The sequence below is a fragment of the Mirounga leonina genome, unplaced genomic scaffold (genome assembly GCF_011800145.1).
Source record: "Mirounga leonina isolate KUSES-001 unplaced genomic scaffold, KU_Mleo_1.0 Mir_170, whole genome shotgun sequence".
In the NCBI taxonomy this organism is placed as follows: Eukaryota; Metazoa; Chordata; class Mammalia; order Carnivora; family Phocidae; genus Mirounga; species Mirounga leonina.
In genome coordinates this window covers 31,610,577-31,853,967 of record NW_023270433.1, presented here as the reverse complement: position 1 = coordinate 31,853,967, position 243,391 = coordinate 31,610,577, and the positions used below count along the sequence as shown (strand labels likewise).

Genomic DNA, 243,391 nt, shown 5'->3' with positions numbered 1-243,391 from the left:
CACACCCATATACTCACCCCACACATACCAGAAACACACACAAACCACAAACACACACACACACTCACCCCACACATACCAGAAACACACACAAACCACAAACACACACACACTCACCCCACACATACCACAAACACACACACACACCACACAGACACATCACACACACCAGAAACACACAGTCACACACACAATTTTGATGGGGGGGCCAGGTCCAGGGATCCATAAAACAGCAGCTGAATTATTGTAAGACTTAAATCATCCAGTGTAAGTGAAGCAACCAGTATGCACTTGACCATCACTGGCACTGAACAAGTTACTTCCCCTTCCTTCCTCTTTGTTCATAAAAATCATTGCCAATTTTTTTAAGGTTTTAAGAGAGAGAGCACGAGAACGAGCGGGGTGAGGGGCAGAGGGAGAAGCAGACTCCCCGCTGAGCAGGGAGCCTTGACACCCCCCCTTCCTGAGCCGAAGGCAGACGCTTAACGGACTGAGCCACGCGGGCACCCATTCACTGCCAAATTTTAATAGAGCAGAGACCCCACTGTGCTTTCATTTTGGCTGGAGCCACTTTGATATGTTTCTGTGTGTTTCTGTGTCTGCTTCCTCCAACAAGCCCGTGAGCCTCTCAGGGGCAGGCACCAGATTAGCGTCGGCAGCCTCCAGTGGGCCCAAGCCAGGTAGGTTTTTGTGAATGAAAGGCCAGAAGGCAGCCCTCCTCAGCCCCTGAGCCTGGCGGTGTTAACTGTGTAGCAAGTAGGCCGATGGGCTGGGGGGTCCCGACGGCCTCACGTGAGAGAAGAGTGGCTCTGGGAGGAGTGGTCAGAGTGGAATCCATCAGGAAGCAAGCCTCCTCCGGCACGGCAGCTTCCCACGACAGCAGCCCTGGGGGCGTAAGGACAAGTTGGGTGACCGCTCAACAAGTTCTTTAGGACACTGCCTGACTCTCACACCGGAATAATATTAGTGAAAGTTTCATGCCCTAATAAATAGTTCATCAGCAGGCACGGAAGGTGATGGCCCACCCTCTGTCCGGGGAGCCAGCCTGGGGTCCCACTGCCTCTTTGTCTCCTTTCTCCGTCTTCACATCCAATTAGCTGCCAAGGCCCACTGCCTCCACCATCTGCTCCTGCCTCTCCATCCCCTGCCCCAGCCCTAATGGAGACCCTGCAGCTTCTCAGCTGGACCGTGGCAATGGGCTCCTCACCGCTCTCTGTGTCCCTTCCGGCCCATCCCCACACCGTCACAATAATCTTCCAGAAGCCCAGCTAGGAACTGATCACGCCCCTACTCAGAAGCCTGCAACGGCTCCTCGCAGCTCCAGAACCGAGGGCAAATGTTTAGGCCTGACATTCAGGCTCCTCTGAGGTCTGGTCTGACCTAACTCTCCCTGATCACCCACTACTCTGATTCCTGTGCCTCTCTAGCCCAGTGAACTACAGATCCCACCCTGTTTGTAAGACATGAAATTAATTTAGCGGGTCCCAACCAGGAATTTTTAATAAAATAGAATAGAATATGAAATACCAGAGTGCATTGCACATAGGAAGTTTCTATTTCATGAAAATTCTGATTTAGGTGCGTGTGTGTGTGTAGGTGTGAATGTCTCACACTCTAAGCCGCACATCTCACCATGGGTCGAAGTCAAAAAGGTTTGAAAAGTGCTGTTCAGGCCCACACTGAATTCACGGAGTCTCTTCTCTGTTCTGTGCTCACTGGCTCCTCTCCACTTCCTCCTGTGCAGTCTCCTCCTCCCCTCCACCCTAGCCACCTCCATCCACCCGATCCTACTCACCCATCCACACTGTCTTAGCTGGCTTCCCCCAGAAGAGCCTGAGACAAGGATGTTTCTCTGGGAGGTGACCCCAAAAAGCACCAGTAAGGAAATGGAGAAGGGAAATCGAAAAGGAACTGGAACAATCCAGGATGTTCTGTGGCAGGTTCCTGCTGTGTGCACCTGGACTCAGGCCGCTGGGGCCTCTAGGGGTGAGGGAGCTGGGGTGTTCATCCACCCCCTCCTGCCGGTCATCCCTGCAAGATCCTGCAGATGGGGGCTGTCAGGGCAGCATGGGGCGCGCAGTATCCAAAGGCTATGAATGGAGCAGTGACAAAGATGGACACAAGTCATTTTAGACACGAAATCTGGCCTTACGCTCTGCCCATCCTACACACACACACACACACACACACACAGAGGCATCATGGTTCCACTTCTGTAGTAGACATTCCCTTTTCTACCTTTGTTCTTGAACTTCACTGATATAAAAATTTTAATAGAGCAAAGACTCCATTCTGCCATTATTTTATTCAGAGCCCCTTCTGATATTTCTATATGTTCCCCGCAATGAGACGGTGAGCTTCTTGGAGGGATCGAATTAGCTCAGCACTCGTGTGTTCTTCTCCCTGGTAACAAAGCCCATATTTTCCTTGGGGAACACCCTTCCTCTGCTCTCAGTCCCTGGGAGCCACCGTATCCCTGTGGCCATAGTGACAGGGGCAGAGATGGGCACCGACCCCAAGAGGTCCACGGAGGCGCAATCCGGGGATGTGCGTTTGCTCTGTTGGCTAAAAGAATCCCTGTTGCTGAGCTGTCCGCTGCCATCCTCCCACCAAGAGGAAGAAAAGCTACAAGAGAATGTAGCCAACAAAAGGGAAGGGAAGAGGGGAACCGGGTCCTCGTGCTGGCACTCAGTAGGGAAAAGAAGCGGTCTAGAGAGAGGAGAGGAGGAGGGCCACCCAAACACCTGTCCCAGGCCACTGCGGTTCCCGGCCGCCAGCACACGCCACCACTGACCCAGTCACGACCCCGACCTCCAAAACAGAGGCAGTGGACTGTTACAGACAGAGTGTGGGCAGCAAAGAGCAGAAAGGACGAGGCTGTGGGAAAGGAGGCCGGGAACAGAAGCGTGTCTGGGGCACCTGGGGCGGTCTAAGAGGACCCCTGGTTGTTAGCACGGGGATCTCGGAACTTGCCAGCATATTAACCCAGATTCAGCTCCAGTGAGGCCCCTAGCAACACAGTTTGTCAGAGCTGGGGGACTTAGGAACATTCTGCCCAGCCCTGAGGAGGGGCAGGGACTGGCCCAAGGTCCCTCAGCAAGCTGGTGGCGTTGCTGGAACGAAAAGCCGGGCTGGTGCTCTTCCCACCGCCTGGGGCTGAAGCGACAAGAAGGTGGCCCGGTTCCTTCCATTACTGCTGTGGGGTTGCCAGAGAGCTACTCTGAACCTTTGGCCCCGCCCACTGCCATCAGTGTCCCCCGGGAGGATTTTGTCCACTGTGAATTCTCCAGTGCTCAGGAGACGAGCAGCGACTGAGTCTCCACCCCACCCTGGGCTCTAAATGTCCCCCTTGTATGTAAGAGCCACGATCCCTGGCCCTGCCAAGGACCAGGCGCGGTGTGGCCAAGACATTTCTAGTAAAATGAGTACAGTTTCTTTGGGAAGCGAAGTTACTGCAACCAAGCATACCTATTTAGCATCACAGAACCTTAAATCACAATGAAAAGAGTAATAATAATACGGCGAAGCTAGTGTTACTTAGCACTTTCTACAGGCCAGGCGCCTTTCAAGCGCTCCGCATGGACGAACTCATTCAATCCCCAACCCTACTGAGGTGGGTACAGTCATCCCCTTTCTACAGGGGAGGACACAGAGGCACAGAAAGGTCAAAGGGCAGGCCAGGATGGGAGCCCAGGCAGTCAGGCTCCAGCGCCCCACGGAGGACCACCGTTCAACACCTCCTCTGTGCAGAAAAGGGTCAGCGGAGCAGGCCTGAGACCACAGCCCGAGAGAGGACTGTTTGTGAGGCTGGCCACTGGCCAGAGTCTGGAAAAAATGGATTTCAGGAGGGTTCCCACCACCTTCAGAACAGATGAGGGTGGCTCAGGGTGCCTAAACCATACAAACACCGGGGTTTATGCTGCACGCCTGCTTTCCTTCTGGGACCTGGAAGTTGGCTATGTGCTAGGCATGGGGGCCCAGGTGCCTGGCGCCCAAGAGAAACCGTGGGCATGGAGTCTGGAATGAGCTTCCCTGGTAGATGGCATTTCACGTGTCGTCACTAATCATGTGTGAGCCACCTACTGAGAGAGGCTCTTGGCATCTCGCGCCTGGTTTCCTCTGGATTTCGCCCCATGTGCCTTGCTGACTTTGCTTTGTCTCCTTTCACTGTAAAATCATAGCTGTGAGCACCACAATACTGAGTCCTGTGAGTCCTCCCAGCAAATCATGGAACCTGGAGGTGGTCTTGGGGACCCAACACATCCTCAAAAACCCTAAAGCTAATCATTTGAAAGAACATCATAGAAAGCTGTGACTCAGCTGGTCTTGGGTGACATTTTTCTCTGCCCCTATTTATATGGTACATAAGACTATCTCTCTAGTATCGCAATGTGGACTGAAGTATATTGCCAGGCACTGGGCTAGCATACGGTCCCAAGGCCGGTAGGGTTCTCTGAGGACTGTTCCCACACCCATTCTGGCCTCCTGGGGCATCCAAAACTGGCCCTCAGCCACCAGTAATACCAGCAATATTGTTTTACTTATACGGAAACTGAGGCTCAGAATGGTTGTGTGATGTCCTCAAGGACTAAAATCTAGATCTCTTGCTTTTTTTAAAAAAAGGACTTATTTATTTATTTATTTATTTATTTATTTATTTATTTATTTATTTGAGAAAGAGAATGTGAGCCGGTGGGGGTGGGGGACGGCAAAGGGAGAGAGAGAGATTCCTCAAGCAGACTCCCCACTGAGCATGAATCAGGGTTCCATCCCACAACCCTGAGGATCATGACCTGAGCCGAAACCAAGAGTCGGACGCTTAACTGACTACGCCATCCAGGCGCCCCAAGGTCTCTTGACTTCCTATCCAAGATCTGTCCCAGGCACAATGAAGAGAAGAGTCAGAACATTTTGTGCAATATAAGGAGTAATACCCCTCCTGGAATAGGGTACGCTCCCAAACACACTAAACAAACACAGGTAATGTGCTGGGGATGCTAGAAGAATCAGACACAGCCCCTGTCCTATGAAGCTCACATCTGGGAAAAGGCTTTATTTCAAGGACTGAGGTCCCCACCACTAGGAATGTCAAGTAGAGGCTGGGTGGCTGTCTGTTGGGAACCCCTGCCTTCTAGCACCTGACACAGGAATTCAGTAAGTTAATGTTGAGCTGCTAATGCCAGATAAGCCTCTCTCAGGCCTGCCATACTCTTTCTCCAACGCCTCCTCTCAACTCAACCGTTCTGCTCCAGAGAAAGCCCAGCCCAGGAAACATGCGGGCAGCCGGCAGAGAACACATAGTGGGCTTTGGAAACAGATGGCCCCAAGTTGGATCTCAGCTCCACCCCACACTAGCTCTGGGATTCTGGCAAGGGCCATAAGCCCTCTGACCCTGAGCTTCCTCATGGGGGCGGGGGGGGGGGGGGCGGCGCCTCGGAGATGGCGTGAAATCTGCACCTGGCCACGTGCCTGTCACCCAGCAGGAGTGTCATAAAACTTGTGCCCTACCCCCCTCGATGCCCAGAGTGCTGGATGTGCCAGTTTTATGAATAGGCCACCTACTTTCCTTTCTTCACTCCACCAACAGGAGGGAGAATTAGGTTAATTACACTGAGAAGAAAGACGAGAGGGTAACAAGGTCTCTAATCCCATCTTTTGTTCACAAGTTAAATAAATGTAAAAAGTTCTTACCTAAGTGATGTTAAAATGTGTGACCTCATTACCCTGTGTGCTGGCCATGGTGTGGGGCTTAGTCACTGAGAAGGAGATCTCAGCTATTCAAGAACCACTTCACTACCATAAGAATGAATGTCATTCTGACATCATCAGGTGAAATGTCAATTATTTTTTAAATGTTTCTTTTTTTTCTCCAAGCAAGTTCCCAGGAACATCAGGAAAGAAAGCAACTGACGGGGATGGCACGCAAATATACCACTATTTCCCTAAGTCCCCTTCTCTACACTATCTTTATTGAGATGTTTATAATCATGCAGGATGTGCTTCTCCCACTTGAGAGCATTCTAATAGCACATCTCCGTGTTTTGACATCACCTTCATGCCTGCCACGTTCAGTGGGGTACGCTCTGTACTTGCGAGCACTTCTCCAGGCCTCATTCTGAACCAGGTAACTCCTTCCCTGCCCCCTCTGAGTCCCTTTCCTCCTCTGCCCATGGGTGGTCAGGGACTAGATCAGGGATTCTCAAACCCAGCTTACTTAGCATCATAATCAGGCCTCACCCAGACCCACCTCTAGAGAGGAGGGGGTTGGAAATCTGAATTTTTTTAAGACTCCCTGTTCTCAGGCGCCCGGATGCAGCCAGTCTGGCATCCAGCCCGACTAGACTCTCTTTACATTCCTCCAGGATTGATAGCCCACCTTTCGGATGACCCCAAAGAACTGCTACCTGGTAATAATATTAATCATTTCCCAATTTCTAGGCATCTGAGTTATTTTCCATTTTCCTAAACATGACTCTTTTTAAATAGGTCGTGCCAGACATCATTTTTCCTCACTCATGAGCATCCACAGAAAACACAGAGCCCAAAGGAAAATCCACATCCTAAAGGTCCATTAAAAAAAAAAAAAAGATGGATGTCTCGCAATCCAGGTCAGTTTCAAAGGTAGATTTCTCCTGATTCATCTCTCAGTGACGACAGGACAGGGCTGGTAGATTTGATTTAAATCTAACTGATTTAACTCTCCAGTCAAGAGGACTCAATTTGACCAATTTTTCTCCAACAAAAGATGTGTTCTTTTTTCAGAAATATAACCTTAAAACTTCCTTTAGAGCCCAGAGACAAATGTAACTTTCTTCTTTGTTTAAAAAAAAAAAATCATGATTTTATTAGCATCCAAGCATCCTTGAATGTCAAGGCTGAAAAGGCCTAGTGGTCACCCAGTATGACCCTGTAAGATCTCAAACAGGCAGTGATCTTCCGAAGTCCTGCTGAGAGTTTGTGGCTCGTCAGGAGGAGGATGGTGCTCTGGACCTGTGAGCAGCCCCTTTCCCACCACACCCCTCTGCTGCTGGCTGGATTCATGGTCCTTCCCAGGAATCTCAAGGCTACAAAAGAACCCTCCACAATGCCAAGGTTTTCCTTTTACCCAAAACTAACCAAAGCTTTCTTCTCAGTTCACAAGTTCAGACACTCAGGTTTCAGACACTTAGAAATAAGACTCTCCGTTTCATAACATCACCACAACTAAAACATATACCTATTTTATGCCTACAGGAAAAACAGGACAGTGTGGTGGGATTAATGATGTTCTTCTCCGTTTTCCAAAATAGTGCCGCATTGTTTAAAAAATAAGGGTAAACCTTACAACCATAAAAACACATGAAGCTCTTGGAAAGGGAACACCCAGGGGCTATCAAAAAACAAAAGGAAAAAAAAAAAGGCAGCCATTTACCTTGCTTCATTTCTTCTAAATTCTATGACCGTCTATTTTGGATATTTTCTCTAACAACAAGCATTCACATTTATGCTAACAAAGGCCCTGGGCTGATTCATATGTCTGGATCTACACTGACTTCAGTGAGGGCTGGTGGTGTGTGTGTGTGTGGGGGGTCTCTCCCCTGGGATATTCCCAGAATACCGTACTCATTTGGAAGATAATCAGGTGTGGTCTTGCAATAATCCCTCTGTTGACTTGAATTTTCATTTGTACTTTCTATTGCATTTTTTTAAAATTTTTCAAATGTTTAGGCCTTGTTTCCCCAAGAATCAAAATAACGATCTCCTTTTAGCTAACTCACCCCCTCACTTGAGTACCCTTGTAGCATAATCCCACTAGATGACCCAGGACAGTACCCTGTTGCACACATACTAACTGGGTGATCCTAGAGTGAATGACTCAACCCCTACTTAACCTGTTCTCCCATCTTCAAAATAGGGGTTAAAAGAACACTACTTACCTCATAGGGTTAACTCAGCACTTTTTATAAGTTTTATAGACTTGTGCCTGGCACAGAAAAAGTACAATATAATTGATATATTTTAAAATACTTTCACCAGCCCATAAGTTAATGAGGTCATCAGCAAAATCCCAGATAGTGGGGAACACTACAGGACAAATGACCCAGTTTCATTAACAAATAAATTGCAAGGAGAAAAAAAAAAGAATGGAAGGAGGGAGACAAAGGGGGAACCTACAGATTAAAAGATACTTTCAGAGTTATTCATACATTCATGTTCAGAGCAGCATTATTCACAATAGCTGAAAGCAAGCCAAGCGTCCACTAATGGATGGATAAACAAGATGTGGTATATAAATACAATGGAACATTATTCAGTCTTAAAAAGAAATGAAATTCTGATATAATACAATGGGGATGAACCCTGAAGACATTACCCTAAGTGAAATAAGCCAGTCACAAAAGAGAAATTCTGTAGCATTCCACTTTTACGAGGTACCTAGAGTATTCGAATTCATAGAGACAGAAAGTAGAATGGTGACTGAGATTTGTTCTCTTTTTTTTTTCTTCCAGAAATACAATGTAAAGCCTCCTTTATAGCTCAAAGACAAATAGAGGCTTCTTCTTTGTTTAAAAAAAAAAAAATTCGTAATTTTATTAGCATCCAAGCATCCTTGAATGTCAAAGATGGAAAGGCCTAGTGGTCACCCAGTTTGACCCCAAAAGATCCCAAAGAGGTAGTGACCTTCTGAAGTCCCACTGAGAGGGTACAGAACAGAGTTTTGGTTTAGGATAACGAAAAAGTTCTGCAGATGGATGACGGTGATGATAGCACAGCAATGAAAATATACTTAATGCCTCTGGACTGCACACTTAAAAATGGCCAGGGGCGCCTGGGTGGCTCAGTCGTTAAGCGTCTGCCTTCGGCTCAGGTCATGATCCCAGGGTCCTGGGATCCAGCCCCGCATCAGGCTCCCTGCTCCGCAGGAAGCCTGCTTCTCCCTCTCTCACTTCCCCTGCTTGTGTTCCCTCTCTCACTGTGTCTCTCTCTGTCAAATAAATAAATAAAATTTAAAAAAAAAATGGCCAAAACAGTAAACATAATGTTATGTATTTTTTACTGCAATTTTTTCAAAAAAGATTATATCATCCAATCACAACATGTGGACCTGATTCAAAATAAAAATGTGTGATGTTTATGAGACATCTGGAAATGTGAATCCTGACTGGATATTTTATAATATTAAGGAATTAGTGTTGATTCTTTAAGATGTAATCATGGTCTTTAAGAGCCCTTGTCTTTGAGAGCTACACAAAAACATGTACAAATGAAACGGGTTCAGTTGTGAGATTAGCTTCAAGATAATAAGGGAGGCGAAGAAGCGGATGGGGACACTCATGAAACAAGACTGGCCACCAGGTGCTAATTATCAATGCTATGTGACAGGTACACGGGGCTCCTTATACCATTCCGTCCACTGTATGTTTGTAAGTTTCCATCACAAAATAAGGTCAAATCGTTTCTTATCATTAGAGAGAGGGCTCTTCCATTATGTGCATTATCTTTGTTCTCAATGGTCTCAAACGGTTCCTGGCACACCACAGCCGTGGGGTAACTGCTGTTATCCAAGACCTCAGGAATATGGAAAAGCACAGATCTTCCCCTGAACCTTCCCTCTGCCCTCTCTGGTCCAAGGCGGACCTTACCTTCCTACTGCTCATCCGTTTAAGGTGCGACAGGAGTCAACAACCTCACGGCTGGAGAGCACTTTTCAGCAGAATTAACCTCGGTTTGGAGATGAGGACCCGAGTCCCTGAGAGTTTAGGGAGTCTCTCTTGCCAACGAGCCTCAGAATCACGACGAAAACCCGAAGCTGTGGCTACAGAGCCGTCCTGCTTCCCCTGCTCCAAGCAGCCGCCTTCCTCCCGCTCCCAAACAGAAAGCCTTGCTTTTTCTGCCCTGCTCTCCTTCAAAGTGACCCCAGAACCCACTTCCTACCAATTTTCTTCAATGAGGCTAAAGCCTTTCCCCTAGTATTTCCCAGGTGAGCAGGAATTCTCCCTCTCCTCTTCTAGGTTTACATTTGGAGGTTGTGGGTCCTCTCCTGGGCACTGCAGGTGAGAAGAGCCGCCACCAGGTGGCCTTAGTAGGTGGCTCTGAGGTCTGAATAGCTAGGCTCTCCAGTCCTGGTCCCCAGGAGGGGGGGGGGGGTACGGCTCAGCCCTGGCCGCACATTCATGCCACCAGGGAGATCTGACAAGCACCAGCGCCAGGGCCCCACCTCCAGAGATACTGACCCAATTGGTCTGGGCTGGCCCCAGGCATGCTGGTTTTTTTTAACTCCTCAGCTGTTCTAAAGGGCAGCCAAGGTTTCTGATACAGCCGCAGAGAGGACAGGATCCTTTTCTCTAATCTGCTAGCTTCTCCACCTACAAAATGGGACTCTTCAGCTTTTTTCAATAAATGGCTGGAAATAAAATAACCATTGGCATAAACATGACACATAAATGGAATGCACAGTAAATACTGGTTGGAAAAAAATGATGAGATTAGACCAAGATTTAAAGAATGCAACTTTTGAGGTCCTTAGGTAGAATGAAGTGTTTCCACTGCCTCCCCCCTTTCCTGTCCCAGCTCTAAAAGAAGAAACTTCGAACTTTTCTTTCTGGACGTTAATTCAAAAGCCACCAGGATAGGAAATCATCAGCTGTTAGCACAGCTTCTCTCCTCCATGCCTAAAGGAAACCACACCCCCCAGAGCATTCCAGTGCAGACACACGCATATGCACACCCTCACCTATCTACCTGTCTCAATAGCTAGGGTGAGGCCACAGAAAATACTAATCTGCAGCATCATAAATAGCTAAAACTTTCTTTCTTTCTAGTCAGAAGGGAGGGGGTCCACACACAGTGCCTCCCTTTAGCTCACGGAGAAACAGAGCTCCAACACGACTGGGTGCGTGCATGTGGGTGCCAGGTCCGAAGCCCTTTACCTGTGTTCCATATTCCCATTTCATCTTTGGGGAAACGAAGGCTCGGAAGGATTATGTAGCTTGCTCAAGGTCACACAGCTCATCCACGACTGCCCTAGGTCCTACATTCTGGTTTGCAGACTCTAAACTCAGTGGGCTCTCCTTCATACAGCCATAGCCTCTCGCACCCCCCGCAGACTGCACACACACCCAGCTGCAGTCGCTGGGGCAGGCAGACCCAGGGAGCCCTGGGAGGTGCTCGTGGATAGCACACGCAACTACTGGTGCCCGTTCTCTGCCAGGCCCCGTGGACACAGAGCTGAGTGCCAGTCGGGCCCCCCTGCCACAGAGGCACAGGTCTGTCCCCGCCCTTCTCGCCTCCAGCGCAGTGGGTCTATTTCAATATGCGAGCTCCTCTGAGGGCCATGATAGGGAGGAAGAAGAACATTCCTTTCACCATTCACTCACTCAACCAATATTTACTGAGTGCTCTCTATGTGCCAGACGGTGCGGACTCAACAGTGTGCAAATATGGAGCTTACATACCAGTGGTGCAAATGGGTATTAGTCCAAGAGTTACATGAATGCACAGATAGTTACAGGCTGATGAGAGCTATGGAGAAGCACCGGTCATTAGAGAACACAGAGCAAAATGAGAAGTACCTGATCAGAAGGGGCAAGGAAGATGCCCTGAGGAAGTGGGGTCAGAGCTGAACTCTGAAAGATGTGTTGGGGTTCGCTAGAAAGGGGGGTGGTGCGTGAAGAGGACCTACATAGCATGTACAAAGACATGAAAGACGGGGCAGAGGCTCGAGTGCTGAGAGCAAGGGGACCGAGTTAGGAGATAAGAACGGTGATGTACACGTGGGCTGGTCCATGCAGGACCTTAAAAGTAAGGTGAAGGGTGTTGGTCTTTACCTGAGTGGGCCATGTGAGCCACTGGTGGAGGGGGGGAGTCCTAAGCAAGGGGGTGATATATAGATTTCAATTCTGAAAATCAGTATCTGGCTGCGGTGTAGGGAATGAAGTGAGAGTGGGTCAAAGTGGATGGAGGGAGAGGGGAGCTCAGTGCAGCTGCCGAAGAGCTACACGATGCCCTGGAGCAGGGCAGTGGCAGAGATGAGGGAAGTGAATGAATCCGAGAGATATTTAGGATGGATACAGTGGAGAGGACGAAGGGCTGTGAAGGATGACCCTCTAGCCTCCAGCCTGCAGAAACAGATGGACGGTGGGGCCAGACACCAGGAAGGGGGACCCTGAAAGGAAACCATAGGCGGGGAGCAGAGACCGAGGTGCTGCGATCACATCCGACAGGCTCCATCACTGGGCTCAGCCCAGCCGTCTGCTGCCGTCTTATTATGAAGAGAAGAAAAAAACAGTTGAGCTGATATTTTGAGTAATAAGTGGGCAAGTACTTCAACATTTAATTTATATGTCACCAGTTTCAAAACTCATTTTAAAACCTTCCTATAATCTTACCAGGTTTACGTACACTGACATTATAACACCCAAATTATTTCTGATCTAAAAATAATTACCCCGTATGTTGCTTTGCCTGAAAAGGCGTTGAGAGAAATTATTGGCAAGGAATATTTTCCCATTGCCAAAGAACAGTGAGCCAATTACAAGTTATGCCTTAACTCATTTCATCCATTCTTAAGAAAACCTATCAGAAGAGACACACGTTGCCCGATTGCATTTTGGAATAAGGGTGTCCCAGCAGGAGGGCAGAGCATCGTGAAGTGATTACAGAAACGTGAAATATGTGGAGAGCCAGACAAGAATCAGTCAACAGTTGGGAGGTCTGCTAACAGGTAGGTGGTAGGGGGTACTGGCAAGAGCAAGCAGTTCTTTGATTCTGGATCACAGGTTGCAAACCCATAGCTCTTGGGCCATATTCAACCTTAAAATATCTTCCGTTCGTCCCGTACGGTACTATTTTTAAAAACTGAGCCAACATTTAAAAAATCCAAACTTCTGGGGTGCCTGGGTGGCGCAGTTGGTTAAGCGACCAACTCTTGGTTCTGGCTCAGGGCGTGATCTCAAGGTCGTGTGATTGAGCCCTGTGTTAGGCTCCGCGCTCAGCATGGAGTCTGCATGGGATTCTCCCCTCTCCTTCTGCCCCTCCTCCCTGTGCGCACGTGGGTGCTCTCGCTCTCTCAAATAAATAAATATTTTTTTAAAAATTCCAAATTTCTGACTTTTCTTGAAACATCAGTAGTAGATCTGGCCAAACTGGGCCACCTTCCCAGTAACGACTACCTGAAGCTGAGTAGCCACTACCCTTCAGATGGGCAGGGCTCTCCCACCCACCATGTCCCCATGACTACTCATGTTTACGCAACAGTTAAGTGTCAGCGGATAGTGATCACTGTACTTGCAATGCTGCTGCTTTTCTACGGTGAAGAAATATTTCTCTTTACCCATGTCTTTATTAGAAGTGGGAAAACAAAACATAAACCAAGAAGACAGTATGTTTCCAAGAAAAATAGAGACAGCATATTTCTTAGCAGAATTAAAAACTCTTCCAACAGGTGCAATTCACAAAGTGTGTCTGTGTGGATTTCGCTTATCCCTGCTCTCGACATTCATTTTTTATTATCTGCCCGGTGCGTGCCTGTTGGCCCTTGTATGCTCTTGAGTTTGCAACCTCTGAAGGCACTGAGGCCCCGGGTCAGGCATTCAGATACAAGGAAGGGACCCAGTTCTAGGGGAAGGGGACATGAAAAAGACATGACCACGAAAAAGACCAGTGTCGAGTAATTAGAACCAGGATCCAGGGTAAGGGCCAACTTAGCCAACTCAATGATAATGATGATTCTGACCATGATAGTCACAACAACCATTACTAATCACTGACTGACTGTGTACTAAGCACCATGCTAGGTGCTTTATATATATTCATTTTAATCCATTTTACAGATGAGAAACCTGAGGCTCAGAGAGGTTAGTCATTCGCCCACAGTCAAGTGACTAATAAGTTGGGAAATCAGGATTCAAACGCTGAACCCAGGGTCCACCACCCGTGGTTTTTCCACTGGAGATGCACATCAGAATCACCAAGGGAGATATTTAGAAATACACAGGCCTGGGGCCCCACCCCCAGAAGATTCTGACTCACCAAGGCTGAGTGGAGCCTGGACTACACTATTTATTTACAAAGCTCCCCAGGTGCTCTGTAGGCACAGCCTTGGTGGAGAACCTTAGGCCTCCTTGTTCAGTGAATGATTGCTGGAGTGACTTGGCTGACACAAGTAAAACAGGCTAACTTTCCCCATTAGCTGGTGTCACCAAGACCTGCCTCACAGCAGCCTCTTCACATGCAGACAAGTGCTTGTTCCAGTCCCTCACTCTGTCATCCGACAAAGGCAGAACCAGCACCTGTCACACAAAAAGCCACTCTCTCTTCCATGAGGCACCCTAAAAGTGGCTTTCCCAAACAACCAGCAACAGCGTCCTTCGGGGCTATGTGTGCAGAGTGCTTTGTTCCAGTAATACGGAAGGGAGAACCCTGGCTTAGGGACAGGGGGCAACATCTGACCTTCTGGATGCCACGTGGTAACAGCTGTGGCTCAGAGTGACCACAAGCCACACACGTTCAAGTTGAGAGACCCCCAAAGGCAATCTATTCTCCTTCTGGGCAGAAGACTGCAAATCTGGTCACACCAAAAATTCACTTTATTACAGCTTCAGAGGTGGTGTTATCTCAGCCAGGAAAAACTAGGACACTTCTCTGGGGCAGTAGGTGTTTTAGGTATTAGAGATGGTGTCTGTGTTCTTGCTTTGGCCACTAGGAAGCATGGGACCAGATTTCTGATTCTCGTCTAGCAATTGTGCGAGACCCTCTGCACACATTTCTCTGTACTCGCTTTATTCCTCTCTTCATCTTATGATCTTTCCTTTAGTATCTCCACTGACTCTCCAATTGATCTATTTACTTTAAACCATTACGCTATGGAAATTTTCATAAATCTTTTTTGTTTGTCTTACATTTTTAACATTGTTTTATTCATTGCAGAAAATTATAAGATATAGATCAGGGGTCAGCAAGCTTTTTCTGTAAAGGACCAGATAGTAAATATTTTAGTATTTGCAGACCATATGGTCTCTGTCATATTTTTTTTTAACAACCATTTTAAAAATGTAAAACCATTCTTACCTCGCAGGCTTTAAAAAAAAGGTGCTGTAGTTTATTGACTTCTGATAGAGATTAAAAACCAGATCATACCTTACCAGAAATAACCACTATTCAAATTATGGTGCATATTCTTTAAGACATTTTTTATGCGTATTTTAATGAGATCTAGATTATATTATAAATACTATTTTGTGACCCGCCTTTTTCATTCAACAGTAAGTCATTAATATTTTCCTATGCCAAAACTGGATACAGAAAGTATTGTATAGATACAGCAATATTTATTCAACCAACCCTCTCTCCTTGAATATTTAGGAGGTTCCCATTTTTCATTATTATAGATCAGACTCCAATCATTACTTTAGGATAAAGCCCTGGAAATGGTATTTCTAGATCAAAGAAGATGCACAGTTTAAAGTCCTTTGATAAATATTCTCAGATTACTCACCAGAAAAGTTATACCAATTTACACAAAATTCCCACCAGCAGTATGAGAATACATGTTTCCTTAATCCTTACCGACAACGGGAATCACTGTTTTTTTATCTTTACCAACATGATAGGTAACAGTGGCATCTTACTGCTTTAATCTTCTTTGATAGCGAGCATATACACTTGTAATGAGGGTATACATGTTGAACTGTATTTGTACTGTATTTATTCTTTAGTGAATTTCTTGTTCAGGCCCGAACTAGTTTCCTGTTGCTATTGTAACAAATCACCACCAACCTCGTGGTTTAGAACAACACATATTTATTCTCTTATCGTTCTGGAGACAGAAGTCCAAAATTGCCCAGGATTAAAGACAAGATGTGGCTAGGGTTGGGTCCTTCTAGAGCCTCCAGAGGAGAATGTTCCCTTGTCTTTTCCAGCTCCTAGAAGGACCTGTGTGCCTTGTTCATGGACCCTTCCTTACACCACTCAAATTTCTTGATTCTGTCGTCACCTGTCCTACGACTCACTCTGGTCTCCTGCCTCCTCCTTACAAGCACTTTTGTGATTACATCAGGCCCACCTGCATAATCCAAGAGGACCTCCCCCTGTCAGCATGGTTAACTGATTGCATCTTCAAAGTTCCTCCTGCCATATACATGTAGTAACATTCACAGGTTCCAGAATTAGGAGGTGGGCATCTCTGGGCAGGGGCATTATTAAGCCTTTACAGTGGGTCTTTTGTCCACTGCTCCGTGGAGTAGTCACCTCTTTCTTATTTTTTCTTTTGTACATTCAGATATTTTGACTATCACAGTGGATGCTATGGTAGGCTGCCCAGATCTCCCCTTCAGGACCACGTTCACGATGATAAAGTGGAATGGGATATTGGAAGGGACAATGCTACAGGAGTCTGAGAGGTTTAAGCGGAGGAGGAACTGTAAGGAGCTCAGGATGGGATGGCCGCCAGTGGGTATAATCAGGATGCTGGAGGAAGATGAAGAGAGGCTGACAATGATTCATCACCAACTTAAGCAGGAAGATCAGAGGCCTTCCTCGGGAGCGTACAAAGATACTTGCATCTCCTGCGGGTGAAGACAGAAAAAGCAGAGCCCCAGCCCAAGGACTCATATAAAAGTGTAATGGAGCTCCAGGAAAGCTGCATTCTCAACCCTGATAATCTGCCATGCCTAAATCAGGGCTCTGATTGGGAAAAGAGGCCATCGGACTTGGAGGGGAGACATCAGGACCATGCACTTGAAAACTCGAATCCTCAGATTCTCCTGAGCCCTCTGAGCCAACAGTCGTGACCCACTGCCCCCTACGGTAGGCTTAAACATGATCCAGAAACTATAGTGCATATGCTCCCCCTCAGGATTCCTCCCCATCTCCCTTCCTGACCACCAGACCAAAAACGAGAGTCGAGTCACAACACAGCCCGGACAGAGGCCCTGGGCCTGCTGAGGCATGATAAGTAACATTCACCAAAGGGCTGCAGGACCCAGTCAACATGTACACAGGAATAAGGAGATTATGTATGAGCCTGGATTCTAAGGGAGGTGGATCAAGGTGGGGGTGGGGGGGAACACTAAGCTGGTTAAGGGAGACTTTATCAATATGGGAGGACCTTCCCATGACATAGGCTATAAGACCCTGGCAAGTATCCTAAGAGGTGTTAACCCAGTGAGTGGCTCTTAGAAGCCTGGCTCCCACTAAGTAAAGCAGAACCGTCAGGAGTCTCATGAAGACAGTGGGAGAAGGGATCAAAAAGCTCAGGGAAGCGAGCATATGAGAGCCAAGGCCAGAAAACCTACATGGGGCCATGTTCTTCAGGGGCAGGTGGGGAGGTACCTTTAGAGGGGCCCAGCATCAGCAAGATGCTCAGTGGTGGCCCTCCTCTGCAGGCCAGAGCTGATGGCAAAAGATGCTGATATAGATTGGGCTCTCTGACAGCAATAGGGATGACAGGGTCCCAAATAATAAGACGCCAGACAGCAGCACTTAACTGCTAAAAGCAAGGTGGGCGCAATTATCCTAATGAGTGGCAAGGTCAGGGTGGCAGTCGGAGGGGCCACTCCAAAGAGATCTAGGAAGATGGTTAAGAGAACACAGGGTTCCTAGGAGGGAGACACATGGGCAGCCAATAAAAGCATCGCTTAATCTATACAACCAAAAAATAAAAGAGCAAGAATGGGTGATTGGGACACTGAAGGCAGCTATCCCACAGACCTGAAAACCTCTGTCTGAGAGGCTAGGGATTCCCGTGAGGAAGGACCCTATCAGAACAGCAAGTATATATAACAATGATTCTCTCAGTCTCTCGCCAGAGGGGCTCACAGAATTTATTCCCGTAATCATAAACTTGGGCAAGAGAAAGACCCAGACGCTTTGAAGATGGTTAAACACAGGGTCTGAGCTGATGTCAATATCTGAGGACCCAAAGGATCAACATGGCCCCCCTGTTAGAATGGAATTATATGGGGATAGCCAATAAAAGGAGTTTTGGCCCAGGTCCTTGTCATAATGATTCTACTAAGTTCACAGACTATCCAGTGGTATGCCTCCAGGTGATCCACTGACGTATTTCTCGGTGGTCCTTTTCCCAGTTGTGACAGTAAATGGTCAGGGCAGCGCTCATGGCCTGAGAAGAACATGGTGGTCAGAAGCCCAGGGCCCTCGGAGTCACCCCACCTAGTAGGCCACCTAGACTACGGAGATGCCGGAGTATGCACAGTGCATAGCAAAGGGGAGAGGTGATGAGTAACAGGCATCCCCCAAAACCAGCTGTAGTGGGGGGGGGCAGTACTCTCTCCCACTCTTCCTCTTGGAGTTTCCTAGGAAGAGATTGCAACAATTTGGAGAAGACGCTCCAGACAGGGTGAACTTACTGATCAAAGAAAATGAATGCACCCCGATGGGCCGGGGTGCACTGCTCAGATACTCCCCTTCAGGACCCAGACCCCCTTCCCCGAGTTACAGGGAGTGCCAGCTGCCCGCCTCTCAGCTAAGCTCTCTCCAGGACCTGCCCTTAGCCAAACTGAGCCATCTCACCCAAGTTTCCGTCCCCTCACCAGGGACAGCCCATATCCATCTGTTCTACCTACGCTGGCTTCGCAGCTCCCCGTGGGGTCAGCTGAAGCCTCCGCTACAACTGAGTTCAACTTCTCTACCGGCCCCATCCTGCCTCCCTCCCTCCCTCCCTTCGGGTGCTGTTCCAGATGAGAACCCGGCAACGGAAACCTCCTGCAGGCAGACCTCCCTCGGCTCAGGTTCAGGGTGCTGGCGCATCGGCCCTAAGATAGCCAGGCTGTGATATCCGCCCTTGCTGCTGGCGGCTGCAGTGGATCCCGGGGGCGGGAAGGGGGGGCACGCCCATCCCTGGGCTGCTGGGAATATCTGCTGCTGCTGGCTCAGCACGGGGGAGTCCCTTACAGCCTCAGGGAGCCTCATCCCCACCCCAGGGCCAGTCACTGGCTGCTATAGGGAAACAAAGACCAGAGCCTATTGCCTCAATTGGGGACAGCCCTGAAGGGGCAAGGCCAGCTCCGGGGTTCCCCTGGGACCAGCTGAGGCTTCCAGTGAAACCATCTTGCTGGTAGGCTCCTCCACCTGCCCGCTCCCACCTTCCTGGGCTCACACTGACCCTCCCCAGAGCACCGCCCCCAGTAAACCCCTGCACACATTTCTCTGCCTCTCAGTCTTTTTTCCTGGGAGCCCAGCTTAAACTTAACATAATGGTGGCTCTGATTTTCAGACATTTCTAAATTTTGTATTCAAGTGTATATGTCTTTTCCTTTGTGGTTACCCATTCGTGAATTGGCTTGTTCTGACATTTTAACTTTTTGAATGTGATTGACCAGTCATCCTCAATACCCTCTGCTGCATAACTCAGCTTTTCTCAATTATTTTACATACTACAATTGTTACATATGACATTATTGTATTTACTTGGTCAGGCTTCTAGAGTTTCTATTCTGTTCCACAGACCAGTCTATCTCTTTTGAGTTTTAGAACACACTGTTTTAATTAATGTAGCTTTGTAAGTCACTTTATTAGCTGCCATTTTGCTTTATTTTGTTTTAAGCTCCCTTGAATCACTTTAGGAACAAGGCAGAACATTAATACCATAGATCTTAATATCTAAGATGTTACTGATTCATCATGCCACAAAAGCCTATGGAGTGTTACTGCTAGGACCGGAGCATACAGGACAGACAGAAGACCGGGGCAGGGGACTCACACACAGTCAATTAAGCATAGATGTGCAGGAAAGTGCCTATCATGGGGAACCTCCTACAAGGGGTCAGGAAAGGCCTCCTTGAGGAGGTGATGTTGGAGCTAGGCTCTCGAGCAGGTGTAAGTAGAACCTCTCTGGGAGTGCTGAGCAGGGGACTGGGTGGAGGTAGAAACGCTGCACTCCAGGCAAAAGGCAGCAAGTCCTGTGTGCAGTCTCCAGCTAGAATGGGACTAGGGAAGAAGGTCCAGACCAGGCAGGCAAGACCCCAAGAGCCAACTAAAGGAGTCTGGACTTTTTCCTAAGAGCAGCAGGGGGGCCACTGAAGACATTAAAAAAAAAAAAAAAGCTTTATTGAGATATAATTCACATACCATATAATTCACCCCAAGTGTACAATTCAATGATTTTTAGTATATTCACACATAGGTGCAATCACCGTGGTCAATTTCAGAACATTTTCATCACCTCAAAAAGAAGCCCTGTGCCCTTTGGAAACCACCCCCTACTTCCCCAGCTCTAAGCACCACTCATCTACTTTCTGGATGTTTCATGTGAATGGAATCATATAATATGTGGTCTTTTGTGACTGGCTTCCTGTTTAACTTACCATAATATTTTCAAGGTTCATCCATGTTGTATATCATTCCTTTTAATGGCCAAAGGATATTCTATTTTATGGATATGCTGCATTTCGTTTATCCATTCATCAGCCGATGGACATTTGAGTTCTTTCTACCTGATTGACTATTATAAATAAGGTCGCTATAAACATTCATGCACAAGTTTTTGTGCAGATATATGTTTTCGTTTATCTTGGGTATATATCTAGGAGTGGAATTGCTGGGTCATATGGTAACTCTATGTTTAATAATTTAAGGAAATGCTAGGCTGTTTTCCAAAGTGGCTGCACCATTTTTCCATTCCCATCAACAGTATATGAGTGCTCCTCTTTCCACGTCCTCGCTAACACCTGTTATCATCTGACTTTTTGATTCTAGCCATCCTCGTGGGTCTGAAGTAGCCTCTCACGGTGGTTTTGATTTACATTGCCCTAATCACTAAAGGCTTTTAACTGAGGGCCTGATACAATCAGACTTTTGAACAGTTCATTCTGGTAAAAGGATCTGAGGACAGAAAGGAGGGTGTGAGACTATGGTGGGAGACGTCCCTGCAGCCGCCTGGGGAAGCTGATGTCCAAGGACACGGCAAGAAGGGAACAGTAGAGAAAAAGGGTTAAGATCCACAAGGGCTGGAGATCACTGGATGAGGCACAAGGGAGGTTTCAAGTGTCTGGTCGACGGGGTGGATGGTGGAATCTTCACCAAGGGAACACAGGAGTATGTGTTTTAGTTGCGATAAAATACATCCAGCATAAAATTTATCATCATCACCATTGGCAAGTGTATAGTGTTAGTATATTCACATTGTTGTACAACCAATCTCCAGAACTCTTTCACCCTGCAAAACGGAAACCCTATACCCATTAAATAACTCCCCATTCTTCCCTCCCCCCAGCCCCTGGCAGCCACCTTCTACTTTCTGTCTCTATGAATTTGACTATTCTAGAAACCTGATATGGTATTTGTCTTTTTGTGACTGGCTTATCTCACTTAACATAATGTCCTCAATTTTTATCCATGTTACAGCACATGACAAGTTTTCTTCCTTTTTAAGGGAATACACAGAAATATTTTTTGCTGATCAACAGAGAGCACAGGTTTATCCGAACCACTTTCTTCTTCAATATCATGACTCTAAATTTTCACCTAAGCCTTCTTCAGATTCAGATTCTCAAGACTCTTCCAACTCAGTGCTTGCTTTGGTCAGTCGTGCACAACATTATGCTGACACCCTGCTGTTCATGACCCAAACTTCATAACCCTGACCCCTTCAGCACCTTCCAAATTACAGTATAATTCTCAGACAACCTGAAGGGCTTTCATCCGAATTTCCTATTTGGATATTTGCAGTCATTTTTACTTACCTAAATTATCTACTGATGGAAACTAAACACTTTCTCCTGAAAATCAGTCCTAAGCCTTTAATAATTTGGGGCACTTGATATTCCTCCATTACAACAAAAGTTGCTCACATCTACCTCCCTTTACTCTGAAAACCCTATGATCTATTCTGAGAGGTTTGGCAATTTTGGCTGCCTTTAATCATCTTGCCTGGCATGTGACAGGCAGTCTTCTGCATTCACAATAATTTTATTACTTCATTATAGTGTAATCTTTTAGAACACATAATAAGCAATAATTTAGGAATCCAAATGCAAGTTAAAATTCAAGTGTGTCTCCAACGAAATAAGTGACCATAGCAACTGAGGTAGAAAATAGACAAAAGCCCATCCACACACAGACGATGATCATCTTCATCAGCTCTTAGTCTTCTGCCTGCTGGCAGGACACATCCCGGTTTCAGAAACATTAAAATGCCGAGGGAAGATGTGCATCTTAGAATCAAGAAGATACAGTGCATGGAGAGAGGCAAAAGGAACACAAAGAAGGTTTACGTACAGCAGCAGAAAGTACTAGCCGGAGCCAAGAGAATGAAAAAACACAGGACAGACAACAAGCACACACAGCACTTTTTATACTCAAAAGTCATCGTGCAGGAGCAAGAAATCCTCCTTGCCTCACGAAACTCCCCGGAGTAAAGTAGAAGACAAGTAATGAGGACTGAGATGAAGATCTGGAATCCTCAATAAAAGATTAAATGAAAAGAACCCCATCTGAGAAGTGGGAGGTGAACAGTGCTTGCCTCTGAGAAGAGCAGCGTAAGGGAGAACGTTGCTACTGCTTATAACAATTTTCTTGTTTTTTGCTACAGCAAACATACATATGAAAAAAAAGTTTTTAAAAAAAGGAATAAAAATATTTTAGAAAAAAAATACAAAATGGCCAACATGTAAAAAGAAAATACAGTTCTTGCTGGTGTGGAACCGTAGTTCCCTGAAAATAAGCGCCTTTTAGGGCAATTCGTGTCCTGAAGATTGTGACTGCAGCATCACTGACTGTGAAAGCCTCGTGTGATCTCCAGGGTCACCCGGTTTTGCTATAAAGCGGTGCTCAGCAAACAAGCCCCTGTCTGGCCGATACTCGGTGCTAATTCTTCAGCTGCTCTCTTTGAAGGTCACAAGGAGCCTGGCTGAGGAGGAGATAAATGGTAATGGTTTTTGGAAGGAGGACGCCTCGTCTGGAGCCCACGAACACTACTCACACACCCCGCATCGATCCTCAAGGAAAGAAGGAGAGATTTATAAACTTGGCTTCACAGTTAGGCACTCCCTCCTCCGGGGCTGTGGGCCTTGCAGAGCTCACACTAGTTGGTCATCTGGGTCCCTATCATCTTCTGGGGGGGGGGGGGGGGACCAGAAGGCTTTATCAATCTGCTTGGCGGTTCACTCTCGTGCCCAGATCGGTGCCCAGAACACAAAAGGAGCCTCACAACTTGCTTTGGGTGGAAACAGAGCCAACCTTCTATGGGATTCCCATGTCCAGATTCAGTGAAGTTACCTGTTCTTACAAATGGGTTAAATCCACCAACCCAGCCAGAAATCACAGGGACTTCGTCAACAGCATTCTGAGGGGAAAGCACAGGCCCATTCGTGGGAGCCACGAGAGCCACGTTCACGTCCAGGGGTACCACAGGATCCTCCACCCTCCAGCTCGCTCCTGCCTTACAGGCCCCAAGGGCTGGGGTCTGGGTGGATGGGCCAGGCTTGGGGGCCTGACAAGAAGCAGATATGAGCAAGAGAAGATTCTGCACCGGGAAGTCCAGTGTAGCTCTAGAAACAGCCCCTGGCAAAACACTGGCCCGAGAACAGGCTCATTGCTCCTGATGGATGGAAGAGAGGAGTCGCCTCCACTGGAGTGGATGACAGGCGAGACCAGAAGAGAGGCGACAGGCAGCGCGGTGCAGGCCACAGAAGAGCCAAACAGCCAAACTGTCACGGGTGACAGGGCCTGAGCTGGCGCAGCTCCTGAGCCCGAGGGCCGGCAGCACAGCCCTGCCCTCCAGAGCCCATGGAGGCCTCCCAGGCCGGGGCACGATCATGAGTCGTGCACAGGGGTATTGCGCAGGGGCCAGGAGGGAAGCCGGCCTCGCTGCCCTCCAGCCCCTCTTCTCTTGTGACCTGGCCAGGCTTCGGCTGCAGGAGCCCTGGGCACCGGTCAGAAAGAAACCACCAGATCTTAAGAAGGTGTGCTCAGAACTGGCCGGGCTGTCCAGCTTGTGAAGGAGGAAGCCAAGGTTCAGAGAACAGACTGGTGTTCTATTCTCCCGGGGGTCCATAGCTAAGGATGAGGCCCTGACCCCGGAGCCCCGACTCCGAGGACCTTTCCCTGTTCCCACCCTGGTCAAGCACATGAAGACTGAGAGCTCAGGGGTTTTCTGGTGCAAGGAACCAGGAACCCGGAGCAGATTTCTGAGCAGAGAAATTTCTAGAAGATGTTGAAGGAGGAGGGGCTGGAGGCACCAGGGCCCGTTAAAAGTGTGCTGAGTGTGCTAACCGGCAGGGAGGGGGCGCCCTGGCCAGTTTCACGAGCAGCCAGGCTACAAAGAAAGGCCAGGAGTGAACACCGTGAGATCTGAAAATGTGGAGGCTGACATGGCGGGAGAGTCAAGGAAAGGGACTGGTCGGCCATGAAGCCAGGGCCCTCGGTCTGTGTGCCCAGAAGGAGGACCGTACAGGAAAACCAGGAGAAGGAGCCACACTGGTGGCTCGGTAATGGGCTCAGTTTTAGCTCTAGAGAGCTCAGTGTCTGTGGAAGGAGACATCTGATCCAAATGTCTGTCATTCTGAAGGTGGGGTAGGTGATGGGAGTCGAGTCCAGTGCAGAACTTAATAGTAACAGGTGCGGACAACTGATCTCTCCTCAATTCTCTTGCCTGAACTTAAAGTCTATACACTTAAGGATCCACACAGGATACCTGACTCCCTTTGCTTTCCTATAGAGAAGGTGGTGGAACCAATGCAACTTCCGGGCGGTAGGAAAGCATGGCACGCAATACCCCACCAAATGGTCCTTCGTTCAACATTAACTGAGCATCTACTGTGTGCAAGGCATTAAGCACATTGTCCCCGATAGCCTTTCTCCCTTTCCTTCTTTTAGTAATAAAACCACTTCCCACCTGTGGTAGACAGATTAATGGTCCCCAAAGGATATCCATGTCCTGACCCCAGATACGGGTGAATATGTCTCCTCATGTGGCAAAAGGGACTTTCCAGGTGTGATTAAGTAAAAACTGAGATGGGGAGATTGTCCCAGATCATCCAGGTGGGCCTGATGTAATCACAAGTGTCCTTAACAAGAGGCAGGCAGGATACTGCAGTGATAAGAGGCAGGAGATGTGACGACAGAATCGAGAAGTTTGAGTGATAAAAGGAAGGAAGGGCATGCAGGTGCTTCTAGAAGCTGAAAAAGGCAAGGACACAGACTGTGCCCTCAGAGCCTCCAGAAGGAACCAGGCCTGCCAACACCCTGGCTTTACCACGACTCATTTTGTACCCCTAACCTCCAGAACTGCCTGAGAATACTTTTGTGTTGTTTAAAGTCAAGAAGTTTGTGTTAATTTGTTATAGCAGTAATAAGAAACTAATATACCACAACAGTAAATCCAAGCTGGGCACCTGCCATCTAGCTAGAAATCAAACGTAACCATCCTCCTTTGCAGCTGGTGTGATTATGTGACTAATTTCTAAACAACAGGATTGAACAGAAACAATGGGTACTAATCTTGGACCATCTTCAGCTTTAAGACAAGCTGCGTGCTCTGGACTTGTATGCTTTCTCTTCTCCCTGTCCCCTTCCGGTAGACTGCAATGTCGATATGACAGTGACCCTGTTCCAACCACACCAATGTGGACAACTTCTATAAATGGTAGGACAACAAGAGTTAAGGAGCTTGGATCCCTGAAAGACCTTGTGGAGCAGAGATGCTCCACCAGCCTGGAATAGCCAGATTGTTGGCTGAGGGGGAAATAAATTTTTAACTTATTTAAGGCACTGTATTTTGGAGTCTCTTTATTGCAGCAGCTTACCTATAACTCAAACACACTGCCTAAAGAAAGTCCTAATTTATGTGGCCAAACACAGAAACAGATGTTTACACTCTTACAGGATGATGCTAAGGTACAGAGGTAGGCAAGGTGCCCAGCGGTCCAAGAGGCCCCCAAGGTGCAAAGGAAAAAATTCCGGATTGGGATCCAGGACCTCAGATGGTTATTCACTCAACATAAGCCCTCGGTCTAACCTCTGTTGCCTTACAGGCCTCTAGAATAGGGATAGACCTGAAGATGAAACAGTCATTTCACATGGCCAAGAAGACAACCATACTATCTGAAGCCCAACTAACTATACAACCATTGCCCAGGTCCCACCATCAACAGTGGTTGTTTTCAGCTCAAGAAGATGGGGCTGAGCCACATCTACGCCTCCAGACACAGGCTCTGGACCAAAGGGAGGTATCTAGCAAACTCCACAGTGACCACCCCCAGGACAGATGAACGCTTGATCCAGACAACAATCCGGTCAAAAATGAAGAGTGCTATTCATTGGCTTTTCCCATATTAATAACCCGAGGCCGTTTACAACATCTTCTAGGCATTCAGGCATTGTCACCAATGTTTCAGAATTTGTTTCGGTTTTTGTGATGGTTGTTGGCTACTTTTTCTATCTTTTTTTTTTTTTTAGATTTTTATTTATTTATTTGAGAGACAGAATGAGACAGAGAGAGAGAGCATGAGAGTGGGGAGGATCAGAGGGAGAAGCAGACTCCCCGCCGAGCAGGGAGCCCGATGCGGGACTTGATCCCAGGACTCCAGGATCATGACCCGAGCCGAAGGCAGTCGCCTAAGCAACTGAGCCACCCAGGCATCCTACTTTTTCTATCTTTTTATATCTCTTTCATTTTCAGTCAAGTATGCCAGATCTGCCAATATATATGGGGGGATGTCGGGGGGGATGAAAGGAACCCAAAATGCTTAAAGACAAGGTCTGGAAAATGGCCCTAAAACACAAGTCAAATCATATCATTTCTCTGCTCAAAATGCTCAAGTGTTACCTGGCCATAAAGCACTCTGGGATCTTCTTCCCTCCAGCTTGGTCCTATAACACTCCAGCACTCTGTGCTGGCCCCAAGGGCCTCCTCACGGGTCTCAGATTCCACACGCAAACCGCCACAGGGCCCCCCACCTGCTCTTCCTCTGGCCTGGACATCACAGAATCACAGGCTCCCTTTCTCTCTCTCATCTCAATCTCCCCTCAAATGTTACCTGACAGGTCTTCTCTGGACACCAGCTGCAAATAGAACTCACTCAGCCCCTAAGTCACGATCACTCATGCCCCTCCTCTGTTTTATTTTTCTTTCCTAGTACTATCACCAACTGACACCGTCTCTGGCCCACTAGTTAAGATGGAAGGTTTGTTTATTCATTGTTCACCCATCTCCTTCACTAGCGTGCAAGCTCTCTGTGGGCAGGGTATTGTTTTGTTCACTGATGTACCCCCACTGCCTACATTAGGACCTGGCACATAGTAAGTAGATGCTTAATATTTGTTGAATACATGAGCAGTGCACCAAAATCACCAATAGGTGAAAAGCCAGTAATAGGGACGATTTGCTTTTTGCCAGCTCATCATTTTGAACCTAATTTTCACCTTGGTCCTACCGTTTCCAACCAAACTGTTTTAGAACAGCTCGTTTTCAGCCAAATCATCTAATCCTCCCTGGCGGCACTTCCAACTCTGGTCCAGCTTGTCACCTGGCACCCTAACCACGTATTTATTCAGAAAGCACATCTAATTCCCCAAACTCACCCCATCGCAACTGCACCTTTACTGTGAGGTGCTTTGCTGGAAAGCCTGCCTGCCATGCTGGCAACTGGCATGATCGGGAGGCCGGTGATACCGGAGCTCAGGAAGGCTGCAATTCGTACTCAGGACAAGCACTTTAGGGTCTGCAATTTAAATGTCTATGGCATTGTAATTCAGTTCCTCAGTGAGGCAAACATGTTACTAACCTCATGTGGGAGGCTGGATGAAATGCCTCCTTGCATTGATGGCCTCCTAATGAGTGCACGTGGGGAGGTGGGGCTCCCCAACCATCCCACCTCCAGCTTTTGAGGGTGCTTTCTCTTGAGTGTCCTCCTGAAAATGTGCGCCTCTGGCCGATGATGGCTCCCACACGCGCTGATGGAGCACCTGCTGGGGGAAGCCTGAGGATGGGTTTTGTGTGTTGTTTGTCCGCAGGGTCGCACTTTGGCTGAGAGGAATGACTGTGGGTGATCTTGAGGACAGTCCCCACCCACCCTCGAGGAGTTGATGGTCAAGGGCTGCAGATATGAATTCATCCACCTGCCCCTGCTGAACACTTCGAAATGCAAACAGTTCAGATGGGAGATGCTGAAAAAGCACTTAATGAAACTCAGCACTCATTTCTCACTTACAAGAACAAAACCAAACCCTCTTAGTAAATGAGAAAGAGGGTACTCCCAGGACACCAAAGTGTCAGTCACAATGGCCAGCATGCCCAGCAGTCGCTCCAGCAAACAAGATGCCTAATGCATAACTTCTACACAGTTCTGTTCTCAGAGCTGACGACAATTCAATCCATGGACAAGAAAGCCAAGTAAAAACACTGGCACGGAAGAGGCTTGCGTAAGTATTGTTGCTCACAAATAATACGACCGGCTACCTGGAAAACCAAGGAAACCCATGGGAAACTATTAGGACCACTGAGAATGCTCAGTTAGGTGGCTGGTTACAAAAATAACAGTCACACATCAAAGTTTCTACATAACCAGCAACAATTAGAAAGTACAATGACAAAGAACCACTATAAAGTAAAAGGATGTCATTCACAATAGTAACAAAGACATAAAACACGGAGCTGACCTTAGTGAAACAAGAAAGATTCATACGAAAAGGACCCCAATGTCTAGAGCTGCTCAAGAAATGTTTGTTGGATAAATAATTACCAATTGTTCCAGAGGGATATAAAAGAGGTAAGAGTGAAAAAAAAGATGTCCCCTCAGGGTTCCTGAGTGGGATGAGTCAACACTGCAAAAATTTTGATTCTCCCCAAATCAGTCTCTAAGTTCACCAAATTCCAATCAGAATATCATCTATATCAATATTATATTTAGAATTCAACAAAATGATTTGAAGTTTCTAACATAAGGATAAACAGGTGAGGATAGATAAGAAAATCCTTGAAAAGCAGAAGTATTGTTATTAGTGTTTATTTGGGTTTTTTGAGAGAGAGAGAAAGAGGGCCAGAGGGAGAGACAGAATCCCGACCAGGCCTCCATCTCACGACCCTGAGATCACGACCTGAGCCGAAATCAAGAGTCGGATGCTTAATCAACTGAGTCACCCAGGCACCCTGAGAAGTACTTTTATTGTTAAGGAGAGGACTTGACTTATCGGATACTGAAGTGTAATAGAAGGTTAAGGTGATTTAAACAGTGGGGCACTAACCCAGAAAGTATTAGACATACCTATGAAACAAAGCAAAAAATTCAGAAACAGACCAACCACATATAAGGCGTCATTTCCAGTAAGTGGAGAAATACATTATCAACAAATAGCAACTTGCCCATTTGGAAATATCACTGCAGGTTCACTTTATAAAAAATAAATTCTAAATGTATTAAATGGTTAAATATTAAAAAATTAAACCATTATTGTAAACAAAAGAAAAATACATTTATTATTAATACACATTAGCATATATTTAAATTTATATTATATTATATTTAACAGACAAAAATGTAAAAATCAATTTCACGAATCAGTAGGGATGAGTTATGCATATTAATGAAAACAGGCAACAGATATGACAAATCAATTCACTAAAACAGAGAGCTCATTAAACATTGAAATACGTTCAACCTTTCTGATAAAGAAGTGACAAAATAAAAGCTTATCCATTGCCCAATTGGCAGAGCTTTTGTTTTTGCGTTTTAGTTAATATCTCCCAGTTATGTGCTCCAGGAAAGGGCCCCCGCCCCCATCCATCGTTGTCTGAGGTCAGCCTAGCAATAAGTAGTGCACGATTCCACCGAGGTCCTGCAGGCAGCTGAGTGGGCGCTGATGTCCTCCATGTTCTACCTCTGAGGTCCTGGACAAGTCTCTATGGCCTCAGATATTGTCTCTTGAAAGAAGGATAATAATAGTTCCTACCTATGTTACAAAGACTAAATAAGATGATGCATATAGAAGCACCTGACTCTGGTCCAGAGTAAGTTTTCCAGAAATGGCAGAGACAGTTTTATATCCCCTTTGACTCGGCCAATGCTAGAGTCTAAGGAACTAGAATCATGGAGAAGCACACATATTTTGTCTCAAGGCTATATGCTGCAGCTTTGTCTGGAATCAGGAAAAAACTGGACACAACTCACATGTTCCATAACAGAAGATTATCCAGATAGCCTGTGTCCTAGTGGAATACTGGGAAGTCACTTAAAAATATGGAGTAGAGGCTCGGACATGGTCCAGGTTCTGAAATGCCCTTCATGATATACAGTTAAAGAAAAAAAGAGCAGGTAACAAGCCGCAGATAATCTGAATTTTATTCTTCAAAAGTGTGATGATGCACACCATATCAATGGTGATTACATTAGAGAGTAGGGTGATAGTGATTTTAATTTTCTTCTTTTTATTTTCATTTTACAAATTTTCTTCAATACACATAAATTACTTCTATAATAAGATAAAAACACTACAAGTTATCTTGGTTTTTTTTATGCAAACTCTCCGAATATGAAAGTTGGTTGTTAGGATGGCTTTTCAAAAGATGCAAATGAGCTTGTCAGTATGCATTTCCCTTCCCAGCTGGGAAGGGTCCAACCATGGAGATGGACTCCATTAGCGTGATATTGACTGAAGTCCCAAACAGAAATTGCTCGTGGTACTCAATGGTATCTATTTATTCCTCGGTACATTTGTCCTCATTCTGGAAAAGGGGGCTTGTGATTCCAAGATAGCGTACCTATCCCAAAAGATCAAAACCAAATATATTTTTCAATACTCTACAATAACATTTTTCAAAAACACAGAGTGAAAACAGTGTCTGTGGTAGAGAGAAACCTCACCCCAGTCCAAAGCTTCTCTCCTTAGCGATCTGTACTGTGCAGTGGCCTTGACCTGAATTCCCTGCCCTCAGGAGGAAATTCTGTGCTTTCCTCAAGGCTAGCTGCCACCTCACCACCCCCCTCCCCAACCTGCCCGGTCCGAGGCGGAATGAACTATTCTGCAGAACAGGATGGCCGTTCCACTCCTGGCTCCTCCATGTGGTCTCATCTGGGTGTTGGCCAGTCAGCTCCTGCCTGCCTCAGGCCGCCGGCCTCAGGATGACTGGATTTTCCCCATGACCAGTCTGAGGGCACCATCCCACAGACCCCCTGGCGTCAACTACCACGGGCTGCAGAGAGGCACTGGTCAGTCCCTGAAAGAGGCACCATCCTCAGAGGACCCAGGGACTCCAGCCTACCTGGGTGGCCAAATTTACACACACTCGCTGAGCAGCAGACCCCACGTGCTCCCTCGATCCATAATGAATCATGGTCAACCAGGGCCTTAGTCTCCACATACCTACTGCCTTTAAGCCTCATCAACTTTGTCCTGTCCGTAAACAGTTGGTTTCTGAACCCAAGTGCCAGCTGACCCAGTGAATCCTGGAAAAGAAATCTTGGAATCCTGGAGGGTGGATGTATTAAGCGAAAATTTATTTTTTGGCTAATCTTCCTGGGCTAGCTTGACATCCTCAGCAAGATTTGAACAGTATGACTTCTATGACCTTATTCAAATCATTGATTAGAGAATTAACATATATCTTTCTTTTAAAGAAATAATATACATCTTCTTTTAAGTTGTATATAAATATAATATATATTATATAGTGTACATTTATAAGCAGTATGACTTCTACGACCTTATTCAAATCACTGATGAAAGAATTAATATGTGTCTTTCTTTTAAAGAAAGAATACATATCTGATATTGAAGGCAAAGAACAGAGTCCTGTGGACAACCACCAACAGACTACTTGCAGTTTAATACCTTTTGTGTTTGAGATCCAAACAACTAACAGATGCACCCAAATGGACCATCTTCTCTACCTAGTGGAAAAGTTACAAGAGATTTTGTCAAACACCTTCATGGAGTTCGCATTTGCCAGGCTCCCAGCTCTCCGTACCTCAGTATTCTCATCTGAAAAGTGGGAGCAATGAGAATGCTTATCTCATCGGGCCTTGATGAGAAGTAGATGATTTACTACATAAAGTGCTTAGAACCGAGGCTAAGCCCATGGAATGTGCTCCCCGTCGATGTCACTGATGCTTCACTAAGGGATGGCTTAGCCAAGCTCATGCCTGCTCCCAGGGCACCTAGGCAATAAGCCAGGATTTCCACATCCCAGGTTCCGGAGGGATCTTGGACAGCTCCAAACAAGAAGAGCTGGGCTGGAGAAAGCAAACCGCTGCAGCCAGGGGAGGGGCCAGTGTTGTCTTCTGAAATAGTCTCTATTCCAGATGTCTCCTACCCTCACTTTTCCCCAAGTCACAATGGTGGGGGCCTGTGGCTCTGTTGTGTTCTTCCTAACACTATTACGACAATTGTGATTATTTATACCGGACAAAGATCTGAAAGCTCTTAAACTAGCTTCTTATGCACATCCAAGCCACATAAGAGAATGTTTTCAGGATATATTTATTGGTTTGCTCCGGTGAGCTCTAAATCTCCTGACATCCTGACTTCTAGCTTACACAGGATGAAAGAATCCAACTGTCTACTTTCTGCCCTGAAAAGCAAATTCTGACTCAAAAACAAGAATAGATAGTTCAATCTTTATATCCACTGCCCTATTTCTTCCCCCAAACCTAAATGAGACCTACTTTAGTTCCATTATTTTCACAATGCTGCTTTTTTGGTAACTTTCATGATTTCCTTCCTCACGAGCTCAGACAACTGACACTGTAGAGCTCTCTCACGGAAACACTTAACAATCCTAGATATTCCTCTCTTGGCTTTTCTCAAGGGCTTTCCAGTGCTATTATCTGATTGAAGCATAAAATCACCCTGGGAGGGTAGCCAGAGAAGGTGCCCTCTCCATTTTACAGATAAAGAAACCGAGGCTCAGACGCCCCGATTCCCTTAGAAAGACCCCAGGGGTCGAGCCTTCCAACATCCTGAATTCTGAACACACTCTTCTCCTTTCAGTTCCCCTAAGCCACTCCAGCTCCCTTTCTCCAAACACCCAGAATGGAGTCATTTTGGTAAAAATCCAATTGAGTCTTCCGACATCAACTCCTTTATCAGCGGCTGTGAGAAAACACCTTAACATTGCTCTGTTCCAAATCTCTTCCCCTCCAAATGGGTTTTAGGAACGGCCCTTCCCCAGTCAGAGGAGAAGTGACCTGTGGCAGGCTGAAAAGGGGCTGGAACCCGGCAGGTCTCCAAAGGAAAGCCCCCGGGAGCTTTTCCATCTCCAAACCCAGAGCCTGTCCTGTTGGGGGGTGGAGGAAGCACCTAATCCTTGCCGGGCATCCCGACACAGCTGAACAGAGACAGGGCCCCCAGCACCAGCACGGTGTGCCGCACAACCCATGTCCAAAGGATACACCTCTGGGGCCACGCCGGCTGCCCGCCATCCTGACAGACAGCCCGCGGGGCTCTCAGCGCCCGTCCTCTGCCCTCCGACGGCGTGGCCAGGCCGGCCGACCCGGCTTCTGGCCGCTGGCCTTCTATGACAGTGATTCCAGCACGGATCACCGCTCCTCTCTGCTTCCCTTCATCAAGAAAGCCATTAAGGGAAACGTAAAGCTGAGTGCATCTACGAGGTCCACCTACAGACCCAACCTGGAGTAAGCTTTGAAATCACTCCTGGGCCCTCTTCAGGCCCTGAGTCATTTTTTGATTGTTAAAATTAGAATGGTCTTACGGCAGACTTCTGAATCTAAGTGGTGTCAAACAAAGCTGGGTCCTGTTCCCATTCAGCGTTCTCAGGCATCTGCGGTGTGCGCAGCCCCAGCTGGGGCTTTTGGGGACACTTCCTCTCGTCTTGCCCTCTGGTCACCCACAGAGCAGAGTTGCACACCCCAAATGGGCAGGTGGAAAAAGAGCCTCAGTGGGTCAGGGGTCTGCCCAAGGCCACACGGCAGGAAGTGATGAGGCCAGATTTAACTCCAAATCTGCCTGATCCACCTTCTTTCCCCTGCACCCTCGTCTTCGTGATGCCCCTGGACACGAGCTTGCCCAGCTCCCAAGTGACAGGGGAGTGTGTCCTTCAGCTTTAGCTAACAGGAAGCCTCTCCGCTGACAGTAAATATCAGAAGCCAAGGAGCCTGCAGGAGGCTCTCGGCAAGCACGGATTGATTTTAAAAACATGCCTTCAGACACGGCAGGCCCACAGGGGCTTTGCATTTCCAGATCTTCCAGCTTCCTTCCCCCAGCGTCTCTCATGATCAGCCACCTGGGTGCCTGCCACCTCTGAACGGCTGCACATCATCCCACCTCCGTCCCCCCACGGGGTTCTCCCGTATCTTCCACCTATGTCCTTCAAGGCCAGCTCCAAGGTCAGCTGCTCTGCCAAGCCCTCACAGGTTGTAGGCTGTACTGTGAGAGTCCCTCTCCTCCACTTCACGCGCCCATAGCCCTTACTTGTGCCTCCCCGAAGAGTATGTACAAATCAGTCTTGTATCAGTTATTTCATTTGACAAACACGTTATGGCGCTTCCTATGTATCGGCCAGTGGCTGAAGTCTTTGGCAAACTTTAACTGAGTTAGTTTTTCTCACTGTCTTGTGAAGTAGGTACTACCGTCACTCCTTTGTACAGACAAGAGCACTGGAGCCTGGGAAATGAAGTGGCTCGCCCCAAATTAACACGACGAGCAAGTGGAGGCCAGGTGGTCCTGCTCCAGAGCCCGTGCTTGCTTGTAAGCACTCCACAGGGTCACCTGCTTGCGTGTGAGTTGTCTACACTGTCCTGTGAACCCTCTAAGGGCAGGCAGGGGTCACGCCCGAGTCCTGCCCGGATGCCCACAGCCTGGCACGAGGCAGGGCCTCTGTGCTCCTTGCTGAATGGAGCTTCCACGTCCAGCAGGAGGTCACTTCTCCCGTGTGGCCAGCTGACAGGAGCGAGAAGTACAGATCCTGCTCTGAACTTCCAGCCGCTCTGAGCGCCTGCCTTCCTCCCGCGGGCAGCCACCTCTGGCAGTCCTTCCTGAGATGCTCGGGAGGATGAAAGAGGAAGCACTTCGTCGTCCGTGAAGCCCATAGGATCTATACACACGTCTCACCATCTAGAACTGTTCCCCACTCTCCAGGGCTTGACCAAAAGGCCTCTGGGAGCAGCCAGGATGGAGGACTCCCCTGGCTTCTGGCTGGATCCCAGTAAACCCAGTCAAGAATGCAGGACGACAGACCCTTCCATCTGGCTAGACTGGAGTGAGAGGGGAAGCTAGGGGTGGTGTCATGAGTCTAGCAGACTCAGACTCATTAAGTGTCCACTTAGTGCCTCACATGGGCTCATCATTCTGAGCCTCAGTTTCCCCATCTATAAGAGGAGCTAACAGAATTCCTCTCTTACCAGGTTGTTACCAGATGATGCATTTGGAAGAAATAGTAAACTCTACCACTGCACTAACTTTGCAATTCTTATTTAATTGTTGAAAGAATATCTACTAAATAAGGCTACTGTAAGAACTACATTAGAAACCAACTGCAATTCTCCCTTTACCAGACTGGGGTACAAACAAGATCACATGCCTTTGAATGTTCAAAGATGACAGGGATAGGCATCCTCCCAGCGACACCTGGCCCAGTGAGCCCTGGACCCTGGGGTAGCCTATGCTGTACCCCTCAAGGTGCCCCTGAGCCCAACCCCTGAGACAGGCCCCTCCGGCTCCGCCCTGCTGCCGTGGTGGCCACAGAAGCCAGGGGTCTCCACTGAAACCAGGGCAGAACCCTGCCCCCTGAGGGGGGTCAACCCTGGGACAGGGGAGTGCCAGAGGCTGTACCAGAGCTAAGATGGAAACTGAGGACTACCGTTCTCAACGCTGAGCACCTTCAGTTTGCATTTATACATGCAGCCACAGTCCCACAGTCAGGGGGAGGAGGGATTCCAGCATCAGCTCCGACCTCCAGACCAGACCGCCCTTGGCGCCCCACACCCCCACTCCAAGCAAACTTCCTCTGGGAGCTCTTTTTGCCCTTTTCGTGCAGCAGACCCTGCTCAGGGCTCCAGCACTCCTCAGACGAGGCTCTGTCAGTGTCAAGCTCCGGACAGAGGGAGTCAGTCTCATTCCTCTTCCTTCCAGAGGCCCCTGTGCTCTTCAAACAGTGGGGCTACTGACCCCAGCAACCTTGAAGCTTCCTAACAGTAAGGGAGGGGCTTCTAGAATGTCATCTGAATACAGAGCCAGGCCTTCTTCCAGGGATATCCACGTCCCTGCCTCCCCCAGCTGTAAGCACCTGGCTTTCTAAGTGTGCAGTGACAGGGCCGTCCAGGTGACTCAAACTAAAGCACAAGAGAGGGCGCCTGGGTGGCTCAGTCGGTGAAGCGTCTGCCTTCAGCTCGGGTCATGATCCTCCTGGGATCGAGCCCTGTGTTGGGCTCCCTGCTCAGCGGGGAGTCTGCTTCTCCCTCTCCCTCTGCCCCTCCCTCTTGCTCGTTCTCACTCTCTCTCTCTCTCTCTCTCAAAAATAAATAAATAAAACGCAACAGAGGGCCTCACCCTCGGAAACCAGTACACAGGTGCTCTCAGAGGCTAGTCTCGTGACTTTCTGCTCTGACCGTGCACCAGGACAGAAGCGCGTCACATCCCCCCAGGCACCCCACACTGTGGCATCTGTGGAACACCCACTGGGCAGCAGCTCTGCATAGTTTTATTTAGTCCCCCAAACAACACTGGTTATCTGCTATCAAACCTCCATGTTACACATGTCAGAGAAGGGAGGCCCGAGGGAAGCGGCCAGCCCAGGTCACCCAGCAGGGCTGAGGGGTGGACCTGGCCTCTCTGGCTGCAAGACCAAGCTCTTCCTACGACACCTTGCCTTCGTGGGTGCACGTGTGAAAGCACCCAGCACGGTGCCCGCGTGTGGTGGGGCCTCAATAAGGATGTGTCCCTTGGTTTTCGCCACCCTGGAGCACAAGGCTAGAATGAGGGCCAGCTGAGGCCACAGCTTCCAGAGGACAGTGAGCAGCCAGAGCAAAGCCAATCAATGATCTGAAGGCCCAGGTCCACAACAGCCTGTAGGATGTGGTAGCTGGGGGCTTGGGGGCCCCCAAACTTCTCAAATCACACCCATCTCCACACTGCCTGGCCCAGATCTCTTGAGGTATGAACCGAATACCTGCACACTTGCTGGGGAGAGCCACACAGTGCCCTGCTGGAGAAAATAAGTACTATTAGCTCAGCACATTGGGCATCCCAGCCAGCCACTCCTGCAGGGCCATTTCAGATTTCCAGCCGGTGTGCCAGGCTTTGCCCCAGCCTCCAAACCTGCAACCCCCTCCCTGACTGGAAGGCTGGGCCCCCACTGCTGGCCTGACCCCCAAATCACTTCTCATAGCAGACAGCCCTCACTCTCTCTCACGTCCCCAAATTTCTGCCCTGGGACCCTTGTTAGATAGTTTGGCTGTGGATGGTCTTGGATCTGACATGTGCCGAAGACGGATGGCTGGACTTCTGATGACTGAAGACATCTGACAGTTGAGAGGAAAACATGTTCACTACATCTTGTTCTAGACGCTTCTGTAAGAGTGCCAGCTAGGGTCAGAAAACCTCAGCCCCCTGCCTATCCGCTCTCACACTGTTATAATCTAATACTATGCCTTCTTTCTTTATTAGGAAGTTGAATGAATCACCTGTGTGAACAACATCTCAGTGTCTTTTATTAAGATGTTACTGGAAACAGCCAAAGGCCCTGAGAGAACAACCCAGAATTAATTACTCTTTGTGCTTAGTTTCAGGCATATCTTATATCTGTAACTCTTTACAACTTTTGTAAACACTTTCACATTAATCTATTTCTCTTCCCCTCTCTCTGCTCCTTCTCTCCCCCTCCCCGCATCAATGATCTCTACAATAACTCCATGGAGAAACAGGGCAGGCATCATTATCATTCTCATTTTATAGATGATAAAACTAAGGTGTAGAAAAGTTGAATGACTAGTTCAAGGTCCTCCACCACTGAATATCAGAGACGGGTCATCGTGTGGAGCGCAGAGCTCTTCCCACCGAACTGCCCCGCCCTCTAAGCTAACAGATTTGTCCTGAGCCTAAAGGGAACTATGTCTCATCACACAGGAACACCAGGACGTTTCTCTCCAGCCTTCAAATGCGGTCTTCAGTTGAAACAGTCTTCAACTGAAGATGCCTGATAACGTCTTCTCCCTCTGCTCCATTTAGAGGCGCAGTTGTGATTTTATCCAAAATTGTTATTTTACATTGTGTTTAGCACCACTCATGTGAGAAACATTTGCTAAGCACTTACAATGTGCCAGGGGCCATGTGAGGTGCTTGGACAGAGGCCTTCATTCACTCACAGATATTACCAAGTGCCTGCAGGCTCTGTGCTGGGCACTGGGACATGGCAGGTACCAGAAAAATGGCATGCCTGTCCTCGTGGGCTGGCCCAGCACACAGCCAGGTGAGGCGATGGACAATAGCCAGCAGTGACAACACAGAGCTATGAGGGCATCACCAGGGACAACAGGCCAAGGAAGTTCACCACTGAGCTCCCAGTGTGGGCCAAATCATCCCAGGAATGAATGGGGTCAGAAACAGCCACATAGAAAACCCATCCAGTGAGGCTCCCACCCAGTCGCATGCGTTTTCGTTGGCCTCAGACACATGCTCTCCCACTGCACGTGACTACATAGCATTTTACACGTTCACCTACATGATAATAAAATGACGGTAAAATTTAGTGGGCGCCTACTCAATGTTCCCTGTGTGCTCAGTGCTTCACATGAATATTCTATGCCAACCTTCAAAAGATCCCCCTGACAGTGGCATCTCCATTCCACAGAGGATAGCCCAAGGTGCTGGGTGAGGGGGGGACACATGTACACGCATTGTCTGATTCCAAATGTTAACAGTCTTCCCACAGTGCCCAGCTGACTCCCTGACGAGGCACGGAAAACACACAGCAAGACATTATAAACGAGCAGATCGGCCTCAGGAGCCCTTCAGCTCTCCCCCATTCATCCCACAGATATCTCCCAACCACCAACTGTGGGCCAGGCACTGGGCTGGGCACTACGGGGAGCCAAAACAGAGCTTCTCCTGCACTTATGGAGTTCACGGTCCCCCGCAGGAACACGGAAGACCAAGAGGGATCAAAGAGTCCAACAAACGTAGAACTGCGATTGTGCTAAGTCCTAGAAAGGAAGGGTTCATGGTGCTCAGAGAAAACGGGGCAAGGGATTTTTCCCAATCAGGGAGGATAGACAAAGCCCACTTGAGCTGGTATCTAAGAGATGAACAGAGGTGGCGAAAGTGTTCCAGACAGTGGAACAGCTTGTGCAAAGGCCCTGTGCGGGGGGGCGGGGAGGAGCACTCACTCCAGAAACTGAAAGGACCATGGGTCTAGGCCCAGAGTAGGAAGGGAGAGCATGCAGCACCGAGGCTGGGGAGTGGGCAGGGCAGACTCTCAGGGCCTCCAGGGCCACCAGGAGAAGTTCTGTTCCTGCCCCCAGAACAAGGCTGAGTCCCTGCAGGGTGTCAGGCAGGGAGGCCACCTGATCAGAGTGCTGGCTCAGTGGTCCTAACTGTCCTCTGCAGCCAGGAGACAGCCCCTGGCCTGTCCCCTCACCCTTCTCACACTGCTAGGTGACGATGCCACATGGCCTCGCACAGCCTTTGGGAGCACGGCTGCTGTGGGTTCACGTCCACAGGCCCCGTACCCAGCCCCAGGCCTGGCACTGCACTGCAAGTACAAAGGGAGCAGCCCCGCTGCCTTCGAGGTAATCCAGGAGAGACACAGAGACACAAACACTGACACCCCAAGTAAACACCGCGGGAGGCGACAAGCTCCCCGGGTGCAAGGGGAGCAGAGAGAGGAGCTGTGGGATCCAGGTGTGTAGATAGACGTGCTCAAAGTGAGGGGACAGAACAGCCTGGCTGTGTGTGACTGAGTGGGTGGGCAGGGAAGCGGGAGAGGCCGGGGCTGAGTTAGAGGGAGAGACGAGGGGTTGGGCGAAGTTCACAAAGTAAAATAAGAAAAGCATCAGCCACTGCAACACTTGCCGCTTGCCCCTCTGGGAGGAAGGGAGGAAACTACCTGAGGATGCCGCTCCCTTGGTGCACGGGCGTCACGTCAGACCGTCCGCACTGAAATGGCAGCTCACTGCCCGGTTGGCTGTCATGTCACATGATGCCGCCAAGCCTCAATGGCAACCCGAGGGCGCTGATGGCACCCAGCGCACCAGGCTGTGGAGAGGATCACGTCAGCGAACCTGCAAAGCACCCGACGCGGGGACTAACGCGTGCTGAGCCTGGGATACGGGCTGGTTCTTGCTGCCGCTGTACCCTCTTCTTCACCTGCACGCTTGCAACTAAATGCTTCCATTCCCTTTCCTTCTTTTGTAACAAGATTAGAAGCTCTCCAAGGGCTTTCCAGTGTTTCTGCCTGCCAGTTAAATCCCTGAAACAATTCTGGGCATTCTCAGAAAAGCTTCAGTGAACAGGCAGTTCTAGAAACAAAGTGATTTGGATAATATAGTGATTATTATAAGGAAGGCTGTTGCTTTCAAGATCAGTTCCCTCTGAACAAAGTCAAGTGGATCATAAGCAGAGTGTGAAAATATCATTTTCTTTCTGCCACCTCCTGACCCCGCGCCATGAGAGGGCAACAACGCATCACTCCACAAAGTCTTTCTTTGGCTAGATTTTATCTGAATGGTGACTGATGATGTCCTGGCCAAGTGGCAGGAGAGGGGTCTGCTTTAGCCAGCAGCTGTGGAACGCGGACACTGATGAAGACAGATGAATCTATTTACTCAGTACTTTGGATCTACCACTAATTTTCCAGATGACAATGACACTTCATCCTTCCAGCAATGTAGACTGTTCAAAAAGACCAGAAAAGTAGAAAACTGCAAAAGGATTCCCCAATCGGCCCCAAAAGGTGTCACAAGGTTCATGCCCTTTACTTGAGCAAGAATTCTCAGACCCTCAAGCTCAGTGCATAACTGATTTACTCTCATTTTGCACATATTTCTAATAAACTTGTTATCCGATTTGGGGTCCGGACCAAAACCAGATCAGGGAGATGGCCACCTCTAGGCTGAGTTTACCCAGTTCCTGAGTCAGTCTTGACCACGGAAGGATAAAGAGCAGAAGCTTCCAGCCCAGGAGCAGACAGCGTGGAATAAGTCTTGCTATTCAGAGGATCCCAGGGGGCCTCTTCATTCACTATCCCCAGACCTGTCACCAGACCACCTGGCTCGCCAAGGCTGATGACTTGGCTCCATTCCTGCGGTTTCTACTAGGACCAGAGTCCAGTCCAGCCACCATTGGCTCTCACTTTCCCTGGAGGTGGGAATGGGATATCACAACCTGATTCCTATACCCACCAACTGCTGGTTTAGAGGACTGTTCCAATAAACCCATCTAAAACCATAACAGTTCTCAGATGCTGGAAAGTATTTATTTCCTAGGTTTTCACATATCTTGGATGATGCCGGGTATGTTTGTCAGGGGGAGAGGAGAATGACATCAGCTTTGTACATAATCTTCCTTCCTTTTTTTTTTTAAGATTTTGTTTATTTATTTGACAGAGACATAGCAAGAGAGGGAACACAAGCAGGGGGAGTGGGAGAGGGAGAAGCAGGCTTCCTGCCGAGCAGGGAGCCCGATGTGAGGCTCAATCCCAGGACCCTGGGACCATGACCTGAGCCGAAGGCAGACACTTAACGACTGAGCCACCCAGGGGCCCCTGCACTTAAGCTTCTATTGGAACATCCAACAAGTAATCTTTTCCCTTTGTACTCCACAACTAAAGGGACCCTGAAAGTACCAAATAACAAGAACCCAAATGAACAAATAAAGAGCAAGCAGGAAGCTCACCCCACATGGCTTGGCATACAGAGTATCTCCTCAATTTGTTAAAACTATGCCCATTAATCCTCTTAGAGCCAGAGAGCTGGGTTCCAAGCTTTTAGATGTATTTGTTTGTTCAATAAACACTTATTGAGCTCCTGCTCTGTGCCTGGCCCTGAGATAGCGCCTAGAGGGGACCACAAGGGAGCCAGACACACTCAGCACCTGCTCTCACAGTGGTTACAATGGAGCAGAGATCCTCAAGCCATGCTGTAATTCACAGAGAGAAGCAAGAACTTCCCCATGGTCTTAACAACTAACCTAGCACCAGAACCCAGACTGCCAACCCCATATTGGGCTCACACCCCCACGGTTCCAGCCTAGTATACCTGCTTGTTCCTAGAAAGATACAGAGAGAAAGGCGTCTCACCAGCCTCACTGTACATCGTTACATAAGATTAGAGAATAAGAATAAAATAAAGGAGCAGATGAAAACAGATGCTCATTGGGTGAACTACACCATTTAATTTTCTGACCTTCCTACAATCAAAATAACCAAAAAAGTTAGCGACAAGGAGCCACTTACATTCACAGTCGAACATAGGGAATGGCCAAATGGGTGCCTCCAGAAGGAGGTCGCCTTCCCCAGCATCCTCCTCTGACCCTTACCATGGCTCGCTCACACTACGTGCAACAGTTTCTGTCTGTTTTGACCACCTGTTTAGACCGTGAGCTCCTCGAGGGCAGGTTTCATGTCCCATCCACTTCTGTGTCACAGAGCCTAGAACGGGGCCTGGCAGAAAGTTCTATCAGTGAGAGTGTGTCGCACTAGGGCACTGAGGCAGAAGCAGGTAGTGACTGCAGCAGCCGTGTAAGTGGGCCAGTCGATCTCCTCTGCAGGCAGAACCTACAGGAGGAGGGCGGTCAGCTGATGGCCTTCACCGCAGCTTCAACTCTGTCGCCATATTTAATTCCGCTAAGGACACAATCTCCCAGGCAGCCTGCGGTCGGTGACTGAGTTGGGCAGGGATTCTAGAGCCTGGCTCTTTCGGTCCGATGCGGGACCTCTCTATGGGCAGATTTTACCCCAGAGCAGGCCACTGACGGGCCCAGACTTGCTGAGCCGCTCCCGACCCATCTCTCTTGCCCCCTCCATTCACAGCTATCAGCCCAGCGTAATGGGCTGAGCGTCTCCCCACCTCCTCTTGTATCTTTCACGGGCATCCCCCCCAAGAGCTCCTGTACTTCTAAATCCATCCTGGCATCTAGTTCCTGAAAGACCCAGAATGACAAGACTTCATGGCATCCACCTGCTTCTCAACATTTCCCACCCTCCTCTGAAGCTGGCGTGACCCGTGATTATTTCCAGTCAATGGAATACGAGTAGAAATCATGCATGTGTCACTTCCAAGGAAAGATGGTTAAAAATCCAGTGTGCCTTCCCTACCCCCATCTTCTTGAAGTCACAAAATGGGAGAGTCCCACCCCAAACCTGCCTGGATCCTTGCGTTCCCACTTGGAGGAGAGCCCCTCGGGAGCACTTCTGACACACTCTGGACTTTGGGTAAGCGACAGAGAAATTTTACTATGTAGGCAATAGAGATTTCAGGATTTGTTTGTTCAAGCAGCAGGACCTAGTTCACCCTGACTGACAAAAGACATGTATCCTACACATGGATCCGTTCAGCACCTCTGTTTTCACAGCTCTCTTACCCCTCCAGCTTGCTCATGTCCCTGCTGAGACCGCAGATCTCCACGTGAAGAAGCCAACGTTACTCTGTGCCCATGGGAGGGTAGGCCAAACACAGGAAGAAGCCCCCATTAAAAATAAAGTTAACAAGTTGAACTTTTGGCCCAGTACCAAGTGCTAAACAGGCCCTAGCGTGTTAGTTCCATCCACAGCCCCCGTGGGTGGCTGGCTAGGTCTGGGGAATTGGTTGGGGGCTGGCATGGCCAAGGGCACTGCCCTCACACGGGGGAAACCCTGGGTTGGTGTTGGGGGGAATAGGCAGGAGGCAGCTACAGCCTGACAGACAACTTTATCCTGATAGATGGGGTCACCTGAGTCCCGCGGTGATGGGAGTGGGGTGAAGCCCCTGGAGAGGTGATCTGGACAAACTTCATTCAGTGGGATGCTAATTCAGAAAGGAGACTGGAATTTATGCTCTCGTGGTGCAGTTGAGCAGACGCTCACTGATGGCCTGCCCTCACAGAGCTCAAGTCCAGTGTATGCTAGGACACACGGCAGAGGGGAAGACGGGCTGCTCACATCCCCCTCCTCCGGCACCCCTCCTGGCAGCGCACCGTTGGCACACGAGATTACAGATAACTCTGCCTTACATTTACACCACGTTGTGAGGTTCCACGTGCAACATATTTATTCCTTCTTACAGCCCTGTGAGGTCAGCATAATTGTCCCCATATGGTACAGGAATAATGACAACGGTGACAATACAGCAGCGAATATTCACTGGGGCACTCAAAGTGATTACTTTACCAGGGTGGTCTCATTTGTCAGCCCCATTTTATAGATGATGAAAGGGAGGCAAAGTGCCTTGCCCTGGGTCACCAAGCAGGTAAGTGGTACCCAACAGGGATACAAACCCAGGGTTCCTGACATATTGAGGAGCTCATCCTACAGGTACTAGGGACTCGGGGAGCTGAAGGATCTGGAGAGGGAGTCTGCCATACTGTGCCTAGCCTCACCCCACTGGGCCACTCTCTCCTCGTGCCCCTACAATGCAGCGCCTGGACTCAGGGACTCTTGCCTGCCAGATCCGCCCCCCTCCCCGGCACCCCAAGGGTTCCTCTCTGTTGTCCTTCCCACCCCGGCAGGTCTCAGCGCTGCCCTCCTCCACATCCTCCCACACCGCCTCTCCACCTCTGTTCAAGCTTCGGCATCTCACCCTTCCACTGCTGGAGTAGCCTCCTGGCTTCTCAGTGTCCAGGCTCATTTGTCTACCATCTAGGCTCTGCACTCCCACTGGCCCTGATCACAGCATGACCACGTTCAAAACCGCCACTATACATGGCTCCTCGTAGTTCCAGAAGAAAGTCCAACCTTCTCGACACGTGATTCGAGGCCTTCCACACCCACCCCCAGGCTACCTGTCCCTCCATAAGCCCTGCACTCAGGGGAAAATGTAATAATTCAATGCTCCCCAAACACACCTCACACTTTGTCTCCCTCCATCCTTTGATCCTGGAGCTCCTGCCTGGGATCCAACCTCCATTTCCCTGAGTTCCTGCTTTTCTGTCAAAATTACATTGGCCCTTTCAGGCCCATCTTGATTTCCTCTCCTCCAGGAAGCCTCTCTTGACCTAGATATGATCTTCCCTTTCTCTCAATGCCCTTGGCATCCCTGGTCTCTTTCTTGAATGTAGCATTTCCCAAGTGCCTGTCTTTGTGGATATCTGTGATCAGACACCCCTGCCATCCACACCTTTAACAGCCTCTGATGTCCTTCGAGGAATCACCTCTTCTTCACTCCCTACTCATGTGGTTGGGCAGGGCTGACCTCCCTGCCCTCTCCCTCCATGAAAGACAGGCTTATGTCCCAGACCATCAGTGCCATGTGGTTGGCTCAGGGATGGACACATGACCAGATTCGAGCCAACGAGAGCTGAGTTTGGGACTTTTGCTGAAACATTTGGGAAAGGAACACTCTTCTTACTGGAGTTTCTAAACTGGGAGTGTGTAAATTTGCAGCTGGTAAGGGCCATCTGTGCCACCACATGGGTAGAGCCAGCTTGAGAGTAAAGCCAAACAGAGGAAATCAGAGCCGAGAGAGAGAGACATTTTTTAAGACAGCATTTCAGTCCCTGGATTCAGCCATGCCTGAGGACAGCCCACTCCAGGATTTTTCAATCACATGAACCAGTTAAAGTGGGATTTCTATCACTTGCAAGGAATCCGAAGCAATACAACTCCTAAGGGCCAGGTACCACGCTGGGCAGTGGGGCTAGAACCACAAGAAGAGGTAGTCTGATCCAAAAAGGGCTCATTTTCTACCTTTTTATTTCTAAGAATAGCTGTATTGAAATATATTCATATATCATAACATTCATTCTTTTGAAGTATATGATTCTACAGTTTTTGAATATTCATAGAACCGTGAAGTCATCACCACGATCCCTTTCTATCTTACCTTGAAAATGGCCAATATGTGCTGGCCCTGTTCTCCCCTATGCACCAGTTCCGCCCTCGAACCCTGGGTTTTATTCCCTTCTGCAGCACCAGTGACTGCAGTAGGTGCTCAATTACTGCCTGCCAAGTTGTACTCAGACACCCTTGAAAAGCTCAGCCTCCATCCACCAGCTGCCTGGGCCCTTTCTAAAGCACAGTGAATGAGAGAACAGATATTTGGCAAAGCTGCTTAAGGAAAGGACATACCTATCACGAGGCTTCCCCTGGATTTTTCTAAGCTGGATCCCTGCATCAAGGTAGATTTCCTGAGAGGTGCACACCTAGAATGTGCTCCTTTGGCTCCCTGAACTTTCCCTAAGTTTATCACATAATAATTTAAACTAGTAACAAGTGGGAAAACATATAAATCCAACAATAGGGGAATGACTTAATATTTATGGTGCACCCATAGGATAGAATAGTGTACAGCCACTCAAAATCATCTTTGCAACTGAGGACATGGAGAAGTACCCATAATATAATGTTAAATTAATGAAACAAAATATAAAAGGGCACATAGAGTGAGATCTCAAGTACATAAAATAGTAAAACTTGGCAACTAGAAGGGAATAATGCTAATTATTAGGTGTAATTGTCTTTGTATAGGGGGATTATGAGCAATTATTATTTTTCTTCATGCTTCTTTCTAATTTTCCATTTTTCTAAATGAACATTACTTTAGGGACACCTGGGTGGCTCAGTCAGTTAAGCGTCTGCCTTCAGCTCAGGTCATGATCCCAGGGTCCTGGGATCGAGCCCTGCTTCAGGCTCCCTGTTCAGCGAGGAGCCTGCTTCTCCCTCTGCCTGCCGTTCCCCCTGCTTGTGCTCTCTCCCTCTCTCTCCCTCTGGCAAATAAATAAATAAAATATTTAAAAAATAAAAAATTTTAAAATAAACATTAATCAAAGTAGAAAAGCCAACACTGTTTCTTATCTCATCCCTTGGTTATTATTTAATTTTATTCATGTGGCTACTGAAGGATGAGAAACAACATGTGAAGAACATTCTGAATCTCCCATGAAACTTTTTTAAAAAGACGTCGTCCTTCAGAATCTTTTAATCAAACATGTAAGTAATGTAATCCACCATTTTTACCTTTTTACCTTGACTGTCAGGAAGCTCAGAGCTAAAATGTAATACACAAAACTGTAATAACCCAGGTTCTTGGTATAATAACCTCCATGCTTCTATATGTCTTCTGATGCTTCTTTTATTTGTATATTCAGTCGTCTCACTTGTGTTTTTATATACTCAACTCTACTTTGGGATAAGATTTTATCTAGAGCAGAGAAAAGAGGTCCTAACCAGCAGATGCTCTGTTGGGATATTTCATTTTTAGGAACACAAGGCACTGAGTGGGGCTTTGAACATTCTAGTGTTATTCTAATTATAGTGAGAGGGTCAACCTAAAGAAATTCAGGCAGGAGGCTCCTTTATTGAGAGAGGTTCTCCCAGTGGTCAGATTAACCCATTACTTGGTAAATCTCCATCTCTTTGAAGACTGCATGGACCAAGGTCCCTCCTGGCTGCCCACAGCCTCTGGCCATTGACTGACAGCAAATGTCAGCAAAGCCAGCCAAAATCCATTCACCACATCCGTCTTGTGTTCAAGTCTACAGACAACAAGTGACACAGCCAGGAAGTGATCAGGGAGTACACACAATCCGCAAAGACGGCCCATGTGAATAAAACAGGCCCCAGATGCTCTAACACAGGCCCCAACCACCCTTCGGATCACTATGGATCTTGCTGCAATTACCCACACGGAGCATTCCTTTACTGCAGCTCAGCAAGAAAGTACCTCTTCTATGGAGATGGGCCACGTGAAAAAATTAAGTATTATATCACCTGCATGTTCTCCCAAACATGACACCTCATGGCAGGAGATAACATACGTATTTGATTGTAAGCCAGGATTCTTCTTTTTTGGTGATAACTTCACTGATCCTTCACAAGATTTCAAAAGTGAGAAAAACAAAATAAGCAGTCTTGATGTTTAGTTGTGACCATTTTATCACACCTAAAGCTGCAACGTCTTACTTGTGACCACGCCAGAGGAAAACGCAGGAAGGGAGGCAGGAAACATTGCGTTGGTGCTTCCAGCATGTCAGACGGAGGCCTGGCTGCCGGGCCCGCCAGCTCACGGCACTCCCCACCTGGGCCCGTTATCCCCCTGGAGTGTCACACCACCACCCTACCTAGTACGTGCAACAGCCCCGCTTTTCCAGATGCGAGAATCTAAGGTGAAGACAGATCCAATGACCCCACTCAAGGTCACCCAAGGGGAAGATAACTGGCATCTGACTAGAACCCAGGTCCCACCCACTGCAAAGCCCTTGCTCTGTGCCCCTTCACACGGCCAGAGACGCTTCTCTGTTTGCACGAGGCTGAGAGTACCCTGCGCCCTCCGTCCCACACTGCTTCCTGCAGATTCCCACCAACTGAAGAACCTCATCTTCTCGCCTTTGGGCCCTCTCACTCAGAAAGTCATCAAGACACACTTGAAAAATAAATGTAAAAGCTTCAACCCACACCCTGAAACCAAGCACCCATGCCTTCGCTGCCACAAACAAGCTAATGTGAAATCTCTTTCAGGGAGGCTTTCTGAAGGGAATCAATTGATGATGAAAACATTCTGCAGATGACAACATTCCGTGATGATGCAAGCAGGGCTGCCCTAGCTACAACTGTTTCTGTCTCCAAAGAACCGGCTCTCTCCTGTCCCTTCTGAAAGAGTATGTACGGAGGCAACAGGGAAACAGCGCCGAGGGGACATGCCTAGGTCAGAACTGAGGTGCGCTGTGCATTTCTGCGTGCCAGACAAGTCCCCCGGAAAACTTGAAATGTTCGGGCAAAGATGAGGGCGACGAGAATTCCATTCAGAAACAATTCCACACTCGGGTTAGCTCTGCTCAGCCTCCCAGCTTGCATCCTCCCGGGGCAGAAGGAGGCTCTCTGCTTGCAGCAGGCGGCGCGCACCGCCACCAACTGCCACCCGTTCCTTCACCTTTTATTTACAGCGCAGAGCAGGCTGGTTCATCAGTGAAGGGGGGAGGCGGGGAATAAAGATGCCATCCAGATTTCTGTTCTTTCTCAGGGGACAAAAAAAAGGGGGGATATCAGGCGAGAAGGAAGCGGAGCCCAGGCCGCACGGGCAGCGCGGAAGCGCAAAGCTCCTCTCCGAAGGGGGGGAGGAGAGGCACCTGGGCTGGGAGCAGAGGCTCCCGGGGAGCTCCGGGAAGCCGGGGTCAAGCCCAGCACCCGGCCCGGCTTGGCGCGGTGCTCAAGGCGCCAACAGACCGCACTGCACAGGAAATCACTGCCCCCTTCAGGCCGCGTCTGAGACGCGGCGGCCGGAGCGGAGGGGTCTCCCTCAGTCCGGAAAAACTCGCAAACCCGACCTCGCGCGGCCGGCGATCGCTCCTCCAGACCCCCTCCAGCTGCCGTGCAGGCGGTGTAGGTCCGCGCTGGAGCTTCAGCCAGAACCCGCGCTGCGGGCGTGAGGCGGGGGGCTTGGGATGCGAAGCCCTGGGCTCTGCCGCTCCCCTCGGAGAAGGAGGCCGAGAGGGCCAGCCCGCTGCTGCGCTCCAAGTCCGTGCTTCAAGTCTGCGCCCGGAGAAACTGCGCCTGCAGCCTCAGGGCCGACAGCAGCGGCGCTGCCGGACACCCCTGCGCGTCCGCAGCGAGACCTGCTCAGGGCACTCTCTGAGCAACTAAACCGAGGGGGAGTCTCCCCATAAAATCGCTCCGGCTGCAGGCAGCGCCGGGCACATTCAGGCAGCAGCCGTTTAGAGCCGGCGGCCCCACACCTGCCCGCGCGGTGCGGGCTCTGAGCCGCCTGCGCGCACCACGCGCCCAGCCCTCCTGCGCGCTCTGGCCCCTCGGGTCCCGGAGCCCTCCGGACCTCAAAGCGCGGCCGGGCTCTCCTGGGGGCCCGCGAGCAGGCCATGGCCTCTCTAGCCCCGAGTGGCCCAGTTTCCAGTCAATGCGCCTGCCTGTTCCTCCCACCCGGCAGTCCACAGCCCCACCAGCGGGACCCGGGCAACCACTGCAGGCCTTTTAGAGGGTCCAGTCCCCACCTTCTACACTCCTTCTCCGGTCAAAGGAAACCCGTCTTCTGTCCCCCACCCCCCAACACACATACACACACACAATCCCAGAGGAGGGAGATGCTCAGCAAATCTTGGTACCAGCTGTGCCAGCCAAGCCCGGAGGGACCCCGGGGTGAACACTGAGCACCAGCCCGCGGAGCCCTCGGCAGGCACAGGCGGCTCAATCTCAAGGGCTCTGCCCAAGGGTCGAAGCTTCCCTCGGTTCGGCACTCCCTCACCCGCCGCCCCCCCCCCCCCCCCCAGCCCCGACGGCGCGGGCGGCCGGACACTCACCTCGGTGTCGTAGAGCCGCAGGTCGAGGAAGTAGGGGCGCAGGAGCGACTCGTTGCGGATCTGCTCGATGGCCAGTTCCACGGCGGGGAGCACGCCGCGCCCGATGCTGCCCTTGGCCACCTCCTTGGTGAGCGGCATGAGGCCCATGATGGAGAGCGGCGGGCTGCTGGGCGGCGGCCGGGGGGCACCTCGCGCCCAGCCCCAGGCCCCGGGCGCCAGCGGCAGCAGCAGCGGCAGCAGCAGGAGCAGCAGCAGGCGCGCGGGCGGCGGCGGCGGCGGCGGCGGCGGCGGCGGCCCGGGCTGCCCGGAGCTCCGCGGGGAAGCCATGCCGCGCCGCGGGCTGCGGGCGCCGGCTCACTCGGCCCGCATGGCCTGGCCCGGCCCGCCGCCCCGCGCCAAGCTCTCCCCGCGGCGCCCGCGCAATGGCGCCGGCACCGGCGCCGGCTCCGGCTCGGGCTCCTGCTCGGCTCTGAACGGCCGCGGCGGCGGCGGCAGCGGCGGCGCCCGTGACGGATCAATCACGCCGGGAAGGGGTGGGAGCGAGCGGAGTGCGGGAGGCGGGGAGCGAGAGAGCAAACGCGGAGAGGGGGGGCCGGCGTCTTCGCGCGCGCCTCTCTCCGGCGCGGCCACCCCGAACCAGGCCGCCTCCGCCCGCCCCCGTGCGCGCTCTGAGCCGCTCTCCCGCCGGGAGCTGCTCGGCGGCAGCCCCTGGAAGCCCGGCCGGGGGAGGGCGGGCGTCAGGAAACGCGGGAGGCGAAGGCGAGGCTGCTCGGCGGCGGCTCGGGCCGCCTCCGGGGACGAGGACGGGCCGTGCGCGCCGGGGGAGGGGGAGGCGCTGGCGCAGGGGCGGCCGCGGGGAAGGCCGCCTTCCCAGCACACGCACACACGCGCCCCGCGGCCCTCCGCCGAGCGGGCTGTCGCTGTCCGCGGACCTTCGGGGACCTGAGCGCCCGGGGACAGGGGTTGGGGGACCGAGCCGTGCGTGCTGGCACACGCAGTGGCCGCCGCCGCTCCGCCGAGCTTTTCCTGCACGGTGGTTTGGGACTGCTGCTCGGAGGTCTGTCTGGGAAGGTCTGCGCTGCGAGCGCGCCACGGAGGCGTCCTAGAGGCACCTGCAGCCTTATGCTCTTCTGTTCTGCGCGGGTGTCCGCGGAGGCCCTAACCGAGCCCGAAGGGGCGGCCAAAGATGCCGCCGGCACTCTAACATCCTTTGGTGCTAGGGTGTCCAGAGCTCAGGGCCTTGACTGAGAGCCCTCCGAATTCCCCACCAGACTGAGAAGCCGTCCTCTGCCAACCTCAGAAGAGATTAGGGTCCTCACCTTGCGCCCCCTCCAGGCATTTGACCTCCCCGCGTCCCCACTCCCAGAGGGCTCCGCCCTAGAATTTTCCCTCTGGGTGGGAGCACTACTCAGAGCAGATCCCTGCTTCCCTTGACTTGGTCCTCTCTTGGCCGGGTCGCGCAGGCTGCACTGGCTAACCTTAGGCAAAGCAGTCCTGTGATCTGACCGAGCCCCTCCACGCTTGAAGAAGAGAAATTGTGGGTCATTAAAATATAAAATCCCAAGGGGTGATTAATGAGAGGAGACAGTAGGACATCAAATGAGAAAACATCCTTGTGCTTGAGCCAACCATTCTGGGCCATATCCACGACCTTGCAACAAGGTTGGAAGTTTAACCTTCACTGAGCATTTACTACCTGCCTTATAATGTAATCCTCACAACAGCCCAGTGAACGAAGTCCTGTGTTTATGATCCTCGATTTACAGGTGAATACACTGAGGCTCAGGGAGGTTCCACAGCTTGTCCAAGTACACAGAGCTACCAGGGTAGGACTGGAACCCAGAGCCAGCAGGAGCTCTGTACATAGTGCAGTGGGAGCCAGGATGGGGGACAACCTCCACTATGGGAGGGGCACTGCCCTGACTTTCAATTGTTCAGAACCTCGGTTCCCTCAGGTATGTGGTGAAGGAGTTGGACCAGATGAAGTCCACAGACTTGCTCTTCTGGAGTGAGGTAGGGGCAGCCCTGAATCACAGGCTAGTTAATCAGGAAGCATGAGGACAGAGAGGGGAGGTTGTGCCCAATCCTGGAGAGTACCTTGGACAGCTCTGGGGAGCCCAGGCCAAGTACTCCTGTTCCCAACTCCTCTTTCTAGGCTTCTGCACACATCACTCCTGAGCTTCACTTAGCCAAAGGACAGAGCTTTGCATGGACAGAGCTCACCTGAGCATCTCCACGAACAAGACCAAAAACGGTCCAGAGGACAAGGTAATCTCTCTTAGCTGGTGTTCACTTGACATCACAGCTGTCCTCTAGCCATCGGCTTCTGGCATCGGCCCTTCCTCAACTTCTCAGTTCAGGTTTCTCAATGAGCATTTTCACTTTTTTTCCTTTTTTTCCCTTAGTCATTTGTGCTTTCCTTGTAAGCTGTGCCAATATGGAGTATCCACAGACACCTACATCTGGGAATAAGTTGAAAGCTAGGATAACTTTGATTGACATTTTCTAAGTGGTTGAAGGCCTTGCCTGACCCCTGCCTTTCAGCCCCTCTGTCTCCACTTATGGGGTGACCTGGCCCCAAGATATGTGGCCTGGGACCAGCCCTGACCCGAAGAGTGCCAGCCTCACTCTCCGTCAGCCTGGATCCAGGCCAGGCTCTCTCATCTCATGCCCACTTCTGATGCCTGGGCATCCCTCTGGTTCCCAGATCCTACCCTGGCTTGTGTTCCAGTTTGGATAACTGGACTCCTGGCATGCTTCCTAGGTCTGAGTTCCTGCCTTGGTCACCAGCCTCAAGTCCATATTCCCCTACAGCTGGAGTCCAGCCTCTTGCTTTAAAATAATCATTCATTCCTTCAACAAATGTTTTGCAGCTTCTACTGTGTGCTGGGCAGTGTCCTAGGAGCTGAGGAGGCAGGAATAAACAAGCCAAACTAAAATCCCTGCTCTCATAAAATTTACATTCTAGTGGAGAGAAAGAAACAATAAACAGAAATAGTAATAAGAAGATATCTTAGTATGACAGCTTATGAAAAGTGCTATGGAAAACAAAGCAGGAAAGAGGGTTGACTCTGATAGGGTGGGGCTGCAATTTGAAATGGGGGGGTCAGAGAAGGACTCATGGAGGTGATTTTTCAGCAAAGACCTAAAGGAGACGAGCAAGCAAGACATGCAGATAGTGTCCCAGGTGGAGGAACAGCAAGGGCAGAGGCTCCGAGACAGGAGTGTGCCTGACATGTTCAAGGAACAGTCAGGAAGCTGGTGTGGCTGGAGCAAAGTGAGCAAGGGGAAAAGTGGTAGTATCCAAGGTCAAAGGCAGGCAGGATCAAGTAGGACTGACTGCACCTGACAAAGTGGAGAACAACTGGAGGGTACTGAGTGGAGCAGTGACATGATCTGACATATTTGAACAGGATCAAAAGGGGGAAGCAGAGAAACCAGCTAGGAGACTGTTATGATAAGCTGCGCTTGGTGGCAGGAACCAGGGCGCAGAGGAGGTGATGAGAAGTGGCTAGATTAATAACTGTTCTTCTCATTATTAATGGGAATAATATGCATCAGCAGATGCCAAGTCCCAGGACCATAGTAAACACTGATTTATAGGCTCATCTACCTTACAAGGGACATAGTAGAGACTTAAGAAAGCATCATGCTCAGGGTCACGCACCTAGAAAATAATAAAACATGCATGTCAGTCCAGGTCTGTATGGCTTAAATTCTCATCTTCCCCAAATCCTGCCTCCTTAGCAATTCTTTCTCCCATGCCCTTTCCCTGCACACAAGAACCAGAAGCCAGTCTCCAAACCCTGGCTTAGAGGTTGGGGCTGCTTTGAAAGATGATGCCAAGTCCCTATCTGAGGATTTTGGGGGCTCCATGATCCATCTGGCTTGCCTTTGAGCAGGATCCCAAAACCAGGCACCCCCCCTCTTGCTATCTATCCTTTTTTCAGGCTGGGCTGGACACCCCTCGCTGCCCTGGTGCCAGAGGCAGGGATCTGCCCTCCTGCAGCTGCCTCCTCCCAGGAACTGGCTCCAGTTTCCAATACCCTGTTCCCAGTCTGACCTGCCATCCCTGTCTGCCTCTGTTCTTACTCCAGCAACAGGGAGGTCTTCTTTTACTTTTTTCTTAAAAAAAAAAAAAAAAAAGCACAAAACCCCCAAAATTTAAAAAACCCATAAGCCATCTTACAAGTATCTCCCATGTATTTCTTCTCTTTCCCCCATGTATTTCTTATTCCTGTTTACATTGAAATGTTTCTTTCAACCAAGTAGCTCAGCTGTTTTTTTAAGTACCTTGTTTGTTTTCAATTCTTTTTTTTAAATAGGTAAGTTATGAATGTTGGCTCCAAAAAAGATGAGCTGAATGAATCTAAGTTGCTCTTCCCTTTTCACAAGGCATGTTTTTAAACCATAAAATTGGGTTTCAGGCATCAATGTGGTCTGGTGACACAGTTCGGGTAATAATAATAGCTACCATTTATTAAACACCTACCTACTCTGTGCTAGACACCTTGGTATGCATCATCTTAATCTTCATAACTGCCAGAAAAATAGGTGTTAGGATCCCAGTTTTGCAAATTACAAGACTGAAGTCCAGACGGATTAACTAACATGCCTAATGATACTTGGCAGAGACAGTGACGGGGCCCAAATCCAGTCTGTTTGACCCCAAACGCCTGCATATTTCTCTATTCCACATGTCTCTCCTGGAAGATACCTTTATATGACTGAGGAGTTAATAGTCTTAAAGAACTAAAGAATGCTCCTGAGGATCGACACCAGAAAAATGTAAAATGGGGTCGCCTGGGTGGCTCAGTCGGTTAAGCAGCTGCCTTCAGCCTGGGTCATGATCCCAGGGTCCTGGGATCGAGCCCCGCATTGGGCAGGGAGCCTGCTTCTCCCTCTCTCTCCCTCTGCTTGTGCTCTCTCTGTCAAATAAATAAAATCTTTAAAAAAAAAAAAGGAAAATGTAAAATGACTTGGCCAGAGTCCCTCACCAAATGAGAGATGAAGCTGGCCTTCCTCCTGAGTTATTGGAGGAGAGCATCTGGCCTGGAGAGAGTCTATGACTGAACCCTTCAGGAGTCAATGCCGAGCCCGGGGTAGACCAGAAGAGCCTGGAGCGTCTCCTTCCACCCGTGCTCTTTGTCGGTTTGAGAACAGTGGAAGGATGGGGGAGTCACCTTGCTCGGTGTCGGCTGGACAAGCCCTGGGCAGACACAGGCAGGAAATTTAGCTTAAACCCGAGTGGTGTCCAAAAGGACACATACTGGCAAGGATGCCAAAACCCCCTCTCATCTACAGGTTTCACAAACAAGAAGATGCTTTAGGAAGGGGCACAGTTTAGGAACAGAACCTTGGACAAACGGCAAAATCTCTGGTCCAACCCCTCACCAAACCGTAGGAAGCAGGCGGTCCTGGACTCAAAGTCTGGCTCACCAGTTATTAGTGACTCAATTCTGGGGGAGTCACTTACTCTGCTGACCTTCAGTTTCCTCACCTGTAAAGTGGGAATAAACAATTCCTCTTTCATATCAAGTTTATCGTGAGGATTAAATAATTACAACAGCTAGTGTATTTTGAGTACTCACATGTGCCAGGCACTGTTCCAAGCAATTTTCACATCTTTAACCCCCTTGGTAAGTAAAATAATGCATATATGCATATAAAGCACTTACCGCAGTACTAAACTCTTATTAGGCATGCGACTAATAATAATAGTAGTAATAATACCACCAGAAATGTTAAGATCAGTGCCTCCTGAGGCTCCCACTCCATTATTTGGTCGATGGGGGTTTTGTGCATGATTTCTGAGGCTCCACCAAAGTCAGCCTTCCTGTCGCATCCACTCTGGATCCCAATCTGCCACCGGGGTCCGTGGTGCTCTCCCTCACCCGTGGTGCCCTTCACCAAGGACAGCTCACAAACAACGCCACATTCCACCCCCAACTAAGTCACCTCTTCCTCAGGAGAAATGCGCCCAGGTTCCTCAACTTTCCCTGGCCAGTCGTCTGCTCCTGGCTTTCTTCAAGGGTGATGTCCAGAACTGACCACAAGCCCTCCATACAGACGAAGAGGCACGTGGAATAGCAGGCCCACCCCTCTGTGCTCAGGCCGCCGGGATGCTGTGCTGGCAGTCCCAGGTACCTGCATTTGGTGGCAGCCACATCACCCTGTGGCTCATAGAAAGCCTGTGGCTCTCCGAGAGCCCTAGGTTTGCTTTCTGTGGACTTGTTGCTGTCTGTTTCAAGGGAGCAGCGAGCCAGGTCTCTCTGATCCTATTTACCAGCAGTGTAATTCAGGCATCTTGGAACAGGGCTGAAACATTTCACCCGTGATTACGTCCCCATGTTCTAGCCTACTGAGGGCATCTTGCATCATGGGTCTCTTTTCTAGCAATATTCGCCATCTCCTCAGTTGGTGCCATTGCTATTGGACAATCTCATTTGCTTTCCTAAGCTAAAGCATCGGTCCAAGTGTGAAATAGGAGAGTGTCAAAGAGCTTTGGGACTGCCCACGCTAGCGGCCATCGGCCCCCTCTGGTCATGTGACCAGACCCACTGAAGCTTCCCCCAACCTCTGCTTTCCGCAGCCCATGTTTGTCCAGCTTGCATGCCAAAATGTCAAGAGAATTCTTGCTACAGCTCTTACTGAAGCCCCCATGCACTCTGTCTCCTTAATTTCTCTGACCTGCCAGAGTAGTAACCACACATACAGGTGAGTGTGGCTGGCTGGTTCTTGGTGAACCCACATCCACGCCTAGGCACCATCCCTCTCTTCTCTGTGCAATCACACAGTATTTGTAAAATCAGTACTTCTCGAATGCCGCTGAGGGTCAACACCCAAATCCCATATGGCTGACCTCGCCCTTTTAGCCTCTCGGGACACCCAAACACTGCTGTGTCCCCCACCTCCTGGCCCTTCCATTCACTCATCTCCCAAAGATCCTTAGAGGCTCTGGTTGGATATCATCTGCAGTTTCCTGCCCTGCCCTCACAGGTACCTCATGGACCTGGAGACGTGGGCTGATTGAATGCATCCTCATCTCTCCTTCCCTTGTAATTATGCTCACCTCTCTATTTCTGTTTGCTGGTCATTCTCCACCAAAATGTCCAGTGTGCCTCTGTCACAGGCCTGGAGGTGAAAAAGCTGCATTCTTTATCCACCTATGCTTGCTCCAAGTGCACTGTATGAAGCCTCTGGAGTGGTCTGTGACTTATTCTGGCATTGAGTGCTTGTGTGTTCCAGCAGGTGCCTCCATTTTAGACCCCTGCTCCCAGTGTCTCTCTGTGTCCCTAATTTGGGGGGGCAAGGAAGCCAATTGTATTGAACCATAACATACATACAGAAAAGTGTGCAAATGTTAATGCACAGCTCAACTAATTTTCATAAAGTGAATACACCCACGTAAACAGCACCAAGAGGCAGAACATGACCAGCATCCGAAAGCCCCCATTGGGTCCCTGCCAGTCATTACCTTCCCTCAGGGTAACCAGCATCCTTACTGTTAACACTATAGATCAGTTTTTGCCTTTTCTTGATCCTGATGTAAATAGAATCACCTGTCTGTCCTCTTTTGTGTCTGGCTTCTCTCACTCTACGTAGTTAGTGAGATTCATCCATATTGTTATATGTGACTGTAGATCTTTTATTCTCATAGTCTTGTGCTTGCCTTAGCCTTTTACAATCCAACTTCATCCCATGGGATCCATGTGCAGCCCCTTGGTTTTCTCTCTACCTGCCCCCAAGAGGGCTGGTTGTGAGTCTCACCTGCATCCCCACCTCTGGTCTCACCCTCTGATCTACCCTTCATTTACCCTGCCAGATGAGCCTCTCCAGAGTTTGGCTCCAATCATGTCCTCCCAGCTCAAAACATTCTATGGCTCCCTGTTGTCTTATGGGGCACTAACTCCCAAGACTGGGGTTCCAGGCTCCTGACAATGTGGTTTCAGTGGTTCCAGCTTCGCAACCAGCTGTACCTCCCCCACTCCCACATTCTATAGTTGAACTACTCAGCATGTATTAGTGGGTCCATCACCATGTCTGCCCTTTTCGGCCTCCAGACCTTTGTTCATACTATTCCTTCAACCTGGAATGTTTTTCCCAATCTTCCTCCCATTGGTGAAATCCTGCACAACCCAGATCAAATGTCATGTCCCTGTGAGGACTCCCCTAGTCACCCCAGAGAAGTAATGGATTCCTTCTCTCAGCTCCCATGGTGAGGCTTGGCTCCTGCTGAGACATACCGCTTATCACTTCTTTAAAAGTTAATTACCACATTTCACCCATTCTGAGACACATATTTGTATTCATCTCCAGGATCGGGATGCACCTTGCCCTTGATGGCATCTTATAATTCACAGTATTTTTTTACCTTTCTTGGTGATACATAAAATAATGGTGTCTTCAATTCGATGAAATACAGTTTTTCTTTTCTTTTTTTTTTTTTTTTGGTCTCAGCATATTCTAGAAAGACTCTCTGACACCACACTGCATTGTATAGTTAGTCCACATCTCTGGGTCCTTTTCCACGTGTGAGACCATAGTCACCCACAAAGCACGCAATATGGGTTTGTTGAATGAATAGGTGTGCATTATTCATCGTGTTTCTACCATGGGGAGAGGGGGTAGCATGGGGAAGGCCTCTCAGTGTGGCTCTTCATGAGGTTCCTCCCAAAGGGCAGAGGATCACTCTTTCCTTCCAGGGTGCTGAGGGCCAGGTGACAGTGGGGGCATCTCACTTCCCTGGGTCTGGCACAGCTTCGGGGGAGGAGGGAAAGCTACACTGGATTAATAGAATGCCAAATCCTTGATCAGCAAACCAAGCTTCAATTATAATATACTTCCTATCGGGTAAATATGATTTGCTTTTCAAGGATCTTATTTATGGCCTGGTTTTCAGGAGCACACTGAGGCAGGAAGCTGTACATCCTATCCTGCCAATCTTATTCCAAGCTTTAAATAACAACAGTGAGTCTTTTCATTAGCTTTTTCCTAATGAAATCAGTTATTCCCTCTGCCCCACCCCCTAACCCAGCTCCATATTCTATTACATAACAAAGGACACAGATAGGCCGGCGTCTGACTTTGGTGATATTTTAGCTACTCTTTGCCCTTTTCTTAATATTCCAGCCGTTCAAATTCCATAGGTGATTTTAATAAAATCCAGCATGTTCTATTGTTTTCCAGGTGCTTCTAAAATTTGGAAATACAGCGTACGTTGTCAGATGCTTTGGGATGATCCACTTTGTGGATTAATGATACTCTATCCTCCCAATAGTCTGCCATACACAAGTAGGTGTAAGATCTTCTGACTTCAGATGGATCTGTGTCTATGTTTAAAGGATTGGTTTAGAAGGAACTCTGCTCCTGTGTTCACCAGGGACCCTGAACAGGATAACAACTTCGTATGATTTGCTCCAGTTTTTGGTCAGTTTGATGAAGAATTCATTCTATGTATCAGGTGTTGCTTTCTGTTTGTTTTCCTGGGTATTTCAAGGGCATGGAGATTGCTAGGCTGATGAGCATGATAAAGTTCAACTGCATGGCCATCTGGACTTCCTTTGGGGAGTTTTTTTGATTGATATTTTTATTTTGTCAGGATCTTGGAAAGCACTTAATTCTTTTATACAATGTTCATTATCTTTTAGCAAATTAGATGCCTCTGGGGCTTTTCTAAATTCCATCTTCTCCTTTAAAAGATAGATACAATCACTTGCAATGTGAAAACAACAAATAAAAAGTTTCTTGCTGTCAAGAACAGTGACCTCTGGCTAATAGGACCAGGAGTGAGAGGTAATGGAAGGGTAAAAACAGATTTATTTTTCACCTTCTATCCTCCTGTACTGTTTGATTTTTTTTTTTTTTTACTATGAGCATGTATCTCTTTTATTAAAGAAAAAAAAAAAGCTTCCTGTATCATTTTGCTGTTTTATTATTGCTTTTGGTTCTATTTTTCTTCCTCTTATATTTTCATTTTGAGACATTCAGCCAGAGGATGACTCAGTTCATTTAAAAAAAATCCAACAACAACAAAAAGATTGGGAAAAAAAAAAACCCACTACATTCGGCTTCTATTGTTTACTATTGCTTTTCCTTTTCAATTTTCTGTTTATCTATGCTTCCATTTTTTTCAATATTAGATTTAATCTTATAATAGAAACAAAATAAAACCCTTAAGTCTCTAAAAAATAAACTTGTTGGGGGGAGTTAGGGACCCTTTAGAAAATCTGGGGGAGAATCTGGAGAGGCCCTCTGCAGAGGAGGAAGGTATAGACACACAGCCTCAGGGGTTCCCCCCGAATATCTATCTATTCAATATAGTCTAGTGTTCAATGTCCTTTGTTTATATTATCTCATTAAATGATCTCATTAATAATTCTGTAAGGCATTCTCATGCCCATTTTACAGAAGATAAAATGGAGTCTTAGCCTGAACGTCAAGACAGGACAGGAGAAGGGACAAACTTTGGGCTGTAATTCTGGACTTAAGAGTCCAACCGGTCTTTTCCATCACACCACAGTTTCAAGGTTAAGTGAACAGTTGATTTACTAGCTTCTCCTGTTGGTTTTGTTCCCTTTGTTAAAAGTGGGCCTGACTGGGGCACCTGGGGGGGGCTTAGTTGGTTAAGTGTCAGACTCCTGCATTTGGCTCAGGTCATGATCTCAGGGTTGTCAGGCTCACGCTTAGCACAGCCGAGTCCGCTTGAGATTCTTTCCCTCCTCCCTCTGCCCTCCTCCTCTGCTCCTCCCCCGGCTCGTGAATAATATAAAAATAAATAAAATAAAATATTTTATTTCTCTCTCTAAAATAGAAATAAATAAAATCTAAAAAAAAAAAGTGGGTACCTGATGCCTCATTGTTTTCTTTGCCATTTCTTTTAGCAAGATTCCCTGTGGCTTGCATGTTCTTCTCTGGACATTATCTTATGCTGGTATGAGTCTCCAAGGCGGTCATTTGATTTGTTGTCTCTTTGGAGGTCCTCAAAAGACATCCCAGAAGGGTCATAAGACCTGGAGTTCAAGCTTTCTCACTTCAACATCCCTGGCATGTAACAACACAAGCCCTAAGAGCAAGGAAGGGAGGGGACGGTGCAGGGAGGAGAGACGGAGGGAACCTAAGGAGACATGGAGACTGCATTTTGTTCCCAGGATGCTGGCATGTGGGAAGCTCCTTAGCCTCAGCTTCCTTTTTTAAAAATAGGATGAATGAGGATTCATGGGCAATTTTAACTACTGCACGTTGGGCTTCTACCATGTGCCTCACTCTGTGTTTGGCACTTTATAACTAGAAAAGGGTGGAGCTGGGATTCTAATCTGGGTCTGGAGGCCTCCAGGGCCTTCTGCCCTATTACCCTATGCTCTACTACTCCCACTATGATATCCTAATAGGCCCACTCTCCCCAAGTGACTGGCAGAAAGATCAAGGGGATGTGAAAGGAGATGCCACACCCTTCCAAATATCTCTTTTCTCTCTTTCTCTGAAATTTATTTCTTGCCAAAGTCTACATTTTTAATGTTCATGAAAGTGATATTATGATCAATGAAAAATTAATGTTCTGTGTCTATTCTTAGGCATTTATTTGTCTCCCAATCCACAATGATAACATGAACTGACTTTGGGAGAAATATTCATTTGGGGTTCATCTCCTCCCTACCCCACATAACCAGAGTGTTACTAGGGCTTGCTGTTATGTTACAGTATCTCTGCATATGTGTATTTGGGGGAGATTTAGCCAAGACAGAGAGCAGGACTAGCGTCCCTCATTGTGGTGATCTGATCTGCTTCAGTACTAGCTACTTCCAGTCCCCGACAAGCCAACTATCCCATCTCTGTGCCTCTGTGCACATGAAACCCTCCACTGGGAAAGCTTTTCTCTCCAGCTCTAAACTGCACCTGGTTTTCAGGCCCCACATTAAATTCCACCTCCTCCATAAAGTCTTCCCTGGTTGTCCCTGCAAGGGGATGACCCCTCTGCCTTCTGCACGCTCAGCCCTCGTCCCTCACCTCCTGCTGGGCACCGAGCAGGTCCAACCTCGCACTCTCCCTGCCGGTGCTCAAGACTGCCTCTCCCACCAGGCTGCGGCCATCTTTCTCTGCCTCCTCCTTAGCCCTGCCCAGGGCCTGGGAGGTCCTTGGAGAGCATCTGTTGAAACGCACTCGTGACGCCCAAGACTCGTCTTCACTTTCTATCATTTCTCCTGTTGCCCTGCTCAGCTCTCCCAATCCTCCCGGTCAGATTCATTGTCACTCCTTCTGGCCCTCCATGTACCCTGTCCTCATTCTTTTTCTCACTGTGCACTTGACAGAGTGCCTGTTGTGTTACTGACAGAACAAACCACTCCAAGACTCTGTGGCTCAGAATAGCAAGCATGTTGCTTATGACTAGCATCTGAGCTGGGCTCAGCTGGGCAGTTCTGCCGGTCCTGCTGGTGGTCACTCATGGGGCTGCATTCAGTTGGCAGGCTGGCCGGAGGTTGGGCTCAGCTGAGGAGGCTGGCACATTTGGGATTCTCTGTCTCTCCAGTTCATCTTGGAGCCTCTCCCTGTCCACATGGCCTCTGTACACGCTCTCTCTGCATGAGGTCTCTCCAGCAGGGCAGCCAGCTTCTGTGTGTCCGTGAAGGGCGCTGGGAGCACAGAAGCAGAAACCCCCAGCTTTCTTAAGGTTTAGGCCCAGAACAGGGGCAATGTCACCTCCATCACGTTCCATAGGAAAACAAGTCACAGACCTAGCCTAGATTCAAGGGGAGAGGACTTCAGCATACCGTGGCCCCTGCACTCCACACAGCAGAGCTGTTTGACTCTGGGTCCGTCCCGCTCCCACGAGTGCACCCCCTGAGGGCAGTGCCTGACACAGAGTGGAGAACTCAGTAGGAAACAAGAGCAAATTCCCCAGAAGGGGTCGGGAAACCTGGCCTCCAGATGAGCTTTGCCGCAGCGTGACCTTGGGCATCCCTGGCCCCCTCTGGCCCTGTTTGCCGAGCCATAAGCATGAGAGGCTGAACCGATCAAGATCTCTCGGGCAGAGCTGACATTCCGTGACTCCGGAGGGCATAGCACTGACCACGGGCCCGTGCCCCAGCCACGGGCCCTCCGGCTGCCCCCCAGATAGGCCATGTTTAGGCCTCTGCTCGTTTTTACACGTTATTCTGTCTGTATGATCCTATTCTTGTGGCGCTCACCTTTTCAAGGCATACTGTACATGTTTCACCCTCATTTGCAGAGGTCACATTAACCACCTCCCTGGCTTAAGGCACACTCATCATTCATTCCATGCAGCGTCCTTCTCCTGCTTGGTTTTTCCCTTCATCCCTGACCCCCACTCTTCCCCCAGCCCCCAACATGGTCACTCCTCCAATGTGCTTACATGTCACATGTTACTCATCCTCATACAATATCCGTTCCTCTGGCTATGGGTGGTCATGCCCCCCCCTTTCCATTTTCCCACACACTGTAGATGTTCTTGGACATCTGTCCTTGTGCACCTGCAGGAGAGTCGCTCTAAGCTGCACACCTAGGATTTGGGCCTGCCTGAATTCTAGGGATGGGAATCAGACTAACGAGGAAACAGAAACTGCTTGAGTGTGTATGACACGGGGACTTGCATGCGGGGAACTGGTTACTCGGGGAATGAAAGGGCTGAGAAGCTATGGGGGGGGGGGGTGGCACTCAGAAGTTAGCAACAGCAGGGAAGTGCTACCGGCGCGTCAGAGAGAGGTGGGCTTACCTGGCAAAGCTGGAGTCATCACTCACCTGTCCTGGCCCCTTGGAGGAGGCACAGCTGCCCCTTGCAGATGCCACCTGAGGTCAAGAGAAGGAAGAGAGATGCCCTGGCTTCTCCCTTCTTTCCATCCTCCAACTTCCTGTCAGTGCCTCCCACTGCAAGTCAGCTGACGGGAACCTGGGAAACGCACCCTAAAGGGACCAGGCCCCCACAATACAGAGCCTAGCAGGAGAGGACAAGAGACACGCACCTCAGGGACACACAGCCCGGGGCTGGCTCCGCAGCAGGGACAGACCCAATGTCACGAAAATCTGCCAGACTGCTCTCCAGATGTTTCCATGGCCCGCATCCTTCACAGCACTTAGCGTTATCCAACCTTTGAATTTTTTAAATGATGGGTATGAAATGGAATCTTGCTGTTGCAATTTGCATTTTTCTCAATGACTGGTGAGGTTGAGCATCTCTGCATATACTTAAACTAGTTTCTACTTATGTGAAATGGCCTGTTCCCGGTTTGCAAATAGTTCTTGTATAATCTAGCTATTAACCCCTTAGGAATCCCTTATCAGATTTAGGCACTGAAAACATCTCCTCCCTATCTGTTAACTTTGTGACCTTCATCTAAAAAGAAATCTTGAGGGGCACCTGGGTGGTTCAGCCGGTTAAGCATCTGCCTTCTGCTCAGGTCATGATCCCAGGGTCCTGGGATCGAGTCCCGCATCGGGCTCCTTGCTCAGCAGGGAGCCTGCTTCTCCTTCTGCCTGCCATTCCCCCTGCTTGTACTCTCTCTCTCTCTGACAAATAAATAATTAAAATCTGTAAAAAATAAAATAAAATAAATAATAATAAATAAATCTTTAATTTTGATGTAGTCAAATCCACAATTTACCAGCGCTATCACCTTGGGCAGGTCGTGCCCCCCCACCCCAGTTTGCTGTGCTGTAATTCTCTAAATGTACAAATGCAGAGAGAGGGGAAGAAACTTGGTCTTTTCTCCAGGTTCTCTCTCTGTGGCCCAGTTTTGAGCTGTTGCATCAGATGTTCTCTGCTCTGTACCCAGGCTGAGTATTCATTGCTAAAGAAGGCTTTGTTTTCCGGGTGTCAACTTCCCAGAAAACATACTAGACATTGTCTTCACAAACAACACCACAGTTGCAAATAGCAAGGCAGAATATGAAGGAAAGATGGTGCAACAAAATCGGTTTCCAAACTGGGCCCCTCTCAGGAAACTGTAAGGAAAGGAAGTAAAATACAAAGTTGAAAATTGGCATTTTTCAGTTCTCACTTTTCTCAGGTGTCATATCTCAAGGAAATAGACATATCTCAAGTTCATTTTCATTTCCCTGATTTCTTTAAAGTGTTCAGAAAGTCATACATTCATAGTTGTGGCGAGACAGGAGGAGATTTGGACACACGTCAGACAGACCCCACTCCAACATGTGGCTGATCTGGGATTTCCCACAAGTTACCCCACTGCTTTGAGCTCAGTTTCTGGAAAGTGAGATTTACCATGGAAACCTTTCCAAAGAAGCTTCAGAGAGTGGAAATGAAGTGTTTGCAATTTTTATAGATTTTTTTTGAGATTTTATTTATTTATTTGTGAGAGAGAGAGAGCATGAGTGGGGAGAGGGCAGAGGGGCAGAGGGAGAGGGAGAAGCAGATTCCCACTGAGCAGGGAGTCCGACGTGGGGCTTTGATTCAAGGACCCTGAGATCATGACCTGAGCCGAAGGCAGACGCTTAACCGACTGAGCCACCCAGGCGCCCCGCAATTTTTACAGATGTTTAAAGCACCTACTGTGTGCTAAGCACTAAGGTTTCTTTTTCTCATTTAATTTTCATAGCCATCATAAGAGGAGAAATTTATTATCCCCATCTTACAGATGAGAAGGCTGAGAGATTCCGAGGTTTAGAGAGTTCCCAGGCTCAAAACATCTAGGATTGCTATGCCCCTGCCCTTAGAATAGAAACTGTTGGAGGGGGTCACCAAGGGGACGTGACTTCTGGTTGACCTGGGAGCTGCACCCCGGCACTAGAGGCTCCACATCCCTCCCCTGTCCTCAGAATGCGGTTCTGCTTGCCTTCCCCACTCCCAGAGATCTGCTCCAAAGACATAGCCTTGGGATAGTAAGGCAGCGTTAAGACCATCTGGATGTATACATGACTAAACCCAGCTAAGGCCTCTGTATACCGAGATCCACCCCTCTTGCAGCTGTCCGAGACAAGCCTTGTATGCAAGTTCCCCTATCAAACATTTGGGGTGGGGGCTTTAGCTCTTCTATTAGGTATTTCTCAAGTTCTTTTCAGAGCAAAAAGTAACTCCTGGGAAATATGAAAGCACCACAGTCCTCATTTTCCTGCCTGGGAACCAAATTACAGAGGCTGCTGCCCAGGGCTCCCCTCCCTTCCCCCAGCTCAGGCTCTCTTATAGCCTTGGCAGCCCCAGGGCTCCCCAAACCCAGCTGCTGAGGCTCAGGGGCTCCCCTGAGATGACAATGAGGTGGTTCCTATAGCTCTGAACAAGTGGAAAAGGGGTGGGAGGACCTCGGCTACCCCAAGGGACAGAAGGTGAGTGACAGCCCCAAGGAGGGCACATTCATACAACGGGATCCAGAAATAACCAGGGCCATCCCCAGGAGTGAAGCTTCCCCTTAGGCCTATGGGGCCAGGAGATGTCCCCACTCCCCAGCTCCAACTCCACCGCCAGGAAATGGTGTTGTCCCGAACCTGGAGGGTGGACACAGGATAGAGGAGCTTGAGGGCAGGACTTGGGAGTCTGAGGGTGGGCTGGGGTGACTTGGGGTAAACACAGCCATGGACATGCGCTGTCATTGCTACCCCTGGGTGCCAGCTTCGGCTAAGGGTCCTGGGGGCCACGACGGGACAGTGGCCTCAGATGCGTGCTCTCCCTGAGGCTGGAGAGAGAGTATTTCCAGCCAAGCCCCGTTCTTAGGAAATTCCTAGGACCCAGCCAGCCAGGAGCTGTAGGGCCAGTGCTGATGTCTCTCCACTCAGGTACATGTCAGCTGTGGAACAAAGTATCGGGGTGACTCTAGGAGCAATAGGTCTTCTTTCCTTTCTTAAAAAACGATTAGCAAGTCACGGAATGTCAGAACGGGGAGGAACATCAGAGGCGGTCACGTGGAACCTGCCTCCCGGTGCACCTAGGAAAACAGGCTCAGAGAAGGCAAGACCCCAGCGCCGTCTGCACAGCAGCCACCCGGGGCCTACATTCCCAGCAGAGCTCTCACCTCAAATGATTCCTAGTGGCCCCCGTGAGAAAAGTGTTCATCCCTGGAAAACCTCTGCTGAATCTGGAGCTGCCATGAAAGTGGGATTTTCCTCTAGAGTTTGAAAACTCAAAGGCATCACCCTCTCGTTTTTAAAATTGCATCCTGATTCATTTGGGCTCATGTGGTTTGCAGAAACCTTGTTGCTCCTAAGAAAACAACAAAGAAATGATGGCTTCCTGAGTCAAATCCCTGGGAGGTGCAGGACTCAAGAAACATTCTGCTTTTCATCTTGCAGAGCCCGTGGGGAACCAGAGAAATCCCAAGTCTCATGTTTCCCGGAGAGCAACGTGACAATGCTGGAGCCGATACCAAAGGAGCAGAGATCCCCAGAGAGGAAAGAAGGGGACTTGAGAGTTGGGAGGCTTAGATTCAAATGCCAGTTTTATCACCGATTTGCTGTGTGACCTTGGGCAGGCGCCATCCCATTCTGGGCCTGTTTTCTCTCTCATAATTTGGAGGAAAGGTGAGATGCTCTCTAAGCACTCTTCCAGTGTCACCTCTGCCTTCCGAGCCCTCCCATCTCTGTCCCTGGACACCAACTCCAGCCTTCCCTCCGGGCTTGCAAAGCCTAGGAGGGATGGGAAAGGGTCTCCCAGCATGTTTTCTTTCCACTTAAGCTCAGATTTACTAAGTGACTTGTCCGCATTTTTGGGGGGCGGGAAGTGACAGCTAATGGATAAGGAGTACCTCAGGTGCTTTGTCTGGATCTGACCAGGGAAATCAGCAGGAAGATAATCTCTAGATTGCTCTGGGCTGACGTTACTGCTACAGGATGATGTTAATTCTGCTGTTTACAGAAATAAGTCCAGTGTGAGTCGAGGCTTTTTGGTGTTTAAAACCAGATGGTATTTCCTGCCTTGATCAGCCTCAGAGCTTTGGTTCCCATGACAACCCTGAAGTTCCACCTACTGCAACTTCCCTGGTCTCCAAGCTTCTTCCTCTTCCACCATTGTGCCAGGGCCCCTGGAGAATAAAGCCACTAAGTAGCATGTGCACAGCACTTTACAGTTTACAACACACTCCAGTATTTATTATCTCACTTACTCCCCACCGCAGCCTCACCGGACAGAGTTTGCTGTTCTCTCCATTTCACAGACGGGAAAACCAAGGCCTCAGAGATGAGCTGATCTGCCCTCTCAGCCCGAAGTAGTGTCAGCCGGACTCAAACCCAGGTTTTATGACTTTGAACCTCATGTGGGGTCAGCTACAGAAGGATAAATATGAATGCCCTGCCCTGCAGACCATTTACTTGCTCTGGCTTCTAAGTAGTCAATTCCATACCTATATTGGGGATCAAGGTGTGGCATCCCTCAACAAGTTACTTGACTTCTCTGTGCCTCGTTTTCTTCATCTATGAGATGGGTAATTATAATGGTACCTGTGGATGGCGAGAGGATTAAATTAGCATGTGTGTCAAAGAACGAGTGCTTACTGGATTTCAGTGGGCCCGAGAAGCCCACTGAAAGCCCACTTAGTTCTACTCTAACCAGCATGTGACCTTGGGTGGGTCACTTTGCTTGTTGTCCCTGGCATCACGGTGTTCAGAGGGATGTTACGCATGATGAGGTTAATGCACGGAAGGGTACGGGAGAGCACCCTCTCTCACACCACTTTGACTAGCAAGGCTGTAGCTTCTAAGACAATAACATGCAAGTGTTACTACCAATCCATCACGCAAAGAGCCGTGCCCATAGTTCTCCAGTTATAAGCTGTCAAAAACTCAGGAAGCTTGGAGAGCTCACCGAGAGTATCAGCAGGAGCCCATTTGGAGGGTTTTCTCAGTTGGGAGATGTCCATCAAGGAGAAGGGCTCCCTGGGCCCCCAGTCCTGGGCTCTGTATCCTGGAACCCCCATGGGGCTCTGGTGAAAGCTACACCTGATCTCGGGGCTCTCAAGAGAGGGTGGAAAAATGTAAATGTGTTACATCTTACACATCAAAATATTCTCATTGATAATGACCTGTGCATTTCTTTAAAAATAAACTTTTTAAATAAAAAAAGTCGACGTGACCCAGGAAGGCTGGGTGATCCACGTACAAGTGGGTGACAGAATGTGGATCAAATAGAGCTATTACACAGGTCTAAAGAACACAGGCTGCACCTTGGGCTTTCTGGCCCAATGCTTTGTTCTGTGTTCTTCCTAAACAATTGCAGATTGTAAACTGAACTATGTGTGTTAAGTTCATTGCTTTGCAATAAACAAATATTTTCCATTCATTCTTGCAATTCGTCTGGCTGGGTGCATCCCAGGCCCTTGCTGCAGGTCCATAACCCAGCTTCTCTGATAGCTCGCAGCTCTGGGGGTCATTAATGTGGCAGAGCGCAATGTTCCCTGTACCGTGGCTGGTGCAGAGCTCCTTTGGCCCTGACCCCCAAGGAACAGGGAGAGAAATGAATGATTAAAAGTGGCAGATGCCCATGAGCACTCGCCCTGTGCCAGGCGCTGTGCTGAGCTCTTGACTTGGATTCTCTCAGTTAATCCTCACCCTGCCCTGTGAGCCAGGATTTTCACCACCCCCCGGGGATCATAAGCTCCATGAAGGCAGGGACTTTGCTTTGTTCCCTTGGTGCATCACCGGGGCCTGAGACGTGGTGAAGGAGTGTGTCAGTCCTCATTCCAACAACGAGGAAACAGAGCTTTGCTTACCTGAGGAAGGCTGCCAGCACCCACAGGCCTCTTGGCCAGCCTGGGGCTCCAGGTGGCTTGGTGGGCATTCTCTCGGAGGGTCCTGACACAGACTCTTGACCACGGTCCCTGGTGAGGAGTTAGTAAAATCAATTTGCCCTGAGGTCACCTCACTGATGAAGCCAACCTACAGAAGCCGCAGCGACATGGGTATATGGCCTCCAGTTCTAGATTCTTCTTTATGGCTGAGGTTCCCTCTATATACACACACAGCCTCCCCATTTATAAACCCTGCTCACAGGCTGGGTGACCCAGGAGCAGACTCCGAGTGGACATTAGCCCGTAGCATGTGGTTTGGAGCTGTCTTGGGAGGGACCCTCGTGGCAGGATGGGGGCAAGTGGGACTGGGCAGAGGGAGGCGGGGGTGCAGGGCTGGTGGCCGCCGCGGTGGGCTAAGTGGGAGTTGATGGGGCTGGGCCCCTCGGAGGCATCGACTCAACAGCTGAAGAAGTCCTTCATCCAACGGGTGTCCATGCCAACACAGAAGGGCTTCTGAAAACACTCATCTGTGACTCAAACGGAGTGTTTCTGATTGTGATGAAAGTGGAGACAATTATTCAACTGAAAGAGCTGTGAGCAAGTGAAGCGGAGAAGCTCCGAGGCCCTTGAGGAAAAGCAATGAGAGCCAGAGAAAGGGCAAGTGGCCTGGGGCGAGTGAGGTTACCTGGCACCTAGAGAAAGTTCCCGCCTTCCAAGGGGACTTGCCTTCCCAGAGCCAGGACAAGACAGCCCCACTCACACATGAGGGTTTTCTGTGCCAGGCCCCAGAGACGCTGGCTTGAGACCCTCCATCCTTCTCGACCCTCTGACGAAGGGGACAGAGAGGTGTGTGTACATGAGTGTGGGGTGGGAGAGAGAAGAGAGGAAGACCCTAGGGTGCTTATGACCTTTCACCTTGATGAAAAGGTCCAGATGAGCAGACTGACAGGAGGAGGAGGGAGGGACAGCCAGCTGATGAGCTCTCCTCTTCTTCCTTTTTTTTGAAAACTCATGATAAAATGTGTATCACCTAAAACTTACTCCTTTAACCATTTTAAAGTGCACAATTTCTTGGCATTAAGTACATCCATGATTTACAACCATATCATTATTTAGTTCTAGAACTTTTTCATCACCCCAAAAAGAAACCCCCTCCGCAGTAAGGAGTCACTCCCCATTTCCTCAGCCCCCCAAACTCTGGCTCTCTCTACCTCTCTGCCTATTCTGGACGTTTCACATGAATGGAATCGCATAATATGGAGTCTGTTGCCTGGCTTCTCTCACTCAGCATAGTGTTCTCAAGGCTAGTCTATGCAGCGGCACTTGGCAGCATTCCGTTCCTTTTTATGGCCGAATAATATTCCATTGAGTGGCTATAGCACATTTTGTTTATCCCTTTATCTGCTGAGGGCCGTCTGGATGTTTCCACCTTTTGGCTACTGTGAAAGGTGCTCTGAATATTTGCATACAAGTTTTGTTTTGTTTTGTTTTTTGAATACCTACTTTCAATTCTTTGGGGTATATACGTAGGAGTGGAATTGCTGTGTTACATGGTCATTCTATATTTAACTTATTGATGAGCCACTCCGCCCTCTTTTCATAGATTTTCATAGAATCACAGGGCAGGAAGGGACCTCAAAAGTGACCTAACACAGTTTTTCTCAGACTTTTAGATTGACACATCAGTAAAACTAAAACTACCATCACCACCACCCCCTCTCGCTGAGTAGGAGGGATTTGCATCAAGGCCGATCCTACAAAATGCATATATTGCCAGGTAAACTCATTGCCTTCTTATTTTTCTCACGTCATCTGCACCTGTGGGTCATTGGGGAACCAACTGCTGGGTAAGATCCTCAAAGTGTGAATCCCCCTCTGCAGCTGCCCTGCTATGGGCTCGCCCAGCCTCTGGGGGCCCTTCTGGGGAATGCTCCCCCTCCCAGGTAGCTCTGCTTCCTGGAATGTTCTTCCTCACGGAAAGCTGGCTCTACTCCCATGGTCTCCCCAGCATCTTTGCTCCACCCTCTGGGGCCCCACAGACCTTGGCCTCCTTCCAGCTGCTTCAGGACTGGAACCCACGCCACCTTCCCCTTCCTGTATGTATGATCTGTAGCTCCAAGCGCGCCCCCATGAGGCACTGATAGCAGAACAGGTGGAGATGAGGCAGTCCCCTGACTTGTAAGAATTCTTAGAACAAAGAGAATCTCCCAGCTATTTATAGTGTTTCATGAGCACACACATCCCCCCAACTAGCCTGCCAAAAAAAAAAAAATTGTGAACAAGCCATACAGACTAACAGGTTTTATTTTTGTTGTTGGCTGGGCTTATACCAATTTAATGTTTCTGTGTCGGAAGGCAGCAAGACGTCCTGGAGAAAATGTGGCTCCTCCTAAGAGTGAGAGAGGTGAGACCTGCATTCAAACCCACTGTCCCTTGTTAACTGGGAGACCTTGGTGAGGTTAATATCTGTGTGCCACAAAACAAAGGAACAAAGACAAAGAGAAAGAGACCAGGAAACAGACTCTAACTATAGAGAACTGGTGGTTACTGGAGGGGCGGGGGGTGGGGGGACTGGATGAAATAGGTGATGGGGGTTGAAGAGGACACTTAGGATGGAAAAAACAAAATCTGTGTGCCACAGTGACTGAACTGGTAGGAAGGGAATTAGAAAGCTGCTTGAGGGGGCACATGTGAAGGAGGCAAGGCAGCTTACAGCCACGCCAGCACGCCGTGGGCACCTGCTCTGTAATGGTTATCACTGGAAGAAATCTGAGCAGCATTTATGCCTTCGATGAGCAAAATCAAAGTGGGAAGACAAATTCACTGGTATTTGATATACATTTGGCAAACAAAAGTCCTTTAAAGAATCAAGTCCCTGCACGGAAATAACACTAAAATAATAATAAAAGTAATGTTTGATGGGTGAAGAACATGGGAACCCACTCTGGAGGGCTGAAACAAAATGGCAGCCTGGTCTCTTATCAAAGCCTACAGTGGCGTTGCTGAGGACTTAAAGTAAGGCTAAACTCCACCCCAGCCACCTGGAGGGTGGAGACAGGGTCTCCCTGAAGAGACAGCCATGCCCTTTGTCCCTTAGCCCTAGGGAGCTGGCTCCAACAGGAACTGGGAACCTGGTGGGGTTGGCTCACGCCACTGGGCAGGGCCCTGAGGAGGGAGTCCTGGATGGTCTCTGCCTTAGAAGGAACTGGAGACAGATGAACTGGGCTTTCTGCTCTATCCCACTACCAGTGATTCTGTTTGATTCCTCTTCTGTCACCCTAAGCTTTGGTGACTCACTGTCTATAGAGACTGGCTTCTTAGACGAGGGGCTGAAATTTCAGGCAGGGTCTAATCCCCTCTTAGACAGCATGTTACAGAGGAACAGGGGCCCCCTGAGGCCAGCGGGGAATCTGGCAAGCCCTCCAGAAATATTTAAGGGGAACCCACCCAGAGGAGGTGATTCACCTCCCACCTCCTGGGGAGGAGATTCATTCTCCAGCCTGTCCTACAGAATTTGGTATTGACTTTATCAGGGAAAAACATCAGGTGTCCTTACATGTTGAACAGGATCTATTAGTTAAGAAGACATGATTATCTTGCTTGACATAGACAAGGGCAGATGGGCACGGATGATGCTTCACAACCCCTTCAGGCTGTGCTGCAAAATCTTCCCAAAAGGGTCCCGAGCTTTGGGAGGTGTTCTTGGTGGACGGGTCAGTGTAGGTGCCCACAGCTGCCTAGACCGATCCTGGCCCGCATGGCTCTGTCCTTGGGCAGCTCCGAGTAGGAGAAAACTGGAAGGGTTTCCTGCTCCTCTTTGTTTGCTGGATCAGCTCCTGCAGTTTGGCTGGAAAGCCTTCCTGCTTCTTTCTGTCCACCTTGCTGGGAATCCCAAAGACACAAACACCCAGAGTCAGGACTGCTGGAGCGTGGGGATCCTCTGTCAATCCTTGCATCCTTGGGCTCTGATGCCAGCAGAGCCATCGAAGCTGCTGCTCCCTCTGGCAGGAGGCCCCTTCTTCTGGCCTTACTCCCTGCTCCCCACCCCAGCTATGGCTATGTCTGGGCAAGTGGGAGGTGGGGGTGGAGGGGAGGATGGGGAGATAGGAAAGAACATTGAGATTGATTTCAAATATGCAACCATAGTGGAGATTTCTCAAGTCTGCACGGCTCCACATGGTGTGGAAAGGGCTTTCTCACTTGCATCTGATCTTCAGCACCGTGGGGAGCACTGGCCCCTTCTAACCAAAAGGGAAAACTGAGATTCAAGAAGAAATAAGCCTGCTGTTACCCAGTAAGTGGCTGAGCCAAAACCCAGTGCTAGGGTTGACTCTAGATTCAGTGCTCTTTCCAGGGAGACAGACTGCTTCTATGCATTTTAAAGAAAAGAACTCAAATCAAAAAAACAACAAAAACCCAACCCAAATCAGAAAAACAGGTATCTAACTTAACCACAGCCATATGTAGTCCACAAATGTTATATGTGGACTAACTTCACACAGGCTGTCCCCTTCTGGGGGCCCTTTGGCTTATCTGCCAGCCCTCTCCTACAGGGCCAAACCTTAGCCATCACAGATGACGTGCTCGGAGCCAGGGACCCAGCACACACCTTCATTACAAGCCTCCTCACACGGCACCGCAATGCTTTATTTACATGCTTGTCTCTTTAAGACACTGTGGGCTCCTTGAGGGCAGAGACGGGTATATTTTCATCTCTGGATCCAAAACACAAGCAGGGGCATGCACAGGCTGGATGCTCAGTGCATGTCTGTCTGGTGAATGCAAGGATGAAAGAGTAAGCATTCTCCTTGCAAAACTAGCTGGCTTCCATGTGACCATGTGGCACCGAAGGAAGGTGGGAGCATCCCTGGCCCGTGGGGGGCGTGGCACGAACACGAAGCACCCGCGGGTTGGGGGGGGTGTGGAATCTGGCACTAAGGCTGGGAAACAGTGCCCTCTCCCCTGCTGGAGACCCCTGCAGAAGATGGAGAGTCCTCTGAGCCGAGTCCCAATCACCCAAAAGTCAGGGGACTCCCCTACCCTGATATCCTACTGCCAAGCAGGGCACCTCTGCCAAGAGATGCTAGGGACAGAGGAGGACCAAGGACCCCTGAGCCAGCTGAAGCCCCTGAGTGCCCCCTCACCCTACTCCCAGTGGCTGTGAGTCCTCGTGGCTGCCACTGTCCCAGTCAACGCAGGTTTCCCTGACAGTGTCCCAGGAACCTGTCTTGCAAGAGCACCGTGAAGAAGCACTCTGGGGGCAAACATAAGGGGCCTGCTACATGGCCCCCTCCAGGAGGCCCAACACGCGCAGGCACGCTGAAGGTCCTGAGATGTCCTGCAGCAAGACAACCATATTAACTGGGCTTTAACCCAGTGCCTGCCAAACCTATTTGATCACAAAGCCTCACCCCACTTTCACATACACACTCCCTTGATTTTTCCTTATGAAAAACCCATTAACATCCCATGGAAGTAGTGTTCCAAGGCACACACTTTGGGGAATGCTGGTTCAGGACACTGAGCAAGGGAAACACTGTGGCGGAGAACAGCCCCTTACAGGCAGGCGGGGGATACATGTGCAGGGCGGGGGTGTCACCAGGAAGGGGGAGATCATGGCCCAGAAAGGGTGCCAGGAATCTCTCATCCAGCAGCACACAAACTGCCTGGGAGAAAAAGCCTTAGAACCACTTGAGTCCAGTGGAAAAGATAAGAGAGGCATCTCTCCTGAGCTTCAGCTTTCCCATCTGCAGAATGGGAATCAGCCCTGCTCTGTGTGGGGTCATCAGATGAGATCACGGGAGCTTGCACTGCGGAAAGGTGCCCCCTCCAGCACAGCTCTTGTATGTGGCGGATGCTCAATCAAACGTACCTGACAGGACGCTGCACAAATAGAGGGCTTATGAAAAAAACAGGAAAGCAGCAAGAAGCACACACAAAACCTCAAAGCATGTAACTCAGGGGCCAATGTATTTCAGGGGTAAACAACCCTCAACCTATTGAGAACTAACCCCTGAAGACACCAGTCCATTACAACAGTGAGAATACCCGGCGCTTCCAGCTCCAGGAGCCTACCTGGATCAGTGGAAAAGGCGTGGGCCTGGAAGCCCGCCTGATCCAGTTCTAGGCCAGCTCTGCCCATCACCACCACCCCCCACCCCGGCCTGGGTAACTGGCATGCAGCTTCACTCCATGTCTGTCTCCCAGATGTGCAGGGTTCTCCAGGGTGACGGGGAGGATGGATGACACAGGTCAAGCTGCTGCACGCAGTAGGTGCTCAATGACCACGTGTCCTTAAAGGCCTGACTTTGAGGGATATTCATAAAGATGCCTGTCGGTGATGGCTAAAGTGAAACCTCTCTCCAGTCATGCTGCAAGTCGGCTGCTGCTGGTGGGAGGATGAGAGGATGGAGGGGCTGGCACAACAGGCAAGAAGCCAGGGGAGGGGGAGCAGGCTTTCGTGGCTGGGGAAGGACACGAGAGGCCACGCCTCCCAGGGAGATCAGCACGCAGCCTGGTGGAGCTCGTGGCAAAGACGAGAACTCTGTGAAGCCTGCTGTCTACTGGGCACTTTGTGCAGACCAAAAGCTTTCTGCACAGTGGCTCTCGGCTCTGAGCAGGAGGCCAAGTGACCTGTCCCAGGCCACGCAGCTGGCCAGCCCCGGGGCTGGAGGTGAACTTTGAGCCAGAGTCCAGAGCACAAACCACTCTGCCATGCTGCTTCTCGAGGTTGGGACTGACCATTCATGTCTTCTCCTGCCTATCAAGGTCCCCAAGGGTGGGACTGGCTCTAGCTTGTCTCTGTATCCCCGGCACATTACAGAAATGCAGCAAGCGTTGGTCAAACAAATTACTTACTTGAAAACACTTCCAAAAGCTACTGGATTTTAGAAGTCAGAGCTCTGCTGATATAATAGGACATGGCAGAAAACGTTAAGAACCGATTCCCTTCTGAGGAACATAGCATTAACAGGGTGTACAAGAAATTCCAAACACTTGGCTTCTTTGTCTAGAAAATCTAAGCACCAAAGTCCTTCCACAATGTAATATATTAGGGTCTTTGGCTCTCCCTTGAAGTGCAGGAAGGCATGGGGTGAGCAGCGTAGACTATCAGAGCATCATCCTGCCTGACCCCCAATCTTACAGGTGAGGACACTGACAGCCAGAAAGGAGAAGGGATCCAAGATCACACAGCAGGCCTACTCTTTTTTCTCCTACAGAAAAGGCTGCCGTTGCAATAAAGAAAAGCATGTTCAACATACACATCCTGAACACCTGTTGTATGTTGTATGCTGTCGGTGCAGCCAAGTGTTAGAACAGTTATAAACAAGCAGTAAGGGACCCTCGGGGCTGAAGTTAGTTCTGTGTAAGGGAGTCAGGAAAGGCTTCACTGGATCAGTGACTTGGATCACAAAGAACAAGTTAGAAGTTTTACAGGAAGATGTGTCAGGGAAGGCTAAGCTTCCTCTAAAACATGTGCTGCCCTGGCTAAGTGTAGACTTGCTGCTGGGCAGCCACCGCCTGAACAAAGACTACATTTCCCAGCCTCCTTTGCAGGCAGGTGGGGCCATGTGACTCCTGGTGGCCAATGGAACGTGAGCAGGAGTGGCTAGAGCAGGAGCAGTCAAGAGAAAGGTGGTTAAGAATGGCTGTGCCTTCTCCACCGTCCCTTTCCCCTTTCTGCCAACCAGAGGCAAAGATGCTGAGGACCCTGGGGATGCCAGGGCCACAAGGTGAAAGGAACTGGGTCCCCAAATCACAGTGGGAAGCCACCTACCAAGCAGAAGCAGCCATACGGGACTTCATGTGAGGAGAAGTCTACTGTGTTTGAGTTCCTTACGGCAACAGCATCACCAACTAGGACAGCAGGGAAGAGAAGGGGAGACGGGCGTTCGGGGCAGAGGGAACGTGACAAAGGCACAGCAGTGTGACCAAGCGAGGCGTGTTTGAGGGAATGGGGAAGAGCTGATGCTGGCTGGAGCAGCGGCTATGTGAGGGCAGCACCGGGATTCAGAAAGCTCACGCTGGTGACCACAGGAGGGAGGATCATGTACAGGGATTGTTTCCAGGGGCCCTGGTGTTGCTGGCGCTGCTCTCAAAGGAAGAGTGGAAGTTGTGAATGGTTTCCTGTAAAATTTGTCTCTCGCGTCCCTGTGGAGGAAATTGAAAACAGACACAAAGTCTCATTAAATCTTTTGACTATTACTTCAATTGACATAGTGTTGATAATGTTCAACTCAAACTTGAGAAACCCATGGGTGTCTTGGAGAAAATAAATTATCTAATTAAAAGAGTACTGAGTTTAATAAAAACATGCTGACTCAGAATGTCCCCTAGCACCCATAATCACAGCATGTCAAGGGTGAAAAGGGCGATGCAGGGATCCAATCCCCCAGACAAGGACAGGACACAGAGCCCAGGCAGCAGGACTGACTTGGCCCAGGTCACATGGCCTGCGAGGGAGGTTTTCTCCCCATTCACTGTGTGTGCCTTTCTAGCTCTCAGATTTCCAGGGAATTGAGTGGGAGCTGAATCCTTTCTGCTACACAGGGAGAGTTTGAACTGTCTAACTCCCCCTTGCCCAAAAGATGTCAGATTGCTCTTGGCAGTGATTCACGCACGTCTCACTCTACCCCTGCAGCACTCCCCCCACATCCCTACCCCTTACCACACTTGGTTTGAGATGGGAAAAGACGGCGGATGTGGATGTTTCTTTCCGCCCAGAGAACATCTTCACTGAATACCTGGCTGAGAGGCAGTGATACACAGAGCTTAAGAGCAGAGACTGGAAGCAAACAGCCTGAGTTCGAATCCCATTCTTACCATTTACTAGCTGGGTGGCCCCGAGCAAGACACTTAATCTCTCTGGGCCTTAGTTCCCTTATTTATAAAATGGGGATAATAATAGTACTCAAATGGTTGCTGGTGACATCAGACCCTGTGTGGGCAGCAGGAGGCTGACAGGTCCTGTCCTCAGAGGACAGCAGTGTGGGCTAAACACATATTTTTTTAAAACCAACAAACGTGGTCAACATGTAAAGCAGATTAAAAATGAATAATCTCTGGCAGACTGTTCTCTGCTAAGAGTAAAAAGAGAAAAAAAGTCCACCTGAGTGAGCTCAGACTTCAAATTTCCTCTTCTTTCATTTTGTGGACGCTCCAGACCCCCGGGGGCCCCTCCATGAGCCCTGAGCAGGGACCTCTACTGCCATCAAGGCCCCCTAGACACCTGAGCGGACGGTAGGACTGCCCGGTATGCCAAGCCTTCCAAGTAAGTTAAATAAGCTAGAAAAATGCCCTCCCCCTCCTCCCCTCCCCCCCGGAGTCCAGCAACACAAACCTAAAGGCTGCAGGGCAGAGGGCAAGGCAGGGATGTGGGGTCAGAAGACGGTGAGTCCCTAACTCTACCGCTCCCTGGCGATGGTGTCCCGGGCAGGACCCTATTTGCTGCTGGGTGGATAGGAGGACATGCTGGGACTGTGAGGAGGCTCGACCCGATATAATGAATGGGGTGACACTGTGCAAACTGCAGAGGGCTAAAAAACTAACCAGGAGGGATGATGGCCATGTCGCTATTAAATGCTACCTTAGCCTGAACTGCCTCAGAGACGAGGTCAGGGCAAGCCAGGGTTCCAGCACTCTGCCTCCTACTTAGGAAAGAGCCGCAGACGATGAAAACCGTAATTGTTCCCCGTGTCCACAGCCAACTGAAGAGGACGACAATAAATGCCCCTTAGGAACCCCTGAGTTTCAAAGGACCTGCCTGAGGATTCTTAAAAGGGAAAAAGCGAACGGCCGTGAAACATAAAAAAAGTGTTCAGTCTATCCAGTAGTTAAAGAAATACAAATTAGGGCGCCTGGGTGGCTCAGTTGGTTAAGCGACTGCCTTCGGCTCAGGTCATGATCCTGGAGTTCCGGGATCGAGTCCCGCATTGGGCTCCCTGCTCGGCAGGGAGTCTGCTTTGCCCTCCGACCCTATCCCCTCTCATGTGTTCTCTCTCATTCTCTCTCTCTCAAATAAATAAATAAAAATCTTTAAAAAAAAAAAAAAAGAGAAAGAAATACAAATTAAAATGAGGCACACTTTTTGGCCTCCCAAATTCATAAAAATCTAAAAGCAAACTGAGAGTACTCAGTCCTGGAGGGGATTTGCGGATACTGGAGCCACACGCCCACAGCTGGTGGGGATGTTCACTGGCATTTTCTGGAAAGTAATTCAGGAAGAAGTGCCATATACCTTGATTTAGACTCTTTTGACTCCACGATTCCACTTTTAGACATCTATTCTGAGGAGATAATTAGAAAGCCTTATACACAAAGTTGCCCACTGCAGTGCTATTAATAGAAAGTTTGGATATCCACATATCCAACAAGTAGGGATTTAAAATAAGGTAATTTTAGTACATCCATGCAAATGTATTATATTAAAAAGAGTTTTTAATGACATGGGTAACTGCATATATTTAATGTTAAATGAAGAAAGTAGGATGTAAAATTATAGATCCAAATTTATCTCAGCAGAGAAAAACATTTGGAACAAAACACTGCAGTGATCTTCCCAAATGTGAAAAGCACTGGCCTCTGGGTGGTTGGATCGTGATTCCCTTAAAAACTCTTTTCACCTTTCCGGCTGTGCAATTTTAGTAAAATGAATGTGTGCTGCTTTGATAATCACACACAAAAATGGCAATATTACAGAAGCAATGGCTTAGGAACCAACCGAAGGTGAAATTTCTGGTTGACCTTCTCCAACATATAAACTGTTTGAAACTAATCAACTAATAAGCGAACTCGAGTACACATCACAGCTTGAATCCTGGAAGGGGGAGGCTCAGACAGAGGCCCCTGGCTTGTAAGGCTGAGGATCTATACTGCTTTGCTGGTATTTGCATGGCAGAGCCAGGTTTCTGATTATTATTCATCAACAAAACAAAACAAACATAAAACCTTTTAAGCTAAAATGTTCAAACTATTTTTGATTGTGCAAGAAATACACTTTAGATCACAACCTTATTACGTGTAAATTTATACAGCCGAAACAAATTTACCCTCCTACCTGCAAAGAATGTTGACATTTTCTATGCTATTCTGTTTTTTTCTTTTTTAAAGATTTTTATTTATTTATTTGAGAGACAGAGAGAGCTAGAGAGCACAAGTGGGGGAGAAGGAGAAGCAGGCCCCCCCACAGAGCAGGGAGCCTGATGTGGGGCTCGATCCCAGGATCCTGGGATCATGACCTGAGCTGAAGGCAGATGCTTAACCGACTGAGCCACCCAGGTGCCCCAACTATTCTGTTTTTTAAAATGCTGCTTTAGTGAACCACTAAATTGGGTCCACAACCCCCAGCATGCTGTGGACCACAGCCATGAAGACACTGGTGGAGAAGGGAAGCTGGGCCTCCCCTCTCTCATGGGTCCTGGTCTGGGTTCTTGAATGTATCCAGAGCATTTGAGCCACCAATGGGTACTCTTGGCTGAGGCTGGGTTGCAAAAGAAAAAGTATGAATGCTCACGGGGGAGTGGGTGCCCTGTAGCAATCAAGGAGGAGGTAGAACACCCTGAAGTCAGGGTGAGAGGGGTCCAGCCCAGAAGAGCTGAGGCCCAGGGCATCCAAAGGCCACCCAAAGGGCTCCTGGCAGCCACGTTCGGCCTGAGAACTTCTTCGCTCTAAGCAGCAGCACCTAGCTTCAATGGCAACTCCAGAGTAGTGCAGCAGATTATTAACCTGTTTTTGTAATATTCAGCTTCTCCCAATCATGCTTTTGCTCTAGGACACGCTGTGATGCATGGTCCTCACTTCCACTGGACCTTCCCTCTGCCCCTATTTCCATGTGGAACTGCCTGACTTTGAGGGTGGATGCTGCCTGTGGGAGGGACATGGGTGGGACAGAGCAGTCCCTTCGGTCTGGCAGGTTGGAAGCACCCAGGTCTCCTGGTTGGGAGCTGGTCAGCTGGTGCCCCCAAGGAAGACCACTGTTACAGAAGGACTGTGTCTCCACCATCCAAATTCGTATGTTGAAACCCCACCCCCAGTGGGATGGTGTGAGATGGTGGGGCCTTTGGGAAGTGACGGGGCTTGGGTGAGGTGACGAGGGTGGGACTCCCATGATGGCAGCAGTGCCCCTATAAGAAGACAGGAAAGACCTGGCTTCTCTGCTCTCCGCCGAGTGAGGACACGATGAGAAGGTGGCAGTCTGCACCTTGGAGGAAGACCCTCACAGATCTCAACCATGCCGGAGGCCTGATCTGGGACTCGCAGCTTCCATGCTGTGAGACAAAACTCCTCTTGTCCACAAGCCACCCGGTAGATGGTCCTTCGTGATGCAGTCTGAACTAAGAACCACCAACAGCTGTCAACGCTTCTGCTTCTCTAGACTGGGCCTTGTTTGGCACAGCATGCAGACTCTTACAGGAATAGAGTACGGGGGCAATGAATTTGAGAGAAAATGAAAAAAGGTCCCGGTTTGTGCAAACATTAAGAAAAATGTTTTCCTTTGGAGTGGGCTTGAGATGTCACATCATCCACTCTGATCATGACAGTTAAGCTTCCTAAGATTAGCAAGCCAGTCCAGTCTGCCTTCTTTCTGTGATCCTGGGCCACAAGGGCCATGGTCACTGAGGGCAGAGGGGAGGGTCAGGAAGCATTAGCAGCTACCATCTACCAAGCCCTGGGCCAGGCTTTTAGTGGCACCCAGCTCCTGGCCTGTCCTCCCACATCCTCCATGGTCCTCCCTGGCCCTACATCTAGAATCTTTCCTGTCCTTCTTCAGCTGGCTTGGCTTCCCCCACCTCTATCCTCTCCTTGGCTCACACATCTGGCCTCTGGAGGCCAGGAGCAGGAAGGGTCCTGCAAACCTTGAGTCAAATCCCCCTACCATCGCTCACCTCCCCTCTCCCAAGAGCCCTTGCCCTTACTTGACTGGGTCCCCTCAACCACCTGGGGGCTCATCTGTCCCCTCTGGCCTCCCCTCACACCACACCTCTTGCTCCCAGGTCTAGCACTTCCTGAGTTCTTGAAATGCACTGTACCTCCTCTTACCACAGGGCCTTTGCACATGTGCTTCCCTCTGCCTGGTCTGCACTCTTCTACCCCTCTATCCAAAGGTTCCCATCTTTCTTCAGATCCCAACTCTCCTGCCACTTCCTTGGGGATGTCTTCCAGGACCTTGCCTTTCCAGCCCCCACTTGAGGTCAGGAGCTCTGCTTTATACGCACTTGTGGTTCACGCCGAGGCAGGGCAGCATAGTGGTCAGCACTCCAACTCTGGCTTTGTCACTTACCAACAGCATGACCTCAGTCAAGCTCCTTACCCTCCCTGTGCCTCACTTCCTCCACCTATAGACTGGAGGACCTGGCCTCAGTGGCTTTTGTGAAGTTAAAGGAATGACTAGATGTGACACGCTGAGAACAGTGCTGGGTACAAAGTAGCCTCAGAGCTCAGCGCCCACATAGTGCTTGGGACACGGCAGAGAATCCAAGGGCTATTTTTCATGACCAAATCAATGCTCTAAAGACTTCAGTGCTTGCTCTGGTTGATCGATGCCCCAGGGGCTTCACTTCCCTGGGTAAGCCCTTACTACCAGCCAGGACTGGCCCACTTGCAGCAACTTCCAGCAACCTCCCCTGCCCCTCACATCTCAAAGCAGAGCCGAAACAGTGCTGGTCTGGGAGTCAGGGCTCACTATCCATCTCTGAGCCTCAGCTTCCCCGTCTGTAAAGTGAGGTAGCCCAGGCCCATGGAACAGGTGAGGGAACAGGTGAGCAGTGTTTAGCAACGGGTCACTTACAGAAGAAAAAGAACAGACAGTAAAAACTCAAGATAAAACACAGGCACCGGAAGCACTGCCAACTAAATCACTCAGAAGGACCACCTTGCACCCTACAAACAGGTAAAATAATAATAATGATGACAGCAAGAGACCCAACCCCCACCCCCACCCACCCCAGTGGGGCTGGCAGGAGCCACCTGCACACAGCACGGTGCTGTGGGAACATACGATGAAGACCTGGGTGAGGTCCTGCCTCACTTGCCTGCCCAGCTCTCCACCTGGGGAGCTGGACAAGGGAAGTGTGAGGATCTGGCCTCCTCGGATTAACTGGGGAAATGTATGGGAAGTGTCTTGTGAATGATAAAGTGCTACATGAATATTTATTTGCTGTTGGCACTCTAAGTCTGTTCAATATTTCTGTGCGTACCCGGCAATACACAGAAAGAACCGTAAGACCGGTCACGCTCTCTGACATAACCTCGCATCATGGAACACAGCCCGAGGAACAAAACAACAGAAGAAAAAGGAACAAAGCAGAGATATCCATTATGGTGCTATTTGTAATGGCAAAACCCCAGACATGGCATGACTAACAGGAGGGGAGCTGTCAGGCAGAGCGTGAAACAGCAACAGGTAAGCAAGTCCCGTACACTGTTGGAGTGAGACAGAAACGTCCATCCCACGTTAGGGAAAAATCCATGAGGCAAAGGAGCCTGAATAGCCCAACAGCTACTGTGCTACTAAGGTTTGCAAAGTGAGTGGTGATTTGCTTCTCATGCATTTTTTTTTTTTGTTTTTCGCATGTGTGCCTTTGATGGGGGTGCCTTGTTAATCTTTAGCTTAAAGCTGATGAAACAGAAATTTAACATTGGACAAAAATGTAGGATGCCAACAATAACAACAGTGACTGACGGGTCTGTGTGTGCCAGGGGCGCTGCTAAGCTTTTTGGTCCTGGCAACGACCCACCGCCCCCAGCGGATGAGGAAAGCACGGCTCAGGGAGGTGATGACTTCTAGGGGACACAGTGAGTAAGGGGCAGAGTGGGCTCACCCCCAGGTGGGCCTGACTCCAGAGTCCCTCTTATGAGGGCTCTGCTTCCACTGTAAGCTGGAGGGCAATACCCAGCCCCATGGGTTGAAATTACCACAGGGAGCATTTTTGCTGAGTCTATGAGAAGAGAAATCTGGAAAAGGGACAGGGAGGTAGGGAGCGCTCGGTGGTGAGAAGTGTGCACACGGGGCCGTCCTCTGCCAGATGTGCCAGAGGAGATGGAATCAGACCACAGATGTCCTCAGGAACACGGAGGGCTCAGGATCCTAGTGAAGCTCTCTGCTGTTTGAAACAGGAAAAAAAGATTGAGAACAATACCTTGCCTGCATTCAGTTCAGAAATCGCTGCCAAAATCTGCTGCCTGGATCCATCTGTCTTAATACCCAGCTCCTTCAAGTCGCCGTCGGTGAGCGTGAGGAATGCTTCCATGTCCACCTGGAAAGAGAGAAGGGGGATTCATTACCATCTGCTTCTGGTGCCACACCTTTTTTTTTTCCCCATCCACACCAGAAATAGCCTGATTATGAGCTATTAGTGCTTATTAGCAGTGAAGTAATTATGATTTACTACTTCCAATTCCTGACTTTATGATGAAAGTTTAATTGAAAATATTATTAAGGACTAACTCTCCCCAGCTCTAGGCCTGGGAATCCCAGGACAGGTGCACTGTAGAAGGACCCCGACCACTGAACAAGGAAGGGGAGTCTCTGAGACCGTAATCTGGGTGGCCGGCCTGCTGCAAATCCAAGGCTGCTCTTAGAAGGTTGATCCCAGTGCTGCTGCATTCCAACAAGATCAGAAACCGCACGGAAAATGGGCATATATGGCGGGACTCAGCATGGCTCCCCCCAGAGGACCAGGGAGATGTAGACTCTGGAAAGACAGAGTGAGCAAGTCAACGAGCAAAAGCAATAAAGGGGAGAAGGGCCACAGAGAACCGAAGCGGAGAAGGGCTCAGAACACGGGCATCTCAAAGCCGCACAACCCTTGGCTGCTAGAGCTGAAACCCTAACATTCCTGTCATCCCAGCTTGGGCCTCAGCGCCAGGTGAAGAACCAACAGGGCATCCTGTTACATGGCCGCTATGTTGCGGCGTCCGTCCTGCGAAGGTCAGACGTGGCTCAGAGGCAGCAAGCACAGCGGGTGGAGGCCAGCCCTACACACCCCAGCTCTGTCCCCGAGCCTCGCTGTCAGGTGACAACGGGGAGGACACAGAAGCTAACACCACGTGCGAAGCACCTTCTGAGTATTCAACACAGACTGAGTTGTTTAAACCTTACGACAAAAGTGAGATTACTACTATCCCCCATTCGGGGGCGGGGAAACTGAGGCACAGGGAAAAAAGCAAGACTGGAACCCAGGCAGTGGGCTCCAGAGTCCCTGCTCTTCTCTGCGGGGCCACGTCACCCTTGATGCTGCAGCTATAGTCCCTGGCCTGGGGGTGGCGGCCTCCTTGCTAATGTGACTTGATGTTCCCTAAGAATTAAGGGGTTCTATCCCCTGTATGGGCCCTTGCAAATTAGACCCCAAAATGGCAGTCATCTGGGAGACAGACAGGGCCTCAATCCCCACTTGCTGCCTGGGGCACCTGGGCAGGAAGCTTACCTCAGTTTCCCACCTGAAATGTACGAATCCTCCCCTCACCTAACTTACAGGTGGTTGTAGGGTCTACCCAGAGGGCTTACACAAAGCTTTGCAAGCTAAATCATAAAAATATTATAGTTTTATGTGATATAATATTGCTGTCATTTAAAATTAAACTTTCATAACTTACTGAAAATCCTTAGTTTTTCACTTTAAAAGTAGGCTTTGTTTTCTATTCCCCCAGAGATACTGAAGATTTTTAAAAATTTTCTTCAAAACATTTGATGTATGTGGAGATAGAGGAATTTTTTTCTGAAAAATGTCCCCCATCTTTCCTTTTCTATTTTAATAGTCGTTTTATTTTCCTGGATTAAAACCACCTTGAAGCAGGCGTGAGTCGGTGGGGAAGGGTCTGCTCCCTCCCCAGCCCCAAGCTCTGTGAGGTGTCCCCCTGCCTCTCTCTGGGATTTTACAGCTCACAGGGGCTGAGGGCCTGAAAGAGCAGATGACATGGTTTTGAGACACTGCCTGCCCCTGGCTGGGCCAGACACTCCCCTCTCCCCACGGCCTGACCCCCAGGCTGTCCCCACAGCCAGCTCCTCAGCACCTCTCTGCCCTCTTGCCCAGGGTGCCCCCCCGTCACCCCCTTCTAACTGGAGTCTCCTTTCCTGTGAGTCTGCCCCTAACTGGTCCACCACCCACACCACAGGCTAGAGATCTTGCTGGCCCTCGTCTGCCTCCGGACTGTGGTTCGCAAGATCACGTCCATGCTGGCCAGGCCCTGCCCGGTCAGGCTCCCTGCTCCAGTCAGGCCCCGAACAGGCCGAAGTGCTGACGGCTCTTGGCACATGTCTGCTCCCTCTTCCCAGATGCCCTACTAGCCCTGCTCCCCTCCCTCAAAGCTCAGTTTATGCTCAGCTGAGGTGTCCTCTGGCCCTCATTCTATAGACCCCCTTCCCTGGGCTCCCAGAATGCTCTGGGTGTTTCTGCCTTTGCTAGGGTCAGGCTCTGGTAGAGGGCCTGATAGGGGGTAGAGACCTGAGCTGTGTTTGCTGGCTGACTGAATGACCACACCAATCAATATGCTACTGCATCCGCACATTCACTGACCTTCTCAATCTCTGACCTCTGTCAACCCTGGGGGGCTGCCAAATCCTCACAGCTCATTTTAGGTGGAGGGAACCAGAGACTAAATTCTCCTCACGTGAGTACTTCTGTAGGGTCAGCACTATGAGGCAGAAACATCTGTGTCCTTTCAATATTCATGCCCTACTTTTTTTTAGTAATAGAATCCTAGTTGTCAGCTAGGCACATTGCCATGAAGCTAAAGCACTATATTTCTGAGTTTCCCTTGCATATGAGCATGTCAATTGACAAACTTTTGGCTAATGAGATATAAGGTTTATGGTACTTTGAGGAAGTCTCTTTAAAAAAGGAGAACACGTGTCTTTTTGCTATCTCCTTCCATCCTGCTGCGTGGAATGTGGATGTAATGGCTGGAGCCCTAGCAGCCATACTGCACTTTGAGGATGAGGGCCATACACCCTAGTGATGGTGGAGCAGAGAGCTAGAAGGAGCTTTGATGACTCATCTGAACACTTTCTGTGGGAAAAATAACCTTCTATTTTGTTTAAGATACTATTATCTGGGGATTTTTCAATATATGTAGCCAAATCCATCCCAATACAGATAGAGAGATGAAAATTATTAGTCTGTCTTCAGTTTCAGTATGGCAGGATGAGAAAATGTATTAACTTCATTCTTCTTCCAAATTCTCAACAAGCACTAAAAGCATATAATAAGAGGGAGAAATTTTTATGAGCCCTGGAAATGAGGGAAAAGTACTATCTGCATGCCAGTTACTTTAAGGAGTTTCTTAAGTGACTAACAAGTGCTCTGTAGCTGTGGGGATGGGTGTAGAGGTGAGGGCAGGGGCAATCAGTGGTGTTAAAACCTGAGTCACATGAAAGCCTTCAAGGGAACACGGGATCTCTATATGGACAGATAACAACTCTCACATAGTGCTACCTAGCTTATATGTTGTCCAGAGAGAAGCTAAGTGCAGGGGGGACAGCTGAGCTGGCTCCTGACAAGGGCACCGCCTCAGCTAACCTCACCCTACCCAACACACACAGAAATCCTCCAGCTAGTGGCTCTGCCCTCCCCACAGTCCTGCCCCAGGCCTCAGCACCCTCCCCAACCCCCAAGGCTATGGAGACTTTCAGGTGGGTAAGTGAAGACCACAGCAACTCTGCCTGGTCTCCCTGCCCTCTAAAACTCTGAAAGTGTCAAATTTCATCTGGAACACCCCTCAGTTCCCTGTAAGGGACAGCTGCAAGAACCAGAGAATGGTGAATGACAGATGTGCCCTCAGACATATCAGCTCCAAAACAGGGATGCAGCTAAGAACTCAGGACAAACGTTGCCTTGTGACACAGAGACACCTCAAGAAACAGAGGTACACCTTGAGGTGTGTTCCCTGCATACTCCAAGAGGGCGCAGAACACAGCACACAAGAGCAGGCTGCCAGCAGTGCACGGGAAAGATTTCTTGGCAATGAGAAACATCACTGCTGAGGTTTAAAACACCAAAGAGGCAGGAAGGACCCGCTGGCTCCAGCAGGAAAGCAAGGGAGGAAGAAAGCCACTGCACTCTGTCTGCTGCTTAAGACAAAATGCAAACTCCTCAGTAGCATCTCAAGCTTGCAGGGACGGTGAGTGATTCTCAGGACTGCTACTGCAATGATGAGAGTTGTCATGTACTCGACCGGGCGCCAGAAATATTCCAAACTGGTGATTACACCCTGGTGGCTAGTGCGCCTGCAGAGGAGCTTTATGTGGCCCAAATGGTAAGTTTTTTCCAAAACGTACTGAGATGTAATTCACTTACAATACAATCCACCCATTTAAAATGTACAGTTCATAAGGAATACATCAGTGGTACTGTGACAGCGATGTGTCGGGTTGGAGGGCAGCTACGCTTGTGGTGAACGCAGTTAACGGATAAGCTTGGCAAATCACCAAGCTGTATATCTGAAATTAATGTAACACTGTGTGCAACTACACGCAAATAAAAAATTCTTTTTAATTAAAGAAAGCAGAAGATTCAGTGATTTTTAGTATATTCAGAGTTGTGCAACCATCACACTCTACTTTAGAACATTTGCATCACTCCAAAAAGAAACCCACACCCATATAAGCAGTCCGTCCCCATTCTCTCCTCCCCCCACTCCCTGGCAACCACTAATTACTTTCTGTCTCTACAGATTTGCCTATTCTGGACATTTCATATAAATGGAATCACACCATATGTGGCCTTTTGTGTCTGGCTTCTTCCCCTCAGCATAATGTGTGTCCCAGGCTCTTCCGTGTCATAGCGTGCGTCAGCACTTTCTTCCTTCTTATGGCCGAATTATATTCCATAGTACAGCGATAACGCATCTGGTCATTCATCGATCGATGGACATCTGGGCTGTTTACCACTTTTTGGCTATTATGAATAATGCTGCTATGAACATTCGTGTGCAAGTTTTTGTGTGGACATATGTTTTCGGTTCTCTTAGGCACACACCCAGGAGTGGGACTGCTGGGTCACATGATAATTCTATGTTTAACATTTTGAGAAACTGCCAAACAGCAGAACGGTCATTTAAAAAAAAAAAGTGACTGTGAGTGCTTTTAAGCAAAAGGAACTCTCTCGGATTAACACAGACATCCTATATCCAGACACTTAGCACAAAGTCAATAGGATTTGTTTTTGACCCGTTTTAAATCTAAAAACCTGCCCATCTCCTTCAACAAAAGTGTGCAAAGGACAAACACAAACTTTACTAGCGAGAGCAGTGCACAAAATCACATAATTCTATTACAACAAAACAAGCCATAAGGCCCCCAGGATTTCACTGTGATGAACTGAACTAAATGTGCTGAACACAAACTCCATTTCCTTAGCTGTCTCAGTAAGAAAGATCAATCTATGCTTGTAGGATGAAAACCCATATATTTATTTTTTTTAGAGTAAGATTCAGATGGACATTCAAAAATAACATCCTTACCTCTTGCTCCTCAAAAATGGGCTGATATTTCTCAAGTGATAATTTCTTAAGGATTCCAGTCAGTTCATCTTCAAGAGGGAAAGATGTGAAAAGATATTTTAGAATTTGGCAAAATGCATCAGAACAGTGGTCTTCAAACTCATAAAGTAGTGGCAAGCTTATCTCAAATGAAATGTCACAAGAAACCCCAACACAGGAAGCAGCTCTAAGCTCCACTTGTGGGGATGCAGCTGGGGGCGGGTCTGAGCCACCTGTCAGCCATGCTTCCCCTCAGGGTGCGCCCTTGGCATCTCCCCAGACCCCAAAGTGGGTGGTAGACACAAAGGTGGGGAGGTTCGTGGCCAGGTGACCCTCCAATGGCCGCAATCCCCAAGTTCTCAGAGTTCTAGCTGCTGGGACTAAAAATCCACTTTCTGTCCAAGAACAGCTTTTAATTATGATTTCTTGACTGCTGGTCGCCGCACCTGTGGCAAATGCTAATGCCAGCAAGTTGTCAGCGAGGCGGAGAAAAAACTTAAGAGAACAAGCAGGTGGCTTCCGACCGGAACTGGAGTTTGGCTAAGTGTGAGGAGGCTGTGGGCTTCCCGAAGGAAGGACGGATACATCTGAGTGGAAGAGCAGAGCTAGAGGGCACAGAGCAGGGGAAAACAGAAGATTTTGGATAGCAAGATTTCAGAGCAGGGAGGGTGAAGAAAGGAGACAAGACTAGCATTAGTGGGAGGTGGGGGTGGCTTGAAACAATATTCACTGACACATTCAACAGGGATTTACCAGACTAGGCACTAGGGACCCAACAAAGACCAAAACAGATAAGCAGGCTGCCGGGCCAAAGGCAGTGAGGACAAAGGAAGCAGGGTAGGGGTAGATAACAGGGAATAGGAGAACGTTGTTTATTATAGAGGGTGGTTAACAAAGGGCTCCTTTATAAAGTACCATTTGAGCAGTAAATGAAGGGATGAACTGTGTAATACCAAGGGAAAGATCAGCAGGCAGTATTCAGGCAGAAGGAACAGCAAGTGCAAAGGTCCTGGGGCCATAGGTGCAATTCACAGAAGAGTGGAGGGGAGGTTAGGAGACCTGAGTTCCTTCTTTTAACTCATTCATTCAACAGTGGCTACCAACATGTCTACTACATGCTGAGAGTGCAAGGATGGAAAGGTCTGTGCTGTGAAGGAGCTCAGTGTGGCTGGGAAGATGAAATGATGAGGTTGATGCACCATCAGGCACCCCACACATGGATAACCCATCTGCTCTTTACAACAACCCCATGAGCTCCATCCTATCATCGTCCTCATTTACAGAGGAAGTGAGGTATAAAAAGGTTGCCTAGCACATCCTGGATAAGATCATACTGCTGGTCCGTGGCAGAGCAGGCTTTCACACCAAGTCGTCCAGCTCCCAGGCCTGTGCTACGCACCCCACCCCTTCCGCCATGTCTCTCACTGGTGACAGGTGCTATGATAAGGGGTATTAACAAGGGAATCAGGGGACAGGGAGGACAGCTGACCAGCCTGAAGGACTGGAAAAGGCTTCACAGAAGAGTGCTACTGAGCTAGGATGTATGACATGAAGCGAGTCCTGGTCCACACAGAACCCACTGATTGTTTCATGATGCCAAAGCTTTGCTCCTGCTGTTCCCTCCACACACAGCCTCTCCCCACAGTGGTGTGCTAAGTGGTTAACAACCGGCTCTCTGAGGGAAAATGTGTGTGCGTACATAGGTAGCTATGGCAGTTTACTGAAGATTTTACTGAGGGACACGTATAAGGGACAGGTAGCACTCAATTTACATATAATAATACACTACACAATATTGTTTCTCACAAATTCCATTTCGCCAATGCTTGCATGGCATCTCAGGCACCTCACTGAATGCTTTCACTGATTTTCGCCCTCCTCTTAATCCATAGCCAAGGACTACAGTTCCAATATGGCTGCCGCTGGATAGTTTCATCTACGGGAACAGGTAAGATGAAACAGAACAATGAGGACGCATATAGGAACTTCACATGAGCAACTGGGCAGAGTGAGATAATGATTTGAAAATCCTGAAAGACTATTTTCTCAATTATTTGTGCTAGTCACACTTCTAACTTTCTCCTGCAAAATGAACACTTTCTCCAACATTGTCTAGATGACATCTAGATGCTCTAGGAGACAACAAACCAAACCCTGACTGGTGGCATTTGCTGACATCATGGAGTCAGTGCCCCCTCCTGGCTAATTTCAAGCTACCAACTATAACCAACGTTCCTGAAAGTGGAACTGGGAAGGGATGTGCATAGTAGCATATCATTATATAGTATTTCTATTGCATAAAGAGCACAGACGTTCTGTACTAAAAAGTTAATAATATATTTTGTTTTAAATACCACATACCTTTAATTTAATATAATTAGTATAATTACATAAATTCACATAATTTGACTTTTTCTTTTCTTTGGCTTCTTTTATATATATATATATACACACACACACACACTTATATAGATTCGCTTTTACATAGATTTACATATTTATATTTTTTCATATATATTTTACATATACTTTGTTTTTACATATATATATTTTACATATTATATTTTTACATAATATATATACATATATTTTCATAACATATGTAGGTATTATGTTATATACGCACACAGGTATTGTTGTTTGGTTGTAATTTGACTTTTAATAGCTGTGTTTAATCACTGGCTTGTACATTTCCTATCAATTCGACAACTGACTCTGGTCCGCCACCGCCCCGCCTCTCCTCAGCCCTCTGGCCTGAAGGCCTGCTCTTCGGTGAAGCCCGCCGTGGCACCCGACGCTCTGCCGCTAACTCAGATTTGCCCCCATCTGTGTCACAATCCCTACTGCTATTACGTTGCCTGCACCCGAAGCCCCAGCCAGGCTGTGAGGTATCCTAACAGCCAGCACAGGTTAGGTCACCCAGTACACAGGCTTCACCCCTGTGAGGGAGGGGGTCTCAAGAGCGCCGCAGGTGGAAAGATGGGGCAGGCAAAGGCTTGCATGTAGTCCACGACTGGGGCCACACATTTCCCACACAAGTGTCATAAAAAGTGGCTGTCTGGGGGATGGATTGCAGCTCTGTCCTGTGACAATCTCATGCTGCCTCAGGACACAGGAACTCTGGAAGGGAGAGCTAGGCTTTCTACACCAGAGAAATTAATCTAAAAAGAAATTGCTATCAGTTCCTCTTTTGTTTCTATCCCAACTCGGGCTTTGCAAACCTTTTTAAATGATGAGGGAGAGGGAAAAGAGTGGGCATGGACAGTGCATACAGATATCCACGGTCTCAACTCTGTTTTGGAGAAAGGTGGGGTATGAGTACCTAACTGAACCTCTAGGAGTTTAGATTCCTAAAAGCTTCCACAGTAGGAGAATTCATGAGTGGGGAACTAAAACCCACACAGAAAACACAGTTAGGGATGTGTTTTCACATCCCCATAGAATGGGGTTGCTAGTGACTCTCTGAAGCTGTTATAAATGATGGCATTAGATATCACAAAAAAATAAAAGTGGCCCCCGAATACAGAGGATGTCAATGGCAGCATGCACTTATCAACTCAGTCCAGACCACAGCCGGTGCAGCTGGTTTCAGCTTATCACCTGCTGGGCAGAGCGTGCTCAGCCCCTTCCTCCCTGCAGCCAGGTGCCCTCGCGTGAGCATGAGGCCCTCACACACCTGAGATTTCTCTCCCCTCTCTGACACACTACTTGATTTGCATCTGCCTGGGCCCCGTCTCTTACCAAAGCTCTGCTCCCTCTCCCGCCACCTGCCCGCCCCGCCCCCCAGCCCCCGCTCCGCCTCCCATCCCCAGACCACCAGACAGCAGTTTAAAGGACAGGATTCTTCATCTCCCTTTGTCTTTTATCTCTTCCTGTCTTCATCTGAGGCCTCGCAGCTGGGCCTCCACTCCCTTGTCCTTTCTGCATTATCCCCACTTGCAGTTCACGCGCCCAGGTTCTAAAGTTCTCCTGGTTACAGGCGACAGCTATTGCCTCTGCTTGCCCACCATCCACGCCCTCCTCCTTCTAGAAACAGCACTGCGATTTTCCTTCGAGGAGCCACTTCTCTCCAGGTCCGTAGCTCAGACCCTGACCCCAGCTACAAAGGCAGACCCAGGACCTGTGCCTGGCCAACGGGCACATTCCGCTGCCACGGACACACGGTCAAATGGCCCGTCACTGTAAACAGAGCCAAGGGAGGCCAATGATGTCTACCCCAGGATTTGCTGGACCTGCTAAGAAAGTAGCACGGTTTCTGCTTTCTGTGGCCAAGTTAGCAGGAAAAATAAGTAAGCCTGAAGTTCCTGGGGGACAACTTTGCCACCACTGAAAGAGAGCCTACCTGAGATATGGAGAAACACTCCCAAGGTACCTGGATCTGCACATGCCTGGAGCACACCCTAGATGCTTCCACTTTATGAGCCAACAAATTATGTTGTTTGCTTTTGCTTAAACCAGGTTGAGTGGACACTGCATTACTTGCAAATGACAGAATTCCGATTTGTACAAGGTTTGGGGAAAGGTCCATAACTGGTGTTGGAGAAGCATCTCTATAAGTCCACGTTTGGGTATGTCCACAAAACTCACCTATGCTGAAAAACCAGCTGAGGGAGCTTGCCATACCATTAGCACGGTAAAGACAAAAATTCAAGGTGGAATCAGGGAAGAAAAGGGATAGGAATTTTTGCTGGAAGTCTTAAAGACCTGACTTAGGACAGCTATCGCAATTAAGAGCACCTGCCAGGTCACAGCGGCAAAGAGGAAAGGGTGGTATTTCAGGACTTTGGGGGACTCACCCTCATCTGTGATGGTGCCACTGCTGGAGCCCCCACTGCTCCTGGACTGCCGATGGGACGAAGAGGAGGACACCGAGGACTCAGCTGTGTGCCCTTTGGGTGAAGGGGAGGGTGTGAGCGTAGGGGAGGTGCTCTTGGAGGTAGTGGAAGTTCCAGACGGAGGCCTTTTGCTCGTCTCCAGTTTCTGCCGAAAAGAATAAGCAAATACATAAGCTGTCACCTGGAGGGTAGAAGCAATTAAAACACACTCGACAGGGAACATGGGTGCTGACTCAGCAAGGTTATCTAACCAGGACGATGAAACCTACTTTAAAACACACGCAAAGCAGAAACAGTATTGTCAGAACACTCACAGGAAAATCGTCCCCTGGAGCAGAGAGGCAGGGGGTAGGATGGAAAAAGTAGCCCTTGAGGAGCCAGGAACCTGGGCGCTAGTCCTGCCCGTACGGCTACCAGCATTGTGTCCTTGGCCAAGTCCCTTTCCCTCTCAGCTAACCCAGCTCTAAATGGAAGTGTGGCTTATAAATGCACGAAGTCCCTTTCTGCTCCTGACGGTCCTTGATCTAAACCAGTCATTGCCAACCTTCCACCAAAGAACACATCATTTTTCCCTTGTGTGTCATTTTGCTTAAAAAAAAAAAGTGCCTTCTTTTTAAATTTTAGACTTACAGAAGAGTTGCAAAGATAGAACAGAGCATTCCTGTGTATCCATCAGACAGCTTCCCCTGATGTTAACAGCTTACATAACTATAGCACAATCATCAAAACTACGAAATTAACAGTCATGCAATACTATTAGCTAACCTATGGACTTCACTCGGATTTCACTGGTTGTTGCACCTGATGTCCTGATTCTGGTCCAGGATCCCACGTTGCATTGACTTATCATGTCCCTCTGACCTCCTCCAACCTTCCCTTGTCTTTCATGACCTTGACACTGTCGAAGAGTTGAGGTGTTTGTAGAATGTCCCTCAGTTTGGGTCAACCTTTTATTTTCTCATAATTAGATTTGCTTATGGATTTGGGGGTTAATGGCCCCAGAGGTAATGCACCACTCTTACTGCATCATACCAGGAATCTCAAAGTACCCATTTCTTATTACTGATAACATTGACCTTCATCACTTAATTAAGGTAGTGTCTGTCTGATTTCTCCATGGTGAAGTTACTACCTTTTCCCTTTATAATTAACAAATATTTGGGGGGAGGGGGGGTAGATTTTGAGCTAAATATCTTGTTGCTCCCAGTAATTTTAGCATTCTTCAGTTGATCTTGTCTACAGCAAATACTACTGTGATGTTCTAATGATATAAGATCTGCTATTTCCTTACCTTTCACTTATTATTTGGAATTCTGTAAGGAAGAGTTGCTCCTTTTCCTGTTTATTCAGTTATTTATTCCTTATCAGTATGGGCTCATGGATATTCACGCTATTCTTTGGGCTATAATCTAATAACTATTGCTATTTATTTTATGGTTGTTCAAATTGTTCCAGTTTTGGCCACTGAGATTTTTCAGGTGGGCTCCTATGTCCTTTTGACATGCCCACCTTTTTTTAATTCTTTCTTTTTAAGGCCGTCTCCTTTCCTTACTTTCTGAAACCATAAAATGCTTTAGGCTCATCTTGTATTTTCATTGACCCACCACTGGAATAAACCACTTCTCCAAGGCCCTGGTCCCTTTTCTTGGAGAGTGGTATTTAGAAACCAAAATCTGGGTACTAGGTTGCTCGTGGTTACTGGGATGTCACTGCTTATAGGGTGGACAGAGCAAGGAAAGAGAGTATACTGAGCCATGTATACACACAGCCACACTTACTACTGTATCAATCTGTGTATATATATATATATATATATATATATATATATATATATATACACACACACACACACACACACACACACACACACACACACATATTTATAGGCATGCATTCATATTGATTCATACCGACACCTCTGACAACAGTCCAATATCCATGGGGTTTGCTCAGGCATTTCCCCTTTGATTCAATCTCTGACAGTGAAAAAGGGGGCTCGTTATATTTACTTATTTGATCAACCCTAGTATAAACAAAGTGTATATGTATACAAAAAGTATCTATGTGTAAAGTGGTTTCAGAATTTAACCCATATCCCTACAAGAAAAAAAAATCATCAATTAGAGTACAGTGTTTGGGTACGGTTATTTGTCTGTATTTGGCCTTACCATATCCACTCGACACAGTTTCCCCCCACCCCCACCTCCCAACGTGTGCTTACATCAGTCATTTGTAATACAGATCTGTTGTCATGGTCTGCATTCCCATCTTTGGTTCCTGGTTCATACCGTTTTTTAAAATCTGCATACAGCAGAAATAACTTGGTTGTGTAAAATTCTCTGGGTTTTGATAAACGCAGAGTTGTGTACCATACAAGAACAGTTCCATCACCTCCAAAATTCCCTTGTCCAGTCCTTTTCTAGTCACTCTCCCCCTCATCCCGACCCACAGAAATAAAGGATCTGTTTTCCATCCCTAAGGGTTTGTCTTTTCTAAAACGTCGCATAAATGGAATTATACAATATGTAGACTTTTGGGGCTGGTGCAGCAAACTGCCTTGAAAATCCATTCAAGTTACTGCACATGTCAACAGTGTTGTCCTTTCCACTGCTGAGCAGCGTTCCATCACATGGATGTACCACAGCTGGTCTATCCATTGGCCTGTTGAAGACATGTCTCCAGTTTGGCGTGATTATGGAGAAAACTGCTATAAACATTCACAAACAGATTTTGGCATGAACAGTTTTTGAAAATACACTTGGGTAAATATCTAGGAGGGAGACAGCCAGTTCGTATGGTAAGTGCATATTTAGTTTTATAAGAAACTGCCAAACGTTTTCAAGGTGGCTGTAGTTTCACATTCCCACTGGCATCTGAGTTCCAGTAGCTCCATATCCTCACCAACACTTGTATCTTTAAATTCTTGGTTTTAATTTTAGCCAGTCTATTAGGTATATAGTGCTATGCTGCTGTGGTTTTAATTTGCATTTTCCCCAATAGCTAATGTTCAACATTTTTCCATATGTTTATTTGCCATTTGTATATTTTTGAAGTATCCATTTTGCCTATTTTTTTATAATTTGTTGGTTATTTTATTGAGTTAAAAACAATTTTTTTTAAATAGGTTCCATGCCCTAGTATAGAGCCCAATGTGGGCTTGAACTCATGACCCTGAGATCAAGACCTGAGTTGAGAACAAGAGTCAGAAACAACCAACTGAGCCACCCAGGCGCCCCTCTTATTGTTGAGTTACGGGAGTTATTTATTCAGTAGTGTAACTAGGATACAGCTACGTGTTTTCTTTTTGATATTTATCCTATAGTGTTTTCTGAACTTCCTGGATCTGTGATTTGTCATTTATCATTAATCTGGGGAATTTTTCAGGCATTATTTTAAGATATTCTTTCCGTCCTACCATTCTCTTTCTCTTTTTGTCTTCAGGGATTCTTATTACTTGTATGTGAGAGCACTTGACATTATCCCACAACTGTTTTTTTGTTGTTCTTGTTGTTCTTATTTTTTAACTTCTTTTTTTCTTTGTGCTTCCGTTTGGGTGATTTCTTTTACCCTGTCTTCCACTTCACAGACTCTTCCCTTGGCTGTGTCAAGTGTACCGATGAGCCCATCGAAGGCATGCCTGTCTCTGTTACCTGTTTTCTATTTCTAGAGTTTTCATTTGATTCTTTCTTAGAGTTTCCATCGATCTGCTGAAATAGCTATGATCTCCCATGTTCAAACTTTCCATTAGAGCCTTTAACAATTAATTATAGTTCTTTTAAATTCACTGTCTGGTAATTCCAACATCTTTGTCATATCTGAGTCAGGTTCTGATGACTGCTGTTTCTTGGGAGTGCAGTTTCTCATGCCTTTTTGTAGGTCTTGTAATATTTGGTAAAGTTGTACATCTTAACTAGGATAGCAGAGGCTAAGATAAATAGTTCTAATGCATGGAAATGGGTACACCTCTCCTTCTGCTAAGCCTTTAATGCTCCTTCTAACCACATCCCAGAGTGGAACAACAAGTCCCTCTCTTAGATTTTGAAAGATTTTGTCATTTAGTTGCATATATTGTTAATAAATTCTTCTTTCTGCTTTTTTATAAAGAAGGACATTCAATAATACAGCTTCTAATTAAGCAGGAGATAATTAGTATATCCCGACTAACCAGATCTATCCCAGCCAAAGCAAAGAAGCATGATACTCTGGATCTTGTGGGCAGCATTATTTGGTAGGGGTGGGGGGACAGATAAATATGATTATTTGGGGTGCTCTGAAATATTTGAACTATTACCAGGGTTCCCAGTATAGCAGACTGATTGTGTTAATAGTGTCATCTCAATTCCTCCCATGTAACTCTGTGTGTTCTCCTGCAGTGGGTGTGCTGACTTCTTAAACAACCTGGTTGGTTTTCAACAGCCTTTGGCTGTTGTCATGAGAACATATCTAAGCTTGTTGTGGGCACACATGGCCCAGTTATCCTGGTCACCCCAGCCAACAGCCAAATGTATAAGTGATTCCCCCCAGACCAGAACGACTGACTAGCTAAGTCCAGACTGAAATGCTGACCCACAGGTTCACAAGCTAAAGAAATGCTTTTTGTTTTAAACCACTAGGCTCTAGGGTGGGAATAGAGAGCTGATGTACTCAGTGGGACTTTGGGCCTCCAGAGGTCTGGGAAGCACTGACACACACACTGAAATGTCCCTCACCCCCTGGTTCTCCCCAGGTTCACCTCAGGTTGATTCGTGAACATGGCAAAGCCATGTCTTGTGACTATTCCACCATTACAGTGGTGCTTGTCTGAAGTAAAGTTCAAAAACCAGATTCAGGAAGCTCCTATTTTGAATACTAATTTCTAATTCTTCCTAGGGGAGTCTTTGACAAGCACTTCATGTCTCCATTTTGCTGCTGGAGCCTTTGACAGAAAGCCCACTCCTTGTGTCCTTTGATTTAGGGCAGCTGTTTCTAAAAGCCCTGGGCTGGGCTGGCTGCAATACTCTCTGGGGGGAAAATCAGAGTCCTCAGATCCTGTCTTGAAGAGTCTCATTCAGTTATGCTGGGTGGAGCCCAGAAACCTGAATTTTTAGAGAGCTCCCCAACATTGTTAGGAGTATCAGGTGATCACTGAACTGGATAGTTTCCCCAGTTTGTTTCCTGAATGCATCTTTTGACACAATCTCCTTTCATCAGAATATACTTGTACATAGATTATATATAATAGACGCAGCCAACGGAGATAAGTTAACTTATAATTTAGATGCCTACCTATTTTGAACACCAGTTAAAGGAAGCTAACAATATCTAACACATCATAAGATCATCCAAATAGATATAGAAATTCTTAAACAACAGAGAAGAGGAAAACTATATCAAAGCCCAGACAAGAAGACTTACTTTAATTAGTAGCTCTGAGTTTCCTAGCAGCAAAAGCAAAAAGAGAAATAATTATATAATTCTTTTTATCTAAGGAAAGAAAATGTATGAAAGTATCAGTAGAGACATTTTTCTAGAGCTGAATTCTAAAGGGAACTCATTACACAGATCCTATTACACAAATAATTTTCAATATAATGGAAAATATGCTAACGCATAGGGACAGAGAAACTTTCTGGAGCTCTATTATAATGGGAACCTAATTATGTATGTCTGATTGCAAAAGGGACCTTGAATAGCCAAAAGTTATGTAACCATGAGTGGTGGGCAGAAAATGAAGATTATTTCTCATACATCCATTAAAACATAATCTCTGGAGGCACTTCTGGGCAAGGGTCCAGGGGTGAGGCTTTCACATGATCTAACTTTTCTCAGGGAAAAAGCTTAAGACATCTAAAACAATATAAAGAGTGGGATAGTGCCTGGATGTGGGGTCCTCTCACAGGACAAAATGGGCTACACTGAACCACCGGAGGGGGGCACGTGGAGGGCCACGCAAACTCCACACAGAAACTAACAACGTGTTGCCTGCTCTTGGGCTGCATCAATGGAGGAATGCTGCCGGACAGACAGGTGAGACTCCAACTCTGGCCTGCCTTCCGACCTTGCTTCAGCTCTTCCCCTCTGGAGTGCCTTACCCTGGAGCAGCCTCACCCCTGTCGCCGTCATCTGGCTCCTCATCCTTCAGACCCCCTGTAGGTGTCACTGATGCCGTCAAGCCTGGGGAGCGGCCCCCATCTGTGCCCCGACGGCATGCCCCCTCCTCACTGCCGGAGTCCGCAGTGACAGTCTGAGAGCCGTCAGACAGACCGCCGCACCCTCGCTGCCAGCAGCGCTAGGCACGAAGCAGCCACCCCAGAGCCGTGCACGGTGCAGGCATAAGGTGGGGGCGCGACCACTCCTGCTGGGCACGTCAGCACTGACAGCTGCCACAGACCGGCCAGGGGCCGGGCCCCCCGCAAAATGCTCAAGGGTGGGGCTGAGATCTCATCCCAGGCAGTCTGCTCCTGAAGTGCTCCACACTTCTTGGCTCTAAGCTATGAACCAACGTACACAGTGTGAGGCTGAGTGAGGCACCTGGAGATGCCCTGCAGATCAGGTGGGAGGTAGACGCACGTGTGCAGGCGGCCGAGGGCACAGGGTGGGACCCTGGCAACCGCCGGCCTGATCCAGCCCTCCGCAGACAGCCTGGGAGCAGCCGGCTGCAAGGGGCCTGTCTCGAGTCCCGTCCCACGACCTCGGCACTGCCCGTGCTCCCCAGCACATGAGCCACGTGAGGACAGAACCCAAGAGTGTAACAGAAGGAGAGAGAAACAGAACACACACCTTGCCACCGGGACCGCCACCGCCTGCAGGGGAGACTGGGAGTTCCGACGAGCTGGACCCTGGTGCTGGCCCAAGGGGACTTGACTGGTGGCTGGGCTTCTGCTCCGATAATCCGGCTGCTTTCTTCCTCTGGGCAGCAATTTGTGACAAGACACTGTCTATGCTACCACCTGAGGAAAGAGGAGCAGAAATGACTGCCAGGGGTCCAGGGTCCAGCAACAGGGGTGTGGTGGACTTTGTGTGCTGACCTTACGGAGCTGGAAACGCCTTTCCCAGACGCCCCCCTGACCCCGTGTGGCTGTGGGTCCAGGTTGACCACAAGAGGCCTGTGCGTGAAAACCGAAGGTGGAGAGGACACAGTGGCCATCATGCTCCGAAGGCATCATGGTGAGAGGTGTTGAGAGAGGCAGCGCAGGTACGATCAGCTTGTCCTCACCTTCCCCACGCCACAGCCAGCTTGTGCGGCCTCCCGCAGGCAGACGCCCTGGCCTGGCCGCCCACAGCAGTCCCCACACTGCCCCTTCCAGCAGCCGCACAGCCTGCCCGACCAGCGTGCGCCCTCGGACCCCCCTTCCAGGGCCTTACCAACACCACTCCCACAGCTGTGTCGGTAACCTCCTCACCCCGCAGTACTCAGTGGACTGCCATGTTCCCTTGCCCAGTTGTCCCAAACCCACCAGCAACCTTGCATTACTATGAGAGGACAGGGGAAAGTGATACTATCCAGGGCTAGGGAGGATCCAAGGGAGGACACCGATACCAACGTCGGTAAGGGGATAACTAGGTGTCACGTGCTGTTGTTAAGTATTTTACGAGTATGAACAGTGCCATTCTGGAGGGCAAAGGGCAACACTGCGAATTCACTGAAGAATCCCTGAGCCACATGAAGGAGGAAGACAGGGTGTGTACAGTTGCTCCTGGGACTGTCCACCGAGCAAGCGCAGGGGGCCATTCACACCCGCAGCCCCAGGGGACCCTCCCGCCTCCCCTGAGTGGCCCTGCCTGGTACCCACCTGAGCGGTTATGCAGCTCCCCACCGTGCCTGCTTGAGCCCCCTACCCCACTGGAGCTGCTTGAGGAATGAGGTGAGTGGTTGAAGTTTCCAGAACTGGCAGGAGAGGCGGGGCTTCTGGAGAGAGATGGAAATTTAACGGGCCTCACAGGAGTCTGCAAGAATAAGGGGGGTGTTGTGGTTTGGGTGTGTTGTTCCCTCCTCTGGGCACACATGATCACAGCGGGGAGGGACCCGGATTCCCCTGGCTCACCCTAGCTGATGCCTGTCGCCTGGCACACCCTCGCCAACTGGTGCTCAGCCCGCCAGGAGTCCCCCAGCGAGTTCACTTCTAGCCGCTGACAACCAGACCATTAGCTCAGGCCATGCCCCCATGACATCGGTCCCCGAGTCACCGCACTTTCAGCATCACTCAACCCCTCCCACAGTGCAGACTAGATGCAAGCCAGCCCTGCCCATGTCGGGCACCTCCAGGGGCCAGGCTCACTCTCCCACTACAGATGGGCTATTGCAACAGCCCCCGGAGGCAGCAGCGAGCAAAGGTCAGCCCCGTTTTAGGGACAGAGCTGGGGGCTCTCAGGTCTTCTGGTCACTGATCACACAATGACAGCGCAGGGCCCTGAGTCCTCACCTTTGGTTTGCCATTTACTGAATCTACGGTGTGGAGTCTACACACATGGAAATAACCTCCCCCACCAACAGGGACTACCTCGGGACATTACAGAGACACACAAAGGGCCACAAAGTCACAAGCAACTCTGGGAAAAAAGCTACAAGTCCCACTCCTTGTGGTATAAGAAAATACCAGTAGTGCACACAGTTGCCTCTTAGTGTTTGCTCCTGTCATGGACCTGAGCAATGATGTAATGTGGAAGTTGGTTCGAAACCAAGAACCTAAGCGACTGCCTTCGGCTCAGGTCATGATCCTGGAGTCCCGGGATCGAGTCCCGCATCGGGCTCCCTGCTCGGCAGGGAGTCTGCTTCTCCCTCTGACCCTCCTCCCTCTCATTCTCTCTGTCTCAAATAAATAAATAAAATCTTTAAAAAAAAAAAAAAAAAAGAAACCAAGAACCTGACTCCTGGTCCCCAGCCCACGTGATGTGGCTGGGTGCTCTGCAGCAGGTTACTTCCCCTCTCTGGGTCCCAGTCTCCTCATCTATTAAAGGGAAGGTTGGATTACATCAGGTCTTCAGGCTGTGCTCCTTGGAGATCCGGGGCTCCATAGAAAAGGCAGAGAAGAGCGGCCCCCACTTTCATTCCCTTCACACTATGTTTTAATCTGTTTATAAAGTTAAGTCCCTTTGTAGGATTCGTGAGACAAAAGGATAACACTCATTTAAAAGAAATTAAAAGCTTCGACCTTGCTGGATTAGCAGGTCTGAGGTCCCTTCTGCCCGAAACACACGCCAACTTCAATGAGTGGTGAGTGACATGTCAAAGCACATCCACCGGGTGACTTACAGCGTCTGTGCTCCCACCAGCCACGCCCACGGGGGCGCCCCTGCTGGCTCTCTGGGGCAGGACGGTCTTCACGGGCTCAGCCTTCCCACTGTGACATGTCCGGGACCGATCCGAGCTCCACAGCTCAAAACTGGAAGGGGGTAAGAAAGGGGGGATGACTGCCTTCAGCTTGTCACTCGGGAGTCTGGGGAAGGGGGCTCCATTGCGAAGCTGAAAAAGACAGGCTGTGGGTTAGACAAGCCCCAGTGGGGCTCTTCACGGAACTCTCCAGGTTTCTCCTGCTTCTCAGAGAATGGCACCGTCATTTACCCCCTCACCCCTCCCAATACACACCCGGCCAGAAACCCATGTGGTATCCTCTGCTCTTCTCCCAGCAACCAAGCAATACCCTCCTTTACTCTGCTCCAACCCCCAGCTTCTTTTATGTCCATCAGAGCAGCTAGAATGGAGACAGAGGGGATGGGGAGCTGGGGGAGGGGACCAAGGGATGCTGAATGTGCTGTGACAGGGACCCTGGGGGGCTGGGGAAAAGGGCACTGCAGGCCCAGGGAGCAGAACGCAGGCAGGCCTGGCAGCCAGAGGAACAGGACGTGCATGCAGAGCTGGGGGTCTCAGGAGGATGGGGGAGGGCAACGGCGGGGGGGACCGGGAAGCCCAGGCTGGCTCTCTGGGAGCCCAGCAAACACTCCCTTCCCCATCCCACCCCACCCTTCCTACTCCAGCCACACCTCCCACTGCTGACATTTTTAACTGTAATTTTATATTTTGAAAATGTGATTTGGGGTTAGTATAAAATCCACACAATGATGACTGGTGGATTGTCAAGGAAAAGCATTCACACAGTCCATACTAACTTTAATTAAGAAAAGACGGTGGACTTGGCGCCAGATGGTGCTTTGCAGGGAAGGGCATCCCACAGCTCAACCTGCCTCAGGAGCCGGGCAGGCATGCATCTCCACAAGGATGGCTGCAAACGCCCACTCGGCAGGGCTCCCTGGCCGTCCTCCATCTGCCGAAGGGCAGGCCAGCACACTGCTGCCTTCCACTGGGCACGAGGAGGTGGGACAGGGACGTGCAAGGCGGGCGGCGGTTGGGCATGCTGGGTCCCACCCTGGCTGTCCTGAGCTCTTCTGAGAGTCCGTGAACGGTGCTGTCCCGTCTGGACCTCAGCAACCTCATCCAGCAATGGGGGCTGGACTGGAAGAGGACTGCAAACCCACCACAGATGGCATTTTCACTCCTTGGGGACAGAGTCTAAATTGTTGCAAACTTTCTGGAAGGCAATGACATTCATACCCACTGACCCAGCAATTCTATTTCTAGATATTTACTCCAAGGGAACAATCAGGCAAGCGGGGGAAACTGAGGCATAAGACTATTCATCAGATCTGTGAAACAACAAAAAACTAAAAACCCCAGAGTCCAACAGGTGAGCCTTCACTGGTCCGTGAGGCATATTCCCATGATGGAAGGTCGTATCATGCAGCCATTCAATGCAATGTGGCTAAAGAGTGTTTAATGACACGCAACAGATGATCACATGAACTGGTAATAAGTCAGGCTCAGCACCGTATGGGGAAAAGAACACTGCCAACCTCACAGGCAGGGATGCCGGGGAGACTGAATGAGCGAATATACGTTAAGTGCTCCGAGTAGTGGCTGGCACTTGTTAAGTAAGTGGGACGTATTTGCCATTGTTAACACATGACATAATACACTAGTAGATGCTAAAAAAAGTGGCTAGAAAAATACTCAAAAAAGATATATAGCACAAGATGTCAGTCATGATCATATGCATCATCAACGGTGACTTTATGTTTCTTCTTTATACTTTACTGCATCTTCTAAAATTTCAGTAACAGCCCTTGTCTTCATACAAAAGTAATTACTGCTATTTAATGAGATTATCAAGTGTCAGGCAGCACCAGCTCCCACCTTGGTAAACTGGTCTAGAGACACGGATGCACACCTATTGCATAGCAGGGCAGGGCGGAGACAGCAGATCCGTCAGCACTCAGCCCGTGGCGCCTGGAGCGGCTGGTCCCTGAGGCAGCTGAGGCCTTCTTGGGGGTGCTTCTGCTCCCTTCTCCTCTCCAATACTGCCCTCTCCTGGCCAGCCTCCAGATCAAGGTCTTAGAGCTAAATGGACTTGAGTTCAACCCCAACCAGGAGGCTCTCATTCAAACAAGAGCAACGTGAGGCCCAGAGAGGTGAAGTCACACGTCCAAGGTCACACAGCAGATAACTGCGAGCTAGGCACTATGCTAAGAACTTCCTGGGAATAAACTTATTCAAAGAAACAACCAGGAGGGATAGCCTCCCTTAAGTCAAAGACTGCTAGCTGTCCCCCGGTATCCATCCTTCCACATCTTCCTTAGTAGACACCCCTGGCATTGCAATGGGACACAGCCACCTGGAACAGAGACTTCATTTCCCAGCCTCCCGTGCAGTGACTCCCACGTGACCACATGCTGGCCGAACTGATCTAAGCGGAAGTGATGTGTGAGTTCCCAGGAAACTTCAAAGACACCTGCTTCTCCCCTCATCTCTCCTGCTGGCTGGAATGGCGCAGTGATGGCCACAGCTCTGGCAGCCGTCTTGGTAACAGAAGCCAAGCACGGGTAGAAGGAAGCAGGTCCCTAACTCCACGGGTCAACGTACCAGTCCTGAGCTGCCTTTGGAAAAAATAAGCTGCCGTCTCATCTATGCTGTTGTCATTTGAGGACTTTCTGTTACTCACAGCCGAACCTAATCCTAGGTTCATAGGTGAGGAGACCGAGGCCTCTCGGGCTGGAAACACAGCCTCCTCTGTGACTCCTCTCCCCCTGACTCCCCATAACCGAAATGGTGAGTCCAAGGTGCCCCATCAGGTCCTACTGTTCAAAGCCCTGTCCTCAGTGCTGCCTCCCTGCGAACACCATCAGGGCTAGTATCCGGCCACTAAGCACCAGCACAGCTTTACCCACGGTTTCTGGCTGGTGTTGGTTCCCATTCCTCAGTGCCTGAGCTGTGCCCATTGTTACACATTTTGGTATCAACCCCATCTGTGACCACCACAAAGACAGACACATGTCTACATCCAGCCTTGTAAATCAACCAACTCATGATTGTTAAGAGACCTGAAATGCTTTTAGAAAAGCCCCACACTCACCATGGTTGTCAATAACACATCTTCTTTGTCTCCTCTCATGCTCCCAGGACCTGAGAGACAAATGGAAATTTCCTGAAATGACCCTCCCCAACAAGTTCACGGCATAAGGATGAGTGACCAGGTCAGCCTTCATCCTGGAAAACCAACTCTCCTGGGGGATTAAATATTTAATAATAATTGGTATTCAATATTTGAATAGAAGGAAAGCATTTAAAAGGTATCTCTCAAAGCATGTTTTCAGCTTTTCCATAAACCACTGCCATGCCGGGCCAGACAGGGGTGCACCCAGCTCAACAGGCTGTCTCAAACAATGCTGAAGGAGCTATTCTGGGTGCGGGGAGTCTGGTAGAAGGGATGTGATCTAATCAATTCTCCAATCAGTGTGGGAATCTCCTTTGATGCCCTGGCAAAGTCATCCAATCTGTTGAATATCTCCAGTGGTGGGAAGCTCACTACCCAACCCCCAAGCCCCCACCCCAGATAACTCATTCTATTTCAAAACCCTTCCAGTGCCAGAGACCAATCATGTTGGACAGGTGGGAAAAGCACCCATCAGAGGCAAGAGAGAGGTAGTGACTGGCTCAGGTCCCTCAGCAGGGTATGTGGGACAGCTGCCAGGGACTCTTGTCACCAACATCCCCATTCTACCACGCTGACTGCACTGCTGTCCCTGCCTGCCGGTCCTCCCCCAGACCAGCCGCTTTGCTCCCGTGTCACATCCCAATAGCATCTCACCTCTGACATCAGCCCAGGAGATAGGACAAAGGGCAGAGAATTTGGGTCTGGCCATTCTGGAAATTCCACAGCACATGCAGTGTTTTCTTACCATTCTCTTTCATTGTGGGGGCCACCTCATGAAGCCCCGGGCGGCCTGTCTTGCCCTGGGGGGCAGCCCGCATTGTGGAGTCCAGCGCTGACTCTGGCTCATCACAGAAAGGCAAAGGCTGGTTGCTGCAGAGCCCACGGGGCAGGGTCTGTGTCAGTTTGAGCTTCCGGAACCGATTGGACATTCGGCTCCACCAGGACTGCCAAGGGAATGTCGAGCAGAGGTCACACTCCATGAACACCCAGCCCCCGGATGGTGACTATACTTCACACATGCTTCCCCCTTGCTCTCCTGGGCGCATGACAAGTTTTCCCAGTCGGCCTCCGCACCCTCTCCCACAAAGCCATGGTTCTCTCTAAATCCCTCCTGACTCAGCCCTTAGGGGCCCACGTCCGACAGGGGACCCCATCTGCCACCCCTCAGCTCCCCAATCTCCGCACGGCACAGATGGAGAAATGGAGACCCAGACGGGGTGCCAACTTGCTGAGTCTTAGAGTGAGTCAGAGACAGACAGATGGACAAGAGACGACACCAAACACCGTGACACCAGTCACTGGGTAACCTCTTTCCCCCACTCCTGTGAGTGTGAGAGGTGCCGGGTGTCCATAGCAAGGCCCGGGCCATCTGCTCCAGCAGCTGATGCCACCCCACCTAGAAAGAGGACTGGTGCCACCCCCCAGGGTGTCCCATAACCCCGTGACCGCTCGGAGGCTTCGACACAGGGGGAGGGGAGGCTGGGAGGGCCTGGCCCAGGGAGACGGCAGCAAGCACAGGGCTGCAGGAACCCAGGCAAACAACACCAAGAGAGAGGAAGACCCGGGGCTTGCGGGAGCTCGTGTGAGCTACGGACAGGAACAAAGGGCAGAGTGTGCAGATCTGCAGAGGCTCCAGAACCCCAGACAGGATGGAGAAGAGGGAAGTTTGATTTCAGACAAGTAGAGCAGGATGGGCAGCAGAAATTCGAAGAAAAATACTCGGCTTGCAGTTAGAAATGAGCAACTGGAGGTTGTTCTGGTATTTCCAGAAGGCCGTGGATGCAGGCCCGGGGGCTGCGGGGAGACCCGAGAACGGCGCGAGCAGCAGTACCCCACGTGCAGGGGCAGAGGCCGCGCACACCCGGCCTGGGAGGAGAGGCATTTGGTCCCCCCGATACCCGCCATGCTTACTGCTCACCCCCGGCTTACTTCCTGCTCCTGCTGGGCAGCCCGAGGTCAGCAGGAAGCGGCAGGCATCCCCCACCCCGTCAGCCTAACCCTCTCAAGCCCTTGAGGACAGGAAAAGGCCAACCTTAAGCCCGCCTTTGTCATCGGGCAGCACTGGGACACTCCAGGGCTGTCGGGCCTTCGAGTGGGGCAGAGGCGGTGGGTGGCTGGGCCGGCCTTTGTCTTTATTCACCTGCATGCAGACAGATGCCAGCAGTCGAACAAGTTCCGTGTCTATGGACACAAAAGGCAGCGCTTTACCTGCAGATACGTCTGTTGGGCCATGAGGAGAGGGCTCGAGGAGACCCCGGTCAGCCTCAGAACCCAGCCCTGGGCCTCCAGAGTCTGTTACTCCAGGAGCAAGGCCCCGCCCTCTCCATCTGGTCTCCAGGAGGCGGCAAACAGACCACGGGGCTCCATCCACTTCACCAGAGAGAAAAACCAGGAGCCCTCTCCCCACAGAAAGACAGGGGGGTGGCGTGGCTTAAAAGAACACTCAGCAGCCGGATGGCAGGGGCTCCAATTCTGCCTCTGCCCCTCCCTGGCTGTGCAAGTGCAGGTAAATGAGGGAACCTCTCAGTGTCTCTGGAAAAGGGGTGACAGCATGCACCACATAAAGGTGTCTGGGGGATTCGAGGGCACGTCTGGCATAAGGTAAGTGCTTAAGAAAAGTTAAGTATTGGGCGCCTGGGTGGCTCAGTCATTAAGCGTCTGCCTTCGGCTCAGGTCATGATCCCAGGGTCCTGGGATCGAGCCCCACATCGGACTCCCTGCTCAGCTGGAGGCCTGCTTCTCCCTCTCCCACTCCCCCTGCTTGTGTTCCTGTTCTCGCTGTCTCTCTCTGTCATATAAATAAATAAAATCTTTAAAAAAAAAAAAGAAAGAAAAGAAAAGTTAAGTATTATTATTATTACCTGGGTTACCAAAATAAATAAATAAATAAATGAAATTGAGAATACTACAAACTATTAACAGTGTTTTCCTCTGGATGACTGTTTCTTTTTCTCTCTCCAAGTGTTCAGTAATAAGCATGTGTGTCTTCAAAAATTTCAGGCAAAAAGTTTGTTTAAAAACAAACCCACCAGGAAAAAAATCGACTAGGGAGAGACTGGGGGTCTTAATGCACAAGGGAGTGGGGAAGTGGTCAGCGGCAAGGGAGAAGAGACACCGTGAGACACAAGTTTGCTCGAGAAATGCGTGCATGATGCAGGGGGTGGATTCTAATGACACGAACTCTTTGCACGGAGTGAGCTCACTGGACTTGGGCAAAGGACCCCACCTCGCCAGCTGGGTCAAGTCGTTTCCCCTGGCCCTGGTCACCTCCCCTCCACAAGGGGATATGCAGCTCGGCTTCCCCTCACACATCCTGCGAGGATGAAGTGGAACCAGGTATGCACCTGAGACACGTGGGGCCCGCGGCAGGGGGGCTGGGGTGAGGGCAGCAATGCCAGCGATGAGGCAGGGCACTCTGGCCTGCCACCCCGTAGCCCAGAGAAGCAGCAGGGGTAACTCCACTTGGGACTACGGAGGTAAAGTCCTCTCCCAAGGCCAGCAGGTTGGGATCTGGCTCAGGGCTCAAAGTCTGTGGGTCAGAGGGCCTCACAGCCTCTCTCCCTCCCTGGGCTGAAACTCCAAGGCAACAGGAAGCAGGACAGACATACAGACAGACAGACTCTGACCCCTGAGCTGACTGACTGTATGCCTCAGGTCCCAGAGGAGGGCCTGTCATAGTGGGGGAGGGCCCAAGGGGACCAAGAAAGGTGGGACTAGGGACGGAGACAGCCCCAGAAGGGTGCCCTTGACCCAGCGGCCTCCACCTACGCAATTCAGCAGAGAAGGCCACTGCTCCGTCTCTGACTCTGCTTGTCAAAGGGGACTTTTTGTTTCCCTGAGTCAGGGTTTCTGGCTACGAAGCCCAGTTACCATTCTGGGACTTCTGTGGACTGCTGAGGCAGATGCGTGTCTCGCTGGCCTTCCCTCTTGGGAGACTCCCTGAAGGCTGGAGCTGGAGAAACCCAGGGGATTATCTGGTGCCAGCCCAGCCTTTGCTGAGGAGGGAAGCGACTTGCCTGAGGACACGTGGTGAGCCCTTGGGGCTTGAGAGTGACTTCCCCCATGAGTAAGCAAGGGCTGAAAACAAAGGTGATTCTCTCCATTCCTAGCCAGAGAAAGGCCATGCAGGTTTATGACCCTTTTCAGGGAACAACCCACCAGGATCACTCAGCAGCATCACTAGGTCAAAGGCCGTGTACCCGTTTTTTGCACGAAGAGTGACATCAGCCCCTTGGTTTAGCAGATATTTGACAATGTCCTTATTCCTGGGGAGGAAAGAAAAAGCCAGAGTTAGACGCACTGAAAGCCAAAGCCTGGCTTTGCTCCTGGGAAGCTGATATTAAGTATAGTGCCCCATCTCTGAGCCCGGAAGAAGGGCGTGGAAAGCTGCAAACGGCCTCACACTCCTCCTTCCCCACCCCATGGGCAGGTCAGACCCAAATGTGATAGAAACCAAAGCCTAGGTGTTCCTTCCACAAACAAAAGGAAGACCATGTGGCCACCATGCCACACGCAGGTCCCAACTACTCCTGTCCCAAATCGGGACCCGCGCACTGTGGAAGCCCCACACAGGCCGAGGTGTCTGACGCGGAAGCCCGAGGCTGACCAAATAGGAAAACAAACTGCTTCGAGATGACACAGTTAAGTGCTGTGATCACTTGAAACAGGGCAAGGAAAGGGCTGGTAATTTGGAATCAGACCACCTGGCCGCTGTAAGACCGTATGCAGCTCCTGGCCTCTGGGCCAGCCTACCTGGAAGAGGTGGCCTCCAGGAGGACAGGAGAAGGGATTCAGAAGCACCAGCCAATGGTGGCGCCTATTCAGAAGGAGAGGGTGAGGACAAGTCTCACTGCCGGGTGCCGAGAAGCCAATGGTATGAACAGCCGATGTTCATTTCCAACAGGACATGGACATCAGTGTGAACACTCCAAACAAACTGATCACTGTTCCACTGAAATCAACCTAGAGAAGCTTATCTGCCTGCATAAAACTTTCCTGCTGCACGGTTTTTATGGCCACTGGTTAGTTCTGTGATGAGGTCACGAGCATCAGGACACAGAAGAATAGGAATGCAGGGTAGACGAGCCTGCGCTGCTCTGGGTTTTTTGTGTGTGCGCCTCAAGGGCTTCACAGCCCTCGAGTTCATCTGGAGTTTCTCAGGATCAGAAAAGCCCATCAAGACCCCTCTCTCGGCTCAGGGAGTCATCAGCCTCCCACGGAGGGAGTGGGGCCGGCACTGACCCATGGTAGGTGGCCTGCATGAGGGCCGTCCAGCCGTGCACGCTGTCCTGCTTGTCGACGTCAGCGTGCCTCTCTAGCAGCAGCTGCACCAGCGGCAGCTGCCCCATGACAGCTGCCAGCATCAGCGGAGTGGCCCCATCCCCGTTGACCAGGTTCACGTAGTTGGGGTCTTCGTCCGCAATCTCTTTGACCAGCTGGAAGTTTCCTGCACACAGAAGCAGGAGATCTGGTGATCTGGGGGCCCGGCGCAGCCGGATGACTTATCCAGCAGGTTTCGGTAACAAACTAGTACTCAGCCTGCCTCTGCACTGGGCTGCTGGGTATCAGAGGGGCTACAAAGGTGAGGAAGAGGGAGCCCCCACCCTCAGATCTCTCCATCTGTAAGGGTCGGAGGCAAGCACACAAATGGTTTTTCTAAAAGAGAGAAGTGTTATTGATATCCTAAGAGAACAGATGAAGGAAACATGAAGGGCAATGTACACGCAGAGCGCTCAGATCTCCCTAGGAGGTGAGGATCAGGGAGGGCTTCCTGGAGGTGGGGTCTACATCAGGAGAGATTTTCAGCTTCATCACAAAGACAGTGGAGCGGGCAGGTAGGCAGTGAGGCATTTCAGAGGTAGGGAAAAGCCAGAACATAGCCACAGGGTTTGGCGGGGGGGGGGGGGGGGCTGGGAGAGCAGTCTGGAACTTGTGTATAAAGCACCATAATAACTACCAGTCTCCAGGGGCTGAACCTCCCTGTGTGAACCACCGAGTCAGGAAATAACAAAATGCCTGTTTCTTTCTCAAACACCCTGGGTGGCCTTGAAAAGGACTACAAATACTAGGTTGAGAGAATGTGTCCCTATATTCATAAATCTCCAAAAAGATTTTCTAAAGCGCTTACCCATTTTCAATGCATGGAAAATATCAGGCCGCCTTTTCTCCTCATCTAGGTAAACAAAGATTTTAAAAGTTAACCACAAAAGACTTAATAGAACAGAAAAGTCACACGCATGTAACAATACAGCTTAGCTTTAAAAGTGATCTACCTTCCAAAAGCAATCTGATCAGAGACCCATGTAACAGACGAACCCGGTAGCCCTTCTGGAAGAGTTATTCTCAGAGTGTCCACAAATGCTCCAGAGATAGATCTTGGGCAGTCATCTGGCCAGCAAAACATGAATAAGCAGAACATTTCCTGATCCCACACCCATAAAGCAATCATTTGGGGGCATTCCAAACTCTGGGATGTCCTCTCTTAGATGTAATGGAAAAGTATAGGGCGCCTGGGTGGCTCAGTTGGTTAAGCAACTGCCTTCGGCTCAGGTCATGATCCTGGAGTCCCGGGATCGAGTCCCGCATCAGCTCCCCGCTCGGCAGGGAATCTGCTTCTCCCTCTGGCCCTCCTCCCTCTCATGCTCTCTGTCTCTCATTCTCTCTGTCTCAAATAAATAAATAAAATCTTTTAAAAAATAAAAATAAAAATACATTACTTATGGGGCACCTGGATGGCTCAGTCGTTGGGCGTCTGCCTTCGGCTCAGGTCATGATCCCAGAGTCCTGGGATCAAGCCCCGCATGGAGCATGGAGCCCCGCATCGGGCTCTCTGCTCCGCGGGAAGCCTGCTTCTCCCTCTGGCCCTCCTCCCTCTCATGCTCTCTGTCTCTCATTCTCTCTCTCTCAAATAAATAAAATTAAATTAAATAAAAGAGTATAGTCTTGGAAAAATCTGTATTCTTATGAAAAAATTTGTTTAAAAAGCGATTCTTTTCTACTAAAAACTAAATGCACAACCCTGAGATAATTCCAAAGCAGAGGGCTGCAGAGACACTGAGCAGCTGAGCCCAGGCGGAGGTCATGGACGTGGCCACCAGAAGAGCCAATGTTCATTTTCGTTCTCCTTCTCAAATAAGAAGCAATCTGAACGACTCTGAAAGTCACCCCTGCCCCAGCCTTGCAGACGTGGACCCTGCAGACCACTGTCCACCTAATGTTTTCATGCTGGTCTCTGCAGCGCAGCTGGTACGGGGGCCCACGCCTACCCCCAAACCGGGGCCCGGCTGTGCCCACCCCATGCTCGCCCCTCCCTCATCTGCTCATCGGTCACCTGTCTCCAAGCTTGGACTAGCAGGTACCAGTGCTGCTGTCAGAAAGCAGACATCCTCAGCACCAGCCCCCTCGCAGGCGGCCGAATGTAGGACTCCTGCAGTCTTCGGCTAACTCCAGAGATGGAGTGGCTGTGAGGGAAACCTGTGACTCTGGGCTAAATCTCTGGTCCAGGTCAGCCCCCTCAGGCAGCCGAGAAGAAGCTGCAGCCCAGTGCAGGGATCACCAAGTCTGGAGTGAGCATATCAGAGTTTGAGTGCATGTTTCCAGAATGATCAGTCTCTTCATCAACAACAGGGGGATAACATGCTACTATGGGGACCACATGGTGGTTGCAGAGGTCAAGAAGACAGATGAGAAATGCTCCAGAAATCCAAACAGCAATTTTTGTTCTCTTGACTAGTGACTGGCACCCACCCCAGAAAGGGTATTCCTTAACTCCAGGGTTCTTATAGAGACGTACAGACAGGGCCATGGAACCAAGTGTCTAATTCTGCTTGTGCAATACTATTAAGGAAGGATTCTGCATCTTAGTTTTAAATATGTCACTTTCCTTTAAGTGTGTAAGAGTCTAATTTGCTGCGGACGGAGCCTTCTCATGCCAAGACCCTTTGAGGGAAAAGTGTGTCATCTGGCCTGCGTGTTGGTTGCTAAACAACCATCTGACACAAAAGAATCACTGACCCTCTAGCCTGACCCCAGAAGGCTGGGGCAGCTGTGCCACCGATGCCAAGTGACCCTGGCTGGTCCTTTCCTCCTTCCAGATGCCAGTGTTGGCATCTGCAGCAGAGTAGTTCTGGGGACCCTGCCCAGCCCAAGGAACAACCACGGTGGGGGTGGGGGGGGTACCCTGTCCTGTAGCTAATGCGAGGGAGGGAACTGGGGGTCTTCCAGGCGGATTTCTTGGCATCTCACAAAAATAGCTAGGGGCTGGGCGCCTGGGTGGCTCAGTCGGTTAAGCGTCTGCCTTCGGCTCAGGTCGTGATCCTGGAGTCCCGGGATCGAGTCCCGCATCGGGCTCCCTGCTCAGCGGGGGGTCTGCTTCTCCCTCTGACCCTCCTCCCTCTCGTGCTGTCTCTCGTTCTCTCTCTCAAATAAATAAATAAAATCTTTAAAAAAAAATAGCTAGGGGCTAATGGTTATTTATTTCATAATCTATCGTTAATAACGCAGCCTTTGCCCTTGCTGCTGTCCTACCCGGAGGCTCTTCCCTGAGAGCCTGTTTGGAGCACTCCCTCAGCTCCTGCACGTCAGCTGCAGTCTCACCTGCTCCAGGAGGCCACCCACCAGGGACAGCCTGCAGCGCCCCAGTCACCACTCCCAAACCCCACCCCTGCCCCGCCCCCAACCAAGGCACTGCCCACCTATCGTACTCCGGATTTAATGTTCATTTCCTCTTTCTTGCCTGTCTCCCCTATAGAGGCCAAGGTCTTCACAGGCAGAGGGCACACTGTTCTAGAGCAGGGGTTGGCCAACTATAGTCCTGGGCCAAATGTGCTCCCCAACCGGTTTTGGTAATTTTACTGGAACACCGCCATACCCACTCACTGACATATAACGTATGGCTGCTTTCACTCTAGCGGAATTGAGTGGTTCTGACAGAGGCTGGCCCACAAAGTCGAAAATATTTACTCTCTGGTCCTTTCCATAAAAAGTCTGCTGACTTCTGTTCTAGAAAGATCCCAGGATGTCCTGCACCAGAATCATCCGGCTGGAAAGGAGAGGTCTTGCTATGGGGGTTCCAGGCTCTTCCCACAGATACCAAATCACCCTAGAAGGTGGCCCAGGAACCTGCAAGTAATAGGCACTCCCAACTGATTCTTATGCACAGCACATCTTAAGACCCACTGTTCGGTAGGCCAGACTCTGATTTGTGCATGCCCTCTGGTTGGGCGACCCTCAGCTTCTGTCATTTAAACACAGTTTAGGGTCCTTTGTGAAGCCAGGGCAGGGAAGGGAAGGGTTGGTGGTGGCACAGCCTGACCTGTCTTGGGCCTGACCGTGGTCAGCGGGTCCAGGTAGTCTGCAAGGTCCCTGTGCTTGCGGTCAAGTGCAACCTCGAAGGCGGTCTTCTCCAGCACGCTGAGGTGGTCAGGGTTGGCCCCCTTCTCTACCAGCTGCTGGGCCATGCCAAGCCTCCCGATGAGCGCCGACAGCATCAGTGGGCTCCAGCCCACAGTTCGGGCCACGTGGTTGGGGTCTGCACCCCACTCCATCAGCAGACGCACCACGGCCTCATGCCCGTGCTGGATGGCAGCCATTAGGGCTGTGATGTCCAATAGTTCGTCCCTGCTGTCCCCTGCCCCCGGCTGCTCGCCTGAGGGGTTGTGATGGTCTACAAAGGCACCAGCTTCCAAGAGCAGCTTCACCACACCCAGGTGGCCACCCCGAGAGGCTACAGTGAGCACACTGGCCCCTAGCCGGTTCTGGGCGTTGACATCAGCCCCATGATCCAAAAGTAGGTGTGCCACGCTCACGTGCCCAAATCTGCCAGGAAGATGGAGAATTAGTGACACTAACATGGAGCCCCGACATGGAGACAGCTTATGTAATCCTCATTTGTCATTAATTATTAAAGTCATAATAGCTACTTATAGTAAAAGGTCCTCTTCTGGCGCCAGGCACTGTGCTGGCCCCACATGTCTACCATCACAAAGGTGAACAACCGCTCTGTCTAGGTTCAAATCCAGCTCTGCCAATCACTAGCTGTACGACCTTGAGAAAGAACTTTAGCTTCTTCATGCCTTCATTGCCTCATCTGTAAAATAGGGATGTAATTGTATCTAATTCAAGGGCTGTTGAGAATTAAATGAGTTACTATATATAAATATATAATATATACAGCACTCAGAACAGTGCTTGGCCAAAGGAGCACCACATAAGTGTCAGATGTTATAATAATCATTTGACCTTTTACGTTACACTAAGTACCAAAGTCACCCAGCTGGTAAGAGGTGGTGTCAGGGTCAGAACCCAGGTCTGTCTGAATCCTGATACCCTCACTCTTTCCCCTATACCGTGCTGCTTCCCACATCTCAGAGTTCATTTTATTCAGCTTTGTAGCCTTGTAATCTACTTTTCTGCCTGTGCTGACTCCCATGGGCAGGGCTCATGTCTGACTCATGTCTACTCATCCCCAACCACACACAGAAGGTCCTTCAAGATGAGCCAGTGCACCCCATGCCAAGAGGTGTAGCCCGGCTGTGGTCAGCCCAGATGGGCTCAGGCACCTCTCACCAGAGGCCTGCTGCCACCTGCTGGCAGGAATGTCCGCTGCCAGGGGCTAGGAAATGGGCCTGGGCGAAGCCCTCCTCCAGGAAGCTTGAGCCCGCCTGAGAGGCGACCCCCAACCAACTCCGCTACCAGGAAAACAGATGCCTCTTCCCAGCAAAACCTCTGCCTTCTTTTGCCGTTAGAGGGCAGAAAAGATCTGTTTTGCAGGGTTTTGGTTGGCGCAGGGCTCGGAGCAGCGAAGTATCAGGGCTGGAAGGAGCCTTGGACTAACCGGGGAAGAATGACCAGAGAGGGACCATAATGCCTGCATAACGTCCGCATCTGCGAGGCAGCGTTCTGAATCTCTTGTTGCAACCCCCCCCTTTCCGGAAGTGAGTTTTGTACCTCCTATAAACCTAGGGCCTCCCTTCTCCCTGTGGAGGCAGAGCCAAGGCCAAACTCTGATCTGAACTTACAAATACCTTCAGAGACGTGAACCTTAGCGGCACCAGGTCACCTCAGCCTCTGGAGGGAGAGCTTGGAGAACGGGCTCCTCCAGCTGTAGGGGGACCGGGCCTGTCCCTCCTCTTCTCCAAGAGCAGAGAGGGAGCAAATCAAAAGGACAGAAACTCAAATGCAGAAAGCTGCAACCCCAGCCTGTCCCCCTGCCTCCAGTCTTGTTCCTTCCTGCCCATCCTCCATGGTGGGGTTGCCTCAACCTAAAATGACATTCCGCAAACCTGATGGCCACTGCCCAGCTTCCCACTGCCTGAAGAGGCCTGTCCACCCTGGCTGGGCCAACTTCATTTCCGCCCAACCCCCACGTCATTGGCTCCATGCTGGCCTGTGCCCACCAATCCTACTCCTCCCACAACTTTGCCTTTGCCATCCTGCCTCTCCGCCCAGAGTGCCCTCCTGTCCGCCTCTCCTAAGTATACCCTTCATCCTGCTTCAGGATTCAGCTCAGAGCTCACCTCCTCTGAGCAGCTTCCAGAACCGCCCCCCCTCATGAGTTCAGGTGCCCTTCATCTGGGCAGGCAATCCCCGGTCCTCGCCTCTAGGATGCGCCTGAGCCTTCCTTCTACCATTATGTCTGCTCGTTAGACTGTGTGCTCTCCGAGGACAGGACTGGTGGCTGACTGAGAGTGGGGCTCAGTGTCAGTGAAATGAATGACTGCCATAACCAAGTAAAGGACGGTCCGGAGACGGGCCATGGAAAGGACTAAAGAACTCATGTATCCTCCATGGAAGCAGAAAATTTTTAAAAACCACACCTATTTAGTTATCAAGCATAAAATAAAACCTAGTATAATTCCTCACAGCAGATTAAAAGGTACTGTCACATTTTTATCTCATTTGATCTTAATAACCCCTGAAATAAACGGATAATGCCCATTTCACAGATGAGGAAACTGAAGATTTTAATGGAAAGCAGAGCCTCTCCTTTTGAAAGTGAGAGTCAAAACTTGAAACTAGATCCTAAAATCCCAAACCCCAGCTCTTCTGGTATAAAACATTATGAGACAGAAAGAAAAGGAGAGAATCTGAGCAGAAATGCTGACATTTGGAATACTTTCTGAACCCATGGGTAGCCCAAGAGGTCATTCAATTAGGCTGAAAACATAAAAGAATTCAAGGAAGGCTGAGAAAATTTTGCGGATGCTAAGTTTCTAATAGGTAATTACTGAGGACAGGGAAGTGTGGGGCTTTCTGAACAGCTGCTGTGATTACCAATTAATTTCGGCAATTAACACCTGTGTTTAAAGACCTGGCACAAACCTACCACCCAAAGCACTGGGCAGAGAGGCCACACTGGCAGGCAAAGAAATGAAAGGCAGGAGAAGGAAAGTAAAGAGGCCAAGGGTGAAGTTAGGGCCAAAGTAAACACCACGCACACAACCTGTCCCTTTAGCATTTGGCCAGTTTGGCGAGGAGCGTCCCTGTGGCCAACACCAAGAGGAAACAGTCGGTTACGGGATTCGTGGCAGAGAGCAGAGGCTGGGAGCACAGGCTCTGGAGCCACCTGCCTAGGTGTGAATGTGCCACTTACTAGCTGCGTGGCCTTGGGCAAGTTAACTCTGAGCCTCAATTCCTCATCTGTAAAACGGGGGTGACAACAGTACCTACATAGCCTAAGGTTTCTGTGGATTGAATGAGTTACTTCACTTAAAGCACTGAACACCGTGCTTGACACAAAAAGTGCTCGAAAAAGCTTATTTTCAGAATCGGATAAAAGATGAGTGTAACCATTTCTGATACTAAAACACCCACCAGAGACCAAACTGAGGGGTGGGTGGGGCCTAAGACGATGGCCAACAGGGGTGAGTGACTTTACTGCATACCAGAGTTCCTTCCCACCAGCGCTTCAAGTCCTGTTCATCCTGCTTCCTGAGTATATCTCAAACATCTCATTGCTCTCCACTGCTGTCTCTGCTCTGGTCCAGGCTACCATCACCTCTCCCTAGACTGCTGCAATCCCCTGTGAACCAAGCTTTTGGACGCTGGCCCATCCCTCCAATCTGTATTCACACTGCAGGGAAAGTGATGTTTCCAAAACATAAATCTGATTCTGTCACTCTGCCTTCTATTACTCCCCAGTGCCCTTAGGAGAGCTCATCTTCCTCAGCCCTGCCACGCAGCATATGCCTCCTCTCCAGGGGCGGCTCCTCTCCCACTACTTCCAGCCCTCTCTTAGCACTGACATTTTTCTAGCAGTCCTACCAATGCCTTATGTTCGTTTTTGCTTTCAAACCTTTGCGTGGGCCTCCTATCACCCCGTTCCCACCTCCCACTTCTTCTGTCCCGGTTAATTCTTATGGAGTCTCCACCTGAATACATACATCATTCTTACCAAAAACCTTCCTCCACTTCCCCAAACTGGGTCTACCATCCCCAGAGCTCCCTACCCTTTCCCCATCAAGCCTGATCTCTTGTCTGGCCTGCCCACTGGCCTGTGAGCTGCGCCTGGTGGGGCTGTGCCTGGCTCCCAGTGTGCCTGGCTCCCAGTGTCCCCGTCACCCAGGCTAGGGTGGGTAGGTTCTTAGGAAACTCCTGTTGCAAGAAGGAATGAATGAACACCTCTAAGATGATGTGTCTCTAAGATTCTATTCAACGCGGTCTTCAGATTGTTTCGAAAGGCCCACTGTTTCTAAGATTCTAAAAAAGCGCTCCCACTTCTTGTAGTATCCCAAGCTGCCCAAAGTATACCATTCAGCTCTCTGGCACGAGTCCTTGACTCTTTACCTCCCGGGCCGTCTGCAGGGGCGCCAGGCTGGGCCGGCCACCTGAGCCCGCCTGGCCCCGGGGCCGGGCGGCCGGACACCACCCCTGGGGATCCCGGGCCCCTCACCTGGCTGCCTGCATGAGCGCGCTCCAGCCGTAGTGGTTGCGGCTGTTGACCGAGGCGCCGCGGCGCAGCAAGAAGCGCACCAGCGGCTCGTAGCCGCCGGCCGCGGCGAACTGCAACGCCGTGTTGCCCGCCTCGTCCGAGCAGTCCACGGGCACTGGCGCTCCGGCCGCCGCTGCCGCCGCCCCGGGCCCGGCCGCCTCGGCCCCCGCCGGCTCCGCGCCCGCCTCGGGCTCCGCGCCGCGCTCCGCTGGCTCCGCCGCCCCGGCCTCCAGCAGCCGCCGCGCCGTCTCCGTGTCGCCCTGGTCGCAGGCGCGCAGCAGCAGCTGGAAGGCCGGGGGGAGCCCGCCCTCGCCCATCGCGGCCCGGCGGCCCGCGCCCGTCGGTCTGGCCGGGCCGCGCCGACTCCGCCCCCGGATGCCGCGCGCCAGCGCCCCCTTCCGCCCGCCGCCCGCGCGCCTACTGTGTGCCGGGCGCGCGCCGGGGGGCGGGGCCGCGCGCCTACTGTGTGCCGGGCGCGCGCCGGACGCCGGGCCGCGCGTCCTCGCCGCGCCGGGAGGGACTGCGAGTTCCGGGAAGCTCGGAGCGCCCGGGCGAGCGGGCGAGCGGGCTCGCCTCTGCCTGTGCGGCGGCCGGTGGCGGCCCCCCCGGAGGCTCCGGGGACTTCCTGCCCCGCGCGGAGGTCGGAACGGCTGCTCCAGCCCACTCACGCTGCGAGCTCGGAACCACCGGGTCTGGGTCCCCCGCCGGTCGGGCCCGGCCCGTGGAGCGCCGCTGTTCCCTACCCCGCCGGCGCCGGGCGCTTAACCGCAGCTTCCCAAATAGTTGTTGGCTCGGATGGGTCCACTCTGTACCCCGCCCCCGGGACGTCCTGCGGGGCCTTCAGAGCCGGTCCTTACCTGGGAATTAAAGCTACAAGCACCTCCTGTACCTCCTCTCTTTTCATCGGTGATTCTTGAATCGGCACCATTTGGGACAGTGTTACCAATGCAAATTTCCTGACCCCACCCCAGACCTACGGGATCAGAAATTCGGCAGGTGGGGCCCAGCCAGGTGTATTTTAACAAGGCCTCCGGGTGATTCTGGTGCATACTGAAGTTTGAGACCCGTGTTTGATCCTCGCGGCATCCTGTCAGTCACCAGGGAGGGCTCAGGTGACCACCCCCAGTTTACAAAGGAGACACCTGAAGCCTAAGGGAGATTAAGTCACGCGACTATCCTGCGGGAGCGCTGTGACTGGGACCCCGGTCTCCTGTGCTCTGGTCTCAACAAATATTTATGGAGTGCCAGCTATGCACTGTTCTAGGTGCTGGAGAAGCTGCAGGAACAAGATAAAATCCCTGCCTTCCTGGAGCTAACAGTGGGAAAAGACAAGCTGTAAATACACAAACAAGTAAGTAACTTGTACGTGTGTTAGTGATGAGTGCTATTGAAACAATAACTAGAGCATAACCTGAATCCAAGTAAATAGGATAAAGGATGGGATGTTATTTTATAATAGGATGGGTAGAGAAGGTGTCACTGAGAATGTGATACTCACACAGAGACCTGAAGAAATTGAAATAATGGAACCATGCTGACATCTGGGGAGAGTGCCATCCAGGCAGAGGGGGAAAAAGCTTCTAACGTGTTTGCAAACTGCTTACAACCGCCTGCTCCTCGTGATAACATTAACATTCTGATATGGGGTAACTGGCTTCCACAGACTGCGCTGTGGTCGGAAAACCTAGCAGAAGGCCAGATATAGTAGGTGCTCAGTACATGATGCGTAAATGGCTAAGTCGCGTATACATAGAATTATAACACAGATCAGCACTTGATGAGGTCCTGAAGAAGGAATAAGGGTCATGGCATTGGCAGATCAGAGAAGATCGTAATACCCTTAGGATCTGGGCCAGCAGGGCTGGAAGAAAAAGTCTTCTAAGCAAAGTGTAAAGATGAGAAGTCTTGAAAGTACAGAGGGCTCGGATTGCCGAGGGCCAATGAATGCCAGGATGAAGACTGTGGGACTTATTCTGTGAGTAATGGGGAGCCATGGAAAGTGAGCAGGCGAGTTACAGGGCTAGAGCTAAACACGTAGGCCCAGTGTCTGAAGTGGTACACTCTCACTCACTTCCAGATTTGGCCTCAATCACAACAAAAGTGAGGACGATTTCCTTTTGAAGGTCTAATGAAGGCATTTGTTTCTGTGAAAATCCTGAATAATTGCATCCTTTTTAAATTCTATTTATTGGCTATCTTTTTAATAACTAGCTGTTTCATTATAAAAGTTATATGTGTGGTAAAAAATAAATTCCAACAGTATAGAAGGACATAAGGCAAAAGTAAAAGCCCCTTTCCCTCTTCTCCCACTTTCCTGGTCCTACTCCCCATAGGTAACCAATATTCACATTTGTTTCATCTTTCCAAGGATGTTTCACACATATACAAACATGCATACGTACATATAGGCATTGATCAACTTTCTTGATTGCAAGCTATAGAAACAAACCCTCTGGATAATTTCAGTAGAAAGGGGATTTAATACAAGGTTCTTTTTGTAGTTCACAGATCCCATGAGGGCCAGAGAACCAATCTTGGAAGGCCCACAACCAAGAACGATGCACCACATCACGCCATGGCTGCACCCTATACTCAGATGGAGTCTGCACAGGCCCTTTTTGGAATTACCAGCTCCAGAGTGAGAGCCTGAGATGAGCGCATGTAAATGGCTCAGCCTGGGTCACGTGTTCTGCCTGGCAAAAAAGGGAGAAAGTGCATTTCTGGCCTTCTCAGCATATATAGCAGAAGGCAGACTCCAGGATAGGTGCCCTAGAAGGTAGGAGACTCTCCAGAATAGGGAGGGGGTTCAGATACTGGGCAGCCAAAAAGGGTAACAAATGTCTACTACAAATATTCCCTCGAGAGTGAATATCTGCTGCTTATACCTGCCCTGCTTCTCCGACTCTGGGAAGAAAAGCCTTCTTTCTTTTAGGGAGCCTCCCTCCCCACTCTCAGTCTGTATGGCTCAGTGGTCAGCATATGTCCAAGCCCATCCTGATTGCTTCAGCCCAGGAGTTTTTGCTAAAGCAATTGGGAACAAGGGCCTCTGTGCTCAGGTTGTCAGCTGTCAGGATGTCCGGATGTTGTAAGCCACACTGTGCTTGCCCTGCCACCACTTGAAGACAGTCTGCCTGGGAGTGAAGCAGAGACAAGTGATGGAAAGAGATGGAGTCGGAAAATCCTCGCAGCTTCCCCCTCCTCCCCCATTCTTTTTGGTAGGTTTGTTTTGAGCAGGGTTGTCATCCCCTGCAATCCCAGCCTTCACAAATGCATATTCACTTTTTGAATGAATGAAGTCATACTATGCAGGCTATTCAGAATCTTACTTTTTAAAAAATTTAACAAATGGCTTGGGCATCTTTCCACGTAGGTGACTATAGATCTACTGTATCCTTTTTAGTGCATGTAACACCATTAAGCAGATGTACCCTAATTTATTTAATCATTTTTTAATGATGCACAATTAGCTTGTTTCCAATGTTCTATTATAAAAAAAAAAATCTTGCGCTGACAGTGCTTACAGCAGTCAGGGTCCCAGCAGGAGACGACGGTACACTTGGCTGAAGAAATGAGGAACATTTACTAAAGGACTAATTACAGAACTGTAGACAAAGTTTACTAAGAGCCACCAGAGCTGGTGCAGTACTCCAAAGCTGCTAACAGTGGGGAGCCATTGCCACCCCAGGCCTGAAGGGGGAAGGGAGAGGAGCAGTTACTGGAATTCTGCAAGAGAGAAAATGGAGACTTCTGGCTGATAGGAGTTAGGACCTTTGGTAGAGGGACACAGCCAACCTATGGTAACCTAGTAGGGAAAAATCCGCAGAGGAATAAAATCCTCTGACCTCCCCCTCCTCCTGCTCTCTAGTGCTCCTCCTTGGCCAAACCCAACTGTTAGCCGAGGTTTGAGCCTGCTGCTGTGGTCCCCCACCCCCCAGTCATCCTCCCAGGGTTCAGAGCAGGGAGGAGACTCAGTGGTGCATATAAACATTCCAGCACCTTGCTGCTCAAAATGGGGTTCTTGGACCAGCAGCCTTGGTACCACCTGAGAGCTTCTTAGAAATATAGCATCTTGCATCCACCCCAGACCTCCTGAACCAGAATCAGCATTTCAACATGACTCCCAGGTGATTCACATGCACATAGTTTTCGAAGCATGAATCCAGCACATCTTTGTACACAAACCTCTTATGCAAGTGTATCTGTAGTCTTATTAAGTATGAACTCTCTTCCAGTATTTTTTCATTGATCCCTCTTGTTGTTGTTTTGGGTCCTCTGAGAACCAGATGCCAAGGTGTTCCCCCCGCCCCGCCCCCAGGAGAAATGCTTGGATAAAGGAGGAAGGAGGAGGAAAAGGGAAGGAGGGCCTTCAGACCCTAATGCAAATGCTACAGCTGGGAGATGGGAGTGGGAAGGAGGAGGCTGGGGTAGGAAGGCTCCAGAGTGCTGTGCGGTTCCAGAAATGTCTCAGCCAAGCACTGGGGAGTCCCCAGGCAAAGGTGGCCTGCTAGGGTGTCCTGCAACAGACAGAAGTAGCTAGGTTCTTGTACCCCCCTGCTTAGTCACTGACTGGGAGAAACCAGGGGAAACAGCCTCAGCAAGAACTTCACAGAGGATTAGAAGGCACAGCAGCTGGAGGCTATCCGTCAACTGTGCTCTGCCCAGTGGGTTCTCTTGAAGGGTGATCTGAGCAGTGTACCTCCATCACCAACACAGTCCTCATCCGACCAACGTTGACTGAGCGCCTTCTGTGTGCCAGGCATTGTGTCTGTGATGGCATACTATGGATGATAGAGATGGCCCCTGGCTCCCAGGGAATTCCACATGATTGCAGAGAGCGTGGTTTATGAGCTTTCACTGTCAATTCAGAGGAAGGTGTCACAGTTCGGGGTATCACTGACAGCTTCATGGGAGAGCTTGGCCACAGGTTAGGCAGAAAGACTGGGAGAGATCTGAGTTATGGTAGGAAAAGCGAGGAAACAGGTTGGAAAGAGGGAACAGGAGGACTGGATTCCAGAGACCCATGCAGTGGCTTAGGGAGGAGGTACAGAGGGCCTGGAAGTAAAATCATCTCCAAAGAGTATTTTATTACTTTTGTTTTAAGCTCATCTCTTGAGCACTTGTGAATCTATTTCTGTGGATATGACATTGCAGACTCAAAAGGATATGAACATTAACATTTCTAATAAATGTTGCCTAATTGCTTTCCAAAGGGTTATACCAGTTTGCCTTCCTACCAGCAGTGGTAGGAATAAACAGCCTGTTTATTCACATCCTTGCCAACACTGGAATGAATAACCTTTTAAATCTTTGCCAATCTGATAGATGAAAAAATATTTCAGAGTTAGTTTAATTTGCATGCATTTTAAATAGAGAAACTGAACATATCTTGATACGTTTCTAGACCATTTGTATTTTTTTTTTTTTAATTTTTTTTTTAAAGATTTTATTTATTTATTTGACAGACACAGCGAGAGAGGGAACACAAGCAGGGTGAGGGGCAGAGGGAGAAGCAGGCTTCCCGCCGAGCAGGGAGCCCAATGCGGGGCTCGATCCCAGGACCCTGGGATCATGACCTGAGCTGAAGGCAGTCGCTTAACCGACTGAGCCACCCAGGCACCCTGACCATTTCTATTTCTTTATTGGGGGAACTGTCTATTCAGATCTTTCAGCCATCTTTATTTCTGTTCTTTTTATTTCCTTGTTGATTTACATACTGGGTAAATGTCATCTGCAGATGTCTCTTTCTGATTTGTCTTTGTCTTTATATTATTTTGGGCCTTATGGAATACTAAAATTTTTATGTAGTCAACTTTATAAATCTTTTCTATAATGGTCTCTGGGTTTTTTCCATCCAATACTTTTATTGTTGGATTTTTTTTTTTATTATTTTACCTTTACATCTTTAGATCATTTGGATCTAAATGGTGTAAGGTATGAGGATAGCCAAATGGCTATCAAGTTGCTCCAATCATTGATTAAATCAGCCATCTTTTCCCCACTAATGTTTGAAATACCACATCTACCATATATCACATTAAACTCCCAAAGGGATGAAATGATCCCTATGAAGGGAGCTAATACGACAAATCAAAAGTGCCTTCTACAGAAATCCGTTTGTTGGTTGAACAGCTGATGAAATGAGATGGTGTGGTCAAAGAACAAATAAGCTCCCCAAATGAACAACAAACCCAAGGGAAGGACAAGGTACTCAATTTGGGAAGTGGTACAAAAAGAATTAAGGTCCCAGGTGAATTTGCCCTCGGTGGGTGCCAGCTTGTCATCGTTAATAACCATTCCTTGTGCTTTCCCTCTGCTAATGAGCTGTTGTATTTCCAATAGCTCCCAAGTGGTCCCAATGCTGCTGGTCTAAGGACCACACTGAGTAGCAAGGGGCCAGACACCTTCCGTTTGCCCTTGTAGAAACTCTCCCCCCTCCTGCTTTGAGCCTGGGGAGGCTGGCTGGGTGGACTACATCACTCAGTCCTCCCAAAAACCCTACTTGGGAGATACCATTATTATTACCACCATTTTACAGATGAGCAAATTGCCTAAGGCCACAGAGCAGTCTGTGATGGGGCTGAGGTGTGACATCACGCAAGTGGGCTCCGAGGTTGTGCTCCTACGCATGAAGCTAAGTTGCCTTTTGGCCTGACAGCAGTCTCCCAGTGAACTGTGGGGTGGGAAATCCTGAATTCAGAGTCAAGAGCCCTGGACGCAGACCACTGCTCCGTCACAGCCATGTTCTTCGACACTGGCTAAATCACCTCCCTTCTCTGAGCCAAAATTTCCTCCTCTGTCTACCTTGCAATGCTGTCGGGAGAGTGAAATGAAGAATAAAGTCTGGCGGTTTACGGCACACACAGATGCTTGCTAAATGACAGCTCTTACCATTAGCTGGGACTTGAACCCAGGTTGTGTCAGATCAACCCTCGCTTCTCTATAGCTGAGCCTGCATCAGGAAGCATTCCAATGTGGTAAGCTGATCTGAGACATCATGAGTTGTAATCCTTGTCTGTTTTCTAATCTGACCACAGATCTTAATTGTGTTGAGCGTCTGGATGGAGGCCAGAAGGCACAGCTCCAGGACTTTCCTCTCACACCTGCCTTCTAGTACCATCCGGCAGACTCTGTTCCATGGGTGGAATCACTTCCCACTAGTCGAGTCTCCGCAGCAGGTCGTCCTGTGTAGGAGCCGCTTTGCAAGTTCACCGCAGGCCCATCCCCCTCCTGGAGCCCGTGGGGAGGTGCTCAGGGCAGGACGCTTTCCCCCAGGGCGGCTGTGAGTCTACAAGGGCGGCAGGTGAGATCCTCCCTGTACCTGAGACACCAGCTTGTTCGAGGGCCCTTCCCCTACTCTGTGTCTCAGGCTCCCCATCCATAAAATGAGAGAATCAGACCAGATTTATGTCTCTTAACTTTTTTGGCTGTGGTCCCCTTGAGAAGAGAGAATATTCGATAAAAAGCTTCGGAGTAGCTTTCCAGGATGTAAAAAATTAAAAAAAAAAAAAAAAAAGTACAGCTTACTGACTCTATCCTTCTATGGGAGATACAAAACTATTCATTGCCCTGAGCTGGGATCCAGCAGAGGGAGTTCCACATTAACCTAAAATGTGATTTGAAATCTCTGATATTACTTTAACATTCAGGTATCCATATAAACATTACTTCCTCAGAGAAACCTTCCTAAACCCGTCAACTATTCTGTTATAAGCCCTTTCAGCACCCTGACTCTTCTTCAACACACTAACCACAACTCTAATAAGTTACCTTTTTTTTTTTTTTAAGGATTTTATTTATTTGACAGAGAGAGACACAGTGAGAGAGGGAACACAAGCAGGAGGAGTGGGAGAGGAAGAAGCAGGCTTCCCGCTGAGCAGGGAGCCCGATGCGGGGATAGATCCCAGGAACCTGAGACGGTGACCTGAGCCGAAGGCAGACGCTCAACGACTGAGCCACCCAGGCGCCCCATAAGTTACCTTTTTAATATCTGTCCATTCCATTGCGCTATAAGCACCATGATGTCAAAAATACCTCTCCTGACAAAGACTCTCTCCTTGCTCAAACCCTAGCCAGGCTCCTCTGAGCCTTCTTCTCAACTAGACCTCAACCTTGGCCTATAACGAGGACAGAGTCTGAACACAGATGATTTTATACATCTACCTCCCTTTACACTGAAGACTTAAATGCTGACAGTTTTTAACAGCTCAAGGCTGCCCTGGAAGGATCACCCCAGCCCCCCTTAAATATCTGCTGGAGGAAGCTCACGGCTATCCAAAGAATTAACCGTTTATTGTAGTTAACACCTAACCGTCCGCCCCTAACCACCCTCTCTTAGAGAGTTTACTAAGAAGGGCTTCCAATTATAAATCCTTTCTCTGTCCCTTTGAGATGTATGTGTATCTCCTACAAATCAAGAGTGTCTTTCCCAAGGATGGAAAGCCCTTCCTTTACAATGTAATCATCAGGAAGGACAGGGCCTCTGCCTCCCAAGCCTCTGTGAGGATAGAATCCTCACTCTGATACTTGCCAGCCGCAGACACAGCTAGCATTTTCAGCATTTACGCTGATCACTCCTTTGTAATTTTGCACTTCCCTGACTCTATTTAAAATGCCCAGTCATTCTGTGCAAATCAAAGTTGAATCCATTCATGCTGGACCCTCTTCCCTATTGCAACAGTACATTAATGATTAAGATCTGTCCTTACCACTTTAACTGGTGTCTGGTTTTGTTTCTCTTTGACATTTGCTCATTATAGCATGCCTAGACCCTAGCATGGTGCCTGGCATATAGTAGATGCTCAATATATACTTCCTGAATTAAAAGACTGTCGATTAAAATCATCCATTTGTTCTAGTTATTTATTGCTGAGTAAAGGACCATCCCAAAACTTCATGGTATGAAATGCCAACTACCTTACCATACTCATGGATTCTGTGGGTCAAGAATCTGAAAAGGGCATCTCTTTTCTCCACTCCATGACATTTGGGGCCACAGATGAGGTGACCTGGATGGCTGGGGTGACTTGAATGGCTAGGGTGGAGCTACTTCCAAGATGGCTTCTTCACTTACCTGTCTGATGCCTGGGCTGGCTGGGCCGGCAGAGGTTTGGGCGCAGCTTGCACTGTGGACAAGATATCCTACCTGGGATTTCGCCATCATGATGATACCAAGATAGTCGGATTTCTTCCCCGGCAGCTCAAGGCTCCAAGAACAGGGATCCTGTAAACAAGATGGAAGCTTCGTGGCTTCTTATTCCTAGCCAGTGAAGTCACAGAGCTTCCCTTCTACCATCATCTAATGGTTGAAGCAGTTACAGGTCTGCCCCTATTCAAGGCAAGGGAGTATCCAATAATTTGCAGCCTTGTTTTAAAACCACCACACTATCAGAGCCAGATTTGGGGAGAATTCTTGTGCAATTTATCCTGCGTATCACTTAGGATTAGATTTGGCTGCATAGGACAGAAAACCCATAGGAACAGTGGTGCAAACAAGACAGAAGCTTATTTCTCCCTCACATAAACAAAGCCTGGATGGAGCCCATCAGGACTGGTTCAGTGTCTAGAGTGTATGGACCTGGGTCCTGCTGCCTTGTTGTGTCCCCAGCCTCAGTGCACACCTTTTACCTCATGACCCAAGGTGGTTGCTTAAGCTCTAGTCTTCATATGCACAGTCCGAAGGGTAAGGAAGTTTCCTTTAAGGACATTCCCCAGAAGCGCTGTCTGACAACCCCACTTACAGCCCGTTGGCTGCACACTCAGTCACATGGCCATGGCTAGCCGCAAAGGAGGCTGGGGATTCTAGTCTTTAGAATGTCTGATCTTTAGACCATGGGCCCAGAGGAACAAATAAGCAAAAACTCAGGGTTCTACTCTTAAGGAAGGAGAGGAAAATGGATGTTGGCAGACATCCACTGGTGTCAGCCACACCTTTTTACTCCATTTTATTTCCTGTTCTGCCACTGACCTGCTGTGGGCTTGGACAAAATACTTTCTTTGGTTGTTGTTACCAGTTTCTCTGGTCATTAGGGAGGAGGGTGCTATGATCTAAGAAAGAAGCTCAAAGTATGAAGCAGATAAAAGTGTCAATGCTCTGATTTTAGGGAAGGGAACTGGGGCCCCACCCAGCCAGCCTCTTTTTACTTTCCTGGGTGGTCTCTGGGGTTTCTGGGAGCAGATTTTTGAAAACTCCCATATTGGGTTACTGCTGAGGGCTTTCTAGCAACAACACCTCAAGAATTCATGTTCATTACATTTTGGGAGTAACTCCTCCCTGCACTTAACCAGGTTGTGCCTTCCATCAAATACCTCCCCAGCGAGTTCAGCCAGATGCCACCAGAAGGCAGCGGGGGACACAAAGCCAGCTATTAATTGACTACTTTCTGTGTGTCTGACACTATACTAAGGTCTGCAATCATGAAGTCACCACAGCTCATACTCTAAGTCCCTTACATTTTTTTTTTTTTTTGTTACAAGGCTAGGGTAAATTAAGCACGATCCAATGTACCAAGCATTTTAACAAAGTATGATGGTGTTATGGAGTGAATTGAGCCCCTGCAACAAGATATGTTGAAGTCCTAATCCTTGGTACCTATGAATGTGAATTTCCTTATTTGGAAATAGGGTCTTCACAGACATAATCAAGTTAAGATGAGGTCATTAGAGTGGGCCCAAATCCAATTTGACTGGTGTCCTTAGAAGAAGAGTAGAAGAGACACAGACAGGCACAGACGCACATCAGAAGAATGACAATGGGGGCAGAGATTGGAGTGGCGCGTGCATAAACCAAGCAATGGCAGGATTTCAAGCAACACCAGAAACTAAGAGAAAAGTATGGAATGGATCCCCCACCTAGAGCCTTCTGAGAAAGCATAGCCTTGCTGATAGGACTAATTGATTTTGGATTTCTAGCCTCCAGAATTGAGAGGGAATACATTTCTATTGTTTTCAGCCACCCAGATTGTAGTACTCTCTTATGGCAGCCCTAGGAAACGAATAGAGATGGTCAGTTTGATGTGTCAGTTTATCTAGGTTTTAATCCCTAGTGTATTGAATCAAACACTTAGATGTTGCCATGAAGATATTTTGTAGATATAACGTCTATAATCAGTTGACTTTAACTAATGGGGATTTAGCTAGGTGGGCCTGATTTACTCAGTTGAAAGTCTTTAAGAGCAGAACTGAGGTTGCCTTAAAAAAGAAGAAATTCTGCCTGTGAACTGTAGCTTCAGCTCACGCCAGAGAGTTTCAGCCTTCCCTTCCTGATGGCCTGCCCTAAAGATTTTGGATTCGCTTAACCAGCCCCTACAATTGTGTAGATCAATTCCTTGCCATAAATCTCTTAATATATCTCCTGGTTCTGTTTATCTGGTGGAACCCTAACTAATACACAAAAGGATGATGCAATCTTGAAATGCATTTGCATAAAAGGCTGTGGAGTTGTCTAAGGCTTCACAGAAGAGGTGGCTTTTGGCAGGGCCTTGAAGGGTAGAGAGGGGTTTGCCAGGTGGGGCAGGGCCTTTCAAGCAGGGAGAACACCATATGCAAAGGTAGTTTGGAATGGTGAGACCCCGCTCCCCTCCGCCCCAGTGCTGTGGGGGTAGGCCTTGGAGTCACATTCTGAGGACCTCTTCCTGTCAAGTTGAGGACTTGAGCGTTGGTGCTGGAGGCCAGGGCTTCTCCCCTTTTTTTTTTTTTTTTAATTTCTCTTAGTTCTGTCTTTTTATTTATTTTTTATGTTTTGAATTGAGATATAACTTTCATAAGTCAGGTGCATATTTTTAAAAGAAGAACATGATGATTTTTTACTTATGTATCCATGTAATCCCCACTGAGATCAAACATGGAATCAAGGCTGGGATAAGGGTGAGTGAGGTCAGTGACTTGAGCTGTGCAAGCACAGTGTCAGATTCCGCCTTTATTTAAAATTTTGGTGTTTTGTTCAGGGATTTTTTGCTCTCATTTTGATTTTTAAAAGTATTGTTTATTTTTGGTCACTGATTTTGTTTTGTTTTGCCCATCCTATAATTTTCTGCCTTGGAGACAGCCTCATGCCTCACTTTAGTCTTGACCCTGTTAAATATTTCCAGCACCCCCAGTGGCTCCTTCATTTCTTCAGTCCCCTCAAAGGAAACCTCTAGCCAAGGTCAGGGGAATGGATGGCCTGGGTGTGTGCGATCATTATTACTGGTGCCTATGCATGTGTTTCTCGCGGGGGGGGGGGGGGGTAGTCATTCCTTTGATCAGTTTATTGGACGCCTTTGTAAAGTGAGGACTAAAAAATGCAGAGATTGACTAACAGGGAGCCAGAGGAAGGTTTGTTATTCAAGGGATCTAAACAGTATTACGTCTGTGGTAGGCCTGCAGGCCTCAGTGACACAGTCTGGTGTGTATTAGCCTCACTGTGCCTCAGTCCCCGCATCTGTAAAATGGAGTTGATAATCCTACTACCCCTGTTAATGGACTGCTTAAGAGTCCTATGAGATAGGGGAGTAAAATTCATAGCACCCTACAGGGCGCACTCAGCCAGTATTCACTGAGCGCTTACAATATGCCAGGCGCTGAGCTGAGGGTTTTACGGCCGTCACTTTGTTCATAATGCACACAGCCCAACGAGGAAGGTGCGAGTTCCAGCAAGCCCGCGGGAGCGGACCGATGAAGACCAGCCGCGCTCCGCGGCGTGGGGGCCGCGCTCCTGCGGGCGGGGTGGGCGGGAAGGGGGCGGGGCGCAGGTGGGGCGGGCCGGGGGCGGGGCGGCGCGGCGCTGCGGTTCCGGGATCCGGGTCCGGGTCTGCGCCCCCGCCTCCGGGCGAGCCGAGCGCTGGCCCCAGCTGGCGGGCGCATGTGGGGGCGCGTGGCCTGGAGGCGCTGCCCGCGGGGGCTGCGGCGCGGCCGCGAGGCGCTGCTGACGCTGCTGGCTGTGCTAGCGCTGGCCGGGCTGGGCTCCGTGCTGCGGGAGCGGCGCGGGACCAGGGCGGCAGAGCCGGGACCCCTGCGTACTCCGCGCCCGGGGCGGCGCGACCCGGTCCTGCCGCGGCCGCCGGTAGCCGGCGACGCTCTGGGCGCGCGGGGCGAGGCGGTGCAGCTGCAGCTGCAGGACGAGGAGCTGCGGCTGCAGGAGGAGAGCGTGCAGCTGCACCAGATCAACATCTACCTTAGCGACCGCATCTCGCTGCACCGCCGCCTGCCCGAGCGCTGGAACCCGCTGTGAGTCCGCAGGTGGCGGGGTGGGGGGAGGGAGACACTGCCCGCGAGGTCCCCGGGCCTCAGTTTCTGCATCTGTGAAGTGGCGGGGTGGAACCGGGGTCTCGAAATACCTGGGGATCGCGCGTCTTACTGAGTCTTTCTCGGAAGTGGGCAGTGGAAGGGGTCATATGGGATGGGGGGACGCAAGAAAGTTTTAAAAAATGAAAATAGGAAAAAAAAAAAAACTCAGAAATTGACGAATCTTTTACTGGGTGGTCTCTTGTCTCCTTCCCTCTTGAGAAGGTCTGTCATTCGGCTCTAAAAAAGTGGCGGGGAGGGTCGGGGCTAAGCAGACAGGTGTAAGATGAGACCCTCTTTGGGTGCTCTTCCTGGTTTCAGAGCACCCCCAGTCCAGCTCTGCCAGTATGGCCTTAACTTAGTAAAACTAAGGACTCTTAGGTTTCGAGGTAGGCTCCACTTTTCACTTATCTGTGTGTGCCAGGCCCTTGAATGAACCAGGAGGGGAGGGCGCTCCAGCAGGAGAGGTAAAAGGTCGCTGGAAGGCCAAGTCCGAGGTTTCCCCCTCACTGGGAGCTGAATTCCTGAGCATTAGGCAGAGGAAGGCAGGAAAGAGGTAGTGGGAAAGGCTCCTTCTGGCCGAGGTCCAGCTGGGCTCACTCCTGTGGATGGTGCAGGCCCTGAGCCTGTGTGGTCAGAGGCCTAAATCCTATGAGAGCTGCTGGCTGGGTGGGTTGTGGCCCCCCTCCCCCGCCTAAGTGAGAAGGGAACAACCTGGTAAAAGGACAGACCTCCTGGCCTTCTTTCTCCTTCCCTCCGTTGGTGGTGATCTTCCAGGCCCCCAGTTGAGCCCCGTTCTTAGACTTTGAGGAAAAGAGGAACGGGGGGGGGGGGGAGGGAATAGCCAGTGGGGCAGCCTCCTGTGTGCACCGAGCACCTGCTGTTCCTCCCGGTTCCTTGGCATGCCTGCTTTAGAGGTGTGGCAAAGATCTCAGGGAGGACAGTGACTCACCTAAGGCCCCACAGCTGGAAAGTGGTGGAACTGGCTGGCGGGGATGGAACCCTCTTGGCCCCCTAGGCATTGTGCTGATTTCAGGATTTGGGGAGCGGTGAATCCTTGGCTAGGGAAAGCATGAATACCTGCTCCAGGAGTTGCCCCCCACCCCCTTTTGGCAGAGCTGGGAAGGACTTGGGCTTCACGGTCCTCCCTATTTTCCAGTGTCTGTTCATGTCTAGCCTCATGCTTTTGTCTGAGGCATTTTCACTGTTACTACACTGTCTACTCTTTTTGAGTAGAACTTTGTTAGTGTTGGTAGCAGTTTCCTCCACTCTCCCTATCTGCAAAATAAGGAATGAGTAAAAATAACACAGCCTAGGAATTAATAAAACATCGAACACACCGTGCATTCAATTCTTCCTAGGTTTTTCCCCCCTTCCCTGTTGCCAACGAGGTACTCAGGAGGTCGCTTTTAAGAGTCATCCAGGGATTGGTTGTAAAGTGTTTCTTTTCCGGGTTCCAGCTTCCTTTATTGTCCCAGGTTGAGAAATCTCTTTCAAACACAGTGGATAACCTGTGGGCGTATGGTATCCCGTCTCCATGGTAACACAGCTGCCCTGTGTCCTTTCAGGATTTGCTTATAGATCCTGCTGTTGCATTGACTCTGGGAAGTTAATCCAAACCCAGCGTAATAAGAAGTATGAATGCCTCCTGCCTTTAATTCCTGCAGCAAGGCCTGTTGGATTATTGTTGCCTAGCTGGAGAGAAAGGTGAGCTTAATCTGTATTGCTCTCAGCCAGGCCAGGCAGTGAGGCATAACTTCAGTGTGGCCCGTAAGGTCAGGGCCTTTTATGGAGACTCACTTTTTTTTTTTTTTTTTAAGATTTTATTTATTTATTTGACAGAGAGATAGAAAGAGAGCACAAGTAAGCAGAGTGGCAGGTAGAGGGGTAGGGAGAAGCAGGCTCTCTGCTGAGCAGGGAGCCTGATGCGGGGCTCGAACCCAGGACCCTGGGACCATGACCTGAGCGGAAGGCAGACGTCCAACCACCTGAGCCACCCAGGCGCCCTGAGACTCACTTTTATTATAGTTCATACAAAGGTGAGCACCTAATCAGGGTCTGCGGTTTTAGCCTGAGAAATCAGAATGGCAGAATATAAATTTATAATTGGAGTGGCGGTGCATGTGGGGGAGTCCCTTGGGACTTTAACTGATAAGCAGAGGGATGGTTAAGATCCTTGAATGTCAGAAAGGGAAAGGCCCTGAGGGAGATCCAGTCTAACCAGAGAGTAAAAGCCGTGCCCCCAAAGTAACATGCAGATCCGGGGCAGAGCTGATCTAAAACCCAGATCTTTTCTTCCCCTCCTCCCTTTTGGGATGCAGGCAATGATTTATCTATTTATTTTAATTATAAACACAATACATGTTCACTCTAGAAATTTTGGCATATACAGAGAGGCAAAATAAATAAATAAATAAAAATCATCTATAAACCTACTGCCCCAGGAGAACCACTGTCAACATTTTGCTGTGTATCCTTTTAGACTTTTCCAGGTATAGAAATAGATTTTGAAAAATACATGTATGGGTATGTGAATGAGAACATATTCAAACATGGGTATGTACATAGGTTCACACGCATTTTTAACTGTGCTTTATACTACAGTGGATGAACCTGTTACCATAGGCAAGGAGTCGGGAACTACCAAGGGACTCTGGCTTCTTCTTCTTGGCGACTGCAAGCCTTGAGACTGTGTCCACTGTCTTGGACAGGCCAGACCCGTAGAGATGCTTCAGCATTGGCTGTAATTCCTTGCAACTTGGTGTAGACCCCAGCTCTTCTGTGAGTCTGATAATTCACAGGCCAGTGGATTAGAGCACAGCTTTATTTCTGTTATTTCTGTTGCAGAACTCACAAACACCATCTCCTTTGAGCCAGGCAAGGAGATGGAACTTTCACTCCGAGATGGCAGTAGGCCAAAGTGGGGAGCCAGAAAGCTGGATTTGTGGCCTAGGGGAACTTTGAGAAATATTGATGCCAAGGACTTTCCCCAGAACAATTAAATAGAATTTCTGTAGGTAGGGCCTAGGCTGAGGCTGATGTGCAACTAGGGTTGAAAGCTACTGTCTTAGAGTCCGTGGGGTTTAAATTACTCAGAAGATTAAGGGTGGGTGCTTTTGAGCAAGTGGGAGAATACCAGAATTAGGCAAAGTAGGGATTCAAAACAGATGGCCTGTCGTTGAAACTAGTGATGACATCACAGTCAGTTGTAAGGTGTGTCACGAGTAAATGATTGCTAATGTGCCAGTATTTGCAGAGTTTCAGTTTTTATAGCTCAGAGAAGCCTTGAGATAATCACTATAATGTCATTCTTGTTTGCATTCTGAGCCATTTAGCAAGTGAGAAAGACACTGTGGATGACAGTGCCCTTGGGGCACGTGGATGGAGATGCCACGTGTGAACATCAGACGTTCCCTGCCATAGCAGAGGGATTTTGAACAGCTGTTTAGGAAAGTGTGCCAACAATACATAGGTGTCCCTTGAATGCTTGCTCTGGTGTTAGCCTCATTAATGCTATACTTGCAGATGTGCATCTGAGTTCAGGGGTCAGGACTTGGGTGCTGGGATGGTGAAGAGTTTCAAAATAGCTCTAAATAGGTAATTCAGCAAAAGAAAGCGTGTCTTGCTGGGGTTGGCAGGAGGGAGGGAATTGGTTAGGATTTCCCTTCTTGCAGAGAGGTAGCCTGCCTGACTGTTCTCATAACGACGGTATCTTTGGAACAACATCACCCATGGTATGGAGATTAGACTGATGTTTCTTTGCTTCCCCAACGAGGTTGTAAACCGCAGGTTATTTTATTAATTTTTACCAGACCCATCTGCGGTTATCAGAGTAACATCCTTTCTTTGAATCAGTGCTTTCAGTCTGCAGAACATGTTAGGTTTAGTTAGTATTTTCCTGATACCTTTTTCTATCCCTTTACTCTCATTCATTCTGTGTCCTTATGTTGTAGGCATGTCTCTAAATAGCATGTCACTTGATTTTGTGTGGTCATTAAAGAAAACATCCAGATTGACAATCTTTGACTTTTAACTAGTATGTCCATATATAGATATATATATATTTTTTTTTTTTTCTCGTACTTACAAGACACTTTAGGTCTGATTATTTGGATTATGCCATCTTATTTTATACTTTCTAATTGTTTTTGCTTTCCCCTTCTTTTTTTTTTATGCTGCGTTTTGAGTCGATAGAAGTTTTTCTCTCCCCCTCTTATTCCACTTTTTCTTCTCTACTAATTTGGCAGTTCTATTGTTTATTCTTATCTTTAGCAGTCAATTTGAAAGTACATATTCAAGTCAGCAGGATCTAAAGTTAATCACTAGCTATGGACCTTCGGGTGCTTTAACATTGGTCACCTTCCTTCCCAACTTACATGCCATTTTACTCCAGGGTTTTAATTCTGTCTTGCTTTTTGAACCAACACATTAAAATATTTTAAAAATGTGGTATTTTTTGGTTTACATTTACCCACCAGGTTATCATTTTTTTCTGCCCTTCATTCATTCCTGAATGCTGGGTGGTCTTTGGATCTCAGAGAACTTTCTGGGGTTCTTTTCCTTCCTGAAGCATGTCATGTATTCATTATTGTAGAAAAAGTCAATGTTGTGAATTCAGTTTTACTTATCTGAAAATGTTCTTATTTTGCTCTTGTTCTTGAAAGATAATTGTATTTGGGTATGTAATTCTATATTGGTAGTTTGGCATTTGAAGAGAATATTCCATTGTCCCCTGACTTGCACCATGGCTGTGAGATGTCAATCCTGAGTGAGATTTGCCGATCATTCTTGTTTCTTTGTCATTCATTCGAGGGTGTCTTTTATTTATTTAAGCATCTTAAGCATACTTATGCTCTGTGTCTCATAACTCTAATATCTAGATTTGTATTTTCTTGTTGTTCCTGGAGTCTGAGGACTTTTTTTTTTCTTTCCTGTAAGCTGAGCCATGCATTTAAAAGATTTTTTTTAAAGTATTTTATCGAGAATTTTTTCCAGCGGGTTTCCCCAAGCATTATAAATCCTCCATATTGCCAGAAGTGGAAGTCCTACATTTACTGGGAAAAAAAAAAGACCTATTTCTCTATTAGTCATAGTGCTTTTGGTTGAAAGTGACTGAAAACCCAATGCAAACTGATTTAAATATAAAAGAAAATATATTGACTTTGATCACAGAAAAGTCTGGGATGAGGACTAGGTTCAGATTATTCTGGGCCCTGGATTCAGTGACTCACCTGATGTCATCAGGAGAATGTTCATTGGTTAGACCTAGGGGGCATGTGACCTTCCCAGAGGGGTGTGTGTACGTGTGTGTGTGTGTGTGTAGCCTTGCACAGACCATGCACACTGAGAGTCCTGGAGACATGGTTCCTGAAAGAGAAATCAAAATGCAGTAACGTGAAGAAAGGAGAAAGGATTTTGGGCAGGCAAAACACATCAAGGTACATTATGACCTCCCTGGCCTGTTCTGCGAAGGATATGGGTTTTTTAAAGGACATTAATGTGATAACATGAATACAAACATAAAAGAAGATGAGGAGGCATTTTCTGCACCCATTCGTTCACATCCTTATAATACATAGACATGTATTGTGCTAGTGAAGGTTATGGTCCCCACCCAATAGGGTTGTTGAGGAGGGAAAGTGGAATAGTGCATATAAAATGCTTAGCACACTGCCCCTGATGTGGTCAGCACTCAATACATGTTATTATTACCAGGTACAGTACAAAGCATGCAGAAAATAGAGCAAAAACCAGAATTCAGCCACTGCCCTTACAAAGCCCATGAATTATACCAGAAAGTTGAAGAGAGGACAGCTCACTATGATTTAGCAGTGAATTTGGCTCTGAGCTTCCTTTTGTCCCCTAGGCAAAAGTGGAACCCTGAGTGATGTATGCATAGCTGTTCTTGTCTAATTAGAGGATGTACCACTTTTTATCAGTCAGGAGAGGGAGAATGAGCAATGCCATATAATTCTTTTATATTCCATCATAACGCCTAGGATAGGGATAGGCACATAGGAATTGTTAATAATTTTTTCAGTTAATTGATTCAAACTGAAAAGTTGGGTAATTGAATCAAAGACAGTTAATTCACAATTCTAGAAGGTTAGACTTTGTACATTTGTAAAAGTCTTTCAACTTGTCTTGATCATGCAATGAAAGTGAATTGCTTATTTTTTTTCATCAGTGTTTGTTTTACAATCTGAACTTTTGGAAACTTACTTTTAAAAAAAAAAAAGGGAAAAGGGAAAGTATTTTTCCTGGAAACAAACTTAGACATTCCAGAAGGATATATTGAACTTCATGAAAGAGAATGCCTTTAAGGTATGTTTAAAGAAAGAAGGAGAAACTCTATCAGGCCAAGAGAAAAGGAGTGGTCAGAGTGTGATATTATTGCCCAAAGAGGACATTGGCTATGGGAAGCTAAATAAATAGGATACAGCCTTTTAAAAGTAATCTTTCTTTGTGATTATAAAAATGATGCATGTTTATTGTAGAATAATCTTAGAATGCAGAGAACTGTAAAGAAGCAAGAATCCGCAATAATCCCGCTGCTCAGAGATCTCCATTGTTAACATTTTTGGCATATTTCTTTCTACTGTGTATTGTTTGTGTGGGAGCATGCTCGTGCATGCATGCTGCTGTTTATAGATTTGTACCCTTTTTTTTGTGATTTACCGTTACAATGAAGTTATTCTCCTTTACTGTTAAATAGTCTCTGAAAACGTGGTTTTGGATGGTATAGTAACCCAGCTGCCCCGTGTTTCACATTTTCTTGTTAGACCGTTGGAATTGTTTATAGCTTTTTGCTGTTATAAATAATGTTACAAAGAAAAATTGTTAATCACAGGTTTCCTTTGGGGTATCTCTGATGATTCCCTTAGGTGAGAAGTTCTTCAATATATTGATATGAGATTAAAGAGAAGAGGAACATTTTGAAGCTCTGTGTATGTTTTGCCAACTGGTACCCAGCACTCTTCTGATTTAAAGGGACACAAATAGAGTACCTAGACATTCTAGAACAGTGGCCTTGGGCTTTGGGGTTTTGCAGAGCAGTGAAAACACATAAACAAAAACACTGAGGAGAGACAGACATCTGGTCCCGGCATTATTTGGTCAAGCAGAGCTTTTTCTGCCCTCCTACTACTCTCATTCTAGAAGAAACACATTTTAATACTGAACAGTAAGGATGTGATTTCACACGAAAGGACAGTTGTTTAAATTGAATAAAACTTGATGTTTAAAAACCTCAGTTTACTGTCCTTATTTCCATTCATTCCTCCTTGGACCTGTGTACATTTGGAACTAAATTTTTGCTTTTTTTAAATAAACTCTTTATTTTTAGGTTGCACAGAAACACATTTTTTTTTTCATGGAGTATAAGCAATTAATTATTTCCAAATCTTCTAGTGGGCTCTGACTCAGTGCTACATAGCTTTTTCATGCACCCTGGCTGAGTCAGGGGCTTTTAAAATGAAGATACATTATTAATATGTTTATACATATATATGTTTTCCATTTGTTGTAACATGTATTTGGAGGAGGGCAGCAATTTTGGTGGAAGTGGGAAAGAATGAGATAGGAGAGGGCCTTAGTCAGGGCCACTAAGCTCGAGATACATATTTTTACAATCAGAATTGGCTCGGTGCTTGGATATACCCTTGGCAACATTAACAGTTTTTTCTTCTTATTGTATGACACTTTTGATTTTGAAAAAATTCAAAGCCAGAAAAAATTTAAGAATAGCATAAGAAACTCCTGTTTGTCCTTCACCTAGATCCATTCATTATTTTGCCCCATTTACTTAATTTCTGTTTCTCTCTCTCTCTCTCTGTGCTATAATATTATACACATTTGAGAGTAAATTTCAGCAATAAACACCCTTGATCCTTTGTTACTTCCACATGCATTTTCTAGGGACGGGGACATTCTCTCGTGATACCATGATGTAGTTATCAAATTGAGGAAGTTTATACAATACTGGATTTTTTCAACTGTGCCAATTTTTGGAGCAGGTTTTTCTTCCTGACCCGGTATCTAATTGAGAATCAAGGGTGACATTTATTTGTTGTGTCTCTTTAGGCCTGTCTCTGTCTCTTAGGACACCAGCATTTTTTAAGAGTACAGGCCTATTGGTTTATAAAACATCTTTCAGTTTGGGCTTAGCTGAAAGATTCCTTGTGATTTATTTTGGCGTATGCAGTGCCATACACTTAGTAACTTAAAGCAACAATAAACATTTGTGATTTCACATAATCTCTGTGGGTCAAGAATTCGGGAGTGGCTTAGCTGGGTGGTTCTGGCTCCGGATCTCTCATGAGATCACAGTCAAAAAAATGCTGCCCGGGGCTTTCATCATCTCAAGGCTTCACTGGGGCTGGAGGATCTATTTCGAGAGGGCTCATCCCATGCTGGACAGTTGGGACGGCTGTTGGCTGGAGGCCCTCACCACAGAGACCTCCCCAAAGGATGCTTGAGTCTCCTCGCTTCACTGCATGGAGCTGGCTTCCCCCAGAATGGGTGGTCCGTGGGCAGGAACAAAGAGGAAACTTCAGCGTCTTAGGACCTGATATCAGAAGACTCATACTCTCACTTCTGCTACATTCTGACCCTGCACGGTGGTTTTAAAACATATCCACAAAGTTTTTGCTATCCTTCCCTTCAAAGGATGGAGCCGCCTTCTCCTCCCCTGGAGTGTGGACTGGACTCTCCTCTGGGAAGCGCAGTGCTAAGTGACGGATTCTATGCACTGGGCTGGAAGCCCATGATGTCCAAGGACTCAGGTCCTGCTGCTCGGGCTGCCGGGGATGCCCTCTTGCTTCACGATACCAGAGCTGCCACGCTTGCAGCCTTGGCTGACTTTTCCTCAAGTGTCCGGAGCCGGGCCTGCAAATGCAGCAGGAGTAAGAATGTAAAGGTGGCTGAGAAGAGCCAGCCTCCCACAGAGTCTCCCGGAGAAGGCTGTTGGTGTGCGAAAGCCATCCCAGTGACAGCAGAGCCCTCTGCAGAAGCTGTCCTGACGTTCAGGAAGAGGGCCTGGAGCAGGACCCTGAGAGGAAGCACAGGAGAAATTGCCCATGGCTTGTCGGAAGGAGGGCTAGGCAGGGAGGGATGGTGTTTGCCAGCCCACCCTTCCAGCCCCAGGGCCCTGCAGGTGCCCCTCTTGGGCTTCTGTTCCTGCCCCTCTCTGGCCATTTCTCGCCCTGAATGCCCTGGGGGGTGGGAGCGAGCCAGAACCCTAGACAAGGGCTCTGGGCCCAAGGACCTCGGCCAGGTACATACCCTCCGGCATTCTGTGAACTGCCCATGTTATTCACCTCGCTGAGCCCCGTCTCAATAAATGCCAACATAGCACGTGTTTTTGAGTTAAAGTATTAATGTCATTAATTTTAAGTCTTTTTTTTTCATATTTAAACATTTCTGAGATTTGGAGACATCTTAAAATCAACACATCCTACAGTTAGGTGACATGTGTCCTTTTAGAGGTTCTTAAAAGAATGGTGTGTCTTCCAACCATTGGCATCTTAATTTTTATGAAATACTGTAGATTGGGGATATGGTAGTGCCAAGGAATCACTAGTTTTTTTAAGGTGTTTCAGCTTTATTGTGTTTTATTATAAAAAAGAGTCCTTATCTCTTAGGTCTATTGAAATATTTATGGATGCTGGGGTCTGGGATGGAGGGAGTGGGTAAGGGCTTAGGTGAACCAAGATTGACCATGCATTGAGAATTGTTGATGTCGGGCCAAAGGTCCCAGGACTTTCTTATAATATTCTCTCTACCATTTGTATGTTTGAAAATTTTCATAATGAAATAAAGGGAGAAAAACCACAAAGAAATAAAGTGCATACCTAAAGGGCTTTCTCTCTGCTTTTTGCAGGACCGGGTCCCTCAATATTCAGGTCTCATCGTCCATGTCACCTCCTCTAAGAGGCCCTCCCTGATTACCTGTTCTGTGGTTACTCCCTTTCCCCCTTCCCACACCCCTCAACAGTTGCTCTGTTTCGCATCCTGCTTTTCTTCCTAGCACCATCGCCTACTGAAATTACTGATATGTTTGCTTACTTGATTATTGTACCCTTGCATGTAAGCTCTGTGGGAGCAGGGGAGTTGATGCTCGTTTTTTTTGTTTTTGTTTTTTTAAAGATTTTATTTATTTATTTGAGAGAGTGAGAATGAGAGAGAGTACATGAGAGGGGGGGAGGGTCAGAGGGAGAAGCAGGCTCCTCGCTGAGCAGGGAGCCCGATGCGGGACTCGATCCCGGGACTCCAGGATCATGACCTGAGCCGAAGGCAGTTGCTTAACCAACTGAGCCACCCAGGCACCCCTATTGCTGTTTTTTTAAACCCAGCACCTAGTAGGCTCTCAGGAGATATTTGGTGACTGACTGGTAAGGGCCCCCTGGTACATCGCCTGGCCCGTGGCAGACAGTTCACAGAGCTAGCTTCACTACTCACACTGCTACGTTCTGCATCTCTTCGATGTGCCCCGGCCCTCTTTCTGTCCAGGCAGCCTGTCCTCTCTTCAGCCTGCGTGCCCCTCTTGCTTTGCCAGCCCACCCTTCCAGCCCCAGGGCCCTGCAGGTGCCCCTCTTGGGCTTCTGTTCCTGCCCCTCTCTGGCCATTTCTCGCTGATGAATTCCAGGCACGGCCCAGTTCCTGGGATGACCCTGGGAGTTTGTCATCAGCTCTTGTGAGGAGAGAATTCTCTGTCAAGTAGGGAAACTTCCCTGTAAAGTAACAGGAAACCCTACTAAAGAAAGAGGAAGCTTATTGGTTCCTGTCACTGCCAGTCAAGGCACATCCCCTCACCCTACCCCCCCGCCCCAGGCCATCACAGAGTGGATTGAGGGGTGGCGTGGGTACTCAAGGGGGGGTTAGTCAGGGTCCTCTCCGGAGCCCTTCCAGACTGTTCTAGCATTCTAGTGGCCGCTCCAGTTTCTGCGGCCAGTGCACTGCTTTTGTGAGCAGAGGCGCGCAGCTGGGGTGGTGCTGGGAGGGCAGTGAGACTCCAGCCAGCGGCCAGAGCACGGTGAGCAACACCTGCTGAAAGGGACGCGTGGCTGGGGGCCCCTCCTGCAGCCAGCAGCTGCCTGCACCCTCAGGCCCAGGGACAGAAGGAGGACAGAGAGTTTGCCAGGTAGAGAAATGAGGAAAGGATGCTCCATGCAGAGGGCACGGTCTGAGCACAGGCCTGGCAGTTGGCCATGGGGTCAGAAGAGAACAGACCGGTGAGAGAGTGGCAGTCTCCCTCCCTTCTGGTCTGCTTAGCTTGTCTGTCGCTCAAATCTGAAAATTGCTCTAAAGCTTAAAAACAGCGTCCCACCGTTCAAGCTTATAGGGTGTCATTTTAGAGTCTTAGAATCTGTTAGGGTTCCTAGTGGAACACAGGGTGGGGATGGGGGGCTCTGGAAGATGCCGGCAGATGATTTTCCATTCCCAGGAAGAGGCCTCGAGACTGTGACCGGTGTCCCCTTTGCGCCTCCCTCCCCAGCACCAGCCTGGACCTGGTACACACGGTCCGCAGCGGGTTCTCGATTCCTGAAACTGTCTTGTATTTGCAGGTGCAAAGAGAAGAAATATGATTATGATAATCTGCCCACGACATCTGTTATCATAGCGTTTTATAACGAAGCCTGGTCGACCCTCCTCCGGACAGTTTACAGTGTCCTCGAGACGTCCCCAGACATCCTGCTAGAAGAAGTCATCCTTGTAGATGACTACAGTGATAGAGGTGAGCCCCCGCCGTGGCCTCTTGGAGGGGCCTGGCTTTCCGTGGTGGTGCCTGGGAGGCAAAAGCATGACGGAGGGGTGGAATGTGTCTGGGCAGGACGGGCTTCCTGTGTCCCCCCGGGCCCGGCCCCTGCCCTCAGGGGGCTCCGAGCCTGCTGGGGATGCACGGCTGCTGACAGCTCTACCACATGGTGCTGCAGGAAGATGGGGCACTCGGGAATAGGGGCTGACCTTACATCTTGGAGGGTGAGTAGTTTGTGGGCAGCAAAGGTGGAGGGAGGGCTTCTGATGGAGGCACAGAAGGTGGGAAGGCTCAGAGGCACAGTGTCACATGAGTTGTGTAGGATCTGTAGGTAGTTCAGGAAGGCCAGAGGAGCAGCTGCCTCAAGGGGAGCAGGCAGAGGAGAGAGGTGAGACATGGGGAAGGGTGCAGGCATTAGACATGAGGTCAGACTGGGACTTTGTCCTGAGGGCAGGGAGACCAGAGGTGGGATTTTAAACAGGAGAGCGGTTTTGCACTTTGAGGGATCCCTCTAGGCCCAAGATACCTGTGGGTGGAGAATGGTGTATGGGGGAGCTCTGCGGGGAGGCCAGGGACTGTAGAGGTGGCCTAGGTGAGAGATGGAGGCTGGGAGTCAGGTGGGAGTGGGGGGGGGGGAGGGGGAGGAGGGACATTCGAGACATGACATCTGCAGGAGCTGCAGGCTTCTGGCTTGGGTCTCTGGGTGAGTGGTGGTGCTGTCCCAGAGCTGGAAAAGCCACCCAGGGCAGGAGTGACAGGTCTGGGAGAAGAAGGGGGGCATTTGGCTTTGGATGTGTTGAGTTTGAGATGAGATCAAAAACGGGCAGCCCAGGGGTGCTTAGGTGGCTCAGTCTGTTGGGCGTCTGACTCTTGATTTCGGCTCAGGTCATGATCTCAGGGTCCTGAGATCAAGCCCGGTGTCAGGCTCTGTACTCAGCAAGGAGTCTGCTTGCGATTCTCTCTCTCCCTCTCCCCCTTGTCCCACTCTCTCTCTCTCTCAAATAAATAAATATTTTTAAAAGGGGGGGGGGGGCAGCCCAGACAGGAGAAGAACTGAAGCCAGGGAGAGACATTCCATTGAGAGGGTGGCTGGCGTCCCTACAGGCCTGACCAGTGACCTGGGGTGCAGCAATTCACATGCAGTCCAGGGCTGCCCTGATTTATTCAGTGAACACTTTGTGAGTTTCTACTGTGTGCCAGGCACTGTTCTAGGCACCAGGGATTCGGTGGGAAACACAAGTCCCTGCTCTCATAAAACTCACATTCTGGTGGGTGGAGATGTTGGGTGGACATGGTCAATGAACATGTGAAGAATAATATAAGACAACACAACACAGTGTAAAATAGCATAGCATAACATAATGATGCAGCAAATGTAATATAGCAAGGTGGGAAGTGCTGTGAAACAAAGTGGGAGCAGGAGAGTAAGTGGAGCTTGGTCACAGGCCCTCCGCTAGCTGGTGGAGGGCAGGAAGCCTCCCTGAGGAGGTGGTTTTAAGCCAGAAGCTGGGATGTAGAGAAGGAGGCAGCCCAGCAGCCACAGGTGCGGGAAGGAGCTGGGGTGAGCAGGCATTCCTCAGGGGCAACCATCGGCCAGTGGGGAGGCGGCATGGGAGACGCGGTTGCAGGGGTGGGCAAGCCAGGCCAGTAGGGCCCTGGGGGCCACCATAAGGGGTGTAGGCTAAAATAGGAGCCTGATGGGAGCCGTCTGAGGGCCATTGAGGGAACAGGAAGGTCACTCGGTCTTGGGGTGTCTGCGCTGCCCTGTGGGGCATCGCCGATGGATGGGGGGGCATCGGGGCTGCTATGGCCATGCCCTGTGCCACGTGACAAGCTGAGTGAGGGCAGGCTCAACTGAGGGGACATGTCAAGGCCATAGCCCGTTTCAAGCCAAATTACCATCCCTGGGCCACGCATAAGGATAGCAGCTCCTGCTTCCTGGGCATCTGCTGCTTCAGGCTCCGGGCCTGGCCTGTTGGACTTCAAAGCCCGGAGTATGTGTCCTAATTGGGGGGTGTGTTTGGCTGTTCTCACAGAGACTCAAAATAACAGTGATTTACACGGGATAAAAATGATGTCTCCCACATCACACATCTTGCGTAACTGTCTAGGGCTGGTGTGGCGGGCTTCACAGCGTCAGGGCCCCAGTTCCTTCTGCCCTGTAGCTCCACATTCTCCAGGATGTTGTGCTGCCTTGTCTGCATGCTCCAGGCTGGTTCTTCACCTTCTGCTCACTCCCGTTGGCAGAAGGGTTTCCAGGGGCTGGGGAGCCAGACCTGGAAGTTGCCCTCATATCCCACTGAGCAGAACGGGGTCACTTGGCCACACCTAACTGCAAGGGAGGCTGGGAACGGGAAGCTATATGATGAGTGGCCGTGTGCACCCACGGAGAGAGCGTGTGTTCGGCCTCAGCTGGCCTTCTCCATGACAGTATGCAGGCCAGGCTGGGGCTTGATGCGGAGTGATGCCCACCTGGCACTGAGTTCTGGGGTCAGGGCACCTGGGCCTGAGGTGAGCTTTATCATGAACCTGTCATGGCACCTGGGACAAGTCACTTGTCTTTTCCGAGCCTCGATTTCTCATCTGTGAATGGATTTATCCACACTTATATCAGAAAGTGGTGAGGAATAAATGAGATCGTGCACAGGACAGAAGCCCCATGTCAGCCGGGACCAGATGTCTGTCTCTCCTCAGTGTTTTTGTTTATGTGTTTTCACTGCTCTGCAAAACCCCAAAGCCCAAGGCCACTGTTCTAAAATGTCTAGGTACTCTATTTGTGTCCCTTTAAATCAGAAGAGTGCAAAGATCAGATTATTTATTTTGTCCTCATGGGATGGAACAGCTCCTCAGTGGGCAGGGCTACGGGATGAAGCCCTCCCCATGCAGCTCCATTCTCTCGAAGATGCCAGTGTAAGGCGCCGTGGGGCCGAGGCTCCCTCCCCATCGTGGTAACTTGTAGAGTGAGCAACATGCCCGCTCAGCCTGTAATGAGATAGGAGCCCTGCCCTGCCCTGCCCCCCTCCCTGCCGCCCTCTCTGCGTGTCAGTCTGAGCTGGATGAAGGGGTGTCAGCGCCCCAGGGCATGGGAAGACCGTTCAGACAGACATAAAATTGATGCTGACCAAATCCATAAAGAGTGCAAGGAGGCTACACAGGCATTTCCTTTTTTTCTTTCTCCCCCCCCCCTCTTTTTTTTTTGCACCTGCAATTTCGTGTATGTTTACTGGGCACTGCCACTAATTAGCTTTGCTTGGGAAGTCACCTCCTTTATTTGTGCTGTCAGCTTATTTGCAGTTATATTTAGGATTGAAAAAAAAATCAACCAATGAATGCTTTTTTTTTTTTTTTTTGAGTGTCAGGAATATTTGGAGAAACATTTTTACAAACAATGAAGCAACCTAGAACAGTTCATAAAATTTCCCCTTTTGCTGGGGCACCTGGATGGCTCAGTCATTGGGCGTCTGCCTTTGGCTCAGGTCGTGGTCCTGGGGTCCTGGGATCAAGCCCCACATCGGGCTCTCTGCTCTGCAAGAAGCCTGCTTCTCCCTCTCCCACTCCCCCTGCTTGTGTTCCCACTCTCGCTGTCTCTCTCTGTGTGTCAAATAAATAAATAAAAACTCTTTAAAAAAAAATTTCCCTTTTGCTGATGATTGAGGACTTTCAGACAAAGCCCACATCAACATGGGTAGATCCTCTTATTTTTATTTTGCCTGATGGGTTCCCACCTACCTCACGTGACCTACGGAGGGGTGTGAACCAGGGCCTCCAGTCCTGGTATGTGTGTGGAGTCACAAGTCCTGGGGCCAGGTAGGGCATGACCTTTCAACTTTTAAAGCCTCATTTCCTCTTCTGCAAAATGGGATGAGCACGTCCTCCTGCCAAATTTTGGATTTGTTTCACAAGGATGAGAGATTATACAAGAAAGCTCTGGGAGGCAGTGTTAATTAAGCCTGAGGATTCAAGCCAGGGCCACCGGGTTAAAATCCTGGCTCCTTAGCACGCTTGTTCTGGGACCTTGACACATTACTTAGCCTCCCTGGCCTCAGTGTTCTCATCTATAAATGGGGATCGTTGTAGTGCCTACCTCATGGGAAAGTTATAAGGCTCGCGTGACTGAGAGATAAATCCCCTAGACAGTATTTAGCACAGGAGGCCCTCTGGTGTGAGCTGCCATTATTATTACTATTACCATGTCCAGTGAAATGGTTCCTGAGAAAATTTACGTTAACATAAATATAAATAAAATTTGTTAACTTAATTCCACATAAAATTTTATAACGTATTACATAATTAACATAAATAAACCAAGTTTATATGAAGCCAATTTTTCTGAAAAATTGTGGTTGAGTAATTTTTGTGTTCTTCATTTTTAAATGTTCACAAATCAAGGTGTGATGTATTTTTGAGGGGGTAACAGCTTTGTTGAAATACATCCACATACCACATGCACCCATTTCAAACATACAATTCAGTGTGCATGTGTTGTGAAGGGGAGCATTCCGGGGTTCTGGAATTCCTCCGCCCCAGCCTCCCCTGGCCTTTCTGCGGGCACATCACAGGTGCAGAGCAAAGGAGGCTTCTGTCTATTCAGTTTTCTTTTTTGGGGATAGCGAGGCCCCGGAAGGACATGGCTCGGGATGTGCGGCAGTGACCCTGCTTGCCTTGCTTGCCTCCCCAGAACACCTGAAGGAGCGCTTGGCCGATGAGCTGTCTGGGCTGCCCAAGGTGCGTCTGATCCGTGCCAATAAGAGGGAGGGCCTGGTGCGAGCCCGGCTTCTGGGCGCTTCCGTGGCGAAAGGCGAAGTGCTGACCTTCCTGGACTGCCACTGTGAGTGCCACGAGGGGTGGCTTGAGCCGCTGCTACAGAGGTGAGTGTGCAGCCGGGGGCCCCACATGGTGCAGAAGCAGAAACTTCTTACCTGGGCATAGGGAGCTGCCGGGCGCCTGGGTTCAGATGCTCCTTGGGCAGTCCTCTGTCACTGGGCATGATAACAGTCCGTGCCCCACAGGGCTGCGGAGGCCATTCAGTGAACTAATACACATACAGTCCTTAGAACATGCTAGCATGTAGGAGGCCCTATGAGTGTTTGCTTTTATTCCTACTTATTTTATGTGTTTAGTGTGGAACACCTTAGAAAGTATGATCAACCAAGAAAAAAAAAATCAATCCTATAGAATTGCACTGCTAAAGAATATATATTTTGGCGTATTTCCTTCAAGCAAGGCTGTCTTATCCATTATACCTAGTGCCTACAATGCTTAGGACCCACGAACCTTTAACAGACCCACAAAAATGTTTTTGCAGTAATTGTTTTTTTCAATCAGAAGGAAAAAATGAGTATCAATAATGACTGTACAGTAATGAATTTAGCCTGGATGGTGTTCGTCCTTATACCAACATAGTCGTAAAATATAGTTTTAAATATATGTATATTTTATGGAGCCATGAAAAGTCATAATACAGTCCTGTCTTCAAGGGCATGTCTCCTACTGTCCCACAGTGTCTTACCTTGACCCTCCCAATCTGCCTGTCCTCCAAAACTACAGTCGCCGGGCCTTTTGTTCTCTTCCCTCTCTCTCTCCCTACTCTCCCGATTCTGCATCATAGCGGTCAGGAGCTGGGCTGGCCAACTCGGAGCTCTTCCAGGTGGGGGAGGAGGGGCCAAGGTGGGGGGTCTGCATTTGGTCCCTCTCTGTGGAGCTGGCGAAGGGTCGGAGGACCAAAGTCTCTGCAGTTGGCAAACTGCTTTCCCATGGCCTCTAGCGCTTTGGTTGCCGGAGTCTGCCTGGAAGAACTGGGGACCCACTTGCCTCCCTTCCTGTGTGAGACCAGGCTGTCCCCTGCTCTGCCACTTCTGCTGTCCTCGGTCCTGTCCCCTGTGGGTGCCCCAGCTGCCTCTTTCTCCTCCTGAGCTCTGCTGAGCTTCACTAGCAGCAAGGACCCAGGGTTCCCCAAGCCTGTGATGGAGTCTGAGGTTATTTAGAATATGGTGACAGCTAAGAGTTCTCTCTGGAACCTGGACCGGTGGTTTTGCCCTCTGCCCCCTCCCCATGTGCACAGAGTTGGCTGCGTTTAGGCCGGTCTAAAGGCAGCCGATGCGCTAACGCTGCCCAGAATTCCTCTCTAGCCCATCCCCTGAGGGCAGCAAGGCAGTCCTGTCCACAGACAAGTTCCTTGTTCCGTATCTCCAGACAAAAGCACCCCATCTGGGGAATTGGTAAAACATACCAACTCCTGTTCTCACGGCAGACTCTTTGGATCTGAATCTCTGGGGGTGGGCCTGGGCTTCTGGATGTTTCCGGAGCTCCCCAGGGACCTCGGTGGGCACCAGAATTGGCACGCACTGGTCCCTTAGACGGTCCAACAGGAACAGTAACCCCATTCCTCCAGGGGCTTTTGGATATAGAAGATGTTCTTTGGTTCTCAAGTCAGGTGAGTCGTGCTCCTGGCGTTTTTCTGAGCTGGGGACTAGGGATGCCGGACAGCCCACAGTGTGCAGCTCAGCCCCGCACAACAAAGAATGGTTTGCCCCAGATGCCAGAAGCACGCCTGCCCCGCCCCCCCGCTGTGGGGCGCACTGCTACTGGGCCTGCTCATTGTGTGACCGTGCTCCAGGGGCCTTTATGCCAAGGCTGGCTCCCCCAGTTCTCCTTTTCCTATAAAAATTAGGCTCCCCATGGTTCTTTTTTTTTTTTTCTTTTAAAGATTTTTTTTATTAATTTATTTGAGACAGAATGAGAGAGAGAGAGTACATGAGAGGGGGTGGGGCTAGAGGGAGAAGCAGGCTCCTCGCCGAGCAGGGAGCCCGATGCGGGACTCCATCCAGGGACTCCAGGATCATGACCTGAGCCGAAGGCAGTCGCTTAACCAACTGAGCCACCCAGGCGCCCGCTCCCCATGGTTCTGACCAGCTTGATTCCAAGTCACAAGTTCTTGTCTCTGCCAGGGGCTAAGTAGCTTCTTTGAACCTGCCCAGCGGGTCTGCCGTTGGTCCCCTCAAGCCCTTTAAGAGCACCCTCAGTTTATTTAAAGAATTGGGTGTTGATAGGTACCTGGTCCACGTCTCCCTCACTTTAGAGAATTCCCGGGTTTTATTCATGCAATCTATCCCAAACAGTGCAATTTCACCTAATAGTGTAATTCTTACCTAAGTGTGATATTCACAAAACCCCCTCTGGTTTTCTGGTATTATTCTAAAGACACAGCTCAAGTCTGCTTGATCTCTGTTTCTTCACACCCTTGCTCTGTGTGACTTAGGATTTTTCGGTCTCAAATCCCAGAGAAAAGCCCCTGAAATGTAACCCAGAGAAATCCAGTGTTCACACACAGCCTAGTCCCAGTTCATCTTTCCTGGTGTGCCGTCAGAGGCAAAATAGCGACACGACATGGCAGCGTGCTGAAGGATGCTTGGGTCTGCAGCCGGGACTGGAGAGGCGCCGAAGCAGGCACGCGGGCTGATATCTGCGGCGGGAAGTCACAGGGTTTTTCGCTGTAATACCCCAGAACATTGCACAATAACAAGAATTAAAAGGATAGCAATAGTTCCAGGTTCTCTGTCAACCATCTTTTACAAACATTCCCTCAGGGAGTCCTCACATTAACCCTCTGAGTAGGTATCAATGCCCCTGTGTTACCCACAGGGATTAGGCCCTGAGAGGTTAGGTGAGTTGGCTAACGTCACACAGCAAATAAGGGGCAGGATTCGAATTTTTATTCGAGTTCCAAAGCTGATCCTCTGGTCTGGGTGCATCTCTGTTTTGAAGGGGGATAATTATTTCTTGACATGAAGATGCTTCATTGCGATTACATGAAGAAACCTCTTGCCGTCTTTAGAAACTGAAAATCTGTTTTCTGTTTTAAAAGTGACCTTTGATTTTCACATGTCTTGACTTTCATGGAGGGATTCAAGTTTATGCAGAATAGCCATAGATGGAATTCAGAACATGAGAGCTGTGGGACCTTCCATCTTCAGGCCAGAATCCTTCCTTCCTCAGCTTCCCCCATCACCTGAGCATTCCCTCTGCTGAGCACCAGCCAGGGCCTGACATGGCTGCAGACACCTGCAAGAGAAGGCGCAGGCCTTCTCACACGGGCTAGGAAGGAGGAGGAGAGTTCATCCCCAAGCTCCCTTCCAGAGATGGTCCCCCGGCCACCTCTCTGCGCGGAGAGGCACATGGGGCATCCTGGTGTTCGTAGAATCCACGAAGAGGAGTCGGCGGTGGTGTGCCCTGTGATCGATGTGATCGACTGGAACACGTTTGAGTACCTGGGCAACTCCGGGGAGCCTCAGATCGGCGGCTTCGACTGGAGGCTGGTGTTCACGTGGCACGTGGTCCCCGAGAGGGAGAGGATGCGGATGCGGTCCCCCATTGATGTCATCAGGTGAGGGGTGACTTCCAGGCGCTCACTCTTGGAGCATGCCTTGTCGCATCTGGCTGCTGGGGCAGGGAGTCAGCCCTTGGGAGGCTGGTTGGCTGTTGCTCCCTTGTTTTCTCCAGAGCATTTGCTTACTTTTATTAAAAATCTTCGCTACACACATGAATTTTATATTGGTATATTTTATTTATTTGTTATTTAAAAAACTGTGGTAAAATGTGCATAACATAAAATTTCCCACTTGTACCATTTTTGAGGGTTCAGTGGCGTCAAGCACATTCACAATATTGTATAACCATCACTTCTACATACTTCTAGAACATTTTCATCATCCTATCCAGAAACTCTATACCCATCAAGCAATGACTCCCCTTTCTCTCCTTCTCCAACTCCTGTCTACTCTACTTTCTGTCTCTATGGATTTCCCTAGTCTAGATTGCTCATTTAAGTGGGATCACACAATACTTATCCTTTTGTGTCTGGCTTCCTTTACTTAACATAATGTTTTCAAGGTTCTTCCAGAGGCCCATTCCTTCTTATGGCCGAATAATATTCCACTGTATATACACCCATGTTTGTTTATCCATTCACCTACTGATGGACATTTGGGTTGTTTCTACCTTTTTTTTTTTTTTTTTTTTAAGATTTTTACTTATTTGACAGAGAGAGAGAGAGATCACAAGTAGGCAGACAGGCAGGCAGAGGGAGAGAGAGAAGCTGAGCAGGGAGCCCGATGCGGGGCTCGATCCCAAGACCCCAGGATCATGACCTGAGTCAAAAGCAGACGCTTAACCAGCTGAGCCCCCTACGCGCCCTGTTTCTACCTTTTGGTTATCGTAAACAATGCTGCTGTGAATATTGGGGTACTGTTATCTGTTTGAGTCCCTGTTACCCATTTTTGAGGGTGTATACCTAGGGTGAGTCATATGGTAATTTCAAGCTTAACATTTTGAGAACATGCTGTCAGGCCCTTTTTCAACTGGGGGATAGGTGGGCCTGGGGCTGAATCGGCCACCTTTGGCCAGTGAGTGAGCCTGGGTCTGAGAAGAGTGGGCTCAAAGGGGGCTCAGTTGCTCTCACTCTTTGAGGTGTTAAAGTAATAGTATGGCTTCTTCCTCTCCTTCCAAGTTCAGGACCAGATGGGAGGCAGATACAGGAATCAGGCAGATGGAGGTCAAACATCAGCTTTATTGCTGGTGTACCAAGCTGGAAATGGTGTCTTAGATCTGCACCCATGTTTGCCAGGTGGGCTTCTGGATCTTCCACCCGAACTCTGACCCTGAGATGACTCACTTCTGGCCAGAGGGAAATGCCTGTGGGGACAGTGTTGAGAGATGGGGGAAGAGAGATGAACGGGGCCAAGCCACGTCCAGCCTGGAAGGCCAAGGACAGGGCTTTGGACTTTACCCTGAGAAGGTAGAAGCTGCCGAAGGGATTTGAGCTGGAAATTACCATTGCCTGTTGCATTCTTTAAAGGTTGCTGGGTGCCACGTGGTGAGGGGCCTGCAGGGGGTGGGGCAGGGGGCAGGGACATCATTAAGAGGCATCGTAGTCTTCTAGGCAAGAAGGATGGTGCAGGAGAAGATGGAGGGAATGGAGGACCCCAGAGATGTTGCAGTGGAAGAATTGAGGGAGGCTGAAGGAGAATGGGGAAGGGAGAGGTTGGGTGATGCCCAGGCTTCTGTAGGGAGCCCTGAGGGACATCCTACCCAACCTTTCACGGATTTTTGTAAATTGAGGCTCAGAGTAGGAAGGATCCCATCTAGGGTCACATATCCAGCTTGGGATGCTGACATGAACTCCCATGCCCCCACCACATGTGTACACATGAACTCAGGAATGTCGTGGGCAACTCCCCTTCCCTTCCTATAATATCCCTGGGCCTCAGTTTCATCACCTGTGAAATAGGTACATGCATATCCACCCTGCCTACTTCTTAGACTTTTAGGAATAACACACATGGAAGTGCTTTGTAGCCTAGAGCCTTCCCTTCCACAAGGAATCTTGCTGCCCTTTTCTCGTTGGCCCCAAGCTTGGAGCGCAGGGAAAGCCAATACTTTGTCAAGGGCCGGAAGTGCTGCTGGAAGACCTTAACATCTGCAGACAGTTAGACTCTTAATGAAGTATAGGTCTCCATTTCCGACCTTTTGCATCTGCATCTCCTGGTGTGTTGACCCTACAGCTTTCTGCTGTGGTAGGACAGAAGCCTTGGGCCCTTTCTGGAACCTGTAGTGGTTCTAGAGGAGGCTGGTGAGGAGAACATCAGGCCGGCTGAAGAAGCAGGCCAATGCTAGCCGTCTGGGTCCTACAGAGGAGGCCACTCATGCAGGAGAGGAACGGGCCCTGGGGAGCTTTAAGATGATGGACTTGCCTTTCGTGGTCTTCTATAGCCCTAAGGGCATCCGGGCTTGCCTGCCCTGTGACTGCACGGCCAAGGCCACCGCAGCCTGGTGCTAGCCATCCTCTTGGGGAGCACGTCTCTCTCCTTGACTTTCCTTGTTGTCTGTGCTTCTAGAAGGACAAAGTTTTCTCTCACCCTCAGGCCTTTGCTCATGCTGGTGTCTTCCTGGAGAACCATCCCATTCCTCTTCTCTGCCAACTCCCTTGTGTTCTTCAAGCTGAGCCCTACCCCCCACCCCAGGCCTCTTCCTGGGTGCCCCCGGGGCTCTGACTTGACCTGAGTGCTCTTATACACAGTGCCACTTGAGGTGTCCATGAGCTTCCCCGGGGCAGGGACTGTGGGACACATCTATGCCTTCAGGCCCAGCTTAGTGCCTGGCATGGAGTGTGAACTCAGGATGTACTTAGAGATGGATGGGCAGGCTGGAGGGCTCGGGGCAGGCAGGAGTTCAGCCGTGCTGGCTTCCTGCCACTCACACTACAATACAGTTTTCACACTCTTCTAGGTCTCCAACAATGGCTGGAGGGCTGTTTGCTGTGAGTAAGAAATATTTTGAATATCTGGGGTCTTATGACACAGGAATGGAAGTTTGGGGCGGAGAAAACCTCGAATTCTCCTTTAGGGTAAGTATTCCAGTCTTCTCTTCAGACTCATTCTAACCTGTTCTGTCTCTCTGTCTCTCCCTCGGGGAGTGATGGGATTTTCCAGGAGACCCTGGTGGACTTTTCCCCCATGTTGGCAGATTTTATCTGACAGTGCTGAAAGATCATGGTAGTGGTACACACATCCCATAAACATGCTTGTCTTCTTGTCTGAACCTTTTTTAAAAAAATGTACTTTTCATAGATTTGGGGCAGGGAAGGGCCTTCCAAGTTACCTAGTTCTTTTCTCTCACTACAACTGGGAGGAGCTGGGGCCTGGACAGGGGAGGTAACTGGGTCAGGGTCACCCAGATAGTGAGTGGCAGACCCTGGGCTCAAACACAGGCCCCTGTGTCCCGATTCCATCTTTTGGAGCCTTGATCTGCTTAATTATTCATGAAGTACCCTGTTTGGTACAGTGACTTTCCAGCTTTGCCACATACAAGAATTGTTAGGGAGACTTGCTTAAAAAGGGCAGATTTATAGGTACAGTCTCCAGAAAGTCAGGTTTGATGGATTTTCAGTAGGGACCAGGAATCTGCTTTTTGGAATAAGCCCACCTACTGATTCTGCTGCGTATGACCCACAGATGCCCCTTGGAGAGACCTCCAGCATTTCATTGGGGTTTCCAGTTCACCAAATCCTGCATTTTGAAGTATCAAAAAGTTATGTCAATGTCTATACTTTTTAATAGAAAATTTTAAATTTCAGTCATGTTTTGTATGGTTTCCTGCTTAGAAAGAGTTCATAAGAATTGGCCCTCCACTGAAGACTCACACCCCCCATTCTAAGTACCCTGGTCATACATCCTGGGGACAACGGGGTATTCCCAGCCATTTGCCCCCGCATGAAATAGTCTCAGACAACTCAGCCTGTTGAGGTTTAGGGTGTGCTTTTAATGGTCTTTCTGCCTCTTCCCTAGGTGTCAGGCTACTCTGCCTGCCTCTAGAAGCTCTTCCTTTCCCCCTTCCAAACCTCTCTTCTTACTTGCCACTTTCCTATCTTCTGTGGCTAGGAGACCAGGTAAAGAGCCTGTGTTTTACATGATGAGTAAATGGGTTCTGGTGAGGTCAGCTATGGGTACTCCTGTGGGTCAAGTGCATGAGCTTTAGTGCATGGACTTGGAGGTCTCACTTCCAATGGCTTATTCGTCTTCGGGGCTGTGTTCTTGCTCTTTGACTGCATTCTGTGTTCTGCGTGTGCTGGGGGAGGTGGCCTCCTGTCCCCTGGGGGGTGAGGCCCTGGCAGCATTCATTGTGACGTCTGTGTGCCCAGACTCCTGGCTGTGGGCATTGTGGACCAGCAGCCCGCCCCCCACTCACCCACCGGCCTCCTCCCTGCTCTGTGCACAGATCTGGCAGTGCGGTGGGACCCTGGAGACACACCCCTGCTCTCACGTTGGCCACGTTTTCCCCAAGCAAGCTCCCTACTCCCGCAACAAGGCTCTAGCCAACAGCGTCCGAGCCGCTGAAGTGTGGATGGATGAATATAAAGAGCTCTACTACCATCGCAACCCGCATGCCCGCTTGGTGAGTTCCCCGGCCCGCCTGCACCCTGGCTGGCCTCTGCACCCTAGCGGACCTGGCTCCAGAAATAGAGAATAAATCGGGCATCCATGATACCAGCATGGGAAACCTTTATTCCTCCGCTTATAATAATACTTACAGTTGCTTCTCATTGGTCACAGTACTTACAGTCTGTGCGGTCAGCCCCAACCCTGATTTCCAGACTACTGAACCACTGCTCCTGGGGGTCAACAGGGCCAGGTTCCTGCATGCCTTTCGCAGGCTGACATGTTTGCCAACTGATCAATACATAACTTGGTTTCGTGTGTATCTCGGTTGGAAGACATTACGAAGTACACAGTGTTGATTCTTCACATCGGACTCACGGCCAACAGCACTGTAACGCGTGAATGAAGCTCATCTCACCCACGTATTTTCTCCGTCAGGCCCAGCGCAGCCTTCTTGCACCTAGGAACGCTAGCCAGCCCTTCAGTGCCGTGCTCGGGGGGCTTTTGACCAGTGAAGTCACCAACACAGAGCAGCAAAACCTGGAAAATGTGGCACTAGGCGGACCCTGAACAGGACACTTGTTGACAGGATGGGGCTGAAATGTGACCTCAGCTAGGAGCGTCCCATGGGACTGCGATTTTCGGCCGCTCTGCGCGTGTTTGTGAATGACGGTGAAGGGGTCGAACCACAAGTACTGATACTAGGGTTACAAATAAACTTCAGCAAGCAGGTCCACTGCTTCTGCGCTGGCCAGCTCTGCAGGCCCCGGGACAGGGTGCCCACCAGCATCTGCATAACTGAGAGGGCCGCTTGGCAAGATGAGGTATGCTCTAAAACCTCTCGATTCCAGCCACTTGATGAAAATCTCTTCTTCTGAATCCTTAGCAGCCCTTCAAGATAGCTATGAAATTCTCATTTTTTAGATGACAGAACTGAAGCTCAGAGAGCTTGCCCAAGGCCTTGTGGGCGATGCAGGCAGAGCTGAGCCTGGGGCGTGTGCCCTCCCAGGGACCCTTCTCCCTGCTCTGCAGAGCCCTGTGGACCTGCCCCTGACCTCCCCCTTGGCCCCTCTCTGCCTCTGGGCTCCAGGGTCGTGGCTTCCTCTGTCCTGCTCAAGGCTGCAGGGTGGAAACATCCGCTCCTTCCCGTTGCCCCGTCTGGAAGCCCCAGTTCCCTTTTCCTGAGGGTTCCCAAAGAATAACGTGTTAGAGGGCCACCGCATATGCCTTTTGTCTAGATGCCCGGGACCCAGTGTTAAAATGGGTATTTGGTTGAAGGTGAGGATGCCATGACTCACCAAAGAAAGAACCACTGGGAAATAAGTAAAAAATCTAAAATTTTACTCAGCCATTTTCCTATCATTACCATTTTGCTAAATATTTAGCTTGTCAAATTTTAATACTTTAGCGTCATAGTGCATGGACAGTAATATGTCAGCGCTCAGCATCACGCCCCTGGCCATGCTGAATAGACACTTGCTTTTATTCAGTTACGTGGAAGTTCTTAATCATCGGTCTGGTCCAGAAAACGAACCTTCTGCAAGTATTTATCATCGTGGCACTTTGCACTCACCGCTCTAAGTATATATTCCGACTTCAGTGTGTTGAGCACGTAAGGTTTTTGAGCATGATTACATCGAGGTTACTTAACCTGTGTTTGAAAGTGGATGCTCAGGTATCAGCAGTAATTCAGCACGTCATGGTGTACGTACTGTACGGATGTTCCCTGGTCTGTGATCACGCGGCCCCAGGACTCGGCGGCTCCCTGACTTCACGACCAGGCGCTTTGTGTCCTTCCCTTGTACAGCCGGCCACACCTGCCTGCAGCGAGGACACCCGAGAAGGCAGATGTCTGTGTAACAGTCTCTCCCGCCACGGTGATGTAGCTGTGTCTGAGGCCGTGCAGGGCCCAGCACACAGTAGGTGTTCAATAAATGCTGTTGAGGAAGGGAACATCCGAGGAGATGGGGCTTTGACTTGGAACTTCCTAGTTCATGACCCGCAGGGACTCACTGTTCTTGCTGTTTTCTCAGGAACCCTTTGGGGATGTGACCGAGAGGAAGCAGCTCCGTGCCAAGCTCCGGTGTAAGGACTTCAGGTGGTTCTTGGAGAACGTGTACCCAGAACTGCACGTGCCTGAAGACAGGCCTGGCTTCTTCGGGATGGTGAGTGAGGCGGGCCTGTGGCGGGCAGGGGCTTCCCTGATCGACAAATCCTGGCCAAGACAGGTCTCTTTTATGGGGACTGCTGGCCTTCCTCTCCCTCCCTCCCCTCCCTGCATTCATGCACTGTCTTTCCTTCTTCCCACGTCTGGGCCTTGGGTCCAGAATGTCAACACTAGAAGCCATCTCCAAATTGGTGAGTATAAGCCTCCCATTTGTATAGATGAGGAAACTAAGGCTCACTTAGTGCTTCCATGTCCAATGTCACATTACTTCAAGCTTCAGTGGCTGGACCGGTTAATAATCCCCAACTCAGGGATTCATAAAGGCAATAGTGGAAGGAGAAGCGTCACTTCTGTTATTTTAAAGAACCTGAAAGAAATGTTTCTGGGATGAAGTCAACTAAAATGTCCAGTGCCTTTGGCTTTTGTGAGGAACTACACTAACTTAGGGAGGTCTCCTCTGCTGTATGGTATTGAACAGAAGTGCCTGTGTTCTATTCTCGAAGTCTAATAAATACAAAGCAAGACGCTCTATGGTCAACTCATCTTCAACAAAGTAGGAAAGAATATCCAGTGGAAAAAAGCTATTCTCTTCAACAAATGTTGTTGGGGAAATTGGACAGCCACATGCAGAAGAATGAAACTGGACCATCTCCTTAAACCATACACAAAAATAAACTCAAAATAGATGAGAAATTTAAATGTGAGACAGGAATCCATCAAAATCCTAAGAAACAACAGATGTTGGCAAGGATGTGGAGAAAGGGGAACCCTCCCACACTGTTGGTGGGAATGCAAGCTGGTGCAGCCACTCTGGAAAACAGTATGGAGGTGCCTCAAAAAGTTGAAAATAGAGCTGCCCTATGACCCAGCAATTGCACTACTAGGTATTTATTCAAAGGGTACAAACAGTAATTCGAAGGGGCCCGTGCACCCCAATGTTTATAGCATCAATGTCCACAACAGCCAAACTATGGAAAGAGCCCAGATGTCCATCGACAAATGAATGGATAAAGATGTGGTGTGTACACACACACACACACACACACACAACAGAATATTACTCAGCCATCAAAAAGAATGAAATCTTGCCATTTGCAATGATGTGGATGGAACTAGAGGGTATTAGGCTAAGTGAAATAAGTCAATCAGAGAAAGACAATTATATGATTTCACTCATATGTGGAATTTAAGAAACAAAACACATGAACATAGGGGAAGGGAAGGAAAAATAAAATAAGATGAAAACAGAGAGGGAGGCAAACCATAGGAGACGCTGAACTCCAGGAAACAAACTGAGGGTGGCTGGAGGAGAGGTGGGTTGGGGGATGGGGTTACTGGGTGATGGACATTAAGGAGGGCACGTGATGTGATGACTGGGTGTTATATGCAACTGATAAATCACTAATTTCTACCTCTGAAACTAAAAAAAAAAAAGAGAAAATTGCAAGCACATTGCATGGAATGTAAGTTCTCCACAACTGTGAACTAAATCAGAACCAATTACATCTTCAGTCATCTAAAAAAAAAAAACAAGTAAACACCATAAACACCTATCTCCCTAATATGTGCGGTCTCTTGATTATTTTTAAGTCTCTGCCTCTTTTAATGAAATTTTCCCCTACTCACCCAACAGATTTGTGCTTCTCAAGAGTATCTGTAACTTTCAGAATACTCCAACTTTAATATTTATGTGGAATTTACCCTGTGCTAGGCACTGCTCTGGGCATCGGGGGTTTGATGGTGGAAGGACAACCACTGTCCCACCATTAAGAAGTGTATTGTCTGTTAGGGGAATGGACATTAAATAAATAATCACACACACAGAATAAGTACAAAGCAGGCCATTAATGCATTAAATTCAATTTTCCTTGTGAAAATGTCCAAGCAGAGAGCATGGTGTAAGGAACCCTGTCCCGAAGAATCTAGAATCATCATGATATTGCCACTCTTGCTTTCTTTCTTTCTTTTTTTTTTTTTTTAAAGATTTTATTTATTTATCTGAGAGAAAGAATGGGAGACAGAGAGCACATGAGAGGGGGGAGGGTCAGAGGGAGAAGCAGACTCCCTGCCGAGCAGGGAGCCCGATGCGGGACTCGATCCAGGGACTCCAGGATCATGACCTGAGCCGAAGGCAGTCGCTTAACCAACTGAGCCACCCAGGCGCCCACCACTCTTGCTTTCTGTCTCCTCTGCTCCATCCTCTCTCGTTTTTCTTTGCTCAGGCTCACCCCAGGCATCCTGTCATTTCACTCCTGGTCACTGTCACATGCACGTCTGTACGGACATGATCTTACAGGACTACAGACCATTATCACACCCAGAGGAGCAATCATTTCTTCATATCCTTCACTATCTAGCCCTTATCAGGTTCCCCCAATTTTTCATATCTTTCTTGGGGTAGTTGGCTGGTTCCAACTGGGATCCAAACCCGGTCTACCATTGTGTTTGGCTGCCATGCCTTTCCTCCCATGGCTCTTTCAGCTGAGGCAGACCTCTTCCCTTTCTTCCCCCCTTTTACTAATACCTGTTGAAAAAACAGCATCTGTTGTCCCGTAGAGTGTCTCACCCTTGGAGTTACCTCATTGTTTCCCTGTGGTGTCTTTTAAACTGTGCCTCTCCCCACAGTTCTTAAACTGGAAATGAGGTCTAAAGGTTTGATTGGAGTGGGAATTGACCTTTTATGGCAGGAGCGCTTCACGGGTGTGCCCTGTGTTCCGACTGCGTCATGGGGGGGAGCACCTAACCTCTGGTCATCCTGCCTGTAGTGATGAGGGAGCCTGTCCTGGACCAGCTGCTATCAGGGGCCACTTCAACCTTCTCTCTCCTGTTTTTGGTGGCCGTTGATAATCATTGCCTAGACTCGTATTTCTTTTTTTCTTTTTAAATATGAAAGGCTTCACAGATTTACATGTCAGCCTTGCGCAGGGGCCACACTGATCTTCTCCGAACTGTTGCAATTTTAGCATACATGCTGCCAAAGCGGGCCCTAGACCCGTATTTCAAATGGCATTGCCAAACGGTGCTTTTTCTAGTCCTTTCATTTCTTCTGTAAAGAAGAATGTTCCCTTGTTAACCAGGACAGTTTGATGTCTACGAAATTTAGAGTTCATTCAGAAAAGGCATAACACATTTTTAAGTCTTTTTCTTTATTTGCCTATTTTTAGGGTAAGAGTTGGCACTCCACTTTCCTCCAGCTGGGCGGAATGGGTTGTTTTTGTTTGTTGGCTCATTTGCTTCTTGGCTTTTTCTTTTCTTGAGCATCATTGTAAACCAGTGGGTTTTTATATGGCCAGTGTTCTTCAATCAATTAACCTGTTGTGTGTGTGTGTGTTTCTTTGATCTGTTCAGGTTGCCCATCTTTGGCTGTGAGAATCTCTTTATTTTGGCTTCTATGGTCTTGACTCCTTATAGTGGTTTGATCGCCTCCTTGATTCTGGTCACACTCATTTTCTACATCTGCTGCCATGCCTCCCGGAAGCCCCGACCCTTTCCGCGGGGAGCTGTGGTCAGAGCCCACAGTCTGGACACCAGCGGTGGTCTTTGTCTCTAGGGCACGCTCCACAACAGAAACGTAATGCTAGCCACATAAGTAATGGGACATTTTTTAGTAACCATGTTTTAAAAAAGGAGCAAGTGAAGTTTATAACATATTTAATTCAATATATCCTCAATATTAGCATTTCAACATGTAGTTGATGTAAAAATTTATTGAGATGCATTACTTCTTTTCATGCTGAGTCTTGAAATCTGCTGTGTATTTTATCTTTACAGCATATTTCAGTGTGGACTTAGTCCCATTTCAGGTACCCTGTGGCCACACACCACCAGTGGGGACCACGTGGGACAGCACAACATTACAGCTTTTCAGTGGGCAGAGAAAGGCAATGCATATTTTTGAGAAACAAATCGTGAGCTCATACGGATACCTCAAATTCAAATGTAGTCTTACAGGATTTTTTTTTCTTCTTTGATATTATACTTGTATTTCTTTTTCTTTTATTTTTTTGAAGATTTTATTTATTTATTTCACAGAGAGAGACACAGAGGGAACACAAGCAGGGGGAGTGGGAGAGGGAGAAGCAGGCTCCCCGCTGAGCAGGGAGCCCGATGCGGGGCTCGATCCCAGGACCCCGGGATCACGACCTGAGCCAAAGGCAGACATTTAACCGACTGAGCCACCCAGGTGCCCCGATATTTGTATTTCTTTTTTCTTACACTGAAAATCTTAGTTTCAAAAAATATTCACATATTATTTGCTTTATCTTAAACTATATTTAAAGTAGTTTCAGAATAATAACACACCATTACCACTGGCAGTGTGATACTGAATGAGGTTTAAGATTTCTTTGCAGATCTGTTTATAGAATATAGTTCACTAAGAAAATGTAATCAAATATGGGATAGTTAAAAAAAAAAACTTGGAATGTTCTAAAGTCATTTAATGTTTCTTCTGTGTCTCACCAACTTGACATAGCTAGCTTGGTGAGTTAATCTCAGTTTTAATCTTCAGAGGTTCCCACCTCTCATTTAGTGTTTTTGTGGTTTGTTTCAAATCTTTCTGAACATAGGGAGCTCATTTGAGGTCAGGGTCCTTTGGTGGTCAAGACATGGCTAGATGACATTTGAACCCTTCCAAGTCTAAGATGCTCTGATTATTCTAAACATCTCCCGTTCCCAGATTCATTCACAAAGCAAAGAGACTCTAAGAACACGGAAGTCTGTGCTCTATGAGCTGGTAGACTGTGGAAACTTCTTTCTATATAGCTGAGTCTTATCTTCAGAAACAGACTAGTCAAGGGTGGACAAGGGCCAGGACAGGAGTGGGGTTCACAAGGAGTTCGTTGAGGGGTCTTTGAACTCTCCAGAAAGGGATTTGGAAAGGTATGTGTCTTTCCCTAGAGGCTCCCGAAAGGGAAGAGGGAGCATGGTTTTTTGCTCCTAGAATGTTTGAAGGGTTTTGGATCTAAAAGGTACCTGAGAGATGACATTAGATTAGATGGCGTTGAGTGATAGAGAGAGCACTGGACTTGGAGCTGAGGTCCTGGATTCAGACGCAAGTGTCTCTACTTGTGTGACCTTGTGCGAGTCATTGGCTCTGTATGATGCTATTCTTGTAGTGTAGAATGGTGGACTTCTGATCTGTGGACTGGTGAGTCTCTCAGTCGGGATATCTTTTTGCAGATGCACACTCGCAGGCGTCCTTGGGACATATTTGAGGCAACAACCCAGCTGTGCTTGGACTAGTGCATCAATGAGGCTTCACTAATGAGAACTGGAGAGATACAAGCTTTCAGGCCATAAAGAATTAAACTGTCTGCAACTCAGATTTGTCATCTTAAAACGGGGGCTATGCTTCTTGCCTATGGTATAGAATGGGAAAGCACTTTCTAAACTTGAAATGCAAGGGGCTCTTACCCTTAAGTTCAGTTCGTGAGGCAGACACTCCTCTCTGATGGAGTCATTACCTTCACAGCCTTGGGTGGGATCGTATGTTGCATATAAATCTGGACCAAAATGCCACCTTTATGTTTTGTTTAGCTCCAGAACAAAGGACTGAAAGATTACTGCTTTGATTATAACCCTCCCAGTGAAAACCAAATCGTAGGACACCAGGTCCTTCTGTACCTCTGTCATGGAATGGGTCAGAACCAGGTAGGTGCTGCTTCTCTAGCTTGACATTCTTGGGCCAAGGGACAGCGGACAGCAGGAGGCTCTATGCTCAAGGGACTATTGGTAGGAATCTCTCCATTTTAAAAAAATTAAACATTTAATAATAAAGATCAGAGTAAAAAAAATTTAAAAATAAAACATTTGATATTTTTTGCATGATCCAGGTAATATATGCTTATTGCAGAACATTTGGAAAATACAAAATAGAAGCAGTAAGTGAGTGACAGGTCCCAGCAACCGTCATAAGAATGAAGATGTATTTACTTCCCATCTTTTTGTATGCAAGGCCTTTGGATTATTGTTTGAAATAGTTATTATCATAATGTCTATACGTTTTCTATCCCATTATTTCCACTTACTTCATCATACTTTTCTTGTGTTATTAGACATCCTTTGAGACTATCATTCCTAAGGGCCTCTTGATAATCCTTCATGCGGCTATATTACTATTTAGTTATAACTGAGTCCCTGCCTGCCTGTCTTTGCAATTGTAAGTGACCCTGCCACTAACTTCTTGTCAGAAAAAAAAAAAAAAAAAGGAAAAAAAACAACAGATCTGCATTTCAGATGCCTTCCTTAGAATTAATGCTTAAACAGAATTATGAGTTTTGATACACAGTGCTGTGCAAAGCAGTGTTTAGGGCAATTGCCGGTGGCCTGGGCAGGTCTGTTTGGGTGAAGTGCTGAGCTTCAGGCTGGGCCGGGGAGCGAGTCCTGGAAGGTCTGTGGCCTGGAACAGGACCCCAGCCCAAGCAGGCAGATACACCAGCAGGGCGGGGCCCGTGGAGGACGGAGGAGATGAGGTGGCAGACACCTAGAGACGGAGGAGTGGGATTAGAGTTTCTTCCAACCTGGAGTCTCCCCAGGTTCTCGTCCAGCGATCTCCCTCTTTCCACATAAGACAGTAACTGGTGCATGTTGGTTGCTCCGTTTTTAGTTTTTTGAGTACACGTCCCAGAAGGAAATACGCTATAACACCCACCAGCCAGAGGCCTGCATCACTGTGGAGGCAGGAACGGATGCCCTCGTCATGCATCTCTGCCAGGAAACTGCTCCAGAGAATCAGAAGTTCATCTTGCAGGAGGTGAGCGAGCTGTCTCCTGCCTTCCGTGCTGTTGGTCCACGGGCTGCCGAGGGGGGAGTAGAAGTAGAGCTCCCCAGCCTAGTCCTCTCGGGTGTCAGGGGTGCAGCCACGGACAGGAGACCCAGGACTTCCCCCAAGGTGCTAGCAGTGTGGTTGGGGTCCCGCTTCCAGCATCAGCACCCAGCATCAGTAGCGCTTTGGCTCCCGTCCAGTCGTCCCACCCTCCTTAAACCTGGAGCCACAGTAATGGAAACAGGAGCTGTTGCAAACACATTCGAAGATGAAATGGGGTTGAAATGACGAAGGATGTGAGGTTAGACCCAGGTATGAGCTACTCCATGTCTGTAAGCCTCATTTTTCCCAGCTGTAAAATGGGAGCGATCATAGAGGACTAGATGTGTGGCAGAAATTGTCCTTGGAAACCATGAAGCTCTACAAGGATCAGCTGTTACTTGCAGGATAAGAAAATATCCTTCTGAGGGAGTTGGCTCTCCATCAGAATAGTTATTGTGGATTTGAAACTGGGTATTATTTCAGGCCTGAGAGGCACTAGCCGCCCCCACCCCCACCCCGCCCACACACACACAGCCGTAATGGGACTCGTGAATCTGTCAGATCCTTTGACTCACGAAAAAGCACATGAGGGAATAAATCCAAAAAAAATAATTCACAAGAAAAAATTAGTTCTCTTTTATCTCCATAGGAAGCTTTCATTCCCAGCCTGGCTCCAGGGATGGAAAGATTGGCCTCTGTTGCTTATAAATGGGTTAATTCTAAGTATGATTAGAAGCTGGAGTCCATTTTCCTGTAGACGATATTATGATTAGCACTGAAATCTGCAGGCCACCTGGACAAGCCTTGCACTATGGTGCTATCCATCCGATATTAAAAATAAGAGGGAAGACACCCCCGGCTGTGGTTCTCTGCAGCACCTGCCCCCGTCTCCTTCTCTTTTTTCTTCTAACTGGAAGCTGTTTGTAAGCCCTCGAGGAAGAGTCATGCAAGCTAGAAATCATAAAATTGGTTTGAAATGTCATTAAAATTTTATCTTAAATTTCAGTGACCATTTAAGGAACAGTACGTTTCCTTAGCAGGGTGGGAGAAAGGAGGCTGTATTTAATCATTTTCTTTCTTGGTACTCTGAGGGCTACTTGGGAGCTCTCTTAAGGGTTTTAAAGGTTAATATTTTTGAGGTTCTTCTGCATATAATTCTATTTCCAAAGTTTCTCCTTCCCTAGAACAGATATGTCACTCATTCTGCCCATTTGCTCCTCAGCCACGATGAAGTTCCCTGGGGTGTACAGCTTACAACAGAGACAGGTGGAGGGGAAAAAAACTCCAGGACCGGGGGAGAGGCTTGCTGAGTTAACTCAGCAACAGTTGAGAAAAAGAAGAGAAGGCATTAAAGAAGACCATGATCTTTGGGGTTGGGGAAATGGGCATGGTCCCACAGAACCCATGTCCTCGCTGGTGACTTACCCCCTCACCCAGCTGTTCTCTGGCTGAGCTGGGACTACAGCCAAGTTTCCTGAGTCTGCATTTAAAAACCTAAAAGAAAGAGATCACCAGGGATGTAATTAGTTGACCTGAGGGAAGTGAAAGAGGTTAATAAGAGATCTCTTTGATCCTGATTTCCCTGAACGAGAAGAAGAGCAGTAGGGAGGAGACGTGGAGTCTGACAGATCCCCAGAGTGGCCAGCAGGTGGCACCACCGGTCCTGACAGTGGAGTTGGGGACCCTGGAGCTGAGCTTCCGGCTACTGGGGAGCCTACCACACCTGCACACGCCTGGCCCTCCTTATGTACGCATGGTCCCGAGTCGCCTTAGCGCAGGGCAGACACTTAGAGCTCACTAAATGCTTCTGAAGTGATAAAAATCACCTGAGCTCTTAAGAACACATTGTAAGGAAAAAGATATTTTCTGGGGAATTATTTGCATTTCTCTTACATATCCATAGTTTATTATCTCTTGTAGGATGGTTCGTTATTTCATGTACAGTCCAATAAATGCATTCAGGCTGAGAGGAAGACGTTCAGTAGTGACAGTTTCGTACCCCTCTTGCGGGACTGCACCGACTCCGAACATCAGAAATGGTTCTTCAAGGAACACATGTGATAAAGTGTCACGGCACAAGGAGCTCATGGAAGGAGTGGGAAGGCCCCTGGACTCTGCCCAAGAGAGACTTAGCAGAGTCCAGTGACAGACCCACCCCAAAGCTGGCTGCTTTCCTTTGATAAGAAAGTTACTTACAACCTGTGAAAGTGATGTTGGATTTAAGAAGCTTTTTACTGATTTTGAAAACTTCAGAATTGCTCCTAAATACCCTATTTTCAAAGGGTAGTCATAAAATGTTAACTCTTGGTATTCAGAGAATTAAAACCTTTAAATATTTTTCTATCAAGATGTGTGTTCCTCTGTCATGCATTTCAATTACAATCCCTGGCAAAAAAGGTAAATATTCTATTTTTGGTGTCTGCAAGGATTCCCAGGCATTAAGATGTTTGCGTGGGTGGAAATTAGACTCACGTAGCATACTCTACGTAAACTGACAACACCTCAAACATTGGGTTAGTTTTTTCTCGGGCGTAGACAGATGGACACTGGGAACATTGTATTGATTCCTTCACATTGTTGAGATATTCCAGGTTTATTTAAATAAGGAATGCTATTTGGTTATGTGTCACCACCATAGTCAAGACTCCAGCGAATGTCTCTATTGGCTAAAGAGGACTAACCAGAGCTGAAATCTCAAAGGCACAGCACGACTTAGCGAGTCACCATCAGCTTCTGGCACACACGGTAGCCTCCAGACAACGCCTCGCTGTGTCATGGCTGGGGGGCTTTCAGAAATCACCTCCGCGACTTTAAAACACATTCGTGTCATTTTATGTTTTAATTACACATTGGCATCCAGGAGAAATGTACTGTGCTATATGAAACACAGTTTTCAAACGTGTTCATTAACAGTATTTGGTCCTTACACCCGTGTTCAGTTCTGTGCTGTAGTAACTGCTGCCGAACTAGCCCAGATCCACTTCTGGGATCTTGTCAACCTGATGACATCACTGTGAACAATTCAAAGAACAATAGGAAGACATTGCAGATCTTTGCTTTTGTAGCCAATCAGATGTGAGCGATGAAGACACAGGTGTACTTGACTAAAAAGTATCAACCTGTGTGGCCTCAGGCTCTTTTTTAAAGCATCCTGCCTTCTCTGGGGGGTCCAGTTTAACAATCACCCAGAAGGACTCCTACTTACCTGGCTAGCATCAATCTGATGCCACTCTGAACTTCGGTTTCTTCTTCTGTAGAATGAGAATAATGAAACCAAGCATGGAAGGGAGTCACGAGAATGAAATAACAGAGCAGATGTGGGCTTAGTTTAGTCCCTGGCATGCAGTATGGGCTAATTAAATTTCTAGTTTCATAAATAACACATTATAATATGTGAAGCACAATAAGCATCAGTGGGTGTTTATTCAAAAATAAATATTAAGTACTTTAGTTATTTTATCTTTATGGGATTAAATAGCTCATTGGCAGGCAGGACTATGCTATGAGCCCCTTCCAGCATATCTCAGTTCTCTCGTAAGTGGTGAAAGTGAGAAATTTTATGTTCTGCATATTTTACCCTTTCTGCGTGTCAGTCTGAGCTGGATGAAGGGGTGTCAGCCCCTCCCAGGGCGTGGGAAGACAATTCAGGCAGGCGTAAAATGGATGCTGACCAAATCCATAAAGAGTGCAAGGAGGGGACGCCTGTGTGGCTCAGTTGGTTAAGCGTCTGCCTTTGGGGCCTGGGTCATGATCCCAGGGTCCTGGGATCGAGTCCCGCATCGGGCTCCTTGCTCAGCAGGGAGCCTGCTTCTCCCTCTCTCTCCCTCTGCTTATGCTCTCTCTGTCAAACAAATAAAATATTAAAAAAAAAAAAAGAGTGCAAGGAGGCTAAACGTGCATTTTTGTGTGCGTTCACTGGGCATCGCCGCTCATCAGTTTGGTTTGAGAGTCATCCCTCTTACTCCTGCTATCAACTTAACATGTGGTGATTTTTAGGGTAGAAAACTAATAAAAATATTTTTAGGGTATCAAGGAAAGTATTCTTACAGACTGGGCGGCAATTTACTTTTTGAAGAACATTTCCCTTCACTGATAGATGGGGAATCTGAGCCTGGGTGTCTAAACCTGACCCACTGGAAGGTGTGAATTGGCCCCCAGTCCCGGTGCGCGGAGCCAGGAGTCCTGGGGGCCAGCCTTAGCTATGGCAGATCATTTCACCTTCCTGGACTCATTTCCTCATCTGCATCATGGGGATAAGAATGTCCTTAAGAAGGTTGATTTCTTAGCTACATTTTTTAGTTACCCTAAGGATTGCAGTATGCTTCCCAAATTTATCACAATCTTCTTCAGTAGAGTATCGAGTTAATTCTAGTAAAATTTAGCAAATTTTTATTAGTGTAACTCCATTTCCTACCCCCTCCTCTGTGTTATTGTAGACGTACATATATATTATAAACTCAATCAAATGATATAATTATTACTTTGAATTATTTTAATTATTTAAATAATAGAAAAAAGGAAAATATATATATACGTGTGTGTGTATATAATATATATATATATACACACACACACACAGTCTCTTATATTTACCCACATCTGTATCATTTCCATGCTGTTCATTACTTCCTGTGAATCTGAGTCCCCTCGTGTCATTTTCTGTCAGTGTAAAGACTTTTTGGTATTTCTTCTAGGATGATCTGTTAGCAACACAATCTCAGTTTTTATTTATTTGGGAATGTTTCTATTCTACCTTCAGTTTTTTGGAAGATCGTTTGGTTGGATAAAGAATGCTAGTTGACAGGGACCCCCCCCCCCCCGCCACCACCACCTTCAGCACTGTGAATTTGAGATTATACCACCTTGAGTGTTGCCTTTGTTTTGAGTGAGAGGTCATCTGCTAATCACTTGGTTACCTGTATGTGATGAGCCATTTTCCTCTTGCTGCTTTTAAGATTTTCTCTTTAACCTTAAATTCTCTTTCTCTTCAATGTGTCTTTGGCTTTCAGTGGTTTAAGATACGTCTAGATGTGGTCTGTGTTTATCATACTTAGGGTTTGTTGAGCTTTGGGGAATATAATGTTTTTAAAATCAGTTTGGGAAGGTCTACAGCCATTTTTTCTTCATTATTTTTTCTGCCCCTCTATTCTTCAAATTGAATAAAGTCTATCTGTCTTCTTTAAGTTCATCTGACTTCTTCAGCCATCTCAAACCTGCTCCTGAGGTTACACAGTCATTTTATTTCAGTTATTGTACTTCTCACCTCTGAATATCCACTTGGTTCCTTTCCGTAGTATCCAGTTTCTGTGTTTGAAATTTGACTCATTGTTACAAGCACATTTTCCTTTAGTTCTTTGAATATAGTTTTTAAAAATTCTTTGAATATATTTGTAATAACTACTTTGAAGCCTTTGTACCATAGCAGCTTAAAACATTAAAGACATTATCTTGCAGTTTCTATAGGTCCGATTTGGGGCATGGCTTGACTAGATTCTCTGCTCAGGGGCTCCCAAGGCTGCAGTTGAGGTGTCCACCTTGGCTGTGATCTCATCTGAGACTCAGGGTCCTCCTCCAAGCTCCCTGGTTGTTGGTGGAATTCAATTCCCTGGGGCCACAGAACTGAGGACCTCAGCTCTAAAAGGTCACTTTCTGCTCCCCGCCATGTGGCCCTCTCCACAAAGTGACGGTTTGCTTCTTTAAGGCCTGTGGGAGAGTGCCTGCTGCTTATTCTTAGCTCTTTTAAGGGCTCACTTGATTAGGTCAGTTTGACCCAGGATAATCTTCCATCTCTTAACTCAAAAGCCATCTGATTGAAGACATGAATTACATCCACAAAAGTTCTCCAGTGCAGTGGTATCCCATTACATTCCGAGGTCCTGCCCCCACTCCAGGGGAGGAGACCACACAGAGCATGTTCGCCAGGAGGCAGGAAACGTGGAGCTCATCTAAGCCTTCTGCCTACCACAGCCCACCCTCTGGCCCCCAAGTAGTTGATGCCCCTTCCATGTGAAAAATACATTCACTCCCTCCCCAGGTTCCTGAGTCTCATCTCATTACAGTATGAGTACAAAGTCCAAAATTGCATCATCTGAATCTAATCATCTGAATCAGCTGAAAGTCCAAAAACCTAAGTCAGGTCCAGGTCCAGATGAGGGCTCCCGGGTGTCCCCCAGCAGGTGCAGCGGCCAGGACATGGTTCCCCTCCACTCGTGGGCCTGGGAAGCCAAGGGACGGGTTCTCAGCTCTGCCACGGCCAGCACACAGCAGTGGGAAGGCACGGGACAATGGTTACAGACATTCCATCTCAGACAGGGGACATGAAGGTCGGAAGGAGCCATGGGTCCATAATGCTTTTGAAATCTAGCCAGGTAAATGTTTCACTTCTCTGGACTCAGCTTCAAGACCTGGGAAGAATCCTCTGGCACTCTTGCCTCTTTCTTCTGGGCACACAGCTCCCCAACTCTTGCCCTCCTTCCTTTTTTAGGAAAGGTGACATGGTTGCGATGGAGTAGTTTTACCAATCTGCACCCCCCAGTGGAGTTTTGGGGGTCCAAGACTCTCCTTTCATTGTGTACTCTCGCTGTCCCTTTTTAGTCCAAGGTGGCAGGCTTTCTGCTGAAATAATTTTCTTGAGAACTTTGGGCATCTTGTATGAATTCGTTTCTTTTTACCCCACTAGACAGAAGCCACATCCACAGGTCTCTCTTTTTCTCTGCAAGCTTCCTAGATGCCCCTGGCTCAGCTGAGAAGACCTTTGAGGTGCCCACACCCCTGATCTCTTAAAGGGCCCTCGGTGGGGCTGAACGTCCTGACCTTTCGTTCGCTTGGAGGTTCTAACAAAAGGTGGTGCAGTCATACACTGGGCCTTCTCTCTGTGCCACACGTTCAGCAGCCCTTCTGAGTTTTAGCATCTTTTGCCATCTGGAGAGGCTGAGAATTTTCTTTTTTTTTTTTTTTTTAAGATTTTATTTATTTATTTGATAGAGATAGAGAGAGGGAGAGCACAAGCAGGGGGAGCGGCAGGCAGAGGGAAAGGAAGAAGCAGGCTCCCTGCTGAGCAAGGAGCCCGATGTGGGACTCGATCCCAGGACCCTGGGATCATGACCTGAGCCGAAGGCAGCCATTTCACTGACTGAGCCACCCAGGCGCCCCGAGGCTGAGAATTTTCTAAATCATTTAGTCCTGCTTCATTTTTGTGTAACTCTATCCGTCTCCTCTTGGGTTCTACTGTGAGTAGTGGGAAGAGAGCAGGAAGCACCTTCCGCACTGCCTGGAAATCTCCTTCGCTATATACCAGGTTCATCCCTTATCAATTCTACATAACTGCAGGCAGTTTTGCTAAGCTTTCTTTCTTTCTTTTTTTTTTTTTTAAGATTTTATTTATTTGATAGAGAGACACAGCAAGAGAGGGAACACAAGCAGGGGGAATGGGAGAAGGAGAAGCAGGCTTCCCGCCGAGCAGGGAGCCCGATGTGGGGCTCGATCCCAGGACCCGGGGATCACGACCTGAGCCGAAGGCAGGCGCTTAACGACTGAGCCACCCAGGCGCCCCTTTGCTAAACTTCCTGCAGCATAAAATAAGGGTCCCTTTGCTCCTGTTTCCAATAATGCGGTCCTCACTCTCTTCTAATCAATCCTTCTGATGCTTCACCAACAGTGTCCTCAACATCCATATTTCTACAGACAGTCTGTTCAAGGAAACTTAGCCTTTCCTATCACATTCTGCAAAATTCCTCCAGCTTTCTCCCACTGTTCATTGCCAAAGCCACTCCCCCATGCTAGGTATTTGTTACAGCAGCATCTCACGTCCAGGTACCCAAATCCGTATTTGTTTCCTATTGCTCTGTAACAAATCACCACAAACTTAGTGGCTTACAATAGCCCTCATTTACCTATAGGTCATTGGCCTGGGCATCACTTAGCTGGGTTCTCTGCTCTGGGCTCGTGGGCTAAAATCAAGGTGTCTGTGGGGGTTGCTGTCTCTTCTGAGGCCTGGGGTCTTCTTCTAAGCTCATTCTTTGTGGGCAGAATTTGGGTCTTTATGATTACAGGAACAAGATCCTCAGCTCCTAGAAGTCGTTTGCTGAGAGATTCTCCAGCTGGCTCTGAAGAAGCCAGCCACCATGCTGTGATAGGTCCAGGTGGCTAGGACTGAGGATGGCCTCTGGGAGCTCAGAGTGACAGAGTTCGTGTTGAATTTCTGGAAGCATACTCCTCAGTGTGATTAGTACCACAATGACAATGTAGATAATGCAGGTTCAGCGATGCCGTTCTTGTGATCAGATGCCTACTTACCATTAACGAAGGTTCCTTTCTGGGGCTCCTGCGTGGCTCAGTCGGTTAAGCATTTGCCTTTGGCTTGGGGGTGATCCCAGGGTCCTGGGATCGAGCCCCGCATCAGGCTCCCTGCTCAGTGGAGAGCCTGTTTCTCCCTCTCCCTCTGCCCCTTCCCTGGCTTGTGCTCTCTCTCACTCGCTCTCACTCTATCTCAAATAAAATCTTTTTTTTTTTTTTTAAAGAAGGTTCCTTTGGGCGCCTGGGTGGCTCAGGTGGTTAAGCGACTGCCTTCGGCTCAGGTCATGATCCTGGAGTCCCTGGATCGAGTCCCGCATCGGGCTCCCTGCTCGGCAGGGTGCCTGCTTCTGCCTCTGACCCTCCCCCCTCTCATGTGCTCTCTCTCTCTCATTCTCTCTGTCTCAAATAAATAAATAAAATCTTAAAAAAAAAAAAAATCTTAAAGAAGGTTCCTTTTTGAAAACTTGTAAAAATTCCCAAGAAATGAAACCTTTATCACATGAAGAGCTCCTTAGATATCAGCTGGGAAGGATTTGTTTTATTTATATGAGTCAATTCTGAATTTCTTTACGGGTTGAGTATGTGTTAAATTGCTTGCACCAACTAGCTTCCTTTCTCCCTCCGATGAAAGCAGTGCTTCTCACACTCGAACATGCACAGGATCACCTGACATCTTGTTAAGAGGCAGATGCATGGTTAGGAGGTCTGGGATGGGCCTTGAGATTCTGCATTTCTCACGAGCTCCCGGGAGATGCCAATGCTGCTGGTCTGTGGGCCGTATTTTGAGTAGCCGGATATTCAAGTGAGAAAAAGGAGAGAAGAAAGCTCCAGGTTGGCTAGTCACTAGTGTCTTTCCCTCACACACACGCCAGATGGTGTTGTCAGCTCAGGAAACGTTAACAGGGCTTTCACTGAGGCCAACTCTACTGGTCTAAACAATCCTCCAAATCATGGTCCACGGGAGGCAGACCTGGAAGGCACCCAGAGGTCATCCTGTGCCCAATGTAGCTGATGGGGAAGCTGAGGCCAGGGAGGGAAGGGGTTTGCCCGAGGTCACACAGCAAGTTAGGGACAGCATTTTCTTTGTCAATCCCTGTCATTCCATCTGGTCACCCATATTTTAAATTTGGTCTGGGTGTGTTTTTCTTAAAGTGTTCAGTTGGTACTCTTTTTAAAAAAACATTGTCTCTTCAGAAATTGGCCTTGCCATATTCTGTTAAATTATAAAATAAAATGAGTTACCAATCTTGATAGAAAGTTCTAAAGACCTGGCCACGTGCCTCGCTATATCAGAGTCACAATATTTATTTAACAAGTGGGGTTGGAAATACCGGCCTCTTCCGTCTCCTCATGTCTAAGAGGGTTAGCGCACTACACACGAAATCTCTCACACTTGTACACAACTTTAGTTTTGTTTTCAAGGGTTTTATTTTGTTTGATCCTATGAAGTCAACTGGATGAGGATTGCTCTCTCCTGTCTCCTGCTGCAGCTATTGCTGCTAATGATGAGGATGACGATGAGGATGAGGATGATAATTGCATGAGTTGGGCAGTGCTCTAGGCATTCATATAAAGGATCTAATTTAATTCTCAAAACCCCCGGTGAGGAAGGTGTTAGTCCTCCCCTCTCCACCCTCCATTTTAAAAGGCGAGAACACTGAGCCTCAGAGAGGGTAGGGAACTTGTCTAAGGTCACACAGCTAATCGATGGCTGTGCTGGGATCTGAACGCAGACGGTCTTAGGCCAGAGCTCAGTGATAAGGGCTCTGTCCCTCTGGCTTCTGGAGGGCAGGGGACGACCCGCCCGAGTCTGCAGCCCATACCCCCTGCCGGCCGCGTCCCTTCCCTTTTGGTCCAGTTACGCCACACTGCCGGTTATGGCCTGAGGATTACTGAGTCTGTCCCGCTTGGAGGGCGCAGGAGGTCACAGTGGATTCCTGTCTCCGGGCAAGCTCATTTCTTTCGAAAGCGCCGAGTCTGGGAGCAGAACCGGGGACAGGGGCCCAAAGTGCAGAGTGGCCAACGGTTCTGACCTGCTCCTTCATGGGCAGCTGTCCAGGTACCATCCCCTTTTGCCCATACCCACAGCCTGCCCTCTCTCTCTTCCAAATGAGGCAAGAAAGGGAATGCAGGGTTTGGGAGGCATCTCTGCAGCTTCTCCCTTGAGCTTCTTGCTGCGGAGCAGGGAGGCCGGCAGTCCATGGCCAGGTCAACTGCAATTGCTCCATTCAGCATCGATCTGCCTTCAGAGTGTTTCAAACCCGTGGGACAGGGAGTTGTGTCCCATCTGCCGTGTCATGATTCCTCTGTGAATCATCTCGAACCTTCTTTTATGAGGCAAAGGTCAGTGGAACTGATTGCTCATTAGAATTAAGACAGTTATTTCAGTATCCCAAAAAGAAATTGCCAGAGGGGTGTGTCTTTTGGGCAGCTCTGGTTATTAACTCAAGAGTGATTGCAAAGCAACACTGGGGTCTAATTGCCAACTGTTAGAAAAGGAAGCAAACTACTGGGTTATGGAGTTTGAAGAGACTTTAGAAGTCATATGTTCAACTCACTCGCGATGCAGGACTCCCTCCTGGCCCCCAGCCTGTGGTCAGTGACCCTAGCTTGTCCACTGCCACTGGGAGGGATGCTCTTCCCTTTTTAGGCAGCCCGTTCTGTTCTCAAATGGCTCATGAAACTGAAATCCATCTCCCTGAAATTTCCCGTATTGCTCTGGATCCCCCTAGGAGGCCACCCAGCGTGTTTGCTCTCTCAGCCCCTCGGAGATTCAAGGAGAGAGAAGACGTGTCTGAGTCTTCTGTGCTGTAGGCCAGCCAGCCTCATTCCTTCAAACCATTCTTATGGGATGTGGTTTTCACTGGAGTTCTGGGAGCAGGGAAGATGGATATTTGCATTAAATCTGCTCCATTTAACCAAAGGTAGACTCCATTCTCCATTGCTGCAGAGGTCAAGGCTAGCTATGGCTGCCCCAGATGCCCTGAGAGCAATAAAATGACATTAGGAAGGCTGTGGGGCAGGGCAGGGCAGTGCATGTGTGCGTGCACTCGCGCGTGTCCGTGTGCACGTGTGTGGGGCGGGCAGCAAGACTGGGAGAGACGCTGTAAGGGAACCTTCATTTTCCATAATAGGAAGTCAATAATAATGATCTAAAACAGAAAAATCATGAGAAAGCAGGGCTGATGTATTATTTGAAATACAGGGACAAATATTGGAAGAAATAGCTTGAAATGTTGAGTAGAGGCTCTCTTGGGAGCCAGATCTAGATGGGGTGGGGACGGGTAGGCAGAGGACTACTGATTTTATTACAAACCTTGAGGACTATTAGACTTTTTAAGCAAAGTACATGTACTCAAGCTAACTGAGTACATTTGGTAAAAATTATCTTTAAAGGGCGCCTGGGTGGCTCAGATGGTTAAGCATCTGTCTTCGGCTCAGGTCACGATCTCAGGGTCCTGGGATCGAGTCCCGCATCGGGCTTCCTGCTCCTTGGGAGCCTGCTTCTCCCTCTGCCTCTCTCTCTCTCTGTGTCTCTTATGAATAAATAAATAAAATCTTAAAAAAAAAATTATCTTTAAAAATTCTCCCAAATGGAGTCTCAGTCCAAACTCTTGTTAGTGGAGAAATAATTAGGGACCTAGATTTGGCTTTATTTAGCAGGCCAGATTTCAGAGAGGTTGGCATTTGTGGAAGGACAGATCTGGATATAAATTCTGATTGGTCACTCGCCAGCTGTGTGACTTTGGGCAAGTGTCCTAACCCCTCTGAACCGCAAGTCCTCATCTGTAAGACAGAGGCAGTACTCATACATCACTCTAAGGGGGTTGTGAACATTACATGAGATGAGGTGGGCAAAGCTGGGAGCCTAGAGCACCCAGGAGGACAGGTGCTCAGGGACCACTTACTGGCCAAAGACTCAGAATTGCTGGCACTCAGAGATCTCCTGGGTACCAGGAAAGCCATCAGAAACAACGAGGTGTATCTCGGACCTCTGCCTGTGGAACAATTGCTCTTCATAAAAGTCAGATTCTGTGTTGTTTGCTGCCTCGTGGCTGAACAAATGAGCAAAAGTCCTTGGAGGCTTCCCAGCCTCCTTCCCTCTCCATCTGTAGGGAAGTTAACTTTCAACTTGTCTCTTCTTGTAATTATTCATCTGTGGGAAAACTCTGAACTCAAGAACTGCAGGGGACTTGGGGGGGTCATTTTAGTCCAGTCTTTTCACTGTCCAGTGAGAGCACTGCTTCCTAAGAGGGGCTCGGAGGGGGGTCCCCGGGCTGGTTCATCCTCTGTGCCCACAGGTAGGGGACGGGAGTGTGAGCCTGGGCCACTCTGCAAAACCCCAGCAGGCCATGGGATTGGGAAGACCAGGGGAGCCTGCCCTGACATGGAATGGGCTCAGCAAGCTCCTTTTGGAACCAGAAGCTGAAGGGAGATAAAACTGCCCTTTCTGGGTAAGATTCTGGACAGTTCTGGGAACTCATCTGCAGAACAAATTGATTTATGGAGATCCAGCTGTGAAGAACTGTACAAAACAGCGATCAGAGGAGATACACTCCAGATGTGGCTCTATTAAAGGCAAGGCTAGAACAGTGGGGTTAAAAGACTTTCTGAGGTCCAGTGGACTGTGGAGACTTCAAGAAAGTATGGCCAAGAGCCTGCGGCTTCCAGCTGCCGATCCTGAGCTGGAAAACAGCTTAGAACCCATTGCGTCCAATCTCTTGAAACTATAGATGGGAACCCCAAAGTCCAGGGAGGGAAGGGGCTTACCCCGCATCACACAGAGCGGGGAGATGAGACTGGGGCCAGAATCCGCGTCCGTTGCTGTCAGTTCCAATGCCTGTCCCATCACCAGCACTCGCTCACCTGCCTTTTAGAGCCAACTCAGGCTGTTTTCAGAATTGCAAGTTGAGGGAAGGCTCCACCTGCCACACTCTGATGGTGATTTACCCCAAGAGGGAGACTTGGCTGACCCTAATGCGGGGTTGAAGAGCTCCCTCCCCACCTCACGGGCCTTTGAGACCTTCCTGTAGAGCCAGCTGGACTCAGTGATACTTCCTCCGCTATCTGCCCTCTGTCCCTGAGGGTGAGGGCAGGGGTGGCCAACGCACAGGAGGGCACTCCCCTGCCGCATCGCCTCTGCCAGGAAAAGGATTTCAGGTTTTTGCTGCCTGGGAATGAGATTCACATTTGGTAGACTCTCAAATGAAGTCTAGACTCCCTTTTGCACTAGCGTATACCTGACATACACTGTCTCTTGCCCCCAACACTTCACTTTTCCCCAGTTATTGGAAAGATACAGGCTTAGCTGAAAAATCAGAAACTATGCAAGAATCTAAAGAAATCACTTAAATTCTCGCTACCCAGAGACAGCACCATTTGGAACTATTTCCTTCCAGTTCTTTTTTTGTTACCACCATCCCTTTCACTGGGTTGGAATTGGCTCAGTATTAGCTTTTGCCAGGTGAACCTGGTTCTGTCCTTTGGGGAAAAGCAAAATTAGTCTCCTTCCTCTGCCCATACCAGGGTTCAGATGTGTGAAGACAATGTTTCCACAGATTCTTCCCACCTCTGGGGGAAAACCTAAACTCCATTTTTAAATGCCAGGGTTTATCATTACAAGTATGATCATTGCCATTTATTAAGTGTGCATGGTTTGCAAGGCATTGCACTGCTTGCTTTTCATACATTCCTTCGTTTAATCTTTACAACAACCTTTCTAAGGAGATATCTTCTAGCTCCAATTTATAGGGGAAGAAACAGGCTCAGAGATTATGGGTCTCATTTGGACTGATGGGAACTGAGTTCAGAAGATTATCACCTCCCTTCATCTGGCCTCTTTATCTTTATTAATATATCCAGAGGACACACTAGCATTCCTGACAACCTTACTAAAGTTGCTTATTGAATGCTATACATGCAAAGCAAGCCTTTATGGTTGTTCCCGACAAATTCGTCTCCTTCATTCTGTCTCACGAAGACGTTTTTTTTCCTTATAGCAATCACTCTGAGGCAACATAACTCATGTAGAATTCCTGGCAACAATATTTAAAAACAAAAAACAAAAAGGACCCAACCAACCTCCTAGCTCGGCTCCTAGGACACAGTACTCCCCCAGTACCTGGTTGCTATGATTATTATATGAGGTGGGTGACACTGTTTGTTTGGTTCCCTGGGTTTCCCTCTGTTCCCCACAAAACACAGCAGAAGAATGTGCTAAAAGTAGCCTTGTGCTAAGGAGGAGCCCATCCACTGTGGTTGGTCTCTGAGCTGGCTTCCAGAAGCATCCTTCCTCCCCAGCTATTGGCAGAAATAAGAAGCCAAGAAGATGCTTCCTTGAGTTGGGGCGCTTCTGCCCTATGCCCGGCCCCACCTTCCCCGGGGGTCTCCCCATCCCACCCGTGTGTTGGTGGGGCAGGCCTGTGTGTCTTTGGTGGGAAGACCCTCTGCTCCCCAACAGCCTCCGAGCCCGTGACGTCCCAGCCTGCCTTGCTGCTGCTTCTGCTGCTGATCCCTCACCCACGTGGCTCCGAGGAGACACTCCTTTGAGCGGGGTGGAGTTGTCAGAACGGATTTTAAAACATGGGTTGTATTTCATTTTAATTTTTGGTTATTTTCTAAATTTGGTCACAATCGCATCTTCTTGTTCTAAAACGAGAGGGAGGATGCAGCTGCCCTTGGGAAATCTCCAGAGAGGAGAAGGGAAGAAAGCCCTCGTGCTTCTCTGCTGATTGCTCTGCTTCCTTCCTGAGCTCTCCAAAGCCAGCTATGTGGGAGTGGAAGGGACAGATGTGGACCTGAGAATACCCACATGTTCCCCTTGAACCTGGGAGCTCCATGGAAGGCATACTGTCACCGGCCCAGGACCACTCACCAAGGCTACTGGCCCCCACATGTACCAGACAATCAGACACTGTCCCTACCCCAGGGAGTAAAACCCACTTGGACCCAGGAAATTTTGATTCGAGGTGGACACAGAGAGATGGAAGGAGCCTTTAAAAAAGGGATCGATCTCTTTGTCATCATAGAAGGGTGACATCTGTGCCATCTTGAAAGGCTGAGCAGGCCATGGATTGGCAGGGGAAGGTGGTCCAAGGGGAGGGTGGCAGGGCCAGGAAGGGTGGGTGGTGGTGTTGCTGAAACATGGGGAAGGGAGGCTGGGAGGGCGAGCCACATCCTGGCTGGGGCCCTATCTCGGCTGGCTCAGATGCTAAGCTGAAGAATTTAGACTTCGGCCTGGAGGCAAGGAGGGGAAATGGTCTTTGCAGGCAGGACAGGACAGCAGCTGGCCAAGGAGCCACTTCCTCACATTGCATCATCCTTCCCCAAGCACCCATCCCCCACGAGTGAGCTGCCGAGGGCTGGGATTCTATCACACTGTGTGGTTTGGCTTCTGTCCCCAGCCCTGCACTGAGCCTCTCCTGCCAAGGTCAAGGGCCTCTCACATACGAAATCCCTTGAAAAGTTTCCTCCACATGTCCCTGCGTCTCACCATTGCATTTGGCTTGCTCTAGCCCGGTCTCCTCGGGGGTTCTGGCCGCCCCACCGTGTTTCTTAGTTCCCACCCACCCCAGACTCATCTCAATCACTTCTATGGGTTTTCTCTCCACATTCTTGAGCCACATTTCCCAGGATCCTCTTGCGAGGGGCCCATAGGCATGGCTTTAATGCCAACAGTTAGTTGGGTCTATCAGTTAGGACTTGTATGCAGCTGCGAGCTGAAAAACAGTGACTTAATAAAATTCAAGGTCTTATTAGTCTTATGTAGAAGGATGCTCAGAGTTAGGCATTTCAGGGCTGATATGGTGGGTTCACAGTGCCGTGAGGGAGGGAGGCTCATTCTGTCTTTCCATACGTTCTTGTCACACTGTGATTGCAAGATGGCTGCCCCCGTCCCCCCACAAGCATTCCGTTTGTCTTCATTCAAGGAGAAGGAGAAAGGACGAGAGCAAAAGACCTGCTGGCTGAAGAGAGGCAAGAGGAGTCACCAACACTGTCCGCCTTTGGAGTTACCTGTCCCTCTGACTCTTAGTGAGGTGTTGGCCTGTGTTCGTCAGCCTGGAGGGACCCTGGCTCTGTCACGTCATGGCCTGGCACCAAGGCCTGGCATGGATCTTGTTCCTTTGCAACATCAGTGGCTCATTTCACTGTCAGATATATTCGTGTCCTGATAGCAACTATGGGAGAGGAAGGTGCAAAGCAATCTCTTGTTGGAAGATGGAGCTGGGGTGTTGCTCAGTGCAGGACGGCCGGGGCTGCTCCACTGCCAAATCCTGGCACGCAAAGGGAGGAAGAGGCTCTCACTCGGCTGGACTTGCTGTTCCCGAGGCAGGGAGTCCAGAATGACTCCAGAGTCTGAAGCATTATTTGCCCTCTTAAGCTTGTCTCTCAGCCCCTGCACGCCGGCAACGTGCAGGTCTCTGTGGCCCAGGTCTTCCCCACCCTGCTGCCTGCTGAGCATTTCCCTCCAGTTGAGCCAAAGCTGCTACATAACTCAGTCGAGCCTGGACTCGGGTCTTGTCTTCCCCCAGCCTGCTGTTCTTCCCGTGCCGTCCGCAAAGCTGGAAGATGTGGTTTGTCCCCTTGGCATCTGTTTCCCTCTACTCTGGCAAGAGCCACAGTGTGTCTTTGGGATTTACCACTTCCCCTCTTAGTCTCTGTGGTCCACATGGCTCCAGCAGAGCTCATGGACCAGGTCCAAGCCAGTGAGCACAACCACAGTGACTGGTTCAGGGGCCGGCATGTGATCTAAGCTGGCCCAACCAGAGTGAGTCTCAGTGCTTTCACGGAGATGCTAAGACACCAGCCCATGTTTGATTTCTATATGACTTAAACCTCGAAGGATATAGCTCAGAGAGGCGTTGGCAGCCACCTTGTGACCATGAGGCTGGTGGTCATCCTGTGGCAATGCAAGAAGAGCCATCAAGAACAGTCAGCACAGAATACCTGAGCCAAGAGAAGGGGAGAGCATATACTGATGATATGGGTTGGGCCCTGGGATCCAGGTGTGACTAAAGTGAGTGAAATCCACCCTCATACTGTTCAGTTGTAGGAGCCAGCCCACTCCCCTGTTCCTTTTCATACAGGTCAGTTTGACTGTCACCAAGGTCAGCCAGTTGTAACCAAGTGTTCTGCTACATCTGTCTCCCTGAATGGCAGAGTACCATTTATTTAGCCACTTAAGCCAGAAAACTGGGGTCACCTCCAGACTCACTCCCCACATCCCGGGAGTACTGAAAGGCCCTCAGTCCTGCCAGCCATCTCCCAGGCCAGTCTCCTCCCTGCCCTCCCCATGTCTGTTGTCTGTTCAAACCCATATCCTCTCTTCCCTGACCCACAGCATCGCGCATCAAGCAGCCTCCTCTCCAGACTTGCCATCTCAATTTCTCCTTCTCCCCACTTGGCAGTGTGGTCTTTCTAAAAGCAGATCTGACCCGGACAGTGTTCAACCACTCTCCAGGCTCTGCTGAGTCTCGTAGAGAATGACCTGGCTCTGACTGCTGTCGGTGGCCCTGGGCAGAGTGGGTGTGAAATCGTGAGGTTGCCAGAGCTTGTCTCTGGGGCCTCCTTCCCTCTTCTTGGTGCTGTCTCCCACCCCTGCACCATCAGCTGAGCGTGGTACAGAGCTGCCCAGGTGGACCAGGCCCACGGAACCAGAGGAATTTTCAGGCCTGGGAGAGGTCAGGCCTCTCTCTTTTTTTTTTTTTTTTATTTGATAGAGAAATAGCGAGAACAGGAACACAAGCAGGGGGAATGGGAGAGAGAGAAGCAGGCTTCTTGCCGAGCAGGGAGCCCGATGTGGGACTCGATCCCAGGACCCTGGGATCATGACCTGAGCCGAAGGCAGATGCTTAACGACTGAGCCACCCAGGCGCCCGAGGTGAGGCCTCTCTTGCCTAGCACTATAGAACCAGAAACCTTGGGGTGTGAGGAGCCACGAGACCCTCACCAGCCTTCCCTCCCCTCGGTCCCCATCCCCTGGCTGTAGCTAGATGTCCAAAGCCAGCTAAGCTCAGAGGGCAAGGGTGAGGGGCTGGGATGTGATAGAGAAAGGGGGCTGGGGATGGGGCAGGGCTCAGGAGGCCTGAGGTTTAGACTGAATGAGCTTCCAACTCACTGTGGGACCATCTCTGATCCAGTCAGGCCAGCTTCTTGGGTGTCTGACCTACTCCCTAGGCGCCACACATAAAAGGGGCCCACTTGGTTTAATACTCTACCATTACCATCATGAAATTCTTAATACTTTTTGAAAGAGGGGGCTTCGATTTTCATTTGGCATTGAGCCCCACAAATGACGTGGCTGGTCCTGTGTCAGTCCCCCCACCTGGTGTGTGACAAAGGTAGGATCCCTGGATCCCTTGCAGTTGGGGTGCTGGGGCACTCCAGCGTCAGGAAGGGGAGCAATGTCTGCCCCAAGTTTGCCAAGTGGAGGTTTGCATAATTGGATTTCATGGCATCTCCTGGCAGGGGAGGGAGGGGGGACTCATAGTGCCATCTTCAGTCCTGGAGAGCCCCTATTTCCTTCTGCCACTGAATTTTTCTTTATCCCTCCTCACTGGGGATGTTTGTGCACCTACACTGGGGCGGGGGTATCTTAGAGTGAGCAGGGGCCCTGGAGGTGCCCCGCGGTCCAGCCTACTGAATCTTGCTGGGTCTGACAGACTAGAGAATCTCAAGGAAGCTGTGGCCCCTGTCCATATGCAAGCACACATGTGTGCCCTGCACACAGACACACCCGACCGCACCTGCCCTCCAGAGCTTCCAGGTAGAAACTTCTGACTTAGAAGACTCCTTTCTGCAGCCTCTCCATCCCCGGTTGAGAGCCCTCTGACAGTGAGGCCTCGCCCTAGCACACCTGCCACAGCACCCACCCCTGCACCATTGCTCCACTCTCTTCACCTCCTGTTCTTTGCACTGGCTCTGCCTCCCAGTGACTTTGTCCATTGGTCCTGGTCCTGCTCCTCACAGCCACCCAGAAGAGATCACTTAGTCCTCACTGTGACAGGATGAGAAGCTAAGGAATTAAATCCCCCAGATTTTGCCCTTCTCCATGGCGTTCAGCTGTGACTCTTTCTTCACAGGACATGGTGTCCAGACCCTTCCCAGCCTGTCTAGTCCCCAGACATCTTTCCGTGACTCAGTGTTCCCATTAAGGGCTGGCCTCCAGAACACAGCATTCCAGGTACAGTTCGACTAGCTCAGGGAAGGGTGACCACTCACCCATTTGTTCTGGACATTAGCCTCAATTAAGGTAGCTCTGGGGACAGACATATAACAGCAGATACACTGAACTGGGGTTCACCTCAGACCCCCAGATCTTCTCCTTATAAACAGGTAGCTGCCCAGCCATAACTTCCTTTTCTTCTTTCTAGTATTTGGGCGGTTTTAAACTGAAATGCCAAATTAGACCATATAATCTGTCCCATTCCTTTACTGCTCATAGTGCCTTCACCCAAAGGCATTTCCACCCTTGAGCGTCGGTTTCTTCCCAGGTTTGTCGGGATGGACAAATATATAAAGAACATGCTGGGGCATTTTTTGAAATGTGTAAAAAAAACCCTTTCTGTCAGTTCTTATTTTGGAAAAGATCTCTGGCTGTTTCCAAAAATCCATTTCCCCTCGCTTACATTGAAACAGAGCTTACACCCTGGCCCACCGAGGCTCGGCGCGAGACCACAAGCCCCAGGCTGCCTTGCGCTGGGCGCTGGGCGTGGCCCTGGGAGCCGAGGGGCGCGAGGCGCTCGAAATCCAGCCATGCTCTGCAAGGCAGAAAGAAGCACGCCTTCCCTTGCCCTTTGCCCGTCCCGCGACTGGGGACGTGGTGGTGCACATCTTGAAGCACCAGGATGAGGACAACACCCCTGGAACAGCGGAGCAACAAGACGCAGCGGCTTGGGTCGTGACGACTTCAAAAAGCAGCCTCTCCACACTCAAGGACGACTTCCACGTGAGTGAGGCATGATCTCCTGTCTCCTTTAAGCCACTAGGGCTCGCGGAGCTCAGCTCAAGCTCAGCCCAGCCGCATGGAGGGATTTCTGGAGGCCTGTTCATTCTGAGAGGCAGGTGTTGGCTCAAGTTGATCAGGAAGCCTTAGGGATTTGCAAATAGCCTGAAGAAATCCGTATTTCCGCCTTTCTTCTTCCTGCGTCTTTCCTTCCGTCCTTCCATTTCTCTCTCCCCGCATCTCTCCTCCGAGATTCTTCTGCGCCAGGCCCTGTGCTTGGCCCTGTGGATACGAGGCGGTTGAGGTGCAGCACCCGCCGAAGGCTCACGGGGGAGACCGGTGCGATAACTAATGGCCTTCCAAGCCCCCGCAGCGTAACGAGATGGCTGCTGTGCCGATGTTTCCAGGGTGAAGGGTGAGAGAGGAGGGGCCCGCCCTGGGGCCTGGCAAGGTGGGAGGCCGGGAGCTGGGCCCTGAGGGTTGAGTAGAGGTTCTCCAGAGAGAGAAGGTACGAAGCGCACTGCAAACAGCTGCAGCCTGTGGAAAGGCTCAGAAGTGTGCCGGGCCGCCCACGGGCTCCCCGCGCCGGGCACCCTGGGGTGGGGCTGGCTCGCTGCCTCCCGAGTGCCCTGCTGGAGCTGAGCTTCCTTCGGAGGAGCCCCAGGCAAGGGAGGGACAACTGCTTTGCAAACAAACACCTCCTGTATTTATTGCATGTCTCCTCTCCTCCCCTGAGTGAGCTGCCTCGTGCGTGGCCTCACTGCATTTCCCCAGGAAACTGGAGAGAGCAACATCTGTCTAAATCCCCCTAACGCGCTCCAGATTTCCGGGGCCGGGGCGTGGCCCGGGGACGCGGCCCCTGCGGGCTTAGAGGGGGGCTCGCGGTGAGCCCCTGGTGGCAGGCGGAGGTTGGGCCAGAATTTCGCGGGGAGCTTCATCAGCCGCTGCGGGCCCCGGAGAGGGAAGCGCAGGACGGTTCCCACGGGCTCCTGCCCAACGCGCCTTCCTGAGTTTTATGTTCCTGGGAGAGGGGGCGACAGCGCGGCTCCAGCCCCCACACCAGCTGCTCCGGGAAGGCCGCTCTCCCCGCATGGGCCTTGCGCTGCTCCCCGCCCCGGGGCCGCTGTTTTATTCACAGCCCTCTGGTTATGGCCTTTATTCGGGGGACACTTTCTCTTCTGCCCCCCAAAAAGGAGGCCGCTTGGAGCACGGGAAGCAGCAGGGGCAGGCTTCTAGGGATCGGGTTCCAGCCCTTGAGGGTCCACTTCCTCATCGGTAGGACAAAGCCAGCTGGTCCAGGTGGCATCCAAAGGTGACGCATGGACAAGGTGAGGACTTTGGAGACAGGCAGACAAAGTTTCGGTTCTACCTGTGCTGCTTGCTGGCGGTATGATCCTGCCTGGGAGTCCCTGCAGCTGGCTGGCCTCAGTTTCCTTATCTGTGCAGTGAGGAGTGGGACCAGGTCACCTCCAAGGGTCCTGTGGGCTTTTTAAATATTAAGGATAAGGAACAAATGCTTGCCCTCCATAAGGAAGCTGAGGAAAAGGGTTTTATTCCTTCCTCTGTGGCAAAGTATTTCTGATTCTATACCTCTTGGAAGTAAGCAGGATCAGCATAAAAGAACTGGCCTCCACACGTTACCCTTCTGCCACCAGTGCCCCCCACCCCAGCCAATTCTCCATAGATCAGAAGAGTATTTTTTCTGAAACATGAACTGGATCCCTCCTTAGGGTGTCCTCTGAGCCTTGTGGGATCCAGCCCTGCCTGACCCCCTGCCCATTGCTCTGCCGTCTCAGTCACTCTGGCCCCTTGTAGGCCCTAAAATGGTCCAGCCACAGCCTCCTTTGGACCTGGCCCCAGCGGCGGTGCCAAGGGGTGGGTGGGGGTGGGGATGGGCCTTTAGGTCCTCCAGAGTCTTCATCTGCTTCCCCAAGCCACTCCAGAAACCTCCATCTAAGTAAAAGAAGGAGGCTGTTGGTACATGACAAGGCCAAGTCCCCTGGGTCCCCCTTTCAAGATACCACCCCCAACCAGAACCCAGTGAGGGGGCAGTGTGCAGTTTCCTCTGCCTGGAGTCCTCCTACCCTCTCTACCTTTCTGCCAGCTTTCTCTCCTGTCATTGTCACTCTTCCAATGGCACTTGCCTACATCCTGTAGGTCCCCCTTGTTCCATCTCTCACAGCACCTGGCATTTTCCTTCAGAGAACTCCTCATATTTGGAATTAATACATGTCTCTTGTACTTAGCTGTTTCATGCCTGACTCTTCCACTGCGTTATAAATGCTGAAAGGGCAGGGGTCATGCTGGTCTTGCTCCACCCCCACCGTATTACACAGCGCCTAGTAAAGAGTTGGCTCTTGACAAATAATGATGAATGAATGAATGAATGAATGAATGGATCACCTGGAGAATCTAGAATCTGGTGGTAAAATGATCCCAGTGGGAAAGCAAATCCCTACAAATGCTGATGTGGCACCTACCCCATTGAGGCCCAGGCTTTTGGCACTGAGATCCTGGGTACAAACCCTGGCGTTGGCACTCAAGGCTCCGGGAGGGCAAAGTCATTTTCCCTCTCAGCCCCAGGGAGGAGAGTGTCTCAAGAAAAAGAGGATGGTCCTTTATGGTGAATGTTTCTGAGAAGTCAAGGAAGGAAGCGAAGGACTGGGACACATGCCTGTTGATTCCACCACAGGAGGTTATGGTGACCTTGACAAGAACAGTTTCAAAGGACTGGGGAGTCAGAAGCTGGACTGCAGGGTGGGTAGCGGGAGTCGAGGAAGTGGAGACTGTGAGTATTAATGACTATTTCTAGACACTTGAACAGGAATGGGAGGAGAGATGACATTAGCTGTTTCTTACCACACAGGATCACGTCAAAATTAATTTGGAAAAGTTTCTGAATAATAAGAATGATTCATCTACTGGAGGGCTAGCAAAATAAGATGCCTCAACTCCCCATCTTACTTTTCACAGAAAAGTAGGATGTCAGAGCTGAAGGAATCTCAAAGGCCAGAGGTTCCAGCATAACCCCTCATTTGGTAGATGAGGTGCCTGAGGCCCGGAGAGGGACAGGGACGTGCCTGAGTCACACAACAGATGAGGGCAGAGCCATGTTTTGAACCCAGGCTTCTGTATGCCCAGTCTCAGGTTCTTTTTCATATTCCATGCCTTTCTTTCCTCTCTTCTTTCCAAGCAGTCTTTATTGGCTCCAGGAAATGGGGAGGATCGTTATTTTTAGTTTATTCAAAATGAGTAAAATAGGAAATGCCCCCCTGCCATATATCAGATCCAAAGCATGTCTTATGTAAGCACTAAATGGGATGAGAAATGGCTCCACGGTGAGAACAAAGATTCCTTTGAATATTAAAATTTCCAGAGTGAACCCCAAATGAGTCCAAATGACTGCAACCAGTTCTCCTTGCCTAGCTGAGGGAGCAGGCTGGGCAGGGCTGTGTGCGTGTGGATGATATGGGTGTGTGTGTGTGGGGGGGGGTAACAGGCTCCCTCTGCCTAATGATTGCTTGAGTACCAGGGCAAACCTCCTCAGTACCTCTTTTATTGTTATTATTATTTTAAGAATACTTTTATTTTTTAGAGCAGTTTTAGATTCAGAGCCAAATTGAGCAGAAGGTCTAGAGATTTCCCATAAACCTCCTGCCTCCACACCTGCACAGCCTCCCCCACTATCCTGCACCGCAGTGCGACATTTGTTACAACCCAGAGATCTCCGTAGGGGCATCATCACCCAAAGTCCATGGTTTACATGAGGCTTCTCTCTTGCTATTGCACATTCTAGGGGTTTGGCGAATTTATAATGATGTGACCCTGAACCTCCTCAATACATTATTACGGTAAAATACACGCAAAATTTACCATCCTAACCATTTTTAAGTGCACAGCTCAGGGTGTGAAGTGTATTTGCATTACTGTGCAACCATCACCACCACCCATCTCCAGAACCCTGTCCCCATTAAACACCGATGCTCCATTCTTCCCACACCCTGCCCCGGACAGCCCCCCTTTGACTTTCTGTCTCTGCAAATCTGACTGCTCCAGGTGTGTCATAGAAGGGGACTCCTTCAGCATTTGTCCTTTGTGACAGGCTTCCTGCACTCTCAGAACCTCTCAGAACCCCATGGGGACCATGTCTATTTCTGTCCCCCTCTCCATCCCCCGTGCTGGACTACTGCTCCTTGGGGTTCCCCTGCCCCATTCAGAATCCCGACTTTGTCAGAGAATTTGCTTCTCTGCTGAGGAGGGGCAAGCATCCCCAGGGAAGAACACACTTTGGGGTTGACTGGCACTATGTATTTAATGCCAGTCAGTGGGTGATTCCTTGAGAGCAGGTTTTTGATGGGGTGGGGGTCACCCTGCTTGAAAGGCCTGGTTGAGTGAGAAGGAGAGAAGGAGAGACATTCATGACAGAGAAGAAAATTGTTCCCTGCCTGAAAAAATGTTGGGATGATTCTAAGTCAATCTGAGTAATTAGTTTTATAATATAGCCACCTCCTAGATGTATGTCTCCAAGTCTGTTGGCCTCATGGCTTGCTCTGACTTGATTCCTTGGGGGGTTACAGCTGGGGTGCCCTCTAAAGACTGTTAGTAGTAATCATAACATCACTCTTGTGTGTTTGGGTTGCATTCTACAATTTAGGATGTATTTTTATTTCTCTTATTCTATTTGATCAAAATGACAGCAGGACGAGGTAGTTAGAATAGGACTTGTCTCCGTTTTCCAGGTGGGGAAACTGAGGCTCAGTGGGGTGAAGGGACCTCCTCACGGTTATGGAGTCACTTGCTGGTAGAGCTGGATGGAAAACCCAAGTCTTTCATCCAGGGCTCTGCCCATGTGCCACATTTTGCTGGCATTTACTAACTCAAAATATTAAGGGTAACATCTATCTGCAAATGCATGGTTCTTTCCCCCACCGCTTGATCTCAGACCCGATTCTTCTCTGAGAGTGATGTGTCACCATCCAGACGCTCAAATTAGAAACACAGGAGTCGTCCTTGACATTTCCCTCCCTCTCGTTCCATGTCCAATCTTCAGTTAAGTCCTGTGGTCTTTAATTCCTAGACATGCTGTCACCATACCCACTTCCCCGCAGTTCTGGACTACTGTCGTCCAGCCCCGGTCTCTCCTTATATTGGGGTTGACCCTTTATATTGTCGTGCTGTCCTTTCTGTTCCTCTGTGATTTCTTGAGAATTGTGGGTTTGAGCAAAGTTAATCAAGTTTCTGTATTGTGGGTTTCTCAGAGGCTTTGGCATGCTAATCATGGGCCCAGTGACTCCAGCCGAGGCAGGGGGATTGGGTATTATGCACACCCCAAACTCACTGCACCCTGCAGCCCGTCTCTGCCTGCTCTCCCTGCCCATTGTCCATTCTCCACACTGAAGCCAAACTGATCTCTGCAAACTGCAGTGCTGGTCGCGTTGCCGCCCTCACACCCCTCCTGCCACCTCAGTCTTTGAGCCTCTCTGATGCATGCGAAACACACCAGGGTGCCCCACCCAGATCCCCCTCGCCAGGCCCCCCCCACCCATCTCCAGCTGCAGCAGCCTTGACTGCTGACACTCACAGCTGCCTCTTCTCGGCAGCTACCTACCTGGGAGGCCACGTTCCCCTCCCTTCAGAAGCATCTCATGGCCAGTGTCTGACTTGGTGGTTGCGTTCACAGGAGACCACCCACCTTGCCTCAGGGAGAGAATCTCTGCTGTGCAGGTTATGCTACGGAGCTGGCAGGGATCAGGACCGAGAGAGACTTCACGGGAGAACACATTCTCTTGCCAGTGCTCCCCCTTCCCTTTCTGCTTCCCTCACTCTCTGTAGGTTTTTCCCAAAGAGCACTCCCTGAAGACCTCCCTGTCTCAGCCTCTGCTCCTCGGGAGTTGTCCCCAAGACTCATGCTCTCGATCATAAGAGGGACCCTTGTATGCCATCTCTTGGTCCTTTGCCATATTCTCTCATGAAGCAACTTTGTCTCCCCCATGGGGACCATGTCTGTTTATGTCCACCTCTCCATCGCCCATGCTGGTAGGTGCTCAGGATTTGCCAAATGAATGAAAATTAGCACCATAAATATCCAGAATGCAGATGAAAAGTATTTGTACAAGATGGCAGGCAGCAAGTGAATGTCTAGAATGTATGACAAGCTTTGGCCAATGAGAGGAGGCAAACATCTTCATACAGAAATGAACATGAGCACACAATTCATACATACAAATGGAGATGATTGCTATGTAGATGGGAAAGCATGTTAATCAAAAGCTAGCAAATGAAATCCATAGTTTAAAAAAAGAACATTTGTAGACTGTTGGATTACCCAAGGTTTACTCATGAACAGATCATCACGCTGGTGAGGGGCTGAGGAGCCAGGCATGCTCATACATGGCTGGTGGGAAGCTGGTGATACCATCGCTAGGATACAGCTCCAGAGGGCAGAAAGTTTGTCTCCCGTTCACTGCGTGCCCAGAACTATGCCTCGCCTTTAGGCACCCAGTGGATATTTGTCGAACAAATGGAAGGCAGTTTGGCAGTATGTATCAGGACCTTAAGTTTTTCATATCCCTTGGTTTAGTAATTCTATTTCCTAAAGAAACCCTTAGAGAGAAGGACAAAGATAGTTGTACAAGAACGTTCACACATTCATTAAAATTCATCTAAATTTTGATTCATCTAAAATCAAAAGACTGGAAGCAACCTGAATGTCCCTTGGCTGGTAATTAGTTAAATTAGTTATGGCACTTCCGCACTGAGCATGTCATATAACTGATAAAAATGACATATTTGAAGAAGACTGGGTATATAGAATTATGCTACTTATAAATGATAAAAAAAAGAACTTCAGACTTTATATACAGGGTCACCCCAATTTTTGTTTAAGAAATCACTTGTTAATAGTGGGTTGCAGTGATTTTTATTTCTTTGTTTTTTCTTTATTTTCCAGAATTTCAACAATAAGTATATAATACTTTCAGAGTCAGAAAAACAAGAAAAAAAAAGCTTTAAGAAAGAAATAATGGTTAATAACAAAACTGTGGGCAACCAGGAAAAGTAGGAATAACTTGTAATACTATTTTTTCCATTAATATTTCATAACACATCATTTTATGTGGGTTACAGAACATAGCCCCCTGATGGAGTCGGCCTGGTTTTATTTAGACAACAATGAGAAGTAAGTTTTGTGCTGTTGGAGACACTGACTGTTGTTTTCATGTTCTCAGTGTATATTTTTCCATGACCTGGAGAATCTTAAAATATTGGCTCTACTCAAAAAAAAAAAAAAAAAAAAAATCACAACTCGTTTGACTGGAATTGATTTCTCCTGTGGCTCCTGGGGTCTGTAAAAGGCATCACGATACGACATGGTGTTGACCTTTATTCTTTGCCTTGGCTGGAGAATTTCCCTATGGCTGGCTCAGGGTTTCCAAAAGGAAGGCAATTAAATGACCTAGCACAATTGTCTGGATTCTCGGCCCTGGGCTTATCTTGATTAGGAGGAAGTCGGTATCTAGTTGTTCTAAATTTAGAGCATAGGAAAGAGCCAGATGTTTGAGACTATCACGTGGAGAAAGCCTTAACCCATGGGGGCTTTTGTCCCACTCACCACTTCTTAGATATCTGGTTGTACTGCCTTGACACACAACAAAGGAATTTAGGGTTCCATTTCCCTGTTCCTAGGAAATCTGTGCTGGCTTCCGAGTCCATGGCAAGGCTCATGCTAGGTACTAAAAGGACTGGGCACGTGTGCTGGCTTGTGTTGAACCTTCCATCATCTTTAAGGTTCAGGCCAGGACGCCACGCCTAGCAGCCAAGGCTCTTCCCGTCCTGGGCCCTGCCTCTCTCGCCCACCATTCATCCCCACTACAGTGAGAGAGCAGCATTTAAGAGAGCAAAGTCCAGGAACCACGAGGGTAGTGGAGAGACAGACCCAAAGCAGGAGAGGACATTCATCTGGCAGAGACTTGGGTCTGAAGACCAGATAGTCCTCTTGCCAGTCGTGGGAGGCCTCTGCGTCTTCGTCATCTCCTCTGTTAAGGGGTGGGTGGGTGTTATAACAATAGGAATAATAATAGTACCAAATCCATAAGGTTTATGTCATGTATATTAGGCACTCACTACGATCCCTGCCATGGAGGGATTATTCACTTGGAAAGAGTTTGCTGAGTTCTGACTAGGTGCTAGGCACTGTGCCAGGTGATGGAGATTCGGAAGGGGATAATGCACAGTCCCTAGCTGACCCAAGAAACCTATATTTTAGTGATGGAGACTCACGGGGAACAGGTCAACATAACACAGCTCCAAGGACCCCAGTCTCGTCACCTTTCCTGAACATGCCATGTTCCTCATGCTTTGTGCCTTTGCTCATCTGTTCCCTGTGCCATAAGAGCTTTCCCCCACCTCTGCCCTTTGAAGACGTTCAAGGTGCAGCTTAAATGTCATCAACATCAGGAAGCCTTCCTGACCTGCAAGCCAGAATCATGACCTCTCCTGTGTCTCCATGGTGCTTTGTGTAAACTCTCTGACCCTTACCTTTCCCTTCTGTCAGGGCTGGTCCTGTAAGCAGCATCTCCCAGTAGATTGGGGGCTCCTTGAAGGCAGGTTTATGCTTGATCCATTTCCATGTCTCAGTGTCTAACACAGGGCCAGGTGCGCTGTCGATGTTTAGAAAGTGTTTGTTGGTGGAATGGATGAATGAATGGGTATCTGGCAATGTAGGAGAAACCGCTTCATTGACAGGGGAGAGGAGGAGGAAAATTTTTTTTTTTTTTTTTAAGATTTTATTTATTTATTTGAGAGAGAGAGAATGAGAGAGAACACATGAGAGGGGGGGAGGGTCAGAGGGAGAAGCAGACTCCCTGCCGAGCAGGGAGCCCGATGCAGGACTCGATCCAGGGACTCCAGGATCATGACCTGAGCCGAAGGCAGTCGCTTAACCAACTGAGCCACCCAGGCGCCCACCAACTGAGCCACCCAAGCACCCTGGGAGGAGGAGGAAATTTTATGAGACTATCAGATTTGCTTTGCAGGTACTTGGGTCCCTCCTATTAGTTCCATCTGTAGCTATGAATAAGGATAATTTTATTGAGTCCTAGGAAACTTGGAGAAGGTATGTGTTCTCACGGTGTCTGCCTAAGGTGTTAGGCCTGGGCTTTCAAATTGCTGTATTGTCAGGAGCATCCTGAAAGGGTTAAAACCCTTGTCCTGATGCTGGGCTTGTGCCCTTCCATTTGCTTTTCACTGTGTGGGAGACTATTTAATTGCAACTGGAGTTACTAAGGCCAATATTGCAACAGAAATAATTGGATATACAACCACATGGGCTTTGGGGACTGGGACACAGAAATTTAACTTGATTCTAGTTTCCGCACTTATTTGTGCGGGTACACTGTGGATGGCTCCTTCTCCTTTCTGGACCTCATCCATTAAATGTGATTGTAGGAGGTGGGAGTTAGGGTAGTCAGACTGATTATGTCTGAGTTTCCTTCCTGCTCTGATAAGCCATGTCTGTAACTTACACGATATCCAATGGACAAAAGGCCCACTGACACAGAGTTGCTGGAAAGTGATGTGGATGGAGTTCTGGGAGAGGATCCCAATCCTCATGAGTTCAAGGCCATGGTTTTGGAACCAAAAGCTTAGAAATGCTCTGAAACCACAGATGGCCAAATCCACCCACTGGAGGTTCAGACATGCTTACTCTAATTTGTAAACTAAAAGCAGAGTTTTTTGAGTGGTTTAGAGGATGCATGGCTAGATCTAACCTGGTAGGGGGTTTATGGATTGGCTCATCCTGTATGAGGCCCACATCATAGAGTGAGGAGACATGTCCCCTTAGCCATCAGGCTGAAAAGATCCCTTCAATGAGCCTTGCTCAGGCACCAAGTCTTAATGAACCTAAGGGAGTTCTTTTAACTTACTGTGTTACAGAGGCAGTAGGATCAGTTGAGAAAAATGGAATCCACTCTTGGTAGTGAATTGTAGCATACTCTTCTCTTTTCTCTTCTTTTTTATTGAGATATAATTCTCATACCATAAAACATGCCCTCTTTTATATATATATATCTTTTAAAGATTTTATTTATTTGAGAGAGAGAATGAGAGTGAGAGAGAGAGAGAACACATGAGAGGGGGGAGGGTCAGAGGGAGAAGCAGACTTCCTGCCAAGCAGGGAGCCCGATGCGGGACTCGATCCCAGGACTCCAGGATCATGACCTGAGCCAAAGGCAGTCGCTTAACCAACTGAGCCACCCAGGCGCCCCTAAAACATGCCCTTTTAAGGTGTACAACTTACGGTTTTTAGTATCTTCACAAAGTTATGCAATCATCACCCATAATTCCAGAACATTTTCATCATCCCCAAAAGATGTCCCGTATACATTAGAGTCACACCCCAGCCCCCCAGCCCCCCAGGCTCAGCAACAACTAATCTGCTTTCTGTCTCTATGGTTTTGTTTATTCTGGAATTTTCATTAAAAAAAGAATCCCATGACATGTGGCCTATCAGGTCTGACTTTCATTTAGAATACTATTTTCAAGGTTCACCCATGTTGATCACATACTTTTTGAACAATTAAAAATTATATATGTGTATCAACTTTTAGCTAGCATACACACAAACTGTAGTGTCCATTTGGTGTGACCTACCAATGCTTCTTCATGGACCTGTTGAAGAACTAGGCTAGTCTAGCTAGGCCTGTTCCAGATCCTTCTTTCTTCACCACTCCAGTTCAATTGTGGCCTTTCAGAAGAATCACACAGACCTTTAAAATTAAGAATAGGGGCACCTGGGTGGCTCAGTCGGTTAAGTGTCTGCATTCAGCTCAGGTCATGATCTCAGGGTCCTGGGATCCAGCCCCTTGTAGGGCTCCCTGCTCAGCAGGGAGTCTGCTTCTCTCTCTCCCTCTACCACACCCCCTGCTTGTGCTCTCTCTCTCTCTCAAATATATAAATAAAATCTTAAAAAAAAAAAAAGAATTTGGACGCCTGGCTGGCTTGGTTGGTGGAGTACACGACTCTTGATCTCAGGGTCATGAGTTCAAGCCCCACAATGGGTGTGGAGATTACTTAAAAATAAAATCTTAAAAAAAAGAGAGAGAAAGAAAATTAAGAATCAAATCGATTGGCATTTTCATTTTTTCTTCTGTTTTTGCTGGCAGGTTTATTTATTTATTTTAAAGATTTTTATTTATTTATTTGACAGCGAGAGACACAGTGAGAGAGGGAACACAAGCAGGGGGAGTGGGAGAGGGAGAGGGAGAAGCAGGCCTCCCACCGAGCACGGAGCCCGATGTGGGGCTCCATCCCAGGACCCTGGGATCATGACCTGAGCCCGAGGCAGATGCTTAAGGACTGAGCCACCCAGGCGCCTTTGCTGGCAGGTTTAAAAGTCATTTTCCAACCCAAGATTACTTAAAGTCATAGAGCTTTTCCTGTCATATTTTCATGGTTTCATTTTTACATTTTTAGCTTGCATTCATCTGGAATCTGTAAATGGTGTGAGGTAGGCACCTAGTTTTATTTTTTTCCATGTAGTTAGCAAATTGTATCACAATACATCTTTTTCTCATTGATTTGGAAACAATAGCCTTAGCATCTACTACTTTCTATAAGTAGTCAGGACTATTTCTGACCTTTCTTTTCTGCATGGAGCTGTCTTTTTTCTTTTCAGCTGCTAGCATACTGTTAACTTTCTTGCCCTTTTATGGTACAATTTCATATTTGTTAGGATAAGTTTATATTATCACTCATTTAAAAATGCCTAGTTATTATCATCTGTTCATTATTTTTGTTTAGCTTTATTGGTTAAGGAAATAGATTTCATGTCATGCGTATTGCTATATTATTTAAAAATTTGTGTTCTGCCTTAGAGAGCAATAGGAGCAAATAGTTGTGTGAGACATTCTAGATAAAGTAAGCAGAGCATCTGTGAGCTGGAAGGACCAAGGAAACACTAAATATTCATGAGGTCTCAGATACCAGATACGCGTGCCAGCTAGTGCAGAGCTGCCGCGGGAGAGCCCTTTCTGTGAAGACTGAACAGAGAACCAGATAGGCCTAGGTCTCCTGAGTCATGGGATTACAGCTGTGCCAGCCTGCTCTGCTCCCTCCAATTTAGGCAAGAGTGGAAGACACTTCTATTTTGTCCAAGCCATGATGACATGAAACGGAACATCACCCCCACTTTTATCACCCCTAATTTCAGTTTTGTATTTGGCTGTCTGGATTTGCAGAACAGGGTTAATCACACTGACAGGCATGGACATCTCTTTGGTTACTGATGGGAATGGGAATGGCTCTAGGATCTCACCATCTCAGCATCCTGCTGGACTTGATTTTACCTAGAGTACATTTGTCACTTTAAGAAAACATTCTACTCTCACCTGATGGCAGTGATGGTGATAATGAGGAGGAGGAGGAGGATGGAGTGTTGAATATTCTCAAATGATTTTGGTCATTTATCAAAATAATTGTGTGGCATTTCTGCTTTGCTAGAGTAATATGCTGAATTTGACAAATAAGCTTTTCTGCAGTGGAAGCATACGTGCAACTTCCGTCCTTTTTCTCTAACTCCTGTTCTTTTCTTTTCTATATGTAGAAGCTCTGTTGTAGCTCTTGGCTCCCTTTTCAACTTTTCTTTCTCCATGTGTATCTCCTTAACCGCTTCCTTTGAGTTCTGAGAGAGCTGCTCAGAATTTGTCTTCTGATATCTGGCTCTTCAAAGTGTGGTCCAAGGCCCAGCAGTATGAGCACCATCCAGGAGTTTGTTAGAAATGCAATTTCTTGGGCCCCATCCCAGGCCTACTGAATCAGAATCTGCATTTAAAAAAAATATTTTATTTATTAATTTGAGAGAGAGAGAGAACACAGAAGGAGAGGGAGAAGCAGTCCTGCTGAGCAGAGAGCCCGACGTGGGACTTGATCCCAGGACCCTGAGAGATCTTGAACAGAGCTGAAGGCAGACACTTAACTGACTGAGCCACCCAGGTGTCCCCAGGATCTGCATTTTAACAAGATACCCAGATGATTCGCAGGCCCATTAAAATTTGAGAAGTGCTAAAAATTCTAGCCAGAGGGAATGCTTTCCAGGTTTTGGTGGCGATGCTGATTTTCCCCATTATTATAGGAGTTTGATTATTTTAGTGTCAATTTGGAGTTCAAGAAAAGGCTTTGGATTACCATGATGTAGATTTTGAATGTTGGTGTGTTGGTGTTGGTGGGGTGAGGCCTGGAGCCGATGGCCAAGAAAGAATTCTTGAGATGTCTCCGGTGCAAAAAGGTGGTTTTATTAAAGCACTGGGACAAGACCTATGCTCAGAAGGAGCTGCTGCCCCGAGATTGTGAGGGGCAACTGATTATATACTTTGGGGTTGGGGGAAGTAAAGATATGGGAAGTTTCAAAAGGATTTTCATCTGCTAAAGAAGACTCACAGGATGCCAGAGGCCCTGCTATTGTCAAACCAAGGTTGTTTTCCCTCTAGCAAGCCATTAACATTAAGACAGTTGGGAGCTTCCTGGAGGAACATTATATTCTGCCTGCCTCAAGTATTTGTCAATGGGCTGCAGGTTATAAGGACATTTAATTTTATCTACATTTCCTTCTGCCTTTATTTCCCACATCAACCATGTGGGACCAGAACCCACAGGCTCTTTGTGACACGATATGGGGGAGGGGGGCAGTCGGCTGCTGTGTATGAAGCCAGGACATGAAAACGACATCCCAAAGGTCATCAAAATCACCACCAGGCATCATTAGACCAACAAGAAAGAATCCTTCTGTTGCATTTCTGAAGAGCAGTGTGTATCCCCCAGAAGGCTTTGCCCACACTCTTTTCTTTAACAAATTAAAAATGCCAACTGGCATCCACAGGAAAACCTCTCATCCTGAGCTGATAGAAGGGAATGAAGGGGTTCTGGCCTACTGGTTTGGTGTCAGGCACACATTTTCCTCTTCTTGGTAACTAGAAGAAACTTCTGAAGTCATTGAGAAAATCAAGTTCTGCAGGGCCCCAGCATTGTGCCTGAGGGCTGCCTGGTTGGGGTGGGGGTGGGGCGGCGTATTCACAGACTTGAATTATGAGAGTATTAGCACAAGGAGAGACAAATTCTTTTAAGGAAAAAATTAATTGAATAATGCTCAGTTCTCATCAGTCATGGCAGAATAGGCAGGAAAAGCCTGGGGGAGGCATAGAAAGCTATTGAAATGATTCTAAAGAGAACTAGAATCTTTAGGACAAAATGGCTCATTCTTTATTACTGTCAAACCCTTTATTCCCTGGAGATGTTGAAACAATACCTGCGCATAACTCTCATTATGGAATTGACAAACATCCTACCTCTCTTAATGGTTTCATGGAGTTATTGTCTCAACAGGAAGTTCTGGTCATTGTCCCACATTCTTCTTGTTTATTATTAGTAATAATAACCCTTTGCATCACAATTGAGCTCTAAACCTTACAAGGCTTTTCCACACAAAGTAGGTCATTTGGTCTTTCCTGAGAATCCCGTGAGACAGTAGAGCGAGCAGCCCTTAATGTGCCCATTTCACCAAGGAGGGGACTGAGGGTTGGAGGAATCACAGGACTTTACAGTTTGTAGTAAATGGGAGCCACAGGCCTCAGACTCACATTCACTGACCACGGAGGTCTCCAAGACACATCTGGCTAAGTGTCTTTGATCCTCAAGCCTCCTAGTCCACCCAGAGATTTTGCCTGGGCCAATACATAACAAGTGAAGGATCACCACCCGTGTGTAAAGATCACTCTCCACAGTTTTACACTAAAACGCAATGTGGGACTTCAGTGAGGTTACATTCTTCAGATTAGATTCACATGGTCAGACATCTCTGGTTCTATGTACACTGTCTGTTTAGCTGTCCCCCACTACAACAGACCTTTGTTAAACTTCTGCTAAGGATCTACTAAGTGAGGTGTGATTCATTATAAATCAGCAGGAACTGGTTTTAAGTTATTTTTTACTTCCTAAATTTGATTCGTTTCACTCAATGGGGAGGGTGATGTCATCTTCTTTCTGCCTTTCTATATACTATGCTTCTACTCTTAACTTCCCAAATTTCCCTTAATGTTCTATTTATTCTCCTTGAATATGTTCTCTTTACCTAGAATATCCTTCCCTTCCTCACTTCCCCACCTTCTTCACCCTTCTTGTCCTTAATGGAACTCAGATTAAAAGCTTTTCCATTGTGAAGACTTTCAGACCCAAAGCTAGAAACTTACACTCCTAAAAGCACTTTGAATGTATCCCTGCCATGCTACAGACGTATCACAGTCTGAAATGTATTTCACTTAGCTCTCCATCTACTGGGATTTCAACTAGATTGGGAGCTACTTGGGGGGCAGGACTGACCTCTTAAACTTCTCTGTGTCCTCTGAGCTTGGAACCTGACAACTGATAGGAATTCACCAAGGGTCAATCTAAATTCCTCTACCTGATGGCTTTAGTGCATCAGGAATTCTTTTTAACCAGATATCACTTTAGTGTCTGCATTTTAGGTGATAGGAAAGTCCTAAAGGGGACTACTCAAGCAAAGTAAGAGTATTGTAGCTCCTCAAATTAAAACAGGAAGTACACTAAACTTCACTCATTGATTTATCTTAGATTCTGTTCCTTTATGTTTCCCAGATTAGAGTCATTTTAGAGTAGAGCTCCTTTATCGACATCTGCATTTTCTTTGGTACCAGAGCATTTTTTCCCGGTTCCTTCACAATTAGGGAATTATGGTCAATGTTCTCAACCTTCGCTGTGCATTGGAATCACTAAAGGAGGTTTAAATATACTGATGTGAAATTTTCATGGAGTCCTCTTATGTTTTTTGCTGAGTAGTAAGCTGTACATGCACAGAGTGAGACTCTGAGAAACCTATCAGGAAACAGCTCCTGGAGGGCACGAGCTCAACAGAGATTTTGGTAGACTCACAGTGCTGATGGATACTGGATTTCTGACTAGCTATATTAGAGAGCCCTCACTCAGTAGCCTAGACTGTCAGTTGAGACCCCAGGAAGTCTGTGCCTTTATCTCTTTAGAATAAAGTTAACTGCCTGCCAGACAAAACAAAACACACAAAACAAAAGACATGACACCCTTTAAAGGAAGGTAACAATCCATACTGTCAATATAGTATCAACAGTGTCCAGCAAATACACAAAAATTACCGGAAACACAAAAAAGCAGGGAAATGCGCACCAAACTAGGAGAAAGAACAGTTAGATAAAACGGTCCAGAGATGATAAAATGATGGAATTAGTAGCTAAAAGCTTTACACAGCTATTATCAATATGTTCATAGATTTAAAAAAAGAGGAAGAGATGGACATAATAAGTGAACAGATAGGAGAATCTCAACAGAGAAATGGAAATGACAAAAGAGAACCAAACAGAAATTCTAGAACTAAAAAACCTAATATCTGGGGGAGTGGGTGGGGCAGGAAAAAAAACACAAAAAACAAAACAAAACAAAAACCTAATATCCGAAATGTTAAAAATTCACTGGAGTGGATAAAGCAGATTGGACACTGCAGAAGGAATTGGAAAAGGTAAATAAATATGTGGGCATGTTGAAGACTTTTTTCTCTGTACTTCAGCCACATGATTGAGGTCATCAACAGTCATAAGTCATGGTGACAGTATGTACCCTTGGTATGATGTGATGATGTGATGAGAATGACACACATGAGAATTACCTCTGTGGTCTTCCTTTCCAAAATCCTTATCTCCAGTCTAATATTGAGGAAAATTTCACATACTCATACTTCTCAGAACTTCTCAAAACTGTCCAGCTCATCACAGGCAAGGGGAGCCTAAGAAGACATAACTAGATGTGATGTGGTAGCATGGGTGGAATCCTGGAACAGAAGAAAGACGTTAGGAAAAAACTAAAGAAATCTCAGTAAAGAATGGACATGAGTTAATAAAAAATGTACCAGTAATGGTTTACTTACTGTAATAAATATACCATACCAATGTAAGATGTTAATAATAAGGGAAGCTGGGTGCAGGGTACATGAGACCTGTCTTTTGCTACCTTTGTAAATTTTCTGTAAATCTAAAACTGTTTCTAAAATAAAAAGGTTACTAAAAAACCTGACATAACAAGTGCTGGCATGGATGTGGAGCAACTGGAACTCTCTTCCATTGCTGGTGGGAGTGTAAAATGGAATACCTTGGAAAACAGTTTGCGAGTTTCTTATAAAGTTAAACAAATACTTGTGATATAACCCAGCAATTTCACTCCTAAGTACTTACCCAAGAGAAAGAAAAACATATATTGTCACAAAGACTTGTATGTGAATGTTTATGGAGGCTTTACTCAGAATCATCACAAACTGGAAACAACCAAAATCAACTGCTGAATGGAGCAATGAATTGTATTAATCTATACAATGGAATATAAGTAAGCAATGACAAAGGAATGCACTACTGATATATACAAAATATGGATGAATCTAAAAAGCATATGCTAAGTAAAAGAAGCCAGATGGAAAGGAGTTCATACTGTATCATTCTGTTTATAGAATGATTCCAATTCTAGAATTCCAACATATATATATATAATATATAGAACATTATATCTACATATATATAGAACATATTCTATATATTTAATATAGAATTCCAATCCTGGAACAAGCAAAAATAATCCAAGGTAGGAAAATCAGAACAATGGTTTCATCTTGAGGTCTGAGGATGGGGATTGATTGGGAAGGGACAGGAGGGAATTTTCTGAGGTGATAGAAGTGTTTCATGTCTTGATAGGGGTATAAGCTACACAGGTCTATGCATTTTTTTTTTTAAAGATTTTATTTATTTATTTGAGAGAGAGAACAAGCAGTGGGGAGGGGCAAACGGGGAGGGAGGGAGAGAAAGAGAGAGAGAGAGAGAGAAGCAGACTCCCTGCTGAGCAGGGAGCCCAATGCGGGGCTTGATCCGAGGACCTGAAGATCATGACCTGAGCCGAAGGCAGGTGCTTAACTGACTGAGCCACCCAGGCGCCCCTATGCATTTGTTAAAATACATTAAGATGTAGCAAAATAAGTCAATCAGAGAAAGATAATTTCCATATGATCTCACCGATATGAGGAATTTGAGAAACAAGACAGAGGATCATAGGGGAAGGGAGGGAAAAATGAAACAAGACAAAACCAGAGAAGGAGACAAACCATAAGAGACTCTTAATCTCAGGAAACAAATAGGGTTGCTGGAGTGGATGGGGTGTGGGAGGGATGGGGTGGCTGGGTGATGGACACTGGGGAGGGTATGTGCTATGGTGAGCGCTGTGAATTGTGTAAGACTGATGAATCATAGACCTGTACCCCTGAAACAAATAATACATTATGTGTTAATAAAAAAATACATTAAGATGTATAGTTAGGTTCTATAAATTTCCGAGGTATGTCAAGTATATCTCATTTTTTTAAAGGTAAAAATGCTGATATCTGTGTCCGACCCCTAGAGATTCTGATTTTTATGGTTTTAGATGTAGGGTATTGGGTTTTTAAAAGCTCCCACAGCCAAGGTTAAGAAAACTACAGTTGTAGGTATTTGTCTGGTGATAAGATCCTTCGTCATTGCTGTTTGCCATGTAGATGCTTCTCTAGCTCTGATGTATGGACCCTGGAAGCTGGATGCATGGGATTACATGCCTGCTATTGATGGCTGGGTCTACCTGGGGTTGGCTTATTGGCAAACACCAAGATGCCAAAAGGCCCAAGAAGAAGATAGGAGCAGGATGGAGCCCCCAAAGAACCCCTCAAGCTTTCCACTTTCTTCTGCCTCTTCTGAGAGTGGGCTGCTTATTCGGGAGTGGATTGTTATGGTGGCAGGAGCATTGGAAGGGGACCAGTGGAGGCATCATTATGAGGCGGGGGGACTTCTTATTCCACATACAACTTTGGAAAATTGCCTCTCTCTCTTCAGTCAGCTGCTGTCACATAGACAACAAATTCCCACTGGATTCTGCAAAGCTGGCCTGGTCTCATCTTGATTTTGTCCTCTTGGTGACTTCAGACAGGCTGTAAAAAGGGAAAGAACAGGACATGTCCATGTGTTGAGCACATGCCAGACCCTCTGCTGGAACTTTGCTGCTGCTTTCCACTTCCAGGTTAACACTCTAACTACATACTTTTCTTGGTAGCAATTTTCCTTCTTTTGAAGCTGACAGGCAACCCATTAACATTTTTAGGACAAAAAAAAAAAGCTTAAAACTCTATCCAACATTAATAAAACTGTGTAATAAAAACTGAAATGATAATTCATAACAGTTATTCCATGGATGCTCTTTGTCTGATATTTATTTCAGAACACATGGCCAAGATTTCTGAGAGGTCTCATTAATAACTAGAACTTTGACTAACAGTTTCATCTAGGGTACACCAATAAATAACAGCATAAACTTAGACACTTCCATCTGCAAGGAGCTTTGCAGAGCATCTAGCCCAACCCCCTCATACAGTGCCCGAGTAGCGGCTGCATGGCCCCTGGATTCTGCTTGCACATCTCCCAAACAGGGGGCCTTACAAGACAACCCATTATGTCTATGAGCTGATCTGACACGATTTTTCCCAGTATGATGCCACATTTGATTCTCTTAGTCACAAAGAACATCAGATCCCTTTTCCCGTTTGCTGTCCACAAGCTTTTTCTGCCACAAGTTAAATGTCTCTAATTGCTCAAAACATGCCTCCTAGGATTTGGATTTGTCTGCACTCAACCAGCCTGCTTTCTCTCCCTCATGAGTCTTGGTCTAGTTCCATTCAAATCCAACACAATTCATTTGCATCCATGTTACTGGAACACCTTCTCAGTGTCAGGCACTAGACCAAGTGCTATGGGGAAGAGCAAGTCAGGACTCGCTTTGTGAAAGAGAGAAGCCTTGTCCCAAAAAGGCCTCCAAAGTGGCTTGTGGTATGGGGCAGGAGAGAGAGACGGCATCCTATTCCCCACCCCACCCCATCCCTGCCCCCAGTTCCCAGGCTCTCACCTTGCATTGTAGCACATTGGCTAAAATATACAGCTGTGCAAGCTCAGGGCATGGTTCGAGGAGGCTGCTCATCAAATGTTTGATGAAGGCATGCCAATTGACTAGGTCTCTGTAGTTCAAATTCTTGGGAGGGACAGTCTCATTGGCCCAGCTTGGATTGGAGCTCCATCAGCTGTCTGCAGAATGGACTGGGTCGGTCACCTGGTATAAAAGGCTACATTTTCTGGGCTAGGGAGAAGGAAAATTCTATGAAACATGAGTGTGGTTGGGGAGGAAATGATAGGCATTCTTAGAGATATATTATGGATATAATCTCCATAACATATAATGTCCATAGGTATATATAAGCAGTATATAATATCCATAAGCATTAATCCTGAAAGATGGGTGTTTTCTCCATTTCATAGGTGGGGAAATGGATTCAGAGAGACTAAGTGACTTACCAAAGTTACTGCTTATTAATGGCAAAGTCATGGTTTGAATTCAGGGCTGCCACATTGCCTCTTGGTATTTCTTTAACAGTTCTTTCTGGAACTCATTTAGTCACTCACTTATCTGTTCATTTATTCATTCAACTAGAATTTTTCATGCACTGACCATGGGTCTGGCATTGTGTGAGGCCCCATGATTCAGCGATCAGCCACATAGGCCTGGAGGGACAGCCATCAAGAACATGAGAGACGGTTCTGGCTCTTTGGGTTTTACTGGAGAGATGAGACATATAGACACCACAAGTTCAGGCACTGTTGCATGAAATGATGCCTGGAGTGAACCAAGATGGTCAGGGCTTCAGAGTAGGGAAAGAATGTCAGAGTAGAGAGATCTCTGAGAAGTAGAGTAGTTGAGGAAGCTTCCTGGAGGCAGAACTCTGATTAGTACCCAAGGATAGAGCGAGGAGAAGGAAGGAAGACACTGCAGTGGGCAGGGAGTTGTGCCGATTTTACTTCCTGAGTATTGTTCACTGACATCCACTTCTCTCCATCCCCTCCGGGCCCTCCTTTGGTCTGACTCAGTGGCACCCCTCCCCTGGACACAGCCTAAGCCTCTCCAGCAGATATGCCCTCCTTGTCTTGCTTTCCACCAATCTGTTGTCAATTTAACTGAAAAAACACTTCAAACACATAAAAAAAAGTACAGCAAATAATAAATTTTGATTCAATAGATAACATTTCACCATATTCACTTTAGCCCTGTCTTTTACAGAAACAGAACATTATCATCTCAGCTACATTCCCACCCTATCCCTTAATACTCCGTCACAGAGTAAACATTATCCTAAAGTGGATGTGATTTATTCCCACATGTGTTTTTCTACCTTTTCTACTGATGACCCACAAACCCTATGGTATTAGGTTCATGTTCTTTTGCAAGTTGCCTTTTTTCGCTCCACTGCTCGTTGTATTTTCAAATTTGTCCTTGCTACATGAAGATCTAGTTCATTCACTTAACCATCGTGTAGATTCTGTTATAAGAATTAATCATTGTTTATAGAGTTGCTCCCCTACCAGATGCCTGGTTAGGTCATTTCTATTTTCACTATTACAAATGGCATTGTGGTGAATATCCTCACACATGTCCCCCAAGAAACAGAGTTGCTCGGTCAAGAGTAAACAGATCTGCTACTTTACTAGGTATTGCAAATGGTTCTTTACAGGGTAGGGCAGGTTACACGTGCGTTTCTCAGTGTATCTGAGTATGGGCGTTCCAGTGGCTCCACATCCTCAAAGACGTTTACTATTATTAATCTTTTCTTTTTTCAATCAGGTCCCCCTTTGCCCGTGGCAGACAGGTGGATCTTTTTAGAATACGCTCCTGACCATGTCCCTTCCCTATTTAAAATTCCCCCATTAGGCCCCATTGCTCTCCATATAATACCTAGAGTCTTACTCTGCATGAGCCAGTGCGTGCCCACCTCTCCAGGCTCGCCTCTCTGTCCTCTTGTACTCCATCGTGCATGCACAGGCACACGCAGGCACACGCAGGCGTACCCCCCTCACACACACACACGCCCACATGCATGCATATATTCTGTGGTCTGACCAAATCAAATCACATTCATGTCCCCTAACCTGCTCACCCTCTGTTGTCTTCGGGCCGTGGTAAAGCTGTTGCCTCTGCCTGGAATACTCTTACCCTCCTTCAGAGACCTGATTGCTACCAGCCCTTGGTTCCCAGCTTGATGTCTTCTCCTCTGGGAAGCCTCTGCAGGAACCCAAGGCCCGAGTTAGACACTTTTCATCCCATTGCCTCAGCACTCTCGCCTCTGACATCACAGTTCTCAGGACATTGTCTTGTAATCCTGTTTGTTGTCTCCCTGACGCACTAGATGGTGGACACCTTGATAGCAGGGCCTATGTCCTCTGTGCCCAGGCTGTCTAGTGAGTGAATTTGTTAGATAATCCATGGGCAGGAAACAGATCGGGATGGAGCAGAGGCAGCAAGATGGGAGTAGTTGAAATCAGACTGGAGAGAATGTACTACCCCATCCATCACCTTCATAGCCTCAACTTCCATTAGGGAAACCGAGGCGTAGCTGGGTGACTTGTCTAGAGTCATGCTGCGGTTGATAAATGGCAGGGCTGGATTTGATTCCGTCTTCAGACTCCTTGTCTGGGCTTTCTCTGCTGCACTTCAGCTGCAGTGGATGGGAAGGAGCCAGCAGAGGGGGAGTGGGGTGGGGGGGCTGCCAGGGAGGAGAGGCTGTGCGGGAGAGGGCGGTCCTCGGATCTAGGACACAGGTGGAGGGCTGAGCCCAGCAGACATGACCCCAGATCCTCTGAGCCAGCGAGGAAGGAAGAACATTTGGCCAAGTTTCTAGAACAGACACTTGTCAGGCTGCCCTGGGAGCCAGCCCTCCTCTGGGGAGGAGCAGACCTGTGGAAAGTAGTTCAGCATCTTCCTCAGCACCCAGCCCACCCAAGTGGCCTCTACCTGCTGCAGCAGGAAAATGATTTCTCAAGACTGTCCTCCTGTAGGAGGGAGACCAGAGCCAAGGACAGCTGGGAGGACATATAGGCCCAAGGCAAACAGGCGGGAGCCGGCCCAGAGGGGCTAGAGCTCCAGTGGAGAGCCTGCAGGTCAGGCTCAGAGGCTCCAGGTCCATGGGCATCTGGAGGAGCTCTGTGGACCGGCTCATGTGTGGCAGGGCAAGGGGACATCAGTAAACTGGGGACAGTAGTACCTATGCCTCCTAGGATGGTGAGGATTAAGTAAAATGAAATACGTAAATGGCTGAGAATACTGCTTGGCACGGAATACCAATCAGCCGTGGCTATGGTTATTTTTTCATGGGACCGTTGGGAGGAGTGAACAGGACGACGTGGTGGACAGACTCTGCAGAACTGTGTCAGTGTTGGGGAGCAGCCTGCTTTTGTTAGGAACTCGGTAAACAAGCTTGGATGCTGATCGGGAAATCCAGCGGACAGAGAGGAGGGGTGTGGAATTCAGTGACCAGGCACCCTCCTCCGGTCCCTGAGTTTCTTCACGGGACATTTGCATCAGAGACCACACAAGTCAGTTTGGGAAGGATGCCTAGAGATGGGACAGTCCCACCCTCCAGCTGCACACAAGGGGAAACTGAGGCTCGCAGGGTAGAAGGGACTCATCCGGGGCTCAAATCCAACATTTCTCCTTCTGTCCCCTCAGTTCAGGCCAAGCTCAGGATGGGGCTCTGTCAGCAGGTTCAGGGTTGGAGTGTCTCCCTGCTGGTGTCCCCTCCCCCACCAACGTCAGTGGGGCTCCCACCAGCTCTGAGAACCTCAACCTACGAGAGCTCCCTGCTTTGAATGCTGTCTTCCTGTTTTTCCATGGCCAGCAGTTGAAAAGTAATTGAAAGCCACTTCCAGCTCTGGTTTCCCCTCCAGAGCTTTCCTTCCCTGGGCCTCCCTTGGAGAGGTCGGGAGCAGGTCAGCAGCGTGTATATACCTGCTACCTTCGCCAAGATTTCTTTAGCTTTGGGCAAGTGTGAGCATTTCCCTTCCCCTCAAACAGAGCTCCCTCCTTCCTCCCTCCTGCCTTTTTTTAAAGTGACACCCCAACCACCCACACCTTGCCATTGGACTCACCGATCTGGCACACACAGAAGCTTATTCTGAGGGACCTTGGGTGTGTATTCTTGTTGCTCAGGTGGGATTTCTCTGCTGAAAAACAGTTGCAGGAGCACATAGGTACAAGATGCCAGGCCTGCTAGAAGCTCATTTGTAAGGTACATGTTGCCCAGCAAACCCAGCAATCATAGGCACGCAAACAGGGGGAAATAAAGATTTAGGATTTTTCTCGTAGCTACCTCCATGTCTTGGGAAGCAGTTGGATCAGCCTATGGGAAGGTCTTGCTGCCATGACAAATTCTCCAATGGGCAGAGGGGCTGCCCATTCATGAAGTGGCCTCACACACATTACTTCATCTGAACTGCACAACTGGCCTGGATGGAATTATTTTCTCTGCTTTTCCGATGAGTAAACTGAGGTTTAGAGTGGTGAGAGTCACTTCTAAAGATCAAGAGATGCAAGGCTTCCCCCAGCGGCTTCTGATTCCACACCCAGGGCTCCCTTACTAGCTATTCTACTAAAGAAAATCCAGAGTTTTTAACTTAGGACAGGATTCTGCCTTGACTTTGTAGTTCAGAGGCAAAACTAAGTGAATTAGAAGAAGACAGCCACAAAAGGGACATTATGGTGAAGATAGAAGTGACCATTGAATTAATGAGAAGCTGGCTGTCCCAGTCTGGTCTCCTATTCTGCTTTTAAACTCCTAGTTGGACCACGTTTCCTCCCCAGAGCTCCCTTCCCACACCTTGGGGTAGAGTGTGTTCTCCTCGTCTAAGATGACCTTTCCATGCTCTGTGCATATCCACTGCAATTCTCGCTCTACATTGTCATTTGCTCGTTCCTAAAGCTCTCTTGTCCTGTGAACAGTGGGCTGCTCAGGTAAGGAAGGACTCCAGGGGCACCATAGCCATGCCAGCAGAGGTGTGGCAAGCAGTGTGGGTCAGCTCAGCTGCACGGCATGGGGCTCCGTGTGGGGCTGGCCTGGAAGCAGTGGTGTCTGGAGGTCCACAGAGAGGCCTGCAGCGGCCAGAGCAGTGACCAATGGCTGAGGAGTGGGCAGTATGGAGGTTCTAGGGAAGTGGGTGGCTTCTGAGGAAGTCCGGGAGCCATAGGCCTGAGGCTTGGGGTCAGGATTCAAGTCTTTGGGTTAGGGACGCCAGTGATCCTGAGGAAATGGGCTGCAAGGCCAGGACTGGTATCAAGCCCTTCCCTCCTGGCCCAGCTGCCAGGCCCACCGGAGCTGAGCCCTCTGAGCACCCCGAAGGAAGGCAGCGCCACGGATCTGGGGCCGCCTCAGTTGCGGGGAGAAGAGAGGGCTGGGAGTGGGGAGCCATTTCTCTTACTACCAAAAGTGAGGAGTTCTGAGAAGTTAAGATACAAAGAATGAAAAACACTGTTTGGTTTAGAAATTGCCATAACCCGGATTCTTAGGTTAGGGGCTGCCCGACTTTCACACAGAGCCTTTTGTGATTCCTGCAGTAGAGGAGATGCGTCTTCCCTCATGCCAAACAACCGGTTTCTGCCCCCGCCCCACTGCCTGGGTCCATCTCTCCGATCCCCACGGACAGGCCGACGTCCAGAAGGCATATTGAGTAACTGAGCTCACAAATTACCAAACCATTTGAATTCGATTTTCTGGGTGAAGAGTTATCACCCAGTTACTATGGAGACACGGACTTACCGCGTTCTTATCCCATCTGGAAGGGAAGTCCTCAGTCTCTGCACCCTGTCTCCCACAGTGAGGACCACCAGCCCTCTTGCTTGTGCTTGAAGCCGTGGAGCAGAATGGCCAGGGCCTCGTATCTTTGAAGAGGTGAAAGAAGAGAACTCATGGTATTTACTGCGAACCTGCTATGTCCAGACACGGCCTTGGGCCTTTTACCTGTATCATTACGTGTGTATGCATATGTATGCATATGCATTAGCCCAGGGACCTAAGACTTGACTGTCCCCCACCCCCAGAGGAGGAAACGGAGGCCCAGCTGCCATACAGTGAGAGTAACAGGCCTCTCTGAGATCTTCACATTCCCCCTCTCTGGAGATGCTCAGAAAAGGTTGACGCTGCCTTTTCAGAGCTGGGATGGCCACTGGAGCTGGTCAGGCCACCAGGGGCTTTCCGATCTCTCAAATGCCCCTCTCACTGCAGTCTCTCCAGTTGACATCAGCCGGAACATCTGGCGGGCTGGCCCAGGCATCCAGAGGCGAAGGCCCCATCCTGGCCCAGGGCCCCTTCATCGGTTAGGGAAGAGCGCGGCGACTGCTTCTCTGTGAGGGGACTGTGAACCCGGCCGGGAGGATGAGCTGGCTACGCAGGTTTGCCTGCAAAGGGAGCCAGCGCAGTGGGTTGTAGGGAATCTGATGAAAATAATCAGCTGCAAACTCCTGAAAAACAAACAGTCCGTGATCCAGAGGTTTGAACAACAGCCCCCTCAGCCAGATGGCTGCAGAGGCGTGCCAGGGAGAGAAAATGATCTCCCGCCCTGAATTTCCTCTTTGTTCTGGATGTCACTGGCCTCCACCCCTCGCGTGTGCCAGCCACCCAGACCGAGTTTCGTGTGCAGGGAGCTTAAGGCAGCTTTCCCCAGATTAGGATTTGGGGACAGGGAATCCAGGAAAGAAGCGGCTTTCTTGTCCCAGCATGAGTCACCCAAGGCTGCAAGAAGCACACAGCTGTCTGCATCTGGGCCTGGAATGCTGCTTTTTCCTCAGAGGACACTCCCAAGAAGCCTGGGACCCTTGGGGGTGCTGAGCAGGAGGCCATAAGCAAGGCTGCCCTGTGTGGGGCTGGCCCTCTGGACACCTTGGTCCCCTCTGATAGACCTTCACAGCTGAGCTATTGGGAGCTGAATGCTAGCCTGTTGCCATGGCCGGTGTATCCCACCAAACTCAGCCTCCCTATGACTCCAGTAAGAGCATCTGTGTAAGAGCAAGGCCATCATGGCTCTGAAGCTTACTCTGCCACTGTGTGACCTCTAGCAACTTATCTGACCTCTCTGAGCCTCAGTTTCTGCTTCATTGAGCTTTAGTGAGACTAATAAGTAAAGAAACTGTATTTTCGATGCATGTAACACACTATCTGGCACACAGCAGGCATTCAGGAAACACGGTTCCCTTCCAGCCCTCTGGTCCAGAGCCTCTTGGTACTGATTTCTTCTATTACCCACTCCTAAATGCTTTCACTGACCCATGATACAATATTTCATTCCTGCCATTTGGCAAAGCTTCCAGGTGCAGTCCTCTCCCGTTTTCTCTGAATGGATCCCCATCTCTCCTCCATCGTTGTATTAGCTCCTCTGTTTGCCAGTATGTATTTTGACTCTATGAGCTGCCAATATGTATTTTGACTTGATGAGCTGCTACAGATTCTGTCTGGAAGGAACATGGGCAGTGCATAAGTGCAGTGAGATTGCACCAGGCTCACTGAACTTACCAACTGACTTAGAACTTTCCTCCCTCTATAAGATGTAAAGCCACTTAAAAAAAAAAAAATCTTCACAACAACAAACAAATCTATTTATGTGTACTAGGATTCTGAAGTACATTAGTCAGGTTGAGCTGGGGTTTGCTGCAGGAACACCAAGCTCCCAAATACGAATGGCTTAAAACAGCCGACGGTCATTTCTCACTCATGCCACACATCCATTGTGGGTTGGTGGGGTCTCTGCCCCACACTTGCCTCTCTTGGATACTCAGAATTCACCATCTGGAATGTTGTTGGTCACTGCAGCAGGGGGAGGAGAAGATGAAGAATTGCCTACCAGCACTTTAATGAACCTGCCCCCTTGCAACGCATGTCAGTTCACATTTCACTGTCCCAAGCAGGTCACGTGGTCTCCCCTATGCTCAAGGAAGCGGGCATGTCCAACTCCATTGTGCTTGCAGGTGGAAAAAAATTGAAATATTGCTGGACAATGCTAATGTCGACCATATAGAAACTCAATGTTTTCAAAAGAACAGAGAATAGATAAGCAGAAATTCTGAAATTCTCCACCCCCCCACCCCGATTCACTAGAGACCTGAGAGTCATTGTAAAAGCAGAAAATGCCCAGACATTTGCATATAGAAGTTCCTTTCATTCCTGCCTTCATTCTATTTAGGGGTCCTCAATTTCCAGTGTGCATAAGAATTATTTTTGACATTGGACAACATCGTATATGCAATCCTAGATGGTTTCGAAGTGTTTTGAACATACACAGTTTTTTTCCCATATGTGCTAAATTTAGAACCTAACCTATTAAAAAAAAAAAAAAAGAACCTAACCTATTTAGGATGTGACTCTACAGTGATTAATTCATGCTAATGCCTGACTTTATTATTTTGTAAAACCACTTTATTGGGGCGCCTGGGTGGCTCAGTTGTTAAGCATCTGCCTCCGGCTGGGGTCATGATCCCAGGGTGCTGGGATCGAGCCCACATCGGGCTCCCTGCTCAGTGGGAGGCCTGCTTCTCCCTCTCCTACTCCCCCTGCTTGTGTTCCCTCTCTTGCTGTCTCTCTTTGTCAAATAAGGAAATAAAGTCTTTAAAAAAAAACAACCACTTTATTGAGGTGTGACTGACATACAAAAAACTGTCCATGTTTAATGTATACAGTCTGATGAGTTTAGAGAGAAGTATACATCCATGAAACTATCACGGCCATCTATGCCATAAACATATCCTTTACCCCCAAAAGTTTCCTCCCACCCTCTTTGATTGCCTGAATTTAATTGTTTCAATGTTTTATTCCCTTTCCTCTTCTGTGTTTTACTTACAACCCAAGGGGGCCACTCTGTTCCTGAATCCAATTGCACTTAGCATTTGTTTGATTTTGTGCCTTGACCATAAGAGTGTACAAATACTAATTTTTATCCAAACTCTAAAAAAGTCTTTCAGGGTGCCTGCATGGCTCAGTCCTTAAGCATCTGCCTTCGGCTCAGGTCATGATCCCAGGGTCCTGGGATCAAGCCCCGCATCGGGCTCCCAGCTCCGCGGGAAGCCTGCTTCTCCCTCTCCCACACCCCCTGCTTGTGTTCCCTCTCTCTGTGTCTCTGTCAAAATAAATAAATAAAATCTTAAAAAAAAATTAAGAAGTCTTTCATACACATTATGTCATTTAGTGATTCTCACCCTAACCCTAAGGAGTTGGTTTATTAGGGGAACATTTCCATTATGCTGATGAGCTAATAGAGGTTAAGGGAGGTTAAGTGATTTGCCCAAAGACACACAGTACAAATGTGTTGAAGTCAGGTTTAGAGGCTCAGGTCCCACAGATCCCTTTCCACTGTTATCCCTACAGGGCATTGTGCTCAATGGAAGCCGCAGGGATTACTCCGGGCACACAACATTCCTGGAGCTGGACGTCCAGGAATTCCTGTCAATTAGGCATTGATTCACAGAATAAACACTTCCCTGAAGAGCTCTCCACAGCCGGCCAATGTCGTGGCCCTGCCATGGTTCAGTCTCAGGTGGTGAGATGCCCATTAGTCATGGAAGCGTGACAGCGTGAGGTACAGATTCACACATGAACTGAACTCTAAGTGTGTAATATGTATCCAGTGTGTAAGCTATGTTCTCTGTGGGGTCGATGTTCCTGTAAGTCTTTTTCGATTTATAGGGTCACCTAGTACAATACAGGATACCCAGTTAAATTTGAATTTGATAAAAGACAAATTATTTCTTAGCCTAAGTATGTCCCAAATACACTAAAAAATAATTTGTTGTTCAGGGGCGCCTGGGTGGCTCAGTCGTTAAGCATCTGCCTTCAGCTCAGGTCATGATCCCAGGTTCCTGGGATCGAGTCTGACGTCAGGCTCCCTGCTTGGTGGGAAGCCTGCTTCTCCCTCTCCCACTCCCCCTGCTTGTGTTTCCTCTCTCACTGTGTCTCTCTCTCTCAAATAAATAAATAAAATCTTAAAAAAAAAAATTTATTGTTCAACTGGGCACCTTGCATTTTTATTGGCTAAGTGACAAGTACATCGATATGCCTGTACGTCAGGATAAATAGATTTGCTTGTTCACGTCCCAGGGCGCACATGAGTGTGTGTGCATGTCTGTATCTGTGTGTGTGTGGGGGGTCTGTGTGCATGTGTATCCTGGCTGATAAGGAGTCAGCAAGTCATTGGGACTAAATGGCCTCACCACCCACAGCTCATTTCCTTCTAGGCCAACCCTGTTGGAGCAAGAGAGGTCAGGATGGGCCTTGAATGCCAGGCCAGGGAGCATGGACTTTCTCCTGAGGGCAATGAGGAGCCATGGAAGGCTCTAAACTAAGGAGAGGGCAGATTTTGATGTGTGCTAGAGATGCCCCTCTGGCTATTTGCAGAGAACTGGAGAGTGACCCGCAGGAGGGAGGATGAGGGGGCTGGTGGTCACCTCAGTGAGAGAGATAAGGGTCCAGGCTTGGGCTTTAGCAGTGGAGATGGAGGGAAAGACGCAAACTGTGGGACTTGTTTCACATTCCTGCAGGGGTGAGGGAAGGGGGAGTCGGAGGTGATGCTCAGGTTTCTAGCTAGGGCGCCGAGGGACTGCAGGCTCCTTGAAGGTTTATCTTGGTTCCTTCCTCATCTTCAGTGTCAGGCACCATGCCTAGCACATCAGGGATGCTCTATGGGAGTTTCTGCCATTAATACGTGCCTGTGTGAATGAGAGAAATGGGGGACACTGCGGGATTGGGGGGAGGAGGAAAGGTCTGGGAAAGAAGCTGACCTCAGTTATTTGGGGAGAGCTTGGGCTTGAGGTGGCAGCAGGACTTCCCAGGGAGATAGCCAGGAGGCAGTTGGCCATAGGGCCAGCTCAGGAGAGAGGTCCAGGCCAGAGAAACAAATTCAGGGGGTGTGAGTAGGTAGGAAACCAGATCACTGGAGCCAAATCACTGGAGGACATGGTGAGGAATAAAAAGGCAGTGGATGTGGAAGGAAGCGTGGGGCCAATGGCATTTGAGTAGCTGGAAGGAGTCTGAGAGGGCCAACGGTTCCCCCTCACAAGGCTGCCAGGGGTTAAGTGAGATACCCATTGGCTTGGAAGATCCATGAGAGCCAGGCAGGGTGTGATAAGCAGAACATTTAACAGGCACTGGACAAGCAGATCAGACTGGGCCACTGATGGAAGCCAGGTCTTCTAGGCTCCCAGTTGGGCTAGAGTCAACTCGAGTAGTTGGATCATAGGAAAGGTGGGGGGGCAGGATGGGAAGAGGGCCTGGGGCAGCTGGGGCAGGGAGTGGGGCACCCCGGGGCTCAGGGCAGCTGCTCTGTACTGGCTAGCACAGAACATGTAAATACTTTAATAAGTGGGACAGTTACATAGGGACATCCTGGCTGCATGTCAGGGCTGGCAGTATCTATTGCATTCATTCCTGGCTGTGGCCTCACATTAGAAGAGCGCCCAGCAGTGAGTAAATGACAGTTCACATCGGGCCCCAGCACCATGCCTGGCGTGGAATAGGTGCTCAATCCATGTAATTTTTGTCATCTTCTTTTCAGGGAGTAAAGACCTCTCCATAGTTCCGGGAGTTTCCTTCCCTGAGCACAATTTTTCGTTTTAGGGAATCAAATTTCCTTTCACTTGTGAAGACCTGTCTTTTCTGCTATTGAAGTCCTGGGAATTTCAAAGGCCCCGGCTGGAAAGCTTGCTGAGAGTCATGGGACAGGAGGAGCCCAAGTGAACAATGGTCCAATCTCGAGGGACGGCTCCAGTCAGGGTCACCCTTCTCGTGGCCTCCCCTTCTTTCCAACACAGCCTCATCATCTGTCGGGAACCAGGGATTTCTCCCGGGCCTGGCACAACGTCTGTGCTATGTAAGTGTTTGCTATGATTATTTTTGTTATTACTGTCCCTCAGCCTGGTGTTTCCTCAAATTGAATTATTTCTGTGACTCCAAAGCTTAGTTTATTTTTTTTTATCCGAGCCTCCGACTAATACCTCAAGGCTTTGGATCCCCCAAGCTGGGTCCTCTTGCAAAGACTAATTCCAACACAGTCTCTTTCCGGTGATTTTTAAACACTCACACTGTAGAGGAAGGTAGGCTTCCTTCAGGAGCTCACTTAGTTTAGATAAATATGTGGCCTGTGGCTATACGAATGGTCCTAAAATGTACCTTTTTCTAGGTGTAGGGTCTCAAAAGGAGTTTTCACGATTCAATGCCTATTCAATCAGTCATTGATTTGTCCACTGAGCAGCTGCCGCTGGAACTTCAGCGAGGACAGGGCTCCGGGCCTGTTTTGTTTGCTGACGTAAACCCAGAGGCAGCACAGAGCCTGCCACATCCTCGGTGCTCAGGGATACGTGTTGGATGAGTGAGTGAGCGAATGAGTATCTTACCTGTGTCGGGATGCCCAGCTTTGGAAAGCCAAAGTAGGACACGATCCCTGCTGTCCGTGAGCTTGTGGTCTTGTGCAAGAACCCGCCATCCCCATGCCATCTACCGGAAATTCAGAATAGGTCAGCATGGCTGCCCATGAGGCCCACAAATGCCTTGCAGTGGTCCAGGAGCCTGGCAGGAGTGGTGCCAGTGTGGGGAAGACCAGGAAGGGCGTCTGAGCTGGGTTTCATTTCAGCGTGAGGCATGGGTGGCAGGGAAGCAGAATGAGCCAAGGTCCAGAGTGGGAAATCTTGGTTTCGTAGAGGAAGTTCCAGAAAGGCCCCTGGGTTGGGTGGGTTACTGGGCAGAAGCTCCAGGAGGGCAGGGGCTGTGTCTGTCCGATCCATCTTCTATGACCCAGTGTCTAGCACATAGGAGGCTCTTAAGAAATCGTAGCACGGGAGAGCAAAGAATGACACGAAATGGAAAGGAAAAATGGGACCTAGAAGTCAGTTTTGGAGGTTTGCTCAGCAACTTCAGTGACTGTCTCCTTCCAGCCTGGAAGGTAGAGGCTCGTGTCTGGGAAGAACATTAGGGCCCACCCCAATCACCTCCATAACACCCCTCCCCAAGTGATCATGTAGTTTGGGCTAGGATGCCCCTCAGTGATGGAGACCTCCCTCCCTCCCACACAGCTGGTCCTTTTTTTTGGTATAGATCTGATGGCTAGAATAGCCCATCCTTATGTTGACCACATAGGAGTGGCAGGGATATAGCACTGAACTTGGCTTGGCTCTTGGCCCTTCCTCTGACTCTTGTGGTCCTTGGGCAGGGCTGGCATGGCCAGTGATTACACAAGTGTGGGCTCTGCTGTCAGAACAGAAGTTACTTGATACCGCTGTGCCTTACTTTCCTTATCTGTAATTGGGTTTAGTAGTAATAGTACCTCCCTTGTAGGATTCTCGTGGGGATCAAATATATCCTAATGTGTTAGCTAATACATGCAAAGTTCTTAGTGCCTATTGGCAAATGAGTAAGGGCTCAATAAAAGTGAGCTCTGATTTTAGTGTTTTTGCCTCCTTTCAGGCTTTCAGTTTCTCCCTCCATGCAAAAGGAATAAGAAGCCTTGCCTCGGCTGTCTTGGGGATGGTGGGAGCACCCAGAGAGAGAGAAGGGTGTGAAGGCATCACAGACGGGAGTGTAATGCAGCATTCCCATCAGCTGTGGCCTTTGCCCTGGACGATCTCACCGGCATGGCTGACCACCCTCTCCAATCACTCCCACCCCGCCCAGCTCCTGCGTTTTCTCTCTACCTTTGGTTGCTAGTTCCTGTTCCTTGCCATCCTGTATCTTGACCTATAAGATATATATTTAGAACAAACCTGCAAAGAGAGGAAAGGGGACATGAAGAGAAGGAAACAGGCAAAGTTCTCTCTTTCAGCAGTTCCTTGGGGGACTCAAGGCTCAGGCTTTCTGATCCCTCTGCAAAGGGGGCTCACCCAGCCTTTGAACTAACCACTTCCTCTCTCCTGGCCTTTTCAGATCAGAGAGGTGGGAGGGGGTGTGGAGATTCATTTCCTGGATGAGCTGAACAGGAGGCTGCAAGCTTCTCTCTGATGTGGGACACTTCTCCAGGGGCCCTGGCCCTGGAGATAGTACTCGGGCTGTGGTGGCTCCTCTTGGGGTCTCCCTTGGACTCACCGCTGCCCAGCTGCCACTGACCACATGGATTGCTTTTAAGAGTTTGGGCTGACCTTCAGCATAACTAAGATGCTGTCAGAGCTAGAAGAAGCTTTCAGACTCTTTCCGTCAGTAGTTCCCAGACTAGGGGCCCTGGGTGCTGGGGGTCCTCAGACTATTTCCAGCTTTTCCACAAGCCCAAAAGACACAGTAGATAGCCCCTGTGTGTGTGTGTGTGTGTGTGCGCTCATAGGTCCCTAACAATATTAGGTGTCTCCGTGTTTTCCTGACACCAACTCAGGGTGGTCCTCTGTACGCTGGTGTTGCTAGATACAATAACAGCTTCTCACTGAGTATCCTCTGCCAGGAGCTGGGGGCAAAGCCCTTGACACACATCATTTCACCAATCCCCAACCCAGTAAGGTGGGAAAGCTTTATGATCTCTATTTTGCAGATGGAGAACCTGCGGGTCCAAGTTGCCTGCAGCCACACACACGGTCAACCAGGATTCCAATCCAGGCAGACTGATTCCCTAGCTCCAACCCTCAGCCACTTGGAGACAGTCTCCTACAGCTCAGTTGTATGTTTGTCAGAATTGCAAAAGGGCAAACACATTCGTCCTTACTCAGGGAAGGCTATTGGTAGAGAAAACTTTCGGATGCATGTACTAGATGTAGGAGGCATAATCAGAGGGGCAGTGGGATGGTTGAGAACCAGCCACTTGTGTTGTAGAACTAAGGCCAAAGTAGTGAGGGTCTTGCCCAGGGTCTTCTTGTGAACTGGCAGCTGGGACGAGAGCTTGTTTCACTTCTGGTGATCCCAGAGCACCTTGGGCCAGTCAGCAAGCAGGGCAGCAGAGGGGTTCCTCGAGCCTATGGCTCCCACCTGGGATGGCATATGCCCGTGGCTCTGCCTGGCAGGATCTCTGAGTTCCCTCTGCCCTGCAGGCTGCTCCCCAGCAGGGTTCAGACCACACACCCTGAGAATTCTCCCCCAAGCCCCACCTACCTCCCACCAGCTGCACAGGCTTTGGCTTTGCCAAACCACAGGGCTGTTGAGTGCTGAGGGGGCCGGCAGTATTTGTCTTCAGTAAACTCTTCCTTTATCACCTCTGCAGCTTCTAATTCCATACTTGTGCATGCACTTTACAGTTTGCAAGGTCCTTCCACATCTACCATTTCATTTGAGACCCAGCGCTGTTCTGGGACCTGGGCAGGGGAGGAATAACACCCCCTTTTACAGAAGAGGAAAAGGAAGTTCTAAGAGGCAAGGTGCCTTGTTCAAGGTCACGTGCTCAGCTCGGAGATGTTGGAGCCAGAAGGTGGAGTGGAGTAGGCCTGTTCCACCTCATGGGACAGCATCTCCCCTTTCAGGAGTGAGGACTCTTGGAGAGCAGTGAGTAAGGTTGGGCCCTGCAAAGAACTTTATTTATTTTTATTTTTTAAATTTTTTATTTTTTTATTTGATAGAGAGAGAGAGGGAGAGAGCACAAGCAGGTGGAACAGCAGAGGGAGAGGGAGAAGCAGGCTCCCCGCTGAGCAGGGAGCCAGACGTGGGACTCGATCCCAGGACCCTGGGATCATGACCTGAGCAGAAGGCAGATGCTTAACCGACTGAGCCACCCAGGTGCCCCCTGCAGAAAACTTTATATATGACTAACTGCATCCCTTAACTACATCTTTCTTCCTACAAGGGATAAATAAAGGTAGCTGATTAAAACACTTAAACCTGTGTTGCCTGAGATTTCGGGCCTGCACTCTGAGAACTCATGATGTGACAAAAGACACAGATGTTCCAGTCAGAAGTGGCTTACGTCTCAGATCCATGACTTTATTACTATGACCTTGGAAAGACAGTTGAGCATCCGGGCTTCCATTTCTTTTTTTTTTTTAGATTTTATTTATTTATTTGAGAGCGAGAATGAGAGAGAGAGAGAGAGAGAGAGAGAGAGAGAGCATGAGAGGGGGAGGGTCAGAGGGAGAAGCAGACTCCCCGCTGAGCAGGGAGCCCGATGCGGGACTCGATCCTGGGACTCCAGGATCATGACCTGAGCCGAAGGCAATTGCCCAACCAACTGAGCCACCCAGGCGCCCCTCGGGCTTCCGTTTCTACACATGGATGACGAAGGTGATGACAGTACTTGGTTTGCTTCTGAGAAACATGAGTAAGGCCATCATATGAATTTCTTTGAGAGATTTTAAGAAGTGTTACATGAAGATTACATGTGACAATGAATTTTCAGAAACAGGGAAGGCAAGGGAAATTCAATTTATAAGCTAGCGATTATTAAGTGCTCCCTAAGTAATTTAGATAGATTGTTCCATTAACGTGAACAAGAGCCTCTAGGAACCTGGTATGATATTATCATCCTCACTGTACAGATGGGGGCACTGAGCCCCAGAGATTTTAAGTAACAGGCAGCAAATGGCAGAAACAGGATATGAAATTTTGGTAATTTAGTGCCAAGCAGATAAGTGCTTTAACTGTCCAGGGGCATCAGAATCACCTGAAGGTCTGGATAAAACCCGGGTTGCTGGGCCCCACCCCAGAGTTTCTGACTCAACAGCTTTGGGGTGGGGCCTGAGAATTTGATTTCTAACAAGGTGATGCTTTGATTTCTTTCTCAGGTGAGACAGATGCTGCTGGATGGGGGGGCCACACTGTGAGAACTCTGTGCTACACAGAACTCTCCTGGTACCTCCCGCCCCACCGATGGCCAAATCTGGGCCTTCTAAGGCCTGTTTGCACAGCTCAGCTGGACATTCATGTGCACTAGATTCTTGATTTATGTCATGTAGACACACATTATGCTAATGGACAAAGTGGCTGAGGAGGCCTTGACTCCTTCAGAAACCAAGTGAGAGCAGTTGCCTCATGACCGATGGTCCTGCAGGTGCCCGAGTCCTTGTAGCTGTGGTCGCCCAGGCCCTTCCCAGGGCCAGCCAGGCGAGGAGGGCCATTTGTCTGGGGAAGGCACGGAGGACAGATTCACAGGCTGCCCTCCCCACTCCCCACAGTCTTTCTCTTTAAGCAGCTCACGCTCCCAGATTTCCGAAATAATCTTTGAATGGAGAGATCAGTCACAGCCTGCAAAAAGAGAAAGCACAGACTGAGAAGACTTAAATTGAATTAAATTGAATTAAATTTATGTTTTTGAAAAGACATAAGGAAACGACTTCTGGAAGAATAGAAGCATTTCAGAAAACAGGGGTTGAGCCAAAAGCAAGGGTAACAGGAAGAAGAGAGTGAAAACCAAGGGCATATGGATGTCTAATTGTTCCGGAACTCTATTTTTGGGAAAGACTATGCTTTCTCCACTGAGCTACCTTTATGTCTTTGTCAAACATCAGTTGTCCAAATGTAGAACAGCCAAAACAATCTTGAAAAAGAGTAACATCACAATGTCAAAACTTACTACAAATCCACAGCAATCAAGCGGTGTAGTACTATCATAAAGATAGACATCTGTGCAATGGAACAGAATTTGAGAGTCCAGAAAGAAACCCTCACTTTTATGATCAGTTGATTTTCTGCGGTGGTGCCAAGGCCATTCAATGGGAGGAAAACGGGGTCTTCAACAAATGGTATTGGGACAACTGGATATCCACACGCAAAGGAATGAAGTTGTTCCCCTCCCTCATGCTATATACAAAAACTTGTACCTATGCATTTTGTACTTTTTATGCTATTCTAAATGACGTTTTTTAATTTCAAATTCCAATTTTTTGTTGCTAGTGTATAGAAATATTTGTGTATTGATCTGGTATCAGCAGATCAACCTTGCTGAGCACATTTCTTAGCTCCAGTAACTTTACAGAAGATCCCATCAGACTCTCTACAGATAATCATGGCAATTTTACTTCTTATTTTCCAATCTGGATGCCTTTCATTTCTTTTTCTTGCTTTAAGGAACTAACTAGAGCCTCTAGAACCTCAGAGAGGAGCAGTGAGACATGCTCACCTTGTTCCTGATCCTGGGTGGAGGGGCCAGTTTTGAGCGTTAAGGAAGATGTTACCAGTGGGTTCTTCTGTGGGTACCCTTGGACAAATAGAAGAGGCCTCCTTCTATTCCCCTTCGATTCCTAATTTGCTGAGACTTTCAATCAGGAATGGATCTTGGATGTTGTCAGTATCTACAGATACAGAAAATCCAGTGGTCATGGTTGGGAGTCCAAACTCAGGAGTGGCCTCTGCCTTCTCTCAGAAAGGAGAGGGGAAGAAAGAGCCCTGCCCAGTGAAAGGAGGCTTTCTCTTCTGCTGCTGCTCTGCACCCCGCTCCTTGGCTGATATTCCTAGAGTTCAGACCCTTGGACTCCAAAGCCAGTGCTCTTTCCTCTACACCAAACTGTTCCAAGACTTTGACTCTGGAACTCTGCCTGACCAACGTCCTGAAAATGGATGAAACCTCAGATCCCTCAATAATATAATAGTAGCAGCCACTCACTGAGCACTTTTGGAATATCAAGAACCAGGGCTGGCACTAGGGTGAGGTGAGTGAACCCCCCCATGGGGGCAGAATTTACAGAGGTACCCACAGCACGGCAGGTGCCTCACCCGCCTCACCCTCATCCCGGCCCTGCAAAGAACAGTGCTCAATAGTCTGCTTGCATCCACTCCCTAAATCCTCAAATAACCCTACAGCGGGATGTGCTAGTAGTATTCTGAGTTTACAGATAAGGAAACAGGATGAGAGAGGTGAAGTGACTTACCCAAGAAGTAAGCTGGAGAGCTGGCATTTGAAACAAAGTCTGCTCATGTTCCGTCTGTGTGCTTAATCAGTGGTTCCCAGCTCTAGTGGGCCAGAATCTCCTGGAAGGTTGGTTAAAATACTAATGGCTGGGCCCCACCCGACGATTACTGATTTAGTAGGTCTGCTGTGTGGGCAGGAGAGTTTGTGTTTCTGACGAGTTCCCCGGTGACGCGGATGCTGCTGGTACAGGGACCATACTTTGAGAACCACTGCACTATTTGTCATACTTCTTCCGTTGTAGCCCTTGCTCATCAGATCCCAGCGGGCAAACACTGCTGGGTCTCTCTGGTTTGCGAAAGGAAAGAAAGCATCAATTTCCCAGGACTGGACCAAGAGTTTCCATGTCATCCATGCGTGTGTTACAGCCCCAACCCCATTCCAGAAGGCCTTGCACAGAATCAATGAGCAGTCATGAGTCGTTGGAGGATGAACTGACTGGTTGCCATGGGACCTCTGTAGGGACTTACTCATCCTAAAAGAATGCCTGACATTTATTCTGAAAGGCGTCTTTCTATAGACCCTCAATCCTTGTAGTACAAAATGGTATTTTTTTCTAAATATATTTGAAATGTATTCTAACTTATTCTTAGACATCTATATCAGGGACATTGAATTTTTCAAGTCTTTGAACACGTGCCATTGCAAAATAATAAGGGAAAGGGGGAATCAACACAGAGCTGTTCACCATGTTATTTAAAAAAAAAAAAAAAGCAAACTTAAACCCGTCTTGGCAAAATCTCCAAGCTCTGAACATGTGACAACATTCCAGAGTTGACCCTACTGTCCGAGGAGTTAAATTTTTCTTTAAGCTCCCAAATCTTTGGACCATAAGACCCCATCCAGTGGCATTTAGCCCTAAAGTGCAATAAGGAAAAAGCTGATTTTATTCATTCACTTGATTTTTATGAGGAGTATCACAAGCGCCCATAGCAGGGATTCACAGTCTTGGCTGCACATTGGAGTCACTTGGGGGAGCTTCTGGGAATCCCTTTGCCTCTGGCCATGCCTGAGACCACGCACTTCAGAATTACTGGGAGTGGGATCAAGCAGGAGTGGTTTTGAAAGCCCCCAGGTGAGGCCAGTGGCAGCTAGCATGAAGAAAGCCCAGCTTTAGGGCAAGTGAGTTCTTGGTGAATCCTCATAGCCTTCCTCCGATTTTATACATTCTGTACATATTGACGAGGTGCCTTCTCAAAATGTGGTACCCATCTACACCATCACCATGAATATATTATGCATGAACTCCATCTCGATACCTTTGTCTGCTCTGCTTGCTCCCTGCAATTTCCCTCCTGATCTAATTCATGTAGACCGATGCTGTGGTAGACCAGGGATGAATACAGATTCTTTGCTATCTCTCCTGTTGAGAGATGAGGTCTAATTCCCTGCCTTTGACCTGGGCTAGCCTTAGTGATGTGTTGACAAACAGTTTGTGACAGAAGTGGTGTTCTGGAGCTTCTGAGCTAAGTTGCAAGAAGTCTTGCAGCTTTTGGCTAGGTATCTTTGCATGCTTGCTCTGGGAGATGCCACCTACCACATAAGAGCTCCAACCTTGCTGAAGAGACTGCCATTCTAGAGGGGCTCAGTGTAGAAGCTGTGGCCAATACCTGCAGCCGAGCCCATTCTGCCAGCCACCCCAGGCATCAGGCACATGAGGGGACCCTTGGATCCTCTAGATTCATTTTCCAGCCAAGTACTAGTGAGTGCCCTCAGAGGCCATGAAGGGCAAAAGCGTTTCTCCGATGAGCCCTGCCTAAATTCTAGACCCATAAAATCATGAAATACGATAAAATGGTGTTTGTTTCAAGCTGCTAAATTTTAGGATAGTTTGTTGTGCAACATTAGATAACTGGAACAGGTGTCGTTATGTTTCCTTTTTTTTTTTAATTGCGTTAAGAACCATGTCCCTTTGATTTACATTTCTAGTTTGTATTTTCCTAGGGATTTGGATTTGGATTTGTGCTTTGTTTTCACCTTTGCACACAGGCCTTGTCTTGTTCCCAGGTAGGACTTTGACTCCAGATTCACACTTCATAGCACTCCCAAGATGCTGAATGTCCAACTCCCCACCCACATCGCTATGACATGGACTCCTGCCAAGGAGATTTATACATGAATGACCTTGAATTCCTTTCAATTCTTCCATTATTATAAGTGTCCTGGATGGTGGAGGGAGAAAATGAGATTTGTTTTCTCAGTCTAACATTCATATCCATGGCATATTGAGTGCTACAGATGATATAAAAATGTAGAGAGATATGAAGCATCAGTTCCAGGCTCCTTGACAAGAAGCCTTATAAGTGGATCCAGAGCAACCCAAAACACAGAAATAAGAGACTCTGTAAACCCTGAATGCTTCCTGCAGTAATATAATTTGCGTGGTTTGAGCCTTGAACAAAACTGCCTTTCGCGTGTATTTTATATTTATTTCCTAAAACATGAAAGCATTCTAAAAACAATAATTTGGGCACTAAGATGGGTAGTTTCCCATCTTAATTACCTCTGACCTCTACTGATGTTTCTTCCTACTTAAAGCATGAACAGCATCTACTGCCCCCCCAACCCCCCACATGTTTTTTTTTAGGGATTGAACTTTTGTAAAAAGTAGAGATACAATAATGTTAGACATATTCGAAAACAAGGAAAATCTATATGCCTACCACTTTGACATAGTAACAACTATATTTTTATGTTCCTTTCCTGTTTTTACAGGTCACGTGTGTGCAAATATTGTTCCAGACTTTCTGCACCCAATACTTTCATCATAAGTGTTTTCTGTGATCCTTCATAAACTCCATACCAGTCATTTTTAATGGTTATAGAACATTTCTTCAAGGCTTATACCATAATTTACTTTACCATCCTCTCTTTACTTTTTTGAATATTTGGGCTGCTTCCAGTTTTTCACTAAGCAACTCTTTGATGACTATTTTTCTGCATATGGCTTTTTCCATATTTCAGGGTATTTTCTTAGGCTAGCTTCCCAGAAGGGGATTATTGAGTCAAAGTGTAAGAACATTTTTATGGCTTCAAAGTATCTTTTGAAGAAGGTAGGTGTTCCATTTCATGAGGTTCCCAAACATTAAAAAAAGGAAATTTGGCTTTAAGAAAATCCCTTGTAACACATGTATGTAAAACTTTGGGCAAAGGGCACTTCTGATCGTTTTCTAAGTCATTACAAGCTTGCCCTTTTAAATGAAAACAATTAAAAAGTTGCTTTTTATTTTATTTGTTTTCGATGAGAGTCTTTTCTGAGATGTTTTACACTGCTGAGCTTTTCTAAAAAGAGCCCACACAGCACTGTCGAACCTTTTTCTCCAAGGCTCACGTGATCCGCATACCCGTCAGCTATTTTCTCCGGGCGGGCGTAATACCTGAGTACTTCCAGGAATTTCTGCGGTGGAGAGGCTACTTGCTCCTTCACAAAACGGTCACAGATGAGGGGCTCTTAGGGAGGTCTCCCCTGTCTCTGGGTTCAGGGCCTGGACTCCCAGGTGCGGGTTACCTCTAGCATGCTGCCGCCTCCTTGGGCTGAAGATGCCAACCCCTCCTCTTGACCTGCAGACCACAGGCAGCTCTTGGAATCGGGGGTCCCATGGGCCCACCCCAAGCAAACAGCGAGGTACGCCCATCAGCCAGAGTCCCTCTTGGCACATGTTATATGTGAAGCGCCATGCTGAGGTGGTGAGCAAGGCGTGTTGGGATTTCCTTGGATGCACGTGGTTATGAGAAGCTCCCATCACTCTCGGAAGTCCCGTGATGCTCCTGCAACCCCTCTTGCGAAGGTGAGAATCCCTCTCAGCTGTCTTGCCAGGGGTCACCCAGAGAGCCGGGGTGTGGCGGGGGGAGAGGGGCCCTGCCACCTCCAGGGCTCCCCTGAGGATCATGTGAGAGAAGCAGTGAGGAGCCATGAAGGCCCCTACCTTGGTGAGTCGTCATAATCTTGTTTAGATTGTAAGAACACAGACCCGCTCAGGCCGGTGCCAGTCAGTTTTATTTTGTTTGCTTTTTGGTTGCAAAACCTGGATTCTCGCCTGTGCTTCGGAATGGGAGCCCTGGAAGGGTTGGGCCCCCCGCCCCCAGGGCCTGGAGCGGTGCAGGGAGCAGGGGAGTGGGGTAGGAGGCATCCAGACCTGGGCGGCACCAGGGCCCTGCAGGGAGAGTGTGTGGTGCTTTACCCAATGACTCTACATACGAGAACACCGAGTCGCTAAATCCAGGAAGCAGGGGCAGCTTAAACCAAGATAAGAAGGGACTGTCCACGGAGAGGCAGGGGGAGGCCACTTTTTCTGAAAATGGTGTCTGTTCAACCATTTTAAAGTAGTATGTTGATATGATGATCGTTAAGAGTGTGGTAAGAATATCAGAGGATGCAGTGGGAGGGAAGGATCTGATTATTTAGTTTGTGACGGGTGTTAGTGGTCAGGGGGTAGTGAAAGGGTGGTTGGTGGCTCCGCCAACCAGTGTCACAGGCCCCACTCCTTGAGCCTGGCTCTGCCCTTGGCCTTATGGTTGGTGTCTATTCTTGTGCTTCTTCCCGCATGTTAGAACCTGGTCTGCTTGCACACTGTGGCAGGGAAGTGTGGAATTGATTCGGGGAACCAGGCTGCCCATCTGATGGAGGTGCCAGACTGTGGTTCAGGAAGGTGAGAAATATTCCCTTAAGCCCCCTCAGCTTGAATCTAAGAGCCCTCAGCCCCACTCCACTCCCACTGTGGCTGGTTCCTTTGTCCACTGTGATGTAAAACCTTTGAATGGCTAGGATCCATCTGTTCTCCCACCCCGTGGGGAAATGCAAAACACATGGGCCGCCAACCTCAGAGCAGGGCCCTGTGAAAACCGCAGGCCTCGGCAATGGACAATTGTTTGTCTCTCTTTGGGCATCTGGTTTTGGGAGACAGAGCAAGACTAGTTTAGCTCATCAGAAATCACTGGGGCTTTCACTTTAGCCCTGAGATTTGTAAGTCAAGTAGAGAGAGAGGGTGAGAGCAGATGACTAATGCTTACAGAGAGATTCCCAACATGTTTCACATTTCCACTCACTGGTGCTGATTAAGAATTTTGAAATGGGAGCGTCTGGGTGGCTCAGTCAGTTAAGTGTCTGCCTTCGACTCAGGTCATGATCCCAGGGTCCTGGGATCAAACCCCACGGCGGGGGTCCCTGTTCATCAGGGGGTCTGCTCTTCCCTCTCCCTCTGTCCCTCCCCCCCGCAGCTTGTGTTTTTTCTCTCTCTCTCTGTCTGAAATAAATTAATAAAAAAACCTTTAAAAAAAAATAGTGTGTGTTTATGAGATTGTGAGACCGAGGGTCTTGTTCAGAAAAGTTAGAAAGCCACAATCTGCCAGCATTTCTTAGTGGGACACAATTGGCCCTGTTGCTTGGATAGTTCTTTGTTGTATAGACCGCCTCTCCCATTGCAGAATTTAGCAGCCCTGGCCCCTGCCACCAGATGCCAGGAGCATCCCCATTCATTGTGACAAAGGAACTTCCCTACCTATCCATTTCCAAACACCTCCTAGGGGTGCCTCTGACCAGACCCTGAACCTATAGGATTGAGGAAGGAGGAAGTAGCAACCCGCTGTTGATCCAACACTACTCCTGCTTTGCAGTCAAGCCCAGCAGAGCTGGGGTAGGAGGCAGAGTAGCTCGGAAGGGGGAGAGAGAATGGCTGTGTGTTTCATTAGCTGTTCTACTGGCCACTCTCAGAAGCAAGGGGGGCCTTAACTCAACAGAACATATGATCTCTTGCTCTTTCAAGGGTGTGGTGAGTGGGGAAGTCCATCCAAGAGAGGTCTTGGCAGTCTATCAGAGCTAGTAATTGCAAATGTATCATTGTATGGGGTTATATTTCAACTGGAAAATGTCCTAATGCACACAGTGCCAAGGTAAAGTTCAGGAACCAGGTGCTGTGAAAAATAGAGATGTTGAAACTTTTAGGCCAATGGCAATGAAACTTCAGTGTGCAAAAGGTAGGTCAGAGGAGATTCTTAAAATTCCAATTTCCGGGGTCTGCCTGCAGACACTCTGATTTGGAAGGTGTTAGGTAGAGACTCAGAATCTGCATTTTTAACATTCTCCCACAGAATAATTCTGATGCATGTGGGCCACAGGTTAAAAAAACTCTGGTCTGGACCAAGGCTGACTAATACTGAGCGGCAGAGTGAAATGCTCTAGGGTGGCACTTAGCAAAGCGGCATCTCATGAGAATGAAACATTCATTTCTTATTATCTTTCTGATTTGTAATGGTCTTGATTCTGAGTATATGGGGGAACTTGGCAGGAGCCCCACAAGGCAGAGAGAAGATCACTAGACAGACATTAGAGCACTTGGCTCTGGCTTTGCCCTGGATTAATTGTGGCCCTGGGCAAGCCCCTTCCTCTCTCTGGGCAGGAGTGGAGACTGGCTTGACAATCTCTGAGAACTCTTCTAGAACAGATATTCTTTTTTTTTTTTTTTTTTTATTTATCTGACACAGAGAGAGAGAATACAAGCAAGGGGAGCGGCAGGGAGAGGGAGAAGCAGGCTCCTGCTGAGCAGAGAGCCTGACGTGGGGCTCAATCCCAGGACCTTGGGATCATGACCTGAGCTGAAGGTACTTAACTGACTGAGCCACCCAGGTGCCCCTTCTAGATCTGATATTCTATGACTATAAGTATGGGCTTTTATTTATATTAAAAAGACAAAGGCACTAAATAATAATAAAATAGAAAATTGCTTAGTGACTGCCATGTACCCACTCTATATTACTATAACTATTTTTCTTTTTCTTTTTTAAAGATTTTATTTATTTATTTAAGAGAGAAATAGAGCACAAGTGGGGGGAGAGGCAGAGGGAGAGGGAGAAGCAGACTCCCTGCTGAACGGGGAGCCTGATGCAGAACTCTGTTCCAGGACCCTGAGATCATGATCTGAGCCAAAGGCAGACGCTTAACTGACTGAGCCACCCAGGTGCCCCACTATAACTATTTTTCAATTCATGACACTTGAGGCAGAGATGTTAAGTGACTTTCCTAAGGTCACACAGTCAGTAAGAGACAATCCACAAATTTAAACCTATACAGTCTGATTTTGGATACTCTCTGCTACTCATATGTCAGATGTTGTTGGATGGAGTCCTTCTGCCCCTTGAAAATGACCTTTGCCTCCACCAGTCTGTGCCTTTTGGAAGCCCAGAGTCATCCTCAATATCTAAGCAAATTCTCAGAAAGCTGAAGTTCTTATGCTTACCTCTGATGCTGAACTCTTGTTCCTACTAAGTTCCAGTAATAGCTCATTAGCGCATCCTATGTGTGCAGCCTTTGTTCTGTTCTCTTGGCCAAGATGTGGAATTCATCTCCCAGTTGATGTCCATAAAACCCCGTTTTCACAAGGCATTTATGTATTTGGTAAACTTGATTGAAGTCTTCTCTTGTTGTGGCTTCAGGAAGGGGACTGGCAGGAGGAGTTTCCATTGCTGGAACGCACACAACTCCAAACTGTACCTTAGCTTTATAGTTTCTCCAATGGTCTGGGGCCACGCCTGCTACAAATGTTTCACTGGCTGCATCATCTACAGACTTTCTGGCCTCTCTGTTGATGCTGCTTATAAGCTCTTGCTCTCTGTCTTTTTTTTTTTTTTTTTTAAAGATTTTATTTATTTATTTGACAGAGAGAGACACAGCAAGAGAGGGAACACAAGCAGGGGGAGTGGGAGAGGGAGAAGCAGGCCTCCTGCGGAGCAGGGAGCCCGATGTGGGGCTCGATCCCAGGACCCTGGGATCATGACCTGAGCCGAAGGCATACGCTTAACGACTGAGCCACCCAGGCGCCCCGTCTTGCTCTCTGTCTTAACCTGGGTTTCAGAAAGCAGAGCTCAAGGCAAAGACTTCTAGGCTACTTTGTTACAGAGTACAATCCCTAGAATGAGGGCAGTGGGAATGAATCAAGGAACAAGAAAGATACATAAGAAGCATCAAGTGGAAATGATTTCTTCCTCTTGTGGGATTTTCTTTTAAGAAGCTGATCTGTAGGGTGGTTCATCTGAAAGAAGGAGGGAGAAATACCAATTCACTGGCTTCTATCCCCCATTGTTCAAAAGTCTGCCACATAGTATTTCCTTTGGATTTCCAAGTTGCTTGTGCTTCGGCACTAAGTGAATCCTGTGGCATCTCAGGCTTCAGGATTGAAGAAGTCCCAAAGCAGGAGGAGGGTGGTACCCAGTCTGGGTGTAAGGCTGCCAGGCTGTGTGCACAGTTGGCTGGAATCCCTACAGAGGTGATGGCTGCAGCGAAGGCTGTAGCTGGAATCCACGGCCACCTGGAGGCCAGTGACATGGGAGGATTTGAAGTGGTGCGCTAGGGATGTCTAATCCGGTCCACCCCTGTACCTCTTAGGTTTGTACGTGCCCTCCCGATAGATCTGGCTCCCATGCTAGGATATAGGGCCCCCGATGTTGTGAGAACAAGATGTTCTCTTCAAGTGCAAGTCCAGCCAGTCAGAGAGTTCCCTTTCAAGATCATAGCCGACTGAGATCTTCTGGAAGATTGTAGGCAGGAGAGTTAGTGAAACATGCTACAATCTCCCAGCTGTAGCCAGTGCCACTTCCCTTCTCCATTGCCCAGTCTAGATTTCTCTTACTTTTGGCCCACACTTTGGATGGTCTGTGCAAGGCCAGTTATCTGGGTTATTTTGGCACTAAGTACACTAGTAAAAGCTGTTTAAAAGGTGGAGCTGGGGTCACATGTATGCGTGGTCCCCCATATGTTTGGGTAGAACTACTACTTCACTTAGTGAGGTGACCTGGACCTTTATCCTTTAAGAATCTGACCTGGGGGTGCCTGGCTGGCTTAGTCGGTTAGGTGTCCGACTCTTGGTTTTGGCTCAGGTCATGATCTCACGGTCGTGAGATTGAGACCTGTGTGGAGCTTGGCGCTTAGTGGGGAGTCTGCTTGGGATTCTCTCGGTCTCTCCCTCTGCCCCTCCCCCCGCTTGTATACAGACGTGCGCTCTCTCAAATAAATAAATAAATCTTAAAAAAAAAGAATCTGGGTGCCTGGGTGGCTCAGTTGGTTAAGCGACTGCCTTTAGCTCAGGTCATGATCCTGGAGTCCTGGGATCGAGTCCCGCATCGGGCTCCCTGCTCAGCAGGGAGTCTGCTTCTCCCTCTGACCCTGCTCTCTCTCATTCTCTCTCTCAAATAAATAAATAAAATCTTTAAAAAAAAAAAGAAAGAATCTGATCTGTTTGTTGCCTTGATTGTTTCATTTGCCATCAGTATGGAATATGGAGGGACCAAGAAATCCCCAGGAAATTACTTGAGTTCCTCTCTGCCCTCATAAGGTAGCTGCTGTCACACTTACGGAGCCTGGTGGGAAAGGTAGAGTGGAAGTCCTTAAAACTACCTCCCTGTCTCCATCTCCAAGAGTAAAATAGCACCTCCCAGGAAGCAGGGCAGAGACTAGAGCCACTATTAAGATTTCAGTGGGACTGGGGAGGTGAGTCCCATTATATTTCCACTAATTCACTTCCATGGCTCTTTCAGAAGCCACATAGATTGTGATGGGTAACAGTGGATTGCCGCAAACTTGGCCAGATGGTAGCCCCACCTGAAGCTGCCGTGCCAGATGCAGTGTCTTTACTGGAAAACATCAACACGGCCTTTGGCACTTGGGGCACACGTGATCTGGCGAGTGCAGCACATCCCTGTCGGTGGGGAGAACTGAAAGCAACGTGCTTCCATATGGCAAGGAGAGTACGACATGTTTACTCTTTTGCCCCAGGACGGTGTTAACTCTCCTGTTCTCTGTTACAGTATAGCCCACGGGGACTCTGTCTTCCTGATATGCCACAGGTCATGATGCTAGTCCCCTCCGTCGATGGCATCATGCTAACTGCACCTAGGGATGTGACAACCACCTAGATTCTGTTATGACACACGAGGGTGAGAGAGTGAGAGGTAGGCGCTGCCCCACCTTACCCTAGGTTCTCAGGCAGCAGTTATTGGTGTAGCTCTGGCATTAGGGAGTACAGTCCCAGGAAGCAGAGGTGAAGGAAAGGGGAGTGAGGCGGGGAAGGAGGAGGAGCCCATACGATGCATTAGATGACAGGCGTCGGTCTCGTGGGACCGTCTTCTGAGATGCTTTGTACTCGGCTTTCTTGGGACAGCGCATCTGGGAGAAGTGGGGAGAAGCACGTATCTGGTGGCTTCCACTGGCGAAAAGTTGGCTTCCCAGGGAGTTATTTGCACATCACTTCCAGGTTGCTTGTGCTGAGTGGATCACACAGTGTGGCCGCATCCACAGGGAGCCCTGGGGCAGGAAGCCAGAGGTGTTCCACATGAGCATGGCGCACGGGGGACAAGGGACTCTGGGTGCCTCTACACATTCCTACCAAGTGGGAGAGGGAGCCGACTGCCAGTCGTTGGTTAAGAGCTGCTGGGTCAGCGGCAGTCCCCCAGGTCCCTGTGGGCAGAGCAGCCTCCGGCGGCCAGAGAAAGTGCTCAGGGAAAGGGAAGCAGGGGGGCAGTTGGAAGCCTTTGCCAATAACACATATGAATGACAAAGGCAGAGGGTTCAAGCACCAGACACAGAGTGGCACTGAAGAGCATCTGACACACTCCCCCTTCTCGTCCTCTTCCCTTCAGGATTGTCAGATTTTCAAATTCATCTTTTTCTTTTATGCAGCCCTCGGTTCCCCTTTTGCACATCTGAACACATCAAGGTGGTCATCGGAACCAGGCTCCTCGCTGGAAAGCAGGTGGGGGCTTAAACGGTCATTGTTTTCTCTGGGTCACCCAAAAAGTAGCCCTCTTTGGTTATTCTAGTAAACTCTTTTCTAGTCAGCTATCTAAGTTTATTCCCCTTTTTCTGCCCATGGAACCAGATGAGGATGAAAGCTTTGGGTGCCTGTGGGAACTCTGTCACCACAAGTCCCCAGGGGAGGTATTATCTCTGCGTCCCGAAGAAGCAGGTTTGGGAAGACGTGTGCTATGAGGTTGGTAACTTCTTCCCAAACCAAAGTTTGGGATGCTTTTCACTGATTTTTGTATCCCTTCCAGCTGCTGGAGACAGTCTGGAGAATGTTTTTAGAGACTGTGTTTTCTGGGACACTTGGGTGGATTATGGGAAAATGGAACAGCACATTAATTTATCTGAGTCCTGGAAGAGCCAGAACATAAGATCCCCACGTCTCCACATGTCCTAATCTCTCAGATTGTATTGAAGCTGTGGTAAACAATTTAAGACCTGCTTGGGTATGACATGAGGCTTCCTCTTGGCTATTTCTACCACTTCATATTGAATGGAAGGAAATCACTGAAACCCTCAAAACAGTCTGGCAGGAGGCGAAATGCCTGGCTTGGCGTCCTGCCCCCATCCCTCCCACACCTGCCCCTGGGACCATTTGGATACCCTGCACCCTCCCTGTCTTCCATCAGGCTGAGCTCACAGTTCCCACCTCTGGGCCCAACTCCAGAATGAGAGCCCTACTACAGCCCTACATGGCCTGGTTTCCCAGGTGAAGCAGGTACAAAATTAACAATATTCACATGCATTTGTTTCCAGGCATTTGTACAGAAGAAATGTGCTTTGGGGTCTTTCATCTTTAGGTTCCAGTGAACTGGATATTATCTGATACGTATACAGAAGCAGCAAAATATGGAATGTGCACACAGGATCCCCCTGCCAGAGTAGTAAAGGAACCTGCTGCCTTAAGCCTACAGATCTTCCTCTACTTACAATGGGGTTAAGTCCTAATAAACCCATGGTCCGTTGAAAATATCCTAAGTCGAAAATGCATTTAATGCATCTAACCTACAGAACGTTGTAGCTTAGCCTCACCTTCCTTAAATGTGCTCAGAACACTTACATTAGCCTACAGTTGGGCAAAATCTCCTAACACAAAGCCTATTTTATGATAAAGCATTGAATATTGCATGTAACTTAGTGAATACTTACTGAAAGTGAAAAACAGAACAGTTGTATGGGTACAAATTATTGTAAGTGTATGGGTTGTTTACCCTCATGATTGGGTGGCTGACGGGGGCTGCAGCTAGTCGCCGCTGCCCCACTCAAGAGAGAGGATCATCCTGCATACACCTAGCCCACAAAACAATCAATTTCAAAATCTGAAGTACAGTTTCTATTGTACTGACTACATATTGCTTTCATACCATTGTAGAGTCGAAGTCATAAGTCAAACCGTCCTAAGTCTGAGATCATCTGTATGTACCTTGAATTATAAATGGGACCCCAGTTAAAGCCCACCAGGCAAAATGCAGCCATGCCTTCATCCTTCTGGCTGGTACATAACTGAGGTGGACAAGGCTTATTTCACAATAGCATCTCAGTTTTCTTTTCTTTTTTTTCAAGGTAGATATACTTTATATATTAAGCATGCAGAATGTTCTTCCACATCTTTCTTGAAACCTGACTATATCTAGACATCTTTTTATTTTTTACCCATTTTAAACAAAGACATGAGTACTCAATCTATTCCACTTTTCTCTCTGCCTTTCTTCTTCTTTTTTTTAAGAGGGGGAGGGGTGGGGAGGGGCAGTGGGAGAAGGAGAGAGAGAATCTTAAGTAGACTCCATGCCCAGCATATACCCTGATGTGAGGCTCCATCTCACAACCCTGTGATCATGACCTGAGCCGAAATCAAGAGTTGGATGCTTAACCGACTGAGCCACCTAGTCACTCCCCACTTTTCTCTTTTTTATAAGAAAGACAAAGTGTGTGTAATGGCAAATGATTCATAGCCTTGGGGTTGAGGAACAATAGGGAGTAGTGGGACTGTGGCAAAGTGGAGAGCACAGCCTTAACTGAAGGCAACAGCTCCTTTTCAATGCCAGTCAACTGTTGGCACAGGGAATGCGGCCCCATGTTGCCAGGTTTTCCAAAAATTTAAAAAGAATCCAGAAATCTAGACTTTAATGTAAAATCACTTAATTGTCCAATATTGCTAACAAATTTAATTTTGTGCTTGTCACCAGACAAGTCAAACAAAACATACCTGTAGGCCAAATTGAGCCAATGGCCACCAGTTCACAACCTCTGGTTTTAACAGTCAAATAGAACCACAGACCTATCAGACAATTGTAGTTGATATGGCTCTTTCTGAGCAGTATAGAAATATATTCTAAGTTTGAGTTCTTTTTTTTTTTTTTTTTTAAAGATTTTATTTATTTATTTGACAGAGAGAGAGATAGCGAGAACAGGAACACAAGCAGGGGGAGTGGGAGAGCGAGAAGCAGGCTTCCTGCAGAGCAGGGAGCCCGATGTGGGACTCGATCCCAGGACCTGGGATCATGACCTGAGCCGAAGGCAGACGCTTAACGACTGAGCCACCCAGGCACCCTCTAAGTTTGAGTTCTAAGGAGGTCAATTATATCTCCAGTTGATGTGATACTTTATAAGCAATAGAGAAATAGAGAACTAAGAAAGCAAATTCCCTATGGTTAGTAATTCATACTAAAATAAAGTATTCCAGCACAGAATGGCTGCTAGTGGGAGAGAATTCATATTCACAGAGAATACGAACAGATGAAGAAAGAAGCCTGAAGCAGACAATTTTGTTAGAATGTACTTTGCCTTGTGTGTTAATTCCACATGGGGCCATCCTAGCTCTAGAGCTGCTTTTGCTGCTGATGCCTCAGCCTCCTGAGGGCTGGGCTTGGGGTGTTGTCTCTCTTGCAGTCATGCCCCTTGCCAGAATCTCACCACCATCAACTATAGAAGTTAACATCCAGATGAGCATTATCTTGCACCAGACACTCTGATAAATGCTGTGTATCTCAGAAACATCCTCATCCTCCCAACAACTTTGTCATCTTCATTTTACAGATTTGCCCACATTTCATATAGCTCATTAGTAACTGAGCCAGGATTCACCAGGCAGCATGATCCCAGAGCCCCAGTTCATAATTCCTACCTTCTCTGGGACCTCTTGTTTGTTAAGGGGTCTGTCTCTCTTGTAACAGGGAATTCACCACCTTTAAGGATCTTCTGCAACATTTGAAGACCTTACCCATTCTCTCCTCTTACACGTCTTCCTCCTTGGCTCTTGGACTTGTCAATCTTTCACTTACTGGATAGTTGACTTGGTAAATTACATGGCCTTTCTGAGCCTCAGTTTCTCCATCAGTAAAATGGGGACAGGAGGGAGATGGCTGGATCAGATTTCTCAGCCTCTATCCACTGTAAATGTTCCAGGATTCCAAATGCTCAGGAAATACCAATGACTTCAAGGCCACATGCATACCCATCAATTGGCATGTCATCGAAGGTCTTGTCTCTGTAGTGTTACCCTGCCCACCATTCCAGTCTCCAACCCAGGAAGTCTTTATCCATTTGCTGCTTGAGTGTGCATCTCTAGGAGTACTGCCCTCCCCTCCCTCCTCCAAACCCCCCACAAACTCTCCTCAGACCCAGGGGCTGGATGAAGTTCACTTTCATCTTGAAGCCTCTCCTGCCTTCTGCAGGCCATGCTGCTCTCTTCCAGTTCTGAAGGCTGTTCACATGAATCCCAGCTATGTACAGATCCCGGAAACTCAGCCCTTTACAGGGGACAGAGCACCGTGGTGTGCAAGTTTTCTTATCGACAGACTCACAGTCACTCGCCCACCTCAGGACCATCATGTCCACTATACAGATGAAGAAATTAAAAAACCAGAAAATGGTAGGATTTGCTCAACTTTACTCTGTAGCCCAGGCCAGAACTGGATTGGAAACCCAGCTCCTGACCACAGGCTGGAGCTCCCTTCAGAGTCCTCACTGGCCGGGCAAGCATTAACCCTTCCGTGCCAGGGTGCTGCGTGTCTCCAGTGGGTCTAACCGCCTTGTCCTTGGGCCCGTAGTGTGACTGAGTGGTGAAGAGTATGGATGCCGGCACCTGTCCCGCATAGGCTGGGCATGTTTTAAACCTCGGCTTCCTCATGTGTGAAATGAAGGTCTTTGCAGCCCTTCCTTTCCAGGGCTGTGGTAGGGATTGAGCGAGATAACAGAGGTATAGGTACCCCTGCTTTTCAAAAGTTCACATTTTGCCGCTTTGCTTTTATGAAGGACCTATGGGAATACCTGTTTTCCATAACTGAAAGAAATCCGAAGAGGATTTTCACTTTTGCTGAGAAAAGGGGCAATGCGGTAACAGCGCTCCGTGTTTTGTGGGCAAGTGGTTATAGATGCGGCAGGGACCCCAAGCAGTGGGATCGGCCCCCACAAGCATCTCTGCATCAAGCTGCCCCTGCTTTGGACTGTGTCTGTGAGCATCTGTGCTTTATCTCCATTTATTTTGGGTATCGCTAGTAAGAAGTGTCATAAAGTATCAGAAAAGCCCAAGAGGGGTTATTTTGGGGGTCTGGGAACTCTCGAACATTTTTCCATATAAATTAATGGTAATTGCTTCTTCACTTTACACCATTTTGGCTCATCAAAGATTTTATAGGAACGCTCTACTTTCCGACCTTGGGGGGAACCTGTAAAGCATTTATTTAGCACAGGGCCTGGGAAATAATCGGCACTCAATAAATGTTAGCTACCATGTCCATCCCCATCCCATCTCTGGGGGCCTAACTGAAATTACTAGAAAGGAAAACCAGGAACTGAGTACAGTGCCATAGCCCATGGTGGCCCCTTGGTGCATCAGGAAGAGAGGCCCCTGGGGTTTGCCAAAGTTCAGAACTGTGCAGGTCTCCGCGGACCTCCGTGGTGCCTCCTTGCACCCCCAAATCTTGCTCTGCTGTGCCTGCTGGTAACAGTAACAGAAAGTCATTTGAGGGTTTAGCCAATGCCAGG

At 48.5% G+C, this 243,391-nt stretch overlaps 2 protein-coding genes, 4 long non-coding RNA genes and 1 other non-coding gene across 8 annotated transcripts; 2 read left to right on the top strand and 5 right to left on the bottom strand.

Annotated features, from left to right (window-relative positions):
• Positions 1 to 59,354: 59,354 nt before the first annotated feature.
• Positions 59,355 to 72,262, bottom strand: LOC118017905. Its single transcript, XR_004681277.1, has 4 exons — positions 69,987 to 72,262; positions 68,622 to 69,230; positions 61,170 to 64,424; positions 59,355 to 60,014 (listed from the first exon to the last, which is right to left on the bottom strand). It is a non-coding gene; the product is annotated as an uncharacterized LOC118017905 (long non-coding RNA).
• Positions 72,263 to 77,224: 4,962 nt separating this feature from the next.
• ANKS6 (ankyrin repeat and sterile alpha motif domain containing 6) lies at positions 77,225 to 122,039 on the bottom strand. Of its 2 annotated transcripts, XM_035016222.1 has the most exons (15): positions 121,670 to 122,039; positions 117,092 to 117,594; positions 113,906 to 113,950; positions 113,020 to 113,224; positions 111,937 to 112,043; positions 109,811 to 109,959; positions 108,524 to 108,722; positions 107,698 to 107,747; positions 104,547 to 104,756; positions 103,087 to 103,240; positions 102,074 to 102,243; positions 95,276 to 95,459; positions 90,462 to 90,529; positions 85,142 to 85,258; positions 77,225 to 78,155 (listed from the first exon to the last, which is right to left on the bottom strand). In XM_035016222.1, the coding sequence occupies exons 1-15, from the start codon at positions 122,023 to 122,025 to the stop codon at positions 78,051 to 78,053; spliced, it is 2,622 nt and encodes an 873-aa protein (XP_034872113.1). In that variant the 5' UTR covers positions 122,026 to 122,039; the 3' UTR covers positions 77,225 to 78,050. The 2 variants fall into 2 exon arrangements, with proteins under 2 accessions (XP_034872113.1, XP_034872114.1); XM_035016223.1 differs by lacking the exons at positions 77,225 to 78,155; positions 85,142 to 85,258; positions 90,462 to 90,529; positions 121,670 to 122,039 and adding an exon at positions 90,573 to 92,415 and having other exon boundaries at positions 117,092 to 118,260.
• Positions 122,040 to 122,310: 271 nt separating this feature from the next.
• Positions 122,311 to 129,003, top strand: LOC118018217. Its single transcript, XR_004681325.1, has 3 exons — positions 122,311 to 123,059; positions 124,210 to 124,484; positions 128,743 to 129,003. It is a non-coding gene; the product is annotated as an uncharacterized LOC118018217 (long non-coding RNA).
• A 5,496-nt stretch (positions 129,004 to 134,499) lies between these two features.
• On the top strand, positions 134,500 to 170,977 carry GALNT12 (polypeptide N-acetylgalactosaminyltransferase 12). The gene is made up of 10 exons (XM_035016221.1): positions 134,500 to 134,911; positions 146,533 to 146,702; positions 151,402 to 151,591; positions 154,921 to 155,106; positions 158,007 to 158,124; positions 159,495 to 159,671; positions 161,689 to 161,820; positions 167,361 to 167,474; positions 168,430 to 168,576; positions 170,551 to 170,977. Exons 1-10 carry the CDS (start codon positions 134,547 to 134,549, stop codon positions 170,689 to 170,691), a joined length of 1,740 nt encoding a protein of 579 aa, XP_034872112.1. The 5' UTR covers positions 134,500 to 134,546; the 3' UTR covers positions 170,692 to 170,977.
• LOC118018287 lies at positions 164,703 to 164,805 on the bottom strand. Its single transcript, XR_004681364.1, has one exon. It is a non-coding gene; the product is annotated as a U6 spliceosomal RNA (small nuclear RNA).
• A 36,226-nt stretch (positions 170,978 to 207,203) lies between the features above and the next one.
• Positions 207,204 to 215,513, bottom strand: LOC118017902. Its single transcript, XR_004681276.1, has 4 exons — positions 214,596 to 215,513; positions 212,932 to 213,006; positions 208,868 to 209,095; positions 207,204 to 207,899 (listed from the first exon to the last, which is right to left on the bottom strand). It is a non-coding gene; the product is annotated as an uncharacterized LOC118017902 (long non-coding RNA).
• Positions 215,514 to 224,976: 9,463 nt separating this feature from the next.
• Positions 224,977 to 229,692, bottom strand: LOC118017901. The gene is made up of 4 exons (XR_004681275.1): positions 229,594 to 229,692; positions 227,579 to 227,904; positions 226,831 to 227,002; positions 224,977 to 225,956 (listed from the first exon to the last, which is right to left on the bottom strand). It is a non-coding gene; the product is annotated as an uncharacterized LOC118017901 (long non-coding RNA).
• Between the last annotated feature and the right edge of the window lie 13,699 nt (positions 229,693 to 243,391).

Coding starts and splice junctions, on each gene's coding strand:
- ANKS6 (XM_035016222.1), bottom strand. CDS start 122,025: ATGGGCGAGGGCGGGCTCCCCCCGGCCTTCCAGCTGCTGCTGCGCGCC. Junction 113,951..117,091: donor CACGGTCAGGCCCAAGACAG/GTCAGGCTGTGC, acceptor TTGTTTACCTAG/ATGAGGAGAAAAGGCGGCCT. Junction 78,156..85,141: donor CTGAACTGAATGCAGGCAAG/GTATTGTTCTCA, acceptor TTTCCTCCACAG/GGACGCGAGAGACAAATTTT.
- GALNT12 (XM_035016221.1), top strand. CDS start 134,547: ATGTGGGGGCGCGTGGCCTGGAGGCGCTGCCCGCGGGGGCTGCGGCGC. Junction 134,912..146,532: donor CCCGAGCGCTGGAACCCGCT/GTGAGTCCGCAG, acceptor TTGTATTTGCAG/GTGCAAAGAGAAGAAATATG. Junction 168,577..170,550: donor AGAAGTTCATCTTGCAGGAG/GTGAGCGAGCTG, acceptor TATCTCTTGTAG/GATGGTTCGTTATTTCATGT.